We start from the raw sequence: 288,358 nt of genomic DNA, 5'->3' as shown, positions 1-288,358 counted from the left end.
CGTACGCACATACACACACAAAACCACACACACACAACTCTTCAAAGTCCCATCCTCCCTCTCCTTCGTTCCCCACAACTCGCAGTAACGGACAAAATTCAGATAAATAAATAGTTGTGTTGATTTCATGGGACAGTTGGAAAGGTAAAGTTACTCACCGTCAGTAACACACACCGACCAGCGAGCCCAGCAAAGTTACAAAGACAGAGCAAGTATCCTCCAGGGATGTTCAGGTACCTGTGAGTTGGAGGTTTAACATCAGAGGGATAGTTAACGCGAAATACATTCAACACTGTCCATTCATCCCCAGGAATATTCGTTACTGCCTCAGCCGGATCCCAAGGCAGGAGGAGAGACGGATTCCACACAGACATACATGTTCCTACATTATCCCGAGTTTTACCCGCTCTTAACCAACTGGGAAGGAAGAGGGATGTTGGATCCAAGACAGCTCTTTGTGGCTGTGCACGCAATGAAGTGAAACTCTTGGAAGCACAGGTACTTTATACCTTGCTGTTGGTGTTTGGAGGGGATTCCTTTCAAAAAGAAAATGCTTTGATGATTAAAACCCTAATGCGTGATAACACACACACACCCACACTCACACTCAGACACAGACACACACACACCCACACTCACACACACCCACACACACAGACACACACACACCCACACTCACACACACCCACACACACAGACACACACACACACACACACACATTTAATAAGCGCAGACTCGTAATTCAGATTGTATCGTTTGCAACTGAGACAATAAGGAAACTTGCAATTCCCTCCTCCCCCATTCCATATTAAAGTCCATTATCCGAAAGAATTCATACGTCTCGTCATGATCAAGGAGATGACACACTGATTCTCGCCATTGTGAAAGAGGCTTTGCTCGAAATGAACCGAACTTTTAAAATGCTACCCCATTTCCCATCCTCATCTCCACCCCAACCCTGCACATGGTTGATGGGTGTACAAGAGTGGCTGGAAAGGTGGGCTTGTTTCTGGGCGTTTAACAGTCGGCATTCACAGACTGTGCCTATGTAAACATGTCACGCTGTCATTACACCCTCTAGCCAGCGAAGGCGCTACAGTCAGGAGGTTGCAATTCCAGCAACAAATTGGCGGCGTCTGGTTTGAATCCAGGTGGTAACAGAAGCGGTGGCGGATCACTCAAACAGGGGATGATCACTAAGATAAATGCACGAAGGCATTGAAATGTTCTGAAGAAGGGTCCCTGGACCCGAAACATTAACTCCGCTTTCCGCCCAGAGACGCTGCCAGACCTGCTGAGTTTTGCCAGCAACTTCTGTTTTTGTTGCAAAGTGCGTGTCTGACATCTAATGACCTGGTAACGGCGGAGACGACAACAGAACTTATTGATTTAAATTATATCTGAGGTGTTGTGTACTCATGTAAATTCGTCGCTATCCTCATGATTGGGTTTGATTCCAGGTCCTCCAAGCTGGGTATCATTTACGGACATCGGGCGCCATCTAGCGGAGTTACGGTCGGTGCCTTCATTTTCCAGATCGCTGGAGGGGGAGGATTTTTGATCGTGGATGGTAATTAGTTCATTTCAGGCCCTGTTGTGTGTTCAAACCGTGCGTAGAGAAATCATTTAATTTATCTCATTGTTGTTCAATGATGGAGAGAGTCTCTGAGACGGGAGGTGGCGCCAACTGGATTCAAGTACTGACAGATAACAGGCGGACTGTGTGTCGTAGAACAAAAGAAACAATATTTGTTATTCTCTAAAAATACGTATATAATTCATCCTATATTTATGGCGCAATCTGTCAATATAGGCCACCCAGGGATCTGCTCAGAGTTGACTGGGACATTTCCTTCTCTCCCTGAACACGACAAAAGCCAAATGACATATAAACCCTCCCATTTACAACTCAGAACTGCCTGTACTTTAAAAAAAATGGAGGGGGGTGGGGGAAAGGAATATTATTCAAGTTAAGTTTTTATTACAGTTATGGCATTCTATAGAGCGGTCATTAACAGAGTGGCGCACGTCTGGATTGCAATGAACTCCAAGGGTCTATTTCATCAGAGCTGATATTCCCGAGAGCTGAGACTCACAATTCCCCAACAATGACCTGAACAAATGTGCTGAACGAAATCCAACTCATTGATGCATGAATGAATAGTGAGGTAGATCGGCATGTATCTGTAATCTGAGGTCATTCAATCGGGACGGTATTTATAATATAATTTATAATCAATAAATTGCAGATATATTTTCGCAAATTGTAACATAAATTCGTTTATCAATAAATTGATTTATAAATAAAGATAGGGATACACAATGATGTGCAGATCCCGGTGTTGGACTGGGATGGACAAGGTCAGATTCTTGTGATTTCGAACAAACCTGTTGTATAACCTGGTGTTGTGTGATTTCTCAACTTGACAGACAGATAGATTAATTACTGGGTCTAACATCGTTCCAATCCAAACTATTTTTATGCCGAAATGTATCCATTTATCCAGCTGAAACCCCTGTCATGGGCGGGGCCCGGTATCATAAAGGCAGAAAGCCACAACTCTGGCCACCGATTTAACGATTTTTTTTGGGGGGGGGGAGGAGTCTTCGTGGCAAAACCAGGAGCTGCTGGACTTTTTATTCCTGATGAAGGGCTTTTGCCCGAAACGTCGATTTCGCTGCTCGTTGGATGCTGCCTGAACTGCTGTGCTCTTCCAGCACCACTAATCCAGTAATTTACTCAGGAGGCCAGGCCGCATCTATACAGGGAGAGAGAGAGAAAAAGAGGGAGGCCATTCAGCCCATCGAGATTGCTCCGTCAGTCTAGCGTCAACGTACAGCAATATCCATTTAACCAGGAGGGGAGGGAGATGGGGTTACTCAAATTATTGCTGCAGTTTGCAAATTGAGGTTTCTAATCTTTAATCAAAACTGTGGACAACAATATCAAATAATTTGTGAACCAACTGGGGGACAATCCTATTTCTTCCCTGCAATTAGACCTTGTCTCGTTTGGGAACAAAAGCCGTTCGTTCTGTTCTTCGTGGAGAGTTGGGATAATATTGGAGCAGATTTTAAATGTTTGAGACCCCCTCATCTGCTCTTATCAACATTAAAACTGCCAGAGATTTGGACACAATATTCCCGAGACCGAGCGAGGGGGTTATCGGAAAAAAAAAACCATCGGTTTGAAAAACACTAAGATGGATTTTTGTAACGGGTGTGGGTTAGAAGTTTACCAGATAAACCAATAAACGCTTCTGAGTATGCAATGTATGATTCACATCGAAGTAAATCGTTATGTAACACTGCCAAATGTTCAGCAAAGGCATAACAACATTTATTTATGTCTAAAGAAAAAGACTGGATTTCCATCGTAATTATTTATTTATTGCCGTCAGTATTTCTGTTATTTACCAGGGGCATTTGGGATTGGGGGGGGGGGGACGGAGATTTTCCACAGGGAATCTTTGTTCTAGAGACATTCGGCAGATACGTTTTTAAGAAGGCCACCAGAGGGCGCGTTCCCTCCTCCTGCCCCACAGCCAGAGCTGGGCTCCAGCTTGTAATGGGGCTGTGGGTATTAAACAATATGAAATATTAGGGTTACTGGACACTACAGCAAAATATTGTGAATGACTTGTGAGTTCTCTCTTGTCTAAAGCACCTGGTTGTGGTTGCGGAATTGAGTCCAATTTCAGAAAGTGGAGCCCCTTAATCCAGGCTGACACTTGCCCTGCCAAGGAGGGAGTGCTGCACTGTCAGAGGTGATAGCACTGGAAGTGAGGATAAACTGAGATCCAGTCTCCTCTCTCAGGTGAATCAGAAACCTTCCACTGCACTGCTTGGATGAAGAGCAGGGAGGTCTCACTGGCTTACTGATCAGGAGTTGTCCTGATGTTGTGGCACAGTGGTTAGCACTGCTACCTCCCATGTGCTAGCAGATCTGGGTTCAATTCTCTGCCTCAGGCAACTGACTGTGTGGAGTTTGCACATTCTCACTGGGTGTGCTCCAGTTTCCTCCCACAGTCCAAAAAAATGTGCAGGTTAGGTGAATTGACTGTAGTGTTAGGGGAATGGGTCTGGGTTGGTGTGGACTTGTTGGGCCAAAGGGCCTGTTTCCACACTGTAGGTAAACAATACCCACCAAGCCATACTTTTTCAAAAAAAAATTAAAGAGCGCAAATGGTGATTTTGGCTTCCATGCTAAAATGCAAGAACAATAACAGAATTGTTATCATGCAGCGAAGTTTAATTACTTAAGAAATAGGAGATTAAATAAACCTGATTGCCCCTCAAGACTGCTCTGTCTTAAGTGTTCAAGGTTTGATTGGTCTTTGTTTGAAACTGAACAGATTCCAGGAAGATTTTAAGCTCTGAGCTGAGATCTTGTGTGTGCTCTCACAGAATTGTTACTGGGCTGAAGAAGGTCACTTGCCCTGTCCTATCTGCATCAGTTATCCAAATTAAGATAGTGCCATTTTCCTGTCCATCGGAACCTGAGAAATTGGCCTTTCGGCCCCTGCTCAATAGGATCCTGGCTGATCTGACATTCCTCACGTCCACTTCCCTGCCCTTTCCCCTCGATTCCTCGACTGACCCAGAATTTCTCTCTCTCTCTCAGCCTTCACTATCCACAAGGCCTCTGCCTCCATAGCTCTCTGTGGTTAGGAGTTCTAGAGACTCCCAACACTCTGAGTGAAGAAATTCCTCCCCATCTCAGTCTGAAATTGACTTGAAGAGATTATTTTGTCCTGGGTTTTTTGAAGTGAGGGGAAGTAAGTAACCAATGGAAGTACCTTGTGTGAGGCCAGCTCTCACAGGATAGGCTTTCTAGTGTTTTTTAGCTTTTAGGTTCAGTTTTAAGGCGAAGGCTTTGGGGTCTCAACAGAGTTGGGGGCTTCGGTGAATGTCTCCTGGCTGCTACTCTCTCTGAATTTTCTCTCGATGTTTTTCTTCCTGCATTGCACGTGAGAATCTATGTCTGTATTTGCCTTTGTGCCAAGGGCTGTGTTTATGGGATGTTACTCTCTTGGAACAGTTGATCAGTAATAGGTCCTGTACCTAATATTCAGTTAAGTTTTCCAAAAGAGTTAAATTATTCGAAATTCGTCTTTCTTTTGTTTATATTTTAATGATAGTGTTTAAATAAATTGTGTTTGGCTTAACGTCAAGTGGTTTGACCAGTCACATCTCATCTGGAACACAGCACCTCACATCTATGTTCAGAATAAGAAAAGGTTAGGGTCTAGCCAACCTACTTGGAATATTTTGAGGGGATCTGGTCTGCTCTGGTCTGGTCCATAACATTGGCACTCCTTTATGCTGCTCATTATTGAAATCCAGTGAGTTCAGAGATAGTTTAAAGTATTTGTATTATAAACTGCTTGTAGAACAATTACAACTTCTGCATTACTCTGGATAAATCAGACACCTACTCCGCAGAGTACTGAATATGTAACATCTCCCATCAATACAGTCATCGCTGGCCATCTACCCCATCTTCTTGTTCCTTCCTGCTCTCTGTGTCCCTTGCTTCCCCAATAAACCAAAAGAACTCCACATCACTTTGATTATAGTCCATGAGTGAGCACTCACAACTCTCATAGAGAGTTCCTCATGTTCACCACACTCTGAGTGAAGCAATGCCTCCTCATCTCATTCTGAAATGGCCTACGCTTTATCCTGAGGCTCTGTGCCCTGTTTGGAGAATCTGCAGCCAAGAGGCAATGGCATTCCGGGGAGATTTGGTACAAAATGATGTAGGTTTTGAGAGAATAAATAAGGAGAAATTGCTTTGAGTTTAAGAAGTTCAATAATGATAGGACATAGTTGACAAAACAGCGAGTGAGGCAAGATCAGAATGTCTCTCTTCCTGAATTGCAAAATGTTGGTACAGCAAGTAATTAAGAAAGCTGATAGAATGTTATCATATGGTGCAAGATGAATTTAATATAAATCTAGGAGGATTATGCTTCAGTTATACAGCGAACTGGTGAGATCAGAGTACTGTGAAGACCATTGGTCACCAAACTTAAGAAAGGATATAAATCCATTTGAGGCAATTCAGATGAGGTTTTGTAGACTAATATATGGAATTAGTGGATTGTCTTATTAGAAAAAGTTGGACAGGCAATGTTTGTATCTATTGGAGTTAAGGATAGTAAACGTTAACTCAGTTTGAAACATATAAAATATTGAGGGGGCATAGCAGACTAGATGTGGAGAGGTAATTTCCTATTATGGGAGAATCTAGAATTGGGGGTCTCTATCTAAAAATCAAAGGTTGCGTATTTAAAACAGAAGTCACACAATACTGTCCAACAGGTTACAGACCAGCAGATTTATTTCAAATCACACCACCTCCACACAGCACCTCCACACATCGCCTCTACACACCACATACAGACAGCACTTCCACACCAGCTCCACACACCACCTCCACACACCTTCACACACCTCCACACACCACCTCGACACATCAACTCCACAAAGCGCCTCTACACACCAGCTCCACATACAAACTACATACAGCACCTCCGCACAGCACCTCAGCCCACCACTTCCACACAGCACATCCACACAGCACCTTCACACACCACCTCAACACACCACCTCCACACAGCACCTCCACACAGCACCTCGACACATCGCCTTCACACACCACCCCCACACACCACCTCCACACAGCACCTCTGCACAGCACCTCCACATACCGCCTCCACACAGCACTTACACATAACACCTTCACACACAGCGCCTCCACACAGTATCTCCACACACTACCTCTACACCCACCTCCACACAGCACCTCCACACAGCCGCTCCACACAGCAGCTCCACACACTACCTCCACTCAGCGCATCTACACACCACCTCCAGACAGAACTTCCACACAGCACCTCCACACAGCACCTCGACACATCGCCTCCACACAGCACATCAACACACCACCTCGACACCACCCCCACACACCACCCCCACACACCACCTCCACACACCACCCCCACACACCACCCCCACACACCACCCCCACACACCACCCCCACACACCACCCCCACACACCACCTCCACACAGCACCCCCACACACCACCTCCATGCAGCACATCAACACACCACCTCGACACCACCCCCACACACCACCTCGACACACCACCCCCACACACTACCTCCACACAGCACCTCCACACACTACCTCCACACAGCACCTCCACACACTACCTCCACACAGCACCTCCACACAGCACCTCGACACATCGCCTCCACACACCACGTCCATACAGCACCCCCACACACCACCTCCTCACAGCACCTCGACACATCGCCTCCACACACCACCTCCACACAGCACCTCCACACAGCACCTCGACACATCGCCTCCACACACCACCCCCACACACTACCTCCACACAGCGCATCCACACACCACCCCCACACACCACCTCCTCACAGCACCTCGACACATCGCCTCCACACACCACCTCCACACAGCACCTCCACACAGCACCTCGACACATCGCCTCCACACACCACCCCCACACACTACCTCCACACAGCGCATCCACACACCACCCCCACACACCACCTCCTCACAGCACCTCGACACATCGCCTCCACACACCACCTCCACACAGCACCTCCACACAGCACCTCGACACATCGCCTCCACACACCACCCCCACACACTACCTCCACACACCACCCCCACACACCACCTCCACACAGCACCTCCACACAGCACCTCCTCACAGCACCTCGACACATCGCCTCCACACACCACCTCCACACAGCACCTCCACACAGCACCTCTACACACCACCTCCACACAGCACCTCGACACAGTACCTCTACACACCACCTCTACACCCACCTCCACACACCACTTCCACACAGTACCTCCACACACCACCTCCACATAGCACCTCCACACACCACTTCCACACAGCACCTCTACACACCACCTCCACACACCGCCTCCACACAGTACCTCCACACACCACCTCCACATAGCACCTCCACACACCACCTCTACACCCACCTCCACACACCACTTCCACACAGCACCTCTACACACCACCTCCCCACACCACCTCTACACAGCACCTCCACACAGAACCTCCACACAGCACCTCCACACAGCACCTCCACACAGCACCCCCACACAGCACCTCCACACACCACCCCCACACAGCACCTCCACACACCACCTCTACACAGCACCTCCACACACCACCTCCACACAGCACCTCCACACACCACCTCTACACACCACCTCCACACACCACCCCCACACACCACCTCCCCACACCACCTCCCCACACCACCTCCACACACCACCTCCACACGCCACCTCTACACAGCACCTCCACACAGCACCTCCACACACCACCTCTACACACCACCCCCACACACCACCCCCACACACCACCTCCACACACCACCTCCCCACACCAACTCCACACACCACCTCTACACCCACCTCTACACAGCACCTCCACACAGCACCTCCACACAGCACCTCCACATACCACCTCCACACACCACCCCCACACAGCACCTCCACACACCACCTCCATACAGCACCTCCATACAGCACCTCCACATACCACCCCCACACAGCACCTCCACACAGCACCTCCACATACCACCCCCACACGCCACCTCCACACAGCACCTCCACACAGCACCTCCACACACCACCTCCACACACCACCCCCACACAGCACCTCCACACAGCACCTCCACACAGCACCTCCACACAGCACCTCCACACAGCACCTCCACACACCACCTCCACACACCACCTCCCCACACCACCCCCACACGCCACCCCCACACACCACCTCTACACAACACCTCCACACACCGCCTCCACACAGCACCTCCACACAGCGCCTTCGCACAGCACCGCCACATAGCAACTCCACACACCACTTCCACACACCACCTCCACACACCACCTCCACACAGCACCTCGACACATCGCCTCCACACAGCACCTCCACACAGCATCTCCACACACCACCTCCACACAGCACCTCCACACAGCACCTCTACACACCACCTCCACACACCACTTCCACACAGCACCTCCACACAGCACCTCTACACACCACCTCCACACAGCACCTCGACACAGCACCTCCACACAGCACCTCTACACACCACCTCCACATAGCACCTCTACACACCACCTCCACACACCGCCTCCACACAGAACCTCCACACACCACCTCCACACAGCACCTCCACACAGCACCCCCACACAGCACCTCCACACACCACCTCTACACCCACCTCCACACACCACCTCCACACACCACCTCCACACGCCACCTCCACACAGCACCTCCACACACCACCTCTACACCCACCTCCCCACACCACCTCCACACACCACCTCTACACCCACCTCCACACAGCACCTCCACACAGCACCTCCACATACCACCTCCCCACACCACCTCCACACAGCACCTCCACACAGCACCTCCATACAGCACCTCCACATACCACCCCCACACCACCCCCACACAGCACCTCCACACAGCACCTCCACACAGCACTTCCACATACCACCCCCACACAGCACCTCCACACAGCACCTCCACACACCACCTCCACACGCCACCTCCACACAGCACCTCCACACAGCACCTCCACACACCACCTCCACACACCACCTCCACACAGCACCTCCACACAGCACCCCCACACAGCACCTCCACACACCACCCCCACACACCACCCCCACACACCACCCCCACACACCACCTCCACACACCACCCCCACACACCACCTCCACACAGCACCCCCACACACCACCTCCACACACCACCTCCACACACCACCTCCACACACCACCCCCACACAGCACCCCCACACACCACCCCCACACACCACCTCCACACACCACCTCCACACACCACCTCTACACCCACCTCCACACACCACCTCCACACACCACCCCCACACACCACCCCCACACACCACCCCCACACACCACCTCCACACACCACCCCCACACACCACCTCCACACACCACCCCCACACACCACCCCCACACACCACCTCCACACACCACCCCCACACACCACCCCCACACACCACCTCCACACACCACCTCCACACACCACCTCCACACAGCACCCCCACACACCACCTCCACACACCACCTCCACACACCACCTCCACACACCACCCCCACACAGCACCCCCACACACCACCCCCACACACCACCTCCACACACCACCTCCACACACCACCTCTACACCCACCTCCACACACCACCTCCACACACCACCTCCACACACCACCCCCACACACCACCCCCACACACCACCCCCACACACCACCTCCACACACCACCCCCACACACCACCCCCACACACCACCTCCACACACCACCCCCACACACCACCTCCACACACCACCCCCACACACCACCCCCACACACCACCCCCACACACCACCTCCACACACCACCCCCACACACCACCCCCACACACCACCCCCACACACCACCTCCACACACCACCTCCACACACCACCCCCACACACCACCTCCACACACCACCCCCACACACCACCCCCACACACCACCCCCACACACCACCCCCACACACCACCCCCACACACCCACCTCCACACACCACCCCCACACACCACCTCCACACACCACCCCCACACACCACCTCCACACACCACCCCCACACACCACCCCCACACACCCACCTCCACACACCACCCCCACACACCACCTCCACACACCACCCCCACACACCACCTCCACACACCACCCCCACACACCACCCCCACACACCACCCCCACACACCACCCCCACACACCACCTCCACACACCACCTCCACACACCACCCCCACACACCACCTCCACACACCACCTCCACACACCACCTCCACACATCACCTCCACACACCACCCCCACACAGCACCTCCACACACCACCTCCCCACACCACCCCCACACACCACCTCCACACAGCACCTCCACACAGCACCCCCACACACCACCTCCCCACACCACCTCTGCACAGCACCCCCACACACCACCTCCACACAGCACCCCCACACGCCACCCCCACACACCATCTCCACACACCACCCCCACACACCACCTCCACACAGCACCCCCACACGCCACCCCCACACACCACCTCCACACAGCACCCCCACACACCATCTCCACACACCACCCCCACACACCACCTCCACACAGCACCCCCACACGCCACCCCCACACACCATCTCCACACACCACCCCCACACACCACCTCCACACAGCACCCCCACACGCCACCCCCACACACCATCTCCACACACCACCCCCACACACCACCTCCACACAGCACCCCCACACACCACCCCCACACACCACCTCCACACAGCACCTCCACACACCACCCCCACACAGCACCTCCACACACCACCTCTACACAGCACCTCCACACAGCACCTCCACACAGCACCCCCACACGCCACCCCCACACACCATCTCCACACACCACCCCCACACACCACCTCCACACAGCACCCCCACACACCACCCCCACACACCACCTCCACACAGCACCCCCACACGCCACCTCCACACATCACCTCCACACACCACCCCCACACAGCACCTCCACACACCACCTCTACACAGCACCTCCACACAGCACCTCCACACACCACCCCCACACAGCACCCCCACACACCACCCCCACACACCACCCCCACACACCACCTCGACACACCACCCCCACACAGCACCCCCACACACCACCTTCACACACCACCCCCACACACCACCCCCACACACCACCTTCACACACCACCCCCACACACCACCCCCACACACCACCTTCACACACCACCTCCCCACACCACCCCCACACAGCACCCCCACACACCACCTTCACACACCACCCCCACACACCACCCCCACACACCACCTTCACACACCACCCCCACACACCACCCCCACACACCACCCCCACACACCACCTCCCCACACCACCTCTACACAGCACCCCCACACACCACCCCCACACACCACCCCCACACACCACCTCCACACACCACCCCCACACACCACCCCCACACCACCTCTACACAGCACCTCCACACACCACCTCCACACACCACCCCCACACACCACCCCCACACACCACCTCTACACAGCACCTCCCCACACCACCTCCACATACCACCTCCACACACCACCCCCACACACCACCTCCACACACCACCTCCACACACCACCCCCACACACCACCTCCACACACCACCCCCACACACCACCTCCACACACCACCCCCACACACCACCCCCACACACCACCTCCACACATCACCTCCACACACCACCCCCACACAGCACCTCCACACACCACCCCCACACACCACCTCCACACACCACCTCCCCACACCACCTCTACACAGCACCTCCACACACCACCCCCACACAGCACCTCCACACACCACCTCTACACACCACCCCCACACAGCACCTCCACACACCACCTCCACACACCACCCCCACACACCACCTCCACACACCACCTCCCCACACCACCTCTACACAGCACCTCCACACACCACCCCCACACATCACCTCCACACACCACCTCCACACAGCACCCCCACACACCACCTCCACACACCACCTCTACACACCACCCCCACACAGCACCTCCACACACCACCTCTACACACCACCCCCACACAGCACCTCCACACACCACCTCTACACAGCACCTCCACACACCACCTCCACACAGCACCTCCACACACCACCCCCACACAGCACCTCCACACACCACCTCTACACAGCACCTCCACACACCACCTCTACACAGCACCTCCACACACCACCTCCACACAGCACCCCCACACGCCACCCCCACACACCATCTCCACACACCACCCCCACACACCACCTCCCCACACCACCTCTACACAGCACCTCCACACACCACCTCCACACAGCACCTCCACACAGCACCTCCACACACCACCTCCCCACACCACCTCTACACAGCACCTCCACACAGCACCTCCACACACCACCCCCACACACCACCTCCCCACACCACCTCTACACAGCACCTCCACACAGCACCCCCACACACCACCCCCACACACCACCTCGACACACCACCCCCACACAGCACCCCCACACACCACCTTCACACACCACCCCCACACACCACCCCCACACACCACCTTCACACACCACCCCCACACACCACCCCCACACACCACCTTCACACACCACCTCCCCACACCACCTCTACACAGCACCTCCACACAGCACCCCCACACACCACCCCCACACACCACCTCGACACACCACCCCCACACAGCACCCCCACACACCACCTTCACACACCACCCCCACACACCACCCCCACACACCACCTTCACACACCACCCCCACACACCACCCCCACACACCACCCCCACACACCACCTCCCCACACCACCTCTACACAGCACCCCCACACACCACCCCCACACACCACCCCCACACACCACCTCCACACACCACCCCCACACACCACCCCCACACCACCTCTACACAGCACCTCCACACACCACCTCCACACACCAACCCCACACACCACCCCCACACACCACCTCTACACAGCACCTCCCCACACACCACCCCCACACACCACCCCCACACACCACCCCCACACACCACCCCCACACACCACCTCCACACACCACCCCCACACACCACCCCCACACACCACCCCCACACACCACCCCCACACACCACCCCCACACACCCACCTCCACACACCACCCCCACACACCACCCCCACACACCACCCCCACACACCACCCCCACACACCACCCCCACACACCACCCCCACACACCCACCTCCACACACCACCCCCACACACCACCTCCACACACCACCCCCACACACCACCCCCACACACCACCCCCACACACCACCCCCACACACCACCCCCACACACCCACCTCCACACACCACCCCCACACACCACCCCCACACACCACCCCCACACACCACCCCCACACACCACCCCCACACACCACCCCCACACACCCACCTCCACACACCACCCCCACACACCACCTCCACACACCACCCCCACACACCACCCCCACACACCACCCCCACACACCACCTCCACACACCACCCCCACACACCACCTCCACACACCACCTCCACACACCACCCCCACACACCACCCCCACACACCACCCCCACACACCACCCCCACACACCACCTCCACACACCACCCCCACACACCACCCCCACACACCACCTCCACACAGCACCCCCACACACCACCTCCACACACCACCCCCACACACCACCCCCACACACCACCCCCACACACCACCCCCACACACCACCTCCACACAGCACCCCCACACGCCACCCCCACACACCACCCCCATACACCACCTCCCCACACCACCTCCACACACCACCTCTACACCCACCTCCACACACCACCTCTACACACCACCCCCACACACCACCCCCACACAGCACCTCCACACAGCACCCCCACACGCCACCCCCACACACCACCCCCACACACCACCTCCCCACACCACCTCCACACACCACCCCCACACACCACCTCTACACCCACCTCCACACACCACCCCCACACACCACCTCCACACACCACCTCCCCACACCACCTCCACACACCACCCCCACACACCACCCCCACACACCACCTCCCCACACCACCTCCACACACCACCTCTACACCCACCTCCACACACCACCCCCACACACCACCCCCACACACCACCTCCACACACCACCCCCACACACCACCCCCACACACCACCCCCACACACCACCCCCACACACCACCCCCACACACCACCCCCACACACCACCCCCACACACCACCTCCCCACACCACCTCCACACACCACCTCTACACCCACCTCCACACAGCACCCCCACACACCACCCCCACACACCACCTCCCCACACCACCTCCACACACCACCTCTACACCCACCTCCACACAGCACCTCCACACACCACCCCCACACACCACCCCCACACACCACCTCCCCACACCACCTCCACACACCACCCCCACACACCACCCCCACACACCACCTCCACATACCACCCCCACACAGCACCTCCACACACCACCCCCACACAGCACCCCCACACACCACCCCCACACACCACCTCCCCACACCACCTCCACACACCACCCCCACACACCACCCCCACACACCACCTCCACACACCACCCCCACACACCACCCCCACACACCACCCCCACACAGCACCCCCACACACCACCCCCACACAGCACCCCCACACACCACCCCCACACACCACCTCCACACACCACCTCCACACAGCACCTCCACACACCACCTCCACACACCACCTCTACACCCACCTCCACACACCACCCCCACACACCACCCCCACACACCACCTCCACACACCACCCCCACACACCACCCCCACACACCACCTCCACACACCACCCCCACACACCACCCCCACACACCACCTCCACACACCACCCCCACACACCACCCCCACACACCACCCCCACACACCACCTCCACACACCACCCCCACACACCACCCCCACACACCACCTCCACACACCACCCCCACACACCACCCCCACACACCACCTCCACACACCACCCCCACACACCACCTCCACACACCACCTCCACACAGCACCCCCACACAGCACCTCCACACACCACCTCCACACAGCACCTCCACACACCACCTCCACACACCACCTCTACACCCACCTCCACACACCACCCCCACACACCACCCCCACACACCACCTCCACACACCACCCCCACACACCACCTCCACACACCACCTCCACACAGCACCTCCACACACCACCTCTACACCCACCTCCACACACCACCTCCACACACCACCTCCACACACCACCCCCACACACCACCCCCACACACCACCCCCACACACCACCCCCCACACACCACCTCCACACACCACCTCCACACACCACCCCCACACACCACCTCCACACAGCACCTCCACACACCACCCCCACACACCACCCCCACACACCACCTCCACACACCACCTCTACACCCACCTCCACACACCACCTCCACACACCACCCCCACACACCACCCCCACACACCACCCCCACACACCACCCCCACACACCACCTCCACACACCACCCCCACACACCACCCCCACACACCACCTCCACACACCACCTCTACACCCACCTCCACACACCACCTCCACACACCACCCCCACACACCACCCCCACACACCACCCCCACACACCACCTCCACACACCACCTCTACACCCACCTCCACACACCACCCCCACACACCACCCCCACACACCACCTCTACACAGCACCTCCACACACCACCCCCACACACCACCCCCACACACCACCTCCACACACCACCCCCACACACCACCCCCACACACCACCTCCACACACCACCCCCACACACCACCCCCACACACCACCCCCACACACCACCCCCACACACCACACCCACACACCACACCCACACACCACCTCTACACCCACCTCCACACACCACCCCCACACACCACCCCCACACACCACCTCTACACCCACCCCCACACACCACCCCCACACACCACCCCCACACACCACCTCCACACACCACCCCCACACACCACCCCCACACACCACCTCCACACACCGCCCCCACACACCACCCCCACACACCACCCCCACACACCACCCCCACACACCACCTCCACACACCACCCCCACACACCACCTCCACACACCACCCCCACACACCACCCCCACACACCACCTCCACACAGCACCTCCACACAGCACCTCCACACACCACCCCCACACACCACCCCCACACACCACCCCCACACACCACCTCCACACACCACCCCCACACACCACCCCCACACACCACCTCCACACACCACCCCCACACACCCACCTCCACACACCACCTCCCCACACCACCTCCCCACACCACCTCCACACAGCACCTCCACACACCACCTCCACACACCACCCCCACACACCACCCCCACACAGCACCTCCACACACCACCCCCACACACCACCCCCACACACCACCCCCACACACCACCTCCACACACCACCTCCACACACCACCCCCACACACCACCCCCACACACCACCCCCACACAGCACCTCCACACAGCACCCCCACACACCACCTCCACACAGCACCTCCACACACCACCCCCACACACCACCCCCACACACCACCCCCACACACCACCTCCACACAGCACCTCCACACACCACCCCCACACACCACCCCCACACAGCACCTCCACACACCACCCCCACACACCACCCCCACACACCACCCCCACACACCACCTCCACACACCACCCCCACACACCACCCCCACACACCACCCCCACACAGCACCTCCACACACCACCTCCACACACCACCCCCACACACCACCCCCACACACCACCCCCACACAGCACCTCCACACAGCACCCCCACACACCACCCCCACACACCACCTCCACACACCACCCCCACACACCACCCCCACACACCACCTCCACACACCACCCCCACACAGCACCTCCACATACCACCCCCACACAGCACCTCCACATACCACCTCCCCACACCACCCCCACACAGCATCTCCACACAGCACCTCCACACACCACCCCCACACACCACCCCCACACACCACCTCCCCACACCACCCCCACACACCACCCCCACACACCACCCCCACACACCACCCCCACACACCACCTCTACACCCACCTCCACACACCACCCCCACACACCACCCCCACACACCACCCCCACACACCACCCCCACACACCACCTCTACACCCACCTCCACACACCACCCCCACACACCACCTCCACACACCACCCCCACACACCACCTCCACACCCACCTCCACACAGCACCTCCACATACCACCCCCACACAGCACCTCCACACACCACCCCCACACACCACCTCCACACCCACCTCCACACAGCACCTCCACATACCACCCCCACACAGCACCTCCACACAGCACCCCCACACACCACCTCTACACCCACCTCCACACAGCACCTCCACACAGCACCTCCACATACCACCTCCACACAGCACCTCCACATACCACCTCTACACCCACCTCCACATACCACCCCCACACACCACCCCCACACACCACCCCCACACACCACCTCCACACACCACCCCCACACACCACCCCCACACACCACCTCCACACACCACCCCCACACACCACCCCCACACACCACCCCCACACACCACCTCCACACAGCACCTCCACACACCACCTCCACATACCACCCCCACACAGCACCTCCCCACACCACCTCCACACACCACCCCCACACACCACCCCCACACACCACCCCCACACACCACCCCCACACACCACCCCCACACACCACCTCCACACACCACCCCCACACACCACCCCCACACACCACCTCCACACACCACCCCCACACACCACCTCCACACACCACCCCCACACACCACCCCCACACACCACCTCCACACAGCACCCCCACACAGCACCCCCACACACCACCCCCACACACCACCCCCACACACCACCTCCACACAGCACCCCCACACACCACCCCCACACAGCACCCCCACACACCACCCCCACACACCACCCCCACACAGCACCCCCACACACCACCCCCACACACCACCCCCACACACCACCCCCACACACCACCCCCACACAGCACCTCCACACACCACCCCCACACACCACCCCCACACACCACCCCCACACACCACCCCCACACAGCATCTCCACACAGCACCCCCACACGCCACCCCCACACACCACCCCCACACACCACCCCCACACAGGACCCCCACACAGCACCTCCACACAGCACCTCCACACACCACCTCTACACAGCACCTCCACACACCACCCCCACACAGGACCCCCACACAGCACCCCCACACGCCACCCCCACACACCACCCCCACACAGCACCCCCACACACCACCCCCACACACCACCCCCACACACCACCTCCACACAGCACCTCCACACACCACCCCCACACACCACCCCCACACACCACCCCCACACACCACCTCCACACACCACCCCCACACAGCACCTCTACACACCCACCTCCACACACCATCTCCACACACCACCCCCACACACCACCCCCACACACCACCCCCACACACCACCTCCACACACCACCCCCACACAGCACCTCCACACACCACCCCCACACAGCACCTCCACACACCACCCCCACACACCACCCCCACACACCACCCCCACACACCACCCCCACACACCACCCCCACACACCACCCCCACACACCACCCCCACACACCACCCCCACACACCACCCCCACACACCACCCCCACACAGCACCTCCACACACCACCCCCACACACCACCCCCACACAGCACCTCCACACACCACCTCCACACACCACCCCCACACACCACCCCCACACACCACCCCCACACACCACCCCCACACACCACCCCCCACACAGCACCTCCACACAGCACCTCCACACACCACCCCCACACAGCACCTCCACACACCACCTCCACACACCACCTCCACACAGCACCTCCACACAGCACCCCCACACACCACCCCCACACAGCACCTCCACACACCACCCCCACACAGCACCTCCACACACCACCCCCACACAGCACCTCCACACACCACCTCTACACAGCACCTCCACACACCACCCCCACACAGCACCTCCACACACCACCTCCACACACCACCCCCACACACCACCCCCACACACCACCCCCACACACGACCTCCACACACCACCTCCACACACCACCTCCACACACCACCCCCACACACCACCCCCACACACCACCCCCACACAGCACCTCCACACACCACCCCCACACACCACCCCCACACACCACCCCCACACAGCACCTCCACACACCACCCCCACACACCACCCCCACACACCACCTCCACACACCACCCCCACACACCACCCCCACACACCACCCCCACACAGCACCTCCACACACCACCCCCACACACCACCCCCACACACCACCCCCACACACCACCCCCACACACCACCCCCACACAGCACCTCCACACACCACCCCCACACACCACCCCCACACACCACCCCCACACACCACCTCCACACACCACCCCCACACAGCACCTCCACACACCACCCCCACACACCACCCCCACACACCACCCCCACACACCACCCCCACACACCACCCCCACACAGCACCTCCACACACCACCCCCACACACCACCCCCACACACCACCTCCACACACCACCCCCACACACCACCCCCACACACCACCCCCACACAGCACCTCCACACACCACCCCCACACACCACCCCCACACACCACCCCCACACACCACCTCCACACACCACCCCCACACAGCACCTCTACACACCCACCTCCACACACCATCTCCACACACCACCCCCACACACCACCCCCACACACCACCCCCACACACCACCTCCACACACCACCCCCACACAGCACCTCCACACACCACCCCCACACAGCACCTCCACACACCACCCCCACACACCACCCCCACACACCACCCCCACACACCACCCCCACACACCACCCCCACACACCACCCCCACACACCACCCCCACACACCACCCCCACACACCACCCCCCACACACCACCCCCACACACCACCCCCACACACCACCCCCACACACCACCTCCACACACCACCCCCACACACCACCCCCACACAGCACCTCCACACACCACCTCCACACACCACCCCCACACACCACCCCCACACACCACCCCCACACACCACCCCCACACACCACCCCCACACAGCACCTCCACACAGCACCTCCACACACCACCCCCACACAGCACCTCCACACACCACCTCCACACACCACCCCCACACACCACCCCCACACACCACCCCCACACACCACCCCCACACACCACCCCCACACACCACCTCCACACAGCACCTCCACACAGCACCCCCACACACCACCCCCACACAGCACCTCCACACACCACCCCCACACAGCACCTCCACACACCACCCCCACACAGCACCTCCACACACCACCTCTACACAGCACCTCCACACACCACCCCCACACAGCACCTCCACACACCACCTCCACACACCACCTCCACACAGCACCTCCACACAGCACCTCCACACAGCACCTCCACACAGCACCTCTACACAGCACCTCCACACACCACCCCCACACAGCACCTCCACACACCACCTCCACACACCACCTCCACACAGCACCTCCACACAGCACCTCCACACAGCACCTCCACACACCACCCCCACACAGCACCTCCACACAGCACCTCCACACAGCACCTCCACACACCACCCCCACACAGCACCTCCACACAGCACCTCCACACAGCACCTCCACACAGCACCTCCACACAGCACCTCCACACACCACCTCCACACAGCACCTCCACACACCACCTCCACACACCACCCCCACACAGCACCTCCACACACCACCTCCACACAGCACCTCCACACACCACCTCCACACACCACCTCCACACAGCACCTCCACACAGCACCTCCACACAGCACCTCCACACACCACCCCCACACAGCACCTCCACACACCACCTCCACACAGCACCTCCACACAGCACCTCCACACACCACCCCCACACAGCACCTCCACACAGCACCTCCACACAGCACCTCCACACAGCACCTCCACACAGCACCTCCACACACCACCTCTACACAGCACCTCCACACACCACCTCCACACACCACCTCCACACACCACCCCCACACACCACCCCCACACACCACCCCCACACACCACCCCCACACACCACCCCCACACACCACCCCCACACACCACCCCCACACACCACCCCCACACAGCACCTCCACACACCACCTCTACACAGCACCTCCACACACCACCCCCACACAGCACCTCCACACACCACCTCTACACACCACCTCCACACACCACCTCCACACACCACCCCCACACACCACCCCCACACACCACCCCCACACACCACCCCCACACACGACCTCCACACACCACCTCCACACACCACCTCCACACACCACCCCCACACACCACCCCCACACACCACCCCCACACAGCACCTCCACACACCACCCCCACACACCACCCCCACACACCACCCCCACACAGCACCTCCACACACCACCCCCACACACCACCCCCACACACCACCTCCACACACCACCCCCACACACCACCCCCACACACCACCCCCACACAGCACCTCCACACACCACCCCCACACACCACCCCCACACACCACCCCCACACAGCACCTCCACACACCACCCCCACACACCACCCCCACACACCACCTCCACACACCACCCCCACACACCACCCCCACACACCACCCCCACACACCACCCCCACACACCACCCCCACACACCACCTCCACACACCACCCCCACACACCACCCCCACACACCACCCCCACACACCACCCCCACACACCACCCCCACACACCACCCCCACACACCACCCCCACACACCACCCCCACACAGCACCTCCACACACCACCCCCACACACCACCCCCACACACCACCTCCACACACCACCCCCACACACCACCCCCACACACCACCCCCACACACCACCCCCACACACCACCCCCACACACCACCCCCACACACCACCCCCACACACCACCTCCACACACCACCTCCATATTAGATTTAGAACAGAAATGAGGAGAATTTCTTTCTCTGAGCTTCATCAGTCTTTCTGAAAACATCTTGGTTGAATTAGACTCTTTGAATATTTATAAAGCAGAGGTGAAATGTAATTAACATAGAAACTGGAAGCACGCGTCTGCCATTCGGCGCCTCAAGCCTGCTACACCATTCAATACGATCATGGATGGTCCTCTATCTCAATCCCATATTCCCACTTTCTCTCCAAACCCACTTGATTCATTTCGAATCGAAAAGAAAATCTGTTTTTAAATATGCTCAGTGAGCAAGTGTCCACAGCCTCCTGTCGTAGTCTATTCCACAGGTTCACTAACCTCTGAATGAAGAAGTTCTTCCTACCCTGCATCCTGTGACTGTGTCCCCTGGGTTTAGACTCCCTAACCAGGAGAAACACCATCCCTGTGTCTAGTCTGTCCAGCCCTATTAGAATTTTATACATTTCAATTTGATCCCTCTAATCCTTTTAAACTCTAGTGAATACAGGCCCAATCAAACCAATCTCTCCTCCTACAATAGTTCTCTCATCCCCAGTATCAGCCCTAGTAAACCTCTGTTGTAACTCCCATTCAGACAAGAATGTCCTTTCTTAGATCGACAGTCAAAACTGCACACAAGATTCAAAATGTTGTCTCACCAAGGCCCTGTATAATTGCAATAAGACATCCCAACTTCTGAATTCAATCCTCTTGAATAAAGGCTAAAACTAGAAACTATTTACCTTCCTCATTGCTTGCTGGAGCTGCCTGTAAACTTAATGGTGCATAAAAACATGGAGATCCCTTTGTACACCCACACTTCTCAAAATATCACCATTGAAATAAACCCTACTTTTCTGTTTTTCATATTTAGTCATATCATACTGCATCCAATGTGTGTTTACCCACTCACTCACTCATCTCGATGATCCTGAAGTTTCCTCGCCTCCTCCTCACAATCCTGACCTGTTTCATATCATCAACAAACTTGGAAATAATGCATTTTGTTCCCCAATCCGGGTCATTTATATTTAACGTGAATAGCTGGGGTCTGAGCATGGATCCCTGCTGTACCCCTGTCATCAGTTAATCATGGTCAGGCAGGACTGTGAATTTGAGTTTACAATCAGATCAATTCTAACCTATTAAATAGCTGAATGGCCTGCTATTGCTACTTATTTATCCTGAAAAGGGTTACACCCGAAACGTCGACTTCTCCACCTCCTGATACTGCCTGTCTTGCTGTGCCCCCTCCCTCCTGATACTGCCTACCTTGCTGTGCCCCCTCCCTCCTGATGCTGCCTGCCTTGCTGTGTCCCCCTCCCTCCTGATGCTGCCTGCCTTGCTGTGTCCCCCTCCCTCCTGATGCTGCCTGCCTTGCTGTGTCCCCCTCCCTCCTGATGCTGCCTGCCTTGCTGTGTTCCCCCTCCCTCCTGATGCTGCCTGCCTTGCTGTGTTCCCCCTCCCTCCTGATGCTGCCTGCCTTGCTGTGTTCCCCCTCCCTCCTGATGCTGCCTGCCTTGCTGTGTTCCCCCTCCCTCCTGATGCTGCCTGCCTTGCTGTGTTCCCCCAGCCTCCTGACTGTCTAACTTTGGATTCCAGTATCTGTAGTTTTTTTTGTCTCTGACCTCATTTGTATCTGTCTATGTTGGTCTGAGATAGGATGAACTGTTTGTCATGATTTGAAGTGGGCCTCCTGAAAATAAATTCAATCGTAACTTTAAAAGGGAACTGTTTATAAAACATGTATATATCTGAAAGGGAACATGGTTAGAGACATGAAGAAAGCGAACAGGAGTGCATAATAGGTCAAGGGTCACTTCTGTGTTTTAAGATACCGTGCCCCTCGGTAACCAGCTCCTGACTGGTGCAGCTTATTTTGTTAATCCTGTTTCTGTGACCTGTGCCAGACTTTATATCATACAACTGACTCTGAGTGGGGTGGGGGGAGAGGGCTGGTTTTTTTTGAGTTAAACAGGAGACACTGAATAAATCCCATTTCTTTTTGATCCATGCTGTTTAACATTAGGAAATGGCCCAGGAAGCCTGGCTGGAAGAGCAGGAAGCAATGCGTTCTCAGTGAAGCAGGAGAAGGTGAAAAACTAGCAGTGTGTTTGGACAGGAGCAGGACAGAGACCAGCTTCCTGGCAAATCCTTGGAAGGCTGAGTGTTTTTATTTTGAGCCTGCACACTGACCTTTTCAGACTGTAAACAGCAACATCAGGCTAAAAGGACTTCACTTCTTCAGAAACCCTTGCAGTTGCTGTGTTCCTGTGAGGATTCCATAGAATAGAACCACATAATCCCTACATTGTGGAAACAGGCCATTTGGCCCACTAACCCTCTGAAGAGTAACCCACTCAGACCTATTCCCCTACATTGACCCTCTGGCTAATGTCCTAACCTACACATCCTTGAACACAATGGGCAATTTAGCATGGCCAATTCACCTAAGCTGCACATCTTTGGATTTTCAGAAGAAATCCGCGCAGACACAGGGAGAACATGCAAACTCCACACAGACAGACAGTCACCCACGGCTGGGATTGAACCCAGGTCCTCGCCACCATGAGGCAGCAGTGCTAACCACTGAGCCACCATGCCACCCTGATTCTGATTCCTTGTGGTTCAGTTGTAACTCAGTGGGTGTCACACACTCTCTCCAGTTCTTTATTCATTCACAGGATGTGGGCACCTCTGGCTAAGTCAGCGTTTGCTGCCTGTCCCTAGTTACCAAGCAGGCTGTTCAGAGACAACCGCATTGCTGCAGGTCTGGACTCACATGTAGGCCAGACTGGGTAAGGATGGCGGTTTTCCCTCCCTGAAAGGCAAGAGTAAACCAGATGATTGCGTCACTTTGAGTCTGAAGGTTGTGAGTTCAAGTCCCCATGCTAGAGAGCTGAGGCTATTGTTGCAGCTACCCTCCCAGTGCAGTGCTGAGGGAGTGCTGCATTGTCTGAGGTGCTGATGTCCAGTCAGGATGCGTGCCCCCTCAGGGGGCTGTGAAAGATCCTGTGGCCTCTCCTGTTATTTTGAAGGGGAGCTCTCGCTGGGGTTCTGGTCAAATCGTATCCCTTGCTCAGCACCACAAAAATAAACCAAGCGAGAAACTGGGTCATTGCTGCTGTTTGTGGAATTGGTTCCAGCCAATCACCCTCACTTTGATGTTGCTTAGTTGGAAATGCAGTGGTCCAGCAAGATCCCACAGGAGTTATTTTAGATAAATGCGAGGTGCTGCATTTTGGGAAAGCAAATCTTAGCAGGTCTTATACACTTAATGGTAAGGTCCTAGGGAGTGTTGCTGAACAAAGAGACCTTGGAGTGCAGGTTCATAGCTCCTTGAAAGTGGAGTTGCAGGTGGATAGGATAGTGAAGAAGGCATTTGGTATGCTTTCCTTTATTGGTCAGAGTATTGAGTACAGGACTGAATATGTGTTGCTGGAAAAGCGCAGCAGGTCAGGCAGCATCCAAGGAGCAGGAGAATCGACGTTTCGGGGATGAGCCCTTCTTCAGGAATGAGGAAAGTGTGTCCAGCAGGCTAAGATAAAAGGTAGGGAGGAGGGACTAGGGGGAGGGGAGTTGGAAATGCGATAGGTGGAAGGAGGTCAAGGTGAGGGTGATAGGCCGGAGTGGGGTGGGGGCGGAAAGGTCAGGAAGAAGATTGCAGGTTAGGAAGGCAGTGCTGAGTTCGAGGGATTTGACTGAGACAAGGTGGGGGGAGGGGAAATGAGGAAACTGGAGAAATCTGAGTTCATCCCTTGTGGTTGGAAGGCTCCTAGGCAGAAGATGAGGTGCTCTTCCTCCAACCGTCGTGTTGCTATGGTCTGGCGATGGAGGTGTCCAAGGACCTGCATGTCCTTGGTGGAGTGGGAGGGGGAGTTGAAATGTTGAGCCACGGGGTGGTTGGATGGTTGGTCCGGGTGTCCCAGAGGTGTTCTCTGAAACGTTCTGCAAGTAGGCGGCCTGTCTCCCCAATATAGAGGAGGCCACATCGGGTGCAGCAGATGCAGTAAATGATGTGTGTGGAGGTGCAGGTGAATTTGTGGTGGATATGAAAGTATCCCTTGGGGCCTTGGAGGGAAGTAAGGGGGGAGGTATGGGAGCAAGTTTTGCATTTCTTGCGGTTGCAGGGGAAGGTGCCGGGAGTGGAGGTTGGGTTGGTGGGGGGTGTGGACCTGACGAGGGAGTCATGGAGAGAGTGGTCTTTTCGGAACGCTCATAGGGGAGGGGAGGGAAATATATCCCTGGTGGTGGGATCCGTTTGGAGGTGGCGGAAATGACGACGGATGATATGCTGTACATGGAGGTTGGTGGGGTGGTAGGTGAGGACCAGTGGGGTTCTGTCCTTGTGGCGGTTGGAGGGGCGGGGCTCAAGGGCGGAGGATCGTATTGAGTACAGGAGTTGGGAGGTCATGTTGCGGCTGTACAGGACATTGGTTAGGCCACTGTTGGAATATTGCGTGCAATTCTGGTCTCCTTCCTATCGGAAAGATGTTGTGAAACTTGAAAGGGTTCAGAAAAGATTTACAAGGATGTTGGAGGATTTGAGCTATAGGGAGAGATTGAATAGGCTAGGGCTGTTTTCCCTGAGCATCAGAAGCTGGGGGGTGACCTTATAGAGGTGTATAAAATCATGAGGGACATGAATAGGGTAAATAGACAAGGTCTTTCCTCTGGGGTTGGGGGAGTCCAGAACTAGAGGACACAGTTTTAGGGTGAGAAGGGAAAGATATAATAAAGACCTACAGGGCAATTTTTTCATGCAGAGCGTGGTACATGTATGGAGTGAGCTGCCAGAGGAAGTGGTGGAGGCTGGTACAATTGCAACATTAAAAGGCATTTGGATGGGTAAATGATTAGGAAGGAGTTGGAGGGACATGGGCCGGGTGCTGACAGGTGAGTCTAGATTGGATTGGGATATCTGGTCAGCATGGACGAGTTGGACCAGAGGGTCTCTTTCCGTGCTATACATCTCTATGATTCTAACATAGACAAAGAGTGATCAAGGTTAATGATGTTGGGGGTGGGTGTTGTGGTTTACTACAAAACCCATTTCCCACCACACCAGCCACCGCCCCCCGTTCCCACAAATGGTTGTGGCCAGGGACAGAGAGACGCCCGCCCTTCATGGTTGCTGAGAGGGACAGAGGTGCACCTCCTTCTGGTATGGTGTCCCCACAGCTAAACAACTGACTGCACACTCACACGTGGTGAACTGTCACCCTCTGCCAACTCAGTCTTGGACAAGTAAAAGGGAATGGATAAGGAAGTGGAGTTGGGGGTGATCAGGTCAGCCATGGTCTGAGTGGCTGTCCCATGTCTTACAGCCTCAGACCTGGATCCACACAGGAGAGGAGAGGGAGTGGGGGAAAAAGCATGGAAAAATAAGGAAAACTGGACAAATGACCAGAAAGGAACAACAAACTGACAGGGAAAACTGGCAACATCCAGTCACCGGCATGTTCAGCATGTTTAGTTTTCAGTTTCTCTCTGCTCTCTCTAATCAGAAATTTTACCAACTGACAGTTCAAGGTTTTCACTTCATTTAACAGGACAAAGCATTACTGAGCCAACTGTACACAATCAACAATATCAAAGATTTCTTTATTCAACAGTTGAATCACTGAAAAACAATCACAGGGGAGATAGACACTGTGTAATCACCTGGACTCCGGGATATTACTGTCACCCAGAGCCAGAGGAATGAATGGATTGCAAACAACAGGAAGCCCCTGTGTTCCACCATCCCTTTCATCTCCTTCAAATACAATCGAACCCAAAGAGAAATGTGTAACATAAATAGAGACAGGGAATGAGGAGCTCCTGCTCAGTTCCTCAACTGTTCACATGTCTTCAATCAAACCATATTCATGAAAAAGAGTTTCACAAATATAGTTCACATTCTCACCTGAGGCATTTCGATACAGACCCCCCTCCAGGGTCTGCAATAAATACGCCAGAAAGAGAGTGCTGAGGGAGTGCCGCACTGTCAGAGGGTTATTACTGAGGGAATGCCGCACTGTCAGATGGTCAGTGCTGAGGGAGTGCCACACTGTCGGAGGGTCAGTGCTGAGGGAGTGCCACACTGTCAGAGGGTTATTACTGAGGGAATGCCGCACTGTCGGAGGGTCAGTGCTGAGGGAGTGCCGCACTGTCAGAGGGTCATTACTGAGGGAATGCCGCACTGTCAGAGGGTCAGTGCTGAGGGAGTGCTGCACTGTCAGAGGGTCATTACTGAGGGAATGCCGCACTGTCAGAGGGTTATTACTGAGGGAATGCCGCACTGTCAGATGGTCAGTGCTGAGGGAATGCCGCACTGTCAGAGGGTCAGTGCTGAGGGAGTGCCGCACTGTCAGAGGGTCATTACTGAGGGAATGCCGCACTGTCAGAGGGCCAGTGCTGAGGGAGTGCCGCACTGTCAGAGGGTCAGTACTGAGGGAATGCCGCACTGTCAGAGGGTCCGTACTGAGGGAGTGCTGCATTGTTAGAGGGTCAGTACTGAGGGAATGCTGCACTGTCAGAGAATCAGTGCTGAGGGAGAGCCGCACTGTCAGAGGGAGTGCCACACTGTCAGAGGGAGTGCCACACTGTTGGAAGGTCAGTATTGAGGAAATGGACCAGTGCAGAACTCCCTCAGCACTGACCCTCCGACAGTGCAGCACTCCCTCAGCACTGACCCTCCGACAGTGCAGCACTCCCTCAGCACTGACCCTCCGACAGTGCAGCACTCCCTCAGCACTGACCCTCCGACAGTGCAGCACTCCCTCAGCACTGACCCTCCGACAGTGCAGCACTTCCTCAGCACTGACCCTCTGACAGTGAGCACTCCCTCAGCACTGACTCACCGACTGTGCGGCACTTCCTCACCACTGACCTTCCAACAGTGTGGCACTCCCTCTGATAGTGCAGCACTCCCTCAGTACTGACTCACCGACAGTGTGGCACTCCCTCAGTACTGACTCACCGACAGTGCAGCACTCCCTCAGCATTGACCCTCCGACAGTGCGACATTCCCTCAGTGCTGACCCTCTGACAGTGCAGCACTCCCTCAGTACTGACCCTTTGACAGTGTGGCACTCCTTCAGTACTGACCCTCTGACAGTGCAGCACTCCCTCAGTACTGACCCTTTGACAGTGTGGCACTCCTTCAGTACTGACCCTCTGACAGTGCAGCACTCCCTCAGTACTGACCCTCTGACAGTGTGGCAATCCCTCAGCTGGAGTAGGCCATGTGACCCACGAAGCTCTATTTTATTCAGCCCTGAATATATTCTCGGATTCAGCCACCGCACTCCCTGGAGAACACAGCTTTCTCCAACCCCCTGACATTCTGCTTTGCTGCTGCAATGCAGGGAAACTAATCATCAGTTTGAGCACAGCAAAACCCCACAGACAGCTGATTGTTTGTAAAATGGTCACTTGAATTTAGTGATGTTGATTGAAGCATATATATTCACCAGAACAACATGGAGGATCCTACAAAATCCTGTTGTGGAATCATTGGTTTATGTCTCTCTGAAAGGGCAGGCATTTTACATTTTACCAAAAAGGCTTGTCCTTTCAGCGTATAGAATATGAATGTCATAGAGTCGTAGAACTGTCCAGCACAGAAACAGACCCTTCGGTCCAACTTGTCCATGCCGACCCGACATCCCAATCTAATCTAGTCCCATTTGCCAGCACTCTGCCCATATCCCTCCAAACCCTTCCTATTCATATACCAACCCAGGTGCCTTTTAAACGTTGTAATTGTACCAGCCTCCACCACTTCCTCTGGCAGCTCATTCCATGCACGTACCACCCTCTGTGTGAAAAAGCTGCCCCTCAGGTCCATTTAAAATCTTTTCCCTCTCATCATAAAGCTACGCTTTCCAGTTTTGGACTCCCCTACCCTAGGAGAAGGAACTGGATTGTTTGGGCGAAATGGCCTGTTTCTGTAAATGTGTGATTATGTAATCCTGTTAGTGTTCTCACTCAGATGGAAGTGCATGATCTGTCGGAGTCACATTATCAAAGTCTCCTGTTTGACCGCTCGGTGATCTGGAGTAGTTCGGAAAGAACAAGCACGCTGATAGGGTGAGGTCCTGAACACCAGTTCAGGGACCACTGCCGTCTGCAAGTTCCTCCACCAGCTGCTCACCGTCCTGACTTGGAAATATATCACCGTTCCTTCAGTGTCGCTGTGTCAAAATCCTGGAATTCCCTCCCTAAGGGCATTGTGGGCCAACCCACAGCGCACGGACTGCAGCAGTTCAAGAAAGCAGCTCACCCCCACCTTCTGAATCACAGCTAGGACGGGCAATAAATACCAGCTCAGTCAGTGGCACCTACATCCCATAAATGAATTTAAAATAAACAGATCTACTGGGTTTGGTGACCAACCCTGGCCTGTAAAATTCGATGCAATTAGCTTTGCTTGTCAGTTTCCCAACCCCTGGCCCTCACAGTTCCTCAGAAAACTGAAACTGACGCAAATCGTGCTTGAATGTTATCTGTCTTTCTTAAAATAGAGGCACTTTTAAAAGTCTCCTGCTGACAGGTAAACATCTCCCTTTCCCCTTTCCGGCCAGTTCTGGGTTGTGTTGCGTAGCTCTCTCTGCTAATACCTCAAATAATTTCCTCTGAATGATTGTCATGATCACTCCCTTTACCAGTCTCTCTGCTCTCAGACTGAATTCACTATTCAGATTTATAAAACTTCATTTTGTTGCTGGCAGGCCCAACATTTATTGCCCATTCCTAATTGTTCTTAAGTAAGTTGTGGGGAACTGCCTTCTTGAATCGCTGTAGTCCTTGGATACAGATATATATGTATGGAAGGACAAGGATATTTCCAAGTTAGGATGGTGAGAGGCTTGGAGGGGAACTTGCAGGGAGTGGTGTTCCCAAGTATCTGCTGCCCTTGTCCTTCTAGATGATATAGGTCACAGATTTGGAAGGTGTTGTCTGAGGATCTGTGGTGAACTTCTGCAGTGCAATTTGTACACACTATTTAGGATAATGCACACTGCCTCTACTGAGCGTCAATGGTGGTGGGAGCGGATGTTTGTGGATGTGGTGCCAATCAAGCAGCTGCTTTATCCTGGATGGTGTCGAGCTTCTTGAGTGTTGTTGGGGCTGCCCCTATCCAGGCAAGTGGGGAGTATTCCATCACACTCCTGACTTGTGCCTTGTAGATGGTGGACAGGCTCTAGGGAATCAGGAGGGGAGTTACTCACAGCAGGATTCGCAGCCTCTGACCTGCTCTTGGAGCCGCTGTGTTTATGTGGTGAGTTTAGTTGAGTTTATGATCAATATTAAGTCCCAGGATGTTGGTAGTAGGAGACTCCACAATGGTAACACCATTGAATGTCTAGGGCAGTAGTTTGATTGTTTCCTATTGGCAGGGACTGCAGTGGTATGAGAAGGCAGCTCACCACCACCTTCTTAAGGGACAGCTAGGGAAGGTCAACAACTGCTGGCCAGCCAGTGACCCCCACATCCCATGAGTGAATGAAAAAGAATGCAACTCTCTGTCACACCTGATTGACCCTCTAACAGTGCGGCACTCCCTCAGTACTGACCCTCTGACAGTGCGGCACTCCCTCAGTACTGACCCTCTGACAGTGCGGCACTCCCTCAGCGCTGACCCTCTGACAGTGCGGCACTCCCTCAGTACTGACCCTCTGACAGTGCGGCACTCCCTCAGTACTGACCCTCTGACAGTGCGGCACTCCCTCAGCGCTGACCCTCTGACAGTGCGGCACTCCCTCACTACTGACCCTCTGACAGTGCGGCACTCCCTCAGCACTGACCCTCCGACAGTGCGGCACTCCCTCAGTACTGACCCTCCGACAGTGCTGCACTCCCTCACTACTGACCCTCTGACAGTGCGGCACTCCCTCAGTACTGACCCTCTGACAGTGCAGCACTCCCTCAGCGCTGACCCTCTGACAGTGCAGCACTCCCTCAGCGCTGACCCTCCGACAGTGCGGCACTCCCTCAGCACTGACCCTCCGACAGTGCGGCACTCCCTCAGTACTGACCCTCTGACAGTGCAGCACTCCCTCAGCGCTGACCCTCTGACAGTGCAGCACTCCCTCAGCACTGACCCTCTGACAGTGCGGCACTCCCTCAGTACTGACCCTCTGACAGTGCAGCACTCCCTCAGCGCTGACCCTCTGACAGTGCAGCACTCCCTCAGCGCTGACCCTCCGACAGTGCGGCACTCTTTCAGCACTGACCCTCCAACAGAGTAGCACTCCCTCAGCACTGACCCTCCGACAGAGTAGCACTCTCTCAGTACTGACCCTCCGACAGTGCGGCACTCCCTCAGTACTGACCCTCTGACAGTGCGGCACTCCCTCAGTACTGACCCTCCAACAGTGCAGCACTCCCTCAGCACTGACCTTCCAACAGTGCAGCACTCCTTCAGCACTGACCCTCCGACAGAGTGGCACTCCCTCAGCACTGACCCTCTGACAGTGCAGCATTCCCTCAGCACTGACCCTCTGACAGTGCGGCACTCCCTCAGCACTGACCCTTTGACAGTGCGGCACTCCCTCAGTACTGACCATCTGACAGTGCGGCTCTCCCTCAGCACTGGCCCACCAACAGTGCACCACTCCCTCAGCACTGGCCCTCTGACAGTGCAGCATTCCCTCAGCACTGACCCTCCGACAGTGCAGCATTCCCTCAGCACTGACCCTCCGACAGTGCGGCATTCCCTCAGCACTGACCCTCCGACAGTGCGGCATTCCCTCAGCACTGACCCTCCAAGTGTGTAGCTCTGCACCGACTGTGAACGTATCAGGGATGCAGTCATTGCCTGACTCTCTCTAGCTGATCTCGAGCTTACAATCCTATGATAGACTGGCAAGAAAGGAATAGCTACCAACTGTGACACAGCTTCCGAAATATAATGGTGTGAAAATTAATCTTTGTAATCCTTTGCTGCCCCTTTCTCTGTGTTTTGCTCGGTATGTCTTTTCAAGGGGAAACCCTGAAAAGTAGGTCCAGCCTCAAAAGAGCAAGGGCAGCTTCGAAGAACAATTCATCAATCTTGAATTGTTTTCCGTCTCTCTCCAGTTACTATCACAACCTCAAGCAATGGGGCACTGTGCAGATGGTGTCAGGGGAGCAAATAAATGGAGGGACAGGAAGCAGGTGCTTGGGGAATGGTTCCTGCTGCTGGTCTCTGTCAAAGTCTGTTTCATTGTTTGTCTTATTTCTCTCCGTCTCTCTCTCTCTCTCTCTCCTCTGCAGCTGGGCTTTATGTTCCAGCTGACTGGAAATGAGTAAAAAAGCACCAGACCCTTCTACTGTTACTAATGAGCCCAATAGAACTTGCGAGATGGCCACAAATTATGTGTCATGTTTCTGTTTGCTTCAGCTTGCTCTCACTCCTGAACTCAGAAACAGTTTAAAACCCAATCATCTGCAAAGTTTCAGCTAAGGTCTCTGATTTAATCTTTCTCTCATCCTTGCCTCCCTTCGATTTTTAATTCAGAATCCACGTTTCAATTTTATCCAAACCTTGGCCTATGTGTCATTTTCTGGCTTCAGTCCTCCAGCTTGACTTTTTTTCTCCTTCTTAAATCATAAACTAAACCTAAAAGTCAAACTGTAGGTATTGTTTGGTCCTATACCCTAAACCCTATACAACCCAAGGCCGTTTCCTTGTGAGCTTAATTCAGAGCTGCTTTCTGGAGGCTTCTTTGACCCATTGAGCTCACTAGCTCCTTCAGCCATCTCTCTAATGGAGCACCAGTGTTTTCTCGGTTCTCCAGTTTATCGAAGGCTCAGCAAAGTTTTCCAGAAGGCACATTCAGATCGAGCCTCTGGCCAATTACTTCAACATTGCGTTTGAGAATTTTGTGATAGATTCTCCTTGATCAACAATTACAATTTAATAATAGCTCACGAGAGAATACATCGCAGGACCTCTCCCCTCCACACACACTGCAGGCAGGAATAACACTGTCGGCGGATGTTGGTTCAGTTGGGGCACTCACAAGATTACAAATTCAAGATTCATCCCACGGATGCTGGGAAGCTCTGGAGGGGGCTGTAATGATCAACCACTCAGCATTTCTGGCTAAAGATTGTTGCAAATGCTTCACTCTTGTCCTTGGGCGGCACGGTGGCACAGTGGTTAGCACTGTTGCCTCACAGCGCCAGAGACCCGGGTTCAATTCCTACCTCAGGCGACTAACTGTGTGGAGTTTGCACATTCTCCCCGTGTCTGCGTGGGTTTGCTCCGGTTTCCTCCCACAGTCCAAAGATGTGCAGGTCAGGGTGAATTGGCCATGCTAAATTGCCCGTAGTGTTAGGTAAGGGGTAAATGTAGGGGTATGGGTGGGTTGCGCTTCGGCGGGTCGGTGTGGACTTGTTGGGCCGAAGGGCCTGTTTCCACACTGTAATCTAATCTAATCTTTGCACCGATGTGCTGGGCTTCCCCCATCATTGAGGATATTTGCTGTCAGTTGCTTAATTGTCCACCACCATTCATGACTGAATGTGGCAGGACTGCAGAGCTTAGGTCTCACCTATTGATTATGGGATCTTTTGTCTCTACCTTTCACTTGCTGTTTCTGCTGTTAGTCGTGCAAGTACTATACTTTCACTTCATCTTTGGCTCCTCTGTGCTTACAAGCATCAGAAAAATATGTCCCCTGTTAGATTTGCTTCTGATGTTGTAATTTAATGATTCCACTCTTTATTAATTGAATTTAAATTCCTTCAGCTGCCATGATGGGATTTGAACTCCTCTCACCTGATTGCTGAAATTTTTAAGACCCCTTCCTCTTCAAAGTTTGGGAGAAGGTTTGTAGCTCGGGTGCTCGTTGTTGTGGTTCTGTTCGCCGAGCTGGGAATTTGTGTTGCAGACGTTTCGTCCCCTGTCTAGGTGACATCCTCAGTGCTTGGGAGCCTCCTGTGAAGCACTTCTGTGATCTTTCCTCTGGCATTTATAGTGGTTTGTCTCTGCCGCTTCCGGTTGTCAGTTCCAGCTGTCCGCTGCAGTGGTTGGTATATTGGGTCCAGGTCGATGTGCTTATTGATTGAATCTGTGGATGAGTGCCATGCCTCTAGGAATTCCCTGGCTGTTCTCTGTTTGGCTTGTCCTACAAGCCAACTGTCCTATAAGTTGACTGGGACAACACTACTATTATAGGACAAGCCAAACCGAGAACAGCCAGGGAATTCCCAGAGGCATGGCACTCATCCACAGATTCAATCAATAAGCACATCGACCTGGACCCAATATACCAACCACTGCAGCGGACAGCTGGAACTGACAACCGGAAGCGGCAGATTCAAACCACTATAAATGCCGGAGGAAAGATCACAGAAGCGCTTCACAGGAGGCTCCCAAGCACTGAGGATGTCACCTAGACAGGGGACGAAACGTCTGCAACACAAATTCCCAGCTCGGCGACAGAACCACAACAACCTCTTCCTCTTGCAGGGTAATCTGAGGTAAGTCTGGGCACCATGTCAGGGCCAAAAGTGAGTGTTTGCGATATACAATGAGTGATGATTCCATCAGGATTACCACCATCCTGTAGGATAGTTTTGCTACACCCTATCTCCGCATCATATAAACACAACAAGCAGGTAACTACGATCCTAGAATCCCTACAGTGTGGAAACAGGCCCTTTGGCCCAACAAGCCCATACCAACCCTCCGGAGAGTAACCCACCCAAACCCATTCCCCTACATTTACCCCTGACTAATGTCACACATCCCTGAACATTATGGATAATTTAGCATGGCCAATCCACCCTAACCTTTACGTCTTTGTATTGTGGGAGGAAACCATAGCAAACCCACACAGACACGGGGAGAATGTGCAAACTCCACACAGACAGTCATCCGAGGTTGGATTCAAACCTGGGTCCCTGGCGCTGTGAGGCAGCAGCGCTAACCACTGAGCCATCGTGCTGCCCTGTTCACCAGGTTGTTAATAAGATTACTCCTGTAGTGTGTGGGAATGTAGGAATCCTGAATATTGGCCAGTGAACATAGGCTTTCAGACGATAACATGAAGTGATAGTAGGGGGAAGGTGGTGGTACAATGGCTGGATTATTAATCCAGAGACCCAGAAATTACTCTGGGAACCTGGATTTGAATCCTGCCATGGGAGGTAATGGAATTTGAATTCAATAAAAGAATCTGAAATTAAGAGTCTAACGATACCCATTGTCAATTGCACTAATGTCCTTTAGATTAGATTAGATTCCCTACAGTGTGGAAATAGGCCCTTTGGCCCAACCAGTCTACGCCGACCTTCTGAAGAATAACCCACCCAGACCCATTTCCCTCTGACTAATGCACCTGACACTACAGGCAATTTAGCATGGTCAATTCACCTGACCTGCACATCTTTGGACTGTGGGAGGAAACCAGAGCACCTGAAGGAAACCCATGCAGACACAGGGAGAATATACAAACTCCACACAGACAGTTGCCCAAGGCTGGAATCCTTTACTGCCTACCTGGTCTGGCCTATATGTAACTCCAGACCCATAGCAAATGACTCTTAACAGTCCTCTACAAAGTTAGGAATGGGCAGTAAATGCTGGTCGAGTCAGCAATGTCTACATCCTGTGAATGAATAAACAAAATAACTAATTTTCAGACTTTCCATCTCATCATCGAGAAAGGGGAGCTCATTTGATGCTTCATTTCAATGGAGGATGGAGTTTATTAAGAGTGAAGCAAGCTGTCTCACATTGTTACAATGCAGTAAACTCACAAGTGATCTCTCCACTCACAGTATGCTGATGTCACGTCAGAACAACATTTTGCCTACCATTCTAATAAGCAATGTGTTTTGAGTTCCAGTGCCAGTGGGATCGGTGTATGTAGGTCGGACGTCCCAATGACTGGCAGGCTGCATGAAACAACAAGTCCACTGACCATTCACAGCTGGCAGCAGGCGGACTGTATTCAACCAGCCTATTTTTGCAAATCTCAGAAAAAGTATAATCACCATTAGATGTGATTCTCATACTGAAAATCATTTATTACAATAACATAGACTGTGCCAAAAGTTCCACCGGAATCCTGCAGGATAATTTAAGGTCATCAGCTTTGCCAGTAGTGTTTGCATGTGCTAGGAGCTACATACATAAATACTCAGGACCTTCTTTTATGGAAACAAAGGGAATTCAAACAGAAATTGCACATTTTTAAAAATCACTGTCTGGAATCAGCCTAATTCTGCCACATCCCTATTCAGAACATGCCTCTCTGATTTGAGGATTAAGATTGATAGTTAATGTTCTTGCTGTATCTCAATGCCAATAGTGGATTACATATTAAAATGTTATCTCTTTGTCCAAGTCTGTTTCTTTACATCCTAGTTCTGATGAGGACAAGATAAAAAGTTCAAATTCTGGGTTCAAAATTATCTTTATATGACTTTGTTGTTTTATGTAATAAACTTGTGTCTGTCTGTTAAAACTACGTTGACAGCCTCATGTGAATATGTTCAGTGACTGACCATCACAATAACCAAATTGTAAAACTGGAACTTTATAGTTCATCAAGCCAAGTTTCATTCTGGGACCTGACTTGTCCAGTATTACCACAAACTGAGTTCATTACAATACCAAAACTCAAAGTAAGGGCAATCATATACACATTCACCCAGGGCACCATCTCCAACAGGTTGGACTTGAGGAGGAACCAGGCCAGAGCATCAGATGGCGAGAGGAAGGGGCATGAGGTTGGTGAGATGGTATCACTGGGGAATGTAGGTTCTAGATGGTCAAATCTGAGTTTAATAAAAAGTATCTGCAGTAAGAACTTAACCCATTGGCCAACACATAACTATTCTCAATTACTGTCAAAACCCACCTGGTTCACTAATGTCCTTTAGGGAAGGAAACTGCCATCCTAACTTGGTCTGTGATGACATGTGGCTCCAGACACATCAGCAACATGGTTGCCTCTTAACTACGCTCTGGGCAAGTAGGGACAAGCGACTAATGCTGGCCCAGCCAGTGATACCTACATCCAATGATAAGACAAAGAAACGGTCCCCTCCTCCCAAAAGCTTCTGATGACTGAGGGGGTCAATGGGGGGGGGGGAAGGAAATGTATGAATCAACTAGAGCTTTCAAAACTAAAACGTTTGGCTGGGTAAACAAGGTAATGGACAATCATTTGTTTTAATGTATCTTTCGACACTGTGTGGAAAAGGATATACACATTTCATTTATGTTAACTAGCCCATTCATCTCTGAGCTAGAAATCCATCTGTTTGCGATTCACTCCATGGGCATCAGCACAACGAATCTAACTTAGCAGGTCACCACTGGGGGAGTGCTGCACTGTTAGAGATGTTGTCTGAGAACTTTCAAATCAAAACCCTCACAATTTGAAATCAAATTAAAATGCACCCTCTAAGCAAAAGGATCTACAGTGCTATTTCAAAGCAAGAGAGGGAAAGCTTCACACTGCTCCATCCAGCATTTTACACCAATGGCGATTATTTGGTTGCCACCACATTACTGGCTGTGGGATCTTGCTGTGCATAAAATGGCTTCCATGTTTCCTTTTGCAAAAGTGACGAAAGATTATTCTAAGAATTCCTTGTGAAACATTTTAAGCCCATTTGCTTCTTTGCATGCTGCTGTTACATTTTCAATGCACATTCACCCTATTGTAAACAGGAGGAGCATTTGAGTAACTGGTATAACACCTCGATAATTGCTGCTCACTCAAGCCTGTAGACACTGCAGCAATAACAGTGACAGAAACTTCACTTCAAAGTTCCCACATATCTCCTCATGTGGCTCAATGTCACACTTTGTGCGATAAACATTCCTGTCAATAAAGGTTTATAAAATCATGAGGGCCATGGATAGGATAAATAGACAAGTTCTTATCCCTGGGATGGGGGAATCCAGAACTAGAGGGCATAGGTTTAGGGGGAGAGGGCAAAGCACTGCTGCCTCACAGCGCCTGAGACCCGGGTTCAATTCCCGCCTCAAGCGACTGACTGTGTGGAGTTTGCACGTTCTCCCTGTGTCTGCGTGGGTTTCCTCCGGGTGCTCCGGTTTCCTCCCACACTCCAAAGATGTGCAGGTCAGGTGAATTGGCCAGGCTAAATTGTCCATAGTGTTAGGTAAGGGGTAAAATGTAGATGTAGGGGTATGGGTGGGTTACGCTTCGGCGGGGCGGTGTGGACTTGTTGGGCCGAAGGGCCTGTTTCCACACTGTAAGTAATCTAATCTAATCTAATATAAAAGAGACCTCAGGGACAACTTTTTCACACAGAGAGTGATGCGTGTATGGAATGAGCTGCGAGAGGAAGTGGTGGAGGCTGATAGAAATACAGCGTTTAAAAGGCATCCGGATGGGTATATGAATAGGAAGGGTTTAGAGGGTTACAGGCCAAGTGCTGGCAAATGGGACTAGATTAGGGTAGGATAGCTGGTCGGCATGGATGAGTTGGACTGAAGGGTCTGTTTCTGTGCTGTACATCTCTATGACTCTAAGTAGAACATAGAACACAGAACATTACAGCGCAGTACAAGCCCTTCGTCCCCTCGCACCAACCTGTGGAACCAATCTGAAGCCCATCTATCCTACGCTATTCCATTTTCATCACCAAAATTGGAGATGTAGTGCACAGCGAAGAGGGCTACCTCAGATTACAACAGGATCTGGACCAGATGGACCAATGGGCTGAGAAGTGGCAGATGGAGTTTAATTCAGATAAATGCGAGGTGCTGCATTTTGGGAAAGCAAATCTTAGCAGGACTTATACACTTAATGGTAAGGTCCTAGGGAGTGTTGCTGAACAAAGAGACCTTGCAGTGGAGGTTCATAGCTCCTTGAAAGTGGAGTCGCAGGTAGATAGGATAGTGAAGAAGGCATTAGGTATGCTTTCCTTTATTGGTCAGAGTATTGAGTACAGGAGTTGGGAGGTCATGTTGCGGCTGTACAGGACATTGGTTAGACCACTGTTGGAATATTGCGTACAATTCTGGTCTCCTTCCTATCGGAAAGATGTTGTGAAACTTGAAAGTGTTCAGAAAAGATTTACAAGGATGTTGCCAGGGTTGGAGAATTTGAGCTATAGGGAGAGGCTGAACAGACTGGGGCTGTTTTCCTTGGAGCGTCAGAGGCTGAGGGGTGACCTTATAGAGGTTTACAAAATTATGAGGGGCATGGATAGGATGGTCGGGGAGTCCAGAACTCGAGGGCATAGGTTTAGGGTGAGAGGAGAAAGATATAAAAGAGACCTAAGGGGCAACTTTTTCACACAGAGGGTGGTACATGTATGGAATGAGCTGCCAGAGGATGTGGTGGAGGCTGGTACAATTGCAACATTTAAGAGGCATTTGGATGGGTATGTGAATAGGAAGGGTTTGGAGGGATATGGGCTGGCTGCTGGCAGGTGGGACTAGATTGGGTTGGGATATCTGGTCAGCATGGACGGGTTGGACCGAAGGGTCTGTCTTCATGCTGTACATCTCTATGACTCTATATGCCTATCCAATGACTATTTAAATGCCCTTAAAGTTGGCGAGTCTACCTCTGTTGCAGGCAGTGCGTTCCACGCGCCTACTACACTCTTGAGTAAAGAAACTACCTCTGACATCTGTCCTATATCTATCACAGTGTATTTGAACTCCTTTGTATGCTAACAAGACAGCTACATAAATTCAAGCTGTTGTTGTTGCATGTGCCAAAAAGATATCACCGTATAATTGAGAGATTTCTTAAAATTTCACACCCTGAACAGTTAGCCGCAGCCAGAGTTAAATAAACAGAGCGGGAGCCTGATGATGACTGCATGACTCTCCATTTTCCGATCGCTATTATATTTAGACAATAATTCCATTTGACACGTAGGTCACAGCTGGAGGCATTTTAACAGCCAAATGTACTCAGATGGAAATTGAAAACAAGCTACAGTGACATGATGCTTGTGGTCAGTCATCCCCCTGTATTAACTCGACCATTTCTTTTGAACTGCGGAGTCCAGGTGATGAGCCAAGACAAAACAGCATCAGAAATTGCCTTGATTTAGCAGCTGGTACATAGCAAAGATGTAACAAAATACATCAGAGGAGATGGGCCAATGAGACAGCATCTGAAAACTAAAACGCAAAGAACTGCTGGAAATCGAACCAAAAACAGAAATTGCTGGAGAAACTCAACAGGTCTGGCAGTATCTGTGGAGGTGAAGCAGAGTTAACGTTTCAGGTCAATTGACCCTTCTTTGGAACACAGTTTCTATTTTTCTTTCGGACAGTATTTGATAGCAAGCCAGATAAAGACGCATGAGGGCAGATGATCAAAAACTTAAAGATGTTTTTTTTTAAAGGAGCATCTTAAAGGAGGGAAGAGGGAGAGAGGTTTAGGGAGGGAATTCCATAACTTGGGCTCCATGCAATGTCATACACAGCCTGAAACGTTGAAGTGGCTAAAATTAAGGTTGTGCAATGGAGAAGTGCAGAGATCACCGGCGGGTGGGGGTGTGAAAGGAAATTGCAGCTACAGGGGGTGGTCACAAAAATGCAGGGCTCCGAAAACAAGAGTGAGCTTTTAAAAACGGAGATATTTCTTAACAGGGACACAATGTAGGTCAGTGAGCATTGGCCGATGGGACTCGGTGTCAGCTAATGCGTCTGGGTACAGACTACACACCAGAAACAAGAGGGCACAAATCAAACAAAAAGTTTACGAAGACTTTCCTGTTCAGACAGCAAGCAGAATGTGGGACTTGCTAAATGAAGCAATGAATATTGATGCATTTACAGGAAGGTTTGATGCATTCACTGCACAGAGGAAGAGAAGGATACAGTAGCAGGGTGTGGATAAGAATTAAAATGGCAAGAGACTCCAAACACTGGAATAAACTTATTTCTATTTGCAGATTTCATAAAATTCAAGGATCCCAGCACATCACCCAGACATTGGTTTTAGTTCTTTAATGGGATGTGGCCATTTCTGGTAAAGCCAGCCGCTGTTGCCCACCTCAAAAACTGAACACCAAGAGAGAAAATGCTGGAAAATCTCAGCAGGTCTGGCAGCATCTATAAGGAGAGAGAAGAGATGACGTTTCGAGTCTAACTGACTCAGACCTGCTGAGATTTTCCAGCATTTTCTCTTTTGGTTTCAAATTCCAGCACCCACAGTAATTTGCTTTTATCGAAAACTGAACAGTTTGCCTGGGCATTTCAGAAGACAGTTAAGAGTCAACCACACTGCTTTGGCACTGGAATTTCGTGTTGCTACTGCACAGGACATTAGTTCTGAAGAATGCCTACTTCTGTCTATCTCAGATTATCCTGGAAGGTGAGGACGTCTCAAATGTTTGAGCAAGGTCACTGTTTCAAGCTGCTACTACGCAGTAGCAACGCAAATCGTATTTACCACTAACAGGATGCTGCTGTCGAACCGCAGAGATGCTCTGTTCTTGATATATGAATTTCAGTGCCAGTGTGATGCCAGGTTTGTAGGTTAGCCAGATTGTATTGAACAGCCTATCCCTTTGGCTGTTCACAATAAGCAAGTTGTTGACTGCATCCAACTAGTTCATACGTGCAAAACTCAACACATGGTGCCCAACATTAAATGTTATTCTGCGATTGGACAACATTTGCTAAACAATCCATGTGTGTAAAGACTTATGCTGGCAACCAATTGAGGATTATCAGTAAGCTCACATAGTGGCTAATGTGCACTACCGGAACCTACGTACATAATTATAGAAGGCTCTGCTTTTTCCAGATAGAATGAACATGTAGACACATTGCACCTGATTAAACTCAACAAAACAGACAGCAGCTATTCCCTGGTTCATTCTTCAGGCAATGTCTTCACAATTCAGTGTCATCCTGCCTCTTTTATATCTAAACAAAGCTGGGCAGTTACCTGTCAGTCATCATCTAACTGGTGCATTTTCCAGGATAAATGTGATTCTCCTGCTGGGAAAAAGATTATTCTCTTTAACACTGAACTCTTAAGTCCTTCTGAACTGAAAGTTTTGAATATTCTGATCTGAAGTTAAAGCTAAATTAATTGCCTTAATGTATTTACTCCAGCTATCATAAACCCAACAGAATAACCATTATCCATTAACACTGCAGGGATTCTATAAGGCACTTTATCGCAGAGACATTCTTTCTTGGAACTAATGTACTTCACTCATTGTTCCAAATTTACTTTCTACCGAAAACACCTTCACAGAACTGACCAACACATCTGTCTTTGTTACTATGTACCATACACACTCTCAACCTCAGTCTTTCATAGCTCTGTTTCTGTTGTTTATTTGTTCATGGAATGTGGATGCCACTGGCCCCACATTTATTACTCGGAGAAAGTGAGGACTGCAGATGCTGGAGATCAGAGTCGAGAGTCTGGGTGCTGGAAAAACACAGCAGGTCAGGCAGCATCCAACAAGCATCCTTCTCCTCGGATGCTGCCTGACCTGCTGTGCTTTTCTAAGACCACACTCTTGACCCACATTTATTACTCATCTCCAATTAGCCCCAAGGGCAGTTGAGAGTCAAACTTTCCTTCCCGAAAGGGCATTAGGGAACCAGATGGGCTTTTAGTGGTTACATGGTCAACATGTAATATCACTCCCCCACATCCCAAACACACTCTCAATCCCATTCTTCATTCCAAATATACTCTCAATCCCATTTCTTATTCCAAAGTTACATTCAACCTCATTCCATATTCCAAATACATTCGCTATTCTTTATTCCACACACACTCTCATTCTCATGCATTCCTCATTCCAAATCCACTTTCAATCCAATTCTTTATTCCAAACACACACTCAATCTTGTTCCTCAGCCTATACACACTCTTAAACAATGATAAGAAATGTTAATTCTCCTGTTAATATCCACTGTCGACTCACCTTGTTCACTTCAACTATTGTCATTCCCTTTATTATTTGTTCTGTGAAACTAGTGCCACTGATCTCCCTCACTCTCTAATCTTGCCTGACCTTCCTATCTGTTCCACTTCCTTCTCCCCATCTTTCTTCCAGTGTTAAACTCATCACTCCGTACCTCTGTCTCTTCAGCTCTGAGGAAGAATCATACTGGACTTGAAATGCTAGCTCTGTTTCTCTCTCCACAGATGATGACAGACCTGCTGATCTTCTCCAGTGCTTTCTGCTTTTATTTAATCAATGATATTTGTTTGACTTTCACCTTGAAAGGCAGGTGAGGGAGGAGAACGTCAGCACATGAGGCTTGGAGCTCAGAGTCATAGAGAATGAGCTGACAAGATTGGAACAGGTCCAAAAGTCAACAACAAGAGGCTGGTCTGCATTCACTCATGCAGGGCTGAAGGTAGGCATGGGGAGACTGACAGATAACTGTGGATGGGAAATAAGCTTGGTTGAAAGATGGATGTTATTCAGGGACAGTGTGACCAACTACTTCAAACGAAAAGGGCCGATTTCTGTGTGCACTCCCTTAATGACTGCATTCCCAGATTAACGGGGCTGTCTCTTTAAGACGCAGTCAAGTTTTGATGTTGAAATATTTGCTGTGACATTCTGCCCCCTTGTGGTAACAGTGCAACCACTGCAGGATCATCCTGGATTTAATTTTAAAAATTGGTCCAGTTTTCTCACCATCACTCTTTTGCTTTTTCTTTTCCAGGGGACGGGGAGGGGGATTTTCTACTTATACCCCACATTAAATCAGTGATAAATCTCCAATCTTTCTGTAAGAATGGTCTGCCTTTCCCATACACACACAGCTCCAGGACAACCTCTGCAGGTGTTCCTCAAGATAATGTCCTAGGCCCAACCATCTTCAGCTGCTTCATCAATGACCTTCCCTCCATCATTAGGTCAGAAGTGGGGATGTTCGCAGATGATTGCACACAGTTCAGCACCATTCATGACTCCCCAGATACTGAAGCAGTCCATGTTGATATGGTGTATAAGGATTTCAGTAAGGTGTTTGATAAGGTTCCCCACGGTGGGCTATTGCAGAAAATACGGAGGCATGGGATTCAGGGTGATTTGGTGGTTTGAATCAGAAATTGGCGAACTGAAAGAAGAGAGAGGTTGGTGGTTGATGGGAAAAGTTCATCCGAGAGTTCAGGTACGAGTGGTGGGGCCACTGCTGTTTGCCATTTTTATAAATGACCTGGATGAGGGTGTAGAAGGATGGGTCGGTGGATTTGTGGATAGTGCTGAAGGATGTTGCAGGTTACAGAGCGACAAAGATAAGCTGCAGAGGCTGGGCTGAGAGTTGGCAAATGGAGCTTAATGCAGAAAAGTGTGAGGTGGTTCACTTTGGAAGGAGTAACAGGAATGCAGAGTACTGGGCTAATGTACGATTCTTGTAGTATAGATGAGCAGAGAGATCTTGGTGTCTATGTACATAAATCCCTGAAAGTTGCCACCCAAGTTGACAGGGTTGTTAAGAAGGTGTATGGTGTGTTAGCGTTTATTGGTAGAGGGATCGAGTTCTGGAACCATGAGGTTATGCTACAGCTGTACAAAACTCTGGTCGGCCGCACTTGGAGTATTGTGTACAGTTCTGGTCACTGCATTATAAGAAGGATGTGGAAGCTTTGGAAAGGGTGCAGAGGAGATTTACGAGGATGTTGCCTGGTATGGAGGGAAGGTCTTACGAGGAAAGGCTGAGGGACTTGAGGCTATTTTCGTTCGTAAAAAGAAGGCTGAGAGGTGACTTAATAGAGACATCTTAGATAATCAGAGGGTTAGATAGGGTGGACAGGGAGAGCCTTTTTCCTCGGATGGTGATGGCTAGCACGAGGGGATATAGCTTTAAATTGAGGAGTGACAGATATAGGACAGCTGTCAGTGGTAGTTTCTTTACTCAGAGAGTAGTAGGGGTATGGAATGCCCTGCCTGTAACTGTAGCAGAATCGGCAACGTTAAGGGCATTTAAACAGTCATTGGATAGTCATATGGATGAAAATGGAATAGTGTAGGATAGATGTGTTTCACAGGTTGCTGCAACATCGAGAACTAAAAGGGCCAGTACTGTACTGTAATGTTCTATGTTCTATGTTCAAATGCAACAAGATCTGAACAATATCCAGGCTTGGACTGATAAATACATTTAGCCTACACAAATGGCAATGGCCATCTCCAATAAGTGACAATCTAACTTTCACTCCTTGATATTTCACAGTGTCCCTATTATTGAATCCCTCACTATTAACATTCTGGGAGTTACCATTGACCAGAAACTCAACTGGACTTGCCACATAAACACAGTGGTTTCATGAGCAGGTCAGAGGCTGGGAATCCTTTAGCGAGTATCTCATCTCCAAACTCACCGAACCTGTCCACCATCTACAAGGCACAGGTCAGGAGTGTGATGGAATACTCCCCACTTGCCTGGATGAGTGCAGCTCCAACAACACTCAAGAAGCTCGACACCATCCAGGATAAAGCAGCCCCTGCTTGATTGGCACCACATCCACAAACATCCCCTCCCTCCCCCACCGACACTCAGTAGCAGCAGTGTGTACTATCTACAAGATGCACTGCAGAAATTCACCAAAGATCCTCAGACAGCACCTTCCAAACCCACAACCACTTCCATCTAGAAGGACAAGGGCTGCAGGTACATGGGAACACCACCCCCTGCAAGCTCCCCTCCGAGCCACTCACCATCCCGACTTGGAAAAATAGTGCCATTTCTTCAGTATTGCTGGGTCAACATTTTGAAAATCCCTTCCAGACAGCACTATGGGCTTATCAACACTTCATGGACTGCTCACCAGCACCTTCTCAAGGGGCAACTAGGGATGGGCAATAAATACTGGCCAAGCTAGTGATACACATATTCTGAAAGTGAAGAAATTAATAAAAATCTTACCATGCCTGAGGGACAGTCAGTACCATTATTGGTGATGAGGAAATCTGTTAAGACTTTAACTTTGTATAATTTTAACCTCAACTTCCTTCCTTCTCACTACGAAGGATGAGCATCAAGCTGTTTAGAGAAACGTTTTGTTCTCGGTTCTGGCCGTCACTTTGTAGCAGCTAAGATTTCCTGCTGAGTCCTCCCTGACCAAGGGTCACCCTGTGACAGGATGAACCACCTTCAGAGGAGGAACATTCAGGGGGTATCCTTGCCCCTTCATCCTGCCCTGCCAGCACCCTGTGGATCAAGGAGATTTGAGAGCTCAGTACCAGGGTTGGACAGAGTTGTCAAGTTTCTGGTGGGGACAGTGGAGCAGGTTGTAATCAGGAATCTCAATGTGATCACAGCACAGGGCTGGTAGAGTGCTGTAGTGCTGCATTGGATAAGAAACCCAAAGTTCATGAGGTAAACCATGTATTTCAATTTAATGAAATGGATAGTCCATTCTCGAATGACAAGATGAAAGAAATAGCTTGCATTACATAGCACCTTTCACAACCTCAGGACACTTCAAAGTGCATTACAGGATGGTGAGTGGCTTGGAGGGGAACTTGCAGGGGGTGGTGTTCGCATGTATCTGCTGCCCTTGTCCTTCTAGATGCAAGTGGTTGTGGGTTTGGAAGGTGCTGTCTGAGGATCTTTCATGAATTTCAGCAGTGCATCTTGTAGATAATACACACTGCTGCTACTGAGTGTCGGTGATGGAGAGAGTGGATGTTTGTGGATGTGGTGCCAATCAAGCGGGGGCTACTTTATCCTGGATGATGTTGAGCTTTTTGAGTGTTGTTGGAGCTGCCCCCATCCAGGCAAGTGGGGGGTATTCCATCACATTCCTGACATGTGCCTTGTAGATGGTGTAAAAACTTTTGCCCGAAACGTCGATTTCGAAGCTCCTTGGATGCTGCCTGAACTGCTGTGCCCTTCCAGCACCACTAATCCAGAACCTTGTAGATGGTGGACAGGCTTTGGGGAGTCGGGAGGGGAGTCACTAGCTGTAGTATTCCCAGCCTCTGACCTCCTCTTGCAACTGCAGTATTTACATGGATGGTGCAGTTCATTTTCTGCTCAGTGGTAACTCCCAGATAATGAATTAAATTCTAGTTCCATTAGCAATAAAGATCATGAAACAGCCAAATTGTTGTAATCAGCTAGCTTTCATGACACAGTTCTGTCTTTATTTGGCTCTTAACAGTCCTCCGGGCTACAGTCATTCTAGAAATTGGCTTACCACATCAGAAACACAGAAACATAGGATATAAGAGCAGGAGGAGGTCATTCAGCCCTTGAAACCTGCTCTGCTGTTCACTATGATCATGGCTGATCATCCAACTCAGTCCCCGTTCCTATTTTCTCCCCACATCATTTAATCCCTTTAGCTCTGAGCACTCTGTCTAACTGCTTCCTGAAAACCATTACCTTCTCCAGGGCAGTTAGACACAGGCAATAACCGTCAGCCTTGTACACAGCCTTGTAGAAAGAAGATGTCAGGAAAGGAGAAAGTGTTTATTGTGACCGGAGCATTCTTTTCCCAGCCAACCAGGCACAATGCTTCAATATAAAAAAGATTATGGTTTTAAACTGGGTTACACAGAGTCATAGCTGAACGTGTCTGCTACTCCCTGACTGAATTGGATTTAATCTAGGTGACTTGCACTGGCATCTTTTGTTATCTGTATATCATATAAAAAGTACCTGTCTGGTTACACAAAGACCACATGCCCCCGTCTTGGTTTCCAAGCCTTACTTTTTCACATTCTAAGGTAATAAACCTCTTTTGAGATGGAGATAAGGGACTGAGAGCTTCATTGATGCACAGTCAGGTCAAAAACAACCGAAAGGTAGGGATAACGTCAGCAATCGTGGAGCCCATGAGCACAGAGGCAGACAGGAAACCTGGTAGGTGTCTGTCCAATGGAGCTAAAACCCATAGATCTACTTACTGATTTGTGATCAGGTTATTATCAGATCATCAGTTTTAACAGAGAAAAGTCCCTATTGATACTTACAATGCAACATCTGCACTTACAAACAGCATTTCTTAAAGGGAAAATACGTTCCCACCAATATCTTTCAATCAACGCCACTAAAACTGACTGACCATTTAGCATGGGATCATGGGACCATTGTGGGATCATGCTGTGTGCAAAATGGTTCGGCACTCCCCTTTATATCTGTTCTCTATGGGGTTTTGAAAGATGAAGGAGGAAATCTCATTGAAACTTGGAGGATACTGAGAGGCCTGGATAGAGTGGACCTGAGCAAGACATTTCCACCAGTAGGAGAGACTAGGACCCAAGGGCACAGCCTCAGGATGAAGGGACGATCCTTTAGAACTGAGTTGAGGAGGAATGTTTATTAATCTGAGGGTGGGGAATCTGTGGAACTCATTACTGCAGAGGGCCGTAGAGGGCAAGCCATTAAGCGTATGTAAGATGGAGATAGATAGATTCCTGATTAGTAAGGGGTCAAGGGTTATGGGGAGAAGGCAGGAGAATGGGGTTGAAAACCATATCAGCCAAGATTGAATGACAGAGTAGTCTTGATACGCCGAATGTCCTAATTCTGCTCCAAGACCTCGTGATGTTATGATAACGATGCTGTCAGTTCTGGCTCAATGTGTAATGCACACTCACAGCTCTGAGCTCGAAGGATTTGGGTTCAATCCCTGCAGTAAGGTGATTCTCACCTTGTCGTACTGAGGGAGTGCTGCACTGTCAGAGATGCCATCCTTGAGATGGACCAAGGAGCTCTGTGGTTTCTCAGATGGACTAAAAGATCTCAGGCCCTACTGAAGGAAAGCAGGAAAGATCTTCTCAACACAAACCCTAGCTGATATCTATCCCTCAACTAATATTGAAAAACCTCTGATCAATGGTAATCCCCAGTTAGGGAATAAATCAGGTCGCAATTCCTGGTTTCATTGATAACACTGAACATGGAACAAATTGTCGTAAAAACATTTTGCGGAGAAAATGAGTTGTCCTTAGCCACTCTTCCCCATGTATGACTCTTAAGTTCATAACCTTAAAATAATCTTTCTATTGTATGTGGAGATTTACTGTACAACGATCAGTGCATTTTAACAAGTTCTTCATTCAATGTAAAGCATTTTGCAAGACCTTAAGGTCATGAAAGGTGCTACATAAATGCAAGTCTTTCTTTAACTCAACTTACAATATCATGGAACTCTGTAAGACAGGTCGGATGCTTTTTACAAATTATCCTGGATCAAGCCTAAATCTAGTGTGATTTTGCGTGAGTGGTTATTCTGCACATATGAAACTGGGCACCAAATATTGGCTGGCTATTCACCTGTGGAAGGCTTTGCAGCTTTCCTCACCCTGTTCACACCTTAGACTCAGGTATGTGCGTACAGGGGGACAGGAGGCCACTCTGATACCTACACAGGTACAGGCTTTCAGAGTTTGAGAGTCCATTCAGGATTCTAACAACAGTCAGGTAGAAACTGTTTCGAAACCGGCTGGTGCGTGTGTTCAGGCTTCTGTACCTTCTCCCCGATGGTAGGGGCTGTAGAAAAGCATTGTCAGGGTGGGATGGATCTTTGAGAATGCTGGCAGCCTTTCCTTGACATTGAGCCTGGTAGATGGATTCTGTAGATGGGAGGTTGGCCTTTGTGATTGTCCGGGCCGAGTTCACCACTCTCTGTAACCGTCTTCGATCTTGAATGGTACAGTTGCCATACCAGGTAGTGATACATCCAGACAGAATGCTCTTGATGGTGCACCTATAAAAGTTGGCAAGGGTATTTGCCATCATGCCAAGTTTTCTCAGCTGCCTGAGGGAGAAGAGACATTGTTGGGCCTTTGTAACCAGTGCATCCACATGAAGAGTCCAAGAAAGCTTGTTGTTGATGACCGCTCCCAGGAGCTTGACACTTCTGTGCCCAGGAGGCACAAAGAGCCTCAGGAGAGCTTTCTAGAGCACACAGTCCAGACAGCTGAAGGCATAGTTACCTGGTAGTGTGATGAGAGTGGGCTGTGCAAGGAAACTGTTGCAACTCTGAGTCCTTAGGAAGCTGATGGTGTGTGGGTTTCCTCCAAGTACACTGGTTTTTTCCCACATTCCAAAGATGTGTACGTTAGGGTGCATTGGCCATGCTAAATTTCCAATAGCGTCCAGGAATGTGCAGGCTAGGCAGGTTAGCCATGGGAAATGCAGAGTAACAGGCAGAGGGTGGGTCTGGGTGGGATGCTTTTTGCAGGGTCAGTGTGGATTTGATGGGCCAAATGACCTCTTTCAGCACTGGAGGGATTCTATGATTCTATGAAAAAGCAGGCCACAGAAGGATTTGAAATTAAGGACAAGAATCCTTAAAAATCCACAAACCAGGAATACCCAAAGGAATATAATTTTAGGAAAATGGGAATGAAGAGATGGAATTGGATTCATAATGCATATAAGAAAGTAAAAATTGAACATGCAACATTAAAAATAGGGCAGGGAATGGGAAAACCTAATACAGTAAGCAGGACCCAAAACATTAGCTTTGATTTCTCTCTACAGATGCTGCCAGACCTGCTGAGCTATTCCAGCAATTTCTGGTTTGTTTCTAATTTCCAGCATCTGCAGTTTTTTTTTAGATTAGATTCCCAACAGTATGGAAACAGACCCTTTGGCCCAACAAGCCCACACTGACCCTCCGAAGAGTAACCCACCCAGACCCATTCCCCTACATTTACCCCTGACTAATGCAACTAACACTATGGGCAATTTACCATGGCCAATTTACCTGCACTGCACATCTTTGGACTGAGGGAGGAAACCGGAGCACCAGGAGGAAACCCACGCAGACACGGGGATAGTGTGCAAACTCCACACACAGACAGTCGCCTGAGGCTGGAATCGAACCTGGGACCCTGGCGCTGTGAGGCAGCAGTGCTAACCACTGAGCCACCTCAAAGTTCTCTCAGCTTTTATTTAGGCAGGGCCAAGGTCGAACTCCACACAGGGAATTCACTAGTGAATTGTAAACCAGAGAGGCAGTGGGGCAGTGGGGCAGTGGTGCAGTGGGGCAGTGGGGCAGTGGGGCAGTGGTGCAGTGGGGCAGTGGGGCAGTGGGGCAGTGCAGCAGTGGGGCAGTGGGGCAGTAGTGCAGCGGGGCAGTGGGGCAGTGGGGCAGTGCAGCAGTGGGGCAGTGGGGCAGTAGTGCAGTGGGGCAGTGGGGCAGTGGGGCAGTGCAGCAGTGGGGCAGTGGTGCAGCGGGGCAGTAGTGCAGTGGGGCAGTGGGGCAGTGGGGCAGTGGAAGAGACAAGACTCAGGGAAACAATGATGGAAATGAAAGGTAGAAAAATAGGAAGGCAGAGGAAAGACAGGGGAAGCAGAGGAAAGACAGGGGAAGCAGAGCTCAGGACTGGAGTGTAAACAAAATGTATGAAAACATCAAAAGACAAAGTATTGTATCTGAATGCAAGGACCATTGCAATTAAGTTGATGAATTCACATCTCAAACTGTTGTATGTGGTCTACAATATGATTGTAATTACAGAGGACTGCAGGGTCACCACAGCTGGGAACTGTCAAAGGCATTCAATTTTCGGGAAGGATACGCAAACCAGAAAAGGAGGTGGGATGGCATTGTTAGTGAAAGATCAAATCAGTGCAATAGGGAGAATAGATACTTAAAATAACTCTACAGAGGCTGATATCCCATCACCAAATCACCCTTTATTTATGCATGGAGAGTCTTTGACACTGAACTCGCTCCCTCAGAGCCAACTCTCAGAGTGAACTGAACCTCTGACACTCCTGTTCATATCTGTCAGCCAGGGCTCCTTGATTGGGCCAGATTAACAGCCCCAATCAGTGTACTCATATTCTATGAGGTCCACCTGGCTGACGTCATTACAATCACTACCTCCCTCCTGTTCTGAGTCTGAGGACATTGACTGCTTTTTTTTTGTAGTTTCTCCTGGGTCGTTTTAGCACCAGGTCAGGTTCCTCCAACCCTGCCTCTGATACAGACGGGATGTAACGTACAGTAGCTCACCTCTTGCAACTCTCTTCTTCAGGCAGCGAGGACGGCAAGGGAGTGACATCCATCCAGATTCTGAGATATCGTCAACACTTGGACAGGGAGAACCCACCTGTTCCAGAATAATTGGAAAGGATTAAGGAGTCATGCATGTTTTGCTCCTGCACTGTTTGTGAGTTTGGAGCTTTCAAATGATCCATGTGCTTGCTCAGGATTTCTGAGCTTTATACATCACTGGATCAGAACTTGCATTGACCAAGCCTCTTATCCATGCAGGGCCATTCCCGTGAATCCTACACCTAACTTCACCCCCTGAAGTAAACTGGTTCTCCCACTTAGCAGAGTTTTGTATCTGGCGTTAGTGTTTCTGATGCTATTTCACTGTCTCTCCCGTGACAGAGAAGATCATATTTAACCTGATGCAGAGTCTTCGCCCCATTAGAGACTCCCTGTAGTTCCATGAGGGCTGGTTCTATAAGTAACTAGGAATGGGGAAGTTTGGACTGTTTCTTTACACCTGCTTTCAAAGTTTGGACTATTCATTCTGCCAAACGAATGGATCATGGGTATGGAGCTGTCCTTATATGTCGATACCATTTAACTTTAGGAAATATGCAAATTCCCTGCTGTTAGACAATGGCCCGTTTACTGTCAGCAACACTTTTGGAAGTCTGTGTGTTGCAAAAGATGCACGCAGTTTCTCTATCGTCATCCCCGTGCTTGTCGAATGAACTCGCTGCACGTCCAACCACTTTGAGTAGGTGCCTATAATAACTTAAGAACAGTGAGCCCATAAAATGACCTGCATAGATGATGCATAATGAAGCCCCGGGTTTACCCAGCCTTTCTGACCAATGTTGGGGAGCTGTTGGTGGTAGTTTTTTTCCTTGTTGGCACTGCCCCACTAACACGGCTATGTCTGCATCCAATCCTGGCCATCAGACATAACTTTCCACCAACATCTTCACTTTGGAAACCTCTGGAGGCCACAGTGGAGTTCAGCCAGTATCGGGTGGTAACCTTTGTTCGGGACATTCACTCTTGCTCCTCACAATAATATGCCATCCTCTACTGTGATCTGATCTCTCTGGGTCCAAGGAGGTTTCAATTCTAGTTGTGATTAAGAGGGGAAAAATAGATGATGAAAATAAACTTGCAAGAAACATAAACGCACACTGTAAAACTTCTATAAGCATATCAAAAGAAAAAGATTAGTGAAGTTAAGTGTAGGTCCATAAAGTCTAAACAAAAAAAAATTAATCATTCAGAACAAAGAAACCACAGAGCAATTAAACAATTATTTTTGTTCTGTCTTCAGAAAAGAGACAAGCAACTTCCCAAAAGGGAGGAGTTTAAGTAAATTAGTATTCATGATAAAAAGTGCTGGAGAGATTAATGGGTCAAAAAAAGTTGATAAATCTCCAGGGCCTGATAATCTACATCCCAGGGTATGATACCTCTGAATTACCTAGAATTATCTTGCCATTATCTCTCTGACTATATATTTCTGCGCGTGTGTGTGTACACTTCCCTCCACTTCACCTGACAAAGGAGCAGTGCTCCAAAAGATTGTGATTTCAAATAACCTGGTGTAATGTGACTTCTGACTTTGCTCCCACTCCCCAACCCGTACCAACACCAGCACCTACACATCATGAAAAATAAGGATGGAGAAAACTTGGAATTACAGTCAGCCTAAGATCAATCAGAGGAATGCTTTGGATTCTAGTATAAAGAATGTAATAATATAACACTTAGAAACACCAAAATAAAGTAAAGAACTGTGAATGTGTAAATTAAAAACAGAACTTTTGTATTCAATGATGGGATTAGAATGCCATTGGCTAGACTGACATTTATTGCCCATCCCTCATGGCCCACATTGTTGTCAGTCTGGAGTCACATGCAGGCCAGACCAGCTAAGGATGGCAGAAACAAAGGCAGTAATTGCTGGAGAAATCAAGCAGGTCTCACAGCATCTATGGGGAGAGAAACAAAGTTAACATTTTGAGTCTGGGGACTTTTCACCAGGATTGCTAGCAGCGAGGAAAAAGAGATATTTATGCTGAAGCCAAAGTTGGGGTGTGGGGAGGCATAGATGAGCAGATAGGTAGAGATGGCGCCCAGAAAGAGAGAGAGAGAGAGAGAGAGATGAAAGGGATAGGTAAACAAGGAGATAATGAATAGGACAGAAGAAAAGCTGACTAAGTGATAATAAGACCGAAGAGTAGCAGATAACGGGTGTGCTGAATGCATCCTTTGTAATGTAATGAGAATGAGTCTGAGAACTGAAGGTCTGAGGAAGGATCACTGGACCTGAAACGTTAACTCTGCTTTCTTTCCAGAGACACTGACAGATCTGCTGAGTTTCAGCACCATTTTCTGTTTTTGTAACTTAAAAAATACCAGTGGGATTTCACCAAGTCAACATGGATTTACGAACAGGAAACCGACAAACCTTTGGGGATTTAGCTAGTGGAATAGATAATGGATGTGATGTATTTGGATCTTCAGAAAGCACCTGGGAATGGTGGTAAAGTACTGGTATGGATTGGTGATTGGTTAGCAGACTGGAAACACAGGAGGAATAAAGAGGCGATGTTTGGAGTGGAAGGCAGTGACAAGTGGAGTACCACAGGAATCGGTGTTTGAGCCCCAGCTATTCACAATATACATCAATGAAGTGGGTAAGGGAATTGAGTAATGTGTTCATATTTGCTGATAACAGAAACTGTGTAGAAGTGTGGCTGGTGGGGATGAGAAAAAGAGGATCCAGGGTGATTTAGACAAGTAGAGTGAATAGTTGAAAAGTGTGGTGCCTGACCAGCTGTGCTTTTCTTTTTGACTCTGATCTCCAGCAACTGCAGTCCTCATTATCTCCAAGTAGAGTGAACAGGCAAATACATGGTGGACTGTGAGCACTGAGTAGGCCTTGGAGGGAGTACAATGTAGGTTTACAAGAATGTTACTTGAATTTCAGGAGTAAAGTTATGAAGAGAGATTCAACAAATTAGGTCAGTTTTCTCTCGAATTTAGAAGGTTAAGGGGTGATCTAATCAAAGTCTTCAAGATATTAATAGGAAACGACTGGGCAGAAAAAGATAAACTAATTCCAGTGGTTGGAGACTTTAGAACTAGGGCATGTAGTCTGAGAATTAGGACCAGACCGTTCAGGAGAGATATTAGAAAGCATTTCTACACACAAAGGGTGGTGGAGGTTTAGAACTCTCTCCCATTAATGGCAGGGAATGCTGGATGAGTAGTTAACTTTTAAATCTGAGATGGATTATTTCTTGTTAAGGAAATGTATGAAAGGTTACAGGCGAAAGGCAGGTATATGGAGTTAGGCCACAGATCAGACATGATCTCAAGCTCGAGAGGCTGAATGGCATCCTTATGTTTCCATGTTCCTAGGAATGCCATATAACATGGATACATGTGAAGGTGTCCACTTAAATCAGAAACACAGAATGGCAGAGTATTATTTAAATGGTAATAGATTGAGAATGGTTGACGTACAAAGGGACCTGGATGTTCTTGTACACCATTTGTAAAAAGCCAGCGTGCAGGTACAGAGTGCAGTTGGAAGGCAAATTGTATATTGGCCTTGACTCCAATTGGATTTGAGGGCTATCTTACTGCAACCGTACAGGGCCTTGATGGGACTGCACCCAGAATATTGTGATCAGATTCCATCTCCCTATTTAAGTAAAGATAAACTTTCCATTCATCGGGCCAAGTGAATGTTCACCAGATTGATTCCTGGGATCGAAGGAAAAAGTGAGGACTGCAGATGCTGGAGATCAGAGCTGAAAATGTGTTGCTGGAAAAGCGCAGCAGGTCAGGCAGCATCCAAGGAGCAGGAGAATCGACGTTTCGGGCATAAGCCCTTCTCCTGTCGATTCTCGTGTTCCTTGGATGCTGCCTGACCTGCTGCGCTTTTCCAGCAACACATTTTTAGTCCTGGGATCGAAGGTCTGTCATATGAGGAGGGATTAGATCAACTGGGCCAGTACTCACTGGAGTTTAGAAGAATGACAGGGAATCTCCTTAAAATGTATTAAAATTCTGAAAGTATGGGACAGACTGGGTTCAGGGAGATTGTCCCTCCAGATTGGGGTAATCTAGTACAAGGGATCACTCCTTGTCTCAGGACCATTTCAGACTGAGATGAGGAGTAAAGTTTTCGCTCAGAGGTAATGAACCTGTGGAATTCTCCACCACAGAAGGCTATAGACATAAAACTACTGAATATATTTAAGAAAGAAATATAAAGATTTCTAGAAACTAAAGGTATCAAGGAGTGTAGGGAGAGAGGAAGAGTATGACATTAAGGTAAGCGGATCAGCCATGATCATGTTGAATGACAAAACAGGCTCAATGGGCCAAATCGAATCATAGAGCACAGAAACAGACCTTTCACTCCAACCCATCCATGCTGATCAAATGTCCCAAACTAAAATAATCCCATTTGACAGCACTCTGCCCATATCCCTCTAAACCCTTCCTATTCATATACCCATCCAGATGCCTTTTAAATGTAATTTAAACATTTCCACCACTTTCTCTGGCAGCTCATTCCATACTCTCAATACCCTCTTCTTGATAAAGTTGCCCCTCAGGTTCCTTTTAGATCTTGCCCCTCTCGCCTTAAACCTATGCCCCTAGTTTAGGAATGCCCCTCCCTAGGAAGAAAACCTTGACTTTTCACCCTGTCCATGCCCCTCGTGATTTTATAATCCTCTAAAAGGAGCCTCTGATGCTCCAGGGAAAATATCTCCAGCCTATTCAGTCTCTCCCCATAGCTCAAACCCTCCAGTCCCAGCAACATTCTTGTAAATCAGTTCTGCACCCTCTGAGGTTTAACAACATTTTTCCTACAACCGGGAGACCAGAATTGTACACTGTATTCTCTTGCTTATGTTTTCCATGTTTCTAAAGACTGTATTTTATGGGAATGTAGAAGGGATTGCAGAATCCTTCAAGGTGGTTGACAAAGTTCTTTAATAAATAATATAAAATCCTTAGCTTCATAGACAGAGTACAGAAGCAGGGGCATTTAATAATCATTGGCTTGGCCTCTGTAGGAATGTCCAATCCGGGCACCTTGGCTTTGAACTGATGTCACAGATACAGGGAAGTCCAGAGAAGACATCCAGCATGTTCCAGGACTAAGGGATTTCAGTCACATGGTGAAGTTGGGACTGTTCTCCTTAAAACACAGCAAGTCAAGAAATGATTTAATCAAGATATTCAAAATTATGAGGGATTTCAACTGGATTTGTGGGCGGCACGGTGGCACAGTGGTTAGCACTGCTGCCTCACAGCGCCAGAGACCAGGGTTCAATTCCCACCTCAGGCGACTGACTGTGTGGAGTTTGCACGTTCTCCCTGTGTCTGCGTGGGTTTCCTCCGGGTGCTCTGGTTTCCTCCCACAGTCCAAAGATGTGCAGGCCAGGTGAATTGGCCATGCTAAATTGCCCATAGTGTTAGGTAAGGGGTAGATGTAGGGGTATGGGTGGGTTGCGCTTTGGCGGGGCGGTGTGGACTTGTTGGGCCGAAGGGCCTGTTTCCACACTGTAAGTAATCTAATCTAATCTAATAAAGAGAAACTGATTCATGTAATGGGAGATTCAGTAACTAAAGAACACAAAGTCACAGAGATTGGCAAAGGATCCAAAGGGAATAGACAATAGACAATAGGTGCAGGAGTAGGCCATTCTGCAATGAGGGTAATGTTTTACACAGTGAGTAGTTGTGAACTGGAATGTTTTATCTGAAAGGGCAGTGGAAGCAGATTCTAGCGGATCTCTCCAAAACGGAATAGGACTTTTATTACATAGAAAAGAAGTTTATTCATAAAACATCTCAAAATTGATTCCAAAACATTTCAAATTGAACATATTGGCAAATGCAATAAAAATAAATATCCTCCATTGATAATGTTATATTCATGGGTGTCTCAACCCAATTGCAAAACAAGTGACATTAACTCTGCATATTCAGTGACAAGGTGTTATATAAGTTACCATTCTCCAAAAGGAAGAGTTTGCAGGACTGATAGTCAAAAAAGCTGGGCCACACTCTATAATCTTTTATCTGATGGAGATAGACATTACAAATATGCCCCAATAATAGGTCTTAGGTCCAATCTGTTGCTATATATACAAGTGAACCCCTGTTTACTGATTATCTAGCATTGATGATAATTAAAACCGTATTAATATACAATTAACATAGACTCTGTGACTAATGATGTGGAGCTGCCAGTGTTGGACTGGCATTGACAAAGTAGAAGTCACATGACACTAGGTTATAGTCCACAGGTTTATTTGAAACCACAAACTTTCAGAAAATAGTTGGCGCTTATTGCCTGATTTAAATGTTTCCAGGTTGAGACTTAGGTTAGAAACTGTTGAAGCCCAGGCAGTCCTTCTATATGGAAGTCCTCATAGAATGACTGTAATATCTTTTTTTTTGCTTTATTTCTTACTTTCATAACTTATACATTTGTGGGATGCGGGCATCACTGGCTGCACCAGCATTTACTGCGCATCCCTACTTGCCCTCAAGATAGTGGTAAGCTGCCTTCTTGAACCATTGCAAAATACTTTTGTAAATCTGAATGTAGTGTAACTTTTTTTCTTTATTCTCCTTATTTTTTGCACTTAAGATTTGTATCGAGGTACTTTATACCTCAGACGTTGCTGTGTGTTAGCGACATTGTGCATTTTTCACTGTGCCCCTGTTCTCTTGTAAATTGAGTGCACATGACAATAAACCAAATTCTAATTCTCAGAAGTGAATCCCATAAAAGATAGAAAGATCATGTATTTCACAAAGTGCAAAGTGCTTCACAGATGTTCAATTTTGAAATGTGGTACAGGTCGTTCTGCTATAACACAAGTTTATTCACACAAATTCGCTGTAACGCAATGGACGAATTGGGGACACTGTTTCTAAAGCACAAACTTTTAAACATGTGTTGGCTGTAACCTGATTACATCAACAACATTGCACAAGAATTTAATTCATGTATCGTTGGACATCAGAGTGCACAGGGTGGTACGTGTATGGAATGAGCTGCCAGAGGAAGTGGTGGAGGCTGGTACAATTGCAACATTTAAAAGGAATTTGGATGGGTATATGAATAGGAAGGGTTTGGAGGGATATGGGCCGGGTGCTGGCAGGTGGGACTAGATTGGGTTGGGATATCTGGTCGGCATGGACGGGTTGGACCGAAGGGTCTGTTTCCATGCTGTACATCTCTATGACTCTATGACTCTATAACACACCCATTGCATTATAGAAGAACTACCTGTATAGTGGTTTGGAAAATGCAATTACTGATGTTCAGCTTTACACAGAGCAAGATTCCACAAACAGCACTGTGACAATTCAAGACACTTTTCAGTATCCCTTTTAGTTATGATGATTGACGGATAAATATTTGCCCCTTGACACAATATTTACAAATTACCACTTTGAAAGAGAGGACCAAGAAAGCCTTGGGGCTTTGGTTTAATATCTCATCCAACAGAAACATTCACAACAATGCAGCACAGCCTTAGTACTAGCGGTAGAATATGACTAAAGAAGTAAGGGACAACACAAAATCGAAAGATAAAACATTGCAACAATCTATAAATATTGGTGTCTGGAAGTAAAGCCCTGCAAAAGGTGACCAAACAAATAACTACAAAAAGACAGTATAGGAGAAAAACTTGCAAGGGACACCAAAATCAACACAAAACAACTTTACAATTATGTTAGGAAAACAAGGATGGGTCAGTGTTTAATGTGAACCTTCCCCCCCCCCCCAAAAAAAAAGCTGATACAGTCAAAATAAAGACATGATGGACCAGCTGAAAATGATTTTGCATCAATGTTGGTGGCAATGAATTTGTGGCAAATAGATTTCAATGGAGGTAAACATACCCAAAATGTAGAAAACATGGGACACACTAAATGGGGGAATGCAAGAAACTTCAATGTCCAGCTAATACAGATTATTAAAATACAAAGAACAGGTACAAAAAGTAATTTTAAAAACCCAGTGGAATGCCAGCCTTTATGTTTAGAGGGGTAGAACACATGGAGTAGAGGTGAAGATTCAGCTGTAAAGCCCTGGTCACACCACACCTGGAGTTACTGTGACCTTAGGAAGGACATATTTGCCTCAGAGGGAGTGCAGTGTAGATTTATCAGGTGATATTTGGAGATCAAGAGTTAAATTTCAGAGAATAGCATATAACACATAGTACTGGAACAGGCTACTAGTGTTTATGCTTCACTTGAGCCTTTTCCCATCTTCTCTTACTTAAATCGATCAGAGAGACACTCTCTTCCTGTCTCTCTTCATCCAGCCTCTCCACAAATGTGTTGTTACTATCCTCTTCAACTGTTCCGCGTGGTAGCACATCCAGATGAAGAGCAGCAATTATGAAACCGAAGATTGTGTCCCGTGGAATTTGGAAGGTGGAGGGGTGATTTGATCAAACGTTTTAAGGTATTAAGGGGAAGGTTGAGTTGAGAAAACCGCAGGTTGGGGAATCTAAGACTGGTCCACAATTGGATCCAACCTTTAAGGAGCAAAACGATGCAAGATGTTTGGGACTTCCTTCCATCAATAGCAATGGATTAATTATTAATTTGATGACAAGGTTCAATTGTTGTTCTATTTCCATAGGAATAGAAGGCAAAGGTGTGTGGTGTTACACTGCAGATTGATTTCATTGAATGAACAGAGTGGAGGAGCTAACTGACCTCCGTCTATTCCTATCCTCTAGGTATTGACCTGGATTAAATTCTGATGTCTCTCAAGTAGGACCTCAAACCCAGAGCCACAGAATATCTGATCCCGGCCTCATTCTAATGATTAAATCTCCCCATCCCACACACTTGCTCAGGCACATAACATCAACAAGAGCTGAACACAATCACCATGTGCTCTGTCAGCTCCCAGCATGGGTGGTATTTTACCGCACTGCCCTGCTACACATGTTGGCAGTTAAATGCCAAAGATTCAGGACTTTCATTGATGTATTGTTTTTGTGTTTTTCTAATAATATTGAGGCTGTGGTGGTTGAGGAGGTTTGAAGAATTCCGTTTAGAGAGGGATTAAGGGGTGGATGGTGGGGGTTGGGGGGGGGTAGCGAACGTGTCTTTATCCTGATGTGGTAACGACACTTGTATGTGAGACAGACTTCCGCTGACAGAGGAGAATGAGATAAAACCCAAAGCTAGGGCCTGCTGGTCACCATGAGCTTCAGTCCGGAAAACATACCATGACATGAAGGGAACTGTGATAAAAATGAACTTAACTAGGATATGAAAGCAGAGAGATTAATGATAAAACTGTCACAATAGCTTAATAAGGCTGTGGCTTCAACTTAAAAAAAAGGGATCCTAAACAGTTTATGAATCTTTAAGTGAGGCTTTGCCAGTATTTGTGTTTTGTTTTATTTTCTAGTCACACATGCACATGTCTAATTGCCTCTGAGTGATGTGAGAGGTCACTCAGAATAATTCAGCCACAGGAGTCAATTGTAATGTTCATCACAATTACCCTTATTGATCTGACAGATATTTATCACTTAATGTTTTAGAGTTTTTGCCAGGCAAGGAATGTTATACACAAGAAGATAACAGCATTGAACTAATTCAAAAACACTTTTAGTGAGAGCTTTATTTAAAATAGTCACACTCCCATAAAGCTCACTTCCCAATGATCACTAGCTCCTTATATTTATCCAACCGGCTCAAACCCAATTAAGTCTAAATTAGTATATCCATGACCTTGTCACACATTCCATTACTACTCAGGCATTCCTTCAGACCCTGTTAAATATAAACAAGAGAATTAAGAGACATGCGAGGTGGAACAGGATGAAGGGGCTGAATGGTCTCTTCCTGATCTACAGATTTTATTTTGTTATTTTCTGCTGAGCCAAAATGTCCTGATTAAAAGTTAAGGCCCAGAGATTTGCAACAATAATCGGTCTGGTCTGATCTCAGATCAGAATAGGCTGACCTTCCAGCAATTTAACCCTTTAAGGGCTGAGGTGCCGAATATATTTTTCCGTCGTTTTTCTGCCCCTGTCCGCCTTTCAGTTAAAACGTAGACTGCCACTGTCAATCTAGGAGTACCGTTAGAGTGCTGCATAGCAGAGACACTGCCTTTCAGATGTGGGGATATGAAAGCCAATGAGAACATTTCGAAGGACAGCAGGGGAGTTTTCCACAGTGCATGGTCAGTATTCATCCCTTGATCTCAAGTCAGGTTATCTGGTCATTTACTCAGTGCTTATGATGGGATCTTGCTGTGCACAAATTAGTTGGCATGTTTCCTGTATTACAACATTGGCTACCGTTCAAAGCATACTTCATTGGCTGTGAACCACTTTGAAACATGCTGAAGCTGTAAAAAGGGCTACAAAAATGCAATTACTTCTTTCTAATGTTCTTTCCATATCATGCCCAGTTCACCTTAAAGTTGTGATCTATTGCTACCTTACTATTAGAGGAGGGCAGGGCATGTGTTGTGTTGATCGCTGCCTCGTGACATTATTCAGAAAGGACAGCCAGACATGATACCTGAGTGACAGAGCCATCTGTTCAGATGTGATCAAAGATGCTGGCATTGCTGCGACTGGTGTCTGTGACAATCTTTGGAAAATTGGCAGTGCACAAGATCTGACCCATACGTGCCTTCTTCAGAAATAAGTGTCAGGCAATGACAATCGCCATTAAGAGCCAATCTAACCACTGCCCCTTAGGATTTAATGGAATTACCATCACTGAATCCTCCACTATCAACATCCTTGCTGTTACCATTGATTAGAAGCTCAATGGGACTTGCCACATAAATGCAGCAGCTATAAGCACAGGTCAGAGGCTATGAACCCTGCAGCGAGTAACTCCCCTCCTGACTCCCCAAAGCCTGTCCACCATCTACAATGTACACATCAGGAGTGTAATGGAATACTCCCCACTTGCCTGGATGGGGGCAGCTCCAACAACACTCAAGAAGCTTGACACCATCCAGGCCAAAGAAGCCCTATGATTGGCACCACATCCACAAGCATCCATTCTCTTCTCCACTGATGTTCAGTCACAGCAGTGTGTACCATGTACAAGATGCACTGCAGAAATTCACCAAAGTTCCTTAGACAGCACGTTCCAAACCCACAACCACTTCCATCTAGAAGGACAAGGGCAGCAGATACATGGGAACACATCCCCTGCAAGTTCCCCTCCAAGACACTCACCATCTTGACTTGGACATATATTACCATTCCTTCAGTGTCTCTGGGTCAAAATCCTGGAATTCCCTCCCTAAGAGCATTGTGGGTCAACTGACAGCACATAGGCTGCAGAGGTTCAAGAAGGCAGCTCACCCCCACCTTCTCAAGGGGCAACTAGGATGGGTAATAAATGCTGGGCCCAGACAGTGGCATCCACAGCCCATGAGAGAATTTTAAAAATCTCAATCTCCCTGTCACCACATCACATTGTCAAACGTTGCTTCCACTGACTGGGATTAATATCACTACTGAAAGATCACTTCAAACAATCTGAATCATCCTCTGTAAATCTGAAATTGTGGCATGAAATCCCATTCAACTACCTCAGTCCAACAAGATCCCAACTATAAAACTCTTATCCTTGTTTCCACATCCACTGGGGTGGTCTCACCTCCATCCTATTCCCTCTAGCCTCTGCAACCTTCCAAGGTAGTTACAGAATAGAATAGTATCCCTACACTGTGAAAACAGGCCCTTCGGCCCAACAAGTCCACACAAATTCTCTGAAGAGTAACCCATCCAGACCCATTCCCCTATCCGGGTAAAAACAATGACTGCAGATGCTGGAAACCAGATTCTGGATTAGTGGTGCTGGAAGAGCACAGCAGTTCAGGCAGCATCCAAGAGCTCTATCCTATGACTCTACATTTACCCCTGACTAATGCACCTCATTGACACATCCCTGAACACTATGGCCAACCCACCCTAACCTGCACATCTTTCAACTGTGGGAAGAAAACAAAGTACCCAGAGGAAAGCCACACAGACACAGGGAGAATTTGCAAACTCCATACAGATAGTTGCTGAGGTTAGGATTGAACTTGGGTCCCTAGTGCTGTGAGGCAGAAGTGCTAACTACTGAGCCTCTGTGCCACCCCTATCTGCAGTTAACTCATTCTGGCCTCTTGTGAATTCATGACTTTAGTTGCTTCACTGTTGGTGGCTGTGCCTTCAGCTTTGGAATTCCTTCTCTGACCCTCTCCACCTCCTTCTCCTCTTCGAAGAGCTGCTTGAAGCCTATGACTATGTCTTAACACCTCCCAGTATGGCTTGATTCATCATAGTCCCTATAAACATTGTTGTTTTCTGTGGCCATTCGTTACAATGTGCCATACATTTAAATATTTTTGGAAGCAAATTAATTGGATTGGCCCAATGGCCCCCTCCAGTTTTTTTTACTCCAACATTCTGCAGCCTCCTCCTTTAGGCAATAAGCATGAATAAACATTTAACAAATCTTTTAAAATAAATTAGTAGGGGGGAAAAAGCCACAAGGCAAAACAAAATGGAAAAGGCATCATTAAACTCAAACAATTTGCAAATCCTTCATCTCAATCTTCTGATTGCAATCTGCTCTTTGTACAAACAAGTATCTTCAGCAGGGCCTTCAAGCTCTCCGTGATCCTGCTGTATTCTTTATGGTGCCCACTCCCTGCAGCTGTGGTTTCCAGATTTCTAGGTTTGTGGGACAGACTCTCCAAATCAGGGCCATCCCAACCCACATCAACACCACCCCAACCCAAAGAACTGCTCACATAAACCCAGTCAATCAAAAACACAAAGATGCAAGGAGCCAAGAGAGCCTGTAATTGTAACCACACCAATGGGTCTCTGGGATACTTGGCCTCTCCCTCCTTTACAAACACTCGCCATCACTCACCCACTGCCCATGGTGGGGAGGTAGTGAGTAACTTAATTCCTCTCCAGAAGGATCCTGGAACACGTGGGTATAAACTTTAAAGTTTTGGTCCAAGCCCTTCAAAGAGTGATATCAGGAAGTAATTCTTCACTCAAAGGCAGGAGGGAGATCACCGACCCTCCCATCACCTCCGGAGGCTGTGGATCAATTGAAAACTTCAAAACTGAGACTGAGAGATACTTGTTGGGCGTTGATGGTTACAAGACAGGTAACTGAGTTCAGGCACAGACAAGCTGTGATCAAACTCAGTCAGGGGCTGAATGGCCTCCTCCTATTCCTACCTTTGGAATAACATGAAATTTTTTAATCCTGTTTTAATCCTGCTCTCACAGCTCAGACGTTTCTTCTGATACTTATCTCAGACATGTCTCCTGGACAACACACAGGACAAAATTGCCATCTGATTGGTGAATCCAGTATCTGGCCTTTAGTGTTAGTCTCTTAGTTGTGGCTTTCATTATCCAATTAGGTATATGCTCCTCTGAACTTCTACTCCTCCTAAACTAGCATTCTGCAAAGAAATAATTCCCAGGATGTGAACATTACTGACAAGGCCAGCATTTTATGAGGCATTTCAGAGTCAAGCACAGAGGGTGTGGGGTTTGCACTCACATTTAGGCACAGACTGGGTAAGAATGATAGCTTTCCACTTATAAAGATATTGACAAAATGGGAATTTGTCTTGCAAATGTTTCATCCCCTGTCTAGGTTTCATCCTCAGTGCTTGGGAGCCTCCTGTGAAGCGCTTCTGTGATCTTTCCTCCGGCATTTATAGTGGCCTGTCTGCCGCTTCTGGTTGTCAGTTCCAGCTGTCCGCTATAGTGGCCGGTATATTGGGTCCAGGTCGATGTGTTTGTTGATAGAGTCTGTGGATGAGTGCCATGCCTCTAGGAATTCCCTGGCTGTTCTCTGTTTGGCTTGCCCTATAATGGTAGTGTTGTCCCAGTCGAATTCATGTTGCTTGTCGTCTGTGTGTGTGGCTACTAAGGATAGCTGGTCGTGTCGTTTCGTGGCTAGTTGGTGTTCGTGTATACGGATCATTAACTGTCTTCCTGTTTGTCCGATGTAATGTTTTGTGCAGTCCTTGCATGGGATTTTGTATACTACATTAGTTTTGCTCATGTTGGGTATCGGGTCCTTTGTTCTGGTGAGTTGTTGTCTGAGCGTGGCTGTTGGTTTGTGTGCTGTTATGAGTCCTAGTGGTCGCAGTAGTCTGGCTGTCAGTTCAGAAATGCTCCTGATGTATGGTAGTGTGGCTAGTCCTTTGGGTTGCGGCATGTCCTCGTTCCGTTGTCTCTCCCTTAGGCATCTGTTGATGAAATTGCAAGGGTATCCGTTTTTAGCGAATACTTTGTATAGGTGTTCCTCTTCCTCTTTTTGTTGTTCTGGTGTGCTGCAGTGTGTTGTGGCCCTTTTGAATAGTGTCCTGATGCAACTTCGTTTGTGTGTGTTGGGGTGGTTGCTTTCATAGTTTAGGACTTGGTCTGTGTGTGTGGCTTTCCTGTAAACTTTTGTGGTGTTCTCTGTACCATCACATCTAGGAATCGGAGTTGGTCGTCCTTTTCTTCCTCTCTAGTGAATCGGATTCCTGTGAGTGTGGCATTGATGATCTGGTGTGTGTTCTCTATTTCTGTGTTTTTAATTATTACAAAGGTGTCATCCACATATCTGACCCAGAGTTTGGGTTGAATTTGTGGTAAGACTGTTTGTTCTAACCTTTGCATTACTGCTTCTGCTATGAGTCCAGAGATCGGTGAGCCCATGGGTGTTCCGTTGATTTGTTCGTATATTTGGTTGTTGAATGTGAAGTGTGTTGTGAGGCATAAGTCCAGTAGTTTAAGTATGCTGTCTTTGTTGAGAGGTTCAACGTCCTGTTGTCTGTTATGTCTGTCCAGCAGGTTGGCTATTGTTTCTTTGTCTACAAATCTTCTCCCAAACTTTGAATATTGTCAAGACAATTGGATTTTCGCAACAATCTGGCTAGAGCAAGGTGGCCAAAACTGAACATGATACTCCAAGTGCGGCCTCACCAATGTCCTGTACAACTGCAACATAATTTCCCAACTTCTATACTAATGCCCTGACTGATGAAGACCAGTGTGCCAAAAGCCTTCTTCACTGTCCTGTCTACCTGGGACTCCACTTTCAGAGAATCGTCCACCTGAACTCCAAGGTCCCTCTGTTCTACTAATTGTAGATTCTCTTGAAGCAAAATGATTCCAATCAGTTAAACATATATTTGGATCCACTTACTTTACTCAGGTCGCTAAGGTTGGTTAGTTCCATTGGCAGGATGGCTGGTTTCCAGCACAGAGTGATGCTAACAGTGTGGGATCAATTCCTGCACCAGCAGAGGTTACCATGAAGGACTGTCCTGCTCAACCTCTCCCCCTCGCCTGAGACATAGTGACCCTCAGGTTAAACTGTCACCAGTCATCTCTGTCTCTAACAACACAGTGGGACTACGATGACTTTGCCTTTACCTATTTTGCTCACAAGTCTCCCAGTGGGTCACAATTACATTTCTCTTCACAGACCACACATTTCCCACTCATGCAAAGCAAATTCTTTATGACCACCACTACATCCAGTTCAGTGTCTGGACTAGAAATTGATTTCTCATCAACAATGTTGGATCATAGGAGCAAGAGTAGGCCATTCAGCCCATCAATACTGCTGCACTGTTCAATTAGTGATGACTGACCATTCAAGGAGGAAATCACAAGAGGACATGGTGGGACCAAGACAGAAGAACCCTGGATGTCAAGGGATGTAAAAGTTAGAGTTAAGAAAAAAGAGAAGCTGATGGCAGGTACTGAGGGCTTAATATGGCAGAGTCCTTGGGAGAATACAAAAGTGCGGAGATGGGGAAGGAGTCCTTAAAAAGGAAATTAGGAAAGCAAAGAGCGTGCATGAGAAAGTATTGGCTCGTAGGATAACAGAAAATCTAAAAAGTATTTTTATAAATATATAAGAATAAGGAAATTAATGAGGGAAAGAGTAGGGACCATGAAGGGCCATCGAGGTAATCTGTGTATGAACCCAAAAGACAAAGCATAGACCTCAATGAATACTTTATGTCAGTCTTCACAATGGAAAAGGGCGACATAGGCATAGATTTCATGGTGGAGGACCGTGAAATATTGGAAGAAATTAGCATAGAGTGAGAAGAGGTACCAACAGGTTTTGCAGCCTTAAAAGTAAGCAAATCTTCAGGCCTGAATGAGGTGTATTCCAGGCTGTTGAGGTGGGGGGCAGGGGGTGGGTGGGGGTGGGGTGCAAGGGAGGAGACAGCAAAGGCCCTAGCAGTAATTTTCAAATCTTCTCAGGTCACTGGTGAGGTATTAGAGGACTGGAGCTCTGCTAACATTGCCCCATGTTTAAAATTTCTCTGTTCACAGACACTGCCAGGCCTGCTGAATTTCTCCACCATTCTCTGTGGTCTTTTCAGATTTGCCACATCTGCAGTATTTTGTCTTTATTCATGGATTTAATAAGGGAAGATCATGTTTGACAAATTTAATTGAATGTTTTGAAGAGGTAACCAACCAGGAGTGTTGGTGAGGTCAATGCAGATGATGTGGTCTACATGGACTTCAGCAAAACTCTTGATAACATGATCCCTCATGGCAGACTGCTCAAGAAAGTAAGAGCTCATGGGATCCAAGACAAAGTGGCAGTTCCAACAACACTCATCCAGCTCAACACCATCCAGGTCAAAGCAGCCCATGTGGTTGGCACCACATCCACTCCCTCCACCACCGACACTTAGTAGCAACAGTGTGTACTATCTACAAGATGCACTGCAGAAATTCACCAAAGATCCTCAGACAGCATCTTCCAAACCATCAAGAAGGATGAGGGCAGCAGATAGGAACACCACCCCATCTGTAAGTTTCCTCCCAAGCCACTTATCATTCATGGGCAACAAATACCAATAATACCCCTGAATGAATGAAACAAAAACTTACATGTATGCTTATTTGATTGTTGACCTGCAGTTTTAGTGTCAGTTCTGTCTCACCTGGAAACATTTATGCTTCAGAACCGGAAGTCTGTGTGTTCAAGTCCCAGTTGGGAGAGCTGAGCACATGCTCCAGGATGACAGCCCCACTGCAGTTCTGGCTTTTTTTGGCAAGATATTCAGCTGAGCTCTTCTTTGCTCTTTCACGCAGATGGCACTATTGTCACAGAAGGGGACATTTTCCCAGCCATTATTTATGTGACACATTTGATGTCACATAAAGTGGGGGTTGGCTTGCAAAGCAGTTTGATGCCAACAGCATGGTTTCAATTCCCATCACCAGCTGAGGTTACCATGAACGACTTTCCTTCTCAACCTTTCCCCTCACCTGAGTCATAGTGATCCTCAGGTTAAGTAACCATCAGTCGTCTCTTTCTAATGAGAATATAGCCCATTGGTCTGTTAAGACAATGGTGACTTGACTTGATCACATCAAACAGGATTGCCTTTTGTAACCACGTTGATGTTTGCAAGATCTTGCCATACTCAAATTGCCTCCTGCATTTCCTACATTACAGCAGAGATGAAACTTTGAAAGTAAATTCAATTGTATTTTCCAAGTATCCCTTAAAAGGGACTTAAAAGGGACATATAAAAACAGGTTGGCACTTCAAATTTGAATATTAGTCTTGAAATGAGCCCTGTCCCTGTTTCAGGCATCTGTTGAAGACACCTAACTGATAGGGCTTTGATTTAAGACACCTCCACCAATGTTGAACTTTGAGATGCTTCCGTTTGAAACAGCATGACAGATCAATCAGAAGTCAGTATATTCCAAGGTTCAAAGACTCTAGCCATCCCAAGGAAGAACCTTGTTTTGAAAGGACTTTAATCATCTGGCTTTGCCAATTTGAAATACAAGCATTGAGATCTTGGTTCTCAGAACACTTGAGCAAATAATCCTGGCGGACAGTCCCAATAAAGTCCTGAGGGAATTCTGCACTGTCAGAGGTGCTCTCATCCAGGTGAGACGTTACACCAAAGCCTATCTCAGGTCCATGGATGATCTCACAGCATGTCGAAAATGAGCATGGGAGTGCCCCCAGAACCAACAACTAACCCCCAAATAACATCACAATGTAAAGGCTTATCTGGTCCACATCAGTGAGACTGCACCTGGAGTATTATGTAACATTTTGATCCCCTTACTGGTCCTCACCCTGAACAACTTCTCTTTCCAATTCTCCCACTTCCTCCAAACCAAATGACTAGCCATGGGCACCCGCATGGGCCCCAGTTATGCCTGCCTCTTCATAGGATATGTGGAACAGTCCATCTTCCGCAGCTACACTGGCACCACCCCCCACCTTTTCCTCCGCTACATCGATGACTGTATCGGCGCTGCCTCGTGCTCCCACGAGGAGGTTGAACAGTTCATCCACTTTACCAACACCTTCCACCCCGACCTCAAATTCACCTGGACCGCATCAGACTCCTCCCTCCCCTTCCTTAGACCTTTCCATTTCTATCTCGGGCGACCGAATCAACACGGACATTTACTATAAACCGACCGACTCCCACAGCTACCTAGACTACACCTCCTCCCACACTGGACCCTGTAAAACTGCCATCCCATATTCCCAATTCCTTCATCTCCGCCGCATCTGCTCCCAGGAGGACCAGTTCCAATAGCGTACAACCCAGATGGCTTCCTTCTTCAAAAACCGCAATTTCTCCCCAGACGTGATCGACGATGCCCTCCACCGCATCTCCTCCACTTCCCGCTCCTCTGCCCTTGAGCCCCGCCCCTCCAATCGCCACCAGGACAGAACCCCATTGGTCCTCACCTATCACCCCACCAACCTCCATATACATTGTATCATCCACCGTCATTTCCGCCACCTCCAAACGGATCCCACCACCAGGGATATATTTCCCTCCCCTCCCCTATCAGCGTTCCGAAAAGACCACTCCCTCCGTGACTCCCTCATCAGGTCCACACCCCCCACCAACCCAACCTCCACTCCCTGCACCTTCCCCTGCAACCGCAAGAAATGCAAAATTTGCGCCCACACCTCCCCTCTTACTTCCCTCCAAGGCCCCAAGGGATACTTCCATATCCGCCACAAATTCACCTGCACCTCCACACACATCATTTATTGCATCCGCTGCAACCGATGTGGCCTCCTCTATATTGGGGAGACAGGCCGCCTACTTGCGGAACGTTTCAGAGAACACCTCTGGGACACCCGCACCAACCAACCCAACCACCCCGTGGCTCAACACTTCAACTCCCCCTCCCACTCCACCAAGGACATGCAGGTCCTTGGACTCCTCCATCGCCAGACCATAGCAACACGACGGTTGGAGGAAGAGCGCCTCATCTTCCGCCTAGGAACCCTCCAACCACAAGGGATGAACTCAGATTTCTCCAGTTTCCTCATTTCCCCTCCCCCCACTTTGTCTCAGTCAAATCCCTCGAACTCAGCACTGCCTTCCTAACCTGCAATCTTCTTCCTGACCTCTCCGCCCCCACCCCCACTCCGGCCTATCACCCTCACCTTGATCTCCTCCCACCTATTGCATTTCCAACGCCCCTCCCCCAAGTCCCTCCTCCCTACATATATTGCCTGCTGGACACACTTTCCTCATTCCTGAAGAAGGGCTTATGCCCGAAACGTTGATTCTCCTGCTCCTTGGATGCTGCCTGACCTGCTGCGCTTTTCCAGCAACACATTTTCAGATCATGTAAAGTGAATCAGTACTATACAATACAGCACAGAACAGGTCTTTTGGCCCACCAAGCCTGTACCAATTCCTATTCCTTATTTAGACCCAGAATCCATTGCCCATGTGTGTTCACCTCCTGATCATGTGTCTATCAAGAAGTGCCTTAAACATTGCTAATGAGACTGCTTCCATCACCTCCACTGGCAGTGCATTGCAGGCACCCACCACCCTCTGGGTGAGAAATTGTCCCCACACTTCTCCCCTAAACTTTCCCCCTCTCACCTTGAATCTGTGATCTCTTGTCGTTGACCTTTCCACCCTGGGAAAAAGCCTCTGACGGTCCACCTTATCTATGCCTCTCATAATTTTATAGACCTCTACCAGGTCGTCCCTCAGCCTCGATCTTTCCAGTGAAAACAATCTGAGTTCTCGTGTAAAGTGAACAGTAGTGACAAGTTGGGGTTTTTCCAACAATGACAATTTTGTGGAGGCTTTTAAAGGTATTAACTTTCTTTATGTTAAACCAAATTGAAACTCTCAATCTGCTCAGGGTGGGATTTGGATTCATGATCTCTATATTGTTAATTCACTAACATCACGACTACTCCTTAGGGCGGTGTAGCATTGTAGGATAATGTCACTAAATTGATCATTTATCACCCCAGGTAAATGTTCTGATGACCTGGCTCCAAATTCCTGTGTAGCAGAACAGAAATGTGAATTAAAGTTTTTTAAATCTGGAATGAAAAATTGACTTAGTGGCAACTACTGTCAATTTCTTTGGTTTACTAATGCCCCTTAGTGAAGGGAATCTGCCACCTTAATCTGGGCTAGTTTACATCAGCACCAATAGCAATGTGCTTGACTCTGAATTGCCTCTGAAATGGTCTTGTGACCCACTCAGCTCAAGGGTAATTAAGGACAGGCAATAAATGGCCTTTGGTAAAAACAATGACTGCAGATGCTGAAAACCAAATACTGGATTAGTGGTGCTGGAAGAGCACAGCAGTTCAGGCAGCATCCAACGAGCAGCGAAATCGACGTTTCGGGCAAAAGCCCTTCATCAGGAATGGCCTTTCCTCATCCCTGAAGAAGGGCTCATGCCCAAAATGTCGATTCTCCTGTTCCTTGGATGCTGCCTGACTTGCTGCGCTTTTCCAGCAACACATTTTCAGCTCTGATCTCCAGCATCTGCAGTCCTCACTTTCTCCACAATAAATGGCCCTGCCAAGTTCAAATAAAAAAGATCAAAGCCTTGACGTATTTTCTTTATCTCAGGATATGCTGAGTTCAAGCCCAGCAGCTTTTAGATCCAACATGGTGTCTCTCTGAGGGAACAGGTGAATGGCCATCTCCTGCTTTGCACAATTATATGGGGTACAAGGGACAACAGAAAATTATGTGATCAGGAGGAGCTGATGCTGGACTAGGGTGGACAAAGTCAGAAATCACACGATACCGGGTTATCGTCCAGCAGGTTTATGAGAAATCACGAGCTTTTTAAGCGCTGCTCCTTTGTCAGGTGAAGTGAGAGGGAAGCACACAGGCACAGAATTTATGGGCAGGGTCATCAAGAGCAGAGAGATCAAAGGATCATACAGATGGTGTGAGTGGAGTCAGATAATAAATCTCTGCAGGTAATCAAGAGTGTCAGACAATGTGAGTAAAGTGTCAACAGCTGAATAACAAGTGAAGGGATGATCTATAATCCGACTAAATATGGCAGAGAGATAATTACAAAAAATTAAAAGTAAGGTGGTGCTGGAGACAAACCAAATGACTAGAAGTAACATGATTGGTATGCTGAGGGTCTAACCAAAGTAATAAATAATACATCAAAACTGTACAAACAAATTAAGGTAGAGAGATCATAACAAGTTGACAAAAGTTTTTTGAAGAAGTAACAAAGAAGATTGATGAGGGCAGAGCAGTAGATGTGATCTATATGGACTTCAGTAAGGCATTCGACAAGGTTCCCCATGGGAGACTGGTTAGCAAGGTTAGATCTCATGGAATACAGGGAGAACTAGCCATTTGGATACAGAACTGGCTCAAAGGTAGAAGATAGTGGGTGGTGGTAGAGGGTTGTTTTTCAGACTGGAGGCCTGTGACCAGTGGAGTGTCACAAGGATCGGTGCTGGGTCCTCTACTTTTTGTCATTTACATAAATGATTTGGATGTCAGCATAAGAGGTACAGTTAGTAAGTTTGCAGATGACACCAAAATTGGAGGTGTAGTGGATAACAAAGAGGGTTACCTCAGATTACAACAGGATCTGGACCAGATGGGCCAATGGGCTGAGAAGTGGAAGATGGAGTTTAATTCAGATAAATGTGAGGTGCTGCATTTTGGGAAAGCAAATCTTAGCAGGACTTATACACTTAATGGTAAGGTCCTAGGGAGTTTTGCTGAACAAAGAGACCTTGGAGTGCAGGTTCATAGCTCCTTGAAAGTGCAGTCGCAGGTCTAAACCCTTCCTATTCATATACCCATCCAAATGCCTCTTAAATGTTGCAATTGTACCAGCCTCCACCACATCCTCTGGCAGCTCATTCCATACACGTACCACCCTCTGCATGAAAAAGTTGCCCCTTAGGTCTCTTTTATATCTTTCTCCTCTCACCCTAAACCCATGCCCTCTAGTTCTGGACTCCCCCACCCCAGGGAAAAGACTTTGTCTATTTATCCTATCCATGGCCCTCATAATTTTGTAAACCTCTATAAGGTCACCCCTCAGGGCCGGGTGCTGGCAGGTGGGACTAGCTTGGGTTGGGATATCTGGTCGGCATAGACGGGTTGGACCAAAGGATCTGTTTCCGTGCTGTACATCTCTATGACTCTATGACTCTAAGTGAGGACTGCAGATGCTGGATATCAGAGTCAAGATTAGAGTGATGCTGGAAAAGATCGTAACAAGCTATCAAGGTGATAGTGTCAAAACTGGGCAATAAGGAAGATTTTACAGATACAGAACAGTATAGTGGGGTTACAGTCTTGGTCACCTGCAGAGGTCTATTTTCCGACACTCCACTCAAACCATCTGTATGATCTTTTCATCTCTCTGCCTTTGATCTCTCTGCTCATACATTCTGGATTTGGACTGGGGTGTACAAAGTTAAAAATCATACAATACCAGGTTATAGTCGAACAGGTTTATGTGGAAGCACTAGTTTTCAGAGCGCTGCTTCTTCATCAGGTACCTAGTACTTCCAAATAAACCTGTTGGAGTATAACTTGGTGCTGTGTGATTTTTAACTATAAATTCTGCGCCTGTCAGCTTCTCTCTTACTTTGGCTGGCAATGGAACAGCACTCCGTAAGCCTGTGATTTCAAATAAACCTGTTTGTCTCTAACCTGGTATTGTGTGACTTCAGAAAATGATGTCTCAGGGTATATGAAGGCATGTGGTTTATTTGTTGATGAAATGTGTCATCTAGTGGCCAAGAAGTTGTTGACAGAGACTCAGCAGTGGTTCAGTGCTACAATCAAGAGGCAGCATCCACTCAGCAACAACAGTGACTTGCATTCTTGTGGTGCCTTTGAAGTAGGAAAAGCTGCAAAGCACTTCATAGAAGCTTAAATATAGTTGAATACATGGGAGGCCTTGCAGTGGAGCAGCACACTGGCTCAGTGGTTAGCACTGCTGTCTCACAGCCTGGATTTGATTCCACTGTTGGGCGACTGTCTGTGTGGAGTTTACACATTTTTCCCTGTGTCTGTGTGGGTTTCCTCCAGGTGCTCTGGTTTCCTCCCACAGTCCAAAGATGTGTGGGTTAGGTGGATTGGCTGTGCTAAAGTATACAAGAAGATTTGCCATGGGAAATGCAGAGTTACAGGGATATGGGGGTAGGTCTGGGTGGGATGCTGTTTGGAGGGCAAATGGGCCAAGTGACTTGCTTCCACATTATAGGGATTCTAAGGAGTGATTACAGAAATCAAACAGGATGTAGGTGTTGATGGCTAGGTCAGAATTTATTGCCAATTCCTAAATGCCCAGAGCAGTTCTGTTCATTCGTGAGGACCTGGAGTTACATGTGGTCCAGATCAGGTAAAGACAGTAGATTTCCTTCCCTAAAATACATTGGTGAACTAGATTTTCTTTTAACATGGTCAGCATCAGGCCAGCTTCTACCTCACAGAGTTCTGAGGCTGCCAAATGTTGCAGAGATAAGGAAGAACACAGCCATGGAGGGAACTATACTCCTCTTCTTAACATAGTGACTGTATGATTATTATGTCCACCAGGGAGAAAAGATATAGTCTAGTTTCATGTGGACCATCTGAAAGACAGTTCCTCTGACTGTGCAGCATTCCCTCAGTTCTGCAATGGAATGTCAGCCTAGAGTGAGCACCACTTCATTGATACTACTCCAGGGCATCTAACATCAAAGTCAAAAAGGAGATGATGTTTGAATCCCAGCTCTATTTCCTGAGAGTGCCCTTACACTCTCATGTTTTAAATGATCTTTGTGTTCCCATACACTGCATTACTCTTCCTACTGTCACCTGGGATTCAGCAGGCAAGTCCAGCTCTGCGAACAGAACATTGTCAGGTTGGATCCCACTGCATAATTCTGCGTCCATAATCCAGAAGCCCAGTGCAACATAGAGGGAGTACTGCACTGTTGGAGGTGCTTTCTTTCAGGTGAGACATTAAACTGTCTCATCAACTAAATTGAAGGATCTGAGAAGTTTAACACAAGACGATGCTTGGCTAAATCCTAGTGAATATTCTTTTCACATTTCACAGCTTATGTTAATTGGTTGACTGGCAATTGCTACTCACAGAAAATGTCTCTAAGTTGCAAACAGTCCACCTTGTACTTTATATATAGCCATAACTTACATCTGATCTGGAGGTGCTGGTGTCAGACTGGGTTGGACAAAGTTAAAAATCGCACAAACACCAGGTTATAGTCCAATGGGTTTATTTGGAAGCACTAGCTTTCAGAGCGCTGCTCCTTCATCAGGTGGTTGTGGAGAATACTTCACAACCACCTGATGAAGGAGCAGCTCTCCGAAAGCTAGTGCTTCCAAATAAACCTGCTGGACTATAACCTGGTGTTGTGGGACTTTTAACCGTGTTATACGTGTGTGAGAGACAGCTTGTGTTTATTGTGTGAGGAAATGTCTGCTATATGACAAAATGTGTATGTGTGTGTTTTTGTGTGAGAGTGTGTGTGAGAGAGAGTGTATGTGTGTGAGGAAGTGTATATGTATATGAGTGCGTTACGTGTGTGTTGTGAGAGAGTGTATGACAAAGTTTGTATTTGTGTGAGTGTGTACGTATGTGTGAGAGAATATGTGTGTATGTGTGTGAGAGAGAGAGAGAGAGAGAGAGAGAGGGAGAGTGTGTGAGCGAGTATGAGTTTTCCTTCCGTAAAACAGTTATATATAAAATCTGCAATTTGTCATTTGGTGAATAGTCTAAATTAAAACGGTTGGTGACCACAAAACCAGACATGTGAAGAGCTGAGAAGCCAGGAGAGATTTTTCAAGCAGTAGTGGAAGCATATTTTCACCGAACATCATTGCGGCTTCATCCTGTGAAATTAATAAATCCAGATCCAGATATCAGACAGACTCCAGTGTTGAGTGTTAGTGAGGATGAAATATTGTCCCCAATCTTCACTGATTCTGGCCTGTGGGTCAGGAAACTGAGGATCCAGTTGCAGAGAGTGGGGCTTAGTCCGAGATCACTAAGTTTTGTAATCAGTCTCGAGGGGATAATAGTATTGAAGGACGAATTGTAGTCAATGAGTAGGATTTTTACGTAGCTGTTCTTGGTGTCAAGACGTTCTAGGGAGGAGTGAAGGGCAAGTCATATGACATCTGACATGGATCAATTGGTCCAATTGGCAAATTGGAGTGGGTCAAGAGTAGTGGGGAGGCTGGAGTTGATTAATGCCATGACCAGCCTTTCAAAGCACTTCATGATCATCGAAGTTAGGGCCACTGGGCAGTCGTCATGGAGACATACTGCATGAGCAAGGGTGAAGGAAAGCTAAAGAGAAAAGACAGGTCAAAGAAAAGGAGAGAAGAAAGAAAGAAAGATGAAGGGAAGCAAAAGAAGAGGTGAAAGAGGGAAAAAGAAAACACAGAGAGAAAGGGAAAAAGTTGGAAAGAAAGAACTTGCATTTTTGTATTGCCTTCCACAATCTCTGGGTATCTCAAAATGTTCAAAGACATTTGGAACTGTTGTCACTGATTTTTTTTTGTATTAATTTATTCTGAATCTGCCATCATCCCAACTCCCTCCTCCCACCAAGTATCAATCCATCTCATTGATAAAGTAACTCTGTTCTTTGCCCTTTTAAGTAAATGCTCCCTCAACTGATTGAGGATTTTTCCTTTCTGCCTTGCTATCATTGCAGATTAATATTCATATTCAGTCATAGATCTTTTTTACATTATTAGATGGTTAACAACATAATATTTTGGTGATGTTGACTGAGGAATAAATATTAGCCAGGAACCCAGAGAGAACTCCCCAGTGTCATGGGATTTTTTACATCAACCTGAACAGGTAGAGGGGGCCCTCTGTTTCTACCTGAACACGTAAGAGAACTTCCGAATAATACTACACCTGAAGGACAATGCAATGTTCTCTCAGTATAGAAGTGGCAGCCTCAGTTTTTACACTCAAGTCCTGGAGTGGGACTTGAACCTGGGAGCTTGATGATTCAGTGGGAATAGGACTGACCAACTGAGTTATGCCTACTAAGGATCGTCTTGATCTGATGATCTGAATCCAAAATGCCAAATAAAATCCAGGCGATAAAGGCCAATCAATCAAGCAGTTGCAAATCTCACTGTGTTTCTTGGATGAGAGGGTTTAACCAAAGACCCCACAGACAGTTGTAAAACATCCCATTGGCATTATTGTGATTAAGAGTATCATAGACAACATCATGAGAAACACATGAACTGATCATTATCTGATCTCTGTGTGGAGTTTGCACATTCTCCCTGTGTCTGCGTGGGTTTCCTCCGGGTGCTCCGGTTTCCTCCCACAATCCAAAAATGTGCAGGTTAGGTGAATTGGCCTGGCTAAGTTGCCCGTAGTGTTAGGTGAATGGGTAAAGGGTTTGGGTGAGTTGCGCTTTGGTGGGTCGGTGTGGACTTGTTGGGCCAAAGGGCCTATTTCCACACTGTAAGTAATCTGATTGCTGTTTCTGTGATTATGCCATGTTGCCACATTTTGTCCCACCCACACTGTATCACCATCGTCTTACCAGACCATAGGGGCTGCTCTCTCATTAGAGAGAAGTGACTGGTAGTGATTTAACCTGAGGGCCACAGGTGAGGGAAGAGGTTGAGAAGGAGAGTCCTTCATGGTAACCTCAAACCAGTGATGGGAATTGAACCCATGCTGTTAGCATCTCACTGCGCTGTAAACCAACAATTCAGCCAACTGAGCTAAACCAATTCCCCACATTTTATCCATTACAGCAGTGACCACACTTCAATATTACTTCACTGACCACAAAGAACTTTAGGGTATCCTGAGATTGTGAAAGGTGCTATATAAATGCCAGCCTTTCTTTCTTGCTAGATGTTGCAATTTTAAAAGGGCTATAACAATAAAGAAATCTTGGAATGGGTAAGTACAAATGTTAGGCAGCACCTAGTAACAAGACGAAGGTATTGATCTAGAACCCAGTTAATATACAGAAGAACTCCGTCTAATATTCATAGGGATACAGGTGTGAATCCCACATTGGCAGAGAGTGAAATTTGAATTCAATTAAAATCGAGAAATCAAGATGACCAGGTAACCATTGTTGTGAAAACCTATCTGATTCACTAATGGAGAAGGAAATCTATCATCTTACCTGGTCTGAACAAATGTGAATCTAGACTCACAGAGATATGGTTGACTCTTAACTGCCCTCTCAGCAATGAGGGATTGCAAGAAGTGTTGGCCCATCTAGTGATGCCCACATCCTGTGAGAGAATGAATTAGGAAGAATTGCTGAGCCTTTATAAGGTGTAAGTTTGGATCCTGTTCTGGGCATCACACAGAAAGTCATGAAAGTTTTGTAAAAGGTACTTGAGGTTTTTTGGAATGCTTTCAGGGATTCAGAATTGTGTGCATGTAGACAGACCAGAGAATTATATATTCTATCACAGGTCCTTTTCAAACCTGGTCTAAAGCTTGTTCCCAGCCAGTAGTCTCCATTCTCCCTCTCGTGATAAAGTTGACAATCTGGTACAAGTCATGACTCTGAAAATTTCTCCCAAAGTTCTTCATTCCATTTCTCGCCCAACTTTAATGGACAGCACTGTACCTTTGAGGAAAAGTTGCATAGACTTGGCATGAATAAGGCAGATTAATGGGTGATCAACTTGAGGTGTATGAGATGATTTGAAGAATTGACAGATCACTAGAAAGTCTCAACAAAGAAATGGAAGCAGATGGAGCACCAGCATTGATTTAGACAAGAACAGAAACAGCCCTGTCAACTCTGCAACACCGTCCTCATTAACATCTGGGGCTTGTGCCAACACTGGGAGAGCTGTCTCACAGACTAGTCAAGCAACAGCCTGAAATGGTCATACTCATGGAGTCATAACTTACAGACAATGTCCCAGACACCACCATTACCATCCCTGGATATGTCATGTCCCAGTGGCAGGACGGACCCAGCAGAGGGGGCAGCACAGTGGGATACAGTTGGGAGGGAGTTGCCCTGGAAGTCCTCAACATCATTCTCCATCAAGAGTGTTTTGGCAGCAGCACTATTAATCGAGCTGGTCAGGTCCGAAAAGACATAGCTGCTAGACTGGGTCTGTGGCAAGTGGTGAGGGAACCACCAAGAGGGAGAAACATACCTTACCCCATCCTTACCAATCTGCCAGCTGCAGATTCATCTGTCCATGACAGTATCGGTAAGAGCGACCACTGCATAGTCCTTGTGGTGACAAAGTCCTGCCTTCACATTGAGAATAACCTCCATTGTGCTAGTTGGCACTATCACAGTGCTAAAAGGGACCGACTTCAAACAGATCAAGCAACTCAAGATTGGGCATCCATGAGGTACTGTGGGCCATCAACAGCAGCAGAATTGTAATCCAGCACAATCTGTGACCTCATGGCTTGGCAAAGTCCCCACTCAACCATGACCATCAAGCCAGGGCATCAACCCTGGTTCAGTGGAGAGTGCAGGAGGACATGACAGGAGCAGCACCAGGCATACCTGAAGATGAGGGGTCAACTTGGTGAAGCCACCAAACAGGATTGCTTGCAGACCAAACAGCAGAAGAAGCAAGTGATAAACAGAACTAAATGATCCCACAACCAATGGATCAGATCTAAGCTCTGCAGTCCTGCCACGTCCAGTTGTGAATGGTGGTGGACAACTAAACAACTCACTGGAGGAGGAGGCTCCACTAATATCCCCATCCTCAATAATGGAAGAACCCAGCACATTAGTGCAAAAGATAAGGCTGATGTATTTGCAGCAAGTTTCACCCAGAAGGGTCAAGTGGGTGATCCACCTCAGCTTCCCCCAGTGGTCCCCAGCATCACAGATACCAGTCTTCAGCCATATTGATTCACTCCATGTGATATCAAGAAACTGTTCGAGACTCTGGATACTGCAAAGGCTTTGGTTCCTGACAACATCCTGGCAACAGTACTGAAGACTTGTGCTCCAGAACTTCCCGCTCCCCTAGCCAAGTGGTTCCAATTAAACTATACCACTGGAAACTACCTGGCAATGTGGAAAATTGCCTAGCTGTGTCCTGTACATAAAAAGCAAGACAAATCCAACCTGGCCAGTTACTGCCCACCAGTCTGGTTTTGATCATCAGTAGGAAGGCGTCAACAACAGTATTATCAAGTGTGGCATCTAGGAGCCCTGGAAAAGCTGGAATCAAAGGGTATCAGGGAACAAACTCTCCGCTAGCTGAAGTCATACCTGGCACATAAGAAAATGGTTATGGTTGTTGGTAGGTCAGTCAACTCAACTCTGGGACATCTCTGCAGGTGTTCCTCAGGCTAGTGTCCTAAGCCCAACGTACCTTCAGCTGCTTCATCAATGACCTTCCCTCCATCGTAAGGTCAGGAGTGGTCTCTGACGATGGCATAATGTTCAGCACCATTCGCGAATCCTCAGATACTGAAGCAGTTCCATGTTCAGATTCAATAAGATCTGGACCGTATCCAGGCTTGAGCAAGAAACATTCATGCCACACAAGTGCCAGGCAAGACCATCTCTAATAAAAGGAGAAAGTGAGGACTGCAGATGCTGGAGATCAGAGCTGAAAATGTGTTGCTGGAAAAGTGCAGCAGGTCAGGCAGCATCCAAGGAGCAGGAGAATCGACGTTTCAGGCATGAGCCCTTCTTCAGATTCTGCGCTTTTCCAGCAACACATTTTAAGCTCATCTCTAATAAAAGACAATTTAACCACCATCCAATAAAATTCAATGCTGCTACCATCACTGAATGCCCAACTATCAACATTTTGGGGGTTACCATTGACCAGAAACTGAACTGGACTCATTACATAAACATAGTGGATATAAGAGCAGGTCAGAGGCTAGGAATACTGCAGCAAATATCTCACCTCCTGACTCCCTGTCCACCAACTACAAAGCACAAAGCAGGAGTGTGATGGAATACTCCCCACTTGCCTGAATGAGTGCAGCTACAATAACACTCAAGAAGCTTGACTCAATCCAGGACAAAGCAGGCCATTTGATAAGCATCACACCCACAAACATCCACTCCCTCCACTTCTGGCTTTCAGTAGTAGCAGCGTGTACCACCTACAAGATGCAAAAATTCAACGGGATCCTTAAACAGCACCTTCCAAGCACACAATCACTTCCATCTACAAGGACAAGGGCGGCAGATACATGGGAACTCCACCCCCTGCAAGTTCCCCTCTAAGCCAATCCCAATCCTGACTTGGTAATATACCGCTATTCCTTCACGGTCAGCTGGGTTAAAATCCTGAAACTCCCTCCTCAATGGCATTGTGGGTCTACCCATAGCAGATAGTTTGCAGCGTTCAAGAAGGCAGCTCACCACCACCTTCTCAAAGGGCAACTAGGGATGGGCAATAAATGGCGATATATTTCCAAGCAGGATTGTGATGGGTCAGAGAGAAATGCAGGGAGTGGCGTTCACATATATCTGCTTCCCTTGTTTTTCTAGAAGGAAGTGATCGTGGATGTGGAAGGTGCTGTCTGCAAATTTTTGATGAATTGATGAATACCAGACAAATGTTTCTACCCTGCAGATGCTGTGCTGTCAAAATGGATATTTCTGTGTGAAATTATTCCATTGGATCCTGGACCTATTTTTTTGCCCTGTTCCCAGACTGGTATTGCTGCAGAAAGGAGTATTCCCCTTTGCTCCCAATGGCAAGCTGACTCATGCTGCCAAACAGGCACTGTACATTGCAGTAATGAGGCATGATGGCACAGAAAGGGTACCAACTGGGTCACTTGCCCCAGTTGGTGAAGTGCTATTACTGATCTCAAGTGAAGCAATGTTAGGGCATGGAATGCTTTTTGCTTGATTAGCTATTGAAGTGAGACCATCATGTCTGCTAAAGGGGGAATTGAACAAGACTGGAAAAGGAAGATATCAAATAGATATGAGTACGGGGGAGCGAAATGGAATTACAGTGGCCAGCAGCTCCATTGAAGAGTGCTGAATCCTACATAATTCTGTGAGTAGTGGTGAATTCCAGTCCAGTATATGCGTGAAGTCCCAGCCAAGTGAATACATTTCTGACACTGACTCTCTAAAGCCTCTGCGGTTGCTTGAGCATGAATCAGGACGTTTATTCCGAAGTACGGAAACAATAGTGTGCTGCCCAATCATGTCCTCCTCCTCCCGAACTATCCCCACGCCTCTCTAAACACCCCCTCCCCCTTCCCACCTACCCCACCCCCTCCATCCCTTGGGCCAGCTGCTTCAGCATGAGCAACTGAAGACAAGCATTCCACACAAAGCTTCCTGTGTGAATCTAGACAGAGCCTGTGTTGCCAGTCCTGGGTTTCCGGTTAATAGCTCTGCCGCTGCCAGTCTTGGGTTTATCAGTGGGGTGCCAGGTGGTGGTCAGGATACTGTGGTAAAACTGGAGAACAGGAGCCATCATTTGGGGTTTTCTTGAGTGTCAACTCTAAGACAGATTGGAGTTCCCGCACGCGGCCTTGACAGTTAGGATTGCATGAGCTGGGTTGTTTATGTCATTCCTTGACATCTTCAATCAACATGTAGACACTTTATCAAATATTCCAATAGCTACATTGTGAGAATTAAGAGATTACACAACCATTTCAGCCATCCAATTGCAAGTTTCACAGTGTGGGAGCCAAGCACATCAGTCAACTTACACGCAGACATCAAAGTATCTTTAGTGCTTATTCAATCAAAAGGAGATATAAACAGAAATCTACACATTTTTTTCTTCACTTATATTATCAAGTACACCTTTGGTCAGTTTCCATGTTAGAATTTCCTCGTGTTACCATTTTATTTTTTCCTTTTAACCCAAAGGCAGTAATTGCTTACTCACTTATCTCGAGGTCAGAAGGAACAGACGTCTTGCTTTGGCATTTCAGGTCAGGACACACAAAGGTGTATAAGAGTCCCACATTCCAAATGCCACATGGTTCTAATACTGAAGACATGTCTATAGTGGCCAGATCATGCACTGCAAATGTTTGATAAGCAAATCTTGAATATTGTTTATGGTACTTTGACAATTACAAGGCATTGAAGTTGGTCAAAACTGATATTTTTTCATTCACTCATGGACATGGGTGTCTCTTGCCCTTAAGCAGGTAGGGGTGAGCTGCCTACTTGAACTACTGCAGTCCATGTACTGTAGGTAGACCCACAATGCCCTGAAGAAGGAAATTCCAGGACTTTGAATCAATGAGGCAATGGTGATATATTTCCAAGTCAGGATGATGAGTGGTTTGGAGGGGAATTTGCAGAGGGCGATTTTTCTTGAGTATGAATCAGGTCACAGAGTGCTGTCAATCATCTCCTCCTCCACCACCTAACTGTCCCCATCTTAAAAGCTACACTGAAATAATACAATATAAATGCTCATATGTGAGAAATCCTGTCCAAACTACGGAAACAATAATGAAAAACATCCATGAAAATGCCTCCTACTATGAGAATGTGCATTGCTGGCATTGAATGTATACTGCTGCTGACCTGCATGGACAATGAACATCCCAATCTAGTGCATTGTCACAAGTGTTACCTCTCAGATGAGATATTAATTCAAGGTCCCAACTACCTCTTTGAGTGGTCAGTTATGCTAAAGGACCCATGGAAACCACTTGTTGAAAAGCAAAATGCCTTGGTCTAGCATTCCTCCCTCATCATCCAAAATAGATTGTCCAAGTCATTTATACCATGACCAGTTGTTGGATCTTGCTATGTATGTTTTCACACTTAACAGCAGTCATAATATTGCAAAATGTAATTCAATTCCTCATGAGAACTTTTTTGACATGTTTATAAGAAACCTGATAGGATGGAAGAGAAATTATACAATTTCTTACAACTGGAAATGTATCTTCTCAAGGTTTATCTCAGCCTTGAACTCATGAAAAATTCCTACTGCATTGTTAGGATACTCAAACCTATTCTCAACAACCTCTGACCTCTCAGGGTATTAATGTGAACGTAGTCCATGCTATTCTCATGATATTGTTTCCATAGAAATAAATTTCTGCACAGCCCTCAGTTTGATGAGATCTTTGCTCCTTTTTATTTGTCTTCTGCTGTTGTTGTTATTACAAGTTGCTGTTGTTCTGGTCTTTCTCACACTCCTGGATAAAATACTGCCCATCATAAATTATTTCATAATTTATATGTTTTGGAATATAACTTGTGGCTTTAAGAATTAAAGTTTAACAAAAGTGAGGGGGTCCTAATCAGAACTGGTAATTATCTGATGTGATGCAACTCAAACACATCTGGGTTAAGGGAGGACAATGGGATTGTGTTCAAATAATGACCGAAATTGGTGAGTGGCAAAAATGACCTCTTTATTCAGCAATCCCAGCTCAAGTTTGAGGCAGTAATAGAATCCCAAAATACAGTTCTTACAAGAGCCCCTTTATACACAGTTCTTACACATGTTAAAATTCCAATACTATAGTGTTACATTCTTTTATCTACGGTACACAAAGATTTGATGCATTCATATTGTCTCTAACAGCATTGTAACACAAGATGAATCTTGTGTACAACAGTTAACATCTCTCTCACATAAACTCTCCAAACTTTTTCCTTACATCCATTTCTTGATTCATTCAACTGTATTGCTATTACAGTAATAGTAATAGAATACAAGCAGGAGTAGACCATTTGGCCCATCAAGCCTGCTCCACTCTCTGTTAAGATCATAGCTGATCCATCCATCGCCTCAGGTCCTCTGCAATATCCCCATAGTCTTTAATTCACCTACCATGCAAAAACCCAACCAATTCTGTCTTGAATATATTTAATGAAGCTGCCTTGTCACAAAGCTGGACCCATTTATTCTAAAAGCTGTTCCTTTTCTGTGTCCTTGCCTTTCTCCAGAGGGGTCGCAAACCCTCCCAGTGCTGACTAGACTGGCTTGGTACAGAGATTGAAGGGTATTAAGAGGCCTTTTTTGTTTATATGTAAACAGGCGAGACTTCAGGCCAAAGTGGTCATGTTTTAGAAGTGTCCTGTACAATGAAAGCGGAGTGGTCAGCTCTCTAGCTGAGCAGTTCAGTCCAGAACCAGTTGGGAGTTCAACAGTGAGCTGTATGGAAACTCTCTCTCTCTCTCTCTCTCTCTGTCTCTCTCTCTGTCTCTCTCTGTCTCTCTCTGCCTTTCTAACTTCAACCTGTAAGCATCCGTTCCATTTTTTTAAACTGTGTTTAAGGGGATTTGCTTATTGGGACTATTCGGAACAGCATAAGTAAGTCTAGTTTGGATAGACTGAGTTCTGTACTGATTCTTTATTCTGTTCATTGCGTAATTTTGTGAATAAATTTCTGTCTGTTTTAAAACCTAGTAGTCAACCTAGCTAGTTTACTCTGGGTAATTCTCACGGTACACTTATCAAAACAAATTGCGAAGTTATGGTCTGGGTTACCTGCTCAAGAATATTTTGAGTGGTCCGACCTAGTCCATAATAGCCTCTACTGCTTCCTTAGGCAGAGAATTTTATAGATTCACTTCTCTCTGGGAAAATCAGTTCCTCTTCATCTCTGTCCTAAATCTACTCCCCTAATCTTGATGTCTCCTAGTCCTAGTCTCACTCACCAGCAGAAACAACTTGCCTGCCTCTCTATCTTATCTATCCCTTTTATAATTTCATATGTTTTTATAAGATCCCCTCTCACTTTTCTAAATTCTAGCGACTACCCCAGTCCCAGGTGGCTCAACCTCTCCTCAGAGGGTAGTTCCCTCATCTCTGCAATCAACCTGATGAACCTTCTTCGCACCGCCTCTATAGTCAGTATATCCTTCCTCAAGTAAGGAGACCAGAACTATACACAATACTCTAGGTGTAGCCTCACCAACACCATGTACAACTGCAGCATAACCTCCCTGCTCTTACATTCAATTCCTCAAGCAATGAAACCCAAAATTCTGTTTGCCTTCCTGATTACCTCTTGCACCTGCAAATCAAGCTATTAGCGATTCATGTACAAGCACTTCTAAGTCCCTCTGCACAACAGCGTGCTGCAATCTTTCACCATTTAAATAATACTCTGACCTATTATTTTTACTTGCAAACCTCACATTTACCAACATTGTATTCCATTTGCCAGACCCTTGCCCACTCTCTTAACCTACCTAAATCTCTCTGCAGACCCTCCACAACCTCTGAACAGTTTGGTCAATTTAGTGTCATCTGAAAACGTGGATATATTACACTCGGTCTCCTCTTCCAACTCATTTATCTATATCATGAACAATTGTGGGCCCAACACCGACACCTACAGCAACCAGAGAAACACCCATTTATCCCAATTCTCTGCTTTCTATTGGTTAAGCAACCCTCTATCCATGCTAGTACATTCCCCGCAACTCCATGCATCCTTATCTTATGGATCAGTATTTTATGCAACACCTTCTGGATATCCACGTATACAATATCTACCCGTTCCCCTCCATCCATCGCACTTGTTACATCCTCAAAGAACTCTAGTATGATTGTCAACCTTTCCTTCCTGAATCCATGCTGCATCTGCCTGGTGGAACTCTTTCCATCCTGATGCCTCACTATTTTTTCTTTAATGATAGCTTCCAGCATTTTCCTGACTACAGATGTTAAGCTAACTGGTTTATAGTTACCTGCTTATTGCCTACATCCTTTTTTAAACAGCAGCGTGACATTTGCTGTCTTCCAGTCCACCAGAACCTGCCTGGAGTCCAGAGAATTTTGGTAAATGACCACTAACGCCATTTGTTTCAGCATCCTGGGATGCATTCAATCAGGACCAGGGGACTTATCTACCTTTAGAGCCTCAAATTTGCTCAACACTACCCCTTTAGTGATAGCAATTGAATTGAGGTCCTCACCTCCAATCGTATCCTTAACACCATTCATTGGCATTTTGGACACATGTTCTACTGTGAAGACTGACACAAAATAGTTATTCAAGGCCTCAGCTGTTTCCACATTACCCAATATTAATTCCCTTTTCTCATCCTGCAAGGGACCTATGTCCACTTTAGCCACCCGTTTCCATTTTCTATATTTATAAAAACTTTTACTATCTGTTTTTATATTCTGTACTAGTTTGCATTCATAATCTATCTTTCTTTATTGCTTACTTTTGTTGTTTCTTAAAGTTTTCTCAATCTCTCTGTTTCCCACTTCTCTTGGCTACTTTGTAAGCCTGAGCTTTTAATTGGATGCCTTCCTTTGTTTCTCTAGTTATCCAAAGCTGGCTCTTCCTACCCTTGCTATCGTTGTTTTTGATCGGAATATAGTTTCTATGAGCGCTGTGAAAAATCTCTTTGAAATTCCTCCACTGTTCCTCAACTGTTCCACCACATAACTTGTTATCCCCATCTAATTTAGCCAATTCCTTTCTCATTCCATGATAGTCTTCCTTGTTTAAGGGTAACACCCTGGTTTTAGATGATACTATTTAACCCTCCATTTGTATCTGAAATTCGAACAGTGATCACTCTTTCCGAGAGGATCCTTAACTATGAGATCATTAATTTTACCTGTCTCATTACACAGGACCAGATCTAAGATTGCACCTGCTCTTGTAGGTTCAATAGCATGCTGTTAAGTACGTTATCTCACCTCGCGCCCAGCAATGTTTTGGTGCTTGTTACAAAGTTCTGGTGATGAAGTGTTTTGGAACTCATATTCTGTAAGGTCCAACTGGCTGACCTCATTACAATCACTATGATAGCGATGCATTCCTGAGGCCAACTCCATTTCTCTTGACCTCCATTTTCACTACAGTGAGATGGCGTTTGTGTAAATGTAACAATCATCCTAATCCAACAGACGACACCACATAACAGAATTTTTTTGTTTCTTCATTTTCTCTCTCCATTATAAAGTATTCCCCAATAACCTGGCGTAGTTGTATTAAATCATCTAAAAATATGTTAATCACCAAAATGAAACATTTTTATTCAACTTGTCCAGTCCTCCAAATAATCTGATTGCTGGAAATCACTTCACTGAACCGGTTAGGTTACAATGGTGTACACCAGATAGTTCTGGCAGTAAATTAAATCACTTTTTGTCTGAGAATGTGTTAAAAATGAGCTGACCAAAGCCTGTGCACTTCACAGTATGAGTGCAATTAAAGAGCGCTAACCAATCAGAGCAATCCCCAGATACTTACTGGTTTGACTAGGGTGGAATGGACTGTTTTATGCCCAGGGTCTGATTCAGACTAATTGATTCGTGAACTGGTCAAATATTGCAGGAATCCTGAACATTAGCTGTTTCAGGTGTAACTCACTCACATTAGCAGCATGTTGCTCAGTGGTTAGCGCTACTGTCTCACGGCGCCAGGGACCCAAGTTCAATTCCAACCTCATGTTCTCCCCGTGTCTGCGTGGGTTTCCTCCAGGTGCTCCGGCTTCCTCTGTTACAAAGTGTAGGTGCGTACTGTACATACAACATGTAAAGTACAGGCCCTTCGGCTCATGATGTTGTACCGAGGATTAATCCTAATATAAAATAAAATAACCTAACCTGTGCATCCCCCCAAAATTCACTATTGTCCATGTGCATGTTCAGCAGTTTCCTAAATGTCCCCAACGACTCTGCTTCCACCACCACCACTGGCAACTCGCATTCTATGCTTCACAACTCTCTGCATACAGAACCTCCCTCTGACATCTTAAAACTATGATGCCACGTAGCAGTCAATCCTGTCCTGGGGAAAAGTCTCTGGCTATCAACTCTATCCATGCCTCTCATTACTTTGAACACCTCGATCAGGTCACCTCTCTTCCTCCTTCGCTTCAGAGAGAAAAGTCCAAGCTCAATCACCCTCCTCACGTAAGACAAGTCCAGGCAGTATCCTGGTAAACCTTCTTTGCACCGTCTCCAAAGCGTCACACCTTTCCTATGAAAGGGCAACCAGAGCTGGACACAGTATTCCAAGTGTGGTCTCCCCAAGTTTTTGTAGAGCTGCAACAAAACCTTGCGGCTCTTAAACTCAATCCCCCTGTTAATGAAAGCCAAAATGCCATATGCTTTCTTAACAACTTGGGTGGCAACTTTGAGGGATCTGTGCACTTGAACACCAAGATCCTCCACACTACCAAGAATCCTGTCTTTAATCCTATATTCAGCATTCAAGTTTGACCTTCCAAAATGCATCACTTCACATTTATCCAGGTTGAACTCCATCTGCCATTTCTCAGCCCAGCTCTGCATCCTGTCTATGTCGCACTGCAGCTTGCACTAGCCCTCAATACTCTCAAAGGCACCATCAATCTTTATGTCATTGACAAACCTACTAACTCACCCCTCAACCTCTTCATCCATGTCATTTATAACAACTACAAATCACAGAGGCCCAGGAATCGATCCCTGTGGGATTCCACTCACCACTGACCTCCAGGCAGAATACTTTCCATCTACAACCACTCTCTGCCTTCTGTCGGCTAACCAATTCTGAATCCAGACAGCCAAGTCTCCCTGTATCCCATACGTCCTGACTTTATGAATGAGCCTACTGTGCTTTGCTGAATTCCATGTACACCACCTCCACTGCTTGACCTTCATCAACCTGTCTTGTCACCTCCTCAAAGAACTCAATAAGATTTGTGAGGCATGACCTGCCCCTCACAAAGCCATGCTGACTACCTTTAATCACGCTATGCTTTGCCAAATCGTCATAGATCCTATCCCTCAGAATTCTTTCCAAAACCTTGCTGACCACAGACGTGAGACTGACTGGTCTGTAATTGCCAGGGATTTCCCTATTCCCCTTCTTGAAAAGAGGAACAACATTCGCCTCCCTCCAACCCTCTGGTACAACTCCCGTGGAGAGTGAAGATGCAAAGATCTTCACCAGCACCTTAGCAACCTCCTTTCTCGCTTCTCGGATCAACCTCGGATAAATCTGGTCTGGTCCTGGGGACTTATTAAGCTAACTGTTTGCCAAAATTTCCAGAACATCAACTTCCTCAATCTCGATCTGTTCAAGCCTGTTTCCCCACTCCTGAAAGTTCTCATTCACAACAAGGTCCCTTTCCTTATTGAAACCAAAGCAAAAAATTCATTTAGGGCTTTCCCTATCTGCTCAGACTCCACGCACAAGTTCCCTACGCTATCCCTGGCCTTACCTTCTCTCTGATCATTCTCTTATTCCTCATGTATGAGAAAAATGCCTTTGAGTTCTCCCTAATCCTTCCCGTCAACCTTTTTTGTGCCCCCTCCTGGCTCTCCTCAGTCCACTTTTGAGCTCCTTCCTAAAGCTGTGCTCGACCCTTGCTTCCTTGACCTTACGTAAGCTGCCTTCTTCCTTTTAACGAGAAGCTCCTCTGTTCTCATCATCCTTAATATTACACCTTCTTCCCTGTCTCAGAGGAACAAATTTATGCATCACTTGCAACAACTACTCCTTAAACAGTCTCCACATGTCTGTTGTGCCCTTTCTGTGCAACAATCGATCCCAATCTGTTCTACCAACTCCTGTCTGATAGGGTCATAATTTCCTTTTACCCAATTAAATATCTTCCCTTGGTAACTGCTCCTTTCCCTCTCCAAGGCTATGGTAAATGTGAGGCAGTTGTAGTCATTGTCACCAAAGTGTTCTCCCACCGCAGGATCTGACACCTGTCCTGGTTCATTGCCGAGCACCAAATCCAAAATGGCCTCTCCCCTCATTGGCCTGTCTACATATTGAGTAAGGAAACCTTCCTGAACATACCTGACAAAAACGGCTCCATCCAAACCATCTGCACTAAGGAGGTTCTCATTAATATTGGGAAAGTTGAAATTACCCATAACAACCCTGCTATGTCTGCATTTTTCCAAAATCTGCTGGCCTATGAGTTCTTTGATTTCTTTGCTGCTATTTGAGGTCTGTAGAAGATCCCCAGTGAGGTGGTTGCTCCCTTGCTGTTCCTAACTTCCACTCATACTGACTCAGTGGACAAACCTTCCTCGACAACCTTCATTTCTGTAGCTGTGGCGTACTCTCTGATTAGCAATGCTACAGCCCCTCCTCTTTGTCCCCCCTTCCTTGTTCTTTTTAAATGTTCTAAACTCTGGAATATCTAGCAACCATTCCTGCCTCTGTGAAACTGATGTCTCCGTTACGGCCACAACATCATAGTCCCAAGTACTGATCCATGCTCTAAGCTCGTCGCTCTTAGTTCTGACACTCTGTGCGTTAAAGCACAGTGTAGTGGGTGGCACGGTGGCACAGTGGTTAGCACTGCTGCCTCACAGCGCCAGAGACCCGGGTTCAATTCCCGCCTCAGGTGACTGACTGTGTGGAGTTTGCACGTTCTCCCCGTGTCTGCGTGGGTTTCCTCCTGGTGCTCCGGTTTCCTCCCACAGTCCAAAGATGTGCAGGTCAGGTGAATTGGCCATGCTAAATTGCCCGTAGTGTTAGGTAAGGGGTAAATGTAGGGGTATGGGTGGGTTGCGCTTCGGCGGGTCGGTGTGGACTTGTTGGGCCGAAGGTCCTGTTTCCACACTGTAAGTAATCTAATCTAAAAAAAAAGCAGACATACTTCTACAGATCCCTTTGTTCCATCACATGAAAAACCTTTAAGAGAGAGAGGAAGCTAGCAAGGACTGACAGAAAGCAAAGAGAGTGCTGAACAAGGTAAAACTGTAACATTTGGTTGAAATAAATAGCTGGAGTTGCATTGCCATGGAACAAAAACAAATTTAAATTATGCCCCGGATACCAAACTCCAATTTAATTTGAATTTAGAGTTTTGATGACATCAAACCAATGAAATGATCCAATGTTTTGAAGTATAAAAACAGACATTTTGAGCAGTTAGGGGAAGAACTGCCAAGCCACCAACAAGTAAAGACTGCTAGCCAAAAGTCTCTCTGAAAGGCACCTGTCCATAACAGCAGAACACCAAAGAAGAGACAACCCAGGAAAATACAGAGGAAAATCTACAGAGGCAAATCTACAGAGAAAAATCAACAAAGCTGACTGGTTTTGAAACATAAATCTTAATCTGGGTTTCTTTATCGGACCAGTATTGTAAGTGGGAGGTAAAAGATAGGTTTAAGAGAAAGGAGTTGTAAATAGTGATTTTAATGTTCTCTGTTGGACTTTAAGAATAAAATTGTTAATTTTTACTCTAATAGTAAAATCTGGGATGGTTCTTTGCCTCTTGAAATTTGATAGATTACAGTGCGAGGTGAACTTCTCTATGTGGCATGTTTAAATTAGCATTGGGGTTGACCCCATGATGTAACACCTCCCACAGTCCAAAGGTGTTCAGGGTAGGTGGATTGGACATGCTAAAATGCCATGTAGTGTGCGTGTAAGCTAGGTGGTTTAGCCATGGTAAACGTGGGGATACGGGTATAGGTTAGGAGGCTAGGTCTGGGCGGGTTGCTATTTGGAGTGTTGGTGCAGACTCAATGGGCTGATTGGCCTGAATCTGTGCTGAAGCGATTCTAAGATTTAAAACTTCCATGATCTTTTGCTTTGAGTTTATTTACAATCCCAATATCATTCTACAATTTAAATTTAGCCCCAAATTCTATGCATCCTGATTTCTTCGAATCCTCTCCTGCACCTTCTCCACCAAAACTTGTGGCCACTTATGCAAGAAGTATAAGGACTTCTTTCAGATTAGCTGTCTCTGATGTGTCTGCTCCTTCCAGTGGCCTGCTAGGAGAAGCTTCCTTTAAACTGCCTGTGCCTCAGTCTTGAATTGGTATCCTCTTGTTTCTCTCAAAAGCTGATTGGAGGCAGATGTTCGCAGGTAAAGGGACGGCTGGAAAATGGGAAGCCTTCAGAAATGAGATAACGAGAATCCAGAAAAAGTATATTCCTGTCAGAGTGAAAGGAAAGGCTGGTAGGTATAAGGAATGCTGGATGACTAAAGAAATTGAGGGTTTGGTTAAGAAAAAGAAGGAATCATATGTCAGGTATAGACAGGATAGATTGAGTGAATCCTTAGAAGAGTATAAAGGCAGTAGGAGTATACTTAAGAGGGAAATCAGGAGGGCAAAAAGGGGACATGAGATAGCTTTGGCAAATAGAATTAAGGAGAATCCAAAGGGATTTTACAAATACATTAAAAAAGGGTAACTAGGGAGAGAATAGGGCCCCTCAAAGATCAGCAAGGCGGCCTTTGTGTGGAGCCACAGGAGATGGGGTACGTAAGGTGTTCGACAAGATTTCCCATGGGAGACTGATTAGCAAGGTTAGATCTCACGGAATACAGGGAGAACTAGCCATTTGGATACAGAACTGGCTCAAAGGTAGAAGACAGAGGGTGGTGGTGGAGGGTTGTTTTTCAGACTGGAGGCCTGTGACCAGTGGAGTGCCACAAGGATCAGTGCTGGGTCCTCTACTTTTTGACATTTACATAAATGATTTGAATGTGAGCATAAGAGGTACAGTTAGTAAGTTTGCAGATGACACCAAAATTGGAGGTGTAGTGGACAGCAAAGAGGGTTACCTCAGATTACAACAGGATCTTGATCAGATGGGCCAATGGGCTGAGAAATGGCAGATGGAGTTTAATTCAGATAAATGTGAGGTGCTGCAGTTTGGGAAAGCAAATCTTAGCAGGACTTATACACTTAATGGTAAGTTCCTAGGGAGTGTTGCTGAACAAAGAGACCGATGAATGCAGGTTCATAGCTCCTTGAAAGTGGAGTTGCAGGTAGATAGAATAGTGAGGAGGGCATTTGGTATGCTTTCCTTTATTGGTCAGAGTATTAAGTACAGGAGTTGGGAGGTCATGTTGCAGCTGTACAGGACATTGATTAGGCCACTGTTGGAATATTGCGTGCAATTCTGGTCTCCTTCCTTTTGGAAAGATGTTGTGAAACTTGAAAGTGTTCAGAAAAGATTCACAAGGATGTTGCCAGGATTAGAGGATTTGAGCTATAGGGAGAGGCTGAACAGGCTGGGGCTGTTTTCCCTCGAGCATCGGAGGCTGAGGGGTGACCTTATAGAGATTTACAAAATTATGAGGGGCATGGATAGAGCAAATAGACAAAGTCTTTTCCCTGGGGTTGGGGAGTCCAGAACTAGAGGGCATAGGTTTAGGGTGAGAGGGGAAAGATATAAAAGAGACCTAAGGGGCAACTTTTTCACACAGAGGTTGGTATGTGTATGGAATGAGCTGCCAGAGGAAGTGGTGGAGGCTGGTACAATTGCAACATTTAAGAGGCATTTGGATGGGTATATGAATAGGAAGGGTTTGGAGGGATATAGGCCGGGTGCTGGCAGGTGGGACTAGATTGGGTTGGGATATCTGGTCGGCATAGACAGGTTGGACCGAAGGGTCTGTTTCCCTGCTGTACATCTCTATGACTCTCCTGTGTCCCCTCTGAGCTCATCTTGTCCATGAGACCCATCTCCTGATCCCTCAACTCTATTCCCATCCAACTGTTAATGACTCAATACCATCGTCGCTATGCTAGCCAATACTTTTAATTATTTTCTTTCTTTAGGGGTTGTTTCCCTCATTTAAATCTGTTGACAACATTCCTCTCCTCAAAAAACAACCCTTGACTCTACACATCCTAGCAAACCACCCTCACTGTGAAAAGGACAGAAGGAAGTTGCCAGCAATTATAGATAGGTTGAGTGAGTTAACAAAGTGTAGGTGATTAAGTATAATTTGAAAAGAATGTAGAATTGTTCAATTTGGAAGGAAGAATAAAAAGTGGAGTGTTATTTATGAGGTGTAAAGGGATCTAGGTGTCATAGTGAAAGAGTCTCAGGAGGTTAGTATGCAGGTACAGCACATAATCGTGAACACGTTTGTCAGCAAAACAAAATAACTGACCATTGACTTCAGGAAGAAAGGAGAAAGGCACACCACCATCTATATCAATGGAGCTGAGGTGCAGAGGGTTGAGCACATCAAGTTCTGAGGAGTGACGATCCCCAACAATCTGTCCTGGACCTGCCACATAGATGCTACGGTCCAGAAGGCACAACAACACTTCTTATTCCTCAGGAGGTTCAGGAAATTCTGCAAGTCCATAAGGACCTTCACCAACTTTTACACATTCGCCATTGTAAGCATCCTGTCCAGATGCAGAACAGTTTGGTTTGGCAAATGCTCTGCCCAGGACTGTAAGAAACTACAGGGAGTTGTGTGCACAGCCCAGACCATCATGAAAGCCAATCTCCCATCTGTGGACTCCATTTACACTTCTTATTGCTGTGAAAAAGGCTGCCAACATCATCAAAGATCCCTCCCACCTTGGTAATACTCTCTTCCAACTTTTTCCGTCGGACAGTAGTTACAGAAATTTTAAAACACATAGCAACAGGTTCAAGAACAGCTTCTTCCCCACTGTTATTAGACTGCTGAATGGACCTCTCACATTCCAAATCTAATGCTGATCTTGCTTTTGTGCACCTTTGGTGCTAACCTTGTCTTCCTTGCTCTGTCTAACACCCTTATGATCTGTCTGTACTGATTGCAAAACAAAGCTTTTCACTGTACTTGAGCACATATGAAGACAATAATTCTAATCGAATCACATCAAATCAAATCAAATCAACCAAAAGAATGTTATCCTTTACTGTAAGAGGAATTGAACATAAAAATAAGAATATTATGCTGCAGCTATTTAGGGCATTGGTGAGACTACATCTCGAATACTACGTGTAGTTTTGGTCACCTTATGCCAGGAAGGATGTAAATCCATTGGAGGTAGCTCAGCAAAGGTTTACCAGATTGATACCTGGAATAAGCGGGTTGTCTGATCTGGAAAGATTGGACTGACTGGGCTTGTTTCCAATAGAGCCTAAAAGAATGAAGAGTGACTTGATTAAAGTGGATAAGATTTTGAATGGTCTTGACAAGGTGGATGCAGAAAGTACGTTTCCTCTAGTGGGACAGTCTGCAACTAGTGAGCACATGTAGGACAGAGATGAGGAGAATATTTTTCCTCCAGAAGATTGTTCAGTTTTGAAACTCTTTTTTTTTGAGAAGGTGATGGGGGCAGGTCCATTTAATATTTTTAAGACTGAATTGGAAAGATTCTTGTTGAGCAGAGGAATCAAAAGTTATCAGCAGTAGGTTGGAATGTGGAATGCAAAATACAAACATATTCGCCATGACCGTATTAAATGGTTCGAGAGTCAGAATGGCCAATTCTGCTCCTAATTTGTACCTTTGACTGTTACATCTCCAACCTCCCTTCCCATTTTTTTTAAACTCCATGCTTGTATCTCTCCAATTAAGCTTCTGATCCTTAGGTACTGAAATTAAATACTTACTCAGCCCTTCTCAAATCGCATCCTGTGAGATTATAACAAAGACAAAGTTTTGCTCCTTGCTGTACTTGACCTGTCTGAAGGACTTTAATATCGGTGACCATTTAATCTTCCTCCAATGGACAGTGACCTCCACTGTCAGTCAGGAACTTTTCTCACTCAATTCCTATTTATCCATCGTATCACTGCCAGGTGATAAGAATGACATCTCTTCCTGCTCGGAGAAAGTGAGGACTGCAGATGCTGGAGATCAGAGCTGAAGAATGTGTTGCTGGAAAAGCGCAGCAGGTCAGGCAGCATCAAAGGAGCAGGAGAATCAACGTTTCAGGCATAATCCTGAAGAAGGGCTTATGCCCGAAACGTCGATTCTTCTGCAATTCCTGAAGAAGGGCTTATGCCCGAAACGTTGATTCTCCTGCTCCTTGGATGCTGCCTTACCTGCTGCACTTTTCCAGGAACACATTTTTCAGATCTCTTCCTGCTCTCAAACCTCATTACCTTATATTTGCATCACTACTAAAACTGCCTATTTCCACTTCTATCGCTTTGCCTGGTTTCTGCCCCTGTCACAGCTCTCTGCTGTTTAAATATCATACATGCCTCCATTAAAATCTAGACATGATTACCCCAATGTATTCTTGGCTGGCCTTGTATGTTCTATGCGCTGCAAGTTTGGTGTCATCCAAAACACTCCTGCCTGTGTCCCACCTCTCAGTGAGTCCTAATCCCCTATCACCCTTTTACTTGCTGATCCATATTAGTTCCAATTATGTAATATCTTCATTTTGAAGTTATCATCCTTGCTTTCAGGTCCATCCAAGTTCTCAATCAATCTATCTCCATTATCGTTTTCTCTCCTTCCTAATCTCTGGGATATCTATACTTCCTTCTAATTCTGGCATCATGCACTCCCTGATTTTAACAATTCTACTACTAGTGGCTGTACCATTAGTTGCCAGGTTCTTAAGTTCTGGAAAATGCTTTATGCACCATTTTGCCTTTCTGATACCAGCTACTCATTTGAAAAAGATTTTTCAGTCCTAACATCTTATCTGTGATGAGAAGTTTTATTGCTTCAGGCACTTTATATATCAAGGTTGATATGTTGGAAGTCAGATAAATGTATGATGAAGAAAGATATATGGAGAGGCTGTGTTAGAGTTTGGTGGGAAAAAGCTCTTGTGAACCATAAACACTGGTATGGATCAAATGGCCACATTTCAGTGCTGTAAAGTAAGTAGGTAAAGTCTCCATAGGAGAAAGTGAGGACCTCAGATGTGGAGAGCAGAGTTGAGAGTATGATGCTGGAAAAGCACAGCTGACCAAGCAGCATCCAAGGAGCAGGGCAATCAACATTTCGGGCATTAGCTCTTCATCATTCCTGATGAAGGGTTTTTGCCCAAAACATTGACTCTCCTGCTCCTTGGATGCTGCTTGGTCAGCTGTGCTTTTCCAGCACCACGCTCTTGAATAAAAGTCACCATACTGGAACATAGTGTTGCTTTCTCATTAGAGAGTTTCAACTTGGGGGTCACCACACCTCAGGCAATGGGAGAGGTTGAGATAGGGAGTCAGTCTTGGTAAGCTCAGCCAGTGCAGCTAGATTGGCATCACTCTGAATTGCAAACTAGCCAACTGAGCTAACCAACCCCTTCCATATTAGACATGCATATGGGTATATATGTATGACTGACAGTCAAGAATCATCCAACCTAGTGGGACAGAGGATATGGTGAGGATAGACTTTGTGAACAATTGAAGAGAATGGGAATAGGCAGAAAACATAGTTGTGAGAAAACATCCTGGAATATGTCCAGCCAGAGTTGGCAACCAATCTGGAAAGGTAGGGTGCCCAAATATTATTTCTCATTTGAAATGATAAAGTGATGCTTTAAGATTACACACCAACAATTGACTCATATCACATAAATAATGTAATTGTTATGAGTTTATTTAATCCACGGGTGTCCAACCTGCAGCCTGCAATCCACATAACAGCCCCCAGAGGATTTCATACAATCTGACTTCAGATTTGCTGGTAAATGTATTTACAGCTCTCTCATAGGGTTCTTATAAATAATAATTCCAGGAGAAGTGTCATAGACCAGGAAAGAATCATGCAAAAAGTGAAAGTTTATTGTCTTCTGAAATTTTCATTTTATTGTATTAATGTTGATTTGAAGCCAGAGCTTCAAACACAGATAAGCATGAGTGGAAGATTTTATAAGGAATTGCTCCTCCAATCGGAAGCTTTTTCTCTCTGGGAGCAGCCTTGGGCCTGGAGCCATGGCAGTGAGTCTGCAGATCGGCTCTGAGAATTTAGACTCTTGCTTGGGGAGGAAGTGAAGGAAATAAAGATCCTGGCATTCCCTCCCTAAGGGCATTGTGGGTCTACATACAGTCCATAGGGTTTAAGAAGGCAGCTTATCCCCACCTTCCCAAGGACAATGAGGGATAGGCAACAAATGCTAGACTAGTTCACATCCTATGCATGATTTTTTAAAAATGGCAGAGAAGGCAATGAGAGTCGAACAGCAGAGGTCCCAACCGTGTTGGGGAAATGATAGCCAAGCCACTCCCACTAATTGTTTCTCAGTTCATTATCTGTTCCAAATTACATTTAAGTTCCTCTGGAAAAAAAGATTGGCTTCCTTTGCTTCTTTTCAACACGAACCTTTCCTTTGTAATAATCAGAGTCATATAGCGTGGAAGTTGAAAAGTGTGGTGCTGGAAAAGCGCAGCAGGCCAGGCAGCATCTGAGGAGCAGGAGAATCGACGTTTCGGGCATAAGCCCTTCTTCAGGAATGAGGCTGGTGTGCCGAGCGGGCTGAGATAAAAGGTAAAGGGTGGGGGGGGGGAATTTGGGGGAGGGACCCTGGGAATGCGATAGGTGGAAGGAGGTGAGGGTGAGGGTGATAGGCCAGAGAGGTGGTGGAGGCGGAGAGGTCGGGAAGAAGATTGCAGGTCAAGAGGGCAGTGCTGAATCCGGGCGTTGGGACTGAGATAAGGTGAGGGGAGGGGAAATGAGGAAGCTGAAGAAATCTACATTCATCCTGTGTGGTTGGAGGGTTCCTAGGCGGAAGATGAGGCGCTCTTCCTCCAGACGTCGTGTGGCCAGGGTCTGGCGATGGAGGAGGCCAAGGACCTGCATGTCCTTGGTGGAGTGGGAGGGGGAGTTAAAGTGTTCAGCCACGGGGTGGTTGGGTTGGTTGGTCTGGGTATCCCAGAGGTGTTCTCTGAAACGTTCCGCAAGTAGGCGGCCTGTCTCCCCAATATAGAGGAAGCCACATCGGGTGCAGCAGATGCAATAAATGATGTGTGTGGAGGTGCAGGTGAATTTGTGGTGGATATGGAAGGATCCATTGGGGCCTTGGAGGGAGGAGAGGGGGGAGGTGTGGGCGCAAGTTTTGCACTTCTTGTGGTTGCAGGGGAAGGTGCCGGGAGTGGAGGTTGAGTTATTGGGGGGTGTGGACCTGATGAGGGAGTCGCGGAGGGAGTAGTCTCTCTGGAACGCTGATAGGGGAAGGGAGGGAAATATATCCCGGTGGTGTGGTCTGTTTGGAGGTGACAGAAATGATGATGTACCGGAGGTTGGTGGGGTGGAAGGTGAGGACCAGTGGGGTTCTGTCCTGGTGGCGATTGGAGGGGCGGGGTTCAAAGGCGGAGGTGCGGGAAGTGGAGGAGATGCGGTGGAGAGCATTGTCGACCACGTCGAAGGGGAAATTGCGGTCTTTGAAGAAGGAGGCCATTTGGGCTGTTCGGTAGTGGAATTGGTCCTCCTGGGAGCAAATGCGGCGGAAGCAAAGGAATTGGGAATATGGGATGGCGTTTTTACAGGGGGCAGGGTGGGACGAGGTGTAATCTAGGTAGCTGTGTTGAATCGGTCACCCGAGATAGAAATGGAGAGGTCTAGGAAGGGGAGGGAGGAGTCTGAGACGGTCCAGGTAAATTTGAGGTCAGGGTGGAAGGTGTTAGTAAAGTGGATGAACTGATCAACCTCCTCGTGGGAGCATGAGGTAGCACCAATCCCTATACACTTCCATCCGCCATCACGAAGGCCTCAAAGCCCTCCGCTTCTTCCGCTCCCGCCGACCCAACCAGTACCCTTCCACTGACACCCTCCTTCGACTGACTGAACACTTAACAACTTCTCCTTCCAATCCTCCCACTTCCTCCAAATCAAAGGAGTAGTCATGGGCACCTGCCTGCCTCTTCGTCGGATATGTGGAACAGTCCATCTTCTGCAGCTACACAGCACTAACCCCCACCTTTTCCTCCGCTACATCGATGATTATATGGGCGCTACCTCGTGCTCCCACGAGGGGGTTGAACAGTTCATCCACTTTACTAACACCTTCCACCCTGACCTCAAATTTAGCTGGACCATCTCAGACTCCTCCCTCCCCTTCCTAGACCTCTCCATTTCTATCTTGGGCGACCGACTCAACACAAACATTTACTACAAACCGACCGACTCGCCACCAGGACAGAACCCCACTGGTCCTCACCTTCCACCCCACCAACCTCCAGATACATCGTATCATCCTCCGTCATTTCTGCCACCTCCAAACAGACCCCACCACCAGGGATATATTTCCCTCCCTACCCCTATCAGCATTCCGGAGATACCACTCCCTCATCCTGTCCACACCCCCCACCAACCCCACCTCCACTCCTGGCACCTTCCCCTGCAACGGCAAGAAGTGCAAAACTTGCGCCCACACCTCCCCCCTCACCTCCCTCCAAGGCCCCAATGGATCCTTCCATATCCGTTGCAGCTGTACAGGACTTTGGTTAGGCCACAGTTGGAGTACTGTGTGCAGTTCTGGTCGCCTCACTTTAGGAAAGATGTGGAAGCTTTGGAGAGGGTGCAGAGAAGATTTACCAGGATGTTGCCTGGAATGGAGAGTAGGTCGTACGAGCATAGGTTGAGAGTTCTCGGCCTTTTCTCGTTGGAACGGCGAAGGATGAGGGGTGACTTGATAGAGGTTTATAAGATGATCAGAGGAATAGATAGAGTAGACAGTCAGAAACTTTTTCCCCGGGTACAACAGAGTGTTACAAGGGGACATAAATTTAAGGTGAAGGGTGGAAGGTATAGGGGAGATGTCAGGGGTGGGTTCTTTACCCAGAGAGTGGTGGGGGCATGGAATGCGCTGCCCGTGGGAGTGGTAGAGTCAGAATCATTGGCGACCTTTAAGCGGCATTTGGATAGGTACATGGATGGGTGCTTAATCTAGGTTAGAAGTTCGGCACAACATCGTGGGCCGAAGGGCCTGTTCTGTGCTGTATTGTTCTATGTTCTATGTTCTAAATTCACCTGCACCATCACACACATCATTTACTGTATCCGCTGCACCCGATGTGGTCTCCTCTACATTGGCCGCCTACTTGCGGAACGTTTCAGGGAACATCTCTGGGATACCCGCACCAACCAACCCAACCGCCCGTGGTTGAATACTTTAACTCTCCCTCCCACTCCGCCAAGGACATGCATGTCCTTGGCCTCCTCCATCGCCAGACCCTGGCCACACGACGTCTGGAGGAAGAGCGCCTTATCTTCCGCCTAGGAACCCTCCAACCACACAGGATGAATGTAGATTTCTCCAGCTTCCTCATTTTCCCTCCCCCACCTTATCTCAGTCCCAACGCCCGGATTCAGCACCACCCTCTTGACCTGCAGTCTTCTTCCCGACCTCTCCGCCCCCACCCCCTCTCCGGCCTATCACCTTCACCCTCACCTCCTTCCACCTATCGTATTCCCCAAATTCCCACCCCCCCCTACCTTTTATCTCAGCCCGCTTGGCACACCAGCCTCATTCCTGAAGAAGGGCTTATGCCCGAAATGTCGATTGTCCTGCTCCTCGGGTGCTGCCTGGCCTGCTGCGCTTTTCCAGCACCACATTTTTCAACTCTGGTCTCCAGCATTTGCAGTCCTCACTTTCTCCTCATATAGCGTGGAAACAGACTCTTCTGTCTAACTAGTCCATATTGACTATGTTCCCAAACTCAATTAGTTCCACTTGCCATATCCCTCCAAACCTTTCCTATCTGTGTACTTATCCAAATGTCTTTTAAATGTTCTACCCAGACCTGTATCCACCAGTTCCTCTGGCAGTTCATTCCACATGCTAACCACTTTCTGTATAAAAATGTTGCCCCTCATGTCCTTTCTAAATCTTTCTCCTCTCACCTGAAAAATATGCCCCCTAGTCTTGAACTCCCCTATCATAGGGAATGCTCCTCATGATTTTATAAACCTCTATGAGGTTTATCAATTGTGCTGATAAAATGTTTTTAGGAGCAAAGCCCCAAAGGGGCAAAGGGGCAAAATAAGACAAAAAGAGTGAGAAAGAAGAGACAGAGATATAGTGAATGGGGAAGGATTGAGAAAGGGAGAGAAAGAGGTAAAGAGTTAAGAGTGTGATAGATCAAAAGGGGAAGGGGAGAGATGGAAAACAGGCTGTGAGAGGAGAAAACCCCATGTTGGGAGTAAATTCACTTCCAACTCCCACTTTTATGTAAATTCCAAAGGCTAGCTTGGAGTGTGCCCCACCAGAGACATAGAGTCACAGACACGTACAGCCCGGAAACAAATCCATCAGTCCAACTCATCCATGCCAGCCAGATATCCTAAATTCATCTAGTTCCATTTGCCAGCATTTGACTCATAAACCTCTAAACTCTTACTCTTGATATACCCATCCAGATGCCTTTTAAATGCTGTAATTGTACCAGCCTCCACCACCTCCTCCTCTGGCAGCTCATTCCGTATGTGCACCACCCTCTTGTGTGAAAGCTTACCCCTCAGATGTCTTTTAAATCTTTCCCCTCACCTTAAACCTATGCCCTTTAGTTTTGGACTCCCCTATCCTGGTGAAAAGACCTTCTCTATTTACCCTATCCATTCCCCTCATAAAAGATCACCCCCAGCCTCCAACACTCCAGGGAAAATGGCCCCAACCTAGAAAAAAGAAAACTTACAGCCCAGGGACAGGCTCTTCGGCCCTCCAAGCCTGAGCTGATCCAAATCTGTCTAAACCTGTCGCCCAATTCCTATGCATCTGTATCCCTCTGCTCCCCACCTGCTCATGCATCTGTCCAGTTGCATTTTAAATGAATCTACCATGCCTGCCTCTATCACCTCTGCTGGCAACACGTTCCAGACGCCCACCACCCTCATTTATATAAATGGCAAAAGTAATGTGAAGTACTTGCCACGTGTATCCCCTTTAACCATTCCACTTCTCACCTTGAAACCGTGACGTCTTGTTATTGAATCCTTCACCCTAGGAAAAATCTTGTCTCTATCCACCCTTACCAGCCTCTCCCTATAGCTCAAACCCTCCAACCCCAGCGACATCCTTGCAAGTCTTTTCTGAACCCTGTCAAGTTTCACAACATCTTCCCTATTGCAGGGAGACCAGAACTGAACGTAGCATTTCAGTGTCGAACCAATGTCCTGTACAGCTGCAACATGACATCCCACCTCCTATATTCAAAGGCAAGCACACCAAATGCCTTCTTTACTATCTTGTCTACCAGCAACTCCACCTTCAAGGAACTATGAACTTGTACCCTAAGATCTCTTTGTTCAACAACACTCCACAAGACCCTACCATTAAGTATATACATCCTACCCTGATTTGCCTTATCAAAATGCAACAACCCATATTTATTTAAATTAAAGTCCATCTGCCACTCCTTGGTCCATTGGTCCATCTGATCAAAGTCTTGTTGCACACTGAGATAACCTTCTTCACTGTCCACTACGCTATCAATATTTTTGTCATCTGGAAACTTACTAACAATACCTCCTATATTCACGTCCAAATCATTTATATAAATGGCAAAAGTAATGGACTCAGTACTGATCCTTGCGGCACATCACTGATCACAGGCCTCTGGTCCGAAAAGCAATCCTCAACCACCATCCTCTGTCTCCTACCTTCAACCAATTTTGTATCCAAATGGCTAGCTCTCCCTGGATTCCATGTGATCTAACCCTGCTAACATGTGGAACTTGAAGAACACCTTGCTGAGGTCCATACAGATCACATCCACCACTTTGTATTCATCAATCTTCTTTTATCACTTCTTCAAAAAACTCAGTGAGACATGATTTCCCACACACAAAGCCATGTTAGTAATTCCTAATTAGTCCTTGCCTTTCCAAATACATGTAAATCTTGTCTCTCAGAATCCCCTCCAACAACTTACCCATCAACGATGTTGCAGACATCAGTTTTCCGCTTTTCCTTATCATCTTTCTTAAATAATGGCACCACATTAGCCACCCTCCAGTCTCCCGGGACTTCACCCATAGCTATCAGTGGTACAATTATTTCAGCAGGGGCCCAACAATCACTTCCCGGCTTCCCACAAAATTCTGGATACACCTGATTAGTCCTCATTATTTATCCACTTTTATGCATTTTAAGCCATCCAGCAGCTCCTCCTCGGTAATGTGTACGCTTTTCAAGATATTACTATTGATTTCTCCAAGTTCTCTAGCTTCCATATCCTTCTTCACAGCAAAAACTGACACAAAATACTTATTTAGTATCTCATCCATCTCCTGCAGTTCCATACATAGATAGCATTGTTGATCTTTAAGGGGTGCTATTCTCCCCCAGTTACTCTTTTGTCTTTAATGCATTTGTAGAATCTCTTCAGATTCTCCTCAACTCTATTTGCCAAAGCTATCTCATGCCCCCTTTTTACCCTCCTGCTTTTCCTTTTGAGTATACTCCTACTGGTCTTATTCTTCTCTTGGGATTCAGTCAATCCCTACTGTCTGTACCTGACAAATGCTTCCTTTTTTCTCTTGACCAGTGCCTCAATTTCTCCAGGCATCCAGCATTCCCTACCATGCCCTTCACACTAACACGAACATACTCACTCTGAATTCTCATTATTCATTTTTAAAGGTCTCCCACTTTCCAACCATCCATTTCCTGCAAATGGACTCCCCCAATCAACTTTTGAAAGTTCTTGCCTATTGCCGTCAAAATTGGCCTTACTCTAATTTAGAACTTTAAATTTTAGACCAGGTCTATCCTTTTCCATAACTATTTTAAAACTGATAGAATTATGATCACTGGACTGGTCCCAGAGTGCTTCCCCACTCACACCTTAACCACTTGCCCTGCTTTATTTCCCAAGAGGTCAGGTTTTGCTCCTTCTCTAGTAGATACATCCACCTACTGATTAAGAAAATTTTCTTTTTTAGATTAGATTACTTACAGTGTGGAAACAGGCCCTTCGGCCCAACAAGTCCACACCGCCCCGCCGAAGCGCAACCCACCCATACCCCTACATCTACATCTACCCCTTACCTAACACTACGGGCAATTTAGCATGGCCAATTCACCTGACCTGCACATCTTTGGACTGTGGGAGGAAACCGGAGCACCCAGAGGAAACCCACGCAGACACGGGGAGAATGTGCAAACTCCACACAGTCAGTTGCCTGAGGCGGAAATTGAACCCAGGTCTCTGGCGCTGTGAGGCAGCAGTGCTAACCACTGTGCCACCGTGCCGTGCTGTACACACCTAACAAATTCCTCAACATCCAGATACTTAACTGGCAGTCCCAGTCTGTGTTTGGAAAGTTAAAATCCCCCATCATTGCAACCCCATTATTTTTACAGACATCTGAGATCTCCTTACAAATTTGCTGCTTAATTTCCTGCTGACTATTGTGGGGTTTGTAGTACAAGCCCAATAAACCACCTGATGAAGTAGTAGCGCTCCGAAGCTAGTGCTTCCAATTAAACCTGTTAGACTAAGTCTAGCTATCACCATTGTTAATAGCTAAGCTGAGCATGCAACTTTTTTAAAAAAAGGTTTTGTGATTTACACATGAAAGAAGTGAAACTGTCATGGTATTCTAACAGATGAAAGGCTTAACAGACAATCAATTTTTCAATGTATAATTTCAGTTACATCACACTATAAATTTTTGCTATAAATTCTGTGTTAGGATTGAGCTCTCCACTACCATCTGATGAAGGAGCGTCGCTCTGAAAGCTAATGTGCCTCCAATTAAACCTGTTGGACTATAACCTGGTGTTGTGTGATTTTTAACTTTGTAAACCCAATAAAGCGATCATCCCTTTCTTATTTCTCAGTTCCATTCAAATACCTTCACTGGACATCCTCCCAGAATATCTTCCCTAAGTACAGCATAATGTTATCCCTAAACAAAAATGCCAATCCCCTCCTTTCTTGACCCCCTTTTTAGCCTTCCTTTGGCATCCAAATCTTGGAACATTAAGCTGCCAGTCCTGCCATTCCCGGAGTCATGTTTCTGTCACAGCTATGATAAACCCCTTAGCTTCACCCAGTTGCTGTTCTCTTCCCTGGTGTTCATGAATGGGGACTGATTCTATCTCTTTCTGACTATTCCTAACCAAAAAGAAAGCTGGCTTTATTGTTAAGCTTTGCAGCTTGGCATTTTGTAATGATCTTATTCTATTAATTATTCATTTAAATGTTCAATTTACAGTTTTTCTTATTTTTGCTTAATGAAGTTTCATGGTGACTTTTGTGGTGATCATTGTATTTTACTTCCCCACCCCACCAAAACCCAGTGGCCTTTCAAATCTAAACCCAAATAATTCTGACAGGAAGTGAGGCAGGCAGTTCTGAGGAAGGATCACTCGAGCCGAAACGTTAACTTTGATTTCTCTCCACAGATGCTGCCAGAACTGCTGAGATTTTCCAGCAACTTCTGTTTTAGTTTCTGACAGGCAGTGAGTTGGCCGCTATCCGTTGCTAAGGGTGGGAGGGTCCTTGAAGACGGACGCCGCCATCTTGTTGTGGGATGGGGGAGGAGAGAGCGAGGGAATCGGTGGCCGGGCGGAGCTGATCAAAATCTATCTCCATCCGTTCTTTATGTGAGGATGAAGGTTCTTTTCTCCCACATCATCCTCTTCTGCGGGCTCTGCTCTCCCTTGCTGCCCGTGTATGGCAGCTCTCTGGTGAACGAGGATGTCAGGCGCTCGATAGATTTAGCGAGTCACTTGGCAAAAATTACTGCCGATGTGACGCTGTCCAACAGCGGGCCCTCCCCGGCTTCATCCTTCATCCTGGCGGTGGAGCCGGGCCTGGAGAACCACTTGGCCTATATAGGAGTCACCGTAAGCTTTTTTTTGTTTAATTTTTCCGTTCAAGTTCAGTTACTTTAATTGCATTTTTATATATTTTGCTTAAAAAAATACCTGGTCCTCTTCGTAAATACGAAACCTTTACAAATGAACGGTAAATGCTCAAAGGAATAAATATGTTGCATTGGGCTACACGGTTTGCGTTTTGCAAAAAGAGAAGGCTAATGTGTCTTTGAAAGTTTTTTTTGTGTAGCTGACCTGGGGTTTGGTGAATGAATGATACTGAGCTTTGCTTCCGTGTTGGTGTAATTCCAGGAGTTTGACACGTATGCATAAAACTCAAGTACTTCAGGGTCAGATGCCCCACATGCTGCAGAGTTAAATATATTTTAACCCTACTGCAATTGTCAACTAAATGTACAGAAATACATATTTTAATTGCAATTGCAGTTTAAGAAAACAATTTAATATCAAAATGTCAAACCTTATATTCAAATATTTAGTTAAAAATCACATAACATCAGGTTATAGTCCGACAAGTTTATTTTGAAGTACTAACTTTTGGAGTGCTACTCCTTTGTCAGATGGAGCAGGATCATCAGACACAATTTATAGCAAAATATCACAGTGTTGTACAACTGGGCCTGTATTGAACAAGCATTTAAATTAATATTGTTGGTCTTTCATTTTCTCTCACATTGTTCTCAAACACTCCCTAAATTGTTGGATCTTAAATTTGTTTGCCCTAGTTCATAGAGTCATAGAAATGTACAGCATGGAAACAGACCCTTCGGGCCAACTAGATATCCCCACCTGCCATATCCCTCCAAATCCTTCCTATTCATATACCCATCCAAATGCCTCTTAAATGTTGCAATTGTACCAGCCTCCACCACTTCCTCTGGTACCTCATTCCATACACTTAGCACCCTCTGCATGAAAAAGTTGCCCCTCTGGTCTCTTTTATATCTTTCTCCTCTCACCCTAAACCTATGCCCTCTAGTTCTGGACTCCCTGACCCCATGGAAAAGACTTTGCCTGTTTACCTTATCCATGCCCCTCAATTTTGTAAATCTCTGAGGTCACCCCTCAGCCTCTGACGCTCCAGGGAAAACAGCCTATAGCTCAAATCCTCCAACATCCTTGTATATCTTTTCTGAACCCTTTCAAGTTTCACAACATCTTTCCGATAGGAAGGAGACCAGAACTGCATGCAATATTCAAACAGTGGCCTAACCAATGTCCTGTACAGCCGCAACATGACCTCACAACTCCTGTACTCAATATTCTGATCAATAAAGGAAAGTATACCAAACGCCTCCTTCACTATCCTATCTATCTGCGACTTCATTTTCAAAGAGCTATGAACCTGCACTCCATGGTCTCTTTGTTCAGCAACACTACCTAGGACCTTACCATTAAGTGTATAAGTCCTGCTAAGATTTGCTTACCCAAAATGCAGCACCTTGCATTTATCTGAATTAAACTCCATCTGCCATTTCTCAGCCCATTGGCTCATCTGGTTAAGATCCAGTTGTAATCTGAGGTAACCCTGTTCGCTGTCCACTACACCTCCAATTTTGGTGTCACCTGCAAACTTACTCTTATGCTCGCATCCAAATCATTTATGTAAATGACAAAAAGTAGAGGACCCAGCATCGATCCTTGTGGCACTCCACTGGTCACAGGCATCCAGTCTGAAAAACAACCCTCCACCACCACCCTCTGTCTTCTACCTTTGAGCCAGTTCTGTATCCAAATGGCTAATTCTCCCTGTATTCCGTGAGATCTAACCTTGCTAATCAGTCTCCCATGGGGAACATTTTTAGTTCTAGACTTTAGAAAGTATTTTCAAAACACAACTTCTGATTCACTTCTATCAAAACTACAAAAGATTTTCAGCACTTTTTTGTTTGTAATGTCTGCTAACTCACCTAGAGTTTTGACAGGTAGTTTTGTTCATAATGCCTGTCTCCAAGTGAAACAAACTAAAAGGAAGATTTCCACCTGTATCGCACCAGCCACAATTGAAATGCGCCAAAATGTTTGCAGCAAGTTAAGTGTAGTATTGTCACTGTTTATATCAGGAATTTGTGCACAGCTTGTTGCAACAAATATCAAGTAGAAAAAAGTGCTTATATACAAATAGCACTTTTTACTCCACTGTCTCAAAGTGCTTCACTGCCAATGAAGCATTTCTGAAGTATAGTCACTACCAAGCAGCCAATTTGGACACATCAAGCCTTAGAAACAGAAATGTGATAATATCCATGTGATATTGCTTTTAGTAGTGTTAACTGTTGAGAGATAGATATTGGCCAGGCAACTGAAATAGAACCAAGGGACTGTTTACCTGAAAGATCAGATGTGACCTCTGCTTCATGTCTCATCTAAGCAATGTACTCACCTCTGTACTGAGTGTTAGCCTGAGTGGATGCAAGTAGTGGATAATTCCTCGATCTAGAATCTGAATGAGAGGTCTAAGTGTAATTCACTGAGACTTAGCTGTTCCAGAAATATGTTTACTCATGGGAATTGAAATAAAAACTTTTAATGGAGATCACCAAAGTATTCGGGTCAGTCACGTCACAAGATGTTTAGAATCTGTTTTCAGATTGAGAAATGTCTACACATTTTGTTATATAACGGTTCTGCAAGCCTGTTCCAGCCCTGTTATTGCCGTAGCTCGTACTGATGAAGCGTTCATTTATTTCTGTAGCTGGCATGCTGTTACAGTACCTGTCGACTTGACTATTCCACTGTTACTCTCCCCCATTACGTTTATTAAATCCACTTATTCCTGCCAAAGCTGCAGTGTATGGTCTGTATGTGATAATGTCAAAAGCACTGCAGTCTCATCAGTGAAGGAAACTGAGGGTAGTGTCTTTTTTCAACTTCATGTAGACTTCACTTTGCAAATATTTTTTTTTCTCCTGTTTGTTTAATCTGTGTTGACAGGAGGAAGTAGGAATGCAGATGCTGGAGAGTCAGTCAAAAAGTGTGGTGCTGGAAAAGCACAACAGATCAAGCAGCATCTGAGTAGCAGGAGAGTCAACGTTTCAGGCATAAACCCTTCATCAGCCTGCCATTGGTGTTGACAAGCACAGTCATCCTGATTCAAACCCAATCCCATTGGCCAGTGCTTGCTAACCTCTGCTGGCTTCTAGTCCAGTACCTCAACTTTAAAATTCTTCTCGATGGCCTCACTTATCCCTCTCAGTATAAATTTCTCCAGTCTCACAACTATTAAGCATTCCATCATTTCTGTGCAACCTTCATCCCTAACTTCCTTGCACTACCATTGCTGGATGTACCTTCAGCTTGCAAAGCTCTGAGCTCTGGAATTCCTGTTTAGTTCTCCACATAAAAATTAAAAAAAAATTCCCGATGAAGGGCGTTTGCCCAAAACGTTGATTTTCTTGCTTCTCAGATGCTGCCTGACCTGCTGTGCTTTACCAACACCACACTCTCGACTCTAATCTCCAGCATCTGCAGTCCTCATTTTTGCCACATAAATAGTGTCCAACTTTACATTATTGTACTTTATTGAATGTCTCATGACTCTCTCTTGCTCTCAGCTGTCCTCCATATTAAAAGGTGGCATCCACATAAAGGATAATAAGAATAATTTGGTCAGTGCTAGGAAACTAAATAGTTAGATAACTTTTGGAGTGTATTTTAAATATAACAGGGATTATTGAAAACACAGAACAGTACAGCTCAGTACAGGCCCTTCAGCTCTAGATGTTGTGCTGTCCTTTTATACTACTCCTAAGATCAAACAATTCTACATACCCTTTATTTAACTATCATCCTTGTGCTTATCCAAGTGTCGCTTAAATGTCCCTAATGTATCTGACTCTACCACCAGTGCATTCCACGCACCCACCACATTCTGTGTAAAGAACAGACTTCTGACATCTCCCCTAAACCTTTCTCCAATCACCTTAAAATTATACCCCCTCGTGTTAGCCATTTCAGCCCTGGGGAAAATGTCTCTGGCCATCCACTCATCATCTTGTACACCTCTATCAAGTCCTATCCTCTTTGCTCCAGTAAGGAAAGCCCTGCCTCCCTCAACCTTTCTTCATAAGACCTGCCCTGTAGTCCAGGCAACATCCTCTAAAGCTTCCACATCCTTCCTATAATGAGGCGATCAGAACTGAACTCTGTTCCAAGTGTGGTCAAACCAGGTCTTTGCAGAGCTGCAGCATAACCTCTCAGCTTTTAAACTCAACCCCCTCCCCACTAATGAAACCAACACACCATATGCCTTCTTAACAGCCCTATCAACATGTGTGGCAACTTTGAGGGATCTATGGACGTTGGCCCCAAAATCCCTCTGTTCCTCCACACTACCAACAATCCTGCCTTTAGCCCTGTATTCTGTATTCAAATTTGACTATCCAAAATGAATCAGTTCACTTTTCCAGGTTGAACTCCAACTGCCACTTATCAGCCCAGCTCTGCATTCTGTCAATGTACCATTGCAATCTACAACAGCCCTCCACACTATCTATAACTCCACCACCAACCTTTGTGACATTGGCAAACTGACTAACGCACTCTTCCACTTCCTCATCCAAGTCATTTATAAAAAATCACAAAGAGCAGATGTCCCAGAATAGACCCCTGTGGAACACCACTGGTGGCCAAGCTCCAGGCTGAATACTTTCCATTGACTACCACCCTCTGTCTTTCATGTGCCATCCAACTCTGTATCCAGACAGCCAAATTCCCCAATATCCCATGCCTCCTCACTTTCTAAATGAGTCTACCATGGGGAACCTTATCAAATGCCTTGCTAAAATCCACGTTGACCACATCCACTGTTCTACCTTCAATGTGTTTTGTCACATCTTCAAAGAATTCAGTAAGGCTTGTGAGGCATGACCGGCTCCTCTCAAAGCCATGCGAACTATCTCTAATCAAACTATGCTTTTCCAAATAATCATAAATCCTGTCTCTCAGAATCCTCTCCAATAATTTGCCCACCACCAACGTAAAACTGACTGGTCTGTAATTCCCATGGTTATCCCTATACTTTTCTTTAACAAGGGAAAAACATTTTTCACCCTCCAATCATCTGGTACGACTCCAGTGGAGAGTGGCGACGCAAAGATCATCGCCAAAGGTGCAGCAATCTCTTCCCTCGCTTCCCATAGTAACCTTGGGCATATCCGGTCTGGGAAATCTCCTCCCATCCTTACTCCCAAGTCCTCCACCTCTGCTGCATCTCCTCCAAGGAGTACCAATTCTACCATAAAGCATCCCAGATGGCCTCTTTCAAAGACCACAATTTCCCCCCTCATGTGGTCAACAATACCTTCCAGTGTGTCTCCTCCACTTCACATACCTCTGCCCTTGAACCCCATCCCTCCAATCCCAACAAGGACAGAACCTCCCTGGTCCCCACCTTCCAACCCACCAACCTCTGGATACAATGCATTATCCTCTGCCATTTCTGTGACCTACAGACAGACACCACCACCAGAGGTATTTCCCTCCACATCTCTTTCTGCTTTCTGCAGAGACCATGCCCATCGCGACTCCCTTGTTAGGTCCACGCCTCCCAGCACCTTCCCTTGCCCACACCTCCCCCTCACCTCCATCCAAGGCCCCAAAGGATCCTTCCATATCTGACAGAAATTTTCCTGCACTTCCACACGTCATCTACTGTGTCCGTTGCTCCTCTACACTGGGGAGATAGGACACCCACTTGTGGAACATTTCAGAGAATATCTCTGGGACATGCACTAAACAACCCCACTGCCCTGTGGCTGAACACTTCACTCCCCCTCCACTCTACCAACGACATGCACGTCCTGGGCCACCTCCACCGCCAGATTCTAGCCACCTGACGCCTAGAGGAAAAATGCCTCATCTTCCTCCAACCACACGGAATCAATATTGATTTCACCAGTTTCCTCATCTCCCCTACCTTCCCCTTATCCCAGATCCAACCCTCCAACTTGACACCTCCCTCTTGAATTGTCCTACCTGTCCATCTTCTTTCCCTCCCCTCCGCTCCCCCTATCACCATCACCCACCGCCTTCATCTATCTATCGCATTCCCAACTACCATCCTACCAGCCTCATGCCCCTCCCATTTATCTCTCAACCCCCTTGGGCATCCTCCACAAAGCTGATGAAGAACTTATGCTTGAAAAGTTGACTTTCCTGCTCCTTAGATGCTGCCTAACAGGCTGTGCTTTTCCAGCACCACACATTTTGACTCTGTTTCCAGTCTGGCCCAGGAGACTTACCAATCTTTGTTTTTCAAAATTTCCAGCACATCCTCTTCCTTAACATCAACCTGTTCAAGCTTATCAGCCTGTTTCCCACTGTCCTCGCAAATGACAAGGTCCCTCTCCTCGTGAATACTGAAGCAAAGTATTCATTAAAGACATCCCCTACCACCTGTGACTCCAGGCACAGGTTCCCTCCATTATACCTGATCAGCCCTACCTTCACTTGCCATATTTTCTTGTTCCTCTCATAAGTGTAGAATGCTTTGGGGTTTTCTTTAATCCACCCTCCAAGGATTTTTCCTGCCCCCTTTTAGCTCTTCTAAGTCCATTCTTCAGTTCCTCCCTGACTACCTTGTAACCCTCGAGCCCTGTTTGATCCTTGCTTCCTTCTTCCTCTTGACTAGATGTTCCACATCTCTTGTCATCCAAGGTTCCTGCAACCTCCTGCTCCTTACTTGCCTCTGTGGCACAACTTATTCAGCACTCGCAGCAAGTGCTCCCTAAACAATCTCCGCATTTCTGTTGTGCACCTCCCTGAGAATATCTGTTCCCAATTTATGCTCCATAGTACCTGCCTGATAGCATTGTAATTTCTCCCTCCCCCAATTAAATACTTTCCCGTACTGTCCGCTCCTATCCCTCTCCATAGCTATCGTAAAGATCAGTAAATCCCTAGCCTCACTAGTGATTTCTTTGAGAAAGGCAAGTAACTGACCTTCATTATATGTGAGAATCTAGGACGACCACTTAACAGATGCTCTTAATATCCTAGGTGGCAACAAGATGGCTTCTCGATGCAACTAATATAACAAAATGGTTTCTAGGCTGCAAACTGACAATTCTGCTAAAGCTGCATAAAATGGTTTTTAAGTTACTAATTGCTAATTCTGTTAGAGCTGCCTAAGTGGCTCACCACAGTCTGCTTCAATACAAATTAGCAGATAAAGCACCCTTTAAAGCATATAAATAACTCGACTAGGTACAACATTACTAGTCATCCTGACTGACCTTCGGGTGCAGGTGCAGTGGCTCAGTTCATGAGGTAAGAGTGGCCTAAGCAATGGAAAATAAAGTTGGTTCGCAGGAAATATCATTGGAGCAAGTAACTGTCAAATAAAGCAGTGTTGTGTATTGATTAGTAATTGTTTGAATGTACAATGTGATCATGGCCTGTACCCTTCTTTAAGAAAAATATCAAAATGTTTTAAGCTGTTTGTGCAGATCCTCTGAGGAAAACTGAAATGCTGGACCCCCGCGGGTCCAGATGTTAAGTAAATTTACACCGCTGCTGGAACAAATAGTAGTACAGAGGAACCTCTTATTCAAACGTCAATTATCTAAACAAGATCTCTCAGTCTCGATGTAAACTGTATTTTCCGAACGTTCGATTTCTCCGAGCAAAATACTCCCTGCTCATGTCTTTCAGATAATCAAGATTCTCCTGTAGGTAGTTTGCATGCAAGCTGGAGCCAAGCTTGAGATTCAGCCAGCAACAAGTAGCTGGTTATTTTGTGGATTAGTGTTCAGCTATTGATGAGAAAGGCTTTGTGCCTGCTAGCAACAATGTGATTGGTTCCCAGGAAGTTGAACAGAGAGGGGAAGAAACCATCACATCTCCATTGGCTTAGGAGTTGTTTCTGTTTACAACTTTAAGCCGGAGGGAAACCTGTCTCTCTTTATTTTTCTCTTCAGTTGCTGTAAATTATTGCTTTTAACTAATAACTCAAAGACTTTTTCTAAATGTGAACCAGACTCCTGTGTATCCTGCAAACAAATGGAAGTACAGAGAGGGAAGATCTGATCAGCACAAGAATCACCTCAGCAAGCCCTGTGAACAGGGACCATTGAACAGCCTTCCCAGTTTTACCCTCTGCCCATAACACCTGTGTTTTTTAAATACTGTATCTGGAAGGGGAGTTTAAGGGGGAGTTAACGAGTTTGAATTCATAGAGTTACATGCTGATGGTTCATAATTAGTTCAGGTAAACAGTCTTTATATAATAAATAGTAATTCTTGTTAAGTACAGAAACCTGCTGTCTGCTTTCTGTCAGCCTAGGTCTGAAAGACAGGTAAATTTGTGAATTCCGTGTACTTTTCAAAATATTCAACTTCTGTTTGTATCAGGATTTGATTTCCAGCACGTTACCCAACGAGGCATAACAGTGTGAAACCAATGTTGAGGCTTCAATTTGCCAGTCTTGAATCAGGTTAGATAATCTTGCCTGAGAGCTGATGTTTTTGTTCTTAAGTCTAACTCAAGACTGCAATCTAACCCAATAATTACAGTACTAATATCCAAGAGTACTTCATTGAATTGGTTTATTGTCATGTGTACTGAGGCACAGTGAAAAGCTTTGTCTTGGGAGCAATACAGGCAGATCACTTAGTTAAATAGCATAGATAAGTAAATAATAGGTAAACAGCAGCAAAACCCAAAACACAGGAATAGGCAAATGCTAAGAGTTTGTGGGTCCATTCAGTATTCTAACAACAATCAGGCAGAAACTGTTTCGAAACCAGCTGGTGCATGTGTTCAGGCTTCTGTACCTTCTCTCCAATGGTAGAGGTTGTAGAAAAGCAATGTCAGGTTGGGATGGATCTTTGAGATTGCTGGCAGCCTTTCCTCGACAGTGGGCCTGGTAGATGGATTCTGTAGATGGGAGGTTGGCCTTTGTGATTGTCCGGGCCGAGTTCCCCACTCTCTGTAACCGTCTCCGATCTTGAATGGTACACTTGCCATACCAGATGGTGATACATCCAGACAGAATGTTCTCAATGGAGCCTCTATAAAAGTTGGCAAGGGTATTCGCTGTCACGCCAAATTTCCTCAGCTGTCTGAGGAAGAAGAGACATTGTAACCAGTGCATCCACATGAAGAGTCCATTGTTAGACATGCCAAATTTTGGATATATTAAACCAATATCTCATCAGATATAAAAATTCACAGAAGAGTGGGGAAGCTGTCTCCTGTCATACACATTGATGATCCCTCATCTAATCATTAAAGATATATCTGGTTATTAGTTTATGCTGTGGTCTGTGTCCAAACTGCTGAATTGTCCTTAACAGCTACTTTCCTTCCTTCTGAAACTCAACTATTCCGTGCTATAACCGACAGATTTCAATAAATGCTAACTCTTCATGCCTGTTTCTCTTACCTAGTGTCTGGCTACTTGTCTTATTTTAGCATCACACTTTTTCTTGTATGGGTCAATGGCTTGTGTGGACCCCTGTTGTTCACTACAACTGGTCCCTGTAGTATATTATTACCAAGAAGCTGCAGGACTGAGCCCTTCTGTAACCCCTTTCTTTTTCCTAAATCTGTGCAGAGTTATTAAAATCGGCACACTGTTGAACAGTGTCCTTCTTGCTTCACTTGTGCTTGATCTCAGAAAATTCAAGTGATATTTCTGAGACTTGGATATGTTATCTAGATTGAGATTGCAATGCAATACGGAGAGGCTGCTGAACTGATTTGGTTTTTGGGTGAAGTATTAAACCAAGTCCTTTGCCATGTCTGTCTGAAATGCACTTGTTTACTCTTAGGCTGTGCCAATTTATTAATTATTTTCATGTTTGTGGTTCTAACCCTGTGTTGAACAGATGGAAGAAACCAATGATTTCTATCTAGTGGTGGAAAGTATTCTGTATGGACAGATTTCATCCCTTTGTAAAACTTGTTGAAATTAGTATCTGGATCCCTACATATTGTTCACTTGGCTGAGGAGCAAATGATGCTTGTAGCAGTGAGACAACATCCCAGCTGGAAGTCAGTGCCTTCAGGGAAATGGGGAGCAAATTAGCAGTGAATAAACCGTGCACTGCAGCTGAGAGTGGGAGCACAATCCTTAGACTGAGGTATCAAGCTAATGTCTGTAATATTCTACCATGAGCCTTTTGTCCCTACTGTTTTCACCATTCCTTATTTTTGACTCTAAGTTATTTGGGGGGGGGGGGTGGTTTGTTAATTCTTTGAACTCCATTTTACAATTAATTTGACTTCTCATTTTATCCAGCTGAAAACTGATGATGAAGAAGAAACCTCATTGGTATTGGAAGAGACGCGTGTCACAGGCCAGAGGTAAGTGACTTATCTCTATCTTGTTTGTATCTATTCCCTATCAAAGGGTTCGCACTTTTATTTGCACTTTAACCTGGTAAAATCTGCACTTTTAACTATATAAAGCAGGCTTCAGCAGTCTCTGACTAGTTCAGGACATGAGACAAGTGAGAAAGGAAGGAGGAACTTCTACAGTTCTGCTGTGTCCGGGCCAATGATTGCTGCTGTTCAGATGAATGGCACTCATTAGCTGATTGGTCAGCCAGTGGAAATGATTCACTGCACCAAATTGGCTGCTCTGGGTACTGACCATTTTATTGACATTACTTGGCTAACAGGCCCAGCTGTGATTTTTTTTTTGCACCTCTGCACTAGCTTTTCTGGACCCTACTGCATTACACAACTGTCATTACAGATTTGGGAATCACAACCCCCACTCCACCAAAAAAAAATTATGCAGCTAACACTGCTGGCACTTCTTGACAGCCCCCTTGCAATTTCTCCACATTGTCTTGTCTGCTTGATTTAAGACTAGTTGTAATATTCCTACTATGCCCATCTCTGCCAAATTCTCTTTTTAGCCAAGTGGACACTGGGAAGTTGCTGTAGTGAACTAGGCCAGAGGTTCTCAACCAGGTGTCATACAATCCATTCGGCAAAGTCACTGGCAACTGAGTGTGAACAGTCTCAGAAATTTCTTTCTACTGCTGGCCCACTTCCTTGTTGGAGGGCTTGCATTTATTTTGTTTGTAATGTTCCCTTCTCTGAGAAACTATTGCCATGCAGCTTATTTCATAGTAACAAGGTGAGAGAAGTTGTGATGTTTAGTTTATCATCTTTGCTGTTAGGGTGTTGTGAAATGTAACAGTATATATCTGAAGAAGTCAAAGTCTGGCACTGGAAAAGCACAGCAGGTCAGGCAATATCTGAGGAGCAGGAGAATCGACATTTCAGGCAAAAGCCTTTCTTCATCAAGGTATCTGAAGAAGGGTCACTGGACTTGAAATGTTAACTCCGATTTCTCTCCAAAATGCTGCCAGACCTGAGTTTTTCCAGCAATTTATATTTTTGTTTCTGATCTTCACTATCTGCGGTTATTCTGACTTTTGAACATAGAACATTACAGCGCAGTACAGTTCGGCCCTCGATGGTTTCACCACCTTGTGAAACCAATCTGAAGCCCACCGAACCTACATTATTCCATTTAAATGCCTGTAAAGTCGGCAAGTCTATAACTGCTGCAGGCAGTGCGTTCTATGCCACTACTACTCTTGAGTTTAAAAAAAAACTACCTCTGACACCTGTCCTATATTTATCACTCATCAATTGGAAGCTATGCCCCCTCGTGCTAGCCATCACCATCTGAGGAAAAAGGCTCTGTCTACAGGATCTAACCCTCTGATTATCTTTATATGTCTCAATTAAGTCACCCTCAACCACCTGCTCTCTAACGAAAGCAGCTTCAAGTCCCTCATCCTTTCCTCGTAAGACCTTCCCTCCATACCAGACAACATCCTAGTAAATCTCCTCTGAACCCTTTCCAATGCTTCTACCCCCTTCCTATAATGCAGTGACCAGAACTGTACGCAATACTCTTAAGTGTGGCCGCTCCAGAGTTTTGTACAGCTGCAACATGATCTCATAGTTCTGGATCCCTCTATGAATAAAAGCTAACACACTGTATGTCGTCTTAACAGCCCTATTAACCTGGGTGGCAAATTTGAGGGATCGATATACATGGACACCTAGATCTCTCTGCTCATCTACACTACAAAGAATCTTACCATTAGCCCACTACTCGGCGTTCCTGTTACTCCTTTCAAAGTGAATCACCTCACACTTTTCTGCATTAAACTCCATTTGCCACCCCTCAGCGCAGCTCTACAGCCTATCTATGTCCCTATGTAACCTACAACATCCTTTGGCACTATCCACAACTGTACTGACCTTAGTGTCATCTGCAAATTTACTAAGCCATCCCTCTACGTCCTCATCCAGGTCATTTATAAAAATGACAAACAGCAGTGAACCCAAAACAGATCCTTGTGGTACACCATTGGTACCTGAACTCCTGCATGAACATTTCCCATCAACCACCACCCTCTTCCTTCTGTCAGCTAGCCAACTGCTGATCCTAAGTGTATATCTTGTGGGGGTTTTTTTGCATTTTATCCATTTGAACAATGACAAACACTCAGCAAAATGACAAATTCTGAAATTACGAGTGTCATGTGTTGGAATGTAGTATGTTTGCATAGTGGGTATTAGTCTCAGTAATATTAGAAGCAGTGAGATCAGAGTAATTTAGATCAAGATCTCGTCTATTCACTTACCTCTATCCCACCATTATTGGCTCTGCCATTGAATCATCATGGCCCTTCTTCCCAGAATTTCTCCCCGCCATTCTAACATCCTTCACGTGGGATGTATCTGTGCTAGATATTCTACTTGACCCAACCAGTCTGTGCCAGTGTTAATGCTCCATTCAAACTTCCTTCCAATTTTCCGCATTTAAACTTGTCTTTGTAATCCTGTTTTGCTCTCTATCCATATATATCAATGTATGCCATATACAACATGCACTGCAGGAACTTGCCAAGGCTTGTTCCCCAACACCTTGCAAATCCTTAAAATCTCCCACTTCGACTCGGTGGCAGCAAGTGCTTGGAAACACCACCAGTCTCCAAGTAACACACCAACCTCACTTGACAGATACCAACTGTTCCCTTTTTTTTGTCATCGTCAATAACCTGGAATCCCCTTACACAGTTGAAGGAGAGGGATGGGCAGCAAATGCTGGCCTAGCCAATGACTCCCAAATCCTGTCAATTTTTGTTTTAGATGATCAGGAACAGTTGTGTAGTCAGACTAGAGTTCATATCCCAACAGGGAAAGTTATGAAACTCATGGAAATAGAGCCTGAGGAAAATTGACTACTGATTGAGCAAGACTTTCTTTTGTTTAAAAAAAAAATCAGTCAGACACCTTGCCACTCTTACCTGCGTAGTCTATATGGGACTCCGAGCCCTTGTTGTGAATTAGAACATAGAACACTTCAACACAGTACAGGCCCTTCGGACCTCCATGTTGTGCTGACCTTTTATCCTTCTCTCAGATCAAACCAACCCATGTATTTGACATTTTACTATCATCCCTGTGCCTATCCAGGTGTTGCTTAAATGTCCCTAATGTATCTGACTGTACTACCAGTGCATTCTATGCACCCACCACTCTCTGTGTAAAGAACCTACCTCTGACATCTCCCCTAAACCTTCCTCCAATCATCTTAAAAATTATGCCCCTTTGTGATTGCCATTTCCACCCTGGAAAAAATTCTCTGGCTATCCACTCTATCTATGCCTCTCATCATCTTATACACCTCTATCAAGTCACCTGTCACCATTCTTCACTCCAATGAGAAAAGCCCTAGTTCCCTCAACCTTTCTTCATAAGACCTGCCGTCCAGTCCAGGCAGCATCCTCGTTAATCTCCTCTGCAACCTCTGAAAAGCTTCCATGTCCTTCCTATAATGAGGTGACCAGAACTGAGCACAATAGTCCAAGTGTAGTCTAACCATGGCTTTATCGAGCTACAGCATAACCTCGCAGTTCTTAAACTCAGTCCCTCTGCTAACGAAAGCCAACATACCATACATCTTTGGCCAAGAAAATTACTCTGTTATAAATATGAATTCAACTGGAAAGCCGAGAGTATGTTATGGCATTAAAGCCTTGTTGGATTAACTGGTCGAAAATTTGTGGATTGGATTGTGTGCACTAAAGTATATTTAAAACAGATAAGTTCTTGATTATCATGGGGATCAAAGGTTATGGGCAGAAAGCGGGAAAATAGGGTTGAAAAACCTATCAGGCATGATTGAATGGCGGAGCAGAGTCGATGCACCAAATGACCTTATTTCTGCTCCTGTGTCCTGTGGTCTAAAGAATCTCTTTGGATCTATCTGAGCACTTTCTATTTTATTTGCAGTGGCAAGTTCTTCAAAGTTAAGCTGGGGACGCAGTTGGCTGCTGGTGCCAAAGTCAAGCTCGCACTTGAATCCACATTCACACACGTTTTGCAGCCTTTCCCAACCCACATTGCCCAGGCTGAGAAGCAATTTGTCGTCTTTGAGGGCAGCCATTACTTCTACTCGCCGTATCCCACCAAGACCCAGACCACTCGGGTCAAGCTTGCTTCGAAGAACATTGAAAATTACACCAAGCTTGGTAATCCTAGCAAATCTGAAGACACCATTGATTATGGACCCTTCAAGGACATCGCTGGCTTCAGCCAGGTGAGGATAACACACTTATCCCCTCACCAATCACCTTGTCTTTTTCCTGTATATCTAATTTCCAGGACTGAAATTTGACATACAAAATATGGGGCTTGCATAGTTTATCAATTAAGATTTAGAGATGTGACCAGCCAGCACATTACCTACTCTAATTAACTTGGATGTGTATCTCCTGCATATTTTTAATTTTATTGTAGAGCTGCGTAGATGTTTGGCAATGCTGCTTATAGTGGTTTGGCCATCTGTTGGAAAAACCTCTGCTGTGACTGTGCCTGGAGAGTCTAATAAGATCAGAAATTACAGAATTGTACCATATTAAATGCCTGGTCAATTTTACGGAGAAAATTGAAATGAATCATAGACTGCAGGGAAAGAGCAGTGGAGTGGAGTAATTGGATAAGATTCAGCATAGACACCCTATTTGCTTGATTGAAGTTCTTGGCTGTGACATTTGCATAGCGTTGTCCTTGGTACTGTTGCCTCCGTGGTAAATAGATTTCAGTTTATCAGCTTCTATAAGAATGGAAAAGCTTGTTCATTGCATGTCTCAGAAATATCTTAAAGCATTTTGCAAATCAAGTAGTTGGTTTTTAAGAGCATTGTTATATCAGCAAATGTGACTGTCAATTTGCTCAAAGCAAGTAATTGGTCTGGGGTAATTTGCATTTGTTTATTCAATCTCTGACTCTTACACGTTTTGAGAGTCTGAAATGATATGCCCTTTATGGTGAAGAACTGCTTGCCCCAACCCCTGACTCAGATTGGCAACTTGGCAGATATACATGATCTGGTTTGGATTACATTGTGACAGTGCCAGAGACATGAAACAAGCAGTCAAACCTGTTCCCTCCAGACTGAGTTCTATACTGCCAAAATATTTGAGAAAATGTAGCTCAAGTGTTTTGGAAACATATGTGATGGACTTAGACAAGGCAAGAATCCAGGATCTCTTCTGTGATTGTGTTTCATGGCTGATGTCATGTCCTATGATCTGTCCTTGGCATTTCAGGATACACTGAGGGTGCATTATGAGAACAACAGCCCTTTTCTGGCCATCGTCAGTATGACCCGTCTCATTGAAGTGTCACACTGGGGAAATATTGCTGTAGAGGAGACCATTGACCTGAAACACTGCGGCGCAGTCCTGAAGGGACCATTCTCACGCTATGACTATCAGAGACAGCCTGACAGTGGGATCTCTTCGGTTAAATCTTTCAAGGTAAATTTCATGTCTCAAGTACAACAATTATTCAGTGTGCTGGCCCGCCACGTTCGAGATTTAAGAGATGCCGTAATACACTGTGCTGCAGCATTGTTGATACACTGATATCTTGGGTCATTTGGCCTAGTGGCTGGTCTTTTTATAGAATTCCACAGATTTAAATAGCAAGAGTGTAGGGATCGATTACAGAAAAACCTACTTAAGCTAGCATACATGTAGTGGGCCGAATGGTTTCCTGCTGTGCTGTCTCATCCTATAACTATAGGAATGGAGGTCCAGTCCTTACCCAGATTTCAGGGTGGTTATACACAAATCCTTGAAGGTGCAGGGTAATTTTTGGCATGGTTTGCTGGATCCTGGGCTTTATGCTATCGGAATTAGGACCATGAATAGGTATAGAGTACAAAAGCCAAGAAGTAGGGCTAAACTAGTCCTACGTAACTCGTACATTGTATTCCATTATGGGTAGCACATCGTGTAAGCGACTGGATAAGCTACAGAAAATATTTACGTACGTTCCTTGTTAGACATGTACTCGCTACTTGTTGAAAAATGTGCTGGAAAAACACAGCAGGCCAGGCAGCACCTGAGGAGCAGGAGAATAGATGTTTCAGGCATAAGCCCTTCTTCTCGCTACTTGTAGACATGCATTCTCATGAGATTGGCCCAGAACCGATGATTTTATTTCCTAATTGACAGGTTTTGATGGATCATATGCTCCTTTGCTGTAGATAGTGGATTTCTCTTACTGTGCTATTCCTGTTTTTGTGTTATCTATAGGAGTTCCGTGCCCCTATCCCTCGTGGATGACCAGGATTTGTGGATGACCAATTAAAGTGATGTTTAAAATGAGAGATTAGTTTTGTGGAGAGACTGAGTTCTCCTTGGAAATTTGTTGTTTTGCAAGATTTAGAGAATGGGTGGCACAGTGGCTCAGTGGTGAGCATTGCTGCCTCACAGCACCAGGACCCAGGTTCCATTACCACCTTGGGCAACTTGAATTGAGTTTATACGTTCTCCCCATGTCTGCATGGGTTTTCTCTGGATGCTCCGGTTTCCTCCCACAATCCAAAGAAGTGTAGATTAGGTGAATTGGCCATGCTAAATTGCCCATAGTGTTAGGTGCATTAGACAGGGGTAAATGTAGGGGAGGGGAATTGGTCCGGATGGATTACTCTTTGGAGGGTTGATGTGGACTTGTTGGGCCGAAGAGCCTGTTTCCATAACATAGAGAATCTAATGGGATGTAACTGTTTACAATGGCTATAGGGTTGATAACCTAACACAGGTGATTGGTAAAAGAATCATAGTATACATAAGGAAAAGCACAATTAAATGTTAGGATTTGAAGTGGTGAATACAAGTTCATTAGTTCAAAAAGGAATTGGAGAAATACTTCAACAAGAGTTGATAAGATATGGAGCTGGAAAAAGCACAGTGGGTCGAAGAGCAGGAGAGTTGACGCTTTGGGCAGGACCCTTCATTAGGACTTGTTTAACAGTGATGCTCTACTGAGTTTGCTAGCTGGTTTCACTGTTGCGGTTACTTCAAGAAGAAAATAACTTGCAAGGTATGGGGTAAATGGTTCGGGAATTAAACTGAACCATCTAGATTGCCTTGTGAAATATCTCATGCAGACTTGATGGGTTGAATGGTCCATTTGTACTATACTGTTCTGCAAAAGATTACAGTAATCTATATGAGGCTACTCAGTGGAACTGAACTCTATCTCTAGAATTACATCATTCAGCTTGTGTTGTCTATCCACATTCCTCCTACCAAAACGTATTGCCTCAGACCTTTCCTAGGTTGAATTTCCTCCCTTACTCATTCACCCATTCCACCACGTACGCTCTGCTTCTTTGACGTTTGTCACTATCCCCAACTTAGTTCTGTATCATCTGCAAACTTCAAAATTGTAGGTATGCATGCCTGATTCATTAATATTCTTCAGAAAGAGGAGTGAGTCTAGTGCTATTTCCTGCTTCTTGCAGACCATCCTGCCTGCTGCAGCCCAGGACGTATACTATCGTGATGATATTGGAAACATCTCCACCAGCCACCTGATTGTTCTGGATGATTCTGTGGAGATGGAGGTCCGTCCACGTTTCCCACTCTTTGGCGGCTGGAAGACTCACTATGTCATTGGATACAACCTGCCCAGCTATGAGTATCTTTACAATCTTGGTTAGTATCAGTCCTGACTTCTTAAGTGGGGAAGAGAGGTCTAAACAATGAGTGGTGTTTGTTCTGAGCATGTTTGTATGATGTTTGTACACAGCATCCACCTGGAAATTTTCTTTGCACTCTACCACTGGTTATACTTTGTGGAGGTACCCATGATAATCAGCCTGAATGGAATATGTTTGTGGATGGTGGCTGAGACAGGGTTGAGGGTCAGATTGAAGCCTGTTAACTCTGGGAAAAATGCCCCACAAGCCCAGTTCTTCTTTTTCTCTCTGCTCTCCTGCAAACAATAAATTTTGCTGAGCCTTCCAAGTAGTACCTCTGCCAAATGATTGGCCTGCACATGCAAATGAGATTGAGAGTTGGCAGAATCCACCATACAAGGCTTCCTTGGATAACATCAGTCTGCCTACCTCCATTGATGTGTGTATGTGAGGGGTGCTCTGTCTCTCTCCCCCTCGCTCTCACTGCCTGATTTTGCACGAACTCACTGACCTATCGGGATGTACTTCACTCCGTCTCGAACTCTGCTGTGATTTGGTTAAATCGCCATGCACTCGATTCCTGGAGCCTGCTTCACTACTGAAATTGGTCACTTCAGCACGTGTGGCATTACTGTGTATTCATTCTGTTGCTGTAATTGATTTGATTCCATGTCTGTTACACTTTGTCTTCTGCCAGGTGACCAGTATGCACTGAAGATGAGGTTTGTCGATCATGTGTTCGATGATCAAGTAATTGATTTTCTGACTGTGAAACTCATCCTACCAGAGGGAACGAGGTAAGTGATTGATCATCTGTTACAGAAGGGGGTCATTTGGAAATTGTTTTGACTATTTTCTTGACTGCTGGAATTGTCCCTCCTGGATGTTCTACGTACTGCATCCAGCAAAGTAAGCACAGGTCTCCAACAATGTCCTTTATTCTTTCTTGGGGTTTGAGCATTGCTAGCAAGACTAGCATTGTTATCCATCACTAATTGCTGTTGAACGGAGTGGTTTACTAAGGTATGTCACAGGGCAATTAAGAGTCACCCACATTGCTGAAACTCACATGTCAGCCAGACCAGGTAAGGACAAGGTTTTTACGGTGGTCAGTGACAATTTCATGGTCACCATCACTGGGACTGGTTTTCAATTCCAAGTTTTTATTGGTTTAATTTCCACCAATTACCATGGGATTTGAATCCATGTCCTGAAACTAAACCTGGGTCTTTAGATTACTCATGTCGCAACATTACCACTACACCACAATCCCCATATATTCACGTCTGATCAGGGCTCTCTCATTATTCTAGCCCAGTGCCAAACTTAGTCCTGCACTCTTCAGACAGATGAGTGTTCACCAGCACACTCACTATCACCCCTGTTCTCACTGTTGTACATTAATTCCCAGTTAAACAATCATTCTGTTTTAAAATTCTCATCCTTACTTTTAAGTTACTCCATGACCTTGCCTCTCGTCTCTCCATACCAGTTCCAATTCTAGTACCTCTGAGATTTGTGTTCCTCAGATTCTGCTGCCTTGATCGCCTCATTTTCATCACTCCAAAGTGGACGATTGTGTTGTCAGCTACCTGGGCACCAAGTTCTGGAGTTTCCTCCCTAGACAACTCTCACCACTCACTCTGTCTCCTTCATTTGAGGTGCTCCTTAAAACTTGCCTTCAGTCATCTCCTTTAACAAATTTACTGGCTAGTATCTTTCGAGTCTGGCCTCCTCTAAGCGTAGAGATTTTTTTGACTTGAATGTGTAAAGTTGATCTCCCCCTTTTCCCACTATTTTGAGATGTGTTTCATCAAGGCATTTGAGTTAGGTAGAGAACCAAGATTCGCCCAGAGTTCCGAAAGACCTGTTACTCACCGAAGACCGTTGCTCCTGATTTCCTCCCTCAGCACCTTTGTGATTTACAAATGCCTTTCTCATCTCCTCTTAACCTTTTCTGCTGTAAACAATCCTCATCTCCATAGGGAACTGAGTTCCGTCTTCCCTTGAATACAACCACTTGCAAGTTTTTCTCCAAGCCACTCACCATCCTGACTTTGAAATATATCACAGTTCCTTCAGTGTTGCTGGGTGAAAGTCCTGGAAATCCGTCCCAAACAGTATTGTGGATCTATCTACAGCACATAGACTGTAGCAGTTCAAGAAAGCAGCTCACCACCACCTTCTCGGGGCAATGAGGGATGGACAGTAAATGCTGGCGAAGCCAGCAATGCCTTTGTTCAACAAATAAATTTTAAGAAAAAGTCGTCTTGGTACCCTGGCCAAAGTTATAATAACATAGCTGCAAGGGTCTTTTGTAAATTTGCACATCATCATCGGGATCATATATGCCGCTTAAAGGGGCAGAAATTCCCTACATATCATCAGAATAACAATTTTAACATGACCATTTAAATTGTGGATGTTATACATCTAGATTAGATGCAGTTTTTCAGGCTGTGATAATGTGCTTCCAAAACTGCAAAAGGTTTGGTTGGGAAATGAGCAATCTCTTGTGGTGGTTGGTGGGAGAAAGAGAAAGAGAAAGGGAGTGTAGTAGGGGTGCACCATGATTTGACCGAGACAGATATTAAGCCAATCTAGTTAGAACCTTTTATCTAGTCCAGTGTTGTACCTGTCCTGGGAGTCTTTTGAGGACTGCAGAGGAAGCATTACTGTATTTAACCCTTTGCTGTACTTAACCTGGGAGTGTTTGATAGGGAAGCTTTACTCTGAATCTAGCCATGCACTACACCTATCCTAGGAGTGTTGGAGAGATACTGTGCAGAAATAATGGAGAATTCCATTTTCCAGCATTATCCTCCTTGCCTTGAGCACGTAATTCTAAATAGTTCATTTTGCCCTTCAATTCCACAGGAACATTCATGTGGACACTCCATATGAGATAGATCGAAAGCCTGATGAGCATCACTACACTTATCTGGACACTTTTGGACGGCCTGTAATTATTGCTCACAAGTCTAACCTGGTGGAGCAACATATTCAGGATATTGTAGTAAGTTGACTAGATGGGCGGTTACCAGTGATTGTGGCACCTCATGGTTGATATAGTGAGTGGGGTGGGAAGGTGAGAACTGGCATCATGTACAGTGAGCAAAAGGTTCCTGTTTTGGTACTAGTGATATTCATGTATGTTTCTGAAACTGTTGTCTGCGCTACCAGGTTCTCTTAGCCTTTCAGTTACCTGACTTTGGTAATAGTGAGGCTATGTTTGTCCACCCACGGACCATTCCAAAGCCATTTCCATTTAACAAAAGGGTTTACCTGGGCTGGTGTTTTAACTCAGGTTTACACAATGATCATCATGGCTTTGGGAATGAGGCGTGTCCTATTGAGCTCTTGCTCTCCTCCCCTCCTCTCTTCTTCCATCTCCCCACAGCCCCAGCAGATGTGCAGCTCACATTCAGAACCTACATCCATCATGATCTGAGCATCAATACATTGCTTAACAGTGGCCTGTTTGACTAACAAGGCATCTCAGTCTAGCTTAAAAGAATAGACGTGCCTGTAGTTTGTAGCAGTAGACACTGACCTGTGACCAGGAACTTTTGTTTCTCCTCTCAGTGAAAGTTGGCTGAGACCCTTTACTGCTCTCTGTCAGGTGGCTCATCTGGGTTGTCACCTTTTGCAGAGACCAAGGACCAAATCAAGGACGTGGTAATGTGTGACTCAGTGCCCTCCATTGTAGGTGTAATTGGTTTGGTGCAGGAGCAGGGGTGTTGCATGAAACCTATGAGGAAATTGCCTGCAATAATGACCACAGTTGCTCAGGCTTGTGTTCACGTTTTCTCTCCCGCTCCTCAGGTCCACTACACGTTCAACAGGATCCTGATGTTGCAGGAGCCCCTGCTTGTGGTCGGAGCTTTCTACATTCTCTTCTTCACTGTCATAATTTATGTACGATTGGACTTCTCCATCACAAAGGTGAGCCTGTTAAAGTGATTAAGACATTTTGTCATGGGACTGCCTGTTAAGTTGGTCCCCAGAAAGGTTTGGCTTGTGTAGAATTCAGCTGCCCATATCCTATTGTTGCAAATTCCAGTTCCCCATCACCCACAGGTGCTTATGTCCTAGATTTTGCTCCTAGACTGTCAAAAAGTTGTTTTTGTAACCTCCCACTAAGTTTGTGCTTTTGCCAGCTCGTCGCATTTTTGCCTTTGAGCTACAAAGTTGTGGGTTCACTCCAGAATTTGAGTCCAATAAAAATCAAGACTGATAAGAGTACAGTACCAAAAGACGACTGCACTGTTGGAAGTTCATCTTCCAGATGCAACACTAAATATAAAGCCCCACATGCCCCTTCAGGTGGAAATAAAAGATCCTGAAGTTATTATTTTGAGAAAGAACCAGAGAGGTACTCCTGTATCTCATAACTATCGATCCCTTCATCAAAACACAAAAGCAGTCCATTGGTATTCTGTTGCTGTTTGTAGGATCTCCCTGTGTGCAATTTGGCTGCCATATTTCCAATATTACAATGGGAGCTCTATTTTATACAAGTTCTTCATTACCCATAAAGCAGTTTGGAACAGTCAATGGTTGTCAAGAGCACTTTGTCAACGCAAACCCATCTAATCTCTGAATCCCTCCAGAGCCTCATTTCCCAATCTGTATCATTCTTCGAACCTACAAACCTTTAAAGACCACTGTGTTCTTTCAGTTCTGGCCTGTTGAATATCTTGGATTTTATTTGTTCCAGCAGTGGAGCTGCCTGGGCCATAAGCTCTGGAATTCCATCCCTCAACTTCTTTGCACCTGTACCTTGCTCTCCTTTTTAAGAAGCTTCTTAAAGCTAACCTCTGAGCAAATTTTTGTTGTGACTCGCTGTCAGATTTGATTCATAATTATTCATAGAACATTACAGTGCAGTACAGGCCCTTCGGCCCTCGATCTTGCATTGACGTGCGGAACCAAACTGAAGCCCATCTAACCTACACTATTCCATTCTCGTCCATATGCCTATCCAGTGTCCATTTAAATGCCCTTAAAGTTGGCGAGTCTGCTTCTGTTGCAAGCAGTGTGTTCCTTGCCCCTATTACTGAGTAAAGAAACTACCTCTGACATCTGTCCTATATCTATCACCCCTCAATTTAAGGCTATGTCCCCTTGTGCTAGCCATCACCATCTGAGGAAAAAGGCTGTCACTGTCTAACCCTATCTAACCCTCTGGTTATCTTATGTCTCAATTAAGTCGCCTCTTAACTTTCTCTCTAACGATAACAGCCTCAAGTCCCTCAGCCTTTCCTCATAAGACCTTCCCTCCATACCAGGCAACATCCTAGTAAATCTCCTCTGAACCCTTTCCAAGGCTTCCACATCCTTCCTATAATGCGGTGACCAGAACTGTATGCAATACTCCAAATGTGGTCACACCAGAGTTTTGTACAGCTGCAGCATGATCCCATAGTTGTGAAACTCAATCCCTCTATCAATAAAAGCTAACACACCATATACCTTCTTAACAACCCTATCAACTATCAAGCTGTGTAGAACTTTCAAGGATCTATGTACCTGGACACAGATCTCTCTGCTCATCTACACTAACAACAATCTTACCATTAGCCCAGTAATCTGCATTCTTGTTACTCCTTCCAAAGTGAACCACCTCACACTTTTCTGCATTAAACTCCATTTACCACCTCTCAGCCCAGCTCTGCAGCTTATCGACGCCCCTCTGTAACCTGCAATACCCTTTGTCACTATCCCCAACTCTACCGACCTTAGTGTCATCCACAAATTTACTAACCCATCCTTTGTTGTCCTCATCCAGGTCATTTATATAAATGACAAACAACAGTGGACTCAAAACAGATCCTTGTGTTACACCACTAGTAACTGAACTCCAGGATGAATATTGCCCATCAACCACCACCCTCTGTTGTCTTTCAGCTAGCCAATTTCTGATCCAAACAGCTAAATTCCATGCCTCCGTATTTTGTGCAATAGCCTACCCTGGGAAACCTTATCAAAGACCTTACTGTGGTATATACCTATCCCTTTCCATCACTGAAGTAAACGTAACTGAATTGTCACTATCACCAAGGTGCTCACCTACCTCCAAATCTTCACATCTGGCCGGGTTCATTCCCCAGTACCAAATCCAATGTGGCCTCGCCCCTTGTTGGCCTGTCTACATACTATATCAGGAAACCCTCCTGCACACATTGAATGAAAACTGACCCATCTAAGGTACTTGAACTATAGTATTCCCAGTCAATATTTGGAAAGTTAAAGTCCTCCATAATGACTACCCTGTCACACTCGCTCCTATCGAGGATCATCTTTGTTATCCTTTCCTCTACATCTCTGGAACTATTTGGAGGCCTATAGAAAACTCCCAACAGGGTAACCTCTCCTTTCTTGTTTCTAATCTCAGTGGAGGAGTCCCCAAACATCTTTTTGCAACTATAATACTGTCCTTGACTAACAGTGCCATGCCACCTCCTTTTACCATTTTCTCTGTTCTTACTGAAACATCTAAATCCTGGAAGCCGCAATTACCATTCCTGTCCCTGCTCTACCCATGTCTCTGAAATGGCCACAACATTCAAAGTCCCAGGTACCAACCCATGCTGCAAGTTCACCCATCTTATCCTGGATGCTCCTGGCGATGAAGTAGACACATTTCAAACCAACTTCTTGCCTTCCAGTGTCTTCTTGCGACCTTGAAATCTTAGTTCTGACTTCACTGCTCTCATCCTTCCATATAGTTGAACTACAATTTCTGTACCCATCCCTCTGCTGACTTAGTTTAAACCCACTTACCCACTTGAAGAGCATTAGCAGATCCACCACCTCTTTCCCCCCCCCCCCCCCCCAACCAGATATTGGTGGTACTCTGCTTCAGGTGAAGACCATCCTGTTTGTAGAGTCCCACCTACCCCAGAAAGAGCCCCAATTATCCAGGAATCCAAAACCCACCCTCCCTGCACCACATGTTCAACTCCTCTCTCTCCCTATTCCTTGCTTTGCTAGCATGTGGCATGGCAACAAACCAGAGCTAACAACTCTGTTTATTCTAGCTCTAAGCTTCCACCTTAGCTCCCTGAATTTCTGCTTTAAATCTGCATCTCTCTTCCTACCTATGTCATTGTTGTCTATGTGGACCGCGACTAGGGGCAGCTTCCCCTCCCCTGCAAGGATCCTGTAAACACAATCAGAAACATCACGTACCCTGGTACCTGGGAGGCAATACACCAAACATGAGTGTCTCGTTCCCACAGAACCTCCTATTTGTCCCCCTTACTATGGAGTCCTTAATGAGTAATGCTCTGTTCTTCTTCCCTTCTGAGAAACAGGGACAGACTGTGTGCCAGAGACTTGTGCCCCATTGCTTACTCCTGGTAAGTCGTTGCCCCCCCCCCCCCCCCCCAACAGTATCCAAAATGGTATACTTGTTGAGGGGAATGGTCACAGGGGATCTCTACACTGCCTGCCAGTTCCAAATCCTTGATAGTAACCCATCTACCTTCTTGTTTTACTAGGTGTGACTACTTCCCTGTAACTCCTCTCAATAACCCCCTCCACCTCCCAAATGATCCAAAGTTCCAGTTCCAGTCCCGTAACGCGGTTTTCGAGGAGCTGGAATTGGGTGCACTTCCTGCAGATGCAGTCAGCAGGAGCACTATTGGTGAACCTTACCTCCCACATTCTGCAGGAGGAATATTCAACTGCCCTAACCTCCATTCACACTATTCTAAATTCCCAACGAAATTACTTAAAAAGTAAAAAAAAAACCAGTCAACTTACCAATTGGCGCACAGAACCTTTTTTTGGTTAGAGGAGGAAGACAGGTGGAGACACGACCTAAGTAGTGTTTCGGGTAAAGCAACCACCAAAGTATAAAGCTTTACTTACCCAGCAGTCCTGTGCCTGCTCCTGCTCAGTGGGCGCTCTGCAAATTTACCTTCCCGTCAGGTCTCTGGTACTCGCTGTCGCTCCTCCCACTCCAACTGCTGCCATTCCTGAGAGTTGTCTTGGGGATATTTACTATGATAAAGGTTGTATTGTTAATTTCTAAGATTGCATCGCCACACCTTTTTCTTAAACTTGCTGAATCAGAATTAGCTTTGTTCTCTTTAATATTCTTCCTCCTCGTTTCTAGAGCCTATGGAGACATTAAATTGTAGGCAGGCCAATTTGAAGCACACAGTTTTTATTTTAAACATTGCAGGCAACATTTCTTTCTTTTGTTTTATTTCTCACTTGTTTCCACACTCTTGCCCTTGCAGGACCCAGCAGCAGAAGCCAGGATGAAGGTGGCATCAATTACAGAGCAGGTTCTGACTTTGGTGAACAAGAGACTGGGATTGTATCGTCATTTTGAAGAAGCTGTGAATAAATACAAGCAGTCGAGGGATGTTGGCACACTGAACAGTGGCCGCAAGACCCTGGAGACGGAACATCGAGGGCTTTCTGCTGACATAAGCTCCCTGCAATCCAAGCTAAAGGCTGAAGGATCAGATCTGGCTGAGAAGGTAAGGGATTTGTGCTTAGTGTAACCTGGGATACATTACTGAAGTCACGCTTCCATCATTTAAAGGCCAGGTTCCCCTTTTAAACTGCAAATAAAGCTTTTTGTATGCTGTCCCCATCAAATGCTCCTAGGACAGTTAAAGTACAGGGTTAGGTAAGAGTAAAGCTTTCCTCTCTACTATTTTAAACTGAAAGTAATGCTCCCGCGACACAGTCCTCATTCAAACACTCCCAGGAGAGGGACACAGTGGGGTCATATGCAAAGCTTTTCTACTCTTCATTTAAAGTCGATGTCAACTAAACGTAAAGCTACCTCAACACACTCCATCAAACCCACCCAGAACAAGACAGAATGGGACATCTACTCTTTTAACCTGAAAGTAAAGCCCTTTCCATGCTGTCCCATAACACTCCAGAAACAGGTAACTGCTAGTTTTTAATGAGCTGATTTATTAGGAAACTGAGCAACATGTTTTTTTTCAATCTACACATTATTTCTGAAGCTAAATCCTAAAGTCCATTGAATTCATTGGGGGAGGCAAGGGATTGAAAGAAATCTACTTTGTATCCTGTCTTTCACTCTCGAAGGCTGTGGATCCCTTGTTTGGAGGACAGTTTTTCACTGTGTATTCTCCAGTCTAGCTGTATTCAAAATGATTCTTAACAGGATCATATGAACATATTCAAATAAGATAGGCTGTTCAGCCACTCAAACCTACTCTGCCATTCATAATGGTTATTGCTGACCAGTTTATGTTTTGAATCCTATTTGCCCACTGATAACCTTGGAATTTTGTTATGCAAGGTCTATCTATCTCTGCCTTTAAAAATACTTAATGACCCACCTCCACTGCTTTGAGGCAAAGAGTTCCAAAGAGTCTCAGTGCTGTGAGGAAAATATTCTTCTCATCTGTCCTAAAATGGCAAACCCCTATTTTGAGAGTGCACTCTGGTTCTGAACTCACCCACGAGGAACCATCCCTTTCACAATCACCATGTCAAGATTGTTCAGGATCTGGTGTACTTCAATCAAGTCATCTTCAACTCTTCTAAACTCTAATGAAAACAAGATCAGTCTGTCCAACCTTTACTCATGAAACAATCTGCTTGTTCCAGGGATCAAGCTAGTTAATTTCCTGCCTCCAAAACATAAGAGACAAAACTACACATAGTATTCAAGATATGATCTTACCAATATCCTTTATAACCTCTTACCTGTAATGTTCAATTCCTCCTGTAATAAGGATAGTATTCCATTAGCCTTAATTACTTGATGTACTTACATAAGTCACAAAAAATTACTATGCATTAGAACACACAGATCGCTTTGCACATCAAACTTCAGTGGGTTATTCTCCATTTTAGTAATACTCTGCTTTCTTATTGACACATGATACTCTCTTTCTGTCAGATGTTTGCCCACTCAACCTATCTATACTGGACTGCAATCTTGTGTCTTCATAATGTATCTTCCTACCTATCCCTGTCATCCAGCAAATGTCGGTATCATGCCTTCGCTTATCTAAGTCATTAATGTAAAGTTATTTAAAAAGTGAGGGCCCAGCACAGGTTGATGGGGGACTTCTCTCTCTATCCTCTACACAATTTGTTTCTATTCTGTGCAAAGATCCTTTTTTTATGTGAAACCTTGTTAGAAGCCTTCTGAAACTCTGGTAGAATATGTCCACTGGCTTCCCCTCTCCTCCACAGGGAAACCGTGCAGACTCTTCCTACTTACTGTGAGTTTTTCCAGGAGCACAGTCACAATCTCTTTAATATTAATTCTAACATCTTCCCTACAATAGACATTAAGCTAACTGAAAACTGGCCATAGTTTCCTGTTTTCTGTCTCCCTCCCTCCTTGAATAGAGGGATTCAGTTTGCTACTTTCCAGTCTAATGGAACCTTTCCAGAGTCAAGCAAATTTTGGAAAATTAACATCGATGCGTCTTTTACCTTGATATCTACCTTTTTGAAGACCCTATGGTGAAGTTATGGTCAGGACCCAGAAATTTATTAGTCTGCAGCTCCATCATTTTGCTCAGTGCCTTTTTATTAGTAATTGCAATTTCATCAAGTACCGCTATGTTATAATATGTGTCTAATTATATAATACCAAGTCTAATGTCACCTATTCCCTGGTTAGTCCCACAATATGCTGCTCTGAGAACACTGTCAAGCATTCAATGATCCATTCATCCAGGCTACTGTTAACATTTTGATTTTTCCAGTTTATATGTGAAGTCACTCCTGATTATCGCCACGCCTTTTTTTACAAGCACCCAACATTTCTCATGTTTGTTTCGCCCTACATTGTAGTTACTATAAGGGTCTATAGATGACTAGTGGGATCATCCTGGAATGCAGAAGTACATCCTGGTTTCTCTTTAATACAAGCCAACTCCTAAAACCACACTGTCCTCTTCCTTCTGTATGCTGATCGACATGAGAGGAACTCATGGACTTCTCTTACTGAGAGTAAGAACTTGTCGCTTCCTTCCTTCCTTTCCCTAGTTCATTATGCCAAACTCTACTAAATGGTTCTCTTCTGTTCAACCTTGAATTCACATTGTCTCCTATCTCCATTCATCTTCTCTGAGCTCCCTTTCTCCATGAGAACCACCTTTTGTTCCCACTTGGGGTATTTTGTTCCATTAGTAGTTATCATCGAACATCGAAAAGTACAGCACAGAACAGGCCCTTCGGCCCACGATGTTGTGCTGAGGATTATTCTTAATCTAAAAATAACCTAACCTACGCACCCCTCAATTCACTGCTGTCCATGTGCATGTCCAGCAGTCGCTTAAATGTCCCTAATGACTCTGTTTCCACGACCACAGCTGGCAACGCATTCCATGCATTCACAACTCCCTGCATAAAGAACCTACTTCTGACGTCTCCTCTATACTTCCCTCCTAATATCTTAAACCCCTCGTACCAGTCAATCCTGCCCTGGGGAAATGTCTCTGGCTATTAACTCCAACCAAGTCTCTCATTACCTTGTATACCTCGATCAGGTCACCTCTCCTCCTCCTCTCCAGTGACAAAAGTCCGAGTTTAGTCAACCTCTCCTCATAAGGCAAGCCCTCCAGTCCAGCAGCATCCTGGTAAACCTTCTTTGCATCCTCTCCAAAGCCTCCGTATCTTTCCTATAATAGGGCAACCAGAACTGGACACAATATTCCAAGTGTTGGTGACTCTGGCGGGATGAGCTTGATTTTTAGGGAAAACTGATTCACTTCATACTGGTAGTGAACAGTCATTTTGCTTGATGGCAATGATGTGTTGTTGAGTGGGTGTTGTTCAGGAGAGGTGGAAGGTTTGGGCTGTGCGTCGCTCACTGGCTGATTCTCTTCCACAGGTGGCCGAGATCCAAAAACTGGATGGCCAGGTGAAGGATCTGGCGCTAAAGGCTTCTCAAGAGGCAGAACGGCTGGTGGCTGGCAAAGTGAAGAAAGACGCATACATAGACAGCGACAAACAGCTGTCCTCCAAGCGGCAAGACCTGGTGTCCAAGATTGATGTTATCCTGGACACCTTGTAGTAGCAATCAACAAAGCCCTGTGTGCATTTGATTAATCACCTCCTCTCCTGTAAATGCAAGATCAGATGGTATTAAATCAATTGTTTCTTTTTCTTTTGATGTATAACAAGAGTCAAGTATAAATGGGTCAAGGGACAGTGACTGCTTCAGGGATTGAAGTTTTTACGGCATGTGTGAGAGATGGTTCTTTTCAATTCTCAAGCACTCTGCTCCCCTTGACCCTGACTAGTTTGAGGTGTTGATAGCAGCTGCCAAAAGAACATGGTGTTGGAAAGGGCACCAGTGGTTGGGAGGGCTGGGGAAAATATGGGTGGCTGTTGGCATGGAGCAAGATGCAATTTGAGGAGCTGAGCCTGTAATCGTTTGATTTTTTAAAAAATTTTTGTAACACAGATAAGAAAAGGCTGTTTTGTTTTACTGCAAATCTTTGTGGAACTTCCAAAGCTCTGCAAGGCTGTTCCTTGGGGTATGGTCTCTCCCACCCTAACTCAGCTTCCACCCTCATACCTTTCTCCCACTCTACTCACCCAATGTCTAAAACAAATTTTCAACACTTAGATTTTTTTTAAATGGAAGGAGCAAAAATTAAAAGTACAACAAAACCAAATTTCCTGTCTCTCTGATGTTTTCCATTTCTCTCACTCTTGTACTTTGGGGTGATCTGAGGGAGGATTGAGTTAGAGGTAGGAAGGAATAGTTCAAGGCATATAGAACACTGCACATGCATCAAGAAGTCTGCTTGAAGTGAGGAAGAGAGAAACATTTGAGATATCTGATAGCTGTAAAGTAGCTTTTGCAGGGAAGTGCGTGTCTTAACGATCAGCTGAGGTCCATTTTAGATTTGGTAGCAGGTGTACCATCTAACACACATGATGGATGGTCAGTTGAGTACTTGCTGTCTACAAATGGTCAATTACCATGGGAGATTGTACATGTGTGTATGTGCACATAAATACCACAGCCAGCAGCCCTCAGCACCCAGAAAGAGTTGGGGTAGCAGAATATGTGCAATTCACTTTCGCAGTTTGCCTCTGATTGTAGAATAGTAAATGATACATTTCACAATTGAACTCATTTAGATTCTCTGGCATTTTAATGAAACCAGAATCTCTGCTATTTTTTAAAAAAGCATAAGACCAATAAGAGAGAGAAGCAGAATTAGACCATTCAACCCATCAAGTCTGCTGTGCCATTTGATCGTGGCTGATCTGGCTATTTCTTTTGTGGATTCTTGCTGTGCACAATTTCCTGCTGTTTCCTACATTTGTAAGTACAATTCAAAAACGCTTGGCTCCAAAAGACATCCTAAGGCACAAGGTGAATGCAAGAATTTCTATTCTTTGAAAAACTGATGGTTAAAATTGTTTTATTTTGCTGATTTCTCTCTAGCTCATTGTTGCCAGTGACATTAGATGCACACAAGTCCACAACCGAAATCCTTAGCCAATGTAATTTGTGTGTATAGTTAGTGTAAATGATTAGTTACTGCCATCTAGCAAAATGACTGTTCACTACCAGTGTGAAGTGCAGCAGTTTTCCCTAAAGATCAAGTGTCTGAGAGTTCTACTATATTACCAAGTTCCACTATATACGAAGTCAGTTAATTGCTGGAAGTGAAGCTGTAACTGTCCTTGGCAAAGAAAAACAAATCAGCCCAGGCTCAATTGTTCCCAGGATGATGACTACAGTCAAATAGCTGGCATAAAACAAGCATAACAGTTGGGAAGACAACTGGCAGGAACCAAAACTGTTGGAAAATAAGCAGAATTATTCGATTGAAATTGTCAATTTAAATGGGACAAATGAAGAATGCAGTTAACTTTAAATTGTTCTGACCTACCATGATGGCAGTAAGAGGTTTGCGGAGCGGGATGACATTGCAAGGAATGAGTTGGTGTGTGTGTATGTGTGTGGGTGGGGGGAGGGACACGAGTTACTTGGAGGCAGAGGCTAGGGTTGAGTGAAACTCTGTTTACTGTTTCATCAAACACTCGTCAGGTACTTATCACCTTTACCTGGAAATGATTGAAAAGTACCTCCATTCCTACTGTTTCCAGGTAAGAAATTGAATGCCTCTGACTGCTTCTTGATTATGCCACATCTTCTAATTGATCATATTTGGCCATATTCCCAACTAATAAAGTGACAGTGTACAGGCCAAAAATAACACATGGATTTTTAAAATGTGAAAAATACTGTGGACGCTGGAAATCTAAAATGTAAGCAGAAAGTGCTGGATATATTAAGCAGTTCAGGCTGCGTTTATGGATAGAAAAATAGGAAACCGTTGCTCTGAAAGTAAAAATACTTGGTAGTGCAACTAATTAAATATAAAAATTTGTTTGTTTATTAATCATTTTAGGGTCAAAACTTATTTCTGACTTGAGAATAATGGATTCCTTGTGTTTCTGATCTCACTGCTGGATGCATTTACCAATTAGACCACTAGAGAGAACCCTTGAAGTATTTTCACATCCGTTGTCCTAAGATTCGAACCAGCTCCTGAATTTTTAATGCTCAGAATTGTCAGACATTTAAATTTGATTATTTCCTAGTTTGTGTACATACCAGATAAAGCTGAATTAAAGGGCTAAGTTGGTACATAATCACTCGTTTTCAAATCCCTCTCTGGTCTCGTACTATAGAGTCATGGCCTTTGGCTCAAACTGGTCCATACCAACCAAAACATCCACCTACACTAACTCTATTTCCCTGCACTTGGCCCATATCCTTCTCAACCTTTCCTATTGATGTATTTATCCAAATGCCCTTTAAATATTGTTAATGTACCCACTTCAACAAGTTCTGCCGGTAACTCATTCCATATGCATACTACCAAAAAAGTTGACCCTAGGTTGCCTTTTATTCTTTCCCCTCTCACCTTAAACTGATGCCCTCTAGTCTGCTATTCCCCAATCCTGGGAAAAAGACTGTGCATTCACCCTATCCATGCCTCTCATGATCTTGTGCACCTCTATAAAATCCCCCCCCTCAGTCTCCTACGCTCTAAAGAAAAGAATCCAAGCTGCATATCTTCTCTTTATAACTCAACCATTGAATCCTGGCAACATCCTTGTAAATTTCTTTATGGTTTAATAACTTCCTTCCTATAGCAAAGTGATCAAAACTGAACACAATACTCCAAATGTGGCCTCACCAACATCCTGTACAACTGCAACATAACTTCCCAACTTCTATACTCGATGCCCTGACTGATGAAAGCCAGTGTGCCAAAAACCACCTTCACTGCTCTGTCTACCTGTGACTCCACTTTCAGAGAACTGTGCATCTGAACTCCAAAGTCCCTCTTCCACTACGCTCCTTAAGACCCTACCATTTACCACAAAACTCCTATTTTGATTTGACTTTCCAAAATGCACAACTTCACAATTATCGATATTAAACACCATTTGCTATTTCTCAGCCCATTTCCCCAGCTGGCCAAGGTCCTGCTGCAATTTCTGATAGTCATAAAGATGTACAGCATGGAAACAGATCTTTTAGTCCACCCCATCTATGCCGACCAGATATCCCAACCCAATCTAGTCCCACCTGCCAGCACCCAGCCCATATCTCAGATTCTTCTCAAGTAACTTACCCACCACCGATGTTAAGCTCATTGGTCTATAGTTCCCAGGTTTTTCTTTGCAGCCCTTTTTGTTACTCTTCAGTCTTCCAGGACCTCAACTGGTCTAATACTGGTGCAGAAATGTCAGCCGGGGCCCCTGTAATTCCTTCTCCAGCCTCTTGCAGTGTTCTTGCATATATCTGGTCAGGAGACCAGGAGATTTATCCACTTTCATACATTTAATATGTCCAACACCACCTCTACTGTGACATAGAGTGCCCTTAAGATGTGACCGTTAACTTCCCCAAGTCTTCATGTCTTTCTCCACGGTAAACACAAGTGAAATATTCATTGACGACCACTCCCATCTCCTGCGGTTCTCCATATACATGTTCCCTTTGGTGTGCCAAATAAGAGTGTGTTTAAAAGGATGTGTCCCTATGTGGGTTTAGGATTGTTCCTCCTCTTTGCATGCTGTCCAATATTTATTATTCAAACATCACAAAAACAATACTCAAAAGAAAAGTCTTTGTAATTAGGCATCACATTTAGCAACTAATGCATTCCAAACTGCTTAGTAAACAAAGTAAGTGTTGGACGTGGAGTCACTGCTGTAATGTTGGTGATGCAAAACCCAATCGCCCTCTGTAAACTCCTGGGGCATGTGACAACTAACTAATTTCCTGATGCTGATTGAAGGATAAATGCTGACAAGAACATTTGCACTGTTCCTCAATATAGCACCTTGGGATCTTTGTCCATTCAAATGATTGGGCCTCGTCTGATTGATCTCATCACTAGAAGTGTCAGCTTTGATTTTTGTTTTCGTTCCTGGATTCCGATTTGAACTCAGGACAAGTGTTGGATATTTATTACGTTTTGAGAGAACATACCGCCTTCAAACTGGTGACCACGCCTCGTTATAATTATAACTACATTATGAAAAATACTTCACTGAGTTTAAAGCATTTTAGCACCGGACACCAGTATTTATGTTTCTCCCCCCGGTGAACAGATATATACCATTCCCACTGGTAAAGTTCAGCCAAGTAACACTTTGCTCTATCGTGTCTCAACTGGACCCAAGAATGAGCTGACTAACTCCTACGCCTGATTGCAAAAGAAGCATTTGTCTGGTTACTACGTATTAAATTGTGTAAATTCCCACATAAATAAATCTTTCTTTTAAAAAAAATTAAAATGCCAAATCATTTTAAATAAATGTTTTGATTAACATTAAGGTCTTCTTGTGGCCAGCCTTTTTATAGGTGGCTAATGTATTAGCCTATTCTATCAAGGAATATTTTCACTGGAACGTGTACTTAGTAGAGCCGTCTTTAAAACTTTATTTCTGTTTAAATTATTTGGATTTTTAAATATATATATATATATATATCCTGCTGTCTTTCCCTATTTGGTATTTCGATCATCCGGGGATTCATCACTTGTCTTTCGGTGTCTGCAGAAATTGCCTGTCACTGAATTATTGTTCAATTCGTGTTATTTTCACAATATGACTGGGCTTATAAAATCTACAATTTAGAAGAACATTATTTTTCACCCACGTGAGTCCAACAACCACCGCCAAAAAAAGACAGAAATCCTCCCAACCCCACCCTGGGGGGTGGGGGGAGGTCCTTTGTGACATCCGGGCATTCCACCGTGCCAACCCCGCCACTGTTTAGTTGTCCGGAATGTTTGCCTGCGGAGAAAAAAAAGGAACCTGCCAAAAGAAAGTGAACGCTGCCTCAGTAAGGCTTTTAAACTCATACGAAAATGTTTATTTTTAATTGAAAAGAAAGAAATAAGGACAGAGGATTCTATGGGAGTAGTTCCCCGGGCGAAGTGTTGCAGGCGGACGATTAGGGCAGCCCTGATCGTGGGTCTTGTCAGTGGGGAAGGGTCCTGCGCTGACAACATCCGGGCTCCGTTCTTCTTCGCCCGCCGCCTTTTCGGGGAAAGCGGCGCCAAGATGGCGGCTCCCATACTGAAATGGAAGCGCGTAACCAACTCGAGCGGGCCGGTCCCCCGGCCTCGCCACGGCCATCGCGCCGTCTCTATCAAAGAGCTGATGGTTGTTTTCGGCGGGGGCAACGAAGGGATCGTGGACGAGCTGCACGTTTACAATTCAGGTAGATACAAATAAATGATGATATAGCCCGTGATGTGTTTTCTTCTCGCAACTCGCGTCTGCCTTCAGCAGCTCCTCTCCCTCCCCACCCCCACCTTCCGGACAACAGACGTGGGAGGAGGAGGAGGGGCGGGGGGTTTGGAAGGGGCGAGTGCGCGCGCGCGCCGGGCCATCGCTGCCAAAATGGCGGCAGCGAAGGAAGTGATGGGAGGGAAACGGGTGAGGAAAGCGGGAAGGGTGAGAAGATGGAGAGGGGCAGAGAGACCAAAATACAGAGAGAGAATATGAGAGAGAGAGAGAGACACACACACGCACACAGACCGGATAGCGGACTGAATCCAGCCGCTGCCGCTCTGCCCCTCCCCCGGGGTCCGCCTCAAAATGGCTGCCGCGCGCCCGCTGTACCGTCCGGAGCGCGCCTTTTGGCGCCAAATCTCTCCCCCTCACACACTCAAGTAATAACAATTATTATGACTGTGTTTACTTTTGGGAAGAAAATAATATCCGTCTCCCTGTAAATTCTCGCGTGTTTAATAAACACATCCTGAGGTAAATGTCGGCGAATTTCGACCTGAGGCGATCCCGTGAATTGTATCTTTCCCCCCCCCCCCCCCCCCCCGGCTTCGTCTAAAGGAAAACAAACTGCCCGCTTTGGTGTCTGTTACACGACAATTTGTTTTCAGTCCGTGCAATATTGTGAATTTAAAATTGCAGCAAAATCGAGAATTGGTATTTGTTGCACATCTCTGCACAGGTTTTTCCTTCTTGTTTGCCCCATTCTCGGTATTTTCACGGTAGCGGGAAGCCTAAGGGGTTGGATGTGTTCATTTTAAATCATTGAGAAATGTCAAACCCTCTTTTCCGCCGGTTCCGTTTGTGAAGGGAACTCGACATGGCGGCGCCCGGTCGATCAGTGTCTGGTTATTATTTCGGCGCGAGGCGGTTCTCCAGTGTTTTTTTTAACGAATAAAAGAAACCCGACCCCGTTTTGTGACCTCACCACCTTTTTAAAAGTTAATGTTTGCTGTGCCGAGTCTGTTTTTATTTCCCTTCCCAGTGTTTTTCCCCCCCTCTCTCTGTGTAATGTGTACTAACAGGGCGCCATTTCTGCTCGGTTGTCAGGGGAAGGAGCTTCTAACGCTTCATCATGTGTCCACGGAGGTTTTAAAAGGCATTTCAACATCCTCCTGCAATAAAGGAAGCCGGGAAATAACACACACACAATTTTGAAATCCAATCCTCCTTACCTTTTGAACCTTTTTAAAAAAAATCTGATGCATCATTTTATTCTCCCCCCCCCCCCCCCAATATTAATCTCGCACTGTTTTCAGATTTTTGTTTTCGTTGAGCGAGTTCCAAAATTCATATTGCAGTATAGTTAACGCGCCTTGGAATATTTGGTTGGTTGGTTTTGTTAAGCTTACTGCAGTCGGTGTGATATCCACAGTTCCTGAAGGGGTTTTTGTTGAGTGCTCGATTTGGTTTTTCATTTCCAATTTAAAGTTGCCTCATTCGGGCTGTTGTATGATGTGTTGTTGTGTATGGGCTAATTCATGTCCTCTGTGCTACCGTCTAAATATGTTTTTTAAATAGTTAGCTTAATATTCCCAGACATAAATATTATTGCATTGCTTCTGAGCGTGCTGTAAATAAGAGCTTATTACTGCAAGTTGCAATTAATTTCTCATAGTCCCAGTTCATGCCAATTGATCCTTACTTTCGAAGTTACACGAACATTTGCAGTTTTTCATGAACCACTGTTTACATGGGTCTTTGGCGGCACAAAGTAATACACCAAAGTGAATCATTTTTAAGATCGTGGCATTGATGACAGTACAAGTGAACTTGAATTGTTAATTTATTTTGTATGGCTTGAGCTACTCTGATCAATTTATGCAGTCCCTTCTCCCTGAAACCCACATACCCTTTCCTACCAAGTGTCTGACTTTCCCTCCTACTTATATGTAGGTAATGCACTTGATTATAAAAACCTTTTATCATAGAAGTTTTAAAAGCTGGAATCCAGATTAGAAGTTAAAAGTCTTGCTGAATTTTATTTCCTACCAAGTCAAATTGTGCAAGTTGTAAGATGCTGAAACTGTCAAAGCTGAAAAGGCATTAATCCGGACCTTTCCTTGGGTTGTGGAGTTGCAGTGATAATCTGCTCTTAGAGATTTTCCAAATTAGAGATGTGTAGCAGAACACAGGGTTGTTGTTGGTGTATGTAAATATCATACCCATGCTGACTTCATCCCTCTCTAGTGATATAAATAGACCAGGAAAGCGGTTCTGCTGAGCTAATATGAGTAGCTAGGGAATAAATTTAAAAAGCAGAACCAAAAAGGTTGTAATCTCTAGATTACTACCTGAACCACAAGGTAATTGGCACATGGTCGACAACTACTAAAGAGGTAAATGCTTGGGAGAAACCAGTTTGAATTCATGATGTCTTGGCACCATTACTGTGGAAAGAGGGAGCAGTTCCAATGCAATGGGCTCCATCTGAAATATACTGGGACCAGAGTCTTGGCGAATTGCGTGGATAGGGTTCTTAACTAAACAATGGGTGGGATCAGTTGCTTGGAAAATTATGGAGAAAGTTAAAGCTGCGGTTGAGGGGGGGCTCTGCAGAGCTTATTAGTTTCCAGAACAGGTAATAGGGCAGAGAGTTTGAAACAGCTCAGGAATGTAACTTCAAGTATAGCAGATAAGGGGACAGGCAACACAGGACTGAAGGTGTTGTACTTAATCTACACCGCATACAAAACAAGGCAAATGAGTTTTTAGTGCAGATTGAAATTGATGGGTACGATTATGGGCATCAGAGATGTGGCTGCAAGGGAATCAGGACTGAGAACTAACTATCCAAGGGTACATGTCCCATCAAAAGTACAGGCAAAGGGGTGGGGTTGCCTTGCTAGTAAGAAATTTATTTCGATAGCATGTAGTGACATAGAGTTGGAAGGCACAGAATCTGTGTGCATAGAGTTGAGGAGCTGCAAAAGAAAAAATGTTCTATATGGGAGTTGTATGTAGGTCTCCCAGCAGTAGTCAGGATGTGGAGCAGAAAATATTTCAGGAAATAGAAAAGGCATGTAAGAAACGCACTATTACAATCATCATATGGTGTTAGAGGCAAAGTATTGGCATGGATAGAGGATTGGCTGACTGGCAGAAGGCAGAGAGTAGGGATAAAAGGGTCTTTTGCATGATGGCAGCCGTTGACGAGAGGAGTTCTGCAGGGGTCAATGTTGGAACCACAATTATTCACCTTATAAATTTAAGGGTCTAGAGGAAGGACTGACAGCGTTTTTGCGACGTTTGCAGATGATACAAGTGTAGCTGGGGGAACAGATTGTAATAAGGAGGAGGCTGCAGAAGAACTTGAACTGGCTCAGAGAGTGGGCAAAGAAGTGAAAGATGGAATCAAGTGTTGGAAATTGAGAGGCTGTGTACTTTGGTAGGAAGAATAGAAGCGTAGATTATTTGCGAAATGGGGGAAAAGGCTTTAGAAAACTGGAGCTTATTCCTGTTCAGGATTTTCTTAAGCTGGCAGTTAAAGCAAGTGCAATATCAGCATTCATTTCAAGAGAGCTAGAATACAAGAGCAGGGATATGCTGATGAGACTATAGAAGGCTCTGCTCAGACTGCATTTGAAATATCGTGACCAGTTTTGGTCCCTGCATCTAAGGAAGAATGTACTGACGTTGCAGGGTTCCAAAGGAGCCCTACAAGAAAGATTTCTGGGATAAAGGGCTTGTCACATGAGGAGTGGTTGAGTGGCTCTCTTGAGTTTACAAGGATGAGGGGGATCTCATTGTAACTTGAAGTAAACTGAGACACCTGAACATAATGGATGTGGAGAAGATGTTTTCGCTAGTCAGAGAGAGTAGGCACAGCCTCTGAGTGAAGGAATGACTCTTTAGAACTGCGATGAGGCATTTCTTCAGCCAGAGGGTGGTGAATCTGTGGAGTTCATTACTGTAGAATGCTGTGGAGGCCAAGTCATTCTGTGTCTTCAAGAAATGAGTTCTTGATTAGTAAAGGGATCAAGGGTTACAAGGAGAAGGCAGGAGAATGGGGTTGAGAAACATCAGCCATGATCAAATGGTGAACCAGACTAGATGGGTTGGATGGTCTGATTCTCCTTCTTTTTCTTGGTGTCCTTGATTGCTTTCTGAAGCTGGACAAGACCATATGTAATGCGTCTGTATTCTTTTTGACCACGATCACCTTCCTCTTCTGTAGCATCACCATCTCCACCATACCCTAGGGAAAGTGACCTTGCTATTCACCTTATCTTTGCCTCTCCTGATTTTATAAACCTCCATAAGTCAATCCCCCCTATGAAAAGAAATCCCAGCCGATCCAGCAAATTTTTATAACTCAAGCCCTCCATTACCAGAAACATCCTGTTAAATATTTTCTAAATTTAATAATATCTTTCCTGTAGCACAATGACCTAAACTGCACACTCTTCTGCAAAAGAGGCCTCTCTAGTGTCCTATCCAAGCTCAACGTGATGTCCCCACTTTAATACTCAAAGATCTGAGTAATGAAGACAAGCGTGTTAAACACCACCTTAACTACCCTGTCTATATGTGATGCAAATTTCAAATAATTATGTACCTGAACCTCTAGCTCTCTCTCTTCTACAGTACTACTTGGGGCCTGACCAGTAATTGTACAAGTCCTGCCCTTGTTTCTTTTACCAAAATGCAATACCTCACATTTATCCAAATTAAACTCCACCACCTCTTAGCTCATTGACCCAGTTGTTCAAGATCTCCTTGTAATTTAAAATAACCTCCTTCACTGTCTACTAAACTTACCAACATCCCTCCTATATTCTATTTCAAATAATTTATATAAATGACAAACAAAAGTGGACTCAGTACTGATCTCTGTGGGACACTGATCACAAGTCTCCAGTCCAAAAAACAATCTTCCACCATCCTCTTGTTTCCTACCATCAAGCCAATTTTGAATCCAGTTGGATATTTTAGAAACAGTTATCATTTTATGGCTCATGTCAACTTTGATAGCACTCTTATCAAAGGCCCTGTGGTATGTTCAGATATGTTCAACTATATTATAAGTGCAACTTGCTGTTTGGAAGTGGCAAGGCAGGTTGATAAGGTTTTCAAATTAGTCTGTGGGATTCTTGGCTTCATTTGTAGACTTCAAAAGTGATGACATTACACTGAACATTTATAATTCACTGGTTAGGCCCCCGGAGTGTTACAGAGACTAAGAGAAAGTGAGGGCTGCAGATGCTAGAGAGTCAGAGTCGAAACGTGTGGGGCTGGAAAAGCACAGCAGGTCATGGAGCATCCGAGGAGCTGGAGAGTCAATGTTTTGGCAGTAAGCCCTTCATCAGGAATGTGAGGGGCGGGGAAGGGGGCTGAGAGATAAATAGAAGGGTGGCGTTGGGGATGGGTGAAGGTAGCTGGGAAGGTGATAGGTGGGGGATGATTATGATAGGTTGTTGGGGAGAGTGGAGCAGATAGGTAGGACAGGTCAAGAAGCTGTTGGAGGGTTGGATCTGGGATGAGGTAGTGGAAGGGGAGATTTGGAAACTAGTGAAGTCGACATTGATGCTGTATGGTTGAAGGATGCCAAGACGGAAGATGAAGCGTTTTTTCTCCAGTCATTGGGTGGCTTGCATTTGGCGGTGGAGGAGGCCCAGAACTTGCAGGAGGAGATGGAACAGTTCATCAACTTCACTAATACCTTCCCTGACCTTAAGTTAACCTGGACCATACCGGACACCTCCGTCCCCTTCCTGGACCTCTCTGTCTCCATCTCCTGTGACCGCTTCATACTATTTCAAACCCACTGACTCCCACAACTACCTGGACTACATCACCTCCCATACAATCCCTTACATTCAATGCCTCCACTGTATCTGCTCCCAGGAGGAGCAGTTTCACTCAGACATCCCAGCTGGCCACCTATTTCTAGGATTACAATTTCCCCTCCCATGTGATTAGCCATGCCCTCCAGTGCCATTTCCCACATCTCTGCCCTTGATCTCTTTTCCCTCGATCTCTTTTCCCCCTCCAACAGCAACAAGGATAGAGCCCCTGGTCCTCACCTTCTGCCCCACTAATCTCTGGATAGAGCGTAATATCCTTCACCATTTCCACCACCGACAATCAGACCACACCACCAGAGATATATTTTCTTCCCCTACTCTACCTGCGTTCCACAGAGACCATTTCCTCTGTAACTCCCTCATTAGGTCCATGTTCCCCACCAACTCATTCTTCACACCTGGTACCTTCCCTTGCCACCACAAGAGGTGTAAAACCTGCATCCACACCTCCCTCCTCACCTCCATCCGCGGCCCCAAAGGATCTTTTCACACCCGGCAGAGATTTTCCTGCACATCCTCATTTACTGTGTCCGTTGTTTTTGATGTGGTTTCTCTATATTGGGGGACAGAACACCAACTCGTGGTGCATACAGGGAACATCTCTGGTCACACTCGCTCAACAACCTCACCACCCTGTAGCTTAGGGTGAATCCAAGCCACCTGACAACTGGAGGAAGAACACCTCATCTTCCACCTTGGGACCCTTCAATCACATGTCATCTACGTCAACTTCACTAGTTTCCAAATCTCCCCACCTCATCTCAGATCCAACCCTCCAACTCAGTACCACCCTCTTGACCTGTCCCACCTGTGCATCTTCCTTCCCACCTATCATAATTGCACCCCCCCCCCACCTGCATCCACCTATCACCTTCCCAACTACCTTCTTCCCCCCCCCCCCCCCCCCCCATTCTCCTATTTATTTCTCAGCCCCTTTATCCTCTGCCTGCCCAATTGCTGATGAAGGACTTGTGTCTGAATCGTCGATTCTTCTGCACCTCGGATGCTGCCTGTGCTTTTCCAGCAACTTTTTTTTAACTCCAGAGTATTAAATTCAATTCTGCAGTCCCCAATTTTGGAAGGGAGTAGATCAAAGAAACTAATTTGCTCTTTCTGGAGAGGAAAAGGTTAAGGAAGAATTTGACAGAATTTCAAAATTATGAGCAGTGTTGACGAAGGATGAACTAGTGATAAATACTCCTGCCAATATAGAAATTAATTGGCAAGAGAGCCAGAGGTAACCTGAGGGAGAATTAGTATTTACACTGCAGTTGTGATCTGAAATACATTTTCATTTAAAGCATTTTGGAAGAAGATTCATTAATAATATTCAGAAGGGAACCAGTAGATCCTTGAATAAGGAAAACCTACTAAGTGAAAAGAGCAGGAGTGAAGAGGGATGCTTGGATGGCTCTTTTATAGAGAAAACAGGCATTATGTTTCGAATGAATACTCACTATGTGGTAAGATCCTATGATCAATAGAGGAATGACGCAGTATGAGGCGTGATGGTGTATTTTCAAGCTGAGTTCAGCTTGCTTCATTGCAATAATGAACTGAAAACAGTGGCAGTAGACTCTCACCGAGTTGTCTTGCAATTCCTATATAGGTCTTTTTGTTGACAATGATGCTTGGAACTTAATGCAGGCATTTTCTGGAAATGTTGATATTTTCATGTTATGGTCATACCCTTTTGAAATTTGAGATCAAGACTGAAAGAGAAATGTTGCTGAAGGCTCTTGTCTTGTATTCCTCAGAGCAAATGCAAGAATGTCAAAATTCGAATGCTCACAACAATTGTACCACAGTGATGAGATTGCTGACTGTGAACAAAAGGATTGTATTTAAGCTTTGCACTTCTAAAAAAAAATCCAGGAGCTTGTGGAGTCTGTCATTCCTCATTACGTTCTCCATGGCAACACCTCTGCTTATCATCATTCGCTTGCCAACTAATCAGCACTCTGTTTCCCTGAGATGCAAGTGATTGTTTGAAATTTGGCATTCTTGTTCTGGTCCTGATGAGTAAAGACCAAAAGCTTCTGCATCTCATTTTTGGCAATATTTAATTATTGCACTACGAGTTCCAATATGTACGCCAACCATTTTGTTTTTAGTTACATTTTCTTCAATCAGCAGAGCCTCCTAGAAATATAAAGTTAACTTGTAACAGCTCTGTCAGATTGCCATGTGCTTTTTTTTTGCCTCCCCCACCACCACCCCAGTTATAAATATCAGCGTAGCAATTGCTAAGAATTTTCACCTGTACAAGTTTCAACACTGTAATTATATTAACTTGCTGCACGGTCTCCTTGTGATTTAGCGTCGAATAACTCCCATGAACAATTTCAAAACCCAGGGTGCAATGTTATTTTGTTTACATTAAAATGTGTTCTTAAGTCCAATTTTAAACTTCCCTGCATCTCTGGTTGTTTTATCAGTTTACCCTGTCCCAAATCTGTTTGCTGGCCCTTTTTAAATTGTGAAGTTGTCTATTTACTTTAACTCCTCATTCCTGAAGAAGGGCTTATGCCCGAAACATCGATTCTCCTGCTCTTTTGATGCTGCCTGACCTGTGCTTTTCCAGCAACACATTTTTCAGCTCTGATATCCAGCATCTGCAGTTCTCACCTTCTCCTGTTTACTTTTACCCCATCTTACTAAATATCATCTTTTCCTCTTCTAGTCACTTTGTTACTCTTGCATTATAATTGTATTTTTTTTAATGATGACAGCTTATCATTTTGAAGAAGTGTGAATTTCAGATTGCAGTCCCCTCCCCAGTTTGCTGAGGGTTTGGTGAGAGGATGAGACATGGTGGGGAAAGACAGCGGAAAGTATCCCAAATACCCTATTCTTCACTTTTTGAACCACCATTAATGGTATGGTTGTTAGTAACACTTGATGTTTTTGAGTTCAAGCCCAACCCCAGAGACTTGACATGAAATCTAGGCTGACACTTCTACTGTTCGGTTGAGAAGTGCTGCACTATTGAAGGTACTGCATTTCAAATCGAGTGTGCTGAAAATCAAACCTCAGGAGTCATTGTTAAGATTTTGAAGAGTGTGCAAAATCCCTCAATTTACCGTCTTTTAGGCCCAGGTTGACTGAAAGCATGGGCCAGGTTTGTGTACTTGACAGGAATAATTATTTATTACAAATAAATAGATTCCAGCTACAGAGAAACTCGTATGAACCATTGACATATATCTTGACTAGTTAAAACGCTAACTTGCTTTTCAAGCTCCCCTTACACTTGCATGTACACAAGTGCATAATCAGAAACATAAAGCAAGTATGATGGGCAGAGAGACAGAAACTGGGGAAGCAGTTGGAATGGCTTCTGTTCACATAGTTTGCTGATATGGTCCTTTTGGCTTGTCAGTAAATGCTGCTTCCTGATTCTCCTTCCTTAAATACATGCACATGAGTGCAGACATTTTTGGCTGGTTCACGTACAAAACTTCTGGCCTACTGGTTAAAAGCGAAAGCTTACAACAACTGATAGCAAAATAAATTGGCTTTCTTCAAGCTTAAGGTTGTCTTTACTGCAGAGAAAAGCAATTGCTGCTCCCCTTATGGAGTTCTGATGGCTTCTCCTAAACACTCCCATCCCTAAGTTGCTCACTGGGAGGCAATCACGTAGTTGTTGGCAGGTGAAAGACCCTTGTCGTTGGTAACTAGCTCTGTTTGTACTTGGCTGCAGCTTCTCTGCACACTACCTCCACTGTATGACCTCTCCTCCCCACCCACTCTCACAACTTAAGTGTCAGATGACTTTTAAAATGTGCAACAATCCTTCAAAAGATTTTAAAGTGTTCTTTTCCCATTTCAATCCACAATCAAACATACAGCAAAATAAGAAATAGACATTACACTGTTCACAGAGACGTGAAGATTTCTATAATTGCCATTTCAAAGAAGAGCAGGAAGGTTCTACCTAGTGCTATGTCTAATTTTTACCCCTCTGCCAAAACCTCAAAAACACATTGCATTTTCAAATTGGTATGTAAGAGATTTAAACATCACCTTTGTTTGCCACTGTTTAAGTTCTGTAATTTGTGTAAGTACAGCAGTTGTTGCACTTCAGTAGGTATTTCAGTGCTTGGAAAGTGCTAAGGGGATTCCAGATGTTATAAAAAGCACTAGAGCAATGCACTTTTTTTTATCTTAATAGTTTAAGCTCAGTATCCTACTTTCCTTAACTAGGGATTTATATGTTGTTCCTTCTCTGGATCATTAAGTCAATGACCCATTTATTGGCTGCCCTAACTTGCAAAGGCCACTTCAGAATAACCGTGAACAGAACATAGTTGTGTCACCTGTAGGCCAAACAGTCTAGGGCTATCAAGGTTTTTTTTTGCTTGAAGACTATTGTTGAAACTGTCAGGGGTTTTAATAGCAGTCCAGCTTGTTCTGTGGTTATTGGTCATTGTCACCTGGACAATTTACCGAAATCAGAAGCTGAGTGGCCCAGGCAGAATCCAAGCTAAGTATCTACATGTAGCTTATTACTATGTATGTGTCACTTGATAGTGTTACTGTTGATCAAGAATAAATTAATGTATTGCAGTGATTGGCTGGATGGAATTTTTCCTGCTTAATATGGACAGGATATATCTGAACCATTTGCCATATTGTTGGGTAGATGCTAGTGTTGTCACTCTACTGGAATGGCTAGGCTAGAGCTGCAACTGATTCTAGAGTGCATAAACTTCTTTCAGTGAGGAAGTTGTCAGGGCCAATATGTCATTGTCATGGAGATGTACAGCACGGAAAAAGACCCTTTGGTCCAACGTGTCCATGCCGACCAGATATCCCAACCCCGTCTAGTCCCATCTGCCAGCACTAGGCCCATATCCCTCCAAACCCTTCCTATTCATATACCTATCCAGATGCCTTTTTAAATGTTGCAGTTGTACCAGCCTCCACCACTTCCTCTGGTAACTCATTCTATATACTTACCACCCTCTGAGTGAAAAAGTTGCATTTTAGGTCTCTTTTACATCTTTCCCCCCCCCCCCCCCTCACCGTAAACCTATGCCCTCTAGTTCTGGTGTCCCCACCCCAGAGGAATGACTTTGTCTTTTTACCCTATCTATGCCCCTAATGATTATATAAACCTCTACATGGTCACCCCTCAGCCCCCAAAGCTCCAGGGAAAACAGACTTGCCTATTCAACTTCTCCCTATAGCTCAAATCCTCCAACCCTGGCAACATCCTTGTAAATGGTTTGTTGTAGCTAGTGTAAATAGAAATATGTTAAATTCACTGAAGAGTGGCATCTGTGAAGCTTGACACATCAGGAGGAGGCCACACTGGATCACACTGGATATTGGGCGGCACGGTGGCACAGTGGTTAGCACTGCTGTCTCACAGCGCCAGAGATCCGGGTTCAGTTCCCGCCTCAGGCGACTCTCTGTGTGGAGTTTGCACGTTCTCCCCGTGTCTGCGTGGGTTTCCTCCCACACTCCAAAGATGTGCAGGTCAGGTGAATTGGCCATGCTAAATTGCCCGTAGTGTTAGGTAAGGTGTAGATGTAGGGGTATGGGTGGGTTGCACTTCGGCGGGTGCGGTGTGGACTTGTTGGGCCGAAGGGCCTGTTTCCACACTGTAAGTAATCTAATCTAATCCAGTCAGTACCTCTTGCTGTAGATGGGGTTGCAAATATATTTTGCTCTGATGTTGACTTAGCAATTATTGAAGACTGGGGTTTAGCAGTTTCTTCTCCTCCCATTTGGGAATTATCCAACATCATTCACAACTGGATATGGTAGGACTGCAGAGCTTTGATCTGGTCCTTGAATTACAAGATTGTTTAGCTCTGTTAGCAAGTATTGAGAAGATCTGTAGCTCAGCGAGTGAACCTTCTGGGTGTAGGTTAGCACGCTGAGCTGGAAGGTTCATTTTCAGACATGTTGTCACTGTATTACGTAACATCTTCAGTGAGCCTTCAGACGAAGCACTGCTCATGTTTCCTGCTTTCTATTTATATGTTTGGGTTCCCTTGGGTTGTGGTGTCACTTCCTGTGTGACATTATTTCCCATGGTGATGTCATTTCCTGTTCTTTTTTCAGGGGGTGGTAAATGGGGTCCAAGTCAATGTGTTTGTTGATAGAGTTCCGGTTGGAATGTCATGCTTCCAGGAATTCTCGTGCGTGTCTCTGTTTGGCTTGTCCTAGGATGGATGTGTTGTCCCAGTCGAAGTGGCGTCCTTCCTTACCTGTATGTAAGGGTATGAGTGCGAGAAGGCCATGTTGTTTTGTGGCTAGTTGATGTTCATGTATAGTAGTGGCTAGTTTTCTGCCTGTTTGTCCAATGTAGTGTTTGTTACAGTTCTTGCACGGTATTTTGTAAATGACATTAGTTTTGCTTGTTGTCTGTAAAGGGTCTTTCAAGTTCATTAGCTGCTCTTTTAGTGTTGGTGGGTTTGCAGACCCAATATTGAACTACAGAAGCAATCATCCCAACATCCACAGACGAAGCTGCACCAGAACTTTATTTAAACGAGCCACCACACACTGCAGCACAGAGGAACTATGCAGAGCAGAGAAAAATCATCTATACAATGTATTCAAAAAGAACTGGTACCTAATGAACACAGTCCGCTGATTTTCTCAGCAACAAACTCAAACAAGCAGACAAAACGCGTCCAGAAACCCTAGCCACTCTCCCCACCATTCAAAGACATCTCTGAAATGACTGCCAGACTACTCCGACCCCTCTGCATCATGGTAACCCACAAACCCACGAACACGCTAAAACAGTAGCTAATGAACTTGAAAGACCCTATACAGACAACAAGCAAAACTCATGTCATTTACAAAATACCATGCAAGAACTGTGACAAACAGACAGAAAACCAGCCACCAGGATATATGACCATCGACTAGCCACAAAACGACAGGACCCTCTCTCACTAGTATCCTGACATACAGATAAGACTGAGATGGCACATCCCTCATAGGACAAGCCAAACAGAGAGAGACACAAGAATTCCTAGAAGCATGGCATTCCAACCGGAACTCTATCAACAAACACATTGACTTGGACTCCATTTACCACCCTCTGAGAAAAAAAGAACCGGAAATGACGTTGCCGTAGGAAATGCCGTTGCCAGCGGAAAGGAAATCTAAACATATAAATAGAAAGCAGGAAACATGAGCAGTGCTTCATCTGGAGGCACACAGAAGATGTTACCCAGTATGGTGACAAAAAGTCTGAAAATGAACCTTCCAGCTCAGCAAGCAAACCTATACTCTGTGTTTAGCTCTGTCTGTAGCATGATGCCTCAGCTACTTGCCATCCATTTAGTGCTGTGTAGCTTCAGAAATGGTGACTATGTTGTTACTGGACTATTAATCAAGGCCCAGACTAACAATCTAGCAATATGAGTTCACTTTCACCTATAGTAGTTGGTGTCCTTGTATTTTAATTAACTAAGTAAGAATGTAGCATCAGTAATGATGAACACAAAAGAGCTAAATTGGTTAATGATGACCCATTAGGGAGGGAAATTACTCTGGCCTATGTTTCATGCAACAATGTGATTGATTTTAACTGCCACTTTTAAAAATATATTCAAGAAGGCAGCCCACCAACCAGCTTAAGAAATTGAAGATAAATGTTGGCTTTGCCAGTGAACAGTGCAGGTAATTGTAGAGCATTCTCATGTAGACAGTCTTACTGTGCAAATTTGTGGAGAAAGTCTGAAGCCCCTTTGCCTGCACAGAATCATAATTGTTCTTACTCGGGTTGTTTACATTATTGTCACCTACAATAGAACCCCAAATAAAATATTGCCTTTGCTGTTTGTTCAAGTCGTTTCCCCTTCTAGTACCAGTACTGTTACAGGTACCCTAGAGTTTCAAGTAGATACAGTCTTTTGTCTAACCTTCATTGTACTGACCTCGACTGTTCTTAACCCTCACTTTTGGGGAGGTGGGAAAGAGCTAGGTTCATCCAATTATCTGTTGAACTAATATGATTATTTAAGTTGTCATTGTGTCAGAATGTTATGGTTTAGATCTCACCAGAATTGAGCATTTATTTATCTGACACAGTTTCCTGCATTCTTGTGTGCATAGTCACGCATGAAGAACAATTCAATGTGCTGGCTACACTCTGAATAAGATGGCTGCTCGTGTGTAAAAGGAATACTGCATTTGTTTATTTTAAACAGTGTTTGTCTTTCAGCCAGCAGGATAACCGAGCTAAGATATGCAGCTCTTAGCAAATAATACTAGAAAATATCTTTGGTCTCAGTTCATGTTTGATCTTACTTTACACAGTTAGTTCAGACCTTCGAAAGAAAAAGGAGACATTAACTGTTTTGATTTTGTTGGACTTAGTTATCATGTTTAAAATTTTAGAGTCATGAAATATTTTCCTTTTTTTAAAATTCTGGTTTTGGCATGTCAAGAATAAAATAATCTTGAAACCTGAAGGCATCATCACCATGCTTCAGTCAGTAACTTGATTATCATTGTATTGTGTAGGTGGTGAATCTGGATGGGTCTTAGAGTTTTTTTTTGTTCAACCTAGCAATTCCTACGTTGTCTACAAAAGAAATTGCAGTTAATTTTGCTTTTCAATCATCATAGTTGTCAAGGATAAGTTAGATTTGAATTTATATTTCAGCTTACAATTGTATTTTCCCCATCTTCACTTTGTGTAATTCACCTCTTGCATTTGATATAAATGGGCGTCTAAAAGGTATTTGATAAGCTGTCACATAAGATTTGAAAGTCTTTAAAATCATGGATTAAAGGTCTAACGATGGTGTAGACACAATAATGGCTAAGTAGACATTACCTTTAGTTATGGTTAAAAATAAAATTGCCATTGTCTTACTAGACCATAGGGCTTCTCTCTCACTTAGAAAGAGATGACTGGTGGTATTATAACCGGAGGGTCGTCATAACCTTGGGCAAGATTTATAAGGAGTGTCCTTCATGGTGCTGTGAGTTATGAATCCTGCAGCGTGTTAACTAACCACCTGTCTGCCTATAGCTGGAGCACCATCTACAAGGCACTATTTAGGAGTGTGATGGAATACTCCCTACTTGTGTAGTTCTAACAACACGTGAGAAGCTTGACACCATTCAGGACAAAGTAACCCAGTTGATTGGCAATGCATATACAAACAATCAGTCCCTCGACCATAGACGTTCAGCAGCAGCAGTATGTACCTTGTACAAGATGCACAGCAAAAATTCACCAAGGCTCCTAAATCTGCACCTACTAAAGGAATAAGGGGAGCAGGTCCATGGGAGCACTACCACCTGCAAGTTCTTCAGTATACAGGTCAGTAAGGGTGGAAATCTGAAACAGGAAAGGAGCCATCACTTTATTGGGAGCTTTCTACAGGCTTCCTAATAGCAACAGAGACAGAAGAGGCAGATTTTGAGACACACGTTGGGAGGCAGATTTTGGAAAGGTGCAGAAGTGACAGGGTTGTTGTCATGGGTGACTTTAACTTCCCTAATATTGATTGGAACCTCCGTAGTTCAAATAGTTTGGATGGAGCAGCTTTTGTCAGGTATGTCCAGGAAAGATTCCTGACTCGATATGTAGATAGGCTGACTAGAGGGGAGGCCATATTGGATTTGGTGCTCAGCAGTAAACCAGGCCTGGTGTCAGATATTTCAGGAATAGTGACCACAACTCCCTAATCTTTACTATAGCCATGGAGAGGGATAGGAGCAGACAGTATGGGAAAATATATAATTGGGGCAGGAGGAATTACAATGCTATTAGGCAGGAACTGGGGCACCTAAATTGGGAACAGATGTTATTGGGGAACTGCATGACAGAAATGTGAAGGTTGTTTAGGGAGCACCTCCTGATAGTGGGACAAACCTATCCAGCACTGAGGCAATGAGAGGGTGGTAGAATGAATGAACCTTGGATGACTAGGTTTATGGAACATTTAGTCAAGAGGAAGAAGGAAGCTTACTTAAGGTTAGGATGCAAGGATTAGACGGGACCCTAGAGGGTTGCAAGGTATCCAGGAAGGAACTGAAGAATGGACATATGAGAGCTAGAAGGGGCATGAAAAACCCCTGGTGGGTCAGATAAAGGAAAACCCTAAGGCAATCTGCACTTATGTGAGGAACAAGTGGATGGCCAGAGTGAGGGTAGGGCCGATCAGGGATAGTAGATGGAACTTGTGTCTGGATTCGGAGGAGGTAGGGAAGATCCTTATTCACTAGTGAGACGAGCCTTGTCATTTGTGAGGGCAGCGTGAAACAGGCTGATGTTAAGAAGGAAGATGTGCTGTTTGAAAAATATAAGGATCGATAAGTTCCCCTCCAGCTGGGATATACCCAAAGTTACTACGGGAAGTGAGGGAAGAGATTGCTGCGCCTTTGGAGATGATCCACACTGTCCACTGGAGTTGTGCCAGATGATTGGAGGGTGGCAACTATTATCATCTTGTTCAAGAAAGGGAATAGGGATAACCATGGGAATTACAGACCAGTCAGTCTTGTCACTGGTGGGAAAAGTATTGGAGAGGATTGAGAGTCAAAATTTAAGGTTACATGGAAAAACATATTATGGTTAGAGCTAGTCAGCATAGGGCAGGTCATGCCTCACAAGCCTTATTGAATTTTTTGAGTATGTGACAAAACACATTTGAAGGTAGAGCAGTGGATGTAGTGTATATGAGTTTTAGCAAGGCATTTGATAAGATTCCCCGTGGTAGACTCATTCAGAAAGTGAGGAAGCATGGAATATAGGGAAATATGGCTGTGTGGATACAGAATTGGCTGGACCATAGAAGACAGAGGTTGGTAGTAGATAGAAAGTATCTTCAACCTGGAGCTCTGTGACCACTGGTGTTCCACAGGGATCTGTTCTGGAACCACTGCTCTTTGTGATTTTTATAAATGACTTGGGTGAGGAAGTGTAAGTGTGGCTTAGTAAGATTCCCAATGACATGAAGGTTGGTGTAGTGGTGGATAATGTGGAGGGCTGTTGTAGGTTGCAACGGGACATTGACTGGATGCAGAACTGGGCTGATAAGTAGCAGATGGAGTTCAACCTGGAAAAGTATGAAGTCATTCATTTTTTGGAAGGTTGAATTTGAATAGAGGATTATAGGTAGCATTCATGGCAGTGTGGAGGTACCAAGGGATCTTGGGGTCCAGGTCTGTAGATACCTCGAAGTTCCCACCCAAATTGATAGGGTTGTTAAGAAGGCATATGGTGTGTTGGCTTTCATTAGCAGAGGGACTGAGTTTAAGAGCTGCGAGGTTATGCTACAGCTCTACAAAGACCTGGTTAGACCACACTTGGAATACTGTGTTCAGTTCTGGTTGCTTCGTTATAGGATGGATGTGGAAGCTTTAGAGTTGGTGCAGAGAAAATTTACCAGGACGCTGCCTGACTGGAGGGCATTACTTATGAAGAAAGGTTGAGAGCTTGGGTTTTATTCATTGAAGCAAAGAAGGATGGGGAGGTGATTTGATGTGTACAAGATGATGAGAGGCATAGATAAGAGTGAATTTTTCCCAGGGCAGAAATGGCTATCACAAGGGGGCATAATTTTAAGGTGATTGGAGGAAGGTATTTGGAGATGTCAGGGGTCGGTTTTTTACACAGAGTGGTGGGTACGTGGAATGCACTGCCAGCAGTGGTATTAGCGTCAGATACATTAGGGACATTTAAGCCACTCTTGGATAGGCCCATGGATGATAGTGAAATATAGTGTATGTAGCTTAGTTTGATCTTTTGAGTAGGATGGAAGGTCAGCACAATATTGAGGGACGAAGGGCCTGTACTATACTGTTCTATGTTCTCCAAACCACTCAGCATCCTGATCTGGAAATATATCGTTCAGGAAGTGTTACTGGGTGAAAATGCTGGCACTCCCTCCCTAACAACAATGTGAGTCCAGGGCTTCAGTAGATCAAGAAGACAGTTCATTAGAATGTTCCTATGAGAAGGAGTTAAAGAAGAGTTCTGAGGGAGGGTTACCGGGCTCTGATTTATCTTCGTAGATGCGGTCAGGCCTGCTGAATTTTTCCAGCAACTTCTGTTTTTGCTTATGATTTACAGCACCCACAGTTCTTTTGGTTTTTATTTGAATTTTTTTAACCCTGTTTCTCTCTTGGCAATGCTACCAGACCAGCTGAGTTTCTTTTGCATTTCCTATTTTTATGTCACCTTTCCAGTTTCCTCAGTATTTTGCTTTTATTTGAGTAATTTACAGATGTCATGGGAATAAAAACCGAGAAGAGAGTGTTTGTTTGATTGGGTTATTTCTGTCTGATTTTTAACCGTACAGGTATATTTTGTTATTCTGTGCTCCTTGGGGTATCTGAGTAAGATTAATATGGCCAGTTCCTTAAAAGAATATGCATAAACCATAAATACTAGCCCTAATACAAAATCTATTCTAAAGGTTCCTGGAATGAGAAATGGAAAAAAATATCGCCTTCTGTTCAGTGGAAGGCTGAGATTTTAGAGTTTGGCCTTTTTTGAATTGTTGCTTTCCCTGAAGGAGATTTGCAGTTTCATCAGAATGTAATTTTGTATTTTACTACCAACTGTTTTCAGTTAGAACTTTCCTCCGATTACTCCATATGTGCAAAACATAAGCACATGTTTCTGCATATTCACCACTTTACCCATTACTCAGTGTGTGTCATCCACCTTTTAACATTGCAGTGAGCTCCTAGAGCATTCTGAAACCTTTGTAGAGTCGTGGCTTCTGTCCTTCGCCAAATTTCGCTGTTTAACCATTTTGGGAAAGCAAATCTTAGCAGGATTTATACACTTAATGGTAAGGTCCTAGGGAGTGTTGCTGAACAAAGAGACCTTGGCATGCAGGTTCATAGCTCCTTGAAAGTGGAGTCGCAGGTAGATAGGATAGTGAAGAAGGCGTTTGGTATGCTTTTCTTTATTGATCAGAGTATTGAGAACAGGAGTTGGGAGGTCATGTTGCACTGTACAGGACATTGGTTGGGCCACTGTTGGAATATTGCGTGCAGTTCTGGTCTCCTTCCTATCGGAAAGATGTTGTGAAACTTGAAAGGGTTCAGAAAAGATTTACAGGGATGTTGCCAGGATTTGAGCTACAGGAAGAGGCTGAACAGGCTGGGGCTGTTTTCCCTGGAGCATCGGAGAATGAGGGGTGACCTTACAGTGGTTTTCAAAATTATGAGGGGCATGGATAGGGTAAATAGGTAAAGTCTTTTCCTTGGGGTCGGGAGGGCATAGGTTTAGGGTGAGAGGGGAAAGATATAAAAGAGACCTAAGGGGCAACTTTTTCACGCAGAGTGTGGTAAGTGTATGGAATGAGCTGCCAGTGGAAGTGGTGGAGGCTGGTACAATTGCATCATTTAAGAAGCATTTGGATGGGTATATGAATAGGAAGGTTTTAGAGGGATATGGGCCGGGTGGTGGCAGGTGGGACTCGATTGGGTTGGGAAATCTGGTTGGCATGGACAGGTTGACCTGAAGGATCTGTTTCCCTGCTGTACATCTCTATGGCTGCCATGTAGACCAACCGTGTAGAATTCTCTCCCTAAACCCCTCTGCTGCTCTTTGCCAATGCCTTTGTCCTGATACCTTCTTGTGTCCTTGGTGTCAATTTTTTTTTTACAATTTGTTAATGCTTATTGGTTATTTTACTACATTAAAAGTTAGAAATTTTAAAATGGAAATTGTCGCGCAATTAGCGAGCACAGGAAATTCTGAGCAGGTTTGTAATTGGCATGTGTATATATATATATATATAAGCATTGAGAAAAGAAATAATAGAGTAATTCTCCCTGAATATAACTTATTTTAAATATGTGACGCAATCATTGTCCCATGATAGCTTGAAATAACAGTTCAAGAAGTAAGACTGTTTTTCTTGTGATGAAATTATTTTGTTTAATGCATTGCCATTGGTGATGGTGTATCACATGCGAATTGAATCATGTCATTTTCTAATCACTAGAATGAGTTTTGCACCATAACTTTTTTCCTAAATAAAGTATTGAAATCGGCATCTTCAACTTTCTTCCCACAGCAACAAAGCAATAGTTTTGTTTTGTTTGTAAGATTTGTAACTCAGTCATGATAAGGTTGTAAGTTTGCTGACTGAGCTGGTGGATTTGTTCTCCGATGTTTCATCACCATCGAGGCAACCTCATCTATGAGCCTCTGGTAAAGCAGGAATCGCAAGCAGGACAGAGCACCAACACTTCGCCGGAGACTTACTGATGATGTTACCTAGCATGATCACAAAACGTCTGAGAACAAATCCACCACCTCAGCAAGCAAACTTACAACCTGAAAGTGGAAGGTAGTCAAATGTTAAACTCTATTCATCAAATGTAGTCTTTTTAACATTTGACCTGACTAATGATACCTGTGGTTCTATTTGTGACACCAATACCAGTTTGTCTACTTGTATCACTTTACATTGATGTTAACTCGGAAGTCTAATCTATTTATAATAGATCCCTATGATCTCTTACAGAATTTTGTTCTACTACTTGGAATTTGAGTTGCAGTTGAGAACAGAAAGGTTTGGGAAACACTAAGTTTGTTTTCACCACCTTGTCAGTGAACCAATCTTCCTTAATTGCAGCATGTCTAATTTTAGCTTAAAAGGCATGGGGGAGTTGTTTTACTGATAAAGGAGTATCTCACAGTTGTATTGAGGGAGGATACATCAGAGGACTTGTGCAGCAAGGCAATGTAGAACTCAGGAATAGGAAAGGTGAAATAGCAATGCTGGGGTATTCTATAGGTCTCCCAACAGCCAGTGGGAGATGGAGGAGAGAATATGTAGATAGATGATGGAAAGACATAAAAACAGCAGGGTTGCTGGGTGGGTGGTTTTAACTTTCTTGATATTGATTGGGACCGACTACATGCTAGGGGCTTGGATGTGGCAGAATTTGTAAGAACCATTCAGGAGGGATTCTTGACACAATAGGTAAAGTCCAACCAGGGATGGGATTATACTGGACCTAGTTTTGGGAATTGAGCCTGACCAAGTGAGCGACCTTTCAGTGGAGGAGCATTTTCGAGAGTTTTAACATACTCCCCGATAAGGATAACAGCAGTCCTCTGGTGAATGTGTTAAACTGGAGGAAAGTGACCTATAACAATTTTGGGCAGGAACTGGAGAATGTTGATTGGAGGCAGCTGTTTGAGGGTAAATCCACATCGGACGTGGGAGTATTTCAAACAGCAGTTGATCGGAGTTCAGAATAGGTACGTTCGTGTGAGAATGAAAGACAGGTACGGCAAGTTACGTGAGCCTTGGATGTTATGACCTTGGTGAGAAAGGAAAACAAAACATATGTTCGGTCTAGTAGGATGGGAACTGATGAAACCCTTGAAGTATATAAGGAAAATAGGAAAGAACTTCAACATGGAATTTAAAAAGGCTAAAAGGGGTCAGGAAAAGTTATTAAACAGAACTAAGGAGAATCTCAAGGCTTTTTATACATAAATAAAACAAAAGAGGGTAGCCAAGGAAAGGGTTGGCCCACTCAAGGACAAATCTGTGTGTGGAACCAGAAGAGGTAGGTGAGGTCCTAAATGAATACTTTGTGTTGGTATTCCCCAAAGAGAAGGAATTGGTGGAGGATGATCTCAAGGAAGGAAGTGTTGAGTTTCTAAGCCAAGTTGCTATTAAAAAGGAAGAGGTGTTGTCCGTCTTAAAAGGTAGATAACTCCTTGGGCCCTGATGGGATCTATTCTAGAATATTGAGAGAGACCAGAAAATAAATTTCTGGAGCATTGACACCCACCTTTGGCCACAGGTGAGGTCCCAGAGGACTAGCGAATAGCCAATATTGTCCCACTGTTTAAAAAGGGTAGCAGGAATAATCCTGGAAATCACCAACCTAGTAAGTATCACTTTGGTAGTAGGGAAATAATTGGAAAAGATGCTCAGGGACAAGTTCTATACATATTTAGAAGCAAATGGACTTATTAGCAATAAATAGCATGGTTTTGTGTGGGAAGTGGGTCATGTCTCACTAACTTGATCAAGTTTTTTGAGGAGATGACGAAGTGGATTGATGAGGGCAAAGCGGTCGATGTTGTCTACTTGGAGTTCAGTAAAGCCTTTGACAACGTCCCTCATGACAGACTGGTACAAAAGGTGAAGTCACATGGTATCAAGATGGATACCTAATAACATAGTGAAAGGAGACAGAGGGGAGCAGTGGACAGATGCTTTCCAGAGTGGAGGGTTATGACCAGTGGTGTTCCACAGGGATCAGTGCTGGCACCTTTTGTGGTTTGTGGTCTACATAAATGATTTAGAGAAAAACATGGCTGGTCTAATTAGTAAGTTTGCAAACGATACATAGATTGGTGGAGTTGCAGATAGTGAGGAGGATTGTCAGAGGATACAACAGGATATAGATCAGTTGGAGGCATGGGCAGAAAAATGGCAGATGGAGTTTAATCCTGACAAATGTGAGGTGATGCATTTTGGCAGGTCAAGTACAGGTGAAAGTTATACAGTGAAACAAGGGCAGAACCCTTAGGAATATTGATTTGCACATTCAATGTGATCATGGATGATCATCTGATTCAGTCCCCTCTTCCTGCTTTCTCCCCATTCCACTTGATTGGTTTAACCCAAGGAGCTTATGACTAACTACTTCTTGAAAACATCTGATGTTTTGACCTCAACCACTTTCTGTGGCAGAGAATTTCACAGGCTCAGCACACTCTGGGTGAAGAAATTTCTCCACCTCTCAGTCCTAAATGGCCTACCCCATATCCTGAACTGTGACCCCTAGTTCTGGGCTCCCCTAGTCATTGGGAACATCCCACCATTGCACGTGAGCACATGCAGACTCACAATTAATCTCTCAACCTCCACCGGGGTTTGCTGATACAGTAATCCATATCAAAATTAACACGTCAAAAGCACTTTTTAAAAAAAGATATTTTACAGCTGACAATGGCTGAGTTGCAACTCACTTGCCTAAGAGTCAAAAGATTCAAGATCTGTTCCAGGATTTGAACTCAAAAATGTGCTAATGGACAATACACAGCAAAGTTGAGGGAATATCACTTTGTCTGAGGAGCCATCTTTCAAATGAGATGTTTAACCTGGGCCCCATCTGTAAGCTTGGGTGGAAGTAAAAGATCCTATGACAGCATTCCAAAGAAACACCGGGAAATATCTCTGATGTTCTGGCCAATGCTTATACCTTAATCAACAAATCACATTGGTTTGGTCATTGTCAAATTGCTATTTGCATAGGTTTGCTGTGTTCCTTATGCACGGCAGCTGAACTTGCAAGGGCGTACTTCACTGGCTGGGAAGCACTTTGAGAAATCTAGTGACCATGAGAGCACCTCATCAACACCAGTCTATTCTGTGTTTGCTGTGATAAAGTACTATATAAGTACAAGCAATAGGCCTTATTTTGTATTGGGATAGAATAGAGAAATGTCACTTTCTATTTTTTTTGCCTGCTTTTAGCAACCAATCAGTGGTTCATTCCAGCAGTGAGGGGGGACATTCCTGCAGGCTGCGCAGCCTATGGATTTGTATGCGATGGGACTCGACTGTTGGTGTTCGGTGGCATGGTGGAGTATGGAAAATACAGCAATGAGCTCTATGAGCTACAGGTAATGTAATGCATGTGAAATGTTTTGAGACATCCTAAGCCGACATATATATCTTCCATTTATATATGAATAAATTTTTCTTTGTTAACGGCTGATATCACCTAATGTTTATAACATAAATTAACTCTCTGCAAAAGCACAGTTTTTCTTTGGGGAACCAGTAGGAATTTGCGCTTTCAGCAGTGGTTGTCTCCGGTGTCCTCTTTCCTCTGGCTGTAGATCTCCCTAGGTCATCTTCGGTCTTTTTCACATGAACCATCTTTGTAGCAAAAGGTATCTTTGATAGAGAGTGTTGTGCTCGCAGTTACTTTGGCGATGGCAGTTGGCCGCGCTCTCTGGCTAACTCAAAATGCCGGCTTCTTTATACCTCAAATGTTGGATCATCTCGCTGGTGTGATGTTGGCAAAACAGTAAAATTCAAATTCGATTGGGTTTTAGTATCTTGGGGCATAATTTAAACTGGTTAAATTCGAACTGTTGTGAAAACATAGTAACCAAAACTCAGGTACTTGTTTCATAGCCAAATTTTCCAGTACACTGAGACCACTAGTCAGTCACATGGTGCCTGCAAGCTCTGTGTAAAACCGCTTTCACATTCCCTTAAAGGTACAGTGTACACCGTCAACTTCATAATACCTCTCCCCTTAAGAAAAAAAATGAAATGTTAATGAAATGTTGGCTTTTATTTTTCTTAACCTCATTACAATGAAATACATAAGACATTAATCTGAGTTCATATTAATTTCTGCACACATATATAACATTGGTATCGGTTCAATCTTATCTGTACCTTATCCATTAAATCCACAATAACGCATCTGCTATCACAATTGTTATGACCCGCAACATGTACAATTTGTAAATTCAAAGTCTGCAACAGTGCCAGAGACCCAGGTTCATTTCCCGACTCGGGCGACTGACTGACTGTGTGGAGTTTGCACGTTCTCCCCGTGTCTGCGTGGGTTTCCTCCGGGTGCTCCGGTTTCCTCCCACAGTCCAAAGATGTGCAGGTTGGGGTGAATTGGCCATGCTAAATTGCCCGTACTGTTAGGTAAGGGGTAAATGTAGGGGTATGGGTGGGTTGCGCTTCGGCGGGTCGGTGTGGACTTGTTGGGCCGTAGGGCCTGTTTCCACACTGTAAAGTAACCTAATCTAATCATAAGACTCCAACAAAATAGTCTCATTCTTCTCTTTAAATCATTCCAAGAATGTAAGAGGATTGTGATCCATGTATGCAACTGTCTCCAACACATTGTTTGTCACAAATGCTATAAATCTAGTACCAAACTCAATAATTCTGTTGCGATGGTAGAGTGTTATGACGCGGGGTAAACCCTCCTACTTAATTTAAACCAGCAACATAGAAACGGTTTATCCTGTACAGTCATCTATGAAAATTTGTTTGGCCAAGAACTATTTAAAGTAAAAATTAACAATTTTATTTCTTGAAGTATAACAGAGAATAATTAACTCTCAACCATTTACAACTCCTTCCTCTAACGTATTTTGTACTTTCCCTTCTATAATACTAGTCCGATAAAGATTTACTGAATAGTTCAAATTTTAAAACCAGCCAGTTGTCGAATTGTCTCTTTGCAAATTTGCTATCCAGGACAGTGGTGATGGTTTTCTCTGTGCAAACTCTTCTCTCGTCAGGTACCTTTCAGGCAGTTCTGGCTAGCAGTCTACATCTGTTAGTCTTGTGGCAGTTCTCCTCTCAATTGTTCAATTTTTCTCTGTCTTATACCCCCCACCCCCCCCCAAAGCTTTGTGTCATAGGCTTTTAAGATTGTTAATATACTCAATTCAAACTTAATTGGAGTTTGGTATTTTTTGGGGGGTATAATTTAAACTGATTGGCCTAAGTAGAATCTGTTTTGATGTTTCCAGGCAATTAGCTACTGAACCACAGTATACAATATAATGTTACATTCTTTCTTGTTCCGAACATTTGGTGCTATCAGGTAGTTCTGCTAGCTTTTAACTCTCTTTAACGGTACAGTACATCCACATCTTCATAGCATAGTATGGGTGTTGAGTTTCTTTAAAGAGAAACTACTGGCTGTTCCATTCCATCATCACCTTCCTGTAGCAGTACAGCACCAACTCCAATGTTGCTAGCATCGATTGCAACTTTGAAGGGTTTCAAAAAGTTTCGTGTAGCTAAAACTGGCACTAAACTGCTGAAGTTTGGAACAAACATCCGGTTGCAATCCGCGCAGTCCCAGATTACCTTTTTCTTTGCATTTCTTGCGGTCAACCTTCCATACTGATGTTATGTCCCAAGAACGTCACCTCTGCTTTCACGAATAATGTTTTTTTTTACCAATTTTGCTTCTCTTAATCGTTCAAAGAGCTCTGCCAACTGTAACGTGATCTTTCCATGACTCACTAAAGATCACTACATAGTCCAGATAGACTGCACAGTTTGTTAACCCAGCCATAACTCTGTTCATGAGTCTTTGGAATGTGGCTGGTGCATTCTTCATTCCAAAGGTCATCTTTTTGAATTGATATAGCCCATTTGGGATTACAAACACAAATCTCTTCGGCTTTCTCTGATAAAGGGGAATTGCCAATAACTATGCAGTAAGTCCAACTTTGTGATGTAACTGACTTGACCAACTTTTTCTGTTCAGTCCTCTGATTGTGGTATTGGGTATGAGTCTGATTTTATTTTGGCATTGACCCTCCAATAGTTCACACAAAATCGTTGAGTCCCGTCAGGTTTAGGAATGAAGACAATCGGCGAGCTCCACTTGCTCTGACTCGGTTTGATTATATCTTTGAGCATTGCATCACTCCTTTCTGGACATGTGTAGCTTTGAAAGGATTAAGCCTGTGGGGGGTATTGTTTTTATCAGGACAGCATTCCCTACTTTTACCTCATGCACAATAGCATTTGTCCTCCCCATCTGATTTCTGCATATGTCCTCGTACTGCTGCAACAAACGTTCAGCTGTGTATTTGGCTCCTGAGGCAGAAAGTTCACTAAATTATTCCACTCCTTAAGGACCACCTCATTGTTTAACGTATTTTGAGGCACATCAAACTCCACAGCATCTGGATTTGATTACTCACTCTGCAGGGCAGTAATGAACACCTGTTTCTCCAGTTCCTCCTCTCTGCTATTAATAAGGTATCAACATATTCACAAGACTTACCCAGTGCAGTTTTTTCCGATCCGGCATCTTTACCAGATAGTTTACATGACTCAGCGTTTTTTAAATTTGATAGGGACTGCTAAACCTAGCTTTGAAGGGATCTCCTACCACTGGTAACGATACTAATTTGTCATCCCCACGGGAAAACGTCCAAATTTTATTTATCTGTCACCTGCTTCATTCTACGCTGTGTCCTCAGGTGCTGTTTCGCCCTCTCACATGCCCAATTTAATCTCTCCATGAATCATACATAATTCAAGTGTGAGATCTCTGACTTCAGTCCTGTCCATTTCTCTTTAATTTCAAAGACCCTCTCACTTAATGTCCAAATATTAACTCAAAGGGAATAAACTAATTCAAATGGGATATCTTTATCACAATCATTCGGGTAATCCTGATAGTATGCTCTCTACATGATCTTCAAGGTCTGATGTCACCTTTCCCTGGCATACTGGGTGATAGTAGCATCTGGGTGGCACGGTGGCTCAGTGCTTATCACTGCTGCTTCACAGCACCAAGGCCCCAGGTTCAATTCCAGCTTCTGGTGACTGTCTGTGTGGAGTTTGCACATTTTCCCCCTGTCTGCGTGGGTTTCCTCCGGGTGCTCCGGTTTCCTTCCACAGTCCAAAGATGTGCGGGTCAGCTGAATTGGCCATGCTAAATTGCCCATAATGTTAGGTGCATTAGTTAGAGGGAAATGGGTGTGGGTGGGTTACTCTTCGGAGGGTCGGTGTGGACTGGTTGGGCCAATGGGCCTGTTTCCACACTGTAGAGAATCTAATCTAATCTAATATGTGCTGGATTTGAAGTGCTGTATGCCTAAGCTATCCATGACTTTGTTAAACAATCAAATTAGACACTTGGTCTGACTGAATCTCTCTGGGTAGCCCATACCGCATGAAGAAAGCTACCAACTCCTCTATCACCCTTTTTTTGCCTTAATACTCTGTAATGGAATTGCCTCCAGAAATCTGGTAGATACATCCATTATGGTTAGCAAGTACTGGTTCCCATTTTTACTTCTCGGGAGGAGACCTAAACAGTCAATCATAACCCGCATGAAAGATTCTCTGAATGTAGGAATTGGCAACAAAGATGTTGGTTTTATTACTGCCTTTGGCTTACCTAACACTTGGCATGTATGGCAACAGTTAGCCACGCCCATATGCATTCCAGGCCAATAGAAATGCTTTTGTACCTTAGTCTGAGTCTTCATACACTTAGGTGACCTCCTACTGGTAATTCATATGCTACCCATAACACTTCCTGTCTGTATGCTACTGGTAAAACATTTTTGTGCACTTCTGCCCATTTCTCCTCTTCACTAACCTGCTGCGGTCTCCATTTCTGTCTTAGGATTCTATGTTTAAGATAAGCTTCAGGAATATTCTCTGACTCCTTTTCTGAGTATGCATCAACATATATATCTTGTATTGTCTAGTCTTTCTGTTATAAGTCCATTAGCTTTTCAGGACTAAATACCTGACCCTCTGCCTGTTTAGGATTTTCCTGTACCATTGTCAAATGGGGTATCCACAAACTAAACTTCAATTCCTTCATTTTTCTCTTTAGTTTTTGCTTTGTGCTGTATGGTAGTGGGATCTTGTAACTGCACAATCTGGGAAAATTCAAAGGTATTTTTCTTTTAACTCCTCAGTTCCTTGGTCTTTTGGCTTCTCCACAGCCAGGGTTGTCACTACCACCTTGGATCCTACTAAGTCATTCCTAAGAACAAACTATGTCACTCTGTCAATCACTCCCACTGTTTCTTCCCAGTCTTGAGTTGGCACTTCAACCTGATATTACATGGACAGAAATTTAGCATTCACCTCTCAGACAAATTACCACTCTATCTGGTAACAGGTCCGAAAGAATGCAAGTCTGTTCATCTCTTATTATTAAAGACTGACGAGGTCCTGTATCTCTCAAAATTATGACTTCTTTCCCTTCCCCTCTTCTTTCTGAGTAAACTTGACCCACCAAGGCTAATTCTTTATGAAGAGCAGGCACAAACTCTGTTCCCAGCCCCTGCCTAGGCTGTGCTTTCTGCTGCTGCTCCTCTACCTTTCTTGGGGTCTCCTTTACTACTTTCACTAATGCCACAGGTTTAGCTTCTTTTACCATGCCTTTTCCCACAGAGCCTTTCTTTAATGACCAGCACTGTGTCTTTGCATGTCCCACTTTGTCACAGTGGAAACACCTGAGGCCTTTCACCTCCTTTCCACCCTCTTGGGCTTCTTTTTTAACCTGTGGTAAACAATTACCAGTGTTGTCTACTCTTTGTTTTGTAGTGTAGGATCTCCCCTTCTCCCAATTTCTATCCCTCACAGGATGAAATTCTTGCTGGAAACTAAACTTTGCCTTATGCATCAATATATATTCATCTGTCATCTGTGCTGCACTTCTCACTTCTTGAACTTTCCATTCATCCACATGAATTCTTACCATCTCTGGAAGTGAGTTTGTGGGAAAAGATCTGCCACCCTGCCTGCCCATAGCATGCCCATACATAACACAGGAGATCAAACCTATCCAAATCATTCAAAAAACGCCCAGAATACCTCCGTATTGACCAAAAAAACTGATAAGAGACTCACTGACAAGGGAATACACTTCCCAAGGCAAACTAACAATAAGCTTCCTGGACCCAGTGAACACAGCTGTCCCAAAGCCCCGAGGGCAGTGTCATAACCCAGTGATACCAAAGCCACACACAGGACAGATCAGATAGAGACGCACCAGAATACCTCGCTCACAGGATAGAAACAATGGAAACACCTTACTGTTTCAAAAGATTTGGAGGCGCCAGTGTTAGACTGGGGTGGACAAAGTTAAAAATCACACAACACCAGGCTATAGTCCAACAGGTTTATTTGGAAGCACTAGCTTTTTGAGCATTGCTCCTTCATTAGGTGGACAACCACCTGCTGAAGGAGCAGTGCTGCAAAAGCTAGTGTTTCCAAATAAACCTGTTGGACTATAACCTGGTGTTGTGTTTTTTTAACTTTGTTTCAAAAGAGAGATTCTTGCCTAACTGCAAAGAGAGTTGGAATCTCCTCATCCCATCAAGAACTCATTGGTGCTGGCAGGATGTTACATTGTATCGACAATCAGGACATTCTTCTGATAACTGTTTTTCAATTATCATCAAATTTTCAAATTAATTTTCAAATACATTGTATTTTTCCCCATTTTAATTAACCTTATTGTACAAGATTCCTATAAAACCTGGCTTGATTCTCCACTCAAGGGAGAGAGTTTTCTGCTACCTGGACAGACTGTCTGTGCTGTTTCAGTTTAATCAATTTCTCTTCAGCAATATCACCATGCTAATTAACTGTTTGTTCACTTCGGTCTGTATTTTGTGATCTCTGTTTTATTGGGCTAATTTCTCCGACCAGAGTTTTTAAACTCCTCCAGCAGAATGATCTCTCTTAGAACCTCATAGGTCTTATCTATTTTAAGGCTCACACTCATTTATCAAAAGTACTGTGTTTAAATCTTTCAAACTCAACATGAGTCTGACCTGGTTCTTCCTGTGTTTCTGAACTGCTGTCTATATGCTTCTGGTACCAATTCATAAGCACTTAAAGTAGCCTGTTTGACATCTTCATAATTTCTTGATCCCTCATCTGACAGTGCTGCAAATACCTCTCTAGCTCTGCCTACCAGCTTAGTTTGAACTAGCATTACCCAAAAGTCCATCTGCCAATCCAATCTTTCCAATTGAAATAAAGAAGGCTTTGACATCTTTCTCATCAAAATGTGGCAGTGTTTTAACATATTTGTATGTATCATTACCTTCTCTCTTCATCTCCATCCTGTTAACTTGACTTTCCTGAATAATTCGCAACTTCTGAAGTTCACATTCTCCTTTCTTTCTCTCTCTCTCTTTTTTATCTCGCGTTCTCTCTCTCCTTTTCTCTCTCTCTCTCTCTCTCTCTCTCCCTCCTTCTCTCTCTCTTTTTCTCTCTCTCTCTCTCCTTCTCTCTCTCTCTCTCTCTCTCTCTCTCTCTCTCTCTCTCCTTCTCTCTCTCTCTCTCTCTCCTTCTCTCTCTCCTTCTCTCTCTCTCTCTCTCCTTCTCTCTCTCTCTCTCCTTCTCTCTCTCTCTCCTCTCTCTCTCTCCTTCTCTCCTAACTCCATTTTTCTCAATTCTGCACTTGTCTGTTTCTCTTACACACCTAATGATTGACTAACTCCCTTACAATTTCAGCTTTACTTTTGTCCCTGGATAAACCCAATTCTAACCTCCTTTCTTAATTCCAAAAGTATAGTCTTTCTCTGTCCTTCTAAACTTCCATGGCAAATTTGGGAATCATCTTCAAACCATAGAACTACTTTAACAATTTTAAGAGCCATTTCTCTCACTTTTAATTTCAGTTACTCATGGTTGGTTAAATTAAACAAATTCTCTCACCTGCATTTTACTTAAAGATCTAGGACACTAATCAGCAAGTATTTAAATCTGCTAGGATCTTTCATACCCCAAATCTGTCCAAATCTCAGCATGGATCTGTCTAAACCTGTCCAAATCAAGAACCCAAGCCTCCAAACTGTTACAACATAGCGGTGAACCCCTCTGTTAATTAAACCAAACACCCAGAAAAGCTCACCTCACCTCGTAATCTGTTAAAGTATGTGACAAAGAACTTTGAAGTTCCACTATTTAAAGAAAAATATCAATTTATTCCTTTAACTCTAAAAGTGAACATTAAACAACAACTATTTACAACTCTCAGCCTCCGTTTCTCCTGACTGCTTGTTATCTGCCTCCAACTCTATAATAATATACTGTTCCAATAACCACCCGCATTAAAATTACATAAATGTAATTTTCAAAACCAGACAGCGGCGGTAGACTCTGTTGTCCTCCCTCTGGCTGTAGATCTCCCTGGATCATCTGTCTTTTGCTGCAAAGATGTTTCATGTGAAAAAGGTACCTTTGATAGTGTTTTGCTCGCAGTTACTTTGGCGATGGAAGTTGGCAACTCTGGCTAACTCTCAAAATGCCGGCTTCTTTATATCCCAAGCATGAGATTGTCTCATTGGTTTGATGTTGGCAAAACAGTAAAATTCAAATTCGATTTGGTTTTAGTGTCTTGGGGCATTATTTAAACTGGTTAAATTCAAACTGTTGTGAAAACATAGCAACCAAAACTCAGATATTTGTTTCATAGCCAAATGTTATATATTTTCAATTTCCCAGTACATAGAGACTGCTAGTCAGTCACATGATTGGCGCTGCAAGCTCTCAGTGCAAAACCACTTTCTTTCACACTCTTAAAGGTACCACACATGCCTTCAACTTCATAGCAAACTGATCTTCCTATTTGTGTTTTATTTTATTTGGTTTCCACCACCCCTTCCCTGCTTAAAGTTTGGGAGACATTGAGACTTTTTGTAGGAGCTTGCTGTGTCCAAATTGGCTTGCTGTGTTGCTTATACACACAATCTGTAATTGAAAGGGAGTACATTACTTCATTAGCTGTGGGGGAAAAAATGTTTCTCCATCTGCTATTGTTCATCTGACAAAAGACTAGAGATTGAGCCTGAGGTTGAGTAGTACACAGATTGATTATATGTAGCTACTGACTCATTAGGCAAGTTTATCTTTATTGGTAAGTTCTTTGTATGTGTTCAGTGAAATATTCTTCATAGTTCATAACCTTTTACTTACAATCTAAGTTTTTTTTTCTGTTTTTATTGTGTTTTTGGGCTTGTTTCACATGAAGGCTCTTCAGCCAAATATTACCATTGCTGGAATACTTTATCCAAGCTCTTGCATTCCAGGAAATGTTTCCAAAATAAAGTTATTGAACTCCTGGAGCTTTCAGCACGTTCACATTGTTTTGGTCAAAACAAATTTGCTGTGACCTAGACTGAATAAATCATAGAAATCATACAGTATAGAAGAGGCCCTTTGAGACTGTACTGCCAAAACTGCGCTAAATCTACAGTAGTCCCATTTTATCGATCTAGGCAAATAGCCTTGATTATTATGCCATTGCAAGTGTTCATCCAAATATTTAACTACTCTCTTAATCTCCCTGCCACTTTCAGGGATTTGTGGACACACACCCCAAGATTCTTCTGAGTTTCCTAGTATTCTAGCATTCTTCAAGTTCTATTACCTCACACCTATCAGGATTAAATTCCATCTGCCATTCATTTGCCTATCTGACCGGTCTGTTTATATTCTCCAGCCATCTAACACCACCTCTCTCCCTGACGACCATCCAGCCAATCTTCATGTCAAACATAGTATATAAAATATATCATGAGCAATAAAGTACCCTGCAGTGATCCCTTGCACACATGCGCTTCCAGTCACAACCAATCTTCGATCACTGTTCTGTCTCCTCCCACTAAGCCAATTTTGGATCCAGCTTTCCAAGTTACCCTGGATGTCAAGTGCTTTAACCCTTATTTATTAGTCTATTATGTGGGATCTTGCCAAAGGCCTTGCTGAAATTCTTATAAACTACAACTGCATTATCCTCATCCAAACACTCGATCACTTCCTCAGAAAATTCCAGCATGACCTTTTTTTTTCTGAGAAAGCCATACTGCCTATCCCTGATCAAACTTTGTCTCTCTAAATGGAGATTTAATTCTCTCCTTCAGAATTTTCTCCAATACTTTTCCTACCACTAATGTGCAATTCGCTGGTCTGCATTATTTCTGTCACCTTTCATGAAAAGTAGAATCGTGTTAGCTGTCCTCCGGCACCTTCTCTGGATCTTGTCTTTTTTTCTCAATAGCCAAAGGGTGTGGTGCTGGGAAAGCACAGCCGGTCAGGCAGCATCTGGAGAGCAGGAGAATCTACGTTCAAGCAAAAGCCCTTCATCAGGATAGAGGCTCATTCCTGATGAAAGGCTTGTGCCAGAAACGTTGATTCTTCTGCTGCCTAATGGGCTTTGATTTTGCAGCATCACCCTCTTGACACTGATCTTCAGCATCTGCAATTCTCACTTTCTCCCTTTTGTTTACAATAGAAGCAATTTTTTAAAAAAAACAAAGACATTGGACTCTTTGCAATGACTTTCTAATGACATGATTAATTTAAGCATTTTGATGTGGAGCTATAAACTTTAAATCAGCTAATGTTATTTGTCTATTGTCCTGAAGTTTTCAGTGACCAGAATACTTCCTTATTGCGTTCATAGGAATAGTGGACAGGAAATTTTCTCTTTTTTTTTGAAGATTTTGGGCGGCGGATGGAGGAGAACCAGCTCTGAGATCAGAAATTTCTGGCTGTTTGTACAGTAATTCATTTGTCCAAAAACAACAGGTTATTCCAGAGTATTAGGCTCTGCAGTAGTGTAGTAGATACATGCATAGGTCTTCAGTCTTGTTCAAAATCTAATAGTGTTATTGTACATTTAGTTTAAATGTTTAGCATTCCATGGGACACTAATTACATTTTGGCTGCTCTAAGAGTAATGATCTAGGCTAGATATAATTCCACTCAGCAGGTAGTCACTCTGCACAACTGCTCAGTCTTTTTGGCACAAGTCCAAATTTAAAATCTGCCTTATCATGGAACCTTTCACAGCCAAGCTATAATTATTTTTAAATCAATCTGTTTGAACAGGTTAGATTTCCAGAGCAGGTAGGACTTGAAGCTGGATTTTCTGGCTCAGAGATAGGTGTACCACAACAACCCTCAAATGCTTTATTTTGGTGCGCATGAGAATGCAAGTAGCAGAGAATGCCAAATCCACCCCACCATATGTGCAATTTTGGAGGAACTGGAATATTAATGAGAAGGGGGGAAATCATTGGCTGATTATAAGTGGCTCCTCCAGTCGATTTTCATTTTTACCCTGAAAGTGCAAAGGTTATTTACAGAATCTGCCTGGCAGCTGATTTCACCACAATCAATCAAACTTGGATTCCTACTGCTTGAACAGGGAGTTTTTTTTTCTTCCCTGAATAAATCCAGGTAATTGCAGTAATAGGGTGAAGAAGCATATTATCGTTTTTTAGAAAATTATTTGGAGGCATTTTTAAGTTGTGGATTAGAATTAGTGAAACAAATCTATCAAATGTATTGCAAAATACAAAGGACTGTTACCTATCCATGTTAGTGCTGGTAAAGTGTGTTTTGGTGATACAGCTGTTCTGTGAATGAGACTGTTGTCCAAGGTTAGCTTGCAGTACTTATTTTGACATAGTTTTGACACTCTTAAGGCTGTGAAATTGACACCACAGCTGGGTAATATTCAGGAAGAAATCAACAATCATTAATGTTACTGTGCTTTATTTTTCAGGCAAGCAGATGGGAATGGAAAAAGTTGAAGGCCAAAGCCCCCAAAAATGGTCCTCCACCATGTGCCCGTCTTGGACATTGCTTTTCTGTAATTGACAGTAAATGTTATTTATTTGGGGGATTAGCCAACGACAGTGAAGATCCAAAAAACAATATTCCGCGGTAAGAAACCTGGGTGATTACTCTTCTTTAAAACTTCTCCTTTTTCAACCTCGATATTAATCCAGAATTCAAGAGGTGATATTGAGTTAATTCCAAGAGAGCAACATAGTTGATTGGGTTGTGAATAGGAAATGAAAGATTCTTTCTGGTTTAGTATTAAAGAAACACAGCTGCATCCTGGAATTGGGAGGGAAACCAGTTCAGCTTTGAGTTTCCGCTGGCTGAGAGTCCATTGTCAAGGTCATGAGAGCTGTCCTGTGATTATAAGACCACATGATGCAGGGATATCATCATGCACTGTCTTAAAAATGAGTCAATTTTGCTTCTTGAACTTGCACTATCAAGAAGATAAATGCATACCTTTTGTGCAGGGGGCAAATGAGAAATCAAGTGCACGCAGTTGTTATTGCATCAGCAACTCAAATTATAGGCTTTTCACTGTCTAGTTTCTCAACTGCAGCAGCTTAGAAGGTACTGTGAAAGCCTGATTCAAATGGGTATTTCTATCTTAAGTGCCGCCGGTGTTATTTCTACTGTGAAGTGTGCATTTTGGGATGTTTTGACTGTGGTCTTGTATAATAGTGCGTCAATTACATTGTGCATGCAGAGTGCAGTGAAAATTAGCACAACATTGGTTAAGATTTAGATTAATTTCAGTTGTTACAAAGTCATCTTCCTCCAATTCTTATGATAATCTGAAAAAGAATAGGTAAGGTACAGAAAATCTTTAGTGGGGAAAGCCAAAACAAGAGAACAGAATGTTAAGCTTGCATGTCACATGCATGGTGTATTGAACTAAACTTGTGGAGGTGTAGCAAGTAGAATGTTAAAGTTAGTGATTCTGTGAAATCAGGAAACCCGTTTTCATTTTTAAAAAAAAGTGGGAACAAGATAGAATCTAACCATCATCCTTGACAGTTAATGGTATGACCATTGCTGAATCCCCCACCATCAACATGTAAAAAGTTGCCATTGATCAGAGACTGAACTGGACTCACCAAATAAATACTGTGGCTATAAGTGCAGGTCAGAGGCTAGGAATGCTGCAGCGAGTAACTCACCTCAAGAATCTATAGAGTGATTCAAATTCTATGGGCCCGAGATCAAGATGATTTTATTAGGTTAGGGTGTCAAGGCATTGAAACAAAGACAAGTAAATGGAGAAAAGTCACTGGACCAGAAAGATTAACTCTTCTTTCTCTCCACAGGTGCCAACAGATATGCTGAGTTTTTTTTTTCAGCTATTTCTGTTTTCGTAGCAAGTACTTGGAGTTTAAGGTGTCAGTTGAGTATCATCTAATTGAGGGGCTGAATAGCTCATTTTGTTCCTGTGGTCTTGTCAGATTGTAGTCCTTATAAGCCAGACAAGTTAGGAACTGTAGTTCCCTTTTCCGAAGGCTGTTAATAACAGTTTTGTCTTCACAATAGAATGGTAGCATTCGCTATCTTTCTCTCCTGGTGTCTGTCCAGAAATTACTGAATTTATTGCCCATCTGTGTTTGGCTTTGAGAAGGTGCTGGTGAGCTGTCGCCTTCAATTGCTGCAATCCATTTAGTGTAGACACACCCAAAAGCCATTCGGGATATGATTCTCTGATTTTCGTCCAGCAACACTGAAGAAACAGCAATATATTTCGAAATCAAGATGCGTGAGCATCTTTTGAGGAGATCCTGCAGGTAGTGGTGGTTTTGAGTTTACAGATGCTGTCCAAGGAGCAGTTGTGATTTTTCTGCAGTCTAATTTGTAGATGATGCTCATTGCTGCAACTGAGTGGTGGAGGGAATAAGTGTTTATGGATATTATATCAATCGAGCAGACATCTTCTTCTTGGATGTGTCAAACCTATTGAGTGTTGTTGGGGCTGCATTCATTCAGGCATGCGGGGTGTATTCCATCACACTCCTGACATTTGCCTTGTAGATGGTGAATAGGCTCTGGGGAGTTGAGAGGTGAGTTACTCGCTGCAGGATTCCTAGCCTCTGACCTGCACGTATAGCCACAGTATTTATTTGGTGAGTCCAGTTCAGTCTCTGATCAATGGCAACTTTTTACATGTTGATGGTGGGGGATTCAGCAATGGTCATACCATTAACTATCAAGGATGATGGTTAGATTCTATCTTGTTAGAGATGATCATTGACCTTCAATTGTGTGGCGTGATGTTACTTTCCAATTGAGAACCCAAATCTCTCCAGATGTGGAAGCAGAAATAAGCCATACTGCAAGTCAAGTCAGTTCTGCTATTCAATGAAATCATGGCTTTTTTTTAAACCTTTCTCCCCCATAGCCTTGATTTTTCTTGGTATTGTCCAGATTTTATTTTAGCTTAAACTACTGCATCTGATTACATTACCTGTTCAGTAAAGTGTGATGGATGGTCCGGTTTGCGTATGTTTTAACATAATTTATTTTTGAGATTCGAACTGTTTGCATGATTTATTTGTTAGTATTTCTATAACTATGGTGCTTTATTTTAAAACACAGTATCCAAGAGTTTCCTGGAATTTTCATTTACATTGGAAGATTTTGAGTTAAAAAGTAAGCAATTGTCCACTAGGCTCCAGTTTTAACTGGGCAAGAATTGATTTTTCTTTAGGGAACACACCTAGCTTTGGAGTAAAAGGGTTGAGTTCCAAGTTCAACTTGTTTCTTGGCTGAGGCTGGGTTTGTAAAGCAGTTGCACTTGAGAAAGGGATAGTTTAGGATTGTTAAAAATCAGTTACTTCAGTGTAAGTAGTTTGGTAAACGTTCCAGACAAGAAGTGCTTGGTTAATATCCTGAAATGGTTATTTGAAGCTGAGCAAGTTTTTAAGCTGAGTTGTATGAAGGTCCCAGGAAGAGATGATATCAAATTCTCAAGACTAAGTGTTGAAGTCACAGTTACATTAAGCCCTATGGGGGTGATAGAGAAGAGAAATCTCTCTAGTATGCATATTGTAAATGCTTTTGACATTAATGGAATTACATTTTTGCATGTTTTGGAAGTTTTTATTTGCATTACACCAGTTTGAAAGCAAAATACTATGAATGCTGAAAATCTGAAAGAAACACAGAATATTGGAGAAATTCAGCAGATTTGGCAGCACCTTTGGAGAGAGAAATTGAGTTAATATTTCAAGTCCAGTATGACTCTTCAGAACCCAACTCAAAACCTTAACTTTCTCTCTCATCAGATGCTGTCCGATTTACTGAATTTCTCCAACGTTCTCCATATGTTTGTATCTAAATGGTTTGGTTTACTCTATTTTATCTTCATTTGTTACACATAATAACTTCAGTTTTATTCCTGAAACCAAATGTGCAGCATTGCATGATTATCTTTTAAATGAGGCCAACTTGTTAAAACAAAGAAAAAAAAAACAAAATTTGATCTTTCAAATAGTCTGGATCTGTCTTGACCCCAGTAGTGATGTCAACTGGATTCATGACAAAGGTATCTGCAGAATTGAGAGTAAAATCTAAAGATGCTGGTTTTCATTCAAAAACTGTTGTTTTTTTTGTAAAAAGGTATTTAAATGACCTGTATATATTGGAACTAAAGCCAGGATCGGGAGTTGTGGGATGGGACATACCAGTCACCCATGGCACACCACCACCACCCAGAGAGTCTCACACTGCAGTCGTGTATCGCAACAAAGAGAAAAAACCAAAGCTTGTCATCTATGGTGGAATGAGTGGCTGTCGACTTGGAGATCTGTGGATACTGGATATTGGTACATTTGTATTTTATTTCTCTGCAGTTGACAAATCTGTTTTAGGAGCAATAAAGTTTAAAAATGCACTCATGAAGCAGGAAGTATGACTTCTGCACGCTGTTTTCTAGATAATTATACCACAATGAGTGAAGACTTGCTGAAATCGGAGACCTCTGCCTCCATTGTTATAAGCTAGAGAAATGGATTTTTTTTTTTGCTTTCAACTTTCCGTAGAGGCCTGATTCTGACTTGAGTCTCCCCTAAGAGCAAAGAATTCTGTGTACCTGTATTTTATATTCAGAAGATCACTTTATGGTAGAAGCAGCTTGTGTATGCCATCTATTGCATTTTCTTATCACAAAAACATTTAGGATGTTCGTGTACTCATTTCAGCATTTAATGGAAAATGCAAAAATCTGAAAGTTTGGCATTCAAAAGCACGATTGGAAGATATTGCAATTAAGCCTGTTCAACAGTTACACAAACCTTCAGCTAAGTTAGCTAATGATGCAAATAAGAACCACTCTCTTGGTGACATTTGGGCTGACCATAGGTCAAATTTCAGAGCTCTGATCTCTATGGTTACGCCATATACTGAACTGTAGAAATTTTGTTTCTTGCTCCCACCAGTTAGTTAGATTTCTCCCTGCCCTGTCAGTGCTTGCTGATCTATGTGTCTAATCTCCAGCACCTCATCAGATTGAATATATAAAGTGACTTGGTGCTGTAGTCCAGATAATTTGGGAAAGGAGGAAGTCACTGTCAAGTTGGTCTTGATCTGTCCTAATGTACTATACATATGCGCATGTGTGGTTTCCAGAAGAAACTGCTGATAAAGACCCACTTCAGTCCAAGTGGCTCCTAATCTATGTGTGGTAGCACTATTTTCTTTCCAGCTCCATTTACTCATTAAATTAATTCTCTAATTATCGGAGCTTTAAAGTTGGAGAATTTGTTAACATTTTTGAAAGTGAAAATTGGAAAGATGTTTCAATTGTAGGATGATATACAACACAGAAGAAAGCTATTTGTCTTATCCTGAACCAGATCTTTGTAAGAGGCATGCAATCAGTTCTGTTTGGCCTGCTGTTTCTTCAAGTTGTCCTTCCCCTCCCCACAAAACTCCTCCACCCATAATAAATAAATAAATTTTTACCTGTTCTCTTTGAACCTCCGCAGGTTCTTTAGGCAGTTCCCAAAATAATGTTTTACACATTTATTTATTTACCAAATGCTTGTATTCTATCAGATTAACAAGTTTCTTGAATATGTTTTATTTGTATAATGCAGAGAGCTTAACGTGGAACAAACCAGAAGTTGCTGGAGTTCCACCACTGCCCCGAAGTCTACATTCTGCCACGATGATTGGGAGCAAGTGAGGATCTATTCTATGAAACATGTCAAATTCTTAAGAATTGCACTGCCAGTTATGCTCACAACACAGAGTTTTATTGTACAATTTGTTCCCATCCCAGAATGTATGTTTTTGGTGGCTGGGTCCCCCTTGTGCTGGAAGATGTCAAAGCTCCCACGCATGAGAAGGAGTGGAAATGCACAAATACTCTGGCATGTCTGGATCTGGGTACGATGTATTGCATTGTAACTATTCCACTTATTAATGCTCTTTAATCATTGTCCTTATATTGTTTTATTAGTTGTAAATCTTCAGTGCAGCTGAGTAAGTGCCAAAGTCAGTATTTTCTATATTTGTCATTAAAAATTGATTGTAACTTGGGAATTCTGACAAACTATTGTGCTCTTGCAACTGAGAGTGAAGGAATCATGCAACATAAACCAGTCAACTTTGATCTTCTGTCATTTGAATCATGGATTGAGATTAATGTTATAAGCAATCGTATATATCTCTAATTTTTCAAAGGTATTATAGAGATGTACAGCGTGGAAATAGACCCTTCAGTATAACTCATCTATGCCAGCCAGATAACCCAACTTAATCTAGTCCCATTTGCCAGCACTCAGCTGATAGCCCTCAACCCTTCTTATTCATATACCTTTCCAGATGCCTTCTAAATGTTGCAATTGTACTAGCCTCCACCACTTCCTCTGGCAGCTCATTCCATACGTGTACCACCCTCTGCATGAAAAAGTTGCCCCTTGGGTCTTTTTTTATATCTTGCCTGTCTCGCCCTAACTCTATGTCCTCTAGTTCTGGACTCTCCCACCCCAGGGAAAAGACTTTGTCTATTTATTCTATCCATGCCCCTCTTGATTTCATAAACCTTTATAAGGTCACCCCTCAGCTGACCTCCCCGAATGGCAGGACAGACTCAATGAGCTGAATGGCCTATTTCTGCTCTGTGTTATGGTCACACCATCTCACAGTCAACAACATGCTCACTATGCTTCAAATTTAACGTTTTCCCTCTTGTTTAAATTCCTTCAGCACTATAACCTAGGTGACCTCTACAATTCTCAGATCTATCCGCCTGTGCCCCCCCCGCCCCCATTTTTTTTCACTCCAACACTGGCTGTCCCTTCAATCATCTAGATGCCATGCTCTAGAATTAACTTAAACCCCTCAGTCTCCCTTTTCTTACCCAAGATCTCTCTGACAAAGCTTTCACTCACAGTCTACCTCCAAACCCATTTTTGTCTGATTATGTGAAGCAGTGTGATAATTTTTCTGTAAATTAAAGTAAAAATTTAATTCAACATCTAAATTGTTTTACTCGAAGAATACAAGTTGCAATATGTTGGAGATTGAAGAGAACATAGAATACTACAGAGCAGTACAGGTCCTTCGGTCTTTGATATTGCGCCAACCTGTGAAACCAATCTAAAGTCCAGCTAACCTACACTCTTCCATTATCATCCATATATTTATCCAATCGTCATTTAAATGCCCTTTTAATGTTCATGAGTCTACTACTGTTGCAGGCAGGACATTCCGTGCCCATACTACTCTGAGTAAAGAACCTACCTCTGACATCTGTCCTATATCTATCACCCTTCAATTTAAATTAATGTCCCCTCTTGCTAGCCATCACCATCCAAGGAAAAAGGCTCTTATTTCTCCATCTTATGTAATCCTCTGATCATCTTGTATGCCTCTAAGTGTTACAACACTGGGTAAACCATCCTGTTTAAATTAAAACCAGCAACACAGAAAAGATTTATCCCGTGCCATAATCTGTAAAATTTTGAGTGGCCAAGAACTGTTTAAAGTAAAAAGTAACCACTTTATTTCTTAAAGTAAAGCAGAGAATAACAAACTAACCACTGTTTACAATTTATTCCTCTAACCTATCTTTTACCTTCCCTTCTATAATACTAGTCCAATAAAGCTCCCAATTAAGATTTACAAAACCACACTTCTTATCTCAAACCAGGCAGCTTTCGTGCTTCTATTCAGATCTTCTTGCGTCGTCTTATCGTTCTCTTAGGAATTTCTGCATCACAGATTACCAATCGAAAAGGTACTTTTGAAGAGAGCTATTTTTCAAATCATTCTGTTTATATGCTGGGATTGGCAGTTCTCCTCTCAACTGTTCAATTTTCCCCAGTCTTGTATCCCCAAAGCATCGGATAGTCATTGGCTTTTAAGATTGTCAATATACTCAATTCAAATTGGATTGGAATTTGACATTTTGGGGGTATAATTTAAGTTGATTGGCCGAATTCGAATTTGTTTTTTGTCTCATAGCAACTCAGCGAGTGCTGTTTGTTCTTAATCAAATGTTACTTTGTAAATTCTGCAGCACTCAGTGTACCTTCAAAGAACACCCACATCTTCATAACATAAATTATTTCTTAACCTTTCTCTTTCTAATGAAAACAGCTCAAGTCCCTCAGACCTTCCCTCCATGCCAGGCAGCATTCTGGTAAATCTCCTCTGCACCCTTTCCAATGCTTCCACGTCCTTCCTATAATATGGCAACCAGATACTCCAAGTGCAGCCACTCCAGAGTTTTGTACAGTTGTAACATGACCTCATGGCTCTGAAACTCAATCCCTCTACCAATAACACACTGTAAGCCTTCTTAACAACATTATAAACCTGGGCGACAACTTTCAGGGATCTATGCACATGAACACCGAGATCTCTCTTGAGAGTGTGATGCTGGAAAAGGACAGCCAGGCAAGCAGCATCTAAGGAGCAGGGCAATTGATGTTTCAGCATTAGTCCTTTATCAGGAATGAGGCTTGTGGACCAAGGGGGCTGAGAGATAAATGGAAGGGGGCTGGGGCTGGGGCTGGGTGAAGGTAGCTGAGAGTGCGATCGGTAGATGAACGTGGTGGTGAAGGTGATAGGTCAGAGAGGAGGGTGGAGTGGATAGCTGGGAAGGAAGATTGACAGGTAGGGCAGGTCTAGAGGGCGGTGCTTAGTTGGAAAGTTGGATCTGGAGTAAGGTAGGGGGAGAGGAAATGGAATCCACATTGATCCCTTCTGGTTGGAGAATCCCAAGGCGGAAGATAAGGTGTTCTTCCTCCAGGCGGCAGGTGGTAAAAGTTTGGCAAAGGTGGAGGCCCAACACCTGCATGTCCTTGGGGGAGTAGGTGGGGGAATTAGTGTGTTCGGCCATGAGTTGGTAAGGTTGCTTCGTGTGTGTGTGTCCCACAGGAAGGTCTGAGGGACTTGAGCTGTTTTCATTAGAAATGAAAAATGTTCTCTGAAGTGTTCCGCAAGAAGGCGTCCTTTCTCCCCAACTTAGAGGAGACCACATCAGGAGCAATAGATACAGTAAATGGCTTGTATGGAAGTGCAGGTAAATCTCCGATTGGATGTGGAAGGCTCATTTGGGGCCTTGGATGGAGGTGAGGGGGGGGTTGGGGAAGTGTGGGCGAAGGTTTTGCAATTCTTGTGGTGGCAGGGGAAGGTGCCAGAAGGGGAAGGGAGGGTGGATTGGTTGGAGGGGGAGGCGTGGACCTGACGACAGAGTTACGGAGGGAATGGTCTTTACAGAACGCAGATAGTGGTGGGGAGGGAACTATATCACTGGTGGTGGGTCTGTTAGTAGGTGGCGGAAATTTCTGAGGGTGATGCAATGTATCCGGAGGTTGGTGGAGTGGACGGTGAGGACCAAGGGGGTTTTGTCCTTGTTGCGGTTGGATGGGTGGGGTTCGAGGTGGTGTGGGAAGTGGATGAGATGCGCTGGCGGGCATCATCAACCACATGGGAGGGGAAATTGTGGTCTTTGAAGAAGGAGGCCATTTGGTATGTTCCGTGCTGGAATTAGTCCTCCTGGGGGCAGACGCAGAAGAATTAGGAATAAGGGATAACGTTTTTACAAGAGGCAGGGTGTGAGGATTGTAGTCCAGGTAGCTGTAGGAGTCGGTAGGTTTGTAGAAGATGTCCATGTTGAGTCGGTCACCGTTGGTGGAGATGGGGAGGAAGGTGTCCGAGATAGTCCAGGCGAACTTAAGGTCAGGGTGGAATGTGTTCGTGAAGTCTGTGAACTGTTTGACCTCCTCATGGGAGCACGAGATGGTGCCAATACAGTCAACAATGCAGCAGAGGAAAATGTAAGGAATGGTGCCATTGTAGCTGTGAAAGATGAATTGTTCCACATACCCGACTAAGAGATAAGCAAAGTTCTGAGAACATCTCCGGGACACGGACACTAAGCAATCCCACTACCCTGTGGCTGAACACTTTAACTCTCCCTTCCACTCCCCCAAGGACATGCAGGTCCTGGCCCCCTCCATCATGCAACAACCTGCAACATCCTTCCACACTTTCCTTAACTCCACTGACTTTAGTGTCATCCACAAATTTACTGACTCATCCTTCTAAGCCCTCATCCAAGTCATTAATAAAAATGACAAACAGCAATGGACCCAAAACTGAACCTTGCGGTACACCACTAGTAACTGAACTCAAGGATGAATATTTCCTATCAACCACCACCCTCTGTCTTCTTTCAGTTAGCCAACTTCTGAATGAAACTGCTAAATCACCCTCAATCCCATGCTTCTGTATTTCGTGCAATAGCCTACCATGGGAAACCTTATCAAATGTTTTACTGAAATTCATATACACCATATCAACCACTGTACCCCATCAACCTGTTTGGTCACCTGAGGTTTGTGAAGCACGACCTACCCTTCACAAAACCGTATCAACTATCTGTAATCAAATTATTCCTTTCTAGATGATTATAGGTCCTAGCTCTTATAATCCTTTCCAAAACTTTGCCCGCAACAGAAATAAGGCTCACTAGTCTATACCTACCAGGGTTGTCTCTACCCACCTCCTTGAACAAGGGGATAACACTTGCTATCCTCCAGTCTTCTGGCACAATTCCTGGAGACAATCATGACATAAAGATCAAAGCCAAAGGCTCTGCAATCTCCTCCCTCGCTTCCCAGAGAATCCTAGGATAAATCCCATCCGAACAAGGGGACTTATTTATTTTCACACTTTCCAGAATTGCTAACACCTCCTTATGACCCTCAGTCCCATCGAGTCTAATAGCCTGTATTTCAGTATTCTCCTCGACAACATTGACTTTTTCTTGTGTGAATACTGACGAAAAATATTCATTTAGCGCCTCTCCTATCTCTTCGGACTCCGCGTACAATTTCCCACTACTGTCCTTGACTGGTCCTAAGCATCATTCCTGATGAAGGGCTTATGCCCGAAACGTCAATTCTCCTGCTCCACTGATGCTGCCTGACCTGCTGTGCTTTTCCAGCACTACGCTCTCGACCCAAAGCTTACCCTAGTCATTCTTTTATTCCTGACATACCAAGAGAAAGCTTAATCCTACTTGACAAAGACTTCTCATGTCCCCTCCTGGCTCTTCTTAGCTGTCTCTTTAGGTCCTTCCTGGCTAACTTGTAACTCTCAAGTGCCCCAATGAGCCTTCACGTCTCCTCTTTATATAAGTCTCCTGCTTCCTCCAGACAAGAGATTCAACTTCTTTAGTAAACCACGGTTCCCTCACTGAACCACTTTCTGCCTGCCTGACAGGTACAGAGCAAGGACGCACAGCAGCTGTTCCTTAAACAAGTTGAATATTTCAGTTGTGCCCATCCCCTGCAGCTTCCTTTACCAACCTATGCATCCTAAATCTTGCCTAATCGCAACATAATTGCCTTTCCCCCAGCTGTAACTCTTGCCCAGCAGTATATACCTATCCCTTTCCGTCACTAATATAAACATAACTGAATTGTGGTCACTAGCACTTAAGTGCTCACCTACTTCCAAATCTAGCATCTGGCCTGGTTCATTAGCCAGTACCAAATTTAGTGTGGTCTTGCCTCTTATTGGCCTGCACACATTGGACAAAAACTTACCCCCTTTAAGTACTCAAACTATAGCGTTTCCAGTCAATATTTGGAAAGTTAAAATCCCCCATAACCAACTACCTTTTTACTTTGGCTCCCATCCAGAATCGTCTTTGCAATCCTTTCTTCTACATATCTGGAACTATTTGGAGGCCTGTAGAAAACTCCCAACAGAATGACCTCTCCTTCCCTGTTTCTAACCTTAGCCCATACTATCTCAGCAGTAGATGAATCTTCAAACATCCTTTCCGCCACCGTAATACTGTCCTTGACTAACAATGCCACACCTCCCCCTCTTTTACCACTTTCCCTGATCTTAGTGAAACATCTAAACCCTGGATCCTGCAACAACCATTCCTGTCCCTTCTCTGTCCATGTCTCTGAAATAGCCACAACATTGAAGTCCCAGGTGCCAACCCATGCTGAAAGTTCACCACCTTATTCCGGAAGCTCCTGGTGTTTAAGTAACACACTTCAAACCACCTTCCTGTCTGCCAGTACACTCCTGCGACCTTGAAACCTTATTCATGACCTCACTACTCTCAACCCCCTGTACACTGGAGTAACAATTCAGGTTCCCATCCCCTGCTGAATTAGTTGATACTCTCTCCAAGAGCATAAGCAAAGTTTCCCTCAGGATATTGGTGTCCCTCTGGTTCAGGTATCGACCATCCTGAATAGCTTCACCTTTTGGGAGCTGGGCGGTGCTGGGTGAGATTGGAAACTTTTTTTTTAATGAATCCTCATTCCCTTTCCTTTATTTCTCCAATGAAATGTCTGCATTGTGGTCACTAACACCAGTGCTTCACCGGAGGCTCACTGATGATGTTACCTAGTGTGGTGACAAAACGTCTGAAACCGGACCTTCCAGCTCAGCGGGCAAACTTACATCCAGGACCTCAACCTGAGTTAGAAATCTTCTCAAAAGTTGCTGACATCCTGGAGTCCTTTGTAGTCATACCTGTCAGAAATGGCAGAGTTTCTTCCCTAAAGTCATTTATGAACCAGATCGGGTTTTTACAAACTTTTTGTTGATTTTGTGATCACCATTATTGAGGCTACCTTCAAGTTCATACTTACAGGAATTGCTGAAAAAACTCAGTGGATCTGGCAGCATCTGTGTAGAGAAATCAGCATTTCAGGTTGAGTGACCCTTCCTCAGAATTGATTAACTCCTCAGAACTTAATGAGTTTGCACTGCCTGCTGTGGTGGGATTTGAACTCCTGTCCCCACAGCATTAATTTGAGCCTGCAGTTTACTAGTTCTTTCCCATCACCTTAGATCACTGCCACCCCCCCCCCCCCCCCCCTCCAAATAACAACTTGGACAACATGACATGTGAATGTGTTTTCTGCACCAACATGGCTTCAAGAGCCTATTGATCTCCTATTTCTTTGTTGAACTAGAAACAATGACTTGGACTCAGATCTCCACAGAATCATTTGAAGATAGTATTCCTCGTGCAAGAGCTGGTCACTGTTCAGTTTCCATAAGTACACGGCTGTACGTGTGGAGTGGACGAGATGGCTACAGGAAAGCTTGGAACAATCAAGTCTGTTGTAAAGACCTGTGGTATCTTGAAACAGGTAAGTGTATTTTAGGGAAATCTATTTACAGTGCTATACATAAAAGTGCATATTAGAAAATATGGAAGAGAAGATTGAAAAGGTATTTTAGAGATCCCATTGAGAGCTTAAGGCTATATTAGTGTGCTAACCAACATTCATCCTTCAACCAACTATGTTAAAGCAGGTTACCTGATCACTGTCACATTACTAATTTTGATCCTTTGCATGCGTTTTGACTGTTCTATGATGACAATTGTGTCATGACCCATTTGGGAAAGTGTGCTGATTTTAGCATCCAACTACTCTTTTGGTCATCACAAAAGTTAAAAGTCCACAAGTTGCCCACCTTGTGGACTAGTTTTACAGAAAATGCTGACCAGGGTTCTGTACTTAACATGAATTAGTATTTGGTGCAAAGTAGTAATTTTAACGACAGGATATACATGAATATATATGAAGTGTCACCATGTAACTTTAAGAAGGGGTTAGAGTTTTAGTTAGTAAACCCCAACACATGCATGCAGTCAGATACAAAGTTCTTGCCTTTTATAAAAATGATGAAGTAGAGCTAAAGTGTATGATGGTGCTGTCACTTTAAAAATGTTATTTTATCCTGGGTTTTTGTTTGGGAGAGGTTGTAAAGGCAGGAATGACTGAAGAAGGGCTTATGCCCAAAACGTTGATTCTCCTGTTCCTTGGATGCTGCCTGACCTGCTGCACTTTTCCAGCAACACATTTTTCAGCTCTGATCTCCAGCATCTGCAGTCCTCACTTTCTCCTAGTAAGTTATTGATGCACATTTTGCAAGTCCAATGACAGGAAACATCATTTGGTATTGACAGCAATACATGAAAAGATAGTGGACTCAAAAACTCTAAAGCAGCATGCTGTTTTCGGTGGAAGGGTGAGCTAGCTTGATTAAATGGCCCATCCATCTGAACTACTATCTTATCTTCCATTCTAACTGTACCTACTTCTAGGGAAAATAAATTTTCCATTTTTTTCTTCGTAGAAAAGCCGCCTGCTCCTGGCAAAGTCCAACTGGTTCGAGCAAGTACCAACTCACTTGAGGTCAGCTGGGGGTTGGTCTCCACTGCCGACAGCTACTTGCTTCAGCTTCAGAAATACGATGTTCCAACGGTCACCGCTGCTGTTACTCCTTTGCCAAGCTCTGCAGTTGCGGGCATCCGGCCAGCCTGTAGTCCCGCTCCTGCGGCAGCAGCATCAGTATCACCTTCTCCAGTACAATCAGGAGTCCGTTTTGTTACACAGACGACCCCTGCTGTGGGAACACCGGCTGCATCCCTAACCACCAGTGCAACATCGCCTTCTGTAGTCCGGATTCCCATGGCTGCAGCTTCTCCACGTGGTCCAGGTAAGATGCTTCTAACTTTACTTGGTAGAAAAAAGCACTAGTGAAATCTTTGTCCATGTTAAAGTCACCCTTAGTCCCAGAGGCCTGTTCTCACATTGGAAAGACAACTGGTGGTACATAACTCGAGGGTCACTGCGTCTCCAGTGAAGGGCGAGAAGGTGGACCCTTTATGGTGACCTCAGTTGGTATGGGAAGTGGAACCTTCATGGTGACAACACTGTGTATCGCACGATAGGCATTCAATCCAGCCAAGTGAACTCACTCACCTTTGTGCACATGTAATATGATGTGCAAGAGTTGCATTTTCTGACACACAGCAGTGGAGTTAAAATACTTGTTATTAGTTTGTAAGGAACTAAGCTATTCCTAGCATGGATGTACAAATCGTTGTAACCCTAGTGAAAATGGCATTGTGTCTTCATGCTCACCCATGCGTTTCTAGAAATTTCTATAATTGTGCTGTTTAAAGCAAATTAACTCCCCACAGACAATGTGTGGGCTGGCATTTCAATTATTTGTTTCAAATCTATTAAACCCTGAGAAAGTAATGTTTCCTTAGTGCCTTTTAACACTCCCTTAATCCTTAATATTTTTCTTCTCTAATTTGACTGTAATTCACCTGAATTCTTTGTCATTGTTTGCTGTTTCTTTAAATTGCATTGGGTTAAAGAGGTTGACTGTTGGCTCATTGCTCATCAAAGTCGGTGTTGCACTTCCACTTCTACCAATCCATGGCACAACCATTTTTAAAGCTGATGGTTGAGCATGGAAGCATCTTGACAAAAAAGATACATGACCCCACTCAACAAATTCTAGTCAATGTTCTCACTGACAGGAGCAATGTTCTCACTGACTATCAAGCCCTAATACTGTTCCAATCACACCATTGGTATGGATATGTTGGTTCCGTTACCAAATTGGCAATTGATTCTCTTGTACTACTAATCAGAATAAAAGAAACATTCCCCAGACTACTTTAGTAAACTCCCCTAAATAAAACTTACTTTTTAAAGCAAAAGCAGACATTATGCTAGAGAAACTCAGTAGGTCACCTTGGACCGGAAAGGTTAACTCTGCTTTCTCTTCACACGGTGGCACAGTGACTCAGTGCTGAGCACTGCTACCTCAGCACCAGGCACCCAGGTTCAATTCCAGCCTCTGGTGACTGTCTATGTGGAGTTTGCACATTCTCCCCGTGTCTGCGTGGGTTTCCTCCAGGTGCTCCAGTTTCCTCCCGCAGTCCAAAGATATGCAGAGGTTTGTAGAAGTCTCTGAGCAGTCAGAGCTAGAAAGAGTGGGTTGAATCAGAAATCTTCAAGTTAAAATGGGAATGATGCTTCACTGTGATTGAGTATATGTGTAAAGGGAAAAAGATTTGAATTTTTCTTTTCATTTTGCTATTTATGTTAAGATTTTTCTAATTGTTAATATTTTTATTATCATATTTATATGGTGTGTATGGAACTGTTTTAGTTTTCTTTTTATGTAATAGCCTGTGTCCTTTTGTTAAAAGAACATGGCCAAATCGGTATGAATATATAACCACGACAGGAACCAAACTGCAAAAATAAAGCTCTTGTCTTATCAAACCAGGTTTCACTCTGAGATCTGACTTGTCCAATGTTGCCTTCAGGTGAGATCATAACAGTGATATAGAGCAATACAGAGCAGAAGTTTAACTGAACACGGTCAAAAGGAACCCTTGGGCACTGAGTGCCATCAGAGATGGAACATGGTTCCCGCAGCTTTTAACGAATAGGAATTCACCTGGAGGTCCCTGAACCATCAGCAACAATAATGGGCCATCAGACATCTTTATTGCTTGCTATTTGTAGAACCTTCCTAAAGTGTGTATTTGCTCACAGATCAATAGTGATTACACCCCAGAGATAATCCATTCATGAGAAGTACTTTGGGGCATCGTAAGGATATGATGATGCTACAAAAATGAGGCATTGTTCTTTTTTTTTCCCTTATCTCCAACCTTTACCTCTAACTCAAATTAGTGAAAATACATAACCTTAGATTTATGCAGAATAATGGCAAAGCTAACAAAACATTTCATAAGGATTGGAAAGTTCCATGCGTTTCCCCAAGAGATTTGCGAGGTTAAAATGCAACAAAGTGTCAGCTGTGGTTCAAAAGCAGTTCTTAAATCAGAGTGCAACATTTAAGATGAACATGCCAGTGTACTACGGGGGGATAGCTCCACTGTCGCAAGATGCCACTTACACAAGACATCTCATAAGTCTTCTCGGAGGAGCAGCGAATCCTTATCAATGTACTGATCAATTGTAAGCCTTAACCGAGAAAAGAAATGGTCTGATTGTGATCGTATTGCTGTCTGTGGGGATTAGTTTAGATTACTTAGTGTGGAAACAGGCCATTCGGCCCAACAAGTCCACACCGACCCACCGAAGCGCAACCCACCCAGACCCATTCCCCTACATTTACCCCTATGCTGTGAGCAAATTGACTTCTACGTTACAGCTACATCATCAATTCCAAACAGTACCTCATTAATTGTAGAATGCTTTAGGATGTTCTTGAGCGTACGAAAGCACGATAAAAATACTTTTGAGGCTAACTGGTTTCTTTGGACTGACATCTAATTGATCTCTCAACATAGCCTCACCGATGATCAGAGCCACAACAGGGCAGCCAGTGGTTGCGTCAGCAGCTTCAGCAGCACCTCTCATCACTGTACAACGGCAAGCTGCACCTCAGGGCAAAACACCCAATACTGTGGCAACCCTTCCACCAGGTGTTCGCATGGTGATGCCAGCACAGACTACAGCAGGGACTGTAAGTTTTGTGTTGTGGTTTTTGAAGAGTAAAGTCTTCAGTGAACTGTTTTGCAGGTGCAGAATCATATATTATCTCATATGTTTGTCTCAAAGCTCTAATTTCTAGTCAAACTCTTCAGCGTGGGTAACTGCTGATGCAACTTAAATTAATCAGGATACTAACTCCAGCTGCCACTTTATATAAACAAAGCTTTTGGTTTAATGGTCAACATTTTAGGCTGTGTAATTTTTATTTTGCAACGCAAATGTGGTAGTGGTTTCTTGGAACATTACACCAGAAAAAATGTTTTGTGGATATTTCAGTAAACCATTAATCTTAGAATTTTGCATGTACTCAAAGTCCCTGCCCTGTTCTCCATTCAATTGACAGATATTAATTTGTAAATTTAGCCTGGGTGAGGCAAAGGGGAAGAAATTCAAGTAGCATACACATCATTACTTACTATCTAATAATTGTTACAAGAATGAAAAAAGAATGCTGGAGGAAATATTCAGCATCTCCATAGGAAGTGGACCAAATGGTCATGTTGCCGTGCTGTCCAGCTCTATGACTCAACAACTCTATAAAAAGTTACAAATTTGTTCTGAATTGATGACCTTTCATCAAACCTGGAAGATTTTAGGTTTTAAATAGAAACACAGGAGATAGTGGGAAAATAGGAGGTAATGGCAGGAGATAATGGGAAAAGCCTTGACAGGATAGAGGACAGAAGCGATTAAATGACAAAAGGGATGATGGAATAAGGTTGGGGAAAGGGTGACAATGAGACAAGTATTAAAGCAAAACGTGGATCCAGACAATATGATCGGTTAAAACTGAATAACAGTGGCCAATGGAGGGAGAACTTGGGGGTAGCACTGAGCCTTATCAAGTGAGTTTAGGCAAAGTGCTATTGCCTGGGAATAGTGGATGATGAGCTGGTAGACCTCTGATATACACTACTGACTGTATACCAATGAGCCCCTCTGACTAAGAAAATGGGAGCAGTTATTAAAATAATCTTGTATTAGAAATGTAGATGTGTATGAATGACAGGCTATACCTTGCGGGCTTACCTTTTTATTCTTTCATGGAGCATTCCTGTCGTTAGCATTTGTGACCTATTGCTAATTGTCCTTAGACCAAGTGATTTGGTGGGTTGCCATTTCAGAGAGCAGTTGAGGGTCAGTCAAGTTGCTGTGGTTCTGGAGCTGCATGTGGCCAGGCCAAGTAAGGACTGTACATTTCCTTCCTGAAAGATTGTGAGTAACTAGATTTTTTTTAATGACAATTGATCATAGAATATCAGTTATAGAATCTCAGAATTTTTACAGTGCATTATGTTTGCATTGGCTGCCTGAATGAGCAATTCACTTAGTGCCATTCTCCTGCTTTCACCCCAGATCTCTGCATGTTCTTTCTTTCTTGGATGACAGTCTGGTTTCCTTTTAGAATATTACAATTGAGCTGCACATTTAGGTAGTGCATTGCAGGCTTAACCATTTTAGTATGAAAAAGTGTTTTCCTGATGTCACTTTTTTTTTGTTTGCTGCTTGCACCGGTTACTTAAATCTATGCCTCATCCTCTTTATTAGTGGGAACAATTTCTCCCCATCTACTCTGTTCATTGTTTTGAATAATTCCATCAAATCTCCTGTCAAATTCATTCTCTTCAGCGTAAATAGTCCTAATGTCAAGTGACCTCTCTGCTCTTGTACTTTATCCCCCTATTGATAAAGCTATTTAGAAGATACTGTATGCTTTATTAATCGCTTTCAGAACCTGTCTTGCTACTTTCAATGACTTGTGCACACATACACCCAGGTCCCTGTGCTCCTCAAAAGTTGTAAACTTCATTTAGAATTGTGTGTCCATGTTCTTACTACCAAAATGATGTACTTCATATTTCTCCACATTGAACTTCATCTGCCACCTCTCTGCCAACTCCACCAACTTGACTGTTCTTCTGAAATTCTATGCCATCATTCAAGATTCATATCGAGGGCAGCACGGTGGCTCTGTGATTAACACTGCTGCTTCACGACGCTGGGGACCCAGATTTGATTCCAGCCTTGGGGTGACTGTCTGTGTGGATTTTGCACATTTTCCCTGTTTCTGCCGGGTTTCCTCCGGGTGCTCCGGTTTCCCCTCAGGCCAAAGGTGTGCAGGTCAGGTGAATTGGCCATGCTAAGTTTCCATAGTGTTAGGTGCATTAGTTAGAGGGAAATGGATCTGGGTGGGTTACTCTTCGAAGGGTTACTGTGGACTTGATGGGCCAAAGGGCCTGTTTTCACACTGTAGAGAATCTAATCCAATACAATAGGCCATCGTTAGTCAGAGTAGCTTTCAATTTCAGATTTTATTAATTAATCATCCTTAAATTCCACCTGTGGTATGATTTGATCCCATGTCCCCAGAGTCTTAACCTGGGACTCTGGATTACTATTCCAGTTACATTGCCCTACACTGTCTCCTCAGCTGTGATGGCCTTTTGAACTGGTAACCAGCTAAAACTCCTATGATGCCTGTGCAAGTTCTTCGAAAGATCTGGCAATTAATCCCACTCCTGTTCCCTTTCCCTATAGGTCTACTCATTTTTTTTCCCCTTCAGGTATTTATCCCTTTTAAATGTTGTTACTGTGTCTGTTTCCACCAACTTTTTCATGTCATGCTTTCACAGCGTGTTTTTCTTTGTATCATTGCTGGTCTTTTGCCAATTGCCATCTGGTTTCTGTATCTTCTACTGGAAACTGGTTCTCATTATTTACTCCATGAGATTCATTATCTATTTTTGAACTTCTATCAAATATTCCTTCAACCATTCCTGTTTAAAGAACTGGTTGAATTTTCTGAGGAGGTAACGAGGAGGAATATTGAGGACAGTGTCTTGCTGGGGTTTACATGGATCCTTGTAAGGGTTTGGTACTGGCTTCCTCGTTGTTCCTGATTTACATCAATGATTTGACCAATGGAGGGGGCATGATTTTAAAAGGTTTGCAGATAGAAATTCAGCTTTAAAAGTTGGGAAGAAAAGACTCTAGACTGCAGGAAAATATTAAAGGACTGGTAAGAAGAGTAGAGAAGTGGCAATTGGAATTATGTAGCAGAAGTGTGCACCATCTCCAAGGTGCACTGCAGAAATTCACTCAGGCTTTTTAGACAGCACCTTTCAAATCCATGATCACTATGGACTAGAAAGATAAGGGAGGCAAATGCCACTTCCAGGTTTTCCTCCGAGCAACTCACCATCCTTACTCTGAAATATATCAGCATTCCCTCAGTGTCATTAGGTCAAAATCCTACAATGTTCTTCCTAATGGAATTCTATTGCAACAGATCTCATTTTTCCCAATGTTGGGTCACTTGGCCAAAATCTCAAAAGTCCCTTCTGAACAGACTGTACCACATGGTCTGCGGAGGTGCCATCACCTCCAGGGAAATTAGGGGTGGGCAACATATACTGGCCCATTCAATAACACCAGCCTCCACGATTATTTTAATTTTAAAAATTACAGGAGGGAGGTCACAGGGGAAACTTCCAAGGATGTTGCCAGGAATGGAAATTTTTTGTTAAGACTAGGTAAATCTTGAGGACCGTTTCTTTTGGGACGACAAAGGATAAGGCATGATTTAATTGATATGTATACAATTCTGAAGACCCCAAAAAAAATGGATAGGAAGGACTCCTTTCCCTTATCAATCAGGTCAATAAACATTTAAAATCAGTGAAAGAAGGATTAAAGAGAAAATGAGTTATCTTTTCATCCAGGCATTGGTGGTGATGGTCTACCTGGAAAAAGTGGTTGAGACAGAAATGCTAATCAACTTTAAAAGTAACATATTTGTATGCATAGATAACGTGCCTTAATCTAGCTGGAAAATGAGATTGGAGTGCATAACTGTTGCTCAGCTGTACAGCTGCTTCTTGACGTTTGGTGCCCAGCACTGGTGACAATACTCCAGGTGGTTGCTAACCATTGTCTACAGCTTCCTTGCTTTTGTATTATGTGCTCCTACTTATAAATTTAGAGACCTTAAAAATCTTAAAAGCCCAAAAATCCCAAAAAAGCAATCTCAACCAATTCTATCACCTTAAAGACCTGTGTAAGTACACCTTCTGATCTCTGTGCCTAAATTCCATTTAAAGTTATACCATTTAGTTTATATTACCTCTCTTCATCCACCTTGTTGAAATAAATCTATTTGCTCTTTTCTGTTAAATTTCATCCGCCAATTCCATCTCCTGAGTACATTGATAGATCAAGAACTTTATGCATATCCTTTTGTTTGTTTCTGTTTTGTCTCCATACTGTTAGTCTCCACTCTTTAAAGAAAGGAGAAACATGGGAAGTCAGAGGACGCATCCAGGACCTCTACCAATTGAAAGCTTTCTTATAGATTTTTTTTTTGTTTGTCTTTACAAACTTGATTTAGAAGATGTTCTCTCTCCTTCCTATTTACTCATTTTTGTGAAGTTGTTGTAAGTGGAAAGGAGGTTTGATTTTGTGTTGGAGGTTAGCATTACATTCCACTCATTTTAACCATTCTTTTCCCAGGCACTCACTTCCAGCCCACAGATGAGTGGAATGGCAGCTTTAGCTGCAGCAGCTGCTGCTACTCAGAAGATTCCTTCCAGCACGGCAGTTACCTCAGTTGGACTTCATCCTAGCACAACGCTGGTGAAAACAATCGCAGTTGCTCCCGGAGTCAGTACCTTGGCAACCACTGTGAAGGTAGCCACTCCATCAGTCATGGTATGTCATTTCAAAAAGCCATTGTGAATAACTCTTTTTTTTTGTACCTTTTATTCTTTGGAGAGTTGTGTGAAGTAGGAATTGCAGACTGGTTAACAGTGACCGTAGATTCTGTTTCCATGGTCATAATTGTCTTTATATTGGCCAGTAAAGTGTTTATGACACTTAGAAGCAGAGGGGATTTTGAGCTCCCGTAAAACAGAACAAAAAACAACTGACTAGATATACAGCTGAGCACCACATAAGCTATGCAAATTCAGAAGGCCTGTTGGAGCGGGCAATAAATGCTCACTTTACAGTGATGGCCACTTTCTGAAAATGGAGAAAAAAGAACTAAGATTGAAGCATTAACTGCTTGGTCAAGTTTGAACCAGACACTTATCACACGCTCACTGCATTCCCAGTCTTATCTCATTATACTGCCGTTTGAAAACTTAGACATGTTACATTAACTTGCTATATTTCTACTGCCATCCCTTACCCCCTCAACAACTTTGCACAACCCAAACTCATTATGATAGTTTAGTAGATATATCACAGTTCCAGGAGTGAAATGAGTTAAAATAAACGTGACCATCCACCAATCTCTGAACAACCCGGGTAGCAAACATGGGTCTATATTTGCATATTGTTCTGTGTTACGCTGGATCATCCTGACCTGACTGCTTTTTTTGTCAGGTGGAGGTGGTGTGTTGGGCTGTATTATGGAAGTGGTGGTGCCACAGTGTGTTATCAAAAATCCTTTGATCATAATATCTTCATATTACCGTTTATCACGCAACTTGATTTACATGTCTCCCAGGTCAACACACCGGCGACCTCAATGTTGAAGACGGCTGCTGCCCAGTTAGTGACACCGACCCATGCTGCCACTTCCACTGCTTCAGCTAGACCCATCATCACAGTGCACAAATCAGGAACAGTCACTGTGGCTCAGCAGGCACAAGTGGTGACCACTGTAGTAGGTGGGGTCACAAAAACAATTACACTAGTCAAGAGCCCTATCTCCATGGCTGGAGGAAGCACGTTGGTAAGGATGTCAACATTCAATTGTGTTCCTGTTTACTTTAGCAGCTCCAAAATTGATGAGTTCCTGAATGTTCTGTTATGGATAGAAGAATAAGATATTACCTTGTGCTTTCTGAAAGTTTAAATCGTGAGCCTCTACTCTCTCCTGTTTAAAGGAGTACAATGGGAGGCTTTGAAAGTCCTTTAGAACTAGTCCTTGCATATATGCTGTTGCTGCATATTGAGACTAAGGTTTGGTGCTGTTTAATGCATTTTCTGACCTTGCTGTACATCCAGAAGTCGGGCAGTACTTTATCATCTGACCTGTGTCATTTTTACATTCTGTATCAACAGTTCCTTGAATCACTGTTTCAGGAGTGAAAGAGTCAAGATGGCATTAGGCCCATCAAGTCCATGCTAAGTCTCTGTAGAACAATCCAATCAGTCTTATTTCCCAGTCTATCCCATGAACGCTGCAAGGTTATCTCTCTCAAGTGCCCATCAAATTTCTTTTTGAAATCATTGTCTCCGCTTCCAGTGACTTCAACGTGAGTGAGTTCCCAGTCTTTGCTGTGTACCACATAAAAAGCTTTCCCTCCCATCCTCCATATTTCTTGCCCAAAACTGTAAATCTGTCCATTCAATTCTTTGTAACATCATTTGATGGGTACAACTTCTGCCTACCTTATCTAAACCTGACCATAAAATTGAACACTTCTATCAAATCACCTATCAATCTCCTTAGCTCCAGGAAAATAACCCAATCTTCTCTAACCTAACCTTGTAAACAAAATACTGCATCACTGGAGCTGGTTGGAAAATTTGCACTCTGTCACCCTTCCAATGTGTAGTGATAAGAGCTGGGACACTACTGTACTATTGTTGGTTTTATCTATACCAGTTACTTTTATTACACCTCGCCCAAGCAGCCATTATTACTTATTCAACTTGGTGCGTGTCAGCAGACCATTTCATAGTATGGGAAAAGACTGATCCTCTCCCTCTCTGAACTTATCCTGCAATCAAAAGTAGTGACCAAGGTTTCTTTAACCTGTTCAAGGGATGTTCGAGTGAATTTTAATAGCAAAATATTCCTGAGTATATCTCCAATTAGCTGCCCCCTAAGGAAGTCACTTTCTTCTCTGGATACAAAATTCATGTGAGAAATGAGATTCTATGCAAAGGGTGATGATCTCCAAAAATGTATTACTACAGGCAAGTCCTTTTAAAATGGCAAATTTCAAAATCAGGCATTTGAACAGCCATCAAGTCATACAGCACAGAAACAGACCCTTAGGTCCAACTCCTCCACTGATCAAGTTTTCCAAACTAAACTAGTCCCACTTGTCTGCATCCCTCTAAACTTTCCTATTCCTACATCTGTCCAAATATCTTTTAAATGTTGTAACTGTATCTGCATCTACCACTTCCTCTAGCAGTTCATTCCACATATGAACCATCTTTGTGAGAAGATTGTCCCTCAGGCCCCTTTCAAATCTCTCTTCTCTTTCCCCTTAAAAATATGCCCCTAACTTTGTACTCCCCTACCCTAGGGACAGATGTTTGTTATTCACCTTATCTGTGCTCCTCATAGAATCATAGACATGTACAGCACAGAAACAGACACTTCGGTATAAACCTCTAGAATCACCTCTCCCATGCTCCAGTGCAGAAATGTCCCATTCTATCCAGCCTCTCCTTTTAATTCAAGCCAGTCTCCTCAACCTTAAATCTTTTCTGAACCATTTTTGTGTTGCTCTAAAGTGTTCTTTTTGTAAGCTTCAGAATTATTGTCAAATCTTTCAGTACATTTCCCGAGTCCCAGAATTGTTGTGGTGTCGTTTGGCGCATCATGTCTGTATCATTTATATTCTTGTAAACCTCCTCTCCAATGTATTCCCATCCTTTCTGTAGTGTAACATCCAGAGCTATACATAATACTCGACAGAAACTGAAAATGGGCACAGGAGTAGGCCATTTGGGATTTTTGAGTCTGCCCCACCATTTTGATATGACCATGGTTGATCGACTTAATCGGTACCCTATTTGGCTTTTGCTTCAAACCCTTTGATCCTTTTAGCTCTAAGTAGTACATCTATCTCCTTCTTGAAAACATTCAACATTGATCTCAATTGTGGCAGACAGTTACCTAGGCTCACCACACTTTTGGTGAAGATGTCTTTCCTTATCTCTGTCCTCAATTTCCAACCCGTATCTTTAAGCTGTGATTCCTGGTTTGGATTCCTCCGTCATTAAGAACTTTTGTTTATCCAGTCTAACCATGTTAGAATTTTATAGTTTGTATGAGAACCTCCCCAACATTCCTTTAAATGCCTGTGAATATAGAATCATAGAAGAATTATAGAACCTAATGATTCTAATCCCATTAAAAACTCTGGTGCGGTCACATTTGGAACAGTAGTAGACTCGCCAACTTTAAGGGCATTTAAATGGTCATTGGATAAACATATGGATGAAAATGGAATAGTGTAGGTTAGATGGGCTTCAGATTAGTTCCACAGGTTGGTGCAACATCAAAGGCCAAGGGACCTATACTGCACTGTAATGTTTTACGTTCTGTGTTCGAGGGAAGGAGGAAGCTTGCGTAAGTTTGAGGAAGCAAGGATCAGACAGGTCTCCAGAGAGTTACAAGGTAGCCAAGAAGGAACTAATAAATGGACTTGGGAGAGCTAGAAGTGGGCATGAAGAAACCTTGGAGGGTAGGATTAAGGAAAACCCCAAGGCATTCTACACTTATGTGAGGAACAAGAAGTTGGCCACAGTGAAGGTAGGGCTGATCAAAGATAGTGGAGGGAACTTGCGCCTGTAGTCAGAAGAGGTTGGGGAGGTCCTTAATGAATACTTTGCTTCAGTATTCACTCGTGCGAGAGACCTTGTCATTTGTGAGAACAGTATGAAACAGGCTGATGTTAAGAAGGAGCATGTGCTGAACATTTTGAAGAACATGAGAATAGAGAAGTCACCTGGGCCAGACCGGGTATACCCAAGGTCACTACAGGAAGCGAGGGAAGGGATTGCTGCACCTTTGGCAATGATCTTTAGTGTTCTCATTGTACACTGGAGTAGTACCAGATGATTGGAGAGTGGCAAATATTATTCCCTTGTTCAATCCTCAGAATTACAGACCAGTCTTGTGTTGATGTTGGTGTTGGTGTTGGGCAAATTATTAGAGAGGATTCTGAGAGACAGGATTTATGAATATTTGGAAAAGCATGGTTTGATTAGAGATAGTCAGCATGGCCTTGTGAGGGGGGGGTCATGCCTCACAAGTTTTACAGAATTCTTTGAGGATGTGACAAAACACAGTGGATGTGGTGTACGTGGATTTCAGCAAGGCATTTGATAGGCTTATTCAGAAAGTGAGGAGGCATGGGGTATAGAGAAATATGGCTGTGTGTTTACAGAATTGGCTGGTCCATAGAAGACAGACGGTGGTATTTGATGGAAAGTATTCAGCTTGGAGCTTGGTGATCAATGGTGTTCTGCAGAGATCTGTTCTGGAAGGTCTGCTCTTTGTGATTTTTATAAATTACTTGGATGAGGAAGTGGAAGGTTGGGTTAGTAAGTTTGCCAATGACACAAAGGTTATTGGAATGGTGGATATGCAACAGGACATTGACAGGATGCAGAGCTGGCCTGAGAAATGGAAGATGGAGTTCAACCTGGAAAAATGTGAAGTGATTCACTTTGGAAGGTCGAATTTGAATGCATATTACAAGGTTAAACGTAGCATTCTTGGCAGTATGGAGGAACAGAGGGCATCTTTGGGTGCAGGTCCATAGATCCCTCAAAGTTGCCACCCAAGCTGACAGGGTTATTCAGAAGGCATATGGTGTGTTGGCTTTCATTAGCTGGGGGGTTGAGTTTAAGAGCCGCGAGGTTCTGCTGCAGCTCTGTAAAGCCCTGGTTAGACCACACTTTGAATATTGTGTTCAGTTCTAGTCACCTGATTATAGAAAGGATATGGAAACTTTGGAAAGGGTGCAGAGGAAATTTACTGGAATGCTGCCTGGACTGGAGGAAATGTCTTTTGAAGAAAGGTTGAGGGAGGTAAGGCTCTTCTCAGCATGAACCGAGCAGAAGACCAGGAAAGTTTCACGTTTGCTTCCCAGGTTAAATTTGTCATTGGTGACATTATGGTGGAGGTTGTCATGTGGTCAGCTAAATTCATAAAATATCCAGGATTCCTGCTTCTAACTCACTGTGCAATGCAAGAGGAGCAATTAGTTGACTTCACTGTGATGCAGTTGACCATAGAATAGCTTGTTGGCACTGACTTTTCTTTGATTAGTGAATTGTTATTATTTGGGTATAGTGCCAGTGACATTTTAATCCAATAAGATTTTCTGCTACCAGGAGAAATGGGAGTCAGGGAGCAAATGCAAACATTGTGCTGCACAAGTTTAGGAAACAAAATACATTGCTTTTTAACTTGGTGACCTGGTAGTGTACATGGGACTGCACAACAATAGTCCTAGAATTGAGTCGCAGAATTTATGCTGAGAAATATTTAACACGTGAGTATTTAGACAAGATTTCAGTAAGGTAAAATTACTTATGTAGCTTGTGGTGGCTTAACATGGGGAAGGTCAGGTAAAGTCTGCATTGGTAATTATAAAGGAAAGTAACGCAAAAATGAAAAGCACTGGAGGTGAGATTTGGTATTTATTACAATTAAAATGTCTTTTGGGTGGTTGATGTAATGATTTCCCCAGTATCTTACTAATGTTGCAGTTTTCCTCGTATCCTAGATTTCCAATCTGGGAAAAGTGCTCACCCTGCAGGCTAAACCAGGGCAACAGGCCACCATCTCAAACCCAGGCTCCACTGGGCCACTTACACAGATCTTCCAGGTTAGCATTTCGTGACGTTGCTAATGTGTTCTATAGGTTAACATTATGCTTTTTAAAATCACCTTTACTGGAAAACATTATTTATAATAGAGGAAGAAGCTGTGGCAACTTGAGTGAAACAAGCAACAGGTTTGATAGATCATCTGGTCTTTTCCTTGTCATCAATTTTGTGTGGTTGCGTATTGTGAAAGTGCACTAAAATAAGTGGATTTGCATGTCCCTTGAATGGTATTGAGTAATTACAACTCACAACTCTTAAGGTATCAAACGTCTTTCATTTGTGGGCCTTTTCCATGAGATGGGTGCCACAGAATCCATGCGTTCCCTTGGCCTCCCAGACATCCCCATTTCTCTTCACTGAGATTTATAGACCAATTGGATGTGATATTGGCAAGCAGCTGTTATGCCAGCCATCTCCACCCACCCTTCGAGATCTGATCCATTTCTGTTTGTTTCAGAAGGAAACTTGCCTTGCTTCCAAGAAAATCCATTTGTTTCAAAACAACAGTTCAATTAATACGAACCCTGAGCCAATTCAGTGATGAGGAATTGAATTGTCTTATGACTTGCATGAGATTCCTAAAAGGACTGTGTAAACCCTACTTTCAAATACGCTGCTATAGACCTATCCAGATTATTCTCCAGTTACGCATCAAGTGTAAAGCTTGTATACACAAAGAACAAAGAAAATTTACAACCAAGGAACAGGCCCTTCAAGCCTGAGCCGATCCAAATCACTGTCTAAACCTACTGCCCAATTCATAAACACCTGTATCTCTCTGCTCCCCACCTCGTCCTGCATCTCTTCAGACGCTCCTTGAATGAATCTACCATGCCTGCCTCTACGACCTCTGCTGGCAACATGTTCCAGCACCTACCACCCTCTTTGTAAAATAATAGAACCTAAATAATGCCCTGAAATGCATGTGTTACAAACAAATAAATTTTATGGTATTTTGGCTGACTGCAAATAAAAGTTTTGTCAGAAGTTGACTATTACAGCTGTTCTCTCAATCCTGTTTCATGTATTAGTGGAGATTTTATTTTAAAGCTTAAATAAGATTCCTTTTCACACATTGTCAGGCTTCTGAGAGAGGAGTGTTTGTCCAGATTGCAAATGATGTTGAGGAATTGGATTTGTTCTGAAATATAGCTAATAGATTTATTTTTTTAATTCATCAGACCAAAGGTCAACTGCCTCCAGGAGCTACCATTTTGAAACTTGTTACTTCAGCAGATGGGAAGCCTGCCACCATCATCACCACCTCACAGGCTGGGAATGTGGGCCTTAAGCAGACATTCGTCAGCCTCAGCAATGTGTCACCTGCTTCTTCGAAACCAGCGACCACCATTCTCAAAACCATCCCTATGTCTGCACTTATTTCACAGCCCGGAACTACGGGTATAGACCAGAGAAAAGCATTGATCTGTCTAATATAGCTAAGTATGGGGTGGTGCATTTGAACGGAGGAATGAGGAGGCAACTTGCTGCTTGGAAAGCAGGTGTCCAAATGAGCAACAGAAGAAAAGCGATTCAGGGAAACTGATGCACAAATCATTGAAATAGCAACACAGTTTAATGAGGCCATACAAATGCACCAAAGCACGGGTATTAATTTCTGTGGGACTATAATTGAGAAGCTTTGAATTGTTATTGGGATTGTATAGAGTTTTGGTTAGACTACACTTAAAATACTTCATGGTTTTGGTCTATATAATTACAAAAATGATGATTGCATTGGAGTAGGTGCCAGTTCTGAGGGTTTAACTTTTGGAACAGATTCAACCGTTCAGATTTCTTATTTTCCGCTCTAGAAAATTGAAGATTGATGGGTGACCTGTTGGTGGCTTTTAAAATGCTTAAAGTGTTAAATAGGCTAGACGTAAAAATGCAGAGCTGATGAGCACAGTTTGTAATATGAAAATATAAATGTTTGCCCCTCTAAATATTGGAAATGGCACTCATAAGCATGTATGTGTGCAAACCAGGTGAAAGGACAAAAATTATTCCTTTCTGCAAAGATTGACTAAAAAGCACTTTGGCCAGTAATCTTTGATTCTTGAGGACAAAATGCATAAGGTTTTAAATGCTCAGATGGCTGTCATTATGTTGCACAAAGACAAATGTTGACATCATAAAAGATGTAACTACTAGGAAATGCCTGGCTTAAAAAGGTGTTCCAATGCCTGTCGTTCACCTTCTCTAAAAGAAAACTGTATATCCTTGGTCCTTAAACGCATGTTCACAAAAGTGATTAAATATGAAGTTTCATAGCACCAAGACCTTTTCTTTGGGGTGTGAATATGTAGGCATTATAGGAAATGAAATGTCATTGGTAGCAATAGAAACCAACCATTTCCAAAATCATCAATTTCGAATTCAGCTTTAGGCCTGGGAACTCTATCGAAGCTTACTTTCTCTGTTCTTGACAGCACTTGCTTTGCTCCAAGTCAGTTAGCTGTGCTTTTGCAAACTTGATTTTTGCAAGATTTATCACCAAATTGGCTGGTTGTAACTTTCTAAATAGAGTTTCTAATTGATTCAAGTGGCTATTGTAACAGTCAGAGCATCAGTATATCATGAAGGTAAACAATGCAGTTAGGAACACAGACTACTATTTGAATCATTAACCTCTAGAAAGTGACTTTTTTTTAAGCCTGAATGGCATCATTCAACATTGGAAAAGACTATTTGGTGTGACACGGGTTAATATCTCCTTAGCTTGTGTTAAAGTCATACATTGGTAAGAAATATGGCATACCAGCTTTATTAATACAGTCTTTCAAGCATAGAATTGGATTGCAAATTGTCTTTGTCACTATGTTGACCTTTTTGTAGTTAGTGCAACTAGATTCTGCATATCTGGTATTAGGTGCACACTCAACTGGGGAACTCCAGCTTCTTTGACTGGGTTGAGTTAGGTGATTTTCTAACATGTATTGGATTTCTACTATGTTTCTGTAGACCCAAACAGTAAGGATACTATTTTATAAGAGACAGTTCTTCTATATCCATTTAATGTATGGCTAAAGCTGTAGGAATCCTGGCAGACTTCTTTTTAAATTTGACTTATTACCAGCTAGTTCACTGAGCTCCAATAAAAAGTGTTATCTTGCTTTAATTTACATAAAATGCAAGTACCCTTGTTAGGTGTATTTGTTCTGTTCAGCTAAGTATGAGAGTATGCTATCTAATGTTCTGGTTAGTCCAATGTTAGCTTACTGGACAGTAATGTTCAGTTTAGAAATTATTCCAATTTCTTCCTCTCTCATTTTTGCTCTGCCTTTCACCCACAATTGTCCTAATTACCTGACACGTGTGTGTATCCTCCTCCCTGGTAATGTACTATTTCAACATATTCAACAGACTGCTCTTTCTGGCGATCTGAAGTACAAGTTGAACAATTTGCTTAACTAATGATCTTGACTGCCTTATGTGAACCATTAAATTGTGCTTTCAATGGTTTACCTTGTATCCCCTGGTTCATGATTGTGAAGCTTTAAAGGTTTCCTGAGCCACTTTATAGGCTTTCACAAGCTGTTCTCCGAATGGAAGATTTGTTCTTCTGTACGAAGACCTTTGTTTGATTAGTTTGAGGATCATCTTGTCTCTTATCCATGAATTAATTCAAAAGGCCACTGGTAGATTGATAGGTGACTTTCAAGTAGGAAACAAAGAAATTTCCCGTCCTTTATCCCAATCACAGCGCTATTCATAACAGTATACTCTGATCATTGCTTTTAGGATTTGATGGTACCATTCTAAGGCTGTTTGTATCTGTGAATGGTGTGTAGAAAACTTTTAACTGTCTTGTGCCTAGATTAGGCTCATCAACTTTTGAAAAGCTTTAAACATAAAATTGGAACCTTGATCCGACTGGATCTCTGTCGATAATCAATACTGCACAAAGAACTGGGTAGCTTTGTTACCATTCCCTTAACGATAATTGTTGTCAAGGGAATGGTCTCTTGGAACTGACTAGCCGTATCCATAATAGCAAAGAATACAGGTGGTGCGTGTTTTTGGCAAAGGTCCTGCACTTGAATGGTCATATCAAACTTGAAAATTTAATTCTCTTTGTCTCTCCACAGATGCTGCCACACTTGCTGAGATTGTCCAGTATTATCTGTCTTTGTTTGATAATTAGAGATGCCTGTTTGATTGTAGGTTGTGGTTTTTCCACCATCTGTCACATATGGCACATTTAACAAAACTGCACCATCTTCCAGTGAAGACCTGAATAATTAAAATTTTGATTTGTACTTACTTGGGTCTTCTGAAAAAGTCTTTTGACATGCTTTGCCATAGAAATTTCATGGGCTATCCTTAACATTTCTTGACTCTTTGGCCAGAACTATTTTCTGATGAATGACCACCCACTATGCGTCCTCAAGGCGCAAGTGTAGGATAGCACTGGGGCATGTGAATTCTGCCCCTACTTCTGCCTTGCACCACACTGGACCCATAATAAGGTTAATTCTCAAGAAGCAGGTAAACAGCCGAGAAGGTTTTTGTTCTTTGAGCTGGCTTCTCCCCAACTAGTTTGACCAATATCCAAGCACAAGTTGGAAACTGATAATTGTGGATATTTTCTAATCCACCTGCTCAGAACTATTGTTCTACAGTGAGAGTGTCAGTTGTTTGGTGAAAGGTGAGCAAGTGAGCTCTGAGTTTCTTTCTTCTTTTGAGTATGATCCCATGTTGGTGCTGCATTCAGTCCAGATAGACTGTTATGTTTCAACTGTATCCAATAAGCGCTTTCACCTCATGATTTTTAACTTGAGAGGCATATGCTACTGATTTGTACCATCTTGGTGTTTTAATCAAAAATATGTTTACCCCCTCCTAGGTGGGACAGCCCTCGAAAGTATCTGAGGCAGTACTTGGTTACAGGTACTTAGGTTGCCAAATAATGTTGCCTGCCAAAGCTGTGAGCTGAATGATGGCAGGTTTGATGGAGTATAAGGATATATGCCTAACCCCCATTTTAGCACCTTCAGAAAAAGGAAGTCAATTCTGTCCAGGAAATAGTGTCACAACTAGGAAGGTGACATCATTCGGCCACATTGGGAAGAGGAAAATTTTAAAAAGATAACTATGCCAGCCTTGTTTTGTTTATTGCTTTCAAGGACTGGAGGACAAGAATTTGGGACAGTTCTGCTATGAAGTTATTGTATGGGTTAAAATAACTAAATATTTTTCCCTCAATTCGATAGATGAATGTTCAAATAGTTATTCCTCAAGCAATGTCACTAAATCAGATTATCTGGTAACTAGTTTTGGTTTTTGTAGGTTCTTGCTAAATATAAAATAGCTACTACCTTCCCTAGACAGCAACAAGTGACTACACTTTAAAGCAAAAACAGAAATTACTGGAGAAACTCAGCAGGTCTGACAGCATCTACGGACAGAAAGCAGAGTTAGTATTTCTAGTCCAGTGTCCCTTCTTTATTTCACCCTTTGTTCTGAAGAAGGGTCACTGGGCTGTAAACATTAACTCTGCTTTTACGTAGATGCTGCCAGACTTGCTGAATTTCTTCAGCAATTTCTGTCGTCTTCATCTATAGGTTCACCTAGACAAATAGAATTGCCATGTAATGTATTAAGCATCATGCCTGAGTGTGGTGAGTGATTTTAATTTCACTATATTTTCTGCGCCTTCTATTTCAGGTGTCACAGGAAGTCCTGGTATGAAATCCCCAATTACCATCATCACTACAAAAGTAATGACCTCCGGAACTGGAACACCAACAAAATTCATCACTGCTGTACCCAAACTGCAGACAGGGCAACAGGGACTTACCCAGGTTGGTACAGGATATGGACTGCTGTGAATCTTTTTCTGATTTAAAATTCTTTCCTTGCCCATTTTCTCAAAAGGAAAAGTAATATGGATAACAATCTCAAACACCATGGAGTAGGTAGTTTTAAATGTGCAGTGCACAAGACTTGCTTTTTTTCCTTTGCAAAGAAACCCAACTGCACAGGAAGGCTGTAGTATAGAACTTGGCCTAGATTGTGGAATATTCTAATTACTGGAGAGAGCTTGGATAAATTCTTCGTAAGAAATTGCGAGTGTGGAGGCAACATGGCAAGGTGTGAGAAGCAAAGTCTTGAACATTGTAGTATATGCAGTGTTGGGAAATGGAGATGTTGATGAGAAATGAATGGGTAGGAAAGTTTTCTGAGTCATCCATCAATTCAAAGATTGGAAGTTATTTCTGATGTTTGCCTTGATGATCAACTTTGATGTGTTTTCTTCTTTATAAGTCCAACAGAAACCATGCATTTAACACATTTGCCAAGAAAATATCTCGCTTTCTTTTCTGCATGTAGATATTAGTACTAAATTACTCCTTCAGAGAAGGTATCTTGATGCCAAAACTGCTAACATTCCTGAAAAATACGATTGAGTCAAAAAAGGCTTCTTCTTATTGTTTTGATGATTTTGAGCATTGATTAGTATATGCTTTTGTCTGCTTGTGTAATTTAAATGCCTTTCCCTTCTCCTGACTCCCCCATAGGTGTTGCTGAAAGGTGCTGCAGGACAGCCTGGCACTATCCTGCGAACATTATCTGGGACACCAGTTACTGGAGTCAGACTGATCACTCCAGTAACTGTATCTGCCGCCAAACCAGCACTTACAACTTTGGTAGTGAAGGGGACCACAGGTACGACCAACACCATGTATTGATAGCTTTTGTTAAGCAGTCTGCTAACACCATATAACGTATTTATGCCTTCTTTCTTAAATGTTTTGCAACATTCGTTACGTTTGGAGTAAAAGGCACCAAGCAGTGTTGGTTGTGGGTTGGGCAAATTGACCAAAGATGTGGTCAAAAAGATCTATTTTAATCCACTTCCAAGGAAGTGAATAACAGAACAAAGGCTTTTAAGGAGACCATTGTGAAGTGGGCCCAGCTGGCTATGGATTGAACAGAAGGAAGAACTGAGTGGATGCTACAGTTGGAGAATAAGATGGTGCATTCATATTTTAACACTGACAGAAATTACAAAGAAAGGGAGGAATGACGTTTTGTAAGGAATTGTGGAAGAATGTAAGGATTGTAAACATTGTACAATGGCAAAATTTGGGACAATAACAAATGAGATAATCATTCAGTTTATGCATGGTGTAATTAGAAGATTAGCAAAGTATTGAATAGATTAGGGCCTAGCTGAGGGCATCATTAGAAGTGAATGTATCCTTTCTTGACGTCTTGACTGAGAGGGCAGTGGTACAGCTATGCTCCCTACACTGACATGGAAGCATGTGGAATCAAGGGATCAATACCACAGATAAATGATAGTGGAGCATGCAAAATGATTAAATCCCACAATGGCTATGGGGAACAAGGATGAATGAGGTACCACAGTGATACTAAAAGAAGGCATGTATGACCTTGAGAAGAGCAGTCCTACAACAGAACTGAAAAGAACAGGAAGAATTTTTAAAAAGTTATGGTATTAGGTATGGATGACACAGTTTGGTGGCAAATTGTTCAGCATCTGAAAGGGGCAGAAAGTTGACCATTGGTTGATTTATAGAAAAGAACAAAGTGGTCAAAAAAACCTTTTTTAATAGGGTGGATGGATTCTGAGCAAAGGAAATCATTACCTGCCCCCAGGTGTTGAACTGAAAATTATATAATGAAGTGTTGGGATATGAGAGAATTGATGAGTGCACCTTGTTGAAAATTTGAATTAAAATTATTTTGGGGAACTGACATTGGGAGAGAAGCACAATAAGTAGAGTGTGATTTGTTTTTCCAAAGCTGAAGAAAATCTATTAGTTCTGTTGACTTAAATTTGCAGGTGTGGAAGGCTTCGTACATTTCATTCGATCAAAAGAGATGGTTTATAATGGAGAGAATATGTGTGGGTTGTCCTTTTCTGAACACTTTATCCCAGAGTAGTAGGGAAGATTTGACCACGTTTATGTAGAATCATAGTGGTACAGCATGGAAGCAGACCCTTCGGTCTAACGTGTCTATGGTGACCAAGTTTCCCAAACTAAATTAGTCCCATTTGCCTGTGTTTAGCCCATATCCCTCAAGCCTTTCCTATTCATGTACCAGGTACAATCCAGCCACCCTCCCTTTTAAGTTGTTTTTTCTTATTCAAGAAAAGTGGCCGTCACTAGCTGAGCCAACATTTCTTGCCCATTTCTAGTTCCCCTTGGGAAGGTGATAATAAGCTGTCGTCTTGAACCACTGCAGTCTTTTTGGTGTAAATACACACAATGCTATTAGGGAAGGGGTTCCAGGATTTTGAAACTGTGATACTGAAGGAATGGCATTCTAGATCTAAGTCAAGATGGTGAGTGCCTTGGAGAGGAATTTGCAGATGATGATATTCCCATTTATCTGCTGCACTTTTCACCTTCTAAAGGTTGATGGTCATGGCTTGGAAGGTGCTATCAATGGAGACTTGCTGAATTTCTGCAATGTATCTCATTGATGGTGCACACCTGACCCTATTGTATCTGTTGAGAAGGGAGTTAATGTGGTATTAGTCAATTAGTCTGCTTTGTCCCAGATTATATAAATTGCTTTGAGTGCAACTTGCCAGTTGTCAGCCCAAGCCTGGATATTGTCCAGATCTTGTTCCATTTGAAATGGACTGCATCAGTATCTGATGAGTTGCAAATGGTTGCACATGAGTAATATCCCAACAATTAAAGGGAGTCAAGGGGCTGAGTTGAGTATGGTTGCCATTACAAAAGAGAGCGTGCTAGAAAAGCTAAAAAGTCTTAAAATTGATAAATCTCCTGACCCCATGGGATACATCCTAGAGTTCTGAGAGAGGTGGCTGAGGAAATAGCGGAGGCATTGGTTGAGATCTTTCAAGAGTCACTGGAGTCAGGGAAAGTCCCGTATGATTGGAAGATCACTGTTGTAATCCCCTTGTTCAAGAAAGGATCAAGACAAAAGATGGAAAATTATAGGCCAATTAGCCTAACCTCAATTGTTGGAAAAATTCTAGAATCCATCATTAAGGATGAGGTTTCTAAATTCTTAGAAGAGCAGAGTCTGATTAGAACAAGTCAACATGGATTTAGTAAGGGGAGGTCATGCCTGACAAACCCGTTGGAATTCTTTGAAGAGGTGACAAGTAGGTTAGACCAGGGAAACCCAGTGGATGTGGTCTATCTAGACTTCCAAAAGGCCTTTGATAAGGTGCCACACGGGAGGCTGCTGAGCAAGGTGAGGCCCCATGGTGTTCGAGGTGAGCTACTGGGATGGATTGAGGATTGGCTGTCTGATAGAAGGCAGAGAGTTGGGATAAAAGGTTCTTTTTCGGAATGGCAGCCGGTGACGAGCGGTGTCCCGCAGGGTTCAGTGTTGGGGCCACAGCTGTTTGCATTAAATATTAATGATCTGGATGAAGAGACTGGGGGCATTCTAGCGAAGTTTGCAGATGATACGAAGTTAGGTGGACAGGCAGGTAGTACTGAGGAAGTGGGGAGGCTACAGAAGGATCTAGACAGTTTGGGAGAGTGGCCCAGGAAATGGTTGATGGAATTCAACGTGAACAAATGCGAGGTCTTGCACTTTGGCAAAAAGAATAGAAGCACAGGCTACTTTCTAAACGGTAAGAAAATTCGTAAAGCCAAAATACAAAGGGATCTGGGAGTGCTAGTCGAGGATTCTCTAAAGGTCAACATGCAGGTTGAGTCCGTGATTAAGAAAGCAAATGCAATGTTGTGATTTATCCCAAGAGGGTTGGAATATAAAACCACCGTTGTGCTACTGAGACTTTATAAAGCTCTGGTTAGGCCCCATTTGGAGTACTGTGTCCAGTTTTGGTCCCCACACCTCAGGAAGGACATACTGGCACTGGAACATGTCCAGCGGAGATTCACACTGATGATCCCTGGAATGGTTGGTCTAACATATGAGGAATGGCTGAGGATCCTGGGATTGTATTCATTGGAGTTTAGAAGATTAAGGGAGACTTAATAGAGACGTACAAGATAATACATGGCTTGGAAAGGGTGGATGCCAGGAAATTGTTTCCGTTAGGTGAGGAGACTAGGATCCGTGGACACAGCCTTAGAATTAGAGGGGGTCAATTCAGAACAGAAATAGGGAGAAATTTCTTCAGCCAGAGAGTGGTGGGCCTGTGGAATTCATTGCCGCAGAGTGCAGTGGAGGCCGGGACGCTAAATGTCTTCAAGGCAGAAATTGATAGATTCTTGTTGTCTCGAGGAATTAAGGGCTACGGGGAGAATGCGGGTAAGTGGAGTTGAAAAGCCCATCAGCCATGATTAAATGGCGGAGTGGACTCGATGGGCCGAATGTCTTATGGTCTTATCATTAAGCAATCATTGGTGAATATCCCCACTTATGACCTTTACAATGGAGGGAAGGTCATTGATGAAGCAACGAAAGATGGTTAGGCGGAGAACACTACCCTGAAGAACTCCTGCAGAGATGTCCTGGAGCTGACCTCCAACTACCACAGCCGTCTTCCTGTGTGTCAGGTATGACTCCACCAACCAGTGAGTTTTCCCCTGATACCCATTGATTCCAGTTTTTCTAGGTCTCCTTGATGCCACACTCTGTCAAATGCAGCCTTGATGTCAAGGGTTGTCATCCTCCCCTCTCCTCAGGAATCCAGCTCTTTTATTCATGTTTGAACCAAGGCTGTAATGAGGTCAGGAGCTGATTGTCCCTGGTGGAACTCAAACTGGTCGTCACTGAGCAGGTTATTGCTGAGCAAGTGCTGCTTGCTAGCACTGTTGATGTCACCTTGTATTATTTTACTGATGATCGAGAGTAGACTAAGGCAGTAATGGGCCAATTTGGATTTATCCTGCTTTTTATGGACAGGGCATACCTGGGCAATTTTCCACATTGTCGGGTAGATGCCAGTGTTGTATCTTCGTGGAACAGCTTGGCGAGGGGAGCGGCATTTTCTGGAGCACAAGTCTTCAGTACTATTGCCGGAATGTTGTCAGGGCCCATTGCCTTTGCAGTATCAGTGTCTCTAACCACTTCTTTAATTCACATGGAGTGAATCGAATTGGCTAAAAACTGATATCATTATACTGGGCACTACTGGAGGAGGCCAAGATGGATAATCCATTCAGCACATCTGGCTGAAGATTGCTGCGAATGTTTCAGCCGCCTTGTTTGCATTAATTTTCCATCATTCAGGATATTTATGGATACTGCTCCTCTAGTGAGTTTAACTGTCGACCATTCACAACTGGATGTGGTAGGACTGCACAGCTTAGATCTGATCTGTTGCTTATGGGATCACTTAGCTCTGTCTATCACTTGCTGTTAATGATGTGTACCAAGGAGCATGGCTAGGAAGGGATGGAAGACGTGGATTTTGAAGCTGGAAATGAGAGAACAGTTGAGTATGTGAAAAGCAGGTGGAGGGTCATGGCAAGCTGCAATACTGCTTTCCTAAGATGGAGAGGCCCAACAAGATTCCACTTGCAATTTTAGTAAATTGCATCTAATTAGGGCAAGACAGTGGAGAGAAGGAAGGCGTCACTCTATATAATGCCCTGAGTACAGCTGCAGTTTCTATTAGTACAGAGGAACCTCAACTATGCGAAGGACACTGGCGGGAGTGTTTCATTCGGTTAATCGAATTCCGGATAATCAAATGCTGGAGTTAGCCAATTATCAGGACCTTGCGATCTTGCCGGTTAATCCGATATTCGGTTAATTGAGGTTCCGCTGTATACTGTCTTTAACGTAACAAATTACTGAAGGCACTGCACAGGAGTATTTTAAAACCATGTGCTTCTGAGCCATGTAAAATAATGTTTGGTCTGATGACCAAGAGCATGCTTCAAGAGATAAGGAGTGCCCTAATTGGGAAAATGAGCTGGAGAGGCAAGAGTGTATTCCAGTGCTCTGGGCTGAGGCAGTTCAAAGCACAGCCCCCAGCAGAGGTGCGATTCTGATTGGCAGTGCATGAACAGTCAAAATCAGGAGAGTATCAATATTGTAGGATACGTCATTGCAAAGACTGGGGAAGCAAGGCTATTGCTGGATTTGAAAATGAGTGTAGGAGCCTTAAAGATGTTGCTTGATTGTGACCTAGTGTGGGTTGGTGTTGCTCAGAAAATGGAATTTGTTGCAAGGTAAGGCATGAGTAGCAGAGATTTGGATGACTGCTAGTTTATGGAGGATGGAGAGCAGATTGTGGCAAAGCAGCCTGAAGTATGTCAGAATAATGTACTCTAGTGGAGTTGGTAAAGGATTGCTTTAACTTTTCAGTAGTAGATTAACTGAGACATGGGCAAGTAAAGCAGTATTAGAGGTGATAATAGGTAATTATAGTGATAGCACAATTGAGGTCATCAACTGCAACACCAAGATTGCATTCAGACTGGCTTAAGCTGACTGTTGACAAGGAGACCAATAGAGGTAGTATTGAAGGAATGGAGTTTGTAGCGGGGATTGGAAAAAGCAAGTCTGACCTTCCCAATATTTAATTGGAGGGAATTTCTGCTTAACCAGGATTGGATGTCAAATAAATAATCTGATATTTTAGCAACAGTGGAGGAATTCAGAGGGCTGATGGTGAGGTAGAGTTTGGTGCCATCAGTATATGCATGAAGACTGTGAGACCGACCTTTTATCCAAGTGGCGGTAAATAGATGAGAAATGGTAAAGGATCGAGAATAGATTCTTGAGGGACACCAGAATAACCATAAGGGAGCAGGAAAAGAAGTCAGTTCAAGTGATTCTGTGATTTGTTTTCATTCTTATCTAATAAATCATATGACATGTGCAACCCAAATAATAACATTGATGTGATCCTCCAGCCCCTGTCCAAAGACATCTGGAGAAGGACAAGGATGAAACATTTTGCCTTTTGTCTCATTCACTTAGGATGTCATTTGTAACTTTGAGATAGTCAGTGCTGTGGAGGGAAACCTGATTAGAATGACTGAACCATAGTGATAGTAAGATGAGAATGGATTTAGAAGATGACAATATATTCGAGGACTTTGGAGGAGAAATAAAAGTTGGATATGAGGCCAGATATGCAAGAATACAGGAGCCAAGGGTTTTTTTTCCTTTTGAGGGATGAAGAGAAGGTCTAACTTCGTCCAGCAGGAGGGTGTGGCTGATGAGAATCTTGCTTTCAATATTTTTTAGCACAACATGATTTTGAATGATTAGCAGGAAACCTGCTCAGATCATGGCTCAGTATGCAAATATGCATGCATCTTGCTGTACCCTATATAGAGGCCGGGAAGATCTTGTTTTTGATCCATCATTCTCTAGTGAGTCAGTCAGCATGTCACTGTAATTGACTGCATAGACCAGAGGTTCGAAAAGTACTAGCAAGAGTTTGTACTCAACATCTATATACAATCCCAGATCCTTGGGAGTTGCTCCAAGAGCTATGTTCTCACCTGTGTTTGTCCCTTCTTAATGTGTCAGGCCAACAAGACAAGGAATAGACAATGAAAAACTTGCCAAAAAACGGAAATTGAACAGGAGTCTGCAAGTATTTCTCAAAGAAATGTAACTTAAAATGGAATTTGGTTCACTTGTATATTTTTTGATTTTGATGTTTGGGAATTGATTGTAAACTGTGTTGTTTAAGTCTTGTCATAATTGTCTTTAGGTGCAAGTACATTGGGGACGATAGCAGGTACAACACTTGCAGGAGTGTCCACCGTTTCACCAACACTCAACACTCCCATTGCCACTCTTGGTACCATTGCCAACCTTACGGGCCAGATAATCAGTGCTTCCCCTAACACCACTCAGAAACTTACTGCTGTAACTGGAGCTACTTCCCCCATCATCACCATTCAGGTAGGAAAGGCCCAAACTTTCAAAATGTTACTGTAATTTCAATTCAATGGAAATGTTGTGACTTTGACAAGATAATGAGGCTTGGCTGCTAAACAACCCTCTGCTAAACAACAATGTCTACCATGTTAGTACTGTCCTTTAGCCTAAAGATGGCACGGTGACTCAGTGGTTAGCACTGTTGCCTCACAGCACCAGGGATCCAGGTTCAATTCCAGCCTTGGGCGACGCTTTGTGTGGAGTTTGCACATTCTACCAGTGTCTGCATGGGTTTTCTCCGGGTGTACCAATTTCCTCCCACAGTTTAAAGATGTGCAGGTTAGGTTAATTAGCCATGCTAAATTGCCCATAGTGTTCAGGGAAGTATTAGTTAGGGGTAAGTTAGAGTAATAGAGTAGGAGAATGTGTCTGGGTGGGTCACTCTTTGGAGGGTCAGTGTGGACTTGTTGGGCCAAAGGGCCTGTTTTCCCCACTGTAGGGATTCTATAAATGGTATCATGTTAATGTCACTGAATGAATAATCAGAGACTCAGATAGAATTGTGATAGAATTTAAAATGCAATTAATAAATGTTGAGTACAAAGTTAGTCTCAATTTTGTTTATCATTCTTGGGATGTTGATGTTACTGGCTGGGCCAGCAGTTATTGATTATCCTTCACTGCCCTTGAGAAGTTAGTGTTGAAATGCTTACTTTGTTACGATATTGGGTAAACCCCTCGGCTAATTTAAACCAGATATACAGAAAAATACACCTCGCACCATAATCTGTTAAATTTTAAGTGGCAAGAACTACCCCAAATATTGCTATTTAAAGAAAAGTTTAACCACTTTATTCTTTTAAGTCCAAAAGAGAACACTAAACCACAACTATTTACAACTCCTTTCTCTTAAACGTGTCTTTTATCTCCCACTCTACAATACTGATCCAATAAAAATCCCAATTAAGATTTACAAAAACAAATCACGTTTCAAAACCAGCCAGCGAGGTTGATTCTCCCCTATAGATTTTCCTGGGTTGTCTTTTCTTTGCTGAAAATGTGTTGCTGGAAAAGCGCAGTAGGTCAGGCAGCATCCAAGGAGCAGGAGAATCGATGTTTCAGGCATGAGCCCTTCTTCAGGAAATGATCTTTTCTTTGGTCTTCTGCACAAATGTCTTACGGACAGGTACCTTTTTCAGAGAGCTATTCTGCTAGCAGACTGCTTAGCTGCTCTTTGCCTTTCTCCCCAACTATTCAAAATACCCGATTTTATATACCCCAAAACATCGGACTGTCTCATCAAAACATTCAAATTCAAACTTGATTGGATTTTGGTTTCTTGGGGCATAATTTAAACTGATTGGCCGAGTTCAAATTTGTTGTGTACCATGTCACCTCGCTCCACCTATTTGTTTCACAATCAAATGTTGCATTTTTTAAATTGTCCAGCATACTCTGTGCTTTCAGTCAGTCCTTGCCAGCTTTCATTCTCTCTTAAAGGCCTACACCTTCACAACAACTTGAACCACTGCAACCCATCAAGTTTGAGTAGACCCACTATGATATTGAGGAGCACGTTCCAGGATTTGTAATGGTAACACTGAAACTATCATCATGTGTGGGAAGAACACACTTTGAGTAATGTCCTCTAGGGAAGGAAATTTGCATCCTAAGCCTGAATTTAAAAATAAGGAGGAGTAGGAGTAGGACATCAGGCCCCGAGCCTGCTCTGCCATTCGATAAAATCATGGCTGATCTTTTCATGGACTCAGCTCCACATATCTGCCCTCTCACCATATCCCTTATTTCGTTTATTGTTCAAAAAAAACTGACTTTAAAACATTTTACTGCAATAACGTCAACTACTTCACTTGGCAGGAAATTCCATAGATTTACAATCCTCTGGGTAAAGAAGTTTCTTCTCCATTCAGTCATAAATCTGCTCCTCCTCATTTTGAGGCTATGTCCTCTTGTCCTAGTGTCATTGGCCAGTGGAAACATCCTCTCTACTTCAATCTTATCGATTCCCTTCATAATTCTATACGTTTCTGTAAGATCCCCTACTCATTCTTCGAAATTCCAATGAATATAATCCCAGTCTACTCAGTCTCTCCTCATAAGCCAACCCTCTTAACTCCAGAATCAACCTGGTGAACCTCATCTACACCCCCTCCAGTGCCAGTACATTCTTCCTCAAATAAGGAGACCAAAACTGTACGCAGTCCTCCAGGTGTGGCCTCACCATCACCCTGTACAACTGCAACATAATCTCTCTGTTTTTAAACTCAATCCCTTTAGCAATGAAGGACAAAATTCCATTTGCCTTCCTAATTACTTGTTGAACCTGCAGACCAACTATGTGATTACATATGACTCCAGATCCATAACAACATTTTTGACTCTTAGCTCCCCTCTGAAATTGCCTAACCAATGGCTTCAATGGCATTTAGGGATGGACAGCAGACATTGGCCTTCCAACAAATACCCATATCCTATGAAGGAATAAAGGGGGAAAATACACGACCACTTGCTGAAATTAAGCCTCTTATTGGGTTTCACTATTCCAAAGCGGTGGTTGATCTCTATACTCGACTCCCACGTGTCCGTAAATCTATATTTCTAGGTCTGTGGCTACTCCACTGGTAAAAGGGAGCCGCGATTTGTAGTATTACTGGCACTGTGGGTTTTATGGATAATACTGCAAATTAAGAGAAATACAAGGAGTAACAAATTCCTCACTAACTCATAGCCAGCTATATAACAGCCTCTGAACTGAAATTAGCTTTGTGCAAACCAGGTGTTTTTGTCTTGTATGGTAGTTTGCATCGTATTTGCCCACTGATTCATCACTCTGATTTGTTTGGATATTCCTCAAAATACCTTTTGTTTGAAACCAGGTCTTACTACACTGTTGTGCACCTCAGTTAGTAGGTGAAGTGCATTGTCTCATTGGCATTGTTTCTTCTTTTTGCATCTCTTACCTGTGTCTGTGAATTTTTCTCTTTTCAGCCTGTGTCTGAGCCAAACCGTGTCACGATTGTCGCCTCCCCTGGTGGCATGGTTGCACAACAAGCACAGCAGCTTGTAAATTCAGGATCAGCTTTGGTGGCGGCACCTCGAGTTGCTACTGTGAATTCAGAAACTCAGACCCACAGACTTGAGTTTGTTGAAATGCCAGTCAGATGTTCAAATCCTCCCCATGAGACGTCAGAAACCAACACCACCAACACATCTACAACTACCACAGCAAACATTGCAGCAAACCAAGGCAAGTATACCAGAGGAACAAGAACATTAGGAATACTTTGGTTTACTGATTTAATGGTTATTTTTGTTGATCACCTCTGTGACCCACAGAACTAAGGCAAGTAGGTGACGTTTTGATTCAGATCAGCCAATATCTAATTGAATAGTGGAACAGGCTCAAAAAACTGAATTGCATCCCGTTCTTATGCTTGTATGTCAGTTACACACACGTGCATCATATGTCAAGTGACTCTTCCTCAGAACTGTAATAATTTGTTGTCTACTTACAGAGCTCATGAGTGAATTAACTGCTCATAACAGAGTATTGTCAGCTGTGGTTCAGTTGGAGGCAGACTTGCTTCTGAATCAGAAATTGTGGATTCAGGCTATAAGGTTGTAGAGGCAAGTAGCGTGGAAGCAGGTGTTTCGCCCCAACTTGTCCATGGCAACCAATCTCCAATTCTGAACTAGTCTCATTGGCCTAAATCCCTTTAAACCTTTTCTATCCAAATAATTATAAATGTTGTAATTATATCTGCCTGTACCACTTCCTCTGGCTACTCGTTCCACATAGATACCATCCTCTGTGTGAAAAAGTCAAACCCTAGGGACTGAAGTGCGCAAGAGTTTAAAGGGTTAAAGCTGTTAATGCAATGCTGAGGCAATGCTGCATTGCTGGATGCACTGTCCTTCAAACAAGGCATTAAATCAACACCTTGTATGTTCTCTGAATGTAAAAGATGCCATTGTGCTAATTTAAAGAGCAGGCAAGTTTCCATCACTGTTGTTGTCAATAGTTATCCCTTAATCTGCAAAACCCAAGCAGCTTATTCTGGTCATTATTGCACTGCTGCTTGTGGGAGATTGTAGTGTGTAATTTAGCTGCCATGTCTCCTACGCTGCTACAGTGACTACCCTTCATAGTATTTCATTGGCTGTCATGTGTCCTGAGATTGTAGAAGATTATATATAAAAGTTAGTCTTTTTTGTTTCAACTATAATGGTTAATTTATCATGGGAAGCCTTGTGTTGTGTAGCACATTTTGTTTCTACACTGCATTGAGACGTGTTAAGTAAAGTTTGTTACATAATTGAAACTGTGTAAGTTAACTTAATGTTTAATCATCATTTTTTTTGTGCTCATCCAACTCTGCAGTCCAGCCACCTGCCATGAATGCACAAGGTATTCCTGAAAGTGTGCATGGTGAAACAGCAACAGCAGGAACAACAAACACTGCAACCACTGCATCTACAGCACAGAGTGGGGCAGTTACCATGGTAACACAGTCCACACCTGCCCCTGGACCTTCCACACAGGTAAGGCAAGGAAGAAATACATAGGATTTGGGACTGTACAGGGATGTGGGCTTAAAACCCAATTAAATGCTTTTAGGTAGCAAGCAATCTTTAAACAGTGTCCTCTGACACAAGATGTAGACTACTAGCACTGTAGAGCTGTACATAGCAAATGTTGGAGGAGCCATGTTTCAGATGGGACTTTAAAACAATTAGATGTAAATTGTATTAATCAGAGTATGGCATGGCCTAGTCAATGTGCCTACTACATCTAACGGCACGCAAAGCCTGATTCAAGTGGCGCTTCATTCATTGTACTTGGCCTTACAGAACCAGATGCTGCACTAATCCACAGAAAACAAACAACGTTGGAGTAAAAGAATTTAGACCTTGAATTAAATTTTTACTTTAATTTACAGAAAAATTTATGCTTCACGTAACCAGACAAAAATGAGGTAGAATGCGAGTGAAAGCTTTGTCAGAGAGATCTTGGGTAAGAAAAGTGAGGCTGAGGGGTTTAAGTTAATTCCAGAGCATGGCATCTAGATGATTGAAGGGACAGCTACAGTGGTGGAGTGGAAAAAAAATGGAGACGGGGGCACAGGCAGACAGATCTGAGAATTGCAGAGGTCACCTAGGTTATAGAGCTTAAAAGGTGAAGTGCTGAAGGAATTTAATCAAGAGGGAAAACCTTAAATTTGAAGCATAGCGAGTGTGTGGTTGACTGTGAGATGGTGTGACCATAACATAGAGCAGAACTAGACCATTCGGCTCATTGAGTTTGTTCCGCAAATCGGTGAGATCAGCTGAGGGGTGATCTTACAGAGGTTTATGAAATCATGAGGGGCATGGATAGAATAAATAGACAAAGTCTTTCCCTAAGGTGGGGGAGTCCAGAACTAGAGGGCATAGGTTTAGAGTGAGAGGGGCAAGATATAACAGAGACCTGAGGGGTAACTTTTTCACACAGAGGGTGGTGCGTGTATGGAATGAGCTGCCAGAGGAAGTGGTGGAGGCTGGTACAATTGCAACATTTTAGAGGCATTTAGATGGGTATATGAATAGGAAGGGTTTGGAGGGATTTGGGCTGCGTGCTGGCAGGTGGGACTAGATTGGATTGGGATACCTGGTTGGCATGGACGAGTTGGACCGAAGGGTCTGTTTCCATGCTGTACATCTCTAGAACTCTGAATCCTCAACTCACTTTTCTGTCATTTCCCATAACCCTTGATTCCCTTGCTGATTTAGTATGTCCATGTCAGCCTTCAATATAGTTAATGAACCAGGATCCACAGCCCTCTGTAATTTAAATAAAATTCTACAGATTCACCACGCTCTGAGGGAAACATTCCACCTCATCTCTGCCCTAACTGGGTGGCCCCTGAGTCTGAGATTGTGCACTTTGGTCTTAGACTGACCCACAAGGGAAATTAGCCTCTCCATATCTATCCTTGCAAGCTCCTAAGCATTTTGTATGTTTTCAATAAAGCCACCAGTCATACTCTAAACTGTCATGAGTATAGGCCCACCCCATACAACATGTTCTCCTGAGACAATCTCGGGATCAACTTAGTGAACTTTCTCTGTCTCCAGTCCTGTCTATCTTAGATAACAGGATCAAAACCGTTCATGATAACGTATGCTTTGAATCAAGACTTCCCTATTTTTATACTCCATTTTCTTTGAAATGAAGACTGACATTCCCTTCCCTGTTACCTGCTAGATTTTGGTATATTGCACAAGGACACTCAAATTCCTCTTTTGCTGAAGCTTTCTAGAGTTTTCCTGTATTCATAGAATATATTCAGCTTCTCTGTTCATCCTGCCAAAGTGCATAACCTTACATATCCCCATATTCTATTCCATCTCTTAATTTTTTTTACCCACTCACTCAACCTGCTTATATCTCTCTATATGTTTTGTGTTATCACTATTTGTGTTCTCACTTGTATTTGTATCATCCATAACACTTGGCAATAGTACACACTTGTCTGTCCAATCCATTGACTTGTCCTTTGAAGTTGTGCACCATCCTCTCAATTCACAATGTTTCCAAGTTTTGTATCATCTGCAAACATTGAAATTGTGTTATGTACACTAAGATCAAATGGTCAAGAAAAGCTTGAGTCCCAATGCTGATCATTGGAGAACACTGCTACAATCCTTCCTCTAGCCCAACAAAACAATCAATACTGCTACCTCTGCCCTTTTTCTTTCACACCTGAATACTTGTTTCCAGAAATATTTAAAAACGTAGTCCTGCCCTTCTTTGAACCAGGTCTCCATTATTGCATCATAGCATGTAATGGACTGTTACTTTCTCCCTTACCCTCCTGTTAACTTATTATCGCTAATTCCAGTGCTAGTATTTTCTGCACCTTGGTGCTCCTTTCTAATACTGGTTCCTACATCCCTGCCAAATTGGTTTAAACCCTCATGATGGCATGAGTGAAATGTTTTGCAAGGAATTCCATTCCAGCTCTATTCAGGTTGAAGCTGTTCAGTTACTCAAGATTCTCAAGAACTCATTGTTGCACCACCTTTCCAGTCCCATATACATCCCCTTTATTCTCCTATTTCTCAACTTGTTTGTATGTGATGTTGGGAGTAATCTGAAGATTACTTTTGAGATCCTTTTCCACCTGACACCCCAAACTCTGCCTGGAGGACTACCTCCTTAATACCTGTCTCATTTGTACCAAAGAGGACCATGACCTGCTGACTGTTCACCCTCCCACCTCACGCCCCTCAGTCACATTCTTGATTATGGCACCAGGAAGGCAATCCACCATCCTGGAATCATGCCTATAACTTCAGAACTCCTATCTTTGTCCATAATATTGAAGCATGTATCACTGTTGCACTTCTGGTATTCCTTGTACCTGTCCATAAGCTGACAACCCAATAGTGCCATTAACATGGCTTATGCTGCACTCCCCAGATGAACCATTACTTTCATGAGTATTCAGAACTGAATGCATTCTGGGTGTTGTTGCACTAACTGTCTATTTATATTTTGATTGCCTAGTGGTCATCCATGTACTTTCCATGAAGTTCTTTGCCTCAGTGAAAGCTTCAGAGCTTCCCCTCCACTTCACTGAAGCTGGGAGATAATACGGGGGATAAGGGAAGTTTGAGTGAACAACTTTGCTATTTTCTTTAATGAAGATGCATATGAGCTGTGTGAACCCTTGCTTGAACATCTAAATAATAACCCGAACAAGCTGGAGAACAGACACCTGAGATTTCTGATTAATACCATCTGAAGATTCAGATCGATTAATTGTTCTGTGCAGCAATTAGAACTGGCACCATGACTTAATTACTACAATGTAAATGAGCTGTGAAATTATTTTTCTGTTCCCGCAGGCAATCCCATCAACTGAAGGACAGTCTAATAGCATTGAGCAAGGTTCTGTGTCTACAATGGGACAGAATGTTGTACAGATTCTGCCTGCTAGCTCCACTGGTGTTGGTGCCACAATAGCGGTTAGGGTCTCCAGTACAAACCAAGAAACAGCAGCGGCCTTGAATCCTCAACCTAGAGTCAGGTTGCAGCAAGATCAGCTCCTCCCTCCGCGAGAGCTGCTGGCTGATAGCCGGCCAGAGACCCTTGCTGAACTGGGACTGTCTCCTGAGGAGCTGGCTGTAGCAGCTGCCGCTGAGGAAGCAGCCCGTTTCGCAGCACTGGAGGAAGAAGCGAAGGCAACAACAGCGACACAAACATCTCTGGTCTCTAAAGGGGCTGCCCCTGCAGGTAGGTGTACACAGAGATTTGAGTTCCCAACTACAAGGTTAACAATAGTAAGTGGGAAATTGAGAAGCAAATTTGTAAGACCTTGGATTTGTGTAAGAACAATAAGATTGTAATGGTAGGGGATTTAACTTTCCGAATATAGACTGGGACTGCCAAAGTGTTAAGTTCCTCTTCATCCAAGCCCTTAAGTGTCTACAAGAAAATTTTCTTTTTCAGTATGTACTAGACCTTTTTCATTACCTACTAGACAAGGAGCAAAATTTGATCATCTCTTGGGAAATAAGGTTGGGCAAATGATTGAAGTGTTAGTGTGGGAGCATTTTGGGGTCAGTGATCATAATTCTATCAGTTTTAAAATAGTGATGGAAAAGGATGGACTGGATCTAAAAGTTAAAGCTCTAAATTGGAATAAGGCCACTTTTGATGAAATTCGGCAAGAACTTTCAAAAGTTGATTGGGGATGGTTTTTGCAGATAAAGTGAGAGTTGGAAGTTGAGAGACTTACAAAATGAATTAACGAGAGTCCAGAAGCAGTTTCTGGAGGTCTAGAGAAACTGAAGCTCTGGTCAAGAACAAAAAGAGGCATGTGACAGCTAGAGACAGGTAGCATCAAGTCATACTCTAGAGGAGTATTGAGGCAGTAGGAGTATACACAAAAGGGAATTGAGGAGGGCAAAAAGGGGACATGAACTATAGGTTTACAGAGAAGCCAAAAAAGATTCTACAAATACATTAAGGACAAAAGAGTAACGAGGGAGAGAATAGGGCACATTAAAGATCAAGGCTAACTGTGTGCAAGTGAGGTCTGCAGATGCTGGATATCAGAGTCTAGAGTGTGTTGCTGGAAAAAGCGGCCGCTTGATTGGCACCACATCCACAAACATCCCTCCCTCCCCCACCAACGCTCAGTAGCAGCAGTGTGTACCATCTACAAGATGCACTGCAGAAACTCACCAAAGATCCTCAGACAGCACCTTCCAAACCCACAACCACTTCCATCTAGAAGGACAAGGGCAGCAGACACATGGGAACACCACCCCCTGCAAGACCCCCAGGTCAAAATCCTGGAAGTCCCTCCCTCAGGGCATTGTGGGTCTACCTACAGAACATGGACCACAGTGGGTCAGGAAGGCAGCTCACCCCCACCTTCTCAAGGGGCAAATAGGGACAGGCAATAAATGCTGGCCCAGCCAGCACAGTACGGTGGCTCAGTGGTTAGCACTGTTGCCTCACAGCGCCAGGGTCCCAGGTTCGATTCCAGCCTCGGGCGACTCTCTGTGTGGAGGTTACACATTCTCCCCGTGTCTGCGTGGGTTTCCTCCGGGTGCTCCGGTTTCCTCCCACAGTTGTGGAGGTCAAGGTAGATTGAACATGGGAAATGCAGGGTGATGGGAATAGGGTACCTGGGTGGGATGCTCTTCAGAGGGTCAGTGTGAATTTGATGGGCCGAATGGCCTGGTTCTATACTGCAGGGATTCTACAGACATCCTCATCCTGTAGACGAACACAATGCAACACATGAGAGTGCAATAGGTGGATGGAGGTAAGGGTAAAGGTGATAGGTTGGAGAGGAGGGGTGGAGCGGATAGGTGGGAAGGAAGATTGACAGGTGGGACAGGTCATGAGGACGGTGCTGAGCTAGAAGGTTGAAACTGGGGGGAGGGGAAATGAGGAAACTGGTGAAGTCCACATTAATGCCCTGCAGTTGAAGGGTCCCAAGGCAGAAAATAAGGCGTTCTCCCTCCAGGCATCGGGTGGTGAAGGAGTAGCAATCTGCCTGACCTATTGTGCTTTGTCCTGGATGGTGTCTGACCATAGGAAACGGTTGAGATACAAAACAAGTATTTTACGTAAGTGTTTACTGTGGAGCAGAATATGACAGCTAGAGATCTGGGAGAAGGACATGGGAAATATTGAATGTGGGGAAATAGATGGTGACATCTTGAAAAATATCCACATTATAGAGCTGGTGGTGCTGGATGTCTTAAAATGCATAAAGGTGGATAAATCCCCAGAACCTGATCAGGTGTACCCAACAACTCTGTGGGAATCTAGGGAAGTGTTTACTTGGCCCTTGCTGAGACATGTATCATCGATAGTCACAGGTGGGATGCTGGAAGACTGGAGGTTGGCTAATGTCATGCCACTATTTAAGAAAGGTGGTAAGGAAAAGCCAGGGAACAATAGACTGGTGACCCTGACATCAGTGGTGGACAAGTTGTTGGAGGGAATCCTAGGGAACAGGATTTACGTGTATTTGGAAAAGCAAGGGCTGACAAGGGATAGTCAACATGGCTTTGTGCATGGAAAATCAGGTCTCATGAACTTGATTGAGCTTTTTGAAGACATTATAAAGAGAATTGTTGAGGGCAGAGCAGTGGACGTGATCGATATGGACTTCAGTAAGGCATTCGACAAAGTTCCTCATGGTAGACTGGTTAGCAAGGTTAGATTACATGGCACACAGAGAGAACTAGCCATGTGGGTACAGAACTGGCTCAAAGGTAGACGACCAGAGCGTGGTGTTGGAGGGTTTCTTTTCAGACTGGAGGCCCGTGACCAGTGGAGTGCCACAAGGATCAGTGCTGGGTCCACTGCTTTTTGTCATTTATATAAATGATTTGGATGTGAACTTAGGAGGTATAGTTAGTAAATTTGCAGATGACACCAAAATTGGAGGTATAGTGGACAGCAAAGAAGGTTACCTCAGAATGCAATGGGACCTTGATCAGATGAACTGAAGAGTTTATTTTAGAGAAATATGAGATGCTGCATTTTGGAAAGGCAGATCAGTCAGAACTTGTACACTTTAATGGTAAGGTCCTGGGGAGTGTTGCTGAGCAAAGAGACCTTGGAGTGCAGGTTCATAGCTCCTTGAAAGTGGAGTCGCAGGTAGATAGGATAGTGAAGAAGGCATTTGGTATGCTTTCCTTTATTGGTCAGAGTATTGAGTACAAGAGTCGGGAGGTCATGTTGCAGCTGTACTGGACATTGGTTAGGCCACTTTTGGAAAATTGTGTGCAATTCTGGTCTCCCTCTCAAAGGAAAGGTGTTGTGAAACTTGAAAAGGTTCAGAAAAAATTTCCAAGGATGTTGTCAGGGTTGGAAGGTTTGAGCTATAGGGAGAGGCTAAATAGGCTGATGCTGAGGGGTGACCTTATTAGAGGTTTATAAAATCATGAGGGGCATGGATAGGGGAAACAGACAATGTCTTTTCCCTGGGGTACGGAGTCCAGAACTAGAGGGCATAGGTTTAAAGTGAGAGGGGAAAGATTTAAAAGGGACCGAAGAGTCTACCTTTTCACACAGAGAATGGTACATGTATGGAATGAGCTGCCAGAGGAAGTGATGGAGGCGGTCCAGTTGCAACATTTAAAAGGCATCTGAATAGGTACATGAGTAGGAAGAGATTAGAGGGATATGGGCTGGGTGCTGGCAAATGGAACTAGATTAGTTTAGGATATCTTATTAGCATGGACGAGTAGGACTGAAGGATCTTTTTCCATGCTGTACATCTTTGACTCAAAATACATAGTAATATCTTGAAAAGTATACATATTACAGAGGACATGGTGTTGGACATCTTAACACACCTAAAAGTGGATAACTCCCCAGGTCCAGATCAGGTTTGTCCCAGAACTTTGTGGGAACTAGATAAGTGATTGCTGGGCCCCTTGCTGAGATATTTGTATCATCAATGGCCATGGGTATGTGCTGGTAGACTGGAGCTTGGCTAATGTGGTACTATTATTTAAGAAAGGTGGTAAGGAAAGGTCAGGATGAGTCTGACATTAGCGATGGGTAGGTTGTTGAAGGGGATTCTGAGGGACAGAGTTTACATGTATTTGGAAAGGCAAGGACTGATTAGGGATAGTGAAGATGGCTTTTTGTGATGGGAAATTGTCTCACAAACTTGATTGAGTTTTTTGAAGGTAGCAAGGTTAGATCTCACAGAATACTGGAGAGCTAGCCAATTGGATGCAGAACTGGCTCAAAGGTAGAAGACAGAGGGTGGTTGTGGAGGGTTATTTTTCAGACTGGAGGCCTGTGACCAGTGGAGTGCAACAAGGATTGGTGCTGGGTCCTCTACTTTTTTGTCATTTACATAAATAATTTGGTTGTGAGCATAAGAGGTACAGTTAGTAAGTTTGCAGATGACACCAAAATTGGAGGAGTAGTGGACAGCGAAGGAGGTTAACTTAGATTACAACAGGATCTGGACCAGATGGGCCAATGGGCTGAGAAGTGGCAAATGGAGTTTAATTCAGATAAATGTGAGGTGCTGCATTTTGGGAAAGCAAATCTTAGCAGGACTTATACACTTAATGGGAAGGTCCTAGGGAGTGTTGCTGAACAAAGAGACCTTGGAGTGCAGGTTCATAGGTCCTTGAAAGTGGAGTCGCAGGTAGATAGGAAAGTGAAGGCGGCGTTTGGTATGCTTTCCTTTATTGGTCAGAGTATTGAGTACAAGAGTCGGGAGGTCATGTTGCGGCTGTACAGGACATTGGTTAGGCCACTGTTGGAATATTTCGTGCAGTTTTGGTCATCTTCCTATCGGAAAGATGTGAAACTTGAAAGGGTTCAGAAAAGATTTACAAGGATGTTGCCAGGGTTGGAGGATTTGAGCTATGGGGAGAGGCTGGAGAGGCTGAACAGGCTGGGGCTGTTTTCCCTGGAGCATCGGAGGCTGAGGGGTAATTTTATAGAGATTTACAAAATTATGAGGGGCATGGATAGGGAAATAGACAAAGTCTTTTCCCTGGGGTTGGGGAGTCTAGAACTAGAGGGCATAGGTTTAGGGTGAGAGGGAAAAGATATAAAAGAGACCTAAGGGGCAATTCTTTCACACAGAGGGTGGTACGTGTATGGAATGAGCTGCCAGAGGAAGTGGTGGTGGCTGGTACAATTGCAACATTTAAGAGGCATTTGGATGGGTATATAAATAGGAAGGGTTTGGAGGGATATGGGCCGGGTGCTGGCAGGTGGGACTAGATTGGATTGGGATATCTGGTAAGCATGGACGGTTGGACCGAAGGGTCTGTTTCCATGCTGTACATCTCTATGACTCTAAGTGCCAAAGAGGCTTAATGAAGGCAGAGCTGTGGACATTGTCTATATGGACTTCCGCAAGCTGTTCAATAATTCTCTGCATGATAGACTGGTTAACAAGGTTGAATCACATGGAATCCCAAGAAGTGGATACATTTTCTTCAAGCCAATTTTGTATCCAAGAAGACTGGATGATAGTGGAAAGATGTTTCTCAGACTGGAGGCAAGTGACCACTTGTAGTGCTGCAAGAATCAGTGCTAGGTCTTCTGGTTTTTGTCATTTATGTAAATGATTTGGATGTGAATGTAAGGAGATATAATTAAGTTTGCAGATGACAGCAAAATTAGTGGTGTAGTGGACAGTGAAGAAGATTATTTCAGAGTACAATTGGATCTCAAATCACATGGGCTTGAGTGACTGTTGGTGTTTAATTTAGGTAAATGTGAGGTGTTGCATTTTGATAAGGCAAATCAGGGCAGGATTTACACAATTAATGGTAGGGTTCTGGGAGTGTTGCTGAACAAAGAGACCTTGGAGTGCAGGTTCATTGTTCCTTGAAAGTGGAATCGCAGGTAGACAGATAATGAAGAAGGCATTTGGTATTCTTGCCTTTATTAGTCAGTATCGTTGTGTATAGGAGTTGGGATGCCATGTTGCAACTATACAGGACATTGGTTAGGCCACATTTGGAATACAGCGTTTAATTCAACTCTCTCTGCTAAAGGAAAGATGTTGTTGAACCGAGTCCAGAAAAGATTTACAAGGAAGTTGTTGAGGATTGAGGCTTAGCTTTATAGGGAGAGGCAGAATAAGTGGGACAAGACCTTAAGAATGGCTTGAAGCTAAATTTAACTCATGATCGTCCTTTCATAATGCTCACATCAAGCATGTAATATTTAAGTTCCACTGGACAACAAATTTACAGGGCTATGCATTATTATGATCACCTCAACATTTCAGTCATTGATCAATGTACAAATAGGAAGCCATTAGGTCTCTCTGATCTCCAATGTAATTTGATTATGGCCTGTATATTAACTCCATTTACATTCTTTTGTTCCAAATACCCTGGTTCCCTTATAAAAATCCAAAAGACTGTAGTTGCTAGAAATCTGAAACAAAAACAGAAATTGCTGGAGAAACTTGGCAGATCTGACAGTATCTGTAGAGAGAAAGCAGAGACAACATTTCAGGTCCAGAGCTGAAGAATTAGTTTTGAAATTAAACTTCTCAGCTACAACTATGGTATTTGAATTTGCCTTTCCACGCCAGTCGTCAGGCCTCTGGATTACTCATATAATACATAACTACACTATACCTACCTGCTGTACAGTTTCTTTCTTTAAAAAATGATTTTTCTTTATAAACTGACATTTGTAGTTCTGCTGAATTGTTAACAAATCTTTGTACTCTTCAATTTACTCTTGACTAACTATTAATAACACTGAAGTAGTTTTAAACCTTTTCTGCCCCTTTGATTTACGATACAGCAAGGCAAGAGACCATGGATACCTCAACAGCAGAATTAACAACAATACAACCAGCACAGCTGTCGCACCAAGCACTGCAGACACTGGTGTCTCTTCAGTCTATTGTACCATTGGCTGAACTTGCACAGCAGGACATAGAAAGAGCACACCAGCAACAAGCAGCAGAAAGCAACCAGCCCTCCCGACCAGCAGAGGCGCTAGCTCCAGCAGACAGTCTCAATGATTCTACCTCTGAGACCAATGGGCCACAGGAACTACCTAGTACAGTTTCAAGTGTTCAGTTACCTATTCTGAAGACCACAGGTGTGTGTTATTCTTCTTCAGCTTTTCATCCAAAGCTCTCTTATCCTCGTTCTAACTAATTTTACATTTCATCCCCATGATCACTGATCTGAATTAGCTCTAGTATTGTTTTGAAATTCTCATTCTGCTTTGCCGATCCTTCATAGCCTTCTGCTCTGAACTGTGTCTTATCTGCAGCCTTATGAATCTGTGGTCAAGGAGGGGTCTCTGAAGTTCATGCCTGGAGTAGTTAGGACTTAAGCTCTGCAATTTCCTTAGTATCTCTACCTTGCTGTCCTTTTAATACACTTCTTAACACCTACTCTGGCCAAACCCTTGAGCTTTCCTAACATCCCATTATTTGATAAGTTCTCAAATTTTGAGGGATTCCCATTTGTCTTTGGACATCTCACTATGTTAAAGATGCTGTATAATGCAAGATGTTTACAGGATATACACGATGATGGTCAGCCCACATGAAAGGAGCACTATGGCATTCTACACTGTTGTTTAATCGAGTGGCTTGTTAGAGCTTTGGACTTAAATGAGCAATTCAATGTCCTCAGTCTGGGTAGGAGATGACAGCTTCCTAACTGCACATCAGTGAACTAGTTGGATTATTGTAACAATCTATCAGCTTTTGTGGTGACTTCTTCCCTATCCTTGTTGTTATCATGCAATGCAGTTTCATAGAGTGTCATGGTGCAATGTCACTTTGTCAGTTTTGGCTTATTTCTCCAATCTCTGATATCACAGTGTTAAACAGCAGTAGGTAGGAAAATGCTATTGATTTGATGGTTAAGTATCCAAAGTAGCGTGTAAATTTGCAGGTACTTTATTTTTAAAATGCGCTAAACAAAAAGTTGCCTCTTGGCTCGTGTATCTTATTGACTTCTTTTAATCCGAAGAAACCGTATATTTGTAGTGCATTCTAAATGAAAGAGTGACTCGTATCAATGTAATAAATAATTAACAGTCTGTATCCTGCACCAGAATTGTATTATTTCCATCCTATGCTGAATAAAACTCTTGCACTTTTAGAACACTATGGTTGAAACATCTCAAAGTACTTGACTAGTTTTTGGAGTGCTGTGTTAACTAGGTTATAAGTGAAGCTTTTCCAATAATTAACCACAGATAGCAAATAGGTTATAGTTGTTGGAACCATGCATAGAATCTTGTGTTCTATTCCTGTAATAGTCTAAAACAGAGTTTTGATTATCTGTCATTTTAAAAGATATGAACTCTTACTTTGTGCTCCAAAGACCATTTGCAGAAGGAAATAATTAGAACATAGAATTGTAGAGCATAGGAAGAGGCTGTGGACTGACCAAGTCTGTGCAAACCCATGTTGCAATTCTAAACTAATCCCACCTACCTACACATGGTGCTTATCCCTTTATTCCCTGCTTGTTCATGTGTCTGTCAAGAATCTTAAGAGTTATGCAGCACAGAAACAGACCTTTTAGTCCAACTTGTCTGCACTGACCAGATATGCTAAACTGATCTAGTCCTGTTTGTTAGCATTTCGCCCATATATCTCTCACCCCTTCATATTCATGTAACCATCCAGATACCTTTTAAATGTTGTAATTGTACCCACTTGCACCATCTCATCTGGCAGCTGTTTTCATCTATGCACCACCCTCTGTGTGAAAAGCACCCCACAGGTCCCTTGTTAAACCTTTCCCCTCTCACCTTAAACCTATGCTCTCTAGTTTTGGTCTTCACTATCCTGGGAAAAATAACATTGACACTTCCACCCTATCCATGTCCCTCATGGTTTTATAAACTTCTGAGGTCACCCCTTGGCCTCCAATGCTCCAGAAAAAATAGCCCCAGACTATTCAGTCTCTCCCGATTTTGCTCAAACCCTCCTTTCCTGGCAGCATCCTCGTAAATCTTTTCTGAACCCTTTCAAGTTTAACAACATCTTTCCTATTGCAGGGAGACCAGATTTAAATGAAGTATTTTAAAAGTGGTCTCACCAATGACCTGTACACTGCAACGTGACATCCTAATTCCTAAATGTCTCTTAAACATTTCTATTATATCTGCTTCTATCACCTCCCCTGTTTCCGTGCTGCATGCTTGTGACTGTTTATCCTCTGTGGAGGCGGGGGGGACTTGCTAATAAATCTTTTTTAATCTTTACTCCTCTCACCTTTTAAACTATGCTCCCTTGTATTTGACATTTCTACCCTGGGAAGAAGAATATGACTTTCTACCTTATCAATGCTTCTCATAATTTTATATCCTGCTATTAAGTCATCCCTTAGCCTCTGACTCTCTTGCAAAAATCATCCAAGCTTTGTCCAACCTCTCCTTTTATAGCTAATACACTTTCTAATCCATACAACATCCTGGTAAGCCTTTTTCTGCATTTTCTTCAAAGCCTCCACATACTTCCTGGAGTGTGGCGACTTGAACTACACACAATAGTCCAAATGTGGTCTAACCAAATTTCAATACAGCTGCAGCACAACTTGCTAACTTTCCTGATAAAGGGCTTTTGCCCAAAACGTTGATTTTCCTGCTCCTCAGATGCTACCTGACCTGCTTTGCTTTTCCAGCACCACGCTTTTGACTCTAATCCCCAGCAGCTGCAGTACTCACTTTCGTGTTGCTAACTTTTATACTCAGTACCCCGACTGATGAAGGTAAGCATGCCATACGCCGCCTTTGTCTCCTTCTCCACTTGTGTTATTTTTGGGGAACTATAGATTTGCACCCAACAATCCCTCTGAATATCTTTGCTTCTGTGTCCTGCCATTTACAGTATACTTTCTTCCTGCATTTGACCTCCCAAAATGCATTACCTCACTCTTGACCAATTTAAACTCAATCTGCATTTCTCCACCCAATCTTTCAACTGATCTATATCCTGCCAAGGCATTTGACAAGCTTCCTCACCATCCGCAGCTCCACAATTATTTGTGTACTCTACAATTTTAATAACTTAATGATAATAAAAATGTATTTTGTTGAAGTAGAACTGATCCTGTTGTGGTATTGCTACCTTAATGTATTTGTTTTCCCTGTCTGCCTTTTTTGACAAACTGCTTCATGCTGGACCCCCTCCTTGACTGCTGCAGTGGCCTATTGTCCTGAACATAAATCATTTATTCCTACCTTTCTCTCGAGTTTATTGTTCTTCCTGTTATTCATCTTACTTATTAGTCATCATCTAATAATCAATGAGTTATTCCTCAACTTTTGACTTGAGCTTTTTCGTCTCAGCTTGACGCAACTGTCAACTAATCAGTGCAGTAAATGTGGGCTCCTTAAGTTAACTGAATTTCCATTGTTTACTGGTTGAGAATATTAGAAGGATGTGGCATAATATCTGAATGCGGGGATTTTGAATTTTCCCACTACCTGACAGGAATGCAGTAAAATTGACCAGTCCTTTCCTTTTATTGCAAACCAGGATTGACACCATACACTTCTCTCCTGACATCTACAACCAACCAAAACTCTAGTCCAATTAAAACGCAGGCCGCCACAACTTTAGCCCAAGTAGCCAATGGAATTGGCCTACCTGCTTCGGTGAGTACCCCTGTAAGGATGGGCAATTTTGAAGTTGTTACCTCTCTTTGAAATTATAGGTTGCATTATGCAACTAGTCTTGGAAATTTCAAGATGAACAAAATGAAAGTCAGCAATTTTTAAAAAAATCTGCATTTATGTCATGCCTTATTATAATATGTAAACATCTGAACTTCTCACAGTTAGTGATAGGAAGTCTGATTCAGAGTTTTGTTTTATTTGATTCTGAATCATAAATTCCAAGAATTGACATTTTATTTTTGCTCATTTGGACAGTTCTTCAGTGACTCCACAGTACCTGTAGGATCTATAGTAGAAACCTGACTCCAATTCTGTCTTTTTCTAAAATCTAATGAGAATATGACCTGTTGATATTGCATGGGTGCTGCTTCAAGATATCACTGACTCTAGGAGCAGTGAAATTATTCTGTGTTCACTTGGGATCGTCCGTACTGGGGATAATTTGATTTTTTTTGGGCCACCCATAATGGGAAGGTGTTGCATTTCTCCACTTCATTTCATTCACTGAGGGTAAGCATCTGCTGACAAGTTACCATGTCATGAGATTTCTGCCATCTGTCTAAAACCAGTGATGTATGCAATATAAAAGTTAGAAAATGATTCTCTGCCGTAGATTTAAAGTTGGAGACAGTAAGGACTGCAGATGCTGGAGATCAGAGTCTCGAGTGTGTGGTGCTGGGAAAGCACAGCAGGTCAGACAGCATCCGAGGAGCAGGAGAATCCTGATGAAGGGCTTATGCCCGAAACATTGATTCTCCTGCTCCTCGGATGTTGCCTGACCTGCTGTGCTTTTCCAGCACCACACTCGCAACATAGATTTAAAGTTGGACTATAAGCATCCTTTTATTTGCTGTCAAGAAGTAACTTATCACATTCCTCTCTCCTCTCTCTCCCAACCTCACGATCCAATAAATGGAAAAAAGTAAAACACTTAATTTTATCCAGATTATTCACTGTATTTCAGAGTAGTTTAAAGAAACATCTGAGAACCATTTTTTGCATAGCAAAATCGCAAACCTCTTCAGGTTTGATTGATCACTTAGTATGTTTTAGTGGTATTGATTCATGCAGAAATATTGATCATGATGCAACCTGAAGTCGTTAACACAGAGTTGCTGTTGATTGGCAGCAGTCATTATGTAGAAAACGTTGGCAGTCATTTTGTGTTAGTGTTGCTATTTTAGAGTTTCAGTTTACCAGGAAACTGTGTGCCCATCCTGTGGATCTAACCCTACCCAAAGAACAAGCGGCTCTGTTGACTTGGAATCAACCCGATCTTCACCTAACACCAACATACAGAGGCGTATGGCTATTTATCCTTAGTTATGTCATGTTACTGTAATAAATATTGGCATATTTTCCAAAATAAACAGGCACCTAATTTTTCTTCGTAAAGATTCTATGGGACTAGCACTCTGTATGGGTGTGTTATTCCAATAATTTATTTCACCGTTTTTTCACCGTAATTGCGTAGCATGGTGAGGCTCAAAATTTGTTGCAACTTTTGTGTTGCAAAACAAAAGTTGGAGAGCTGAAGGCAAAATGCATAAACAGTTAAAATTCATGAACGCAATGCTAAAATTCCACCTGGACACACAATAATGCTGGAGGCAATCTAACACAAACTAGAATATCCTGTAATGTCTCTGCCTGTTTGAGCTTTGTCAACAATTGTTGCCACCAGGTTATCAACAGACAAGGAAATTTTATTGAAATGTTATGTGTAAAAAAAGGTGCTATTGTATCAATAGATCAAAAGAATATGGCTGGGAGATGTGATGCAGCATGCAAGTAAAAATCCAGACTGGTATAATTCTAATGTAGAGAGGCTAGAAAGTATGAAGTGTGTTATTCAGGAAAATCCCAAAGACGATTTGGAATGTGATGGCTCAGTGGTTAGCACTGCTGCCTCAGTGTTAGGGCCCTAAGTTCAATTCCACCCTCAGGTGACTGTGCAAGCTCCAAACAGACATGTGGTTAGCACTGCTACCTCACAGCGCCAGAGAACCGGGTTCAATTCCCGCGGAGACTCTCTGTGTGGAGTTTGCACATTCTCCCCATGTCTGCGTGGGTTTCCTCCGGGTGCTCTGGTTTCCTCCCACAATCCAAAAATGTGCAGGTTAGGTGAATTGGCCATGCTAAAATTGCCTGTAGTGTTAGGTGTAGAGTTAAATGTAGGGGAATGGGTCTGGGTGGGTTGCGCTTCGGCGGGTCAGTGTGGACTTGTTGGGCCGAAGGGCCTGTTTCCACACTGTAAGTAATCTAATCTAATGTCTGCATGGGTTTCTTCCGGGTGCTCCACTTTCCTCCCATAGTCCAAATATGTGCAGGTTAGGTAGTTTAGCCATGGGAAATGCAGGGTGATAGGATAGGGGGATGGTTCTGGGGTGGGATGCTCTTCAGAGATTGGTTTGGAATCAGTGGGCCAAATAGCCTACTTCCAAACTGTAGCGATCAGACCATCTTTGAGGTCTGATTCTAGGATGTGTCTGACCTTGGGATATTTAACAGCATTAGAAGTGCTAATTAGTTCACATTGCAGAAGGAGAGAAACCTTGTAATCTTTTGTCTGTGTACCTTTTAGAACAGAAATTGTCAGAAGTGCATAGATCGGCTAGCCTCTGTAAAACTGAATGGTCAACATTCTAGGTTTATGCCCCATCATCTGCAGGGTTGTCTTTCTGATTAGTTCAGGTTTGCCCTATTTTGTTCTCCAACTCTCATACAGAAATGTAAAGCTGATTACTTTTTGGGGTGGATATTCTTAATTCCTCAGAAACAGGATGCGTCTCCTAATACCCAGCCAAAACCAACAGCCAGGAAGGAACCCAATCAGTGGTATGACGTCGGTGTATTCAAAACGCTGAGCACAGTAGTGGTTTCCTACTTCCTGCCTGCAGAGGGCTCTCAAGGAGAAGAGGTAAGATATGTATGCAAATTTAATGGTTTGAAAGTGTCCACGCCCTTTTTTAAATTTTGTTCTTAATATTGTCAGTCCTCCCAAGTACTGAAAGATTTTTACAGTTTAAAAGTATCTTTTATTCCCTCTTACTGGTCTCCCAAAAACACCAGACCTTTTAAGCATGTGGTTCAACGGACACCAGCTATCTTCCACCCATCCCCAACACCCCCATCCCCACATTATCTATTCCCTTCCCCAGTACCACCACCAAGTGGCTATTCTGATATGAACCAAGCGTTGTGCTTGACTGTGTCGAGAATTGGGCACCATCTGAGCTGTAGGCTGTGCAGTGTCCCCAGTTACTGAAATCCAGAAAAGATGAAAGCGACAATTCTTTTGTTCCCTCCTGCTCAGTACTGCACAATACCACACAATACATCACAATACATATCTCTGTTGACTATCTGGCATAAGGAGGGGTGGGGGATGAATCTGTTCCAGAATAAGGTGTTTGACTGGAGAAGGTGACTGATCTCATTGGCTTATTTAATTTCTCCTGTCTTATCTGTGATTTTGTCAGTGCCATAATTTAACTTCCTATTTTTGAATCTGTTACTTTGTAATAGACAAATTTTTTTTAGTCAAGTAATCTAACTGCTGAGAATTATGTGGAATCTTACAGAACAGTAATAGGCCACTCCCCTCAGTCAGTTTTTTTTATCAGTGTTTCTGTTGTTTATAAACAGGCAGCGTTTGCTGACACTAATGCATGTGTATTTATGCAGTTTAAATTCACTGCTGTGCATTGAAGCCACTTGTGTGGGAGTGGGGGAGGAGATAGCTTGGGGATGGGTCCCTGGAGAGGGCTGATAGGATCTGGGAGAGGATAGGAAGGGACCTCCCAGAGCCTCCTTCACTCTTCCCTGCATTCGCACTCCTTTCCAACACCACACGTCTTTCCCTCCACTCTGATTCCTCACTCCCTGCTGCTGAACCCTAGTTCAGAATGGTGCAACAAAAACCGAAATTACTGAAAAAGCTAAGCAGAACACTGCGTATATGCGGCCTTTGTGTATGACTGCCTGTGTGAGTGCATCTTGGGTCTGGAATTAGGCATGCGCAGTTGCAGCTGTCAGGCAATGCCTTAAATAAATAAATGGTAGTACAGAAAACAAACCTTTTTGGTAAAAGGACACTAGAAGATGAAGCTCTTTACCTTGTACTCATCAGAACTAGGACTAAAATAAAAACAGATTTGAACGAAGAGACACCATTTTATACAAAATGAGAAAAAGTGTGTTTTATATTTGGGCCTCTATTAGCAAAGAGCTACTACAGCAAGAAAGTTAACTATCAATCTTAATCGTTAAACCAGAGAGACAGATTCTGATTACAAGTGCAGTAGAATTAGGCTGTCTCCAGATACTCTTTATTTTGAAAAGGTGTAATTCCTTTGAGGCTTTTTCGCAGGGTGAAACTACCAAGAGGGCACAGATTCCAAGTGAGCAGGGGAAAGTTTAGGGGAGAAGTGTGAGGAAAATTATTTTACACAGAGTGGTGGGTGCCTCGAATGCACTTCCATTAGCAACGTTTAAGACATATCTTGATAGACACATGAGCGGGAGGTGAACAAAGGGATAGAAACCACGTGTGGGCAGTAAGTCGAGGGTCTGAATAAAGATGAGGAATTGGTGCAAGCTTGGTGGGTTGAAGGGCCTGTTCCTGTGCTGTGTTTATTGTATTGTATGATCAATTTCCTTTTGTTTACATAAAAGCGAATCCTGAGTATTTAAGTATGTAGCTCCTAGCACATGGAAATACATCTTGCAACTGGCAAGGCTGATCATTTTAAATTGCTTTCTGGTGTAACTTTTGGCACAGTCTGTTATTGTAATAAATGATTTTCAGGATGAGAATCACATCTAATGGTGATTATACTTTTTCTGAGATTTGCAAAAATAGGCTGGTTGAATACAATCCGCCTGCTGCCAGCTGTGAATGGTCAGTGGACTTGTTGTTTCATGCAGCCTGCCAGTCATTGGGACGTCCGACCTACATACACCCATCCCACTGGCACTGGAACTCAAAACACATTGCTTATTAGAATGGTAGGCAAAATGTTGTTCTGACGTGACATCAGCATACTGTGAGTGGAGAGATCACTTGTGAGTTTACTGCATTGTAACAATGTGAGACAGCTTGCTTCAGCTATTATTCACATTTTCAAGACCCCTTCCTCTTGCAGGGTAATCTGAGGTAAGACTGGGCACCATTTCAGGGCCAAAAATAATGGATGTAGATACTTTAATGAGTGTTTGCAATACACAATGAGTGATGACTTGATTGATATATCCATCATTCTGCAAGATAGTTTTGATATACCCTATCTCTACATCATGTATACATGATGCACAGGTAGCTAGGATTCTATTCCTGAGGTTGTCAATAAGATTGATCATGAAGTGTGTGGGTCTGCAGGAATCCCAGTGTATATTGATCAGTGAACATAGACTTGCAATTGATAGCAGGAAGGAACTCATTTTCAGATTTTCCATTTCATACATTGAGGAGTAGGAGCTCATTTGATGCTCCATTTCAATGGAGTTTATTAAGCTGTGTGAATAAAGTCTTTCAGCTTTGAATTGAAATATCATAAAAGTGTCGCATTCATATTGGAAGAATGTGAAGTGGTAAGAGGGTGGTGATCTTCCATTGAGGATGTGTTTTTCACAGTAACCACCAAAGCCATTCACAAAAGCTGGGCCTATAGGGTGTCCGATGGCAGCTACATCTATTTGAATGTACATGATATCGGTGAAACAGAACTCCACATCGAGTGTTACTAAGTTCATGAGTTTGAGCACGATTCAGTTACCAGTTACAGTTGTCACGGTATAGTGGTATTGATTAAAGATTAATTGTTTCTTTCAATGGTATGTTGGTAGATAAGTTGGCAATGTCAAAAAAAGCATGAGGGTGTGCTATTGTCTTGTATGGTCTTTTGAAGGTGAAAGAATCTTTAATTGGGTATATGGAAAGTTCATTTGGAACTAGTTACAATAGCTCTCACTGCTATTTAGCCGACGCATATTATTACATATATTAGGCCATTCTTCAGTCTTCTGTCCTTGAGTAATATGCCCTGGGCTGTTTATATTTTCCCATTGAGTATAAGCTGTCAGTTCTGTTTTTATCTGAAACGACAGTTGAGCTTTTGCACCTTATATTCCATTGTTGTCACTAATTAGATTGTGATAGACAAGTAAAGTATATTCATTCTCAGACTTGGTCGTCTTGAAACACTAATTCAAAGGTCGTATTTTAATTAGATTATTAATAGGGAAGTAAATTCTTCTGCAACATGACATTTTAAAAGAGAGCTTTTTATTTATTTTGACTTGGCATGTAATTCACTTGTCGGCTAAAGCTCAGTTGCTGTCGTTCTTGCTTTTCTTGTCAGAAGGTTGTTGGTTTGCTCCTTACTGCAACTTGATTGTGTAATCTGGACTGACAATGCCAGCAATTGGATTAAATGGCCTCTCTTTGTGGAGTACATTCTGTGTAATTGGGACCTTATAATTGTGAATAAAGGTGAGATCAATTTAGAGATTCATTCAGTGAGTTTTTTTTCCCATAGGATGGCAGTGGGGATAACATCCCTGACCACAGCAATCTAAAGACTGAGAGACTGGAATCGGGCACTGCTTATAAATTCCGAGTTGCTGGTATAAATGCTTGTGGACGGGGTCCATTCAGTGAAGTCTCAGCTTTTAAAACCTGCATGCCAGGATTCCCAGGTGCACCATCTGCCATCAAGATCAGCAAGGCAAGTATTGATGGTTTTAAATCCCAACTCCAATCTGAATTTTGATGTCTGATCTTGAACCAGAATAGCCATTGAATAATTGAAAATAGTTTATTGTTTGAGTGGCCTTACACTCAATTTCTCCTGAATGCTACTACATTTTTGTCAATGCTCATTTTAAACATCATTCCAGAGCAGAAGCCTCACTGTAGGGCACAGGTATCTTCAGAGTTGGGTTTTTCAGATTTTTGAAAGCTCCCTGATATAGCTGTGGTGAGCAGTGTTGTCTGACTCTGTATCTCTTTACTTCTCCCTATTGGTTGACTGAGTTGTTATTCTATTTCTGTTGCTGTTAACAAGTACTGCTGATGCTAAACTTGGGCTGGTCTTTTATCTGTAGTTTATAACCCACCATGTTCTCCAAAATGCACTCATTTTAATGCAATCAACCTTACCAATGGGTTACTTGACTGTGGGCAGCATAACTGGGTCCAATTTTATCCAAATCAGATGTCAGTTTGTGCACTCCCAGCAAAGGGTGGTGGATCAGGGTGGGTGACCTCACTGGTTAGCCCTCAACCGATTCCACTTGCCCCACCATCCCAGAAATACTCAGCCAGATGGTAACTACAGTATGGCTTAGCCCTGCTGCTTGCTTCTTTCTGTTTAGCCACTCTACCAAACGCCTGTTGCTGAGTATTTACTGACCCAGGAGTGATTTAATCAAGAATAGTCAATCAAGATTGTGCAAGCTGCTTACACAAAGACGTTGTCATTTTCAAACCAGATAATGTCAGAAGCTTAATGGTTGACTGAGAAGTTCAAAACCAGCAAAAGCTGATCATTTGATACCTTCCATCTATTTAAAAAAAAATTGTGTGTCACCATTTGCAACTTTTGTGTATTTCTAAGCTCACAATTACTTTGCTTGCAAAAGAATGGTTATGCTACTAATGCAGCACCTAGTCTATACAGAACAACATTCCACATGTAATAGGAGAAAGTTCAACTACTTTTGGGCAGTATTCGGAGGCGGGTGGCTGGGTGCATTATAGGTAGCAGTGACATGAATGAGTGCAATGTGGTAAAGAATTCCTCTGGTTTTAATTAGTGCCATGGAGTTACTTGAACATGCGAATAAGGTTTAGTGTTCCATTTGAAAGATGCCGCTTTCAAATTTGTCCCTTTAATACTATACTGGAATTATGTGCTAGAGTTCCTGAATTTGAACTTAAATCCATTAATCCAGAGGTATGTGGTTCAATAATTTCCTTTTGGGGAAGGAGATTTACCATCCTTGTGTATTATGGCCTATGGGTGACTCCAGGCTATTAGCAATGTTGTCCATTGTTCGGTGATTTCAGAGGGCACTTAAGCTCCTAGGTTATTAAGGCAATTCACCACCACCTTTCTGAGGGCAGTAAGGGATGAGCAATAAATAGATTTGCCATCACTGAATTCCTCCACTATCAATATACTTGGGGTTACCGTTGACTAGAAACTCAGCTGGACTCACCACACAAACACAGTGGCTACAAGAGCAGGTCAGAGATTAGGAACACTCCTAACTCCCCAAAGTCTGTTCACTATCCACAAGGAACCAGTCAGGAGTATGATGAAATACTGTCCACTTGCCTGGATGGGGGCAGCTCCAACAACACTCAAAACGCTTGGCACTATCCAGGAGAAAGCAGCCGTTTGTTTAGCACCACATCCACAAACATCCATCCACTCCCTCCATCACTGATGCTCAGTAGCAGTATTGTTTACTATCGACATGATGCAATGCAGCAATTCGCCAAAGACAAGTTTCCCTCCAAGCCACCCACCATCCTGACTTGGAAATGTTCCTTCAGTGTTGTTGAGTCAAAATCCTGGAATTTCCTTCCTAATAGCATTGTGGGACTACCCGACAGCTAATGAATTGCAACAGTTCAGGAAAGCTGCTCAGTACCACCTTCACAGCTACCACCCCCACGCTGAGTGGTGATGTCACTTCCGCCCCCATCATGGCCACTCTCACAGCCACTTCCGGCCCTTCACATCATCGCTGATGCCACATACTCAGTGACTTCTGCCACCCCTACTGCCATGATCACCACCACTTCCGCCCCCACCAGTGCCACTCACCTGCATTCTGCTGACATGCCCCCCACAGACCCCACTGTCACTATCCCCACACCCCAGAACCCCGAGGGCAACATTACCCCTGCTCATGCCTCCACCCCCATTCCCCCCACCATCACACCCACTCCAGGTACTGGCTCCGACCCCACTCCCAGCTCCACACCCACACCAGATCCCAGCTCCCGGCCCTGCCGAGTTTTCACCATCCCTCCAGACCTCCCGCTCACTGAGGACGAACGATCAGTCCTCAGCAAAGGACTCACCTTCATCCCCCTCCGTCCACACATCAATGAATTTAATATACGACGTGACATCGAACAATTTTTCCATCGCCTCCGCCTCCGAGCTTACTTTCACAATCAGGACTCCCGCCCACCTTCCGAGGACCCCTTCGCCCACCTCCAACACACTGCATCCACCTGGACACCCCGCGCTGGCCTATTACCTGCCCTCGACCTCTTCATTTCCAACTGCCACCGGGACATTAACCGGCTCAACCTGTCGTCCCCCCTCCCCCACTCCAACCTCTCACCCTCACAACGCGCAGCCCTCCAATCCCTCTGCTCTAATCCCGACCTCACCATTAAGCCAGCGGATAAAGGGGGCGCAGTGGTAGTCTGGCGCACTGACCTCTACACCGCTGAAGCCAAATGCCAACTCGAGGACACCTCTTCCTACTGCTCCCTCGACCATGACCCCACCCCCCATCACCAAACCATCATCTCCCAGACCATACAGAACTTCATCACCTCAGGAGATCTCCCACCCACAGCTTCCAACCTCACAGTCCGGTAACCCCGCATTGCCCAGTTCTACCTCCTTCCCAAGATCCACAAGCCTGACCACCCTGGCCGACCCATTGTCTCAGCATGCTCCTGCCCCACTGAACTCATCTCTATCTACCTCGACACTGTCCTATCCCCCCTAGTCCAGGAACTCCCCACATACGTTCGAGACACCACCCACGCCCTCCACTTCCTCCAAGACTTCCGTTTCCCCGGCCCCCAATGCTTCATCTTCACCATGGATATCCAATCCCTCTACACCTCCATCCGCCATGACCAGGGCCTCCAAGCCCTCCGTTTTTTCTTCTCCAGACGTCCCCAACAGTACCCTTCCACTGACACTCTCATTCATTTGGCCGAACTGGTCCTCACCCTTAACAATTTCTCCTTTGAATCCTCCCACTTCCTCCAGACCAAAGGGGTAGCCATGGGCACACGTATGGGCCCCAGCTATGCCTGTCTCTTTGTTGGCTACGTAGAGCAGTTGATCTTCCGTAATTACACCGGCCCCAATCCCCACCTCTTCCTCCGCTACATTGATGACTGCATTGGTGCCACCTCGTGCTCCCGCGAGGAGGTTGAACAATTCATCAACTTCACCAACACATTCCACCCTGACCTTAAATTTACCTGGACCATCTCTGACACCTCGCTCCCCTTGACTGACTTGACACTGACATTTTTTACAAACCCACCGACTCCCATAGCTACCTGGATTACACCTCTTCCCACCCTATCTCTTGCAAAAATGCCATCCCGTATTCTCAATTTCTCCGCCTCCGCCTCCGCCGTATCTGCTCCCAGGAGGACCAGTTCCACCATAGAACACACCAGATAGCCTCCTTCTTTAGAGATCGCAATTTCCCTTCCCATGTGGTTAAAGATGCCCTCCAACGCATCTCGTCTACATCCCGCACCTCCGCCTTCAGACCCCACCCCTCCAACCGTAACAAGGACAGAACGCCCCTGGTGCTCACCTTCCACCCTACAAACCTTCGCATAAACCAAATCATCCACCGACATTTCCGCCACCTCCAAAAAGACCCCACCACCAGGGATATATTTCCCTCCCCACCCCTTTTCCGCCTTCCGCAAAGACCGTTCCCTCCGTGACTACCTGGTCAGGTCCACACCCCCCTCCGACCCACCCTCCCATTCTGGCACTTTCCCCTGCCACCGCAGGAACTGTAAAACTTGCGCCCACATCTCCTCCCTCACCTCTATCCAAGGCCCTAAAGGAGCCTTCCACATCCATCAAAGTTTTACCTGCACATCCACCAATATCATTTATTGTATCCGTTGCTCCCGATGTGGTCTCCTCTACATTGGGGAGACTGGGCACCTCCTAGCAGAGCGCTTTAGGGAACATCTCCGAGGCACCCGCACCAATCAACCAAACCGCCCCGTGGCCCAACATTTCAACTCCCCCTCCCACTCTGCTGAGGACATGGAGGTCCTGGGCCTCCTTCACCGCCGCTCCCTCACCACCAGACGCCTGGAGGAAGAACGCCTCATCTTCCGCCTCGGAACACTTCAACCCCAGGGCATCAATGTGGACTTCAACAGCTTCCTCATTTCCCCTTCCCCCATCTCATCCTAGTTTCAAACTTCCAGCTCAGCACTGTCTCCTTGACTTGTCCGGACTTGTCTGACCTGCCTATCTTCTTTTCCACCTATCCACTCCACCCTCTCCTCCTTGACCTATCACCTTCATCACCTCCCCCACTCACCCATTGTACTCTATGCTACTCTCTCCCCACCCCCATCCTCCTCTAGCTTATCTCTCCATGCTTCAGGCTCACTGCCTTTATTCCTGATGAAGGGCTTTTGCCCGAAACGTCGATTTCGCTGCTCGTTGGATGCTGCCTGAACTGCTGTGCTATTCCAGCACCACTAATCCAGTATTTGGTTTTCAGCATCTGCAGTCATTGTTTTTACCACCTTCTCAAGGGCAACTATGCACAGGCACTAAACATTGGCCAGCCAGCAGTGCCCACATCCCACAGGTAAACTTTTTTTTAAAATGCGAGCCCAGTCAGCACAGTGGCTCAGAGGTTAGCACTGCTGCCCACAGTGCCAGAGACCCGGGTTCAATTCCCACCTTAGGTGACAGTCTGTCTGGAGTTTGCACATTCTCCCTGTGTCTACTTGAGTTTTCTCCAGGGGCTCCCGTTTCCTCCCATAATCAGAGATGTGCAGGTCAAGCAAATTGGCTATTTTAAACTGTTCCATAGTATTAGGTGCATTAGTCAGAGGTAAGTGTAGGGTGGGGTAATGGGTCTGAGGGAGTTACTCTTCAGAGGGTCAGTGTTGGCGTGTTGGGTCGAATGGCCTGTTTCCAGACTGTGGATAATCTAATCTAATCAGTCAGTGTTGTGCACGTTGCACGAATTAATTCAAAACATCTGATTCCAATAATATCCACTGCTGATTTCATTTGATCACTGCTTGTACCGCAATGTGTTAAGAGCACCAGCATTCGAAGCAGAGTATTAGTGCCAAAAGATTAGGCAGGTTATTAATTACTGTTTAAAGTATTTGATTAGCAAATCATGTGTGCAGATCAGTTTTGTATCAGTTGATAATGTTATTTGGACTCTGAGCCAGATCAATCCCTGATTGTTTTATGTTTATAATAGGGGATTTTTGAAAATAATTCAGAATTTCATTAAACAAGATTGGTAATTACAGATAAATTTTATTTTATAGGTTGCTGAAGGTGCACAGCTCTCCTGGGAACCTCCTGCTGTTACTTCTGGCACCATCATTGAATACTCCGTGTATCTGGCACTACCAGGGTCACAGGCAGCAGATCCCAAACCTGCAGGGACTTCCCATCTGCTCTTCGTCCGTGTTTACTGTGGACCTGTACCCAGCTGTCTTGTGTCTTCATCAAACCTAGCAAATGCACACATCGATACAACCACAAAGCCTGCTATAATCTTTAGGATAGCAGCCAAGAATGAGAAGGGCTATGGGCCAGCCACCCAGGTCAGGTGGCTGCAAGGTGAGCTGGGATGATTCCATATTATTGTGCATGAAGTGTAAGCATGAATAACCTACAGTCTATAGCTCCATTGTACATTTATTCTTTTAATAATGCTTTAAACATAACATTACAAGGTACTTCACAGGAGCTTGTACAAACATGCAGTAATCGGATACAAGACCAAAAGGATGAACGAGAGGTAGGGCTTAACAAGCATCCAATGAGAAAAAAGGAGCAAAGAAGTTTAGGGAGGGAACTTCAAAGCTTGCTGTGCAGGGAGAATAACAAGGGGATTTGTTGGATGTTTTTAGTCCAAGTTCAAATTGGGTAGAATTTTGCTGGATGAGGGATTCCAGGGATATGCAGAAAGGGTAGCTAACCGGAATTGTGGTACAGATCACCAACTGTCTAATACGATAATCAAACTGACTTGAGCAGAATGGTGTGCTCCTGTTTATTTTTCTTTCCCTCCCCCCTTCATAAAATGCAGATTTGTGTGGGTTGCTGTTCCATTGTCTACCTTCACCCATTGCTTCCTCCCGTCCATGAAACCAAAACTCTGAGAGCAGCAAATGGTACTTGCCATTTGCCATTCAGTTCTCTGCTTCCCTTTTGTTTAGTTCAACTCCTTTCCAATTATCAAGTTAAGTAGCTTTTTTCTAGTTGAATAAGAAAATACATTGAAGCAATATAGAGTCATGAAGATATACAGCACGGAAACAGACCTTTCAGTTCAACTCATCCGTACTGATCAGATATTCTAAATTAATCTAGTCCTATTTGCCAGCGCTTGGCCAATATCCCTCTAAACACTTCCTATTCATATACCCATCCAGATGTCTTTTAAATGCCGTAATTGTACCAGCCTCCACCACTTCCTCTGGCAGCTCATTCCATGCACACACCAACTTTGAAAAAGTTGCCCCTTAGGTCCTGTTTATATCTTTGCCCTCACACCCCAAACCTATGCTGTCTAGTTCTGGACTCACTCATCCTAGGGAAAAGATCTTTGTCTATTTATCCTATTCATGCCCTTCATGGTTTTATAAACTTCTATAAGATCACTGCTCAGCCTCTTGATGTAAGACATTTATTTCGAGAGCCTGAATTCTCTACTTCACCTTATTTCACTTGTAAAGAATTTTATTGTCTAATTTTTTTTTGTCCATATTCCAGTATTTTGTATCTGTTCAAAGTTGTTCACGTTGTGGCAGTTCTCCCCAGGAAGGCTTTATTCACTGACTTAGACAGCGAGTTTCAAAGTCAACTGTTTTCCAATGGCTGAGTTGATAAATCCATCAACTGGTTTGACACCAAAATATATAGAGCGAGGCATCTGATTCATTCTAAATCTAAGTTGACTGATAAAAGAGCATAGAGATTTTCAGCACGGAAACAGACCTTTCGGTCCAACTTGTCCATGCCAACCAGATATCCTATCCCAACCCAATCTAGTCCCACTAGCCAGCACCCAGCCCATATCCCTCCAAACCCTTCCCATTCATATACCCATCCAGATGCCTTTTAAATATTGCAATTGTACCAGCCTCCACCACTTCCTCTGGCAGCTCATTCCATACACGTACATGTACCATGCGTGAAAAAGTTGCCCCTTAGGTCTCTTTTATATCTTTCCCCTCTTACCTTAAACTTATGACCTCTAGTTCTGGACTCCCCGACCCCAGGGAAACGACTTTGTCTATTTACCCTATCCATGCCCCTCATAATTTTGTAAACTTCTATAAAGTCACCCCTCAGCCTTCAAAGCTCCAGGGAAAACAGCCCTAGACTGTTCAACCTCTCCCGATAGCTCAGATCCTCCAACCCTGGCAACATCCTTGTCAATCTTTTCTGAACCCTTTCAAGTTTCACAACATCTTTCCAATAGGAAGGAGATCAGAATTCGCACGCAATATTCCAACACTGGCCTAACCAATGTCCTGTACAGCCGCAACATGACCTCCCAACTCCTGTACTAAATACTCTGACCAATAAAGGAGCTATGAACCTGCACTCCAAGGTCTCTTTGTTCAGCATCACTTCCGAGGACCTTACCATTAAGTGTACAAGTTCTGCTAAGATTTTCTTTCCCAAAATGTAGCACCTCACATTTATCTAAATTAAACTCCATCTTCCACTTTTCAGCCCATTGGCCCATCTGATCAAGATTCAGTTGTTGTAATCTGAGATAACCTTCTTCGCTGTCCACTACACCTCCAGTGTTAGTGTCATCTGCAAATTTACTAACTATACCTCTTATGCTCACATCCAAGTCATTTATATAAACAATGAAAAGTAGAGGACCCAGCACCAATCCTTGTGGCACTCCACTGGTCACAGGCCTCCAGTCTGAAAAACAAACCTCCACCACCACCCTCTGCCTTCTATCTTTGAGCCAGTTCTGTATCCAAATGGCTAGTTCTCCCTGAATTCCATGTGATCTAACCTTGCTAACCAGTCTCCCATGGGGAACCTTGTTGAAGACATTACTGAAGTCCATATCCACCATTCTGCCCTCATCAATCCTCTTTGTTACTTCAAAAAACTCATTCAAGTTTGTGAGACCTGATTTCCCATGCGCAAAGCTGTATTGACTATCCCTGATCAGTCCTTGCCTTCCCAAGTACATGTACATCCTGTCCCTCAGGATTCCCTCCAACAACTTGCCGACCAATGTCAGGCTCACTGGTGTATAGTTCCCTGGCTTGTCCTTTCCACCTTTCTTAAACAGTGGCACCACGTTAGCCAACCTCCAGTCTTCTGGCACCTCACCTGTGACTATTGATGATACAAATATCTCAGCAAGAGGCCCAGCAATCACTTCTCTAGCTTCCCACAGAGTTCTAGAGTGCAACTGATCAGGTCCTTGGGATATATCCACTTTTATGCGTTTCAAGACACCAGCACTTCCTCCTCTGTAATATGGGCATTTTTCAAGATGTCAAATTGCATTTAAACAGTATCTTTCACAACTTCATGATATACCCAGAGAACTGTACACCAGTAGCATTGTTGTAATGAATGAAGAATGATAGCCAATTTTCACACATCAATGAGAAAATAAGTAGAAAATATCTTTTACTGATGACGTTTGTTGAGGATAAATATTGTCCAAGACACCAGAGCGGACCCTGGATCCTCTTCGAAATAGTGCTGTGGGAAGCTTTGTTCTGCCCCCTCATCCAAGAGTTAAATGATAAGGCCTTGATTTAACATCTCATGCAAAAAAGCACCTTCAAGATAGCACCACCTGGATTATGTCTTCAAATCTCTATAGTTTTATTTCAACCCACAACCTTCATATTGAGATGTGTTATCTATTTATGGTCAGTACCTAAAATTAGTTTGGGGAGAAGGGAAAAGTTGATTTTAACAAGTTTCTGTTTCATTTTTTAGATATAAGCAAAGATGGAGCAAGACCTGCAACTAAGCGATCTGTTGCATCCTCTGATGAGTGAGTATTGTGGAAACTGCTCCTGTTAAGAATTCAATTAAGGCTCATTATGTGCCTCTTCACACAATGGGTTGTTTACATGTTTCCCCAGTTAGCCATTGAATCAGTTATGTTGCAAAGTTAGGAGATAATTTAAAAGTATTGGACTTAAAGAAAATACATATTGTATCAAATACATTAAAGAGCTCTTCTGAAAATGGGATTAATGCAAATTGAGGTAATGTGGAAGGAGCATTTCTGTGTCTCTAACCCCATGCAGTACATGTCCTGGGAATGTTTAGGGACAGTACAGGCAGAGCTTTACTTTCTGTGTGCCCTGGCTAACAAATTGACTGAACATCTTCATCTTTTTTTAGGCCAGTCAAATCTAGAATCAATGGCATTCAAAGCAGGCCATTCACTTCTCCTCTTACATGATTAAAAGCTGACTTCATTCTAGATCTGTGTTTTGTGTCTGATTTTTCATGTTGAGTATCAACAAGCTACTTAGCTGAAAATCACAACCCATCCTGACCATATCCAGAAGAGGCAATCCCTTATTGCCCCACCAGAAATGGAAAATGATAGTTGAATTTATTTTGCCTCTTTCCCTCCTGTGCTGAGGTCAGTTGGAATGTCCATGTTATTGCTGAGCCTGAGATCAGCTAATGTGGTTCACACCAGGGGCACTTGTGATCTGTTTAACTTGACAGTTCAGAGGTGCTTCAAATCTGTCTTGCAACAGGTCACCAGCAAGAATTACAGGAACCAAAATTTCTCTGATCAAGTTGGTGAATTGATACCAAAAAAAAATTGTTGAGTTCTTTTTCTGGAAAGGTCAGTTCAAAGGAGTCAAAGACCTGTTTTCTTGAGGGTTTTAACTTGACCTTTTGAGTAACCCATTTACTATTGTTTATAAGGTGATACAAACTTGAATTCCTTTTGTAAGATTAACACTCATTCTCTTCTCTTCCTTTCACTGGAACAGCAAGCTAATAAGCGTGAATAAGAAGCCAAGAGGAGATGGGTCCTAAATTCCACATGCATTATGAACTTGCGCCTTTTTATTTTAAATAACTAAGAACTTGACTAGATTCAGAACCTACTTTGGTATATCGGCACACCACCCAGCAGGAGGATTTTGCTTCAGAAGAACCAAGTCCTTACTTTTATTATTGCTCATTTTAAGAGGACAAGAATCTCATTTGAAAGTACCTGCAGTGAACTGATGGTATTATTTGAAGGAAAGACACCCTGTTGTATTGAAGTGTATTTACCTGCCAAATGATCCAAATCGCCAAACATATTTTATTGAGATTTCTCATCAGAGTACTCTATTTTCAAAATCTATAACTGTCTAGTTCTTCCTCATCATCCCACAGCCATTTTCAAAGCAGCAATAATTTCTTCCAGCATGTCATGTGACTGTCTCTAACTCCTTTTGTTTTGACAACCTGAAAATCCTGAAACCAGAGTGTACATCCAGCATTATCAATGATCTTGCAGCCTTTAAAAGGAATTGTCGTTTAGAACTTCAAATGACCATTTCTCTCTCGTAGACCTAATGAGAATTGAAGATTACTAGCTTTTTAACTTTGTAAGTGAACCGTTGTCTCTTTCTCTGTCATAGTGTCTCTCCCTCCCTCTCTCCTTTTCACTGCCCCCTCAATTCCCAAAACTCTTAACCCCTGAATCCTGAACAAATATTTTTCAATGCATGCGTCTTCACTCTATCCCCAAACCCAATTTAATGCTTCAGCTGTTTCCTGCTTAGATATATATATGTGTGTGTGTGTGTGTGTGTGTGTGTGCGCTATTGCGTTATACTTATTAGAGGGAATTGGGAATATCTAAAATGTTATGGTTTGGTTTGACACTGCCACTGGACAATTCTGTCATAGGTTTACACAAAAGGAAACTGCAGTGTTTGCTGCTTGTCAGGACCGTTGGGCCATGTTTTAGAGTGAGTTCAAGTTTTATATTAAATTGGGGTTGAGAAAAGCGGTTTTAACTCTGACCAGAAATGAAATTAATTCAGGTGTGGGTTTTTATGGAGGATGCTGAAGTTTTTGTACCTTATAACATGTACAGTTCTAAGATTGTCTGAGGTAGCATCCCTCTGTATGTCTGTGGCCGGTGTGCTATTGAGATGATTCTGATGTTAACTCAAATAACTTGCACCATCCCGGACTGACAGGGAGAAGCATAACCTGTATTTGTGTATGGGTCCAGCCATTCTTCATGTAGTTCTCAGCCCTTGAATATGCCCTCTTGTTCAGAATCTTGGTTCTCTGCACCTCCCCCATAGTTCTAACTTAATTGTGATGTAAAAGGTTTGAGATTGAGATTAGGTTTGAAGGGTGGCTAGGTAGGCAAAACCAACTTCCCTGCTTTACTGTTGTGCAGCCATGTCACAAGGAAATAAAGGACATTGTGACTGGATCTGTGTAAACAACTGAAGCAGTCTGTGGCATGACTGTATGGGTGTGTCTGACCTTTTCTTTGATATGTAGGGCTGTGACCCGCACGCACATTCCCACGATCACATCACCTGTTTTCAGAATGGTCTTTGTGCGTGTATCACATTCCAATGAGTCGGGTCATGGTTGGGAAGATTTGCCAGTTGGATTGATGGGTATTCACACAGTCTACATTTGGCATGGAGTCAGAGACGAGGACCAATAGATCCAGTATTCAACTACAAGACCTCTCCTGAGGTACTAGGTGGTTCCACAAGGGCTCTGAGGAATTTTGGCTGGCTTTGATGATCACCCAACAGTAACTGCTGGATCTGGTCAGACCACTTGGGCTTCAGTACCATGCCTTGATGAGAGTGTAACATTTGTCACTTAGACTCATGAAGAGCACCAATTAATGGCAGCAGATGTCTGAAGCCAAAGCCATGTCAGAGAATCAGAAGGGAGAATTGAGGTGGGAGGGACTTTTTCTTTAGCTTTCATGCTCCAACTTTGAATAACCAAATGTGCTCAACTTCACATGTACTTTCTGTCCATACTGTCTGCTAAGCATGCAGCACTACCTTTTGTTTTCCAAATCCTCTCACTTTTGTATTGGGTGTGTACATTCTTTCCAGATCAATGTCTCTCAGATTTCTTTCACATTTTGGTGCCATTACACTAACGAAATCTGTCCTGCATTGACATGATGCTGTCATGTACCTTCATCCCCTCAAATAACTTCCACCTCCATTGAACATGTACCCATTAGGGTCTGTAGTGTTGTATTAATGTATTCCAATGTGATATAATTACAGGCCTATACACACCACTACCATATCCCAGTATTATATAGCAACTGATCTGTACCCTGGCATTTTATAGATCCAGGTATTCTGTCCAGATACCAATGTGGAAGAGCTATGTGTGATTTGAATCAGGAATATTTAGTTTCAAATGAATGAAAATTTCACCTATCCATTGTTACTCTGTACCAAAATCCTGGGCATCTTGCAATTTATTCATAAGCTACATTTGACTTCTGATGAAAATGGAATTTTTAAAAAATGTATACATATATTTATATGGATTTAAAACAATACCCTCCAGGATTGTTCCCTGTGAAAATCTGACCCATCTGTTCTGAAAGCAAATACTTGTCATTGTGCAAAACCTTCATAATGTTTTACTTTTTTTTTCATGAAGCTCCTACAGAAGAATCCAGCATATTGGAAACATCCAAGTTACTGCTGGAATAAGAGCCAAGCCCCATTTTAATATTTTTGTTTCTTATTCTATTATAAATAATCATTTCTATTTAACTATCGGGATAAGTGTGGACAAGGTTGGGGGTGGTGTGAAGCATTGCAGTCCTCAGCTATGGACAGCCACTCATTTCGTTCAGCAAGATACTCCGGACGACATCTCCAATGCAGCGTAATAATTGCTGGGGTTTTGTTTGTCGGTGCATGGAAACCTAAGATTTTTAAAAATCTACAATAATTAATCTGCAATTTTAACCTATATATATATATATATCAGTCTGGGAGAAGGAAAAATGCTGGTGTTTTCTCCCACAATCTTTTATTTCTTTACAAAACAAAATATATTCGATGTGTCCATCTAAATTTCATAATTTTGGAAACCGTACATTTTAATTTTCTGGATCTCTTCTAGATGTTGATGTTCAAAGGGTATACCCCTCCCTCTGGTCATATGCCAGAAGTCTTTTGCTTAAGCTTTCAGGAAGATATCCTATGGTTTATTGTTTCTTTTGACAGGTAGGCCACTGGTAAGATTGGAAGGGTTTTGGTTATCTTGAGAGAGCTGTTCTCTCTGTACAGGGTATGTCTTTAAATGAAGCAAAAAAAAAGGCCCAAGTTTGGCTCAAGTCATTTTGTAATATTGTGTACAGCTTGGATAGGAAGTGTGCTAATGTGTTTTTTTTTAAAGAAAGGGTTTTGTATAGTTTTTACATGTTTAAACTGGGCAGGGAGGGAGGTGGGGGGAAATGCAAGTAGTTTAGAATTTGCTCTCCAAAAGATGGTATTTCCCTCTTTCTCCCGCCCTGAATTCTGTATGTAGCTGTTTCCCCATGCTGTGAAGTTGGTACCATTTATATGTACTTCTCTGCTGCTTTCACCAGTTGTAATGAATTTATATTTTTTTGGATTTAAAGGAAAACGCGGAAAAAAACATTGTCCATTGTAGAAAAGTCAAAATATAAATCATTTTGCTACCTTTTTGTGCTTTTTTTTTTGAATAAAACCTTTTTTGAATAAACATTTTTTTGTTTCCCTGAAATGTTCAACTTAATCCTCTTTCTTTTCTTGAATCTATATTTTCAGTTGTCTTGGTTTGATGTCTTTGTTTGTCCCTCCCCAATGTTGTCCAAATGCCCTAGGTGAAAGCAATGACTGCAGATGCTGGAAACCAGATTCTAGATTAGAGCGGAGCTGGAAAAGCACAGCAGTTCAGGCAGCAACCAAATGCAGGAAAATCCACGTTTTGGGCAAAGTCCTTCCAAATGCCCACCTTGAGAAATGTATAGCTGAACTGTGTTGGCATTCCGGCCTAAAGTTCATTTTAGCAACAACTCTGACATTGTAATATTGTAATCTACCCCAAATTATCTCTTTCCCCCCCCCCCCCCCCACCATGATATAAATCAAAGAAGGCACACAAGAAGAATATTGGGCCAGATGATCAAAAGCTTGGATGAAGAAGTAGGTTTTAAGATGTATCTTTAAGATTCAAGAGCTGGCAACTTTGGGACTTAATCACCAATGGTGGTGTGATTAATATTAGGGTGCATGAGAGACTAGAATAAGAGGCAGAGATCATAGGGCTAGATGCAGCCATGAAGGGATTTGAACACAAGGCTGACACTTAAAATTGAGACATTGGGAACAAATGTCGGCCAGCAAATATAGGAACAGGAGCAGGAACAGGCTGTTCAGCCCCTTGAGCCTGTTCCACTAGTCACTGACATCATGGCTATTCTGTGTCACTCACTCCATGTTCCTGCTTTTGATCCATAACCCTCATACCTTTCGCTTTAGAAAAATTTCTATCTTTAATTTTAAATTAATAACTGATCTGCCACTGGGTGCCATTTGTGGAAAGGGGTTCCAAACCTCTACCATTTCTTGTGTAGATTTTCCACTTCTTGTGTAGAGAAGTGCTTCCTAATTTTTCTCCCAAGTGGTCGAGTCCAGATTCTTGAACTATGCCCCCTGGTTCAAGAATCTCCAACCGTTGCAAATAATTTATTTACCCTGTCTGTTCCTTAATAACTTGAAGATTTCAATCAAATCACCCTCAACCTTCTAAATTGTAGCAAAAACCAGACTAATTTGTATAACTTCTCTTCATAACATAACCTTTGAAATCCAGGTATCATTCTTATAAACTTACATTATGCTCCCTCCAAGGCTAATATTTCCTTCCTAAGGTGTGGTGGTCAGATCTGCTCACAGTTTTCCAAATGGGGTCTAACCCGGGGTTTTTATGTAACGGCAGCATAACTTCTGTATCCTTACACTCCAATCCTCGAGATATCAAGGAATATATATTCCATCTGCACCAGAAGGTGGTGATTGGTTTAATGGAGCTTGATGCAAATTGTTCCCTGTCTCAAGGAGACTAATTTCAACCAGGTAAGTTGTTAAATCGGCCGCTGTTGACTCCGATTTACAGAAAATTCAGGTAGAGTAACATGAAACGTGGAAATGTTAGTGTGTGAGAGAGCATAGTCTTTCTGATGGTAATTCTTCACACAGTTTAATCCCATAGAGACAAATCTAGACAAATTATCCAAAATACTGCAATCCCCAATGCGTCATAGACAAGCACCGTTCCCTTTTAATATATATTATTTGCAATAAACTTAGATGTACAAATAGGCAGATAAACAGAGGAATTGTTTGTAAGTTCATGCATGATGTATAGCCAAACCCCTAATGTTCAAAGAGGAGGCAGGACCTGAACACGGAAAATAACTGGATAAACATTTAATGCTGGACCATAGTAAATTATGAACCAAGTGCAGGTAAATAGGATTAGTATACATTACACGTAGACAGGGTGGTTAAGAAGGCATTTAGCATGCTTGCATTCTTTGCTCAAACCATTGAGTACAGGAGTTGGAACGTCATGTTGAGACTGTACTGGGTGCTGGTGAGGCCTCTTCCGCAGTTCTGGTTGCCCTGCTACAGGAAGGATATTATTAACTTGGAGAGGTTCAGAAAAGATTCAACAGGATATTGCTGGGAATGGAGGGTTTGAGCTATAGAAATAAGCTGGGACTTTTTTCACTGGAGCAGAGGAGGTTGAAGGATTTATAAAATCACAAGGGGCAAAGATAAGGTAAGTAGCAAAGATCTTTTCCCTAGGGTGGGGAGTTCAAAGCTAGGGGGCATATTTTTAAGGTGAGAGGAGAAAATTTTAAAAAGAACATGAGGGCGATTTTTTTTAAAACAGTGGTTAGTGTGCAGAATGAACTTCCAGAGGCAGTGGTGGATGCTGGTATGTTTAAAAGACATTTGGATAATAAGATTCATAGGAAAAGTTAGGATGGATATAGGTCAAGCACAGGCAAGTGGGACTAGTTTAGTTTGGGGACATGGTCACCATGGACTAGTTAGACAGAAGGGTCTGTGTTCATGCTGTATGACTAGTTCACTGATTGGAATAGGCACTTTGGCTCACCGTCTCTATTTCAATTCTGATTGACTCAACAACTGCATCCTACAGAGATGATATGCATTGGGTTGGACGAGGACAGCCCAATGTTGAGTTTCCTTTTGTGTCTCAAATTTTCCTGAAAATTATTCCACAGCATTGGATTTGTTTCTCTCTGGTGTCTTTTCTCTGATCTATTTGTTACAGATCCATGTTAATTGCAGTCGAGAGTGTGGTGCTGGAGAAGCACAGCAGGTCAGGCAGCATCTGAGGAGCAGGAAAATCAGCGTTTTGGGAAAAGCCCTTCTTCAGGATTGAGACTGGGAGCCATGGGGCTGGAGAGATAAATGGGAGGGGATGGGGATTGGGGGGGAAGGGAGGTGAGAGTGCAATAGGTAAGTGAAGGTGATAGGTCGGAGGGGAGGGTGGGAGGGAAGATTGACAGATAGAGCAGGTCATAAAGGCAGTGCTGAGCTGGCAGGCTGGAACTGGGCTAACATAGGGGGAGAGGAAATGAGGAAACTGGTGAAGTCCACATTGATGTCCTGGGGTTGGAGGGTCCTGAGGCAGAAGATGGGGTGTACTTCCTCCAGGTGTTAGGTGGTAAGGGAGTGGCAATGGAGGCGGCCCAGGACCTGCATGTCCTTGGCAGAGTGGGAGGGGAAGTTGAAGTGTTCAGCCACAGGGCAGTGGGTTTGATTGGTGTGGGTGTCCTGGAGATGTTCCCTGAAGCGCTTTGTGACTAGGCGTCCAGTCTCCCCAGTGTAGAAGAGACCGCATTGGGAGCATTGGATACAGTAAATGATGTGTGGAAGTGCAGGTAAAGCTTTAATGGATGTGGAAGGCTCCTTTGGGGGGAGGTGTGGGCATAGGTTTTGCAATTCCTATGGTGTCAGGGGAAGGCGCCAGGAGGGGTGGGTGGGTTGTTAGGGGGTATGGACCAGACCAGGTAGTCACAGAGGGAACGGTCTTTACGGAATGCGATAGGGGCGGGGAGGGAAATATATCCTTGGTGGTGGGGTCTGTTTGTATGTGGCGGAAATGGCGGAGGATGATGCAATGTATGCGGAGGTTGGTGGAGTGGAAGGTGAGGGCTGGGGGGTTCAGTTTTTGTGGTTGGAGGGGGGGATCGAGGGCAGAGGTGCAGGACATGAATGAGATGCACTGGAGAGCATCTTCAACCATGTGAGAGGGCAAATTGCAGTCTTTAAAGGAGGAGGCCATCTGGTGTGTTATGTGGTGAAACTGGTCCTCCTGGGAGCAGTTGCGGCGGAGGTGAAGGAATTGGGAATAAGAGAGCATTTTTTTCAGGAGGCAGGGTGGGAGGAGGTGTAATCCAAGTAGCTCTGGGAGTCAGTGGGTTTGTAGAAAATGTCAGTGTTGAGTCGGTCACTGTTGATGGAGATGGAGAGGTCCAGGAAGGGGAGGGAGGTGTCAGAGATGGTCCAGGTGAATTTCAGGTCAGGATGGAATGTGTTGGTGAAGTTGATGAACTGCTCAACATCCTTGTGGGAGCACGAGGTGGTGCCGATGCAGTCATCAATGTAGCGGAGGAAAAGGTAGGGATTGGTGCTGGAGTAACTGCAGAAGATGGACTGTTCTATGTAGCTGACAAAGCAACAGGCATAGCTGGGGCCCATGCCAGGGGTGCCCATGGCTTGCCCTTTCATCTGGAGGAAGTGGGAGAATTCAAAGGAGAAATTGTTGAGGGTAGGGCCAGTTCTGCCAAACGAATAAGAGTGTCAGTGGAAGGGTATTGGTGGGGACATCAGGAGAGGAAGAAACTGAGGGCTTGGAGGCCTTTATCATGGTGAACGGGGATGTAAAGGGACTGAACATTCAGGGGAAAGATGTGGCATTGGGGGCCAGGAAACTGAAGTCTTGGAGGAGATGGAGGGCATGGGTGGTGTCTTGAACAGATGTGGGGAGTTCCTGGACTGGGGGGAACAGGACAGGACAGTACGAGGTAGGTGGCGATGAATTCGGGGTGGGGCAGGAGCACACTGAGACGATGGATCAGCCGGGGTGGTTGGCTTGTGGATTTGGGTAGGAGGTGGAATCAGGCAGTGCGGGGTTCCCGAACTGAGGTTTGAAGCTGTGGTTGGGAGATCCACTGAGGTGATGAGGTTGTGTATGGTCTGGGAGATGATGGTTTGGTGATGGGGTGAGGCCATGGTCAAGGCGACATTGGAAGGAGGTGTCTTCGAGTTGCCGTCTAGCTTCAGCGGTGTAGAGGTCGGTGTGCCACACTACCACTGCACCCCCCTTGTCTGCTGTTAATTGCAAACTAGTCAACCAGGAAGTGCAGTGCAATCCGATTCATGATTTGTCATCAGGATCAACTCACATTTATAAAGGTACAGATGTGAGTTGGTGCAGAAGTATGGTAAAGATGACACTGAAGAAAGGCAGTCTCTTGCTAGAGCCAGAACCAGTTGGAGATTAGAGAGTCTACACTGGCTTACTTGGAGTCCAAATATCTTGGTTGAACATTCTGTCATTATTGGCCATTCACCTGACCGTTGAAATTGGATGTTGTTCCAGCCCCTGTCTTATCAGTTAACCACTGGTAATTGGTTACAAATGTGAGGGCTTTTGTGGTGCAGAATAGTGTCCTAACCTCTTAGCCAGGAAACCTAGGTTCAAGTCTGACCTAATCCAGAGGTGTATTATAATTTCACTGAACAATTTGATTAGAAAATATTCTACGTGTGAATGTGAGTATTAGCTATGCACTGGGTTGTGGTGAATGTGTTTTTCACAGTATTCGTTGGGGGATAGGTTCATGTACTTTTATATGGTGAAACTGTAGTTAGTTGGCATGGTACAGTGAGATGTACTGTGTATGAATCAACCCAAACTTGGCATTGCCTTTTTTTTTAAAAAAAACTCATCTTTGTTTTCAAATACTGCTATTGTGCCAATAGTACCACTCCCACCTCCCACACTCTGAAGGTCACCGACTGGAGGAGATCTCCAAGTTTTCACAGCCTGGCAAGAATTAGGAACAAATCCCAGTGCTGCAGTGAAAAGGGTGCCTTTTTAACAATGATATGTTAAACTGAAATCCTCATCTGCCTGGATGTAAAAGTCTACATGGCACTACTTGAAGAACCGGCAAAACAAAAGATTTCAAGAGCACGTCTCTTTTGGGCAGTATTTAGGTTTTGTAGTACCTGGCTTGCTGCTTTTTAACAGGCGATGAGGGAACCATATTAATGCTAACTAGCATCTGAAATATTGGTTGCCCCAGCTACACTTGCTTTAAAACAAGTGCAAATAAATTAAGGTAAAGATAAAGATAATTATTTTCCTCAGCTGGTTTATGCAAAACATATATTTGTTTTAGAAACAAACTTGTGATATTTAAAAATGTCCTTACAAAATGAACCTCCAGCACACATCCCCAACCACCCAGGGAGAGCTTATTCCAGTTTCTGCTCAGGTAGCAGCAGCTGGGGAAGATGAAGTGTGACATTAACCTATGTTGCAAGGTTTGTGAAGGCTTGTAGCTCCGGTTGAGGTTTAGGGTGTAGGTTTGCTCACTGAGCTGTAGGTTTGATATCCAGACGTCTCATTACCTGGCTAGGTAACATCATCAGTGGCGACCTCCAAGTGAAGCGAAGCTGTTGTCCCCTGCTTTCTATTTATATCTATTGATGAGCCACACCAACTCCTCTCTGTCTGGTTGAGGATGACTTTGGATTGGACTGTTGCCCAGCTTGCTGACCTTCAGTGATGATGTCCCTCTTGCTGCCCGTGGTTCGCCTGATGAAAATGGACGATGAGGCTGTCGACCAGTTCTGATGAAACCCATCAGGATTGGACTGGGGGTGGGGGAGGTGGAGTTCCCTGAAATGAGAAATATTCAAAGCACCGTGTTCCAAAGGAAAGTGAATTTCAGTTCCTGTTTCATACAGTTGTATTAAACCCTTGCAGGCATGTCTGCAAGGCTGAACAATTTCCTGTATGAAAATTTCACTCCTACTCAAAGGGAAGTCCTGATTTTTGCAATCTTTTATCATCCTCGCTGCACAAACTTTGAATTGAATTACCAAAGTATACTTTGTGTTTCTATGTGAATGCAGTGACATGGGCTGCCTACACCCATCAAGGCTCTGTCAAAAATAATAAATTTCATTTTATCTGTCATCTCAATCTTCTCTCCCCCCAGGCCAGTAATCCGTGTCTGATTTGCAGTGGTGTAGCCACTCTTGTCCTTCACTTTATTCTGCATTTTGGATAGTGTTTCAGTATTTCCATTCAGCACAGCTAACCTTCCTCTAACATTCAACAGCATTATGATCAGAGTTGAAGCCTTCCTCATCAACTTTCTGGGGATCATCACTGACTTCGTCAGTAGGATAAAAATAATCTGAACTCCTGAGCCTATCCCATTTTAAACCATAAATAAAATAGAAACAGGAGTAGGCCAATCGGCCTCTCGAGCCTGCTCTGCCGTTCAATAGGAACCTGGCTGATCCAACATTCCTCAGGTCCATCTTTCTGCCCTTTCTCTGTGACCCTTGATTCCTTGACTGATCAAGAAAATATCTCTCAGCCTTAAATACTCTGTATACACAAGGTCTCTGGCCCCATAGCTCTCTGTGGCAAGGAGTTCCAAAGGCACTCAACAACCTGAGAGAAAAAAAATTCCTTCTCATCTTAGTCTGAAACTGGCACCCCTTTTATTCTGTGACTGCGCCCTCTGGCCCTAGACTCTCCTGTGAGGAGAAACACCCTCTCAGCGTTAACCCTGTCAAGCCCTATAAGAATCCTCTATGTCTCAATGAGATCGCCTCTCATTCTTGTAAACTTCAGTGAGCAGAGTCTCAACCTGTTTAGCCTTTGCTAATAAGACAGTCTCTCCATACTATGGATTATCCTAGCGAACCTTCTCTGAACTGCCCCAATGAAATGATATCTCCTTTAATAAGAGGACCAAAACTGTTCACGATACTCTGGATGTGGTCTCACCAGCCCCTTGTACAGTTGCAGTAAGACTTCCCTACTCTTATAGTCCAACCCCCTTGAAATAAGGGACAACATTCCATTAGACTTCCTGATTACCTATGCACTAATTTTCTGAGCTTTGTGCAGAAATTCCCCCAAGTCCCTTTGTGTTGCCACTTTCTGGTGTTTTTCTCAATTTAAGTAATGCTCTTTTTTTTGTTGTTCTTCCTTTCAAAATGAACTTCACATTTTCCCACACTATATTCCATTTGCCAACTCTTTTTCTCCACTTATTTAACCTATCAATATTTCTCTGTAAATTGTTTGTATCCCTCTCACAACCTGCCTTTCCAGCTATTTTTGTCATCTGCAAATTTGGCAACAGTACATTCACTTTCTTCCTCCAACTCATTAATATATTGTTAGGCCACAGCGGCGAACCTTTCTGCTAATTAAACCAAACACACAGAAAAACTCACCTTGCCCCGTAATCTGTTAAAGTATGAGTGACAGAGAACTCCCAACTTTCATTACTTAAAGAAAAAATATCAATTTATTCTTTAACACTAAAAATGGAACATTAAACAACAACTACTTACAGCCTCCTTTCTCTTAAAGGTCTGTTATCTACCTCCAACGCTATAACAATATACTGATTCAATAAAAGCCCCTATTAAAATTACATCAACTTAATTTTCAAAACCACCTAGCGACTGTCATCATTGGTGTCTGTCTTCTTTCAGCTGCAGATCTTCCTGCATTCTGTTCAGTCTTTTGCTGCAAAGGAGTTTCATATAAAAAAGGCACCTTTGATCGAGATCAGATTCCCTACAGTGTGGAAACAGGCCCTACAGCCCAAAAAGTCCACACCAACCCTCTGAAGAGCGACCCACCCAGACTTATTATCCTACCTTATATTTACTCCTGACTATTGCACCTAACCTACGCATCCCTGAACACTGGGCAGTTTGGCATAGCCAATTCACCTAACCTGAACATCTTTGGATTGTGGGAGGAAATCACGGGGAGAATGTGCAAACTCCACTCGGACAGTTGCCCGAGGCTGGAATTGAACACGAGTCCCTGGTGCTGTGAGGCAGCACTGCTAACCACTGAGCTGCCCCAAAAGTTCAAAAAAAAGTTAGAATGCCTTGTAATATTCATAAACTATTGGAATGTTATTTGATTCATGGAAGTGTCATGTTGTTCATGTTCATATGATCTCAAAACGTTTTTATTAAACCAGTATTACAAAAGACCAAATAAATGTGATACTATTTTCAGTCTGTTCTGTCTGCAAATACTACATAAGATATGATTGAAGTTGCAGCAAATGTGCTGAAATAGCAATATTTATTAAGACATACTGACGAAAGAATGTAGCGCTTGGACCTTGTGGTACAGTGGTAGTGTCCTAATCTATTGCCCAGGGCACATGTTTTTGATTGGACTAGATTCCCTACAGTGTGGAAACAGGCCCTTCAACCCAACCAGTCCACAACAACCCTCCGAAGAGTAACCCACCCAGACCCATCTCCCTCTGACTAATGCATCTAACACTATGGGCAATTTAGCATGGCCAATTCACCTGACCTGCACATCTTTGGACTGTGGGAGGAAACTGGAGCACCCGGAGGAAACCCACGCAGACACACGGAGAATGTGCAAACTCCATACAGACGGTTGCCTGAGACTGGAATCAAACCTGTGTCCCTGGTGCTGTGAGGCAGCAGTGCTAATCACTGAGCCACCCTTAAGTTCTACCTGCTCCAGATGTTTGTCATAGCAACCTTCAACAGGTTGATTAGAAAATATCTAGAATATAGTATTTGAAAACCAAAGGATCATAGTGGCCAACTACTTACAATATACTCATTGCTTCAATACTGAAACCTGAACCCAAGACCAAATTGACAAATATTATTTAGTGAGCTTTAAAATGGTGTACCTTTGTTTGTGCCTATAATTGGAACTAAACTCATAAGCTTAATTTTAGTGTGAAAATTAGGGAATCTTAAACCTACCCACTTCAGAGTTTATGGAGCTTGGGCCAGGTGTAGCCAAACAGTTAACTCCCAGATGGCAGACTGACAATATAAAAATGGCTTCACCGAAAAGGGCTCTACAGGATGAGGATTTGATTCTTCAGAATGCATCAAACTTAACTTGATTTGGAACCTGCTTCACAATGCTCATTGCTGACAGGAAGCGTGGTCTGTCACTGAAGTTGACTTTGAGACAGGGGTTTGGTATGGAAACAACAGCGTGCAGACAAAACCTTCAGTTAATATCCAGGTTGATGTTTCTTTTAAATTCTCTCTCGTTTGCTACTTGCTTTTCTCAAAGCTACTCAGAATCATAGAATTGTAGAATCCCTACATTGTGTAAGCAGGCCATTTGGTGTAGAGTCCACACCTACCCTCCGAAATGTGTCCCACCCAGACTCACTCCTCTACTTTGTCCCCGTAATCCTGCATTTCCTTTGACTAACCCAGCTAATCTGAACACTATGGGCAATTCAGCCTAGCCAATCCACCGAACCTGCACCTCCTTGGATTCGGTTGACTTGTATTGTGGTATAGTTCAAGGAACTTGGTTATTCTCTCATGTTGGAATAAATGGGCATTTTATCTCTGATGCTAGGCTGACCATCCAAAGGAACCATGAAAACCAGGCTTGAGTGTGTTTCCGTGAGGCTGTGCTGCGTCAGAGGAGACATGTGTTTGATGACCTAACTTATTCATTAAAAATCTATTCCAAAACTTATTCCAATCCTAACAGTAGATATTAGGCTCTACTAGCCTGTTTTTGCCTCCCTTTTTGAATAAGGGTGTCACATTAGCAATTTTCCAACCTATAATACAATAAAATATAGGAGTAGAATTAGGCCGTTCGATCGTGGCTGATATGTTTCTCAAACCCATTCTCCTGCTTTCTCCCCATAACCCTCAATTCCCCTATCAATCAAGAACCTATCTATCTTTGTCTTAAATATAGTCAATGACTTGGCCTCTCCAACCCCTGGCCATGAGTTCCAACCCCTCTGGCAGAAGAAATTTCTCCTCAGAAAAGGTCATGCCTTCACTCGGAGGCTATGCCCTTGGGTCCTCGTCTCTTGTACTAGTGGAAATAATTTTTCCGACTCTACCCAGGCCTTTCAGTATTTTGTAAGTTTCAAGTCTTTGAAGTGACAAGCCCTTCATCCATGGGATTATTCTTGTAAATCTCCTCTGGACTTCCTCCAATGCCAGCATATCCTTACTTACATACAGGGCTCAGAACCCTGACAATATTCTAAATGCAGTCTGACCAGAGGCTTTATACAGCCTCAGAAGTCCATCCCTGTACATGTCCTCTCAAAATAAATGTTAATATTGCATTTGCTTTCTTAACTGACAGCCCTTAAGAGAATCCTGAACTGTGACTCCTGAGTCTGTTTGTGCTTCAGATTTCTGACCCTTTTTCCCATTTAGAAAATAGTCAACACCTAAACCTACCAAAGTGCATAACCTCGTGCTTTCCCATATCGTGTTCCACCTGCCACTTCTTTACCCACTCTCCTACCCTGTTCAAGTCCACCAACAGCCACTCTGCGTCCTCAACAATACCTACCCCTCCACCTATCTTTGTGTCATCTGCAAACTTAGAAACAATGTTCCTTTGTTCAGATCATCAATGTATAATGTGAGTAGTTGTGGTTCCAACATGAACGTGCCATCCTGAATAAAAAGCCCTTTATCCCCATTCTCTGCCTTCTGCCAGTTAGTCAATCCTTATCCATGCCAGTACCTTGCCCTTGACACTCTGAGTTCTTATTTAGCAGCCTCCTGTGTAATTGTCAAAGGGCTTCTGGAAATCCAAATAGATCACATCTACGGGCTCCTCCTTTAGCTAATTTATTCATTACTTCCACAAAGAAGTCTTAACAGATTTGTCAGGCATTTGTCACCTCTCCTTGATGAAGTCATGCTGATTCAGCCCTATTTTATAGAACAATATAGCGCAGAACAGGCCCTTCGGCCCTCGATGTTGCGCTCACCTGTAAACCCATCTAAGCCTGTCCCCTACGCTATCCAATCATCATCCATGTGCTTATCCAAGGACTGTTTAAATGCCCCTATTTTGGCTGAGTTAACTACATTGACAGGCAGGGCATTCCACACCCTTACCACTCTCTGAGTAAAGAACCTGCCTCTGACATCTGTCTTGAATCTATCACCCCTCAATTTGCAGCTATGCCCCCTCGTACAAACTGGCACTTTCAAGTAGCCTGGAAACATACCCTTCAGTCCAACCAGTCCATGCTGACCATGTTCCCAAACCAAACCAGTTACACCTGTCTGCGTTTGGCCCATGTCCCTCCACACCTTTCCCATTCATGTACTTATAAATGTTGTAACTGGTAGCTGCATCTACCACTTCCTCTGGCAGTTCGTTCCACACACCAACCTCTCTGTGTAAAAAGGTTACCCCTCATGTCTTTTTTAAACCTTTCTCCTCTCACTTTAAAAACATTGAGTGGTCCATGATGTTGTGCTGAACAATACACCAAATTAAGCTAATCCCTTCTTCCTGCCCTTGGTCAATATCCCTCCATTCCTTGCAAATCTGCTTATCTGAAAGCCTCTTAAAAGCCCCTATTATATCTGCCTCCACCTCTACCCCTGGCAGCATGTTGCAGACTCCTACCACTGTCTGTGTAAAACACTTGCCCCTCACATCTCCCTTGAACTTTCCCCCTCACCTTTATATGTATGACCTCTAATACAGTATAGGACCTTTCAACTCTGGGGAGAAAAATTCTGACCGTCAACCCTAGCTCTGCATCTCATAACTTTATAAACTTCTTTCAAATCTCCCCTCAACCCCCACCACTCCAGAGAAATCAACCAGAATTTTTCTAGCTTCTCCTTATAGCTCATACCCTCTAATCCAAGCAGCATGCTGGTAAATCTCTTCTGCACCCCTTCCAAAGCCTCTACCTCCTTCCTGTAATGTGGCGACCAGAATTGGATGCAGTATTCTAAGTGTGGCCTAACCAAAGTCTTATAAAGCTGCAACATGTCATTATGACTCTTGTACTAAATTCCCTGACCAATAAAGGCAAGCATGCTATATGCCTTCTTTACAACCCTATCTATGTGTGTGGCCACTTTCAGAGGCTATGGACTTGAACCCCAGATCCCTGATTAACTGTATACTTTTCCTTAACATTTGATCTCCCAAAGTGCAGCACCTCACACTTACCCAACTCCATCTGCCATTTCTCTGCCTATATCTGCAATTGATCTATATCCCACTGTATCCTGTGACAATATTCTACACTATCCACAACTCCACTGATCTTTAAATTGTCTGCAAACTAACTAACCCACCCATCGACATTTTCATCCAAGTCATTTACATATATAGCACAAACAGCATGGATCCCTGTGGAACACCACTAGGCACAGACCTCCAGTCTAAAAAAAACCCTTCCACTACTACCCTTTATGAGTAAGCCAATTCTGAATCCATGTGGCCAAGTCACTGTGGATCCCATACATCTTAATCTTCTGGACGAGCCTACCATGAGGGACCTTGTCAAAAGCCTTAATAAAAGCCATGTAGAAAACATCCACTGCTCATCGATCACCTTCGTCACCTCCTTGAAAAATTCAATCATTAGTAAGATATGACCTGCCCCACACTAAGCCATGCTGACTGTCCATAGTTAGGCCATGCTTTTCCAATATGCTCCCTAGTTTTGAACTGCTGCACTGTATGGAAAAGACCTTGGCTATTCACCTTATCTATGCCCCTTATGATTTTATAAACCTTTACCTGTATACGGTCACCCCTCAGCCTACTACACTCCAGGGAAAGAAAACCCAGCCTATCCAGCCTCTCTTTATAACTCAAACCCTCCAGTCTCCATAACATCCTTGTAAAACTTCTATCCACCCTTTACAATTTAATAACATTATTCCGGTAGCAGGGCGACCAGAACTGTGGCTGTCACATCACAAAGACTGCAATAGTTCAGAATCATAGAATCCCTACAGTGTAGAAGCTGGCCATTTGGCCCATCAGCTCCACACTAACCCTCCAAAAAGCTTCCCACCCAGACCCTCCTTTTTTTTAAGAGAATTAGTTTGTGGAAGTGGGGCTCCTCACCACCTTCTGAAGGGCAGTGTTTTTCATTACAAAAATATACTTTATTCATAAAAATATTTTGATATCTGTATAATTGGTGATGCCATTCATATGTATACATTACATGTCTTTACATACAGAGATCAGACTGAATCATTTATATATGCAAATCTGTGTGTTGACCATCCAGATTTTCTGCTGAGGTGTCAGCAGAGCCCAATTACTGGGTGGGCCCCCTGTTCATCTTCTGGATTAGTGGTGCTGGAAAAGCACAGCAGTTCAGGCAGCATCCGAGGAGCAGTAAAATTGACGTTTCGGGCTCCTCAGATGCTGCCTGAACTGCTGTGCTTTTCCAGCACCACTAATCCAGAATCTGGTTTCCAGCGTCTGCAGTCATTGTTTTTACCCTGTTCTTCGTCAGCAGGCAGACCTTACACGGTGGTCTTTCCCCACCGCGCCTTGGCGGCAACTGCCCCAAGCTTCAGCGCGTCCCTCAGCACGTAGTCCTGGTCTTTGGAATGTGCCAGTCTGCAACACTCAGTCGGGGTCAACTCCTTCAGCTGGAAGATCAACAGGTTTTGGGCAGACCAAAGAGCATCTTTCACCGAGTTGATGATCCTCCAGGCACAGTTGATGTTTGGCTCGGTGTGCGTCCTGGGGAACAGGCCGTAGAGCACTTAGGGAGAGGCGACAAATGTTGACCTTGCCCATCATTACCACACTCTGTCAACAAGAGTAATGTAGGATATTTCATTTTCACATTTAAGAGATAGACAGGGTCTCAGTTTAACAGCTAAACCAAATCAGCTGAATGATAGATCGAACCTATAAGCAAAGTCATATAGATGGGGCATGAACCCGTGACCTTCTGATTCATAAAGAGAAGAAACAAGTACCAACAACATCAAGCTGATATCTGCGGTTCCTCAGACTCTTCTTGTCTACGACTGGATAGATATTAAAGGAAGCAGATAAACTGATACTTACAATGATGGAAGGAAAGGGCTTAGTCAACCTTGACATGCAGAACCAAACGGGGATAACCTGCATCGTCATCAAAGTATCTTCACGTGATTTGATGAGACATGAGTCAGGAGTAGGTGTTTGGATAAATACCATGGTTTCCAACGTAACTATTGCAAAAGTCACAAGCAATTCCTCTGAAAAACAAGTGAGGTTACGCAATGCGCATTGAATCATAGAGTGTTTACAGCACACAGACAGAAGCATTGTGATTGCACTGTCCAAAGAAATTAGTGTAATCCTGCTTTCCAGTACTTGATCCATAAACGTGGAATTTCTGGGACTTAAGGTTCACATCCAGACACCTTTTGTAAATGAGTTCAGGATTCATGCCTATAATGAATTCCAGAGTCCAACCACCGTAAGGGGGAAAACAATTTCTTCTAATCTTTTGATCAATCACTGTCCCGAGTAACTGCTAAACCAAATGAGCCTTTCCTGTCCTCTTCATTCAGATGTCTCTTACCAGCTTGTACACTTCAATGAACCCAATCCCAGCCTGCTCTGTCCCATCTTTCCTCATTGCTGTATTAATCACTGGCTTAACTCTGCCCAAACTGGAGGAGGATCATCCAGGAAGGTGTTGAGTGCCTCGAGGATGGCTGAAGAGAAAAAGTGGACCCCCGGTAACAACAGAGTAAGGAGGGTGCTGCTACAACAGCACCCCACCCACCCCCTTCCTATGGCCACCACCTACCCCAAGTGTAACACAGTCTGTGGCAGCCCCATCGGTCTGCACAGACTCACCCTGAGAGTGGAAGAGGGTTATCCTCATCTGTGAGGCACTGCCAATGATGTATCTTCCAGTCCTAGCAGCACCTTCATAAACCCTTTCTGTTCCATCTCGAGTACAATTATATCCTTTTTGTAATGAGGTGACCAGAACTGCATGAGCTGAAAATGTGTTGCTGGAAAAGCGCAGCAGGTCAGGCAGCATCAAAGGAACAGGAGAATCGACGTTTCGGGCATGAGCCCTTCTTCAGGAATGAGGAAAGTGTTTTCCAGCAGGCTAAGATAAAAGGTAGGGAGGAGGGACTTGGGGGAGGGGCGTTGGAAATGCGATAGGTGGAAGGAGGTTAAGGTGAGGGTGATAGGCCGGAGTGGGGGTGGGGGCGGAGAGGTCAGGAAGAAGATTGCAGGTTAGGAAGGTGGTGCTGAGTTCGAGGGTTGGGACTGAGACAAGGTGGGGGGAGGGAAAATGAGGAAACTGGAGAAATCTGAGTTCATCCCTTGTGGTTGGAGGGTTCCTAGGCGGAAGATGAGGCGCTCTTCCTCCAGGCGTCATGTTGCTATAGTCTGGCGATGGAGGAGTCCAAGGACCTGCATGTCCTTGGTGGAGTGGGAGGGGGAGTTGAAGTGTTGAGCTACGGGGTGGTTGGTTTGGTTGGTCCGGGTGTCCCAGAGGTGTTCTCTGAAACGTTCCACAAGTAGGCGGCCTGTCTCCCCAGTATAGAGGAGGCCACATCGGGTGCAGCGGATGCAGTAAATGATGTGTGTGGAGGTGCAGGTGAATTTGTGGCGGATATGGAAGGATCCCTTGGGGCCTTGGAGGGAAGTGAGGGGGGGGAGGTGTGGGCGCAAGTTTTGCATTTCTTGCGGTTGCAGGGGAAGGTGCTGGGAGTGGAGATTGGGTTGGTGGGGGGTGTGGACCTGATGAGGGAGTCACAGAGAGAGTGGTCTTTTTGGAACGCTGATAGAGGAGGGGAGGGAAATATATCCCTGGTGGTGGGGTCCGTTTGGAGGTGGCGGAAATGACGACGGATGATACGATGTATATGGAGGTTGGTGGGGTGGTAGGTGAGGACCAGTGAGGACAATCCGACCAGAACTGCATATAGTACACAAGTTGTGGATGAATTAATTTGCATTGTGGGTCTACCTGCAGAACATGGACTGCAGCAGTTCAATAAAGTAACTCACCCCTCCTTCTCAAGGGGCAACTGGGTACGGGCAATAAATCCTGGCCCTGCTGCGCTTTTCCAGCAACACATTTTTCAGCTCTGATCTCCAGCATCTGCAGTCCTCACTTTCAGCCAGTAATGCCCACATCCCAGAAAAATGATAAATAAACAATTACTTGTACAATTCCAGTATCACCTCCATGTTCATATGTTCTATTGCTCAATTGATAAAGGACAGGATTCCATTTGCCTTCATGAGTATCCAATCAATCCTTCATTGTCCCTTCTGGGGATCTGTCAACATTCATCCAAGGTCCCTCACTTCCTATACACCTGTCAGTTTCCTCACATTTATTGTCTATTCCTTGTTTGACTTTCCCAAATGCATCATCTCACACTTCTCCACGTTAAATTCCCTTTAAGTGAGGCTTCACTCAGCTGGTCTCAGGTATGGAGTCCCTGATTTATAAGGAGAGGTTGAGTAGGTTGGGCATGTGCCCATTGGAATATGGAAGAGCCAACATTATTGATGCATGCAAGATTCTTAGGAGACTTGGTCGGGTAGATGCAGAACGGTTATTTGCCATGTGGGAGAGCCTAGGCTCAGACAGCATCATCTCAGAATAAGGGGTCACCTATTTAAGACAGAGATGGGGTGGAATTTCTTCTCTCAGATGATAGTAAATCTGTGGAATTCTTTAACACTGAGGGCTGTCGAGTCTGGGCTGTTAAGTGTATCCAGGCTGAGATAGATGGATGTTTAGTTAGGAGGGGAATCAAGGATTTCAGGGAAACGACAGAAAAGTGGAGTTGTGGTTTATTGGATCAGTTATGATCGAATTGAATGGTGGATCAGACTCAATGGACTGAATGGCGTCCCACGTGACCAGTTCATTGATATTCTCCTGTGGTCCTCAGTTATCCTTCTCAATACTGACTGTGTGACCAACCTTTGTGTTGTTTGCAATGATCAGGTCCCCCTACATTTACATCCAAAGTGTTAATATTTAACCAAAAAGCAGGTAAAGAATAGTGAACCCTATTGGAATAGGGTTTTTCCCCGGGTACAACAGAGTGTTACAAGGGGACATAAATTTAAGGTGAAGGGTGGAAGGTATAGGGGAGATGTCAGGGGTGGGTTCTTTACCCAGAGAGTGGTGGGGGCATGGAATGCGCTGCCCGTGGGAGTGGTAGAGTCAGAATCATTGGCGACCTTTAAGAGGCATTTGGATAGGTACATGGATGGGTGCTTAATCTAGGTTAGAAGTTCGGCACAACATCGTGGGCCGAAGGGCCTGTTCTGTGCTGTATTGTTCTATGTTCTATGTTCTATGTTCTAACTTTAGCCTTGATGGTGACATTGAACATCTATCTGCTCAACCCCAGGTCAAATCAATCAGCAGATACTTGTCCTTTTGATTCACTCTAAATAAAAAATCCAGCAGTCTCCAGATTCATTGTCCAGCACAACAACTTGATTTATGTAACACCTTATATAATATTGTAGCATCATTAGTCCTGAGTCACTTCACCAGAGAGTATTTTAAAAAGAACTGAACTGAGCCTCTCATAAAGAATGCTTAACAATTATGTCATGGGATGTGGGCTTTGCTGACAAGGCCAGCATTTGTCACCAGCATTGCCCCTAAACTCAGTGTCTCATTAGGGCCATTTCTGAGGATAGCTCTGAGTCACCCTCATTGCTATGAATCTGGAGTCACATGTTGGTCAGACCAGGTAAGGACGGCAGATTTCCTTCCATGAAGGCTATTACTGAACTGGATCAGTTTTTCAAACTATTGATGAGTTTCATAAAAACCAAAAGAACTGTGGATGCTGTAAATCAGAAACAGAAATAGCTGGAAAAGCTCAGCAGGTCTGGCAGCATCTGTGAAGAGAAAGTGAGAACTGCAGACGCTGGCGATCAGAGTCAAAAAGTGTGGTGCTGACAAAGCACAGCCAGACAGGACGTTCCTGATCAAGAGCTTATGCTTGAAGCTTTGACTCTCCTGCTCCTCCTTTGCTGCCTGACTTGTTGGGCTTTTCCAGCACCACACATTTTGACTGTGAAGAGAAATCAAAGTTAACATTTTGGGTCTGGTGACCCTTCCTCAGAGCTGATGGGATAGGAAAATGTCACAAATCACACAACACCAGGTTATAGTCCAACAGGTTTAATTGGAAGGACTAGCTTTTCACAACTACCTGCTGAAGGAGCAGCGCTCCGAAAGCTAGTGCTTCCAGTTAAACTTGTTGGACAATAACCTGGTTTTGTGTGATTTTTAACTTTGTACACCCCAGCCCAACACCGGCATCTCCAAATTAGGAAAATGTCGGTTTATATGCAGAAGATAGGCTGGGGGCAGGGGGTGAGGAGTAAACGATAGGTGGGAATAGAGCTTAAAGAGAGAGAGGAACAGTTGGACAGACAAAGGAGTTGATAATGATCTGGCTTATTATCAGATAGTGTACCATTATACACTACCTATTGTTAATCACTAACAGTCACCAATAACAGCTATTCATTCTCCCAGCCAGATTGGAGACCAGCTTTCAATCCCAAATTTATTCATTAAATTTAAATACCACCAGCTGCTAAAGTGGGATTTGAACCGGTGTCTGGATTACCAGTTTTTAAAAGCCAGTCGCTGTTTATAAGTACAGAAAATGTTTGTATGTCAGATTTTTAAAATTACACCCCAGTGTGAGATTGCGTTCATAAGTATGAGTGTTCATAAGTCAGATGTTTATAAATCAGGGACCTCGTGCACATGGGTCTTCTGGCTCACCACTAATCTTTGTCACATTGTATGGTTTTATTCCAAATTCGATACTACCCTTTAACTCCCTTGGTTAGCCATGTTGGTTTATCCCTTCCTAGAATCCTTCTTCCTCACTCGGAAACATCTTTGTTATGAGTCTCCCATTCTTCACAAATATCTTTCTCTCGACTGTCCTCGACTGACCAACTCTGCCCTCATTTCCTTGCAATTACCCTTACTTAAGTCCAGCACAGTTATTTCTGAGCCAAGTTTCTCACTCTCAAACTGAATGTCAAATTCCACATGTTATGGTCACTGTTTCCTAACAGATCTTTTACACTGACATCATTTATTAAACCGACCTCATTATACATCACCAGTGGCTCAGGTATTAATCCTGGTATGATTACCCTGGAGGTTTTGTTTTTGTTTTATTTTAGCTTCTAAAGGTTCAAGTTCTTGTAACAGAGCCTCCTTTTGAATCTATCAGGAGAGCTGAGGCCTGGACTCCACACAGATGGAGTGAAGCTTCGTCATTACTTTTATCCCGTTAGTTTGAGTAGACTTGTTGTTCTTTTCCCACCTGACGCCTAGTGGGATATATGTCATCTGTTTCTGTAACTAAATCCCTATAAAGGGGCTTTCAGGGCTGCCTCACTCCACACCAAGCACTGGCTGCCCCACAGGACTCTCCCACTCTTACCTCCTGCCCCCTGGGGTTTTGGATGACCGGCAGGCTGTTTGGCTGTGTTACAAACACCCCATCCATGAGCAACAAGCCTAGAGGTGAGACTCGAACCCAGAGCATCTGACTCACATACAGGGAAACCACCCCCTCTCTGCCAAGAGCACCCCCCCCCGTGCCCCCGAGACTCGACCTAAAAACGTTAATATTTCTGGGCCCTTCCATGGGTGTTGCATGTCTCACAGCAGCTTCAGAGCAGATGCAGTCCTTTTTGAAACAGTGCAGTCACTGTTGGCACAGACTCATAGAGATACACAGCATGGAAACAGACCCTTCGGTCCATCCCGTCCATGCCGACCAGATATCCCAACCCAATCTAGTCCCACCTGCCAGCACCTGGCCCATATCCCTCCAAACCCTTCCTATTCACATACCCATCCAAATGCCTCTTAAATGTAATTGTATTAGCCACCACCACTTCCTCTGGCAGGAGAAAGTGAGGACGGCAGATGCTGGAGATCAGAGCTGAAAAATGTATTGCTGAAAAAGTGCAGCTGGTCGGGCAGCATCCAAGGAGCAGGAGAATCGACGTTTCGGGCATTCCTGAAGAAGGGCTTATGCCCGAAACGTCGATTCTCCTCCTCCTTTGATGCTGCCTGACCTGCTGCGCTTTTCCAGCAACACATGTTTCACCACTTCCTCTGGCAGCTCATTCCATACACGTACCACCCTCTGCGTGAAAAAGTTGCCCCTTAGGTTTCTTTTATATCTTTCCCCTCTCACCTTAAACCTATGCCCTCTAGTCCTGGGCTCCCCGATCCCAGGGAAAAGACTTTGTCTATTTATCCTATCCATGCCCCTCATGATTTTATAAACCTCTATAAGGTCACCCCTCAGCCTCTGACGCTCCAGAGAAAACAGCCCCAGTCTGTTCAACCTCTTCCTATAGCTCAAATCCTCCAACCCTGAAAACATCCTGGTAAATCGTTTCTGAACACTTTCAACTTTCACAACATCCTTCCGATAGGAAGGAGACCAGAATTGCATGTAATATTCCAACAGTAGGCGAACCAATGTCCTGTACAGCTGCAACATGACCTCCCAACTCCTGTACTCAATACTCTAACCAATAAAGGAAAGCATACCAAACGCCTTCTTCACTATCCTATCTACCTGTGACTCCACTTTCAAGGAGCTATGAACCTGCACTCCAAGGTCTCTTTGTTCAGCAACCCTCCCTAGGACCTTACCATTAAGTGTATAAGTCCTGCTAAAAGTTGCTTTTCCCAAATTCAGCATCTGACATTTATCGAAATTAAAATCTATTTGTCACTCCTCAGCCTATTGGCTCATCTGATCAAGATCCTGTTATACACTCAAGTAACCTTATTTGCTGTCCACTACCCCTCCAATATTGGTGTCATCTGCAAACTTACTAACTAAACTTCTTGTGCTCACATCCAAATCATTTATATAAATGATGAAAAGTAGTGCACCCAGCACCGATCCTTGTGACACTCCACTGGTTACAGGCCTCCAGTCTGAAAAACAACCCTCCACCACCACCCTCTGTCTTCTACCTTTGAGCTAGTTCTGTATCCAAATGGCTCGTTCTCCCGGTATTCCATGAGATCTAACCTTGCTAACCAGTCTCCCATGGGGAACCTTGTCGAACGCCTTACTGAAGTCCATATAGATCACATCTACTGCTCTGCCCTCATCAATCCTCTTTGTTACTCCTTCAAAAAACTCAATCAAGTTTGTGAGACATGATTTCCCATGCACAAAGCCATGTTGACTATCCCTCATCAGTCCTTGCCTTTCCAAATACATGTACGTCGTATCCCTCAGGACTTTCTCCAACAACTTGCCCACCACCAACGTCAGGCTCACTAATCTATAGTTCCCTGGCTTGTCCTTACCACCTTTCTTAAACAGTGGCACCATGTTAGCCAACCTCCAGTCTTCCGGTACCTCACCTGTGACTATCAATGATACAAATATCTCAGCAAGAGGCTCAGCAATCACTTCCCTAGCTTCCCACAGAGTTCTAGAGTACACCTGATCAGGTCCTTGGGATTTATCCACTTTTATGCATTTTAAGACATCCAGCACCTCCTCCTCTGTAATATGGATATTTTGCAAGATGTAACCGTCTATTTCCCCATACATTCTATGTCTTCCATATCCTTTTCCACAGGAAACACTGATGCAAAATTCTTGTTTAGTATCTGCCCCATTTCCTGTGGTTCCACACAAAGGCCGCCTTGCTGATCTTGCTGGAAGCAACACACCATTCTGCTTTTTCGTTGCTGGCCACAGAAACGTGTCTGTACCTCAGAGTCGAGAGTCCCTTAACACAACTGATCTCTTGAAACCCGACGTACCCCTCGTTGCATTAGAGCCAGTCTCAATACCAGAAACTTGGCTGTTCGTGCTACGTTCCCCTGAGAATCCATCACCCCCTACATTTTCCAAAACAGCATACCTGTTTGAAATGGGTATAGCCACGGAAGACTCTTGCACTAGCTGCCTACCTCTCTTACCTTTCCTGGAGTTAACTGATCTATGTGACTATATCTGCGACTTTTCCTCCTTCCTATAACTGCCATCCATCACATCCCCTTGCTCTTGTAAATTCTTCATTGTCTCTAACTATCTTTCCAACTGATCCTTTCGCTCTGATAGGATTTGCAACCAACAGCATTTATTGCAGATATAATCCTCAGTAACATGTAAACTCTCCCTAATCTCCCACATCCAACAAGAAGAGCATATCACTCTACTGACGGCCATTTTTGCTTCTTTCAATCTACAGACCCAGAGAATAACACCGTCTTATTCCTCTACAAACACTGCTCCAGACTAACTCAGTACTTATGGCTTATATTTTTAAGTTTAATCAAGAGACATATCTCAATAAAACATATCGTCGAGAAAGAACCCACTCTATTCACTAATCCAGACTTACAGTAAGGTCATACTTAAAAATAGGAGGAGAAAGTGAGGACGGCAGGTGCTGGAGATCAGAGCTGAAAATGTGTTGCTGGAAAAGCGCAGCAGGTCAGGCAGCATCCAAGGAGCAGGAGAATCGACGTTTCGGGCATCAGCCCTTCTTCAGGAATGAGGAAAATGCGTCCAGCAGGCTAAGATAAAAGGTAGGGAGGAGGGACTTGGGGGAGGGGCGTTGGAAATGAGATAGGTGGAAGGAGGTTAAGGTGAGGGTGATAAGGTGAGGGTGATAGGTCGGAGTGGGGGTGGGGGCGGAGAGGTCAGGAAGAAGATTGCAGGTTAGGAAGGTGGTGCTGAGTTCGAGGATTGGGACTGAGACAAGGTGGGGGGAGGGGAAATGAGGAAACTGGAGAAATCTGAGTTCATCCCTTGTGGTTGGAGGGTTCCTAGGCGGAAATACTTAAAAATATACAGTTATCTATCTCGGTGCTGTGACCTCTCCTAAACTGGTTCCTCCAAGATTAGTTGTGAATTTCACTGTTTGTTAATTTTCCCAGATGCACTCCAATGTCCAGCGATACATGAATTCAAACAGCAAAGGCAGTAACTGTGCAGGTCCACTGCTGTGTCAGTTAGCAATGAGGGTTTCTTTCTCTCTCTCTCTCCTGCTCTGACCTCACCATGTGCTGCCTCTGTCTGTTTCTCTCCCTTTTAAAACTGCTGTTGTTTTGACTTTTTTTCCTCCAAAGTTCCAAAACAATGCAACTGCATATAAAACAGTAATTGCTGCTCCTGGAATTCGAGGAAATCACCTCCAGCACCGAAAATACCTCAAAAAAGGAGCAGCCTGTTACAGCCAGAAATTAGATTAGATTAGATTACTTACAGTGTGGAAACAGGCCCTTCGGCCCAACAAGTCACACCGCCCCGCCGAAGCGTAACCCACCCATACCCCTACATCTACATCTGCATTTACCCCTTACCTAACACTATGGGCAATTTAGAATGGCCAATTCACCTGGCCTGCACATCTTTGGAGTGTGGGAGGAAACCAGAGCACCCGGAGGAAACCCACACAGACACGGGGAGAACGTGCAAACTCCACACAGTCAGTCGCCTGAGGCGGGAAATGAACCCGGGTCTCAGGCGCTGTGAGGCAGCAGTGCTAACCACTGTGCCACCATGCCGCCCAGAAATGTTTCCCGTCCTCCATCTTGGATTGCTCTAGAAAATTCACCAACCAATATACAGCAAGATCCCACAGCCACCAGTCTGGTAATGAGCATGGAATCTGTATATACCTATTCTAGGCCGAGGATTCAATATTGCGCAAGACACTAGGGTGAACATGGATTCTGGATTAGTGGTGCTGGAAGAGCACAGCAGTTCAGGCAGCATCCGAGGAGCAGTAAAGGGCATGCTGCCTGAACTGCTGTGCTCTTCCAGCACCACTAATCCAGAATCTGGTTTCCAGCATCTGCAGTCATTGTTTTTACCTAGTTGATTTTAACTGGGGTGAACATGACTGCTTTCCTATTGAGTCAAAACATGTGGCGCTGGAAAAGCACAGCTGGTCAGGCAGCACCCGAGGAGCAGGAGAGTAGACTTTTTGAGCCTAAGCTTTTCATCAGGAATGATGAAGAGTTTCTGCTTGAACTGTCAACTCTCCTGCTCCTCAGGTGCTGCCTGGCCGGCTGTGCTTTTCCAGCGCCACACGTTTTGACTCTGACTGTCCAGCATTTGCAATCCTCACTTTCTCCCTGGTTTCCTCTTGAACCAGTGGCTATGAGATTGTTTTACTTTCACCTGACGGGGAAGACAGGGGGTCCATTTAACATCATATTTGAGCAATGACCGAGGGACAGGGGATGAGGTTCCCCAGGCACCCCATTCTCAGTGACAGAGGAGGCCAGTTAGCAGGGGAAAAGTAACTCCATTGCAGGGAAACCTAAAAAGAATCAGATCAGAAAAATATGAGGAAACCACAAACCTAATGATGTAATTCCCTGTGCACAGAGGGAAGTTGCTCAGTCTCACAAGATGTACAGAGCAGGACCATCTGGCAGGGTTTGAGCTAACACAGTAAGCAACCCTGTACATCTGTAACCGAATCAGCAGCACCTCTCACCCACACTCAAAGGCGACACCTGAACCTGTCCAATAAATCAGTTGTTTCATTGCTGTTTGTGGGAGGATGCTGTGCACTAATTTAAAGTTGCATTATCTACAATAGTGCCCATACTTCATGGTCTGTGAAGTGCTTTGTGTCAATCTCAGGTTGTGAAAGATGCTGAGGAAATATTGACACTTCTTCCTCTTGAAGTACATTTTCCATCATTGAGCCAGGGTGGGGGAGGGATCTGATTGGGGAAGATACAACGTTCAAGGGGTTTGATAAGGTGGATGTTGAACAGAAGTCCCCCCCGCCCCCCCCCCCTCTCCGTGTGGCACAGTCTTGGACAAGAGGAGACAGGGGCAACCTGAGAGGTGGTAGGTTCAAAACTGAGATGAGGAGAGAAGGCTTCTCTGTCAGAGGGTTGTGGATCCCTGTGCCCCAGAGTACAGTGGGGGCAGAATCAATCAACTGATTCAAGAATGAAGTCTTTCTGATGGAAAGAGGGATAAGGGGCAGTGGGGGGCAGGCAGGAAGAGTGGAGCTGACCCCAGGATGAGATCAGCCCTGATCAGGTTCGAGGGTGGAGTGAGCCTACTCCTGCTCCTAATTCTCATGTTCCTATGACTCCTCCACAGCATAGTTGACAGGGCTCTCAGCCGTGTCAAACCCACCTCCCACACAACTGCCTCACCTGTTTCTCTTCCCTCCAACAACACTGCTTAGGTGCCCCTCGTCACTGACCAGCCCTCCACATCCAAAGGATTGTAAGCTGCCATTTCTGCTGATTTCTCCAGCAGGATGCTACAACCAGACTCATATTTCCTCCCCTCCTTTGTCATTATTCCACAGGGACCATTCCCTCCAGAACACCCTGGTCCACTCCTCATCCACTCCCAACACCCTCCCCACACCCCCAAGGCACCTTCCCCTGCAACTGCAGAAGGTGTAACATCTGCCCATTTACTTCCTCCTTCCTCACTATCCAAGGACGGAGACACACCTTCCAGGTGAAACAATGATTTACCTGCGCTCCTCTCAATATACTGAGCTGTATTTGCTGCTCACAGAGTGGTCTCCTCTACACTGGGGTGATGAAATGCAGGCTGGGTGACTGCTTTGCAGAACACCTTCGTTCTGCCCATAAAAAAGACCATGAGCTTCCAGTTGCCTGTCACTTTAACCCCCCACCCTGTTCCCTGGCCGAGATCTCTGTCTCGGGTTTACTGCAGGGCTCCAGTGAAGCTCAGCACAAGCTGGAAGAAGAGCACCTTATTTTCGGCCTGGGGACCCTGCAGCCTTCAGGACTCAGTGTGGAGTTCCACAATTGTAGAGTCTGAGCACCTTCTCTAATGTCCTTTACCCACCCCCAAAACCCTCAGCCCTAACAAAACATGGGCTGCTTTCCACACGGCCAACCCATTTTCACCTACTCGTTAGCAGCTTTTCTCCTTCTCTGGTTTACTATCAACAATCTTGTTTTTGGCCGAACTTTCTCTCTCTCTGTCTTCACCTATCTGTTCATTCCTTCCACCCTGATTCCTCCCCCCCGAGACCCTGCCATCAAGATAAATACAACTTCTCCTGAGATGCTCTGAGT

General features: G+C 44.4%; 2 protein-coding genes across 2 annotated transcripts; both read left to right on the top strand.

The window, feature by feature from the left end:
* Nucleotides 1-110,140: 110,140 nt before the first annotated feature.
* On the top strand, nucleotides 110,141-141,092 carry rpn1 (ribophorin I). The gene is made up of 10 exons (XM_072581787.1): nucleotides 110,141-110,476; nucleotides 120,712-120,776; nucleotides 124,743-125,049; nucleotides 126,062-126,271; nucleotides 128,269-128,461; nucleotides 129,143-129,242; nucleotides 131,323-131,461; nucleotides 132,271-132,390; nucleotides 136,698-136,943; nucleotides 140,303-141,092. Exons 1-10 carry the CDS (start codon nucleotides 110,240-110,242, stop codon nucleotides 140,483-140,485), a joined length of 1,800 nt encoding a protein of 599 aa, XP_072437888.1. The 5' UTR covers nucleotides 110,141-110,239; the 3' UTR covers nucleotides 140,486-141,092.
* Nucleotides 141,093-145,810: 4,718 nt separating this feature from the next.
* Nucleotides 145,811-261,836, top strand: LOC140483570 (host cell factor 1-like). Its single transcript, XM_072581786.1, has 26 exons — nucleotides 145,811-146,185; nucleotides 169,523-169,671; nucleotides 181,110-181,270; nucleotides 184,778-184,983; nucleotides 186,256-186,340; nucleotides 186,441-186,547; nucleotides 193,624-193,803; nucleotides 194,798-195,160; nucleotides 197,790-197,965; nucleotides 202,504-202,701; nucleotides 203,504-203,731; nucleotides 208,482-208,583; nucleotides 209,766-209,985; nucleotides 214,255-214,391; nucleotides 215,109-215,256; nucleotides 222,194-222,387; nucleotides 225,373-225,631; nucleotides 226,766-226,926; nucleotides 230,275-230,662; nucleotides 237,203-237,505; nucleotides 240,915-241,033; nucleotides 243,831-243,974; nucleotides 247,594-247,782; nucleotides 253,383-253,680; nucleotides 257,059-257,116; nucleotides 258,084-261,836. Exons 1-26 carry the CDS (start codon nucleotides 145,876-145,878, stop codon nucleotides 258,127-258,129), a joined length of 4,929 nt encoding a protein of 1,642 aa, XP_072437887.1. The 5' UTR covers nucleotides 145,811-145,875; the 3' UTR covers nucleotides 258,130-261,836.
* Nucleotides 261,837-288,358: the final 26,522 nt, after the last annotated feature.

The sequence above is a fragment of the Chiloscyllium punctatum genome, chromosome 12 (assembly GCF_047496795.1).
Source record: "Chiloscyllium punctatum isolate Juve2018m chromosome 12, sChiPun1.3, whole genome shotgun sequence".
NCBI lineage: Eukaryota > Metazoa > Chordata > Chondrichthyes > Orectolobiformes > Hemiscylliidae > Chiloscyllium > Chiloscyllium punctatum.
Note: the sequence above shows the minus strand (reverse complement) of the source record. Positions and strands in the feature narration are given on the sequence as shown.

Excerpts from the sequence above, each read along its gene's own strand:
- rpn1 (XM_072581787.1), top strand. The coding sequence starts at position 110,240 with ATGAAGGTTCTTTTCTCCCACATCATCCTCTTCTGCGGGCTCTGCTCT. Across the intron at positions 110,477-120,711 it reads TGGCCTATATAGGAGTCACC|CTGAAAACTGATGATGAAGA; the intron begins GTAAGCTTTTTT and ends CATTTTATCCAG. Across the intron at positions 120,777-124,742 it reads ACGCGTGTCACAGGCCAGAG|TGGCAAGTTCTTCAAAGTTA; the intron begins GTAAGTGACTTA and ends TTTTATTTGCAG.
- LOC140483570 (XM_072581786.1), top strand. The coding sequence starts at position 145,876 with ATGGGAGTAGTTCCCCGGGCGAAGTGTTGCAGGCGGACGATTAGGGCA. Across the intron at positions 169,672-181,109 it reads ATGAGCTCTATGAGCTACAG|GCAAGCAGATGGGAATGGAA; the intron begins GTAATGTAATGC and ends TTTATTTTTCAG. Across the intron at positions 214,392-215,108 it reads GGCAACAGGGACTTACCCAG|GTGTTGCTGAAAGGTGCTGC; the intron begins GTTGGTACAGGA and ends ACTCCCCCATAG.